General features: G+C 39.7%; 18 protein-coding genes, 2 long non-coding RNA genes and 1 pseudogene across 30 annotated transcripts; 10 read left to right on the forward strand and 11 right to left on the reverse strand.

Annotated features, from left to right (window-relative positions):
• Nucleotides 1-32,402: 32,402 nt before the first annotated feature.
• Nucleotides 32,403-39,287, reverse strand: LOC146713975 (programmed cell death 1 ligand 1-like). The gene is made up of 3 exons (XM_085450581.1): nucleotides 39,216-39,287; nucleotides 37,838-38,197; nucleotides 32,403-36,578 (listed from the first exon to the last, which is right to left on the reverse strand). The coding sequence occupies exons 1-3, from the start codon at nucleotides 39,277-39,279 to the stop codon at nucleotides 36,448-36,450; spliced, it is 555 nt and encodes a 184-aa protein (XP_085306707.1). The 5' UTR covers nucleotides 39,280-39,287; the 3' UTR covers nucleotides 32,403-36,447.
• A 9,102-nt stretch (nucleotides 39,288-48,389) lies between these two features.
• LOC146713976 (uncharacterized) lies at nucleotides 48,390-54,838 on the forward strand. 4 transcript variants are annotated; one of them, XM_085450552.1, is made up of 7 exons: nucleotides 48,390-48,452; nucleotides 50,221-50,269; nucleotides 50,377-50,736; nucleotides 51,166-51,304; nucleotides 51,426-51,483; nucleotides 52,298-52,357; nucleotides 53,083-54,838. In XM_085450552.1, exons 2-6 carry the CDS (start codon nucleotides 50,221-50,223, stop codon nucleotides 52,343-52,345), a joined length of 654 nt encoding a protein of 217 aa, XP_085306678.1. In that variant the 5' UTR covers nucleotides 48,390-48,452; the 3' UTR covers nucleotides 52,346-52,357; nucleotides 53,083-54,838. The 4 variants fall into 4 exon arrangements, with proteins under 4 accessions (XP_085306678.1, XP_085306679.1, XP_085306677.1 ...); XM_085450553.1 differs by having other exon boundaries at nucleotides 48,397-48,452; nucleotides 50,218-50,269; XM_085450551.1 differs by lacking the exon at nucleotides 48,390-48,452 and having other exon boundaries at nucleotides 50,212-50,269.
• LOC146713977 (uncharacterized) lies at nucleotides 48,391-173,725 on the forward strand. Its single transcript, XM_085450568.1, has 4 exons — nucleotides 48,391-48,452; nucleotides 172,111-172,166; nucleotides 172,274-172,633; nucleotides 173,008-173,725. Exons 2-4 carry the CDS (start codon nucleotides 172,118-172,120, stop codon nucleotides 173,205-173,207), a joined length of 609 nt encoding a protein of 202 aa, XP_085306694.1. The 5' UTR covers nucleotides 48,391-48,452; nucleotides 172,111-172,117; the 3' UTR covers nucleotides 173,208-173,725.
• LOC146713978 (uncharacterized) lies at nucleotides 57,334-59,136 on the reverse strand. Its single transcript, XR_014918757.1, has 3 exons — nucleotides 58,828-59,136; nucleotides 58,263-58,554; nucleotides 57,334-57,599 (listed from the first exon to the last, which is right to left on the reverse strand). It is a non-coding gene; the product is annotated as an uncharacterized LOC146713978 (long non-coding RNA).
• Nucleotides 91,839-111,808, forward strand: LOC146713979 (uncharacterized). Its single transcript, XM_085450585.1, has 3 exons — nucleotides 91,839-91,934; nucleotides 111,299-111,354; nucleotides 111,462-111,808. Exons 1-3 carry the CDS (start codon nucleotides 91,915-91,917, stop codon nucleotides 111,806-111,808), a joined length of 423 nt encoding a protein of 140 aa, XP_085306711.1. The 5' UTR covers nucleotides 91,839-91,914.
• On the forward strand, nucleotides 92,156-93,935 carry LOC146713980 (uncharacterized). Its single transcript, XM_085450567.1, has 3 exons — nucleotides 92,156-92,213; nucleotides 92,321-92,680; nucleotides 93,055-93,935. The coding sequence occupies exons 1-3, from the start codon at nucleotides 92,156-92,158 to the stop codon at nucleotides 93,252-93,254; spliced, it is 618 nt and encodes a 205-aa protein (XP_085306693.1). The 3' UTR covers nucleotides 93,255-93,935.
• Nucleotides 93,586-95,909, forward strand: LOC146713981 (uncharacterized). Its single transcript, XM_085452615.1, has 3 exons — nucleotides 93,586-93,613; nucleotides 93,865-94,329; nucleotides 94,589-95,909. The coding sequence occupies exons 1-3, from the start codon at nucleotides 93,586-93,588 to the stop codon at nucleotides 94,768-94,770; spliced, it is 675 nt and encodes a 224-aa protein (XP_085308741.1). The 3' UTR covers nucleotides 94,771-95,909.
• On the reverse strand, nucleotides 102,241-106,101 carry LOC146713982 (uncharacterized). 3 transcript variants are annotated; one of them, XM_085450562.1, is made up of 5 exons: nucleotides 106,028-106,101; nucleotides 104,022-104,047; nucleotides 103,313-103,368; nucleotides 102,846-103,205; nucleotides 102,241-102,673 (listed from the first exon to the last, which is right to left on the reverse strand). In XM_085450562.1, exons 3-5 carry the CDS (start codon nucleotides 103,359-103,361, stop codon nucleotides 102,453-102,455), a joined length of 630 nt encoding a protein of 209 aa, XP_085306688.1. In that variant the 5' UTR covers nucleotides 103,362-103,368; nucleotides 104,022-104,047; nucleotides 106,028-106,101; the 3' UTR covers nucleotides 102,241-102,452. The 3 variants fall into 3 exon arrangements, with proteins under 3 accessions (XP_085306688.1, XP_085306689.1, XP_085306690.1); XM_085450563.1 differs by lacking the exon at nucleotides 104,022-104,047; XM_085450564.1 differs by lacking the exon at nucleotides 104,022-104,047 and having other exon boundaries at nucleotides 102,241-102,670; nucleotides 106,028-106,083.
• Nucleotides 117,736-122,655, reverse strand: LOC146713983 (uncharacterized). 2 transcript variants are annotated; one of them, XM_085450547.1, is made up of 9 exons: nucleotides 122,533-122,655; nucleotides 121,781-121,934; nucleotides 121,495-121,616; nucleotides 121,123-121,172; nucleotides 120,666-121,016; nucleotides 120,499-120,585; nucleotides 120,050-120,127; nucleotides 119,775-119,904; nucleotides 117,736-119,683 (listed from the first exon to the last, which is right to left on the reverse strand). In XM_085450547.1, exons 4-9 carry the CDS (start codon nucleotides 121,163-121,165, stop codon nucleotides 119,671-119,673), a joined length of 702 nt encoding a protein of 233 aa, XP_085306673.1. In that variant the 5' UTR covers nucleotides 121,166-121,172; nucleotides 121,495-121,616; nucleotides 121,781-121,934; nucleotides 122,533-122,655; the 3' UTR covers nucleotides 117,736-119,670. The 2 variants fall into 2 exon arrangements, with proteins under 2 accessions (XP_085306673.1, XP_085306672.1); XM_085450546.1 differs by having other exon boundaries at nucleotides 121,720-121,934.
• Nucleotides 127,817-135,159, forward strand: LOC146713984 (uncharacterized). Of its 2 annotated transcripts, XR_014918748.1 has the most exons (5): nucleotides 127,817-128,037; nucleotides 131,100-131,155; nucleotides 131,263-131,622; nucleotides 132,473-134,645; nucleotides 134,726-135,159. XR_014918748.1 is itself a non-coding variant. In XM_085450540.1 (4 exons), exons 1-4 carry the CDS (start codon nucleotides 127,817-127,819, stop codon nucleotides 132,664-132,666), a joined length of 831 nt encoding a protein of 276 aa, XP_085306666.1. In that variant the 3' UTR covers nucleotides 132,667-135,159. The 2 variants fall into 2 exon arrangements, 1 of the variants encoding a protein (XP_085306666.1); XM_085450540.1 differs by having other exon boundaries at nucleotides 132,473-135,159.
• Nucleotides 138,034-143,233, reverse strand: LOC146713985 (uncharacterized). Its single transcript, XR_014918756.1, has 3 exons — nucleotides 143,076-143,233; nucleotides 139,824-140,077; nucleotides 138,034-138,231 (listed from the first exon to the last, which is right to left on the reverse strand). It is a non-coding gene; the product is annotated as an uncharacterized LOC146713985 (long non-coding RNA).
• Nucleotides 143,218-146,900, forward strand: LOC146713986 (uncharacterized). Of its 2 annotated transcripts, none has more exons than XM_085450571.1 (4): nucleotides 143,218-143,352; nucleotides 145,017-145,072; nucleotides 145,180-145,539; nucleotides 146,288-146,900. In XM_085450571.1, exons 1-4 carry the CDS (start codon nucleotides 143,318-143,320, stop codon nucleotides 146,413-146,415), a joined length of 579 nt encoding a protein of 192 aa, XP_085306697.1. In that variant the 5' UTR covers nucleotides 143,218-143,317; the 3' UTR covers nucleotides 146,416-146,900. The 2 variants fall into 2 exon arrangements, with proteins under 2 accessions (XP_085306697.1, XP_085306699.1); XM_085450573.1 differs by having other exon boundaries at nucleotides 143,219-143,328.
• On the reverse strand, nucleotides 148,145-148,709 carry LOC146713987 (uncharacterized). The gene is made up of 2 exons (XM_085450584.1): nucleotides 148,629-148,709; nucleotides 148,145-148,521 (listed from the first exon to the last, which is right to left on the reverse strand). Exons 1-2 carry the CDS (start codon nucleotides 148,675-148,677, stop codon nucleotides 148,145-148,147), a joined length of 426 nt encoding a protein of 141 aa, XP_085306710.1. The 5' UTR covers nucleotides 148,678-148,709.
• On the reverse strand, nucleotides 151,935-153,881 carry LOC146713988 (uncharacterized; annotated as a pseudogene).
• On the reverse strand, nucleotides 158,939-163,546 carry LOC146713989 (protein NLRC3-like). The gene is made up of 6 exons (XM_085450521.1): nucleotides 163,327-163,546; nucleotides 161,444-163,229; nucleotides 161,149-161,322; nucleotides 160,884-161,057; nucleotides 160,700-160,746; nucleotides 158,939-159,697 (listed from the first exon to the last, which is right to left on the reverse strand). The coding sequence occupies exons 1-6, from the start codon at nucleotides 163,544-163,546 to the stop codon at nucleotides 159,156-159,158; spliced, it is 2,943 nt and encodes a 980-aa protein (XP_085306647.1). The 3' UTR covers nucleotides 158,939-159,155.
• A 1,477-nt stretch (nucleotides 173,726-175,202) lies between the features above and the next one.
• Nucleotides 175,203-178,022, forward strand: LOC146713990 (uncharacterized). Of its 2 annotated transcripts, XM_085450576.1 has the most exons (4): nucleotides 175,203-175,398; nucleotides 176,450-176,505; nucleotides 176,603-176,956; nucleotides 177,255-178,022. In XM_085450576.1, the coding sequence occupies exons 2-4, from the start codon at nucleotides 176,457-176,459 to the stop codon at nucleotides 177,416-177,418; spliced, it is 567 nt and encodes a 188-aa protein (XP_085306702.1). In that variant the 5' UTR covers nucleotides 175,203-175,398; nucleotides 176,450-176,456; the 3' UTR covers nucleotides 177,419-178,022. The 2 variants fall into 2 exon arrangements, 1 of the variants encoding a protein (XP_085306702.1); XR_014918750.1 differs by lacking the exons at nucleotides 175,203-175,398; nucleotides 176,450-176,505 and having other exon boundaries at nucleotides 176,892-176,956; nucleotides 177,258-177,321.
• Nucleotides 178,023-187,240: 9,218 nt separating this feature from the next.
• On the reverse strand, nucleotides 187,241-191,887 carry LOC146713991 (uncharacterized). Of its 2 annotated transcripts, none has more exons than XM_085450545.1 (4): nucleotides 191,831-191,887; nucleotides 188,580-188,635; nucleotides 188,113-188,472; nucleotides 187,241-187,993 (listed from the first exon to the last, which is right to left on the reverse strand). In XM_085450545.1, the coding sequence occupies exons 1-4, from the start codon at nucleotides 191,839-191,841 to the stop codon at nucleotides 187,731-187,733; spliced, it is 690 nt and encodes a 229-aa protein (XP_085306671.1). In that variant the 5' UTR covers nucleotides 191,842-191,887; the 3' UTR covers nucleotides 187,241-187,730. The 2 variants fall into 2 exon arrangements, with proteins under 2 accessions (XP_085306671.1, XP_085306669.1); XM_085450543.1 differs by lacking the exon at nucleotides 191,831-191,887 and adding an exon at nucleotides 190,460-190,697.
• Nucleotides 191,888-206,117: 14,230 nt separating this feature from the next.
• Nucleotides 206,118-211,751, reverse strand: LOC146713992 (uncharacterized). The gene is made up of 4 exons (XM_085439378.1): nucleotides 211,320-211,751; nucleotides 207,027-210,017; nucleotides 206,644-206,765; nucleotides 206,118-206,264 (listed from the first exon to the last, which is right to left on the reverse strand). Exons 2-4 carry the CDS (start codon nucleotides 208,027-208,029, stop codon nucleotides 206,118-206,120), a joined length of 1,272 nt encoding a protein of 423 aa, XP_085295504.1. The 5' UTR covers nucleotides 208,030-210,017; nucleotides 211,320-211,751.
• Nucleotides 211,752-215,455: 3,704 nt separating this feature from the next.
• LOC146713993 (GRB2-associated-binding protein 1-like) lies at nucleotides 215,456-238,106 on the reverse strand. Its single transcript, XM_085450527.1, has 13 exons — nucleotides 237,500-238,106; nucleotides 228,478-228,606; nucleotides 227,332-227,497; nucleotides 226,235-226,427; nucleotides 223,966-224,645; nucleotides 221,682-221,764; nucleotides 221,437-221,546; nucleotides 220,361-220,650; nucleotides 219,929-220,000; nucleotides 218,382-218,478; nucleotides 217,794-217,923; nucleotides 217,375-217,509; nucleotides 215,456-217,084 (listed from the first exon to the last, which is right to left on the reverse strand). Exons 1-13 carry the CDS (start codon nucleotides 237,572-237,574, stop codon nucleotides 216,899-216,901), a joined length of 2,346 nt encoding a protein of 781 aa, XP_085306653.1. The 5' UTR covers nucleotides 237,575-238,106; the 3' UTR covers nucleotides 215,456-216,898.
• A 9,470-nt stretch (nucleotides 238,107-247,576) lies between these two features.
• LOC146713994 (uncharacterized) lies at nucleotides 247,577-259,937 on the forward strand. Its single transcript, XM_085439386.1, has 3 exons — nucleotides 247,577-247,844; nucleotides 253,934-254,658; nucleotides 259,917-259,937. Exons 1-3 carry the CDS (start codon nucleotides 247,577-247,579, stop codon nucleotides 259,935-259,937), a joined length of 1,014 nt encoding a protein of 337 aa, XP_085295512.1.
• Nucleotides 259,938-259,975: 38 nt separating this feature from the next.
• On the forward strand, nucleotides 259,976-260,869 carry LOC146713995 (uncharacterized). Its single transcript, XM_085439392.1, has one exon. The coding sequence runs from the start codon at nucleotides 259,976-259,978 to the stop codon at nucleotides 260,867-260,869; it is 894 nt and encodes a 297-aa protein (XP_085295518.1).
• Nucleotides 260,870-261,332: the final 463 nt, after the last annotated feature.

Below are 261,332 nucleotides of genomic sequence, written 5' to 3' on the forward strand. Positions count from 1 at the left end.
ACAGTAGCTATGGTAACCGCGGCCCTGAGCAGATGGAGACGTAAAGAGTGATTCACAGGCAGAACCTAGTTTATTTCCCACAGTTTCTTTTTTAATCTGCTGCCTTATAAACACTGTCACCAATCTTTGCATTTTATTGTTATCTCATAACACTTGTTTAATCAGCTCCCATCACTCCTATGGACCTTTTACAGTCTACAGCCTCAGATCAACACAGCCCTTCCCCCCAGCACCATCAGCAGCAGGAGCAGCAGCAACTCCTCAACAGTAACATTGTACCCATCAGGTAAAACACAGGCTACGTTTTCTTTGCATTTTCTCCACCTGATGACAGTGATATAGTGTGATACGATATTAGATTCTTGATGAATGTGTGTTGTTGTTCTTCAGCCTGCAGAAAAAAGAAATGTTTACGTCACACGATGGCGCCACTTCATCAGATAAACTAAAGGGAAAACCCTGATGTTGGTTAAACCACATTGTTTTAAAAGCATTTATAACTATTATCATGTTTACAGCGTGTAGAAGATTAGTTAGTTAAAATGCTATGATAATATTTCATAACTTTATTAATATATTAACGTAACAAAACTCTCAGCAACATAAGAATAGATTTCAGAAACCACTCCATATTTGAGCTTCACTCAGATAAAAAACGAGACACTCACAGTCAGTGTTTGTAGGTTTTCAGGCACAGTCTACAGCTTTCAATAAAAATCAGCTCTTCCACTGACTCTGGCAACTGTTCTCACAACTATTATCTTCGAGAGGACAACTAAGCAAAACAACAACATTTATCAAAAAAAGTTATTTTGTTTGTCACTCTCTGCAGGTCACACAGTCTGTTACAGGAAAAATGTTTCTATGTTTCTTTACCTTCTTTTAAATGTGCAAGCATGCCCTTTTGTCTATGGTTAGATTAGTTTAGAATTATCTTTTTAGACTTTCTCAGCAAAGACATACTGTTTTGGGACATATTGTTTTAGATTGTTTTATCTCTCACAGCCTTCTCCCAGCTCTCTGCTGACGAGACTAGCACCACATATGGAGTTGTTTATTTTATTTGTTTTGTATTTTCTTATCCTGTTCTCACTGTCTTTCCTATAAAAATTACCAAGCCACTGTGCATGGTGTGAGTTGTTCTTAGCAGCTCACCCGTGTACACGTTTGATAAAGAAAGTAACTTTGTCTCATTGTGTCTTTATTTCTCCTGGGTTTTTTACAGAGTTTTCCCCCAACATTTCTAAGTAAAAAAAAAAAAAAAAAAAAAAAAAAAAAAAAGAAATGTTGGGGGAAAACTCTGTAAAAAACCCAGGAGAAATAAAGACACAATGAGACAAAGTTACTTTCTTTATCAAACGTGTACACGGGTGAGCTGCTAAGAACAACTCACACCATGCACAGTGGCTTGGTAATTTTTATAGGAAAGACAGTGAGAACAGGATAAGAAAATACAAAACAAATAAAATAAATAAGGTATATTAAGGCTGTGTCACTGTTCAGCCAAGGACAGTGTGTGAAAAGGTAACTGTCTCCACCTTGGGAAAAGGATGATTCTGCAGGTCATCTGAAGCCCTTGATGGATACAAAATAAAATATAAATAATATATTATAATAGAACTGCCTGGTCCGCCATGCAACAGAGAGAACAAATGTGACCGCAGATTGGATGAATTCTAAATTATCTGTTTGCTGAATAAGATGATCCTAACTAACAAATTGGCTCAGGAGTAGTATAATGGTACACACTAATAAAACATTATAATATGCTATTGCTGTTATATAAGACAAAGAGGATAATATTAACAATGACATAATATTAATATGAAGAGGCACCTTAATCGGTTATGATGTGAGGTGGATAATTGTTAAGCAGTAGTCTGCATCAAGCTTAAGGTTTGCTGAAACTCAGTGTAATGACATGTGAGTTGAAGACAATACGGAGAATAACTAAACTAATGAAGTGCATAGAGGCACTTGACCAGCTTGAAACCTATCATCCTAGAATGACACATTGCTGAGATATAGAGCACACCTATAATAACAACCAATAAACAAAACCCTGTAGACAACAGCTACAACTACAGGATTGAGAAGCTGAATTAAATATGTAGACACTGCTAAGCTGATGAGCATGTTACACATTTTCTTTTCTTTTTATTTATTTGTTTCTTTTAGAGCAGAAGCTGCTGTAACACACCCAAAGAAAGACTCTAGGTCTGACCAACCGTCTCAGTCGTGGGCAAAAAGATGTCAGTCAATAAAATTCTAAAAGACAGTCTTTAGCATCCTCTAGAACTCTAAAACAGACATAAAAAAACAGCATTAATAATTTGAACTTCATAAATCCCCTCGTGTGGATTCGAACACAAAGGGATCATATCATTAGGCACACTTGTGGATTGATGTGTTTTGTGCCCCCCTCCCTCTTGTTTCATACGCCTTCTTGTATGTCTTCTTTCTGATTCACAACTTTCAATAATCACGAGCTTCAAAGCACGAGGGCGGAAGGAAGCAGTGACACTTCCTTTCACTGCTGGTTTAAGGTGTCCCAATTACAGCTGGGATATTAGCAGAATATATTAATGGTCCTGTCCTTTAGTTATTTTATATTAAAGGTCCTGTTCTTTAGTTATCTTATATTTTATGATATATTGACACCTGCTACATTTGTGTTTCACAACTATGATATTCTGGAATTACATAAATAAACAGACAACAGTCTCTCTCACTGTAGTCTAATGCTGTGCAACTACCAAAGGGAGCTCCCATTTAATGGGAGTACCCTGCACGTTGATTAAATATGTCATCTTTTCATTTGGTTTTCAATTAAATAAAACAACAAAACATCTTCTGTCTGTTTACCTCCTGGATTTTAGTCCAGATTACGTTAGACAACAAGAGAACATCTTCATGTAAGTCTGCATTACAGCTGTTGATATGATAAAAAAAAAAAATCAAATTTGAATATGATTCAAAAGTTAAATTTAGGTCTGAGTTTACAAACAACAGTTACCCCTCCAAGCTGCCCCATGCTTCACAGTGAGAACCATGCTTGTAGAGATCTGTTCATCTTTTCTTTGTTTCACAAAGACACGGCGGGTGGAGCCAAAGATCTCAAACATGGACTCATCAGACCAAAGCACAGATTTCCACTGGTCTGATCTTTATTTCTTGTGGGTCTGATCTTTATCCCTTGTGTTTCTTGGTACAAACAAATCTCTTTTGCTTGTTGCTTTCCCTAATAGTGGTTTCTTAGCAGCTATTTGACCATAAAGGCCTGAATCACTCAGTCTCCTCTGGACAGCTGATGTAGAGATGTGTCTGCTACTGAAACTCTGTGTGGCATTTATCTGGGCTCTAATCTGAGGTACTGTTAACCTCTGAGGCTGAGGTGATTTCTGAGGCTGGTGACTCAGATGAATTTATCCTCAGCAGCAGAGGTGACTCTTGGTCTTCCTTTCCTGGGGCGGTCCTCATGTGAGCCAGTTTCATCATAGTGCTTGATGCTTTTTGCAACTGTACATAGGGACACATTCAAAGTTTTAGCAGTTTTCTGAACTGACTATTCTTAAAATAATGATGGACTGCTGTTTATCTTTACTTAGGTGATTGGTTCTTACAATTATATGGTTTCTAACAGTTGTCAAATAAAGCCGACTTCTGCACAACACAGCTGATAATCCCAACCTCACAAAGAAGCCAAACATTAAAAAGCATTGAATAATCTGTACAATCGTTTCCACCAACAATAGTCTATACAGAAATTGTCTCCTATGTTCTTACGTGTACATATCCTAGATTCTTTTTTTTCTACTACCTTTATATTTGTATTTATTTTTATTTATACCGTGCAGTCTGATGGCAAGTAAATGCACTGAAATTCCGTTCTGATGACAACTAACTGGTGTGTGTTCTGAATTACAATACAGTCTCTATTCTATTCTATTCTATTCTATTCTAAAAAGCTGATTGTGTCAAAACTGTAAAATAAAAATTGTCAGTCGCATCATTGAAGTTCTACTATCACCCAGTAAAATTGGTAAGGCACACTTTGAACTGTTTGACAAACAATCACATTTTGTATTTCTAACAAAGTTGGAAAGGGTTTTTTGTAGTTATATGTTTGGATTTAGAAATGATTAATGAAAATTGCCACTGTACGCAACGCCTCAGCTCTGAGTAATAATGCAATGAATAATCTGTTGTAAAAAAACAGACAGCCACTGAAAAAGACACATTCATAACTGTATAACTCTGTCAAATAGGTATAAACAGGTGTTTGCTTTGAAGAATGGGCACCTGTTTATTGGATAAAAACTTATTCTGTTTCAGTGCAGAATGAAAACAAATCTGGAACAAGACTCAATCTTGTTTCAGATTATGGAAAACACAGAAAACAACAAATGAGCCTAAAAAAATTCAATTTAAATTATTGTGTGTGTTCATAGTGAATTTGAGATTCATCCGTAATAGAGACACTATTACTCAATTTTACACACAAACAGTTTAAACTTTGTTCCAGTCATGTGATCTGTATTTCTTCTTCAGCTTCCGTGAGAAGACAAAAACGTGGCTGTTGTTTGTCCTTTCTATAAAGATTTGAAAATAACGCGGACTATTAAACTATAATAATATATAACTAATATAATAATAATAATAATAATAATAATAATAATAATAATAATAATAATAATATAAGAGCAGTTATAATAATATTTTATAACCTGTCTTCTGTTGCATCGTTTCACTTGGACTCTTGTTACTTCTCATCCCGAAAAGGAGATCTAGACATGTCTCTTTATTTTTATACAGTTTTTATTAGCAGAGTTTTACAGTTGATCATGTACTGTACTTCTACAAACTCCTAAAATCAGTGCCCTTGAGTCTGCCCACTTTGCAGTGCATTCCCCCAATCTCCACATCCCAATAAAGTTGGTGAGAGATCAGCTTTCTCTCAGTAGGTTTGAGGTATTTTATTTTTAAAAAAATAATAAAGACATCTTAGGCTGAGATGTGTTTGAGTAAACCTCCACAAATTGTGGATACTTTCCCATTTAGTGCATTGTTCTCAAACCCTGTCTCCAGTTTTGCTGATAAACAAATAGCTGAAGCTGTGGTATGTGTGAGCGTCGATCTCGTTGTCAACCTCTGCTAATGATGATGGTCCAGTTTCGAAGGTTTATAAAACAGGACACTATGACACTAGAGTTCAAGCAGACATGCCACAGATTAATCTGAATGTTTTACTCAGTGAAACTTTCCTGCTGTTCTGCTGCTTTTCTCTGAAATTTCTGAAAAACAATGTGTCATCATGTTTTTTTTTAAATCAGTGTTCATTCAGTTGATTACAAAGAGGAGATGGAATAAAGACCTCGAGGATCTAACTCTGGAATTAAGACCAGAGGGATATACTATGGTTCAACAAAATGCTCAGAAAAAGCTAACACCCCAGTCAGAGACCAAAAAAGCTTATTAGAAAGTATAACAGCAACAAATAAGGTGAGAGAGCCTCTCATTGGTTAATCTTATCAGGGCCGTGCAGAGAGGTTTAAAGGGGTGGGTGCTCAAAGTTAAAAAGGGGCACATTGAACCAGGCTGAATAACAACAACACACATTCATCAAGAATCTAATATGGGAAGGGCGGGGCTGTGTTGATCTGAGACTGTAGACATTAAAAAGTCCATAGGAGAGATGGTAGCTGATTAAACAAGTGTCATGAGATAATAACAAAATGCAAAGATTGGTGACAGCGCTTGGAACCATAAGGCAACAAAAAACTGTGAGAAATAATTTAGGCTCTGCCTGTGATTCACTCTTTGCTTCTCTTCTTCCTTCCATCCCATCATTTCATATATCACTCTCCACTTGCTGTCTATCTGAGAACAAGGCACAACTTGTTATTGCAATAAACTATAATCTAATTATCCACACCTAACAACTCTTGCACTTAATCTATAATAAAATGATGACAGAAAAATGTTATAGCACTGCCTTTAGTAGCCTCACACAGCTCCTGCTGTTTCCTCCTCATGTCCTTACCAGGCATGTCTGGACAATGTTATATCCTGAGTAATATTTTTTTTTTAAATCCATATACATAAAACACACACATGCACGCACACACAGTAACATTTTAGACCTTCTTCAGAATACTGTATATACTATGGGCATCATGGTGCTGATCCAGAATCCTTACATTATTATGTATTACTAGAGCTATAAAGCAATGAGGAGGGGGAAGTAATAAATATGAAATAATGTCATTATGATGATTCCATTTGTTTCACTATCCACTCTGTGCAGGGGCAAAGTTTATTACATTTTTAAACTGTAGAGATACAATAATTTTACTGCTGTAAAATCCTAATTTTGTCTTATTTAAAATATAAATGTAATATAATCTGCTTCTTAATGTATGTTCTTTAAAATACAGCTTGTGTTTTTTAATATATTATAATTATAATAATTATTATGTGGACATGCATATTAGATCGTTTTTTAGTGAAATATAATCCCTCCAGAAAGGCAGGAAAAGCCCGGAAACTTACTTTAAAACTAAATATGTTCCCTAAAACGGTGACAGAGCTACAGACCCATGACAGCCTTACACAGGTAGCCAGCAGCTATGACCAGCACTACCTGTGCAGTTAATAAAAGGACAGGTAATGTTTGTCGCGCTGTTGCACACACAGCACGCTCGTTTGTTTTAGTTCGTCAGTTGCAACAAGACAGCTTACCAACGTGTACGTAATAAGCTAATACTCCTGTGTGCTACACACTACAGTGTACGCTGTACACCTACTTACTGGTTTTGTCGCATCAGTCTGTGTCTCTGAGTTAATTTGTGTTTCTCCTACAGCTCCGGACCGCAAAAAATGCGCGTGCTCTTTGTGAGCTCGTTCCCGGCTCGTAACCAGCGCGTTCTGCCGTCAAGGGCGATCATTGGTTAAATGTGATCATGTGACTGATGCAAGCCAGAGCCTTTTATTTAGCAAAACTGTGATTAATAGTTAAATATTATTGTTGAGGGGCACAGACAGGACTCCGCACGCACACACACATAAATATATATATATATATATATATATATATATATATATATATATATATATATATATATATATATATATATATATATATATATATATATTTAAAGTTGCCTTATCAAAAGGGCACTTTGGGCACCCATCAGGAAAGGGGCGGGTGCTCAAGCCCCTATAGCCCCCCCCCCCCGCACGTGCCTGAATCTTATGAATTAATGAAGCTCCCTTTGATAAAACATGAGTTAGAACATATTCCACTAAGTAATTAATCTCACTCATTGCCAACCTCCCTGGTCACACCAACAACTTGAAAAAAATGTCCAGCAGACATTACAGTGTCTGGTGGATGATTCAAATCTGGCCAGGAAATCCCAGTGAATATTAACATTCCATTACAGAAAGAGGTTAACTGAGAGGTAATCTGTAATGGACGACTCCTCTGGACCAATGTAAAGTGGATAATATGAGGTAGAAACGTCAAGGAAATAAAAAAATAAAAAAAACATTCATCAAATTACTGATTCCAATCAAGTCTTGAGCTGCTGAGCAAAGCGCATTAAGGTCAACAATGGATAAACACTGATCAGTGAACTTCATAACTCTAGCTTGTGTTAATGACCAACAGCAAACTATTTTGACCATGTTGAGGTTTAAAACGTAGCTGCACATTAGAGGTCTGCATTCCCGCGGCTGTCCCGCGGGAGCCGCGGGACCCGACCAGATTTCTTGCGGCGCGGGAATAAATTTCCAAATAAAATGCGGTAGCGGTCGGTAACTCTGGTGTAATTTGAACGGGAGCGGGCGGTCTGAAAATATAGCGTGCCCGACATTTTTTCGGAACAGCATATCTGTGATTTCCTCATTCTGAGCGCATGGATCAGTGCTTTTTGCACGTGCATTTTACTTGCACAGTCTGTGACTCTGTGCGCGCATCACCTGCATCAGAGCGCGCTTTACCAACATGGCAGAGCAAACTGAAGATGCAATTTCCTTGAAGGACGTTCAGCTGGGATTAGACAACGGTCAGTTTACTTTAAGGAAACCCACATCAGGCAAGTCTGATGTATGGGAGTCTTTTTCATGCGTCATAGACGCAAATGGAAAAAAATTACCCTTTGTACAATGCGATAAATGCCTCAAAGTTTTACCCTTTTGCAGTCACAAGACTGGAACCTCAGGTTTAAGGCGGCACTCATGTCCCATCACAAAGGGGCAAACAAAACTGGCATTTACTAAATCTTTGCTGGTGCCAGAGAAGTTTAAAAAAGAAACCAGAGACAAATGTGTTCAGTTTGTTTGCCAAGACATTCGACCGTATGATACCATCTCTGGAAAAGGCTTCACACAGCTGGCCCAACATTTGGTCGACACAGCAGCAAGAATAGGAAAATTCGATGTCTGTGAGATACTACCACACCCCACAACGGTGTCAAGAAATGTTGAAATGAGGGCTCAGAGTCTACGTAAACATGTTGTGGAGGAAATCACTGCAACAATATCGAAGTTTGGATGCGCTGTTACAGCAGACATATGGACAGAAACATATCGAAAAACGTCCTTTTTGTCTGCAACCATCCATTACGTTAATGAGCAATCTGAGCTACATTCAAGAGTGCTTTTTGCTGCCCCTTTTGACCCAAGCACCTCAAAGACAGGTGAAAACATTCGAAGGCACCTGCTGCAGAATCTCAGAGTGTTTGGCATTGATGCGACAGACATGGGCAAAAAGATTATTTTTGTCACAGATCGTGGAGCCAACATGATCAGTGCCTTACGAGAATACACGAGGCTAAACTGCACAGCGCACATACTAAACGTGACTCTCTCCAGTGCGTTTGGTACTGCCATAATCGAAAAGTCTCCAGAGATCGCTAGCCTTCTGACTGATGTTAAAAAGTTGGTTACATATTTCAAACACTCAGGACAGCAGGGCAAGCTTAAAAAGTCACTGAAACAATCCATAGAGACACGATGGAACTCTAACTTTGACATGTTAAATTCTGTCTTGGAACAGTACGAAGACATTGCATCTGTGCTGACTGAGAGCAATAATTATGACAAGATCGGACGCATTAGCATCAGTACTCTTAAGTTACTAGTATCATTCCTAAAACCCTTCAAAGAGGCAACTGACGACTTGGAAACTGATAACACAGCTCCCAGTGCCTCACTTGTTCTTCCGTGGTCTGTGCGATTAATTGAGCACTGTACATCAGCCACAAAAGACCCTCTGCTCTCTGAAATTGCAACCGTCTGTGTAACACGGCTGAAAGAATTACTGTCAGCAGACAGCACTTCATCCCATTCTGTTCACATGCTTTATAAAATAGCAACCTTTCTGACACCAAATCTGCGATGTCTGAGAATGTTAGATGAAAGAGGGCGACAGAATGTGATACAGGGAGTCAAGGAGATGATCGAAGATTTAAAGTTTGATCATGCACATGATGAGGATGTTGAACCAACACCTGCCAAAAGGCCTACTGTTCTTCATAAATTTTCAGATTGGGAGGAAGAGGAAGAATCATGTGGATCAAAATCACTAGATGTTCAGATTCAGGAGTACAGGACCATGAAACTTGAATTATCAAGTCAACAAAACATTTTGCAGTGGTGGAATTCCAACAGTTCCCAGTTCCCTGCCCTGAGCAACCTTGCAAGATTTGTCCTCTGCATCCCGGCAACGAGTGCACCTTCCGAGAGAGCATTCAGCCTTTGTGGTCGGATTTTGGAGGAGAGACGTTCAGTACTGAAACCCTCATCAGTCAGTGACATTCTTTTCCTGCATGGAAATTTAAAATAATTTGGATTTTTTAAGTAAGTTTCGTTCATTTGATTAATAGTTTATAATTTTGAGATGTCGTTTATTGTTGTATTTATATATGCATATTTTCTTTTGTAGGAGAGAGCTTGAATTCGACATTGGGACATTTTTTCGTTAAACTGATAGTTTAAACAACCATTTAATTTCGCAGTGGCCAACTATTTTGTTCTTTTGTTTACAATTTTAAGTGACTTTTTTTTTTTCCGCGACACTTTCCCTACTGTGTTGACAGAAAAATGTTACGTTTGTATTTTACATAAAAATAACAAGTAGGCCACAATGCTGTATTCGTTTTTATTTATTTTATTTTTGCAACACGTTTTCCATGTTAAAAGATAAATGTTGCATGTTGACAGATAAATGCATCTTGTTTAAGAAAAATAAATACAATCATTGCACAACCTGCAGTTTTATCTGTTATCTCTATTTTTTGGTGGTACCCCATTTAAATGTGAGATTTTGGAAACCAGATCTAAATTTAGCGGGAACGGTTGGGTTGGGTAGAAAATTATTCTAAGCGGGCAGCGGGTGAACAAAGACTGAATATACAGCGGGAGCGGTCGGGTGCGGTACAAAACCTTGCGGGAGCGGGCGGGAGCGGGACTAAAAAAACATTCCCGCGCAGACCTCTACTGCACATAAACCTTTATCAAGTCTAAACTGCTCCATAGAAGAAGATGGTTTGCAAACAGAAGCCGATACAAAAACACTTATATGTAAACTGAAGGAGCTCCATTAGCACCAGAGTTAATTAACAGCATATTTTTTAACTCCTTCAGAACTTATAAAGCTGAGGTAGCATTAAAATTGTAAGAACTATAACAAAGCAGCTGCTAACCCTTTTACTTTCAGTTTATGGTTAGCATTTGTGCTAGTCACACATTGTACCAATGAAAAATAAATACATTGTGTGAATAATGACAATGTTGTGATGTGAATAACAATCCAGCTAGGATGAACTAACATGTTTCAGATTTGGGATAAATAGTATTTTTGGGTGAAGTGATGATTAAACTTCTCTTTTCCACATGTTTTAGCCTAAACATATCAACATGGGATGCAGCAGGTCAGAGAGGAAAAAAAAATGGAAAAATCACTGAAAAAACAAACAAACTTGGGAATAAAAGTGCATAAGTTTGTGTTAAATATGGGACAGTGGAGGATGATGTAAGTGTGCACTGCTCTGTGGTACAGCTCTGAGGAATTTTGACAATACTTCAAAAAACTGTCAGCAGCCTCATTACAGTCTCAGGAGTGATCTGTAATGGGCTGCTACTTCACATAAATAGACAGTAGTTATTTACTAAAGGAAAAGTACAAAAATCGCCACTATAAACAAAGCTGGCACTGCATATAGGCTGTTCCTTCCACTCTTCACTGGTGTTGATGTCTCTGCCACAGGTGTTTTGAAGGCAGCTGGGAAGACATTGAACAAGCATGAGTGACAGGATCAATAAATATGAACTTCTGAGAAAACCTAGTCACTAGTTAAAAAAATGGAGAAGCTGGTACAGACTAAGCACTAGGATTACACAACACAACTTCTTTATTACGTTTCCTCGGTGTGTGAAAACTATTTCCAAAAACCACAAACTGGCCATTTCACTCATTACATCTTGCTGCCAGGCTGAACCCTCGTTTGCCTTTAGAGTTGCCTCAGTTCTTCATGGCATAGATTCAACAAGGTCCTGGAAACATTTCTATGAGAATTGGGTCCATTTTGACATTATGACATCACACAGTTATGTTAGCTGCACATAAATTATGTGAATTTTTTTTTTTTAATCCAACGTGTCTGACCTCACAAATGTGCTTCTGGAAGAATAGTCAAAAATTCCCATAAACACTCTTAAACCTCGTGATAAGCCTTTCCAGAAGAGTTGAAGCTGTTACAGCTGCAAAGGACATCATACATGACATCATATTAAACCCTGTGGTTTAAGAATGGGATGTCATTCAAGTTTATATGTATGTGAAGGCAGATGAGCAAATACTTTTGGCGATATAGTGTACAGCCCACTTTGATCTTGAGTGGGCGGGGCTAGTGAAACTATAAAGTGGTTTAACCAGACATGGCAGGAGTTACCCTCTCCATCAGCAAAGCTTTCATTAATCATGTGCTAAACAAGGTATTAAAAGTTTCTAACATAATACATACTCATGAGTTATGATGATAAATGAAGGTGCTTCTATACTTGCAAATGCTACCTGTTTCCACAATAAGTGCAGACTGATCACTGATCTCAGAGCAGTGAAACTGGAGCCAGCAGTAGCTTGGCTAGTACAGTAATCTCCAGTTGTTTCTCTCTTTGATAGAGATTGCACCTTACCATTGTGCTCTTGTTCTGCCGTGCATTAAAAAAAATGTATGTGCACATCTGTCAGGGTACCTCAGTGTTTGACCTAGTGTTTTCCATTTGGACTTTTGTCACTAAGTTTCCCATGTATGTTTCCAGTTTTATTGTGATAACCTCTTGTCTTTGTGCATTATGTTTAGTTCTACTTTGTCTGGGTCATTAGGGTCACTAGTTAGATTTATTCCAGCTGTGTTCTCACCTATTTCCAACTGTTACGGCTGTGGCCATGAGGACCCTGTGTGGGCTGTTTTCTTTCTGTGTTTCTGTACTGTGCTTAAGACTCTTTCCAGGTCCCTCCCCTAATGAAGAGTAGTGAGCGGCTGATTGGACCATGGAGCGGGTGACTACCTTCAAAAAGCCGCTCTGACAGATCCACAGGGAGAGGGAGAGAGAGTGGAGCGAGCGAGTAGCTTGACAGCCGACGCGGCCCTGACCCTGGTTTTCCCAGCCTGTATTTTTATTGTGTATTTGTGTGAGCGTGAATTGTGAAAGCCGCTCCTAGTGCATTAGCTGAGAGCGTAGGCACTCTTGGGCTGAAGCGGAAGGGGTGAGCCGCCTTTTCTTTTGGAACCGTTTTCTCCTGTTTTCCGGGTAGGGAGTGAGGGATAGCTCTGTCATTTGTTTGTTCTGTTTCTTTCCTAGGGTTTAGTTAGTTTTTCTCTGGTGGGACTTAGTTGGTTTTGTTTATTATTTTGGCCTGGGCTCACCCTGGAGCTATGCTTCTTTTCCTTAAATAAAATCACCTTTTTACTCACAACTGGTTTGGATGTTTGGCTTGGGAACCAGGGCGGGGATTTGTCTCTCTCTCCTCCAACCTTATGTGCGTCCCTACACGCCTAGACTAGGGGCGTAACCATAGCTGGACTGGCCATCGGGCATACCGGGCACTTGCCCGGTGGGCCGCTGGCGATTTTTTGTTTTTATGGGCCGATGGATTTTTTTTTTTTTTTTTTAGGAAGGGTATATATAATGAAAGGTGTTGGATGGGCCAATTGGTCATGATCGACTCTGGGCTGGACCAATTACAGCCGAGGAGGCTGGATGCACCCTCCCCCTTGTTTAGCAATCACGTGATTTTCGCGCATTGCATGCCGGGAACTCGTGGCAAAACAATCCAAGTACCGGCATCAAATGCAAGCATTTGCAGCACCGCAAAACGTTCATTCTCCGGTTCCAATACCTTCTTGTTTTTTCTTTGCCGCACAAAAAAGGAATGTACAAAACAAAAGGAGAACAATGCCGGTCCGTACAAAGACAGACTCGACGAAAAGACAAAGAAAAATACGAGGAAAAAATCTAACCAGTGAAAGGGTCAGACCCTTACGAGCACACAGAGTGGACAAAAGACGTCAGCATGCTGCCCAACTTTCACCACGCTCAGATTTATAATTATACGGTTCTTGGAGTGAGTGCATACACTCATGAAGTTTAGTAACTTCAGGTCACTGCAACAAGCCCAGGTACAGTTTACCGACGGATGGGTAGAGGACCTTGAAATGTACCGTGTAGAACGAAAGACCATCGTACGAACAAAGGTAAGTTTACCAGTCTCACAAATCGTCCTCATAAATACACATTCGTTAACCGTTTATTAATATAACCTTTGAGCTCAACGGTAATTAATTAGTAGTGGAAATAATTTCTGGTAGCATCACAGAAATGTAGCAGTGACAATAATATTGTATGTTGTAATCGCACTGGACAATTAGTGATACAAAACAACTGTTTTACCCTGTGAATAAAAGTATATGTTTTTGTCAATGTACCATGGCAATAACAGAAGCGAAACGCAATATTGTGTCAGGACAATTCACTATTTATGCACAATAAACACAATAAACAAAGGAGCATAGCGCGACAATTTCTGTTCAGCGCCAGACTTGCTTGTAACCTATATCACCAATTATGTTAAGAAAAATGACGTATTAACTACAACAGAAGACTGACCTTTGTGGGAATGCTTGGAGCAGACTAACCTGTGAGCTGGAGTGTTCTGAGACGTTATATTTGGTATATCCAGACCATCTGTCGGCTCTTACTTCGGAAACATGGCTTAAAAAATTTCTCTTCAACGACGTAATCCGATAAAAAAAAAAAAAACGATCTCTTTACCCGTCGGCTTCCCGTGGCTGTCATGCGACCAGCTATTGCAGTTAATAATACAGCAGCTTCTTGGCATTTTTTGGGTTTCTTTTTATCGCTAATACCTCTTGCCACAAGTTCCCAGAATCCTTTGCGGTTTTACCCCTGAATGACGTCACATTTTCAATCTTTATCCTGGTGGGCCAGTCTCTAGTCAAAATTCCCGGGCCGATTTTTTGTCCCAGTCCAGCCCTGGGCGTAACACCAACCCTCCTCATTATCCAGTTCTTTTAAGCCCTCAATGCCCCTGCATTTGGGTCCTCTCTCCATTTTCCACCCACTGAACATGACAGAATGACGAGACCTGTGACTCGAACACGGAATGGACCCAGCGGATTCTGAAAAATATGAGCTGCAGTAGTCAGCGCTTTCCTTTTTGGAAAGGAAACTGAGGTGGAAACCATGGTTCATGCCAGCTTTTCCTCCTTGACATGGCTCAGCAACTCTGCCTCCTGTCTGGGCTCTCCAGAGACTAATCACCCAGTTTCTCTGCTCCCTCCGCCAAGGGGAGGCAAGGCTCCCGCTGCTATTGCTCTTCTCATGCAGAGCACTTCCCTTGGGTGAGTGATATAGACATCCTCCTGCTCACCCCAAGTCAAAGATTCTGTTCACTCTGCTAAAGCGCTAGTGACTGTTCAGTACCCAGCTACATCCATAAAGACTGTTCCGCCCTCTGAGGCTTTCACGAAGGACATTTACGACTTTGAACCTGATCATTTTTCTCCTCCTGTGGTCATGCCAGAACCTCTCTCACTGCCTGTTTCTGCTTGCAGAGTGGTTCAGACCCAACCTACTACTACTACTTTAGTTTCCTGGCTTATGGTGGCTAGGGCACAGCCAGTCCCTGTCCTGGTTCCTAGAGGGGCTAGGGCTCAGCATGTCTGTGCCAGTTCCTCAGGTGGGGGCAACTAGTGTCCAGCCATCGCCTGCTCCCAGAGCGAGGGCAGCTGAGACACAGTCCACTCCTTCACCCGTACCTGTTCCTCGGGTGGGGAGGGCTGGTGTCCAGGGAGTTCCTACGCCTGTTCCTGCTCCTAGGGTTAGGGAGGCCAGGACCCAAACCATCCCTGCACATTTACCTGTTCCTCATATCGCTGTAATAAAACCTTCTTAGCCAGCCTGGAGTCCTGCATTTGGGTCATCTCTCCATATATTGTGAGTGTAGTTGATGGGCATTAGCCAAGATGGCATGTGAAACTGCTTACTTGTTGAATTCAGTTGTGTAAACCCGCAAAGAGCAGCAGGTCAGCTGAACACATCATGTACACTAAGAAAACCTACTGAAGCTCATATTAATTATGTAAGTTGTGATTATTTTCCCCATGCTGAGACACTACACAGGTCTTAGGGTCCCCCCACCTGCTGAATCCCACTGTAATACCATACTAATTTCTCTTTTTAGGAGTGGAGGTAAAGTTACTCTCTACAATGTAGGTAGCACGAAAAAAAAAAATCTATAAAATTTACTGTATGTATCCTACATAAGCAGATTCAAACAGAGTACATTCATTGCAATTCTAATACTATATTTTGATAATATAGCATGGGGTTTAGTTACCGTTTCATTCAAGGAGATACCTTTAAAGTATTAAGTAGTATTAAGTTGGCTATGTAGATATTTTAATATACAGTTTGTGAATTTTCCCAACCTGAAATGACACATTTGTTTATTCTTTTTATTCATTTATTTTTTGACTGTGATAAAGCTGGAAAAATGTCCCTTAGTGTAAGAAACACACTAATTGGGTATCCCTTGACCTGACACGTCAGGTCAAAATATTTCTTTCCTGTCTAGTTATTGTCCTGGATACCAACAAAGGAGATGGTGATGTCGTCTTACCTTTAACATTGAGGTCACATGTTTTGTAGCTACTTTCTCTGTTAAGGACAATCACACAGTCGTATGTCCCCGTATCGTTGAGCCTCACATCAGTTAAAAGACATTCAAGCCGTCCTTTCCTGGCTAGCCGTGGATTACAATGTAGTCGCCCTCTGTAGTTCTCATCTGGGTACACTTCAGTGTCACTCTCACTGTCATAGAAGAAAATCTGTGTCGTCCTTCTCACATTCATTAGGTCTATTAGCAGGGAGTCAGGAGGCCTGTTCGTGTCAAAATGGAGCAGCCAGATCATCGTGACGTTAGTGTTTTCTTCTGCACGGTAGACCTCCTGTTTTGCACTCACAGTGAATTTAGTCTGACCTTCAGGGGTTAAAAAGAAACCAACACAGAATAATTAGGAGTAATTAAAAAAAATGCTCAAAACTAAATGAGTATATAAGCAAATAGCGGACAAATCAAGCCGTTAGACTGGGCGTTCAAATTCATTAAGCACACTGACAAGCTCAGAAGTTAGACTGCTCTAAAGAAAATAAATCTAAATACATTTTTTTAAAGGTTTAAAGTATGTACATGTCTGTATGTGTACATGTACACACCCTAAAAACAATTCATCAAACCTGTTACCACCACTTGATTAAATGCATGGCTGTAACAGAAAAACTCAAATTTATTATTGAGATACGTCTTCTGAGCTTTTGGGTTCTGTTGACTTAATAATTTTGGTAATTACATCAACCTAATATTGCACTACCACATGTAAGTAATGCTACTATTTAGCAATGTTATTTAGCCATTTTGAACTTTAGCATATGAATGGATAAGACTTATATACATATATTATAAATTTTGCTATCTAATTTCAATCACTTTCTTTTTTTTTAACCAGAGTTAGAAGCCTTTAAACTGTGAATACGTCTGTGAGAAGGGGTCCTGTAGAGTTGGTCTGTTTGCCTCACACGTTCTGTCTTTATAAAACTTGCCTAACACATTATATTATATTGTAAACTATTTCGGTTACGCTTGTGATAAAGCTTAACTGAAGTATCGCTCTTGATCTTAAGACCAGTATCTATCACTATTACCTTTCTTGGAATAGTTGCGTTTTTGGAAATACTATGTTAATATGACAATATTAATGATATCAGAATCCTTTATTAATTCCTAACAAAATTATGTAAACAGTTCCCAGGAGTCAAACCCAGGCCGCCTAGGTGGAAACCAGAAGGCTTAACCACCAGACTATATGGGAATATGTTAATAAGCTTTCAGTAGTATGATCCTGGCAAAGACTATGTGACTCTACTTGCCATTAAAACTTTACATAAGCAATGTGTGCTTTGAAAAGAAAATATTTGTGAAGCCTGACATTTTTTTGTAAAAATGGTCGAAGTTTCTCGGGGAAATAACCACTGCAAGCCTTGAATCTACTTTTATGGCTAAACTTGACCACTGGACCCCAAAACTGATGGATGTTGTTTCATCAAGGGAAGTGAGAATCGGGCAGATCAATGACATGCGTCTTGAAGTATGATAATTATTAAAACTTTGGCTTCAAAATTCAATTTGTTGGTTTATACTTATTTCAATACTTAGAGTTTTTTCTTAAATGGCACAATCGAAGTACCCACTGAACCTGGAAGAGAACCTTTTCATGGAGTTTGGTGGGCTTGGTGGTTATCACTATTGTCTCACAGCATGAATGGCCTGGGTTCAATTCCACCAATTTCTGTGTGGGTTTTACATGTTTGTTTGGGTTCTCCCCAGGTACTCCCGCTTCCTCTCACAGTTCAAAGACAGGCAGTTAGTGGTGGGGACAGGTTAATTGGAAACAATAAATTGCCCATAGGAATGAATGTGAGTCACTCTCTCACAACTTTGAAATCATGTTGCAAAACCCATTTATTCAGAACTGCATACCCTTCATCATGATTCCGTCTTAGTCACTTTAGGTCACATCTTGATCAATAATCGCCCCATATCACACACATGTCAGTGGCCCATTCAGCATAGGTGTTGGCCGTTGCAAAAGGCTCCTTAAAAATTTTAAATAAGGAAATTAGGGCTTCACTTAATCATTTCAGTGTCTGCATGACAAAATAGAAGTAGAAGTGGAAGAGGGAAACAAATTTAATAACAAACTGGAAATTTCTAATTAATTATTATAACTTGAGTTAGATATATTAACCAAACATCTGCTTTGGGAGGAATATAAAACAAAAAAATAGTGAATCTGTTTTTATTGACTTGTATTATGATATCGTAATTTTAAAAAATAAATAAGAACTAAACTGATGATCTAAATTAATTAAGATTTAGTTAGGATAACAGTGTATGATATAATCCACTAACCTTTTTTTAGATTTTCTTTAACATACTGAAGAGTTTAAGGCTAACCTTGAAAAGCAGGTGTTTAAAAAAATTGGTGTGCTGATTGGTGACCAGTACACGCCCGGATCTGACAATAAGACTACAATCAGTGTGGTGGAGGGAACAAAAATCCTTGAGGGACAGGACATGCCAAGGTGCTGTGCTCTACACATGTGCATAATATCACATAATAGAACTCTGTTACGCATTGCACAGTACTGTTAATTATGTTGTTATGAAAACTGAGTCTTGTATGTGTAAAACTGATTTTAAACGTTTTTTACTGCATTATATAAAAGAAAGATGCAAGACTTTAAGAGGTTCAGAGTGCATAGAAAGTTAACATGTATTTAACAATTGGTTGAAGGTAGTCCTTTTGCTAAATGTTTTTTTTGTAAGTGGAGTTACAGATTCAACACATTTGTTACTGTGGCGTTAAACACATAAAGGCTGATTGTGTAAATTTACTTTGATGTTACAAACGATTTACTGAAGGCTAATGTGTTTATACATTTTGGGGAAAAAACATTTCAAGTTTATTTTCAATGTTTAAACATAAAGTGTTGAAATATCTACAGTTACATATAAAATCATTAGTTGCTTAGACAATGTTGACTTAATTTATTTAAGATTAATTTATTTAATAACCTATTACAAATGCAAAAACAAGAAAACGCTAAAATAAATGATGATGAAGAAAATCAGCAAGTTAATTTTTTTAAATGATTAATGATTAACTTTTGTAATGACTGTGATTAACTGCATAACAGATTAAATACTTTTAAATAATGTAGAAAAATTGTTAAGGAACATATTAATTGGTTGACTTAAAAACATTTTAAGGTGTTTACTCAAAAGTAAGTAAGGGTTCATTAGAATGACTTTTGATTGTAGAGACAAAATTCCCTTAACTTTATATAGTTTGTGGGTTCAATATAATTTTGAAATAAATTGTCGTAACTCAAAAAATTAATTTAAACTGACATTTTTTTAGCTTACACATTTATTTTTAGAATGTGTATGCATTAGAAACAGAAACATTAGGAGCTACTCACCGACTACAGCACAGAAGAGAGTCGCTGTTAATGCTGAGAAGAAGAGAGCTGTGCAGCCTGGCATTCTTCATTGAGCCCTAAAGAGTGAAACCGCAGAACGAGAACATTTAACTACATCATTATTTACAACATTTATTAAATAACTCATATCACAGCTCCAGTAGACAATCAAGTATTTTATTATATAGTGCATCTTAGATTATCAGCTGTTATGTAATACATTTATTCTGACACGTTTTTTTGTTGTTTTGGGGTTGTTGTTTTTTTTTTTTTTTTTTTATCTTTTCTGGACATCTGGCAGGAACACAGGCAAGCAACACATGGAAGGAGCAGAAAATAATTTAGGCCCTGTCAATGCAAGGCGGAGAAATGCAAACGACTTTTTTTTTTCAATTAGTTGTGGTGATGTTTTCGTGGGTTTCAATTTCAGGCCACTGTTGTTATAACATTCCATTTTAAAGCATACAGATGTCAGGAAAATCGGGAGATTTCATTACACTGTATGATGCAGCAGGCCTCAACACAAATGTACTTACTGTCGTGTCTTTGTTTCCCGACTCGGACGCAGAAGCAGCCTCAATAAAAAGAAACCCAAACTTTGATCGTTCTCTCAAACGTTCTGCGGTAGAATCCACATTTCTGCTCATCCAGAGCTCCGACTGTTCATCCAGCTGCACATGGCTCCCAACATGGGGAATAAATAAATGACGCAGCTTTTCAAGCAGAAAAAACTTTCAGGACTTCCTCGTTAGTTCAGCCGAAAAGCCCTGCCCACCCTTTCAAATTTGCACACGTCTCAAGCCCGTTTCATAATTACAGCTGTCCAACACACTCAAACGCGGTCTAGTATAAACTTCATCTTTATTAACCGAACAATCTGTAACAGCGTTTGACAATATTTCAAAATAATCACTGAAATATCCTTTACATTTAAAGCATTCGGTCCCTACAGCTGTCTGTTGTTACATCTGCTTCGCATGTTTTGCTGTGGTTCCCCATTATGTAGCAGGCGCGCGGGGGGTGACTCACGGCATTTCCCTACACACTTGTTAAATAGCGGAGTGGTAGAAGTCTGTTGTCAGAGTATTGTCTGAGCAAATGGTAATGACTCAGTCGTGTTTCGTGTGGAAATCCTCCAGTAATCAAAGTCTTTTTGGGATTATTTTCGCCTGTTTTACTGCCACCTTGCTTCGCTGTCACCCCAGCCGTCCACAACCTGAGGGTCACATCAGCGCTCGCCAGTCTGCATTACCTTTCCTTCGTTTGTCACCTTTGGATGTCAGTCACCCTGCCCGCCTACACTATCATGGCCAACCCCGCCACGAGGTCCACGCACCTCGTCCGAGTCCTCAGTAAATGTGTGACAAGTAAGCGCTCCAATTTTTAGACTGAAAAAAAGAAGACTGACCACCTTCTTGGGTTTATGTGTTTTGAATTTAAGTGTTAATTTGACTCAGTTGTTTAAGTTGCTGCCAAAGTAAAACATCTGTGTGCAACCAATGTCCACCATTGAAGTATCTCACCTTTCCCTGTTTACTAACACTCGAGTGTCTCCGTGTGCGCGCTCCCTCGCCCCCTTAATGTTTTTGTGTTTTTCATTCTAAATAAATCTGTTTCACTACTACCAAGCGTGTCTGAGTGATCTGCTACCGGGGTCCACTTGTGTTATTTTTAACAACCGTTTGATGCATGGTTACAGGACACATTATTCAAAAATACTTTGTACTCCTCATCCAGCGTGGACGGACAGGAAGTTCATACAGACTGGGAGATGAAATAAATGTAGCTGCAGACAGAGCATAGAAATAACGTAAAGTGACAAAACGTGTTAGTTGTTTGAGGAGTCACATGAGTATATATGTCACTAGTTTAATGTTTAATCAGAATCAGAAATAATAATGATGCTTTACTGCTTTGAATGGTTTCTGTTTTGAGATGTTGGGCCGCAATTTAGCAGAACAAACAACAAACACATAAAACAATATTAAAAGCTCATATTTCACATTTCCTCTTTTACCACAGTGAGAAGGGCCTTGAACTGTGTGGGTTGTGGGGAAGGGGAACTATGTGTTCTAACCAATGACCATAATTTAACTGCAAAGTCTGTCAGTCTTGTCAGACACAAACAGAGTTCAGGGAATTTATCCAAATTCAGTTCATTCAGGTTTTCAAAGACTTGGGTTTACTGTATATTGCCGCTATTATCAGTGCCGGCTTTTGATATGGGCGACATGGGCCGTAGCCCAGGGCTGCATCGTGGTGCATCATGTATTAAAAAGAAAAAAAGGTTGCTCGCACCCTTACTGCCCTGACATCATGCCAGTGCATTCTTGCGATCGCAAAGGCCGTTTTCTATTGCCCATTTGCGTACTGGGTGCCCTCCATCCATGAGGTGCGCCTGCTGCTTGCTGCACAGGGAGGAGAGGGGCGGGACGGCGGGGATGCTCTGGCTGGCTGCGGCATCTAATAACCAACTCGCAATATAAAACAAAAAAACAAAACAAAACAAAACAAAAAAACTAGGGCTATCAAGGTTAACGCCGTTATCGCTATTAAGGCAATTAAAATTTTTAACACAAGCAACCCATCTGCAGCGTAGAATGGACAAACTTTGAGGGAGGGAGTGCACCAAAACAGGCTAGGACCAGGGGTGGTCCTAGCCTGTTTTGGTGCTATTATCTACAGCTGACCCGAATTCATCAAATTTTGCAAACACAAAATGTTGTTGTGGCGATTAGGAGGTTGAAGGTTTCACAGTCACGGGGTAAACCCCACAACGCTGCCCTGGGGAATTCCACCCATATTCTCTGGGTGAAATTCCCCAGGGCGGCATCGTGGTGGGGGCGTTTGAAACACTGCAAATTACTAAGAAGGCACCCAGGTCTGCAACACCTGAGACACGGGCGTGGTTCAGAGTGTAAAATAAATAATTTATTAACAGAAATGTAAAACAGACATCAGAAGAGCCAATAATTTATTTGCGTGTGCTGTTAGCTGTTTCAGAGCTGTGGCTTACCAGTGGGCGATGCATAAATAATCACAAACCACGGATGATCTTACCACCAGGGCAAGTAGTCACCTCCACTTTAGGCCTTTAGATCGTGAGTAAAAACATAACTTATTAATAGACTCAAAATCTGAAATCAAATATGTCCTCTGTGATTAACACTACTGCACAAACATATTGGTGACCTGCAGCTAATAAAAGGGCATCATTCCAGTGATTTAGCAAAATTAAGCATTTATAAATCCATCTTTCAGAAACCAAACACTCAAACTACCAAATAAATTTAATCTTCAGTTTAGAGCAGATGACCTATCGATTAGTACTGTGAAGATGTTACAGAAACAAACTTCACTAATTAGATAACTTACATTAAAAAAAACATTAGCTTCCATAGATCCCACATGTGGTTTAAACACTGTTATAAAAAGGAGACTTCAAAACCCAAGTAAAACACACAGATCAAATGTTCTGGGTCACCACAAAAATCTAACACAAAAAGCTGACTCTAAAGCAAATTACTGCCCAGTTACTGAAAGGACAGGAGGAAACCCAAACAAAATGGAAAAAAGGCAGCAAAGGCCAATACTAAGCTTCTGCAGCACCAACCCTTGAACACAACTCTTAACTTAACTGAGTGCAATGACTGAATGTACAGCACAAAATAAAAACATACTCGTAATCCACGGGGGGAAGACTTCAGAGGAAACAATCCCCAGGTGATCTCTACAAAAGCAATCAACCAAAAATAAGTATAAACAAAATAAAACAAAATAACACCTACTACTGATAGTAGGACCATGTCACATGACTGGCCACTAACCAGTCATTAGCAATTAGCAAATATAATATTCATTCTGCTTTGCATATTTCACCCAGCCCAAAAGTCACATTTACACAGCATACAACAAAGTCAAGTACACTTATTAAGGCAGGATTGTATTACTGCAGCTCGTAATGGGCCAACGTGTTGGTGTCATCTGCAAGCAAAGAAGTCCAAATGTGACTTAATGGCGCTCAAAAATGTAGGCGATACATTTCCACATGGGGGTGAGAGGTCATTCATCAGGGACACATGTGTGAGTCATTGTACTTCAAAACCATGTTTTAAATCAAAGTTGGGGAATGGTACTGCGATGAGGCCCACACAGGGACTATTGTAAGATTGTTCAGGGGTATGAAGGTCATTCATCTCATGCTCCAAGTTTGTTCTCTTCTTTATAACATGGTAGTTAAAAATAAATAAAGAATGTTCTTGTGCCACTGTGATAGCTTTTGATAGGTATTCATGGCTCATTTTCAAAAATGCACTCCTGCACCAAATTTTTGGAAAATTTATGTTTAATTGATATTGGGCATTTTATTTTACATCTTAGTGTTCTGTAACATTTTTGGGGTTGTCCAAAGGATCCAAGGGAGTGGCTGCTTTTTGTCTCATTTTAGTTTTATTCATTTTAGTTTCTTTTGCAAGGACAGGAGGGACACTGGAGTGAAGAAGCAGCCAATGTTTGACTGCCATCATGGAAGGAGATGAGCAACAAGCAATGATCCAATGCATACAGGAGTTGGAGAATGAACTTGGAGACTTGAAAACAGCATCTGTGGGTACTAGGTTTGTCAGCTGTCCCGTTTTAGCTGCGACATAATGAGCAAAATTGGTTCATCCCTTATTCTACCTTAAATGTCACGTATATTGACTGTTACTTACGATATCACATACAGTTCATATTTACACTATGTCCAGCTGGTTGTGCATTGTGCTTCGGCACACCACAGCGTCCCTTATTTGATAGTTAAAAAGTTGGCAGACCTAATGGGTTCAACAGGAGCTACAGGAAGTGAGTCAGAGACTGAGATACAACCCTGTATGACAACATGCTCACTGACTCTAGATGACTGGATTGAACAGATAAGAGACCTTGTGCACACAAGAGGCCAAACAGAAGAGGAGCAAGCTCAAATTGTTTGTAATGTTTTAGAGGGTAATGCCATGGATTGAGATACAGTGGGGCAAAAAAGTATTTAGTCAGCCACCGATTGTGCCAGTTCCCCCCCCCAAAATGATGACAGAGGTGGATTGAGGATTGAGATAGTTTTTTGCCAAATGATCAAACAGAAAATGATGAGAAAATTTTTGGTGCTCTGAAAGAAACTTAAGGTTGTTTCGATTCTCACATTTCTTTGCAACACAGATTTTTCAACCGTAAACAATTAGTAAGCGAATCTTTTATTGAATTTTCTCTTTCTTTGATGGCCTTAATAGATCAAATTATCAAAACGGATGAGGAGGCAGAAAGAGAAGCATCAAATGATCTACGTGATCAATATTGTGACATGTCAGAGATAAGACATTGAAGATCAGGCTGGGAGACGATCAGTGCCAATCCACAGTGGACGATTCGTGAGATGAGAGCTGAAGCGATCAGTATAAGAATCAGGATCTTAGGCCCAGATATAATCAGTCTATTTCAGTTTCTGCAGATATACAAGCTTCTTGTGAAAGTTTAGATTCTAGATATGATTTAAACATTCAGAGCTCATACAATGAAAAGGTTCAAGTTAAGCCTGATCACGCAAACACACAGCTGCCCCTCCAAACTCAACCCATCCCCTCCCCCGTATATGTGCACATTGTAAATGCATATTCAGAGCAGCACAATGTCATACCTTTTTACTTACTGTCTTTATATTTAGATCTTTTTAAATTTATAACTTGTAGTCCAATGGCAATTAAATGTAGTGAAATTATGTTCTGATGACAACTAACCGTTGTATGTTCTGAATTACAGTAAAGTGTCTATTCTATTCTATTTTGTTCTATTCTAATCTAAAAAGCTGTTTGAGCCAAAACACTGTAAAAAATGTCAGTCAGATCATTGAAGTCCTACATTCACCCAGTAAAATCAGTAAGGCACACTTTAAACTGTTTAACGAACACTCACATTTTATATTTCTAACTAAGTTTTTTTTTTGGACAAATGTTTGGTTTTAGAAATGATTTAAAAAGAATTCATATCTATAAAAGATGAAAAGACTTGGGGAGAAAATTGCCACTTTATGTAACGCCTCAGCTCTGAGTCATAATGGAATGAATGATGTGTTGTCAAAAAACAGACGGCCACTAAAAAAGACACACTCATAACTGTATAACTCTGTCAAATAGGTACAAATACAGATAGCTGGTGTTTGCTTTGAAGAATTGGCACCCGTTTAGTGGTTAGAAAGTCCCCTCACATTATCGAGTTATGCAGTTTCAGTGCAGAATAAAACAAACCAGCGGAGACTGAATTTTGTTTCAGATTATGCTAAACACAGAAAACAACAAATTATCCTAAAATTTGTTAATGTAAATTATTATGTGCAGTCATAGTGAATTTGAGATTCATCAGTAATAGAAACACATTTAATTAATTTTACACAAAAACAGTTTAAACTTTATTCCAGTCATGTGATCTGTATTTCTTCTTCAGCTCCTGTGAGAAGACAAAAAACATCCAGTGGCTGTTGTTTGTCCTTTCTATAACAATTTGAAAACAGTTCCGAATATTAAAATATAATAACACTAATAATGATTTACTTATAATAAATTATAGCAGTTATAATAATAATATATATCCCCTCTGCTGTTGCCTCATTTTACATGAACTTTTCATCCTGAAAAGGAGACCTAGTCTCTTTATTTTTATACAGCTTTTGTTAGTACAGTTTTGCAGTATTATATTAGTATATACACATATATATAAATATGCAAGGCCACCTGGGTTGGCTGGTAGACTGTTTACTTAGCCTGAAGGGCGAAGGACACTGTCTCAGCTGAACTATGGACATGCACACACATACACTTACACTGATAAGCACTCACGCATCCCCCCTCCCCTTCCAATGCCTTCGATGCTTGTTGCCTCCTGGGAACACGAGGCGGGTCTGGGCCCGCGCTGGAGAGTCGGCGCAGTGGCAGGATGGCTGCTGTGTTGCCTGGAATTACTCCTTATCCCCTACCCAACCCTGTTGCTGGTCAAGTGCTCTATAATGTTGTACTGTGGACATTTATGTGCTTTCTGTGTAGAGGAGTTTTTTTTTGTTTCCTGTTCTCATGCTGTCCTCCTGTAGCCCAGCATGAGTAGAGGTCTCTTTTTTTCCCTCTTGTACTTTCCCATTGTACATTTCAGTGGTTTTTGCGTAATGCAACCGTTCTCTGACTTGTATCCCCATGTGATGTCTGTGTTGTGTGTGTAAGGTCGGGGGGCGGGTTCATTCCACTGCAGGGCAACCTGCCACTGCATGTGGTGAATAAAATTTGAACTTGAACTTGAATTGTACTTCTCACATTTATCCTTTTTTTCCCCCAACTATTATTTGGCATAAATAACATTTCACTTTATTTTGCTGTGTCATTCTGTGCCAGATGTGTCTGATGCAAAACTTAACTTCCTGTGCATGTGGATGAGGAGAAGCTTGCATGCATATCATTATAGGAAGATGGTTATGTTTCAGTTCAGTTTAAAGGTTTGGTCTCTTCATCAGAATACTCTCTTGTTACCATTTTGTCACTTCTCTCTTTTTTACAGACTTATTGTGTCCTGAGTTGTTCTTAATCTTCAATCAGCATTTTCCGGGTTCACCACAACCACATCGTCACAAACCTCATTGTTTATCTAGCAGTGCTCTCCTGAACTAGTTTCATTCTTGCTAATCTAAATGAGACTGTCACTGCATTATTAAGTGCTGTCAGGCAGCATGCAGTCTTACTAGGTCTAACTAGATGACAGTGTTTCTTTTTAAGTTGCAATCTCTTTGCCTTTTATCCCAGTTTAGTTTTGTTTAAAAATAAAATGTAGAGTAGATTTCGATAGATATCAATTTCATCAGTTTCCACACTGACACATTCATATTCCAAGCACTCATTTAAAATGGTGGCTCCTCCCTTTCTGTAACCGTTGACACGATGATTTGTAGTATCAGAGTTTCATTCATGGCTTTCTTTCTCATGCATGAGGTTAACTCAGGGTGAAGACATTCAGAATAGATTAAACCGAACTTGATCACCTTTTCTGAAACCAAAAACATACTGCAGGCCTTTAAGGTGGCTGTAATTTAAAAAAAAAAATCTCATCATTAATAGCTTATTATAAGATAATCTTCAACCTTCCTTTTATCTCAAAAATGCTTAAAAGATTAGTTGTAAAACAGCTTATTGATCATCAAATGATCTTCTGATGGCCTCTGACAGTGGACTCATATCTGTGGTCGTCCTATTATATTGTATTGTGTTATATTGTATGTACACGCTCGCAAAATAGTTTTCAGTGTGGACAAATTGCTTTGTATTGTATGGTATTTTATTTATTTATGTAGCACTAAATCACAACAACAGTTGGCTGAAGGTGTGTTATATTGTAAGGTAAAGACCCTACAATAATACAGTCCATGTTTCTAAAGTAGAATCAGAATGGCGATCACTTTAAAATCTCTTTGTGCTGGTATTCATTTTTCTTTGTGTTTATACCTAAATGCTAGTGATGTGTCGGTCGCGAACAAAATGGCTCTTAGAGCCGGGTCTTTGACGTGAATGACGCGAGCCGGCTCCTTATCGCGAGCCCTGGGTTTGTTTTTTCTTTCTCTCACCCCCTCTCTCGCACTTTTGCTTCACTCCGCACGCGAGCCTTGTGCTTTGTGCTGGGAAGAGGGGGGAGGGGCGGTAGTTACACATGCTAGGTAACTACAGGAGGGAGAGAGAGAGAAAGAGAGACAGGGACAACAACGTCACATTAGAAAGGTATAGTAATCATCCACAACTATTTTCAGTTGCGGATGATAAAGGATTCAGAAAGTTTATTCATGCAGGCCCATATGACAGAGAATATGCATGTTCTTTTTGTTTTCATATTTTAATTTATATTTAATTGTGTTGTGGTTTGCAGTGTTTTGTGTTGTTTCACTTTAAAGATGTTTAAAAGGAAAAAGCTGAAAATTTAAATAGTTAAAAGTTGAACCGCTAATAGTTGGCTTTTGTATTATATGATTTATTTATTACATTTTATGTGGAGTGAATAAATAAAAGTATATTAATAAAAATAAAAATACAAGTCAGCCGCAAAGGAGCACCACAGGGAACTGTGCTGTCCCCACTTCTCTTCACCCTGTACACCTCTGACTTCTGCTACAACTCTGAATTATGCCATATTCAGAAGTTTGCAGACGACATGGCCATCATGGGGTGTATCTGGGATGACCAGGAAGAGGAGTACAGGAGCCTGCTGAGGAACTTTGTCGCATGGAGTCACACAAACCACCTGCAACTCAACACCTCAAAGACTAAGGAACTGGTTGTGGACTTCGGGAGGTCCAGAGAAGGTCCACTGCCGGTTCAGATAGAGGGGGAGGAGGTGGAGGTGGTCAACAAGTACAAGTACCTCGGGCTGTGGGTGGACAATAAACTGGACTGGTCATGCAACACAGAGCACCTGTATAAAAAAGCCCAAAGCCGACTGTACTTCCTCAGGAGGCTGAGGTCTTTTAACATCTGCAGGAAGCTCCTGAGGATGTTTTACCAGTCAGTGGTCGCAGGAGTACTTTTCTATGCTGTGGTGTGCTGGGGGAGCAGCACAGCAAAGAAGGACTCATCCAGGCTGGAGAAACTGATCAGGAAGGCTAGCTCTGTGGTCGGCATGAAGCTGGACACTCTGGTGACAGTGGCAGAGAAAAGGACATTAAAGAAACTGATGGACATTATGGACAATGCCGGGTATCCTCTGCACACGGTCGTAAACAATCAGAGGAGCCTATTCAGCGACAGGCTGCTTCTCCCAAAGTCAAAAACCAACAGACTTAAAAACTCCTTTGTCCCAGACGCCATCAGACTGTTTAACTCCTCACTGGAGGGGAGAGGGAGGGGAAACAGGAGGACAAAGGAGGCGGGAACAACTGAGCTGTCGGTGCTTTTTTACACTGTGCAATATTTGCAATATTTGTTTTGTCTTTTTTTCTTATATTTGACTGTGCAATAATCACTGTGCAATATACTCACTCAAATGAGCAATCCTATTTATCCATATTGTATATTCTGTATCTATATATGTGTATATGTGTATATATGGTGTATTTATGCTTATATCCTTACTCTCATTCCCCTTAATGTATCTGTAACATGCAACTTCTTTCGGTGTTTTGCTACTGGAAACTGAATTTCCCAGAGGAACCCACTCGAGGGATTAATAAAGTTTCATCTAATCTAATCTAATTTACAGTGGCCCCTAGAGACAAAGCACGTACAAACTCCAAAACACGTACAAAACACAACAGAAGTGCTCCAGGATGCTCGGCACAGTGTTGAGCTTTTGTTACCTAGTGGCTACACAAGCCAGCAAGTACCAATGACCGGATTTGGTGTGTGGTAGTAACAGGTAAATGAACATTTTTTTTTTTTATTATTTGAATATATATGAGTGCTTGTGTATAAATACACAAACAATACACATATTCTTTCAATTGTATAATTTAAGTGATCTAGGTAGCTCTGTTTTGGAAGTTCAGTAAACGCTAGAAATGTGTATTGGTGTTTGTATGTGCTTTGGAAGTTGGACGTGCTTTTTGGAGTTTGTACGTGCTTTGTCTCTAGGGGCCACCGCACATATTTATATATAAAAATATATAAACAAAACCACTTTTTTTCCCATTAATAATTCCTTTTGTGCATAATTTTATATATTGTTAATAATAAATTAATTAAAGCAACAAAACAACCTGAAGAGCCGGTTCGGAGCCGAAAGAGCCGGTTCTCTAAAAAGAGCCGGAAATCCCATCACTACTAAATGTTAAGAGAAATATATGTGCCTCCAGCAGGATAAGGACTTTTGTCGCTGTGTGGGACTGTGGTTTCAGGTTTATATTGAAACAGTATTATACACAACACTTTTTCTTATGAGTATTGCAGTACATTACTTAATTACTGCCAGAAGAAAGTAATGTGTTACTCTATTCATTACATTACTATTGAATTTCTCTGTAAATTGACCTGAAACACACTATCTCATAATTACATTTCTTTTTTTGAGCAATGACCCAACGCAGATCACAACAAAGAGGGGAAATACCTCCAACAGAAACATTTGACTATTCAACATACAATTAATTTGCATGAATGTAATGACTTTAAATTTTAAACAAATATAAGAATGAAGACAACGGGGTTAACCCAGAACAGTAATGTTGTTGGTAATGGTGTTTTAGTTTGTTTGTTTCATAATTTGTGAATCTAGGTATTTACAGATTTTGTCTTCGTTTATATGAAAGAAAGTATACTGTGGTGGGGTTTGTTTGCTTCTTTGTTTGATTTTTTTGTATTTTTCGTTTTGCTTTGCTTTGCTTTTGATTGATATGTGTTTGTTTAATTTAAGACTGAAAGAAAATTAAATGAATGAGAGGTAAAACCTGAGGGGGTAGGGCCAAATAAGTGCGTACTTCTGCCTACTCCTTTTCAAACGAAAGAATGGAATGATATTTTTAATGATGATGAATGTACATATTTGAAATAAAAATGAACCGAACCGAACTGAACTTTGACATGCTTGCAGATTTTGGTGATAATGAGCCGATTAGAATTGATAAGAGATTGAATGAATAACTGATATCAATAATGGAATCGGAATCGCTAAATTCTTATCAATTCTCATCGCTAGCTATCAGGTCCTGGAGGGAGAAACTGGTTTGCTTGTGGCAGATCATAGGAGGGGAGAGAGTACTGGGATAAGATATCAGGGTTTGAAACCCTGTTTGAAGAGAGATTCTTTGGGCCCCTTGGAAAACAGATTGAAGAAAGAACAGAAACACCTTATGGCACAGAAAAAACAAACAAAAAAACACTCTACACTAGTAAACACACTCGGAGAGGCGTGATTACCACTTGGCTAAGCAGATGATCTAAGCGAGGGTTCCTGGGCTGGTTCTTAAGAATTAGCAGAGATCCTTTCACTGACTGCTGCAGGTGGACTGGAGTTACATCATACACTGGCCAATATGAACACAGCTGAGAGCAGCAGGCTGTGTAAAATGTGTTTTCCTTTTGATGTTTGCAGTCAGGTAATTCGTATTTGGGCACTAAGCATTTTTCAGTGCCTTTCAAACTGTGAACAAAGGAACACTTCAAACTGAGCTAACTAATTTAACTAAACTTTAAACTAATTTAAATCATCACAATTTGATATCCAGATATTACAGCTCTTGTCAATACTAGCAAAGTTTGATCATTTACCTGTTGTCTTCATCCTTAAAGGAAAGTTATCCAAATTAATCAAATATTTGGGACTAACAGACAATCTTGAACAAATGCCGAGTGTTCAGTGTTCGTCAGAGTTGTGAGTACAGCAGGAAAATTCACAAACAATACCGCTCAGCAAATTAATAATGAAACTATTAGTTGGCAGCATTGGTTTTGAAAAACAGTGGGAGACAGTGAGTCAGGTAAAAAATTACTTTTCCAATTTCTCAGACTAAATGTCCCTCCTGCTGAAGCGGCCTTGAAAACCGCATCTCTGCCAGTTTCATGTTTGAATCTGACTAATGTCTTCTCGTCAGTCTCTCCCAGTAGACAGAAAAGCAGTCGCTTTTGTTCAGATGCTTTGAAAATAGGTCAAATTTTTATCTAATGTCATCAAGTGCAATTATAGGTTGTGTTTGGGACATGCACACTTTAGAAATATGTTGTTTTTCTTTGACACTGTTGGATGAGCAGTGTTAAGTTTATTTACAATCAAACTGTTTTCAGTGGTAAATGAGTAAATTTCCTCTTTTATTTTTTTACTGTACGCATATAATTAAAATGCATTTACATTTATAATATTAAAGCATTAAGCACAAAGTATATAATATTAAAACAATAACAAATGAATAAATCTACACAGAACAGTCATTCAGTTCAGTTCAATTCAGTCAACTCAAGACATTTCACACTATATGGTAAAGACCCTAAAATACTGGAGACAAAACTTCAACAATCAGATGAGCCCCTATGAGCAAGCACTTGGTGACAGTGGGAAGGAAAACTCCTCTTTTAACAGGAAGAAAATTTGGATGGAACCAAGCTCAAGGAGGGGCAACCATCTGCCATGACTGGTTGGGCATGGGGGCAAGAAGAGAACAAAGGAGAGCATAGAGAGACACATTAATGACATGCAGCAGTGGTGAGTAAAGAAAACAAAGAAAAGCGTTAATGAGAAGAAACGATCAGTGCATTATGGGAGGTCCCTCAGCATCCTGAGAATATTACACCAGGACCGAGGCTCAGGGTCAGCTGATCTAATGAAATGTATGTATATAGAACTTCTTCAATCCCTTTGCAGCCAGAATGGAAGAAGAGCAGCTGAGAAAGGTCTGTTCACATCTGATGTAACAGATCAACCAGTTAATCCAAAGACACAAAAGGCACATATGAATTAGTCAGGCATCAGATATTTTGTTTTCTTTATGTTCATCCTCACTGTAAATCTGTTTCACACTTACCAATGCACCAAATTCAACTTTCGGAAACATATTAACTTATTACTTATTATTCTCCCTCACAGTGAACTTGTTAATTATTTTGTGCATATTTTCAGAGTTTTTGATCTCTGATAAAAAGAATTATATGCAGAAAAGTAAAAGTTCTTTGAAACAGATATAAATATATACACATTATAAACAGTAGGAAACTCTTCAGAAGGCCAATTTGGGCAGGCAGGTTTGTGTGTGTGTGTGTGTGTGTGTGTGTGTGTGTGTGTGTGTGTGTGTGTGTGTGTGTGTGTGTCTGTCTTTGTTGGGGGGAAATGTAAAAATTACACAAACTGTTTTAGAAAATGTAAAACATATTTTTTTAAGAGTTTAAGAGTTGTATTTAGTGCGTTTAAAAACATCTGTGTGGCTTGTTCACTATGTCAGCTTTGTGTGGTTTTAAGGATTTTGTAAAAAACAAAACAAACAACTTTAAAGGAGATGTATTCTGCTCATTTCCAGCTTCATGATGTTAATTTTAATTTCAATTCAATTTTATTTGTATTGCACCAAATCAAAGGTCATTTCAAGGTGCTTTATATTGTAAGGTAATAACCCTACAATACTACAAATAACTGGGTGTTAATGCATGATTTACAATCCAAAATAATCTTTATCTTAGACCAGATCATGGTGCAGCCCCTTAGCTCATCCTGTGTTGGAAACCAGATGTTTTAGGTCCTCCCCTTTGAGTCCAATTTAATTTAAGCAGCTGCCCCTTATAAACAGAACATTTCAACAGTGGGTGGGTGGGTCAGTCTGAAGCCTGTATTTTTGGCTTCTGAAACTTTGGCCAAGTCTAACATGAACGTCAATCACTAGAACATTACATAAGGAAAAGCAGAATAGATCCACTTTAAAAATACAAGATGAAGAACAAACAAAAAAAATTGTTTGAAAGCATACGAGCTAACTACATTAGTTTAATAATCTCAGTGTATCATTATACAAGAAGGAAACTGTTACAAGACAAATGTAAATCAGAGAATAACTCTTCTGTCACACAGACTTTGACCTCTGATATTGATAGTGTTTTTGAAAAGGTATCACAATGGTCAAGTTAGTCTGTAATATTTAACACATAACCATCATTTAAGTTAGTGTCAGTGCTCAGTGCGGACCTTCTCAGTTCACAGATGAAAACAGCACCATGATGAGGTCTACTGACTAACATCTATTTGAGGTAGCTGATATAATTAATTTGTAAAAGCATCCGATTTTTCACATTTAGTGCTTTGTAACATATTCATGAAAATGATATGTGTTAATACGCACCAAAGAGTTTTTCCCTTCTTCATTAGTAAATAAGAGAGTTCCTTCTGGCTGAGATTTTACATTTAGATGGTGACTACATGCATAAGGAGACAGTCTTATCCAACCAAAGTGAAAGGAACCAATTCTCACTATTTGGTAAACAGAATTTATACTGTACTAAAAACTGTTTCCACATAGTTTGAATACAATTTGTATTTTTTTTTCTTGGCTCTGAGAAGAGAGAAAAAAAAGTGCAAAAGCCAGCACCAACACAAATATTAATAAAAATCAGTGCCCTCAGAGTTTATCCACTTTACAGTGCACCAACAACATCTCCACACCCCAACAAAATTGGTGACAGAGCAGGTGTCAGTCAGTAACGTTGATGCATTTTATTTAAAAATAATAATAAGGCAAATTAGGCTAAGGTATGTTTGAGTAAACCTCCACAAATTGTGGATTTTTCATTTCCCATGTAGTGCATTGCTGTTAAACCTTGCCTCCAATTTTGCTGGTAAACATACATCAGTGAGTTAATGAGAGGTGATGGAATAAAGGCCTAAAAGTGAAACAACAAACAGATCTAACACTGGAATTAAGACCTGAGCAATATAATATGGACCAGGTTCAACATAGCCTGAATTTCTTTATGTTAGCTTGTTTAACGAAATCTAAAACCCCAGTCAGAGATGAAAATTTTTATTTTAAGTTATTAACGGCAACATTTGAAACATTTAAGAAGAAATTATTTTTCTGATTCAGTGTCCTGAGTAATAACCCACAAAAAGAAGAAGCTGTACTTCCTGTAGGGAAAATGATTTTGTGTTTAACTTAGCTCCCTTTGATAAAACATATTCTACTAACTCAGTCTCACTTCATTGGACCTCTCTGGTCACAAAAAACAACTTAAAAAAACCTTCATTTGACAGAGTCTGGTGTAGCTTTGACTGCTGGCCAGGAAATCCCAGTTAATATTAACACCAGCCTCATTACAGAAAGAGATGAACTGAGAGGTAATCTGTAATGGACGACTGTTTTAAACGAATGTAAACTGAATAATATGAGGTAGAAGGAGGGAAAAAAGAAGAAAAGAATATTCATTAAATTACTGATTCCAATCAAGTCTTTGTCATCAGCTGTGAACAAAGTGCATTCTTCTTAAGGTCAATGATGGATAAATGCTGATCGGTGAACTTTATAACACTAGTTTGCATTAATGACAAACAACAAACTATTTTGATCATATTAAGTCTAAACTGCTCCATAGAAGAAGATGCTTTGGAAACAGAAGCTGATACAAAAACACTTCTATGTAAACTGAAGGAACTCCATTAGCTCCAGAGTTAATTAGAAGCATATTATTAACTCCTTCAGTACAAAACCTCTCCTGAATTTGTTGATATGAAATCCTACAAAATGAATAATTGTTGATTACTAAATAAGAAATGACCAATTAATTGGTCCTCACTTTTCTCTTTTCCATGTGTCTTCAGTCTAAACCTGACAACATGGGATGCAACTGATCAGGGTGGACTGAAGTCATTAAAAAACAAAAAACCTTGGACAAAAAAGTGCAATTTGTGTTTGTACAGCTCTGAGGAATTGTGACAATATTTTAAAAACAGTAAGCAGCCTCACTACAGTCAGAGTTGACCTCAGGAGTGATCTGTAATAAGGCTACTACTTTACATAAATACAAATTATATTAATTATTTACAACACGTTAAAATTATGTGATGGCCTGTATTTGTATAAATGGCCTGTATTTATATAGCGCTTTACTAGTCCCTAAGGACCCCAAAGCGCTTTACACATCCAGTCATCCACCCATTCACACACTGGTGAAGCTACATTGTAGCCACAGCCACCCTGGGGCGCACTGACAGAGGTGAGGCTGCCGGACACTGGCGCCACCGGGCCCTCTGACCACCACTAGTAGGCAACGGGTGAAGTGTCTTGCCCAAGGACACAACGACCGAGACTGTCCAAGCCGGGGCCGATTACAAGGCGAACTCCAAACTCTTGAGCCACGATCACCCATAATCATCGTAATGCAGGGAAAGTGCAAAAATCACCACTACAAACAAACCCAGAGCTAAATAGAGACTGATCCTCTCACGGCTCTCTGGTTTCAGTGTTTCTGTCTTCTTCTTTTCAACAGCAGCTGCAAAGATATTGGACAAGTATGAGTGACAGGATCATTAAATGCAAACTTCTGTGGGCAAGAAAGTGTAAGTAATGAAGGTGAAGTGTTTAGTAGCTTAAAATTTTTGGTTTGGAGAAGCTGATGCAGAGCAAGCACTGGAGTTACACAACTCCAAGTGAATTTTAGCTTTACTCTATTTCCTCGTTTTGTGAAAACAATTTTCCAAAACCACCAACTGGTCGCTTTGTTCATTACATCTTGTTACCAGGCTGGACCCTCATTTAGCTTCAGAGCTGCCTTGTTCTGATGGACGAGTCTGGGTTGTCCGGAGAACTGTACTTGTCTGACTGCATTGACCCAAGAGTCAAGTTTGGTGGAGGGGAGCTTATGGTGTGAGGTTGTTTTTTCAAGATTGCGCTCGGCCCCTTAGTTGCAGTGAACGGGACTTTTAATGCTTCAGACAGACATTTTGGAAAATTTAACGGTCTCAAGTTTGCGGGAATAGTTTGGGGATGGCCCCTTCCTGTTCCAATATGACTGCACACCAGTAAACAGAACAAGGTCCATAAACACATGGATGAGGAAGTTACTGATCTTACGGCCACTGATCTTAAGTGGGCGGGGCGAGCGAAATTACACTTTTACTAAAAAGCCATTTAACCACACAAGGCACGAGTTATCCCTCTCTATCATCAAAGCTTTCATTACTAATGTGTTAAACAAGTTATTAAAAGTTTCTCACATCACACACACTCAACTTTATAAAGATAAATGAAAGTGCTTGTGTACTTGCGAATGCTACCTCTGTTTCCACAGTAAGCACAGACTGAAACTGATCTCAGAGCAGTGAAAGTGGAGCCAGCAGTAGCTTGGCTAGTGCAGTAATCTCCAATTGGCTCTGTCCTTGATAAAGTTTGCACCTTACTTGAATTGACATAATTGTAACTGTAATGTGACTACTAAACGTGCTACACTAATATATTTATGAAAAATAATATCCCAGTATCACGCTACTTTGTGTTTTAGCCAACACTGGATGACTTGATAATACAAGATGGTGACAATTGTAAATTGTCACCAAACTGAACTAAAAAAATGTTGTTTTCTTTGTTGTTGTTTTTTGTCATTTATTTATTTATTTTTTACAGTGATATAGATAGAAAAATGTCCCTGACTGAAAAGACACACACTGATTTAGTATCCCTTAATTATCCAAGACTAAATATTTGTTTACTATTTAGTTATTGTCCAGGATACCAACAGTGATGTCATCTTACCTGTAACAATGAGGTCACAGGTTTTGAAACTAACTTCTTCGTTAAGGACAACGATGCAGTGATACGTCCCTGTGTCGTTGAGCCTGAGATCAGTTAAGAGACATTCAAGCCGTCCTTTCCTGGCGAGCTGTGGATCACACTGCAGTCGTCCTCTGTAGTTCTCATCTGGATACACCTCAGTGCCAGTTTTGCTGTTATAGAAGAAAACCCGTGTCTTCTTTTCCACATTTATTATCTCTATTTGTAGGAAGTCAGGAGGCCTGTTGGTGTCGAAACGGAGCAGCCAGGTCAACGTGATGTTACTGTTACCTTCTGCATGATAGACCTCCTGTTCTGCACTCATAGTGAATTTAGTCTGACCTGCAAGAGGAAACAGACACAGAGTAAGTGAGGAACTATAAAAAAAATGCAGAAAGAACTCAAAAAATGAGTAAAGAAACAAATAATGAACAACTTAAGGCAAATTGGTTATTTAAACTTAGAAAGTTTTTTGTTTTTTTTGTCTAATCTTCAGTCTGTGTGAAAGACATGACATCCCTGATAGGGAAATCTCTGACACGCTCATATGAATGTGAGCCCCACCCACCTACTCATTGAACACAATGCTATTAGGTTAAGATTAGCATAGAAATTAAGCCTAAATGGAGAAAAGTCACAACTTCTTGCTTCAGACAAACAAGTCTTTAGTTTTCTGTGTTCAAAAATATGCAATGGTCTTTTGTCAGTGTTCATCTTTACAAGGTGAGTGGGAGGCCCAGTCCAACACAAATTCAGTTCCAAAAGAAGAAAAATTGGAAATGCAAAAAGCTTAACATAATCTTTCTTTATTTCTCTCTCTCTCTCTCTCTCTCTCTCTCTCTCTCTCTCTCTCTCTCTCTCTCTCTCTATATATATATATATATATATATATATATATATATATATATGTGTGTGTGTGTGTGTGTGTGTGTGTGTGTGTGTGTGTGTGTGTGTGTGAAGCCACAATGGAACCACCAGAAGATGCCTCATGGAGAAGGGAAAAGCAGGATGGTAGTTAGCAGCTTACAGAAAAACCCAGTATCAAAAAATACAAATAAAGAGCTGAAAGTCAGAATTGCTCTACTTTCGCTACTCAAGCTGTAATAATTTATTTTAAACATGAAGAATGGTGCAAGAATAAATCCTCTGTAATAAATAAATGAAAGAATATAAGAATTCTTCTAATTATTCTTAGAAGTATAAAAATATTTCTGTTGACATAAAATACAAAATGCACAGTTGTGATATCACATCTCATATTTTCTGTAGAAGCAAACCTTTCAAATTCTGTGTAATTACTGTATTAAATGCCGTTCTTTTAATATATATATTAGAAACAGAAACATTAGCAGCTACTCACCGACTACAGCACAGAAGAGAGTCGCTGTTATTGCTGAGAGGAAGAGAGCTGTGCAGCCTGGCATTCTTCATTGAGCCCTAAAGAGTGAAACCGCAGAACGAGAACATTTAACTACATCATTATTTACAACATTTATTAACTGAGACAATTAATTCATATCACAGCTCCAGTAGATAATCAAGCATTATATTATGTACTGCAGCTCAGATTATCAGCTGTTATCTGATAAATCTGATAAATTAATCATGACAGGTGTATCCTTTGGAGAAACACGATAAATTAAATCCAGTTTCTTTATTCTTTTTTTTAATAGTAACTGCAAATGCAAATAAATGCACAGCGGAGTGAAGTCTAATGTGGATTTAAGACGTTGTGTATTTATGCAGCAGCCCGACTCAAAACTAAATACAGTGAACAAGCATGCCTGACATGTTTATGATCTTAAGAGGAGGGCGCTGTTTTTATAATATTTCATTTAAAGCACACAAATGTCAGGAAAATCAGGAGTCTTCATAACACTGTATGATGCGGAAGGTTTTTGTACAAATGTAGCCTACTCACTGCCGTGTCTTTCTTTCCAGTTTCGGACGCAGAAGCAGCGCATTCTCAACTAAAAAAAAAGCCCAAAAAACGTTGTTTTCTCCGGATATCTTTGGTAGAATCCACATTCCTGCTCATCCAGAGCTCAGACTTTACGTTAAGTTGCACATGGCTCCAAACACGGAAGGAACCCCCCCCCTCAAAAAAAAAAAAAAAAAACCGGACGCGGGTTACTGATGAGAATAGAATGCCACTTCCTCGTTTCTCTATTGTTAGCTCAGCTGAACAGCAGTGCCCACGCTTTTACGAGTAAAGCAAACGTACGTTTAAGGAAACAACGAGGAGACATTTCATCGTTGTTTCCTTAAAAATGTTTATATTTGTGACAATATGTGAAAAATGTCCAACACACAAAATCAAACACGATCTTCACAGCTTTATAAACTTTATCTATTTAAACTGTATTAACTGAACAATCTGGAACAGAATTTTTCAAATATTTATTTAAATACGTTTAAGGTGCTACATTTACAGCATCCCTACATCAGCTCACCGTTATGCACTGCTACAGATTAACGGACCAACACATTATTTAAATCACCTTGTTCTCATCCATTTCGCACACTTTCGGTTAAATACCCGGAACAGATGAGCGAACATATTGGAGCTGCAGACAGAGCAGCCCGATAATTTAGAGCAGCGGAGAGAAAAGCGAAATAACAGAAATAAAAGTCAGTTGTTCTAAATTGCTGCAGTAAGATCAGAATTACGTGGAGAATCAATTGCTTTCTTTATGCGTTTTTCAAATACGTGGGCTGTATTATTATTATTGTTGTTAATAATAATAATAATAATAATAATAATAATAATAATAATAATAATAATAATAATAATAATAATAACAATAATAATAATAACAATAATAATAATTGTGTGTGGGTCGCAGGGGGAGGGGTAGCTACTGTTACCTGATTCAGAGCCTGGATTACCAGTGGGCGAATGCATAAATAATCACGAACCACGGAATATCCCACCACCAGGGCACCCAGTCACCTCTACTTTAGGCCTTCAGATTCGTAGTAAAAACATAACTCATTAATAGACTTGAAACGGGAAATCAAATACGTCATCTGTGGTTAACCCTATACTGCACAAACACACCAGTAGCACGAACAGCCTCAATCAACCAAAAATAAATATGAATAAATAAATAAATAAATACAATAAAATAGCGGCTACTGTTAAGCATATAATGTGAATGGCCACAACCAGTGTTAAAATAAAATATTCATTCTGCCTCACAGATTTCACCCAGCCTAAAAGTCACATTTACACAGCATACAGCAGAGTCAAGTACACTTTGTAGCAAAGGCAGGACTGTGGATTTACTGCATAGTGGTAATATTAAACAGCTCAGGGGTAGTTCATAACAGGCCAAAGCGTTGGTGTCATGTGTGTGCTAGTTAAATACTCCAAATGTGACTTACTGGCACTCAAAAGTTTAGGTGCTACGTTTCCCCACTTTGGGCACTGATGTTCAAAGTGTAGAAAAATATTACGCCTCAGGAGTGAGAACGTGCTGGTCTGAGAGGTCATTCATCAGGGACATGTGTGTGAGTCATCATGGTTCAAAATGTTTTTAATCCAAGTTGGGGAATGGCACAGGGATGAGGCCCACACAGGGACACTTGTAAGAATTTTCAGGGATATGAAGCTCATTAATCTGGTGCTGTTCTGGTTGTGTTCTTTATTATAACGTGGTAGTTAAAAATAAATTAAAAAATGTGTAGGCCTAATAGCTTTTGATAGGTATTGGCTTACAGCTCATTTTAAAAAATGCAACGTTGCACCAAGTTCATAAATCACACTTTTATTTCAAAAACGAAAGCCAGGGATAGTATTTAATTCACTTTGAGACCTTTGTATATGTTTGAATTTGGCAGTGGGTGTTGTGAAGCCCACCTTTTGCAACAGCACACTTAGCCTTTCATTTCACTGTGTCAATTCCACTGGAAACGTTGGTGCTTCTCTTTGTCAGAATAACTGTTCAGGCCAACAAGCAGAACAAGTCAAACAAGTTTCTCCTTGTGTGAGAGAGGAGACAGTTTCACTAATAAAATGGGTCATGCTGAGAAAGGATGTTGTTGAAGGAGTCCGTGTGGGATTAAAGGTTTCAGAGGAAGAAAAGAAAAACTCACACAACCTAAGTAACTTTAAGTGTTTTTTTTTAATGTGTGTGTTCACATGATGCTGGTTTATGTTGCTGATTTTCATTTTTGTGTTGGTTTGTAGTTTTGTAGTCAGCCATCAGTGAGGTGTGAGCTGACAGGAGCTGTGTTTGTCACTGTGAGGAAGGGCGAGTCTGCTCTAACTGCTGCAACAGAAGAGTTTTAATAGAAATGCTGTTCTACTCTGAGTCTGAGTCACAGTTTAACTTGAACTGTTGATCAATGAAGTGTCTCTGGTTACAGTCGAGGGCCACCATCAGCCTGCAGGCTGCACTTAGAGAGCTTTAACTGTTAGAAATGTACAAAGAAAAAATAAATGTTGGTTTTAAATTTAGTTTTAAAATGGGTACGACCAATTCATTAAAAGTGCATAACTCAGCATTTTTTTAAATTCTTTTTTTTTATTAACATTTATTTATTGGTTTTAACCGGTTTTACATGGTGCACCGTGAAAATAGAAAAAATAAAAACAAAGTAATAGTAATAATAATAATAATATTAAGATAGTCCACATGTTTTTTGATTTTTCCAACAGATAGCAATACAGTGCTTGGCTTCCAAAAATCCAATCGTTAACAGAGCTCTATTGTTTGCAGCAGGTACAAAATTATCCAGGTATATATTTAAAATACATATTTTAGGATGAAGTGGAATCACATCACCAATAATTTGACTCAACAGATTTATTACGTACTGTACCTGAGGAACAAAAAGGGACAAACACTTGCCTTCATTTAAGAAGTACATTCATACAGAGGTAATCTATGGAAACACACTAGTTCACCCTTTGGGAGGAATCAGTTCCTGTGAAACATTTCTGTAAGTCAACGTTGTGGAGAATGAATGAAACGAGTTCTTCAGGTGACTCAGCAGATCCACACCAACAAATGAAACTTCTGTGGTAGAAGAATCTGGAATTTTTTGATTTCCAATCCAGTTAAACTATTAAGGATTAAGCAACAGTGCCCATCTTTGCTCTTCTGAAATCTGTGTTAAACAACAACAAACATAAATTAGTAACAAAAATACAGCTGAGTAGAGGCTTTACAAACCACCAGCAGCCATAATGCTAAATTTTAATCTTCAAATGTTTCTGAGCCGTCTTCAACCTGCTTTTAACACAGAAAAGTCCCACAATCAATGCAGCCTGACTCAATCCTAGATGTTCAGCACACAGAGACACAGAGGTGCCGTTTAAAGTTTAGTGTTAACCTGAGTCACTGATCATTTACAGTATTACAGAGTCTGGCAGTCTTTGCATGATGTCCACATAACTGTAAGTTTCTAGCTGACTCTCAGGTGTGACAGGTGTGCCAGCAGGAAAGAGTAATAATAACCTGCATCCTGAGGTTTGTCATGCAGGATTAAAGGAGCCAGGCTTTGTTCACACAGCTGGGATTGTATTTTACACTGACCCTGGGTCAGTATAAGTATCATACAGTTTAAACGAAGCACTGAAACTTGCACATATTTATTACAGATGCATTGAAGCTAATCGAGATATTTACTGTCAATCTGTGGCTGCGATTAATCACTTTACTGAAAACTTTATTAACTAGTAACTTCATCAGTCATGACAGAAGCTAATATTTTTGTGCTAACATCGTTTAAACAGTAACAGCTTTGCTAATATAAGCTAACGTTTAAACTGTAGCTTTAAGCTAGCACCATAAAGACAGTAAAACACGTAATAATATCTACAAATGCATCTTAAAGCTGTTATATTAGCACTCGGTGTATTACTAAGATAACCAAGTTAACATTACTGACACTCGCTGACTTTTAATAGTCATTCTATAAATGCTGTCCGTTTAAACGGTCTCACCTGTACACACTGCATATTCACAGGATTCCAGCCAGAGTGGATTCTGGAGTCTTCCACGCTCCTGTTAGTGATCCTCCATCTGGATGGATGAGAACAACCTTCTGAACAATCTAGCAGGAGATGGCCCATATCTATGGGACTGATTTGTGCTAATAACGCCCATTGGACTGATAACAGCCGAAGCGGGTGAATAAAGTCACCCAGTCTAGCTGTGCCATACATCACTCCCTCCATAAATGCAATAAACAATACAAAAGTAATAGCCTATAATTAATTTATCTGCTGTATCTGCTGTTTCTCAGGTAGTTGCTTATATTATATAATATATTGTGTTCAGTATACATCACTACAATGTGATTTTTGGAAATATATAAATATACGGACAACAGGCTCTTCCGCGGAAATCTCTTGTCGTGAATAAACAACATTTAGGGAGCTCTATAGTATTCACTGAGAGGACCCACTACCTCGACGCGAGGGGGGTACCCTGCGTGTCGATAGGTGAAGCAGAGGGAGCCTGACCATGTGTCACACATTTGACGAGTTGGGAGTGAGGACGTGTTGGTCTATCTCTCACAAACATTCTCATACAGTAAGTGAAAAATAATCAGTAGTATATAGAATCATTCCGGCTTTTGATCAGCATCATGATGCATCTGACTGAGGTCGGGGATGGACAAATTTATCGAAGCTCATACTATGAACTCACACCGTCTTCTTCAGCGAGGCTGCAACAAAACAGACTGAGCATTTGCAGAAGTAACATAAAGAAAAGTGTAATGTCTCTAACAAAAAAGTAAAGCCCATTAAATACAGCTCCTCACACACTCACTGATGGCTCACTGTATAACAAGTGGTCCAGCTTCTACAGAGTGCCAGATAAACTACTTACCCACCAAAACTTTCAGGTTTACACCCGGAAACGTCACTGACAGCACTGGTCAAATCCAAAGTTTCTCACTTTCTATTGAAACTAATGAAAGTCTGCACAGTCATTTCTGTTCATGCTGCTTCTTTTCTCTTTATCAAAGACGGAAACCAGGACGGAGACAACTTCCCCTTTTGGTAAACATATTTGGGTTGCGGGTTCTAAGATTACAGAAACACTTGAGCTGCCATGTTAGTGAGTGTTGACTCCCAGGTTTGTCAACACTCACTAGCAGTTGTAAGGTTTCCTACAACTGCTTTGACTGCACAGACTAGTTTGCAAAAACACCTTTGTTTTGTTTTATGTTGTAAGCATTAATTAATGTTGAATTAATGGTGATAATCAAAGATGAGAATTGTTAAAGGTTATACATAGATAATACATCTATATGCATCAGATAATAATTTTACTGCTGGAAAGTTTGAGCTTCACAATAAACACTCTAAAGCTTCATGTGCAACAGTTAAAGCTGGCAAAGTGCAGAAGGTGGTGACCTTCGACTTTAAGGGAAGACATTTCATTTATCAAGAGCTCATGTCAGCTGAGCAGTCTAGGAATTGCTCTGCTCTACTTGTTCATCATCTGTTGATCAGCTTGCCTCTACTTACACTGAGAGCAAACCTTCAGTCTTCACCTGAGCATTGCATGAACTGCTGTACTGAAAACTTTGAGCTGAAAGTCTGCTTCTTTGTTTCTTTCTTCAATTCAAATCGAATCGAATTGTGAATCAGAATCGAATCGATTCTAGAAATCAGTGACAACACCCAGCCCTACAGTGAAAGGTTATGCTCAAGCTAAGGCTTTTCTGCAGGAACACTTTGGAAATTATTGCAGCTGCCTACAAGGAAAAGGCATTGTCATGGGCCCCAGTTAAATCAGAGATTGCCACTTCAGGATTACGGTTTATTTCTTAGAGGACGCTGTAACACTATGAATGAAGTGCAGTACTTATATGATTTGGATACACCAGCTAATATGTTACAATAATTAATAAGTCTTTGCTTAGGCTGCTGCCCCCGCGACCCGGCCTCGGATAAAGCGGATGAAGATGGATGGATGGATGGATGGATGGATGGATGGATGGATGGATAATTAATAAGTTGCTATAAGGGACCAGTGGAGGACTACAACCAGTGAAATAGAGAGATTCAATCAAACATTCAGAATCAGTGACAATGTTCAATTTGTAGAGAGACAAGAAAAGATTCTAGCAGATCATATATTTGGAAGTATCCATCCATCTTCAGTCTCAAATAATAGTGTAAAACTAGCTACTTTGAGGTCTAGAACAAAGCAGTTTTTTTGTCATGGTCTGGGTGTGTAGCTGCAAAATTCCACTGGATGTCTGAGCTTCCCTGGTATCTGCCCATGAGCAGGGCCTACAGCCTCCCTCACCTGGAGCTGATGAAGGCAATTTGGCTGGAGATTTAAGGTCCTCGCTGACACTGCTTCCTCGCCAGTTCATCAACAACCCTATTTGCTCCCAGATATTCCACCGCGCTGACAACTCATCCTGGAAATCTGGTTCAACTGCCTGCTTTTTGGAATTATTTCCTTGCCTCACCTGCCTGCCCTCCTGCCCTCACATTACCACAGAACCTTCAATGCTCAGGACAGCCGACACATGCTACCAAACCCACCTGAACCACACCACCTCTCCTTCAACGGTTCTATCTCCCACCTGCACAGTAAGACAAAGAAATTCATAGCCTCCACTCTCTCCAGAAAACCTCACTGACTACCATTTTAACACCGCTCTCCTCTCTTCTAGTGCGTGCTCCTGTTGCTTTCTTGGACCTGTCACTCTGCTTTTCCTACTCTCTACATGCCCCGTTTATCAAGCCTTAAGTCGAGTGCCATAGTAAATGTTATTCTTATCCTGATTAATAAAATGCTGTTAAAACCTTTCCTTAGCCTCTGCTTTGGGTTCTCTGCACGTGGGTTTTGTTTTGGTACTCTCACTATGACAGTGACAGTTTTGGTATTGATGTAACTGCTGTGTATTGGGCACATCAGCAAGGATTGTAGAAAATGTCTCTCATGCAAAGTGTGTCATTTGACACACTTGAAGCATTCATTTGTATGAATGCTTCATATTCATACAAAGGGGTGAAGAAACATAAATTAAGGGAAAAAATACTGTTCAGGAAATACTGTTCCTGAACGTAGTCATGATGAACAACTTGCTTTGGCCAGAGAAAACCAACATTTTATGAAGGTGGTCACAGATTCAATTGTAAAAAGTCACTATCAGGTTGCATTGCCACTGAACAGGAGTCAGCAAAATATGTGAAAGAATCAAAAGATTGTTGAGCAACGTACTCAAAACCTAAAGAGCAGGGTTAAGAAAGATCCTTTATTTCAACAACAGTACACAGACCTTATGAATGAGATAATTTCCAAAGCATTTGCAGAAGTGCCTTTAGAAGAACTCACACATAGTGATGGGAGATCAGGATTTACTCCACACTTTGATGTGTATCACCCTCAGAAGGGTAAGATTTGTGTTGTGTTTGACTGTGAAGCATGATACATAGAATCCTTTGAAAGAGATGATGGTACTTCGAATGGGATTGACAGCCATTACTATGGTAAATTGTATGGATTACATTTGGAAACAGGAGTTGCATATGGAGTTTCTGGAGACCTGGCTCTCACGACTCTTACCTTCTACAACCTGAACAGGAATGGTACTACTGCCAAGGCAGGGGAGCATGGCAGTTGGGCCATACTGTCGACACCAGAAAACCTGCTCTCCCTCAGTCTTACGGGACACATGGGAGTGAGATTCCACTCCATCCTCCAACCAACAAATTTCATGTGTTCAGATGTTGTATTAACAGTGTCAAAACTATTATTCCTAAATTTTAAAAACCACATTTAAGATCTCACCATTCCCTTTGAAAATCATTAAAACCCATCTTCTAAAGCAGACGACATGTTTTAGGTGAGGAGACTTGCTACCAAGGAGGATCATGTAAGGAGAACAGGAGCTGTCTGATAACTCCTATGTCAAAAATGTGTTCATGATGAAGGGTGGAACATTGGAGATGATGACTTTCTTTGTAGGATTTCCCAGCGAGAGAACAGTAGTTGGAGTGCTCTTAGTCACTACTCACTGAGCTGATGCACCTTATGCTGTTTACAAAGATGTACTAGCATGGTTCACAACCATGCTGGTAGAGGTTAGTTAACCCCCACTTTTAACAGAAACCCTAATACCAAACAGAAAACAGTTTGAAACTATTCATTCATTCATCCACCACAAATGCTCAGACAGAGAGTTTGTGCAAATATTATTGGTCATCGTTGCTGTCATGAAACAGCTGGATGAAGAAAGTCAGTCATCTGCCAACTAAGTAAGAAGAGACAATAGCAGTATGTATTTGATCTTTCTTATATTTTCTCCATTATAAAAATGGGCCATCCACAGAGTTAAAGTCAGCTCTAACATTTCAGACACAGTCTATGGTATTTGACTCTGTCTGAAAGTTGTTTGGTAAACACTTCTAGCTGCCCTGTCAGAGGACATGACCTATCTTCTCACTTGAATACCGAGAAAGCCCTGGCATGCCAGTGACTGGGACTTCCTGGAATCACTAAGAGGAGGGACGTGCCACAGAGAAGGTGACTGGGTTTCTACGAGTTTTGAATCAAAATGAAAACCCCTCCGTTTCTAGCCTGATGTCTGCCAGTTAAAAGAAGAAATAACAGCAGTAAGTATTTTAACTGTTTTTATGGCTTACTGCATGCATGTGTTGCTTTGCATTTTTAAGTAAACGGTAAATGGTCTGAGTGTTTTTCAAAATAAAATATATGGCTGAATTATCATTAGCTGTGATATTTTTATTTAATAATTGTACCAGATAATGTTAATGTTCAATCCAGACTGTTGGCTTTGTTTGATTTCAGAGAGATAGTCCTACTCCTTTTCTCTTGTCTTTTTACTGTTATTTTATACAAAGCTGAACAAGTGATTATGTCATTTCTGATTTCACTGTAATGTGAGAACTCAGAGGCACATTTTATGAGTTACACTTTATATTTTGCTGTCACCAATGGAGAAAACTTGTGTTTCCCTTTGTCAGTCTCTGCATCCCTGAAATGAAACTTCTGCAGCAGAAAAGTGGCATGAAAAAATTTTTTTTTTACTCCATTAACAAATCACAAGGTTATTATAACAACTGTACCGTCTGAAGACTTTGTTTACAATACAAAACACCAACACATTAGCATGAAGGAACTGACTGGGGAGCAGCACTCTGTTGAGTTGGTCACCATAAACTCTGTAAACACTCAATGCCCAGAACTAAAAATCTAACTAAATACAAGTTAATGTCCGGTTATTCTTCAAAGACTCTGTTTTATTCATTGCTCTGTTTAATGATTTGTAAGAAACAAAGGGGTGTCATAGTTTATGGGATGATCTGACCAAGTCCTGATGTGGAGGACCCAAATGAAGACACTTGGAGACAGTTTTATGTTCTTGGAGATAATTTTAAGCATGAAATATAAAAAGAACCACAAACAAAACTGTAAAAGGCACAAGAAGCTTTATAACACTGGGGACATGAGATGGAAAGAAAAAAGACAAAGCAACACTGGCACAATATTTACACAGGAGGGAGATTTAGGGGAGTGGAGACAGCTGGGAAACAGAGCATGAATCAATTAAACATGATGAGACAGGGGAAGGCAAACCAACCATATTCCATGAGACAAAGGGCTATCAAAATAAAACAGTAAGCTATTAACACAGAGAGTAAGTAATAGGCTAAACAGACATGGGCCCAAGACAGAGTGGGAAGAGAAAACGATGAAACAGATGAACATATTGACAGGAAGAGAGACAACACATAGAGCAAGTAGTACTAACATATTAACTTCAATCAGACAGCCACAGAGACAAAATTCAGACAGACTGGACACGGAGGGAGCCAACATAAATAGAAAGGAACAAAGAACCATAAATAAAAAACTCAGGAAACAGACCATAAATCTTCTTATCATTTTACTTTTAAAGAAATATATAAACTCCAATGTCACGGGTTACATGTATCCCACCTAGTTAACTGTACATAAATGTATACTTCTTCCTCTTCCTCTCGCTATGTACAGAAGCCAGATACATATGCTGACTCTGACTATATGTCTATAGCTGGGAATGTGTCTTTTTATGTGTGTGTAGGCATGTGGATTTGGATGTGTTTGTGTGTGTGTTTCTGTTTGAAAAGAAAAGCCTTCAAACACATACAAAAACATCACTGTTTCCCTCTGGTGGACAAACTCTGTAACTACAACATGTTTCTAAAAGACTTCAAGCCTCCATTGATATTTTTGCAGTTCCTCATTATGTCTGTGCGTAGATGCTGTGATGAGCGAATGAAGTCAGACTGTAGATTTTCCTTCTTCTAGCTGTACTGACTGACCTTTGACCTCATGTGTTTATGACTCTTCACCTCTGTCTCCTCTCACATGGAGAAGATGATCTGCAGGATCCTGCTGCTCATCATCCTCACCTCATGTGTCTCTGGTTAGTTTACAGCTTCACTTTATGAACTCCAAATAAAGCTCAACAACAGATTTGTTCCAGTTCTCAGTGTGTCTGCTCCTCTCTTTCCCTCTCTGTCTCCTCAACAGGATCATTTGTAGTCAATGTGACACAGACCTGCTATCAGGCAGAGGAGAACCACAACATCACACTGGAGTGGACGTTCACCACCAAACCTGACAGATCCACCAACATGCTCAACATCTTTTGTGAACTCTTTATCAGTGATGAAGTCTCAGTCCTGTATCATGTTCATGAAGGTGTTGAGGTGTCAGAGTCTCAGAATGAAAAGTTTTCAGGACGAGTCCAGAGTGACAAAGACGCCCTCAGAGAAGGACGAATCAGACTTCAGCTGTGCAGACTCAGGACTGATGACTCGGGTCTGTACCTGTGTGAGGTCAACACTGATTATGGCTTCAGTGTTGGAAGATGTCAACTCAACATCACTGGTCAGTTATAGAATCCAGATTTTTTTAAGGTATTATTATCACTGTGAGTCTGACAAAATTTCATGGAGTTCAGATCCAGAGAAGGCCATTATTTTTCTGATGATCATTTTCTTTTTGTGTTAGAGAATGTTACAAAACATTTTCTCTGCAAACAATTCGCTTACAAAGTTGATTTACTGTTGTTCTTCCTTTTTGTTCCTGGCTCAAAATTAGTTCCCACGTTAGAGTGTTGTGGTCTCTTTTCTTAAGGTTTTGTTTAGTCTTCCTTCTCCGGCCTTTCACAGTTTATGACTGAAAGTTGTGTTGTATAGCCTGTTACACTATAGCAAGAGAGAGTTTGTGCTCAGAAACTGTTTTATATTTGTTAGTAGTTTAAAAAAAACATAAAGAAAAATGTAAAGTTCAGTTTGAGTTTTGGTCATTTTGCAGGAGCCAAAAATTCAAAGGAAAACTACTGGAAGACAGTTAAAACTGCTTTGGCAGGTGGACAGATTGCAGTTATAATACTTGCTGGTTTGATTGTCGGAATAGGTGAAATAGTTGACCCTAAATTCTTTATTAGCAAAGGGTAAGTTAGTGTTTCCTGTCATTTTAAAAAACAAACTACATTTTTAAAACCCTGTTTTCTGATTTTTGTCATTGTTTTATGTTTATTTTTTTGGTTTACTTTACTTTTGCTTACTCTACAGAGTAAGAGAAGAGACCGCATCAGATGCAGATGAAACAACAGTTCCTCCTCAACTATTGGTGTGAAGTATTTTCTTACACTTTACTGATTACACTGAATAAAACTTGCTGATACTTAAAATTCACTCAAGGAGATCTCCCTCACAATTAGATAACTTTTTCATGTTACTTGTCAAGGAAAATTGTTTTATTTTTATTAAAATGATAGCTTGGTAAAATCAACCAGACCAGTGCACCAATTATCATTCAAGTTCTTCAATCTGATTTTTAAAAGATTTATAAAAGTGTTAAAATAATTTTGGCTTACAGATATGCAAACAAACCATGCTACACACCATGTTTAGTGACTGAGAATGTGATAAGGATTTGTATGAGTTTGGCAAATTGTGTCTAAGTACATGAACAGTGTTAAAAGGTATGGCCCTAAGAGTGCTTGATTCAAAAACTAAGTTAAAGACACAGAATTTGGCTTAAAAAACTGGAGTTTATTTTTTCAGCAATTTAGAAAAACTCTAACATCCACTCTTTCGAGTAGTAGACTCCTATACTAAATCCAGCTATATTCCACATGCACAGATCTAGAGGAGAGCTGCTGAAACAGGTGTGACTGGTAAGATAAGTTCTGCGAAGCTACTCAGGTCCCCTTGTATTTATCATGCAAAGACTGATCAAATGATCACTGACTTAGGTTAACTAATATATATATATATATACATATATATATATATACATTATATTATATTATTATAGTATTATTATAGTATTATATATATATATATATATATAATACTATAATAATATAATCAGGTATAATATATAATCAGGTTTTGGATCAGGTTACATTGAGTCTGTGACTTTTCTCTGTTGAAAACAGGCAAACGATGGCTCAGAGGGCTGTGAAGTTACACATTTAGAAGCATAAGGCCTGCTGATGGTGTGTAAAGCCTCTACTTACCTTCTACACTGTTTTGTTACTAATTTATTAATCGGTTTTACATTGTTTGCTGTTGTTTATCAGTGAACACAGATTACAGAGGAGCAAAGAGACACATGTTGCTTCATCGACTTACAGTTGTCACATAATTGTCATTTATATAGTGGTCTTGAACTCGTTAGACATTTTACACAATGATATTTGGCATTTTCATAATGAAATTCATTTATCAGCGTGGGACTGCTGTGTCACCTGAAAAACTCGTTTCATTCATCCTCTAAACCAGTTGTTCTTAACCTTTTTGGAGGTACCGAACCCCACCAGCTTTATATGCGCATTCACTGAACCCCTCTTTAGTGAAAAATAAAATGTGATCTTTTTACTGGTGCACAAAATGAGCCATGCATGTCATGGCGGAGGCTCTGCCGAACCCCTGAGACCGACTCGACCCCTAGGGTTCGATCGAACCCAGGTTAAGAACCACTGCTCTAAACAATGTTCATTTGCACAAATGTTTCAGGGAAACTGATTTCTCTATCAAGGATGAACTTGTATGTTTCCATAGGTTGCCTTTGTATAAATGTATAAATGAAGTGTTTATCATTTTTTGTTCCTTAAGTACAGTATATGATATTAAAGGCAGGTGCTTAACATTAGAAGAAGACAGGAAGTGTGTTTTCCCATGGTTTCTCCAAAGGTTGCTAATCTGTCATCTCCCCATGCAGTAGCCAGGATGTTCTGCAGCAAGAGGGTTTGTGTGTGAAAGAAAGCTGGTAAGGAGAATCTGGATTTACTAATGGATCAACTTCCCTTAAGGCTCTTTTTAAATAGAGGCAGTGAATCATCCCCTACTTGCAAAGCCTGTAAATACTTCTGAGGGCACTGTAAATAAACTCTCTAAACCTGCTTTACTGAGTCCAGCCTGCCTTTTGACCATGACAGATTTTGATCTCATAAGAAAAGAATACAGTCAATGTTTTTACTTTGCTGTTTCCACTTTTGCTCAGTTGTCATCTTAGTTAATTATATGTAAAAAAAAAAAAAACCAACAAAAAAAAAACTTCTTTTCAATCATACTTCTTTGCAAAAAAGACATCTGTAAATTCTACCTAAGAAATCTTGCATTAGTCAATTATTTTATTTTGTTATAATAAATTTAATTTAGATATAAACATGTATCCTTCATTCTGTTAGCACTTTAGCTGGGTATGGAAACAGGGTCATTACTCATTTGGTGTCCAGGTGCCAGAATAAATGAATGTCTCTGTCCACACTCTTTATCCTATGTATTAAAATAAAAAATGTCATGGTCAGTGCTGTGTGGCAGGTAGGGTGTAGGACCCAAACACAGAACACTCAGAGGAATAAACTCAAAACGTAGCTTTAATGCTCAACAAACTTTTCATAATAAAGTAAACTTCACGAAAAGCAAACCAAAAACTAAACCAGGACCACACAGAGAAACCAACAGCACAGTAAGAGTACTGCAGGAGATACAGCTAAGAAAACAAAGGGTTTATATGCACATGGGAGTGATCAGGGAAGGGGAGACAGGAGGGGAACACAGCTGGGATTAATTAGACATAACAAGACAAAGGAAGCAAATAGGAATAAGAACTTAAATAGGAAGTATAACACAGAGACCTGACTGACCGGGGAGACAGAGGGAACAAGGAGACAAGACATGCCACGACGAGGAACATGAGAATAAGCAAAATGAGAGACAGGAGAGTCAGTGTAACAAATTGATCAGTCGTCTTATTGTTTCATGTGATACAACGTACATCATCTTTATTGCACAAGGGTGTAACCATCGGTTTCCTTGCTTCTGTCCATTTTCAGTTATTTCACTTTGTGCAAATCAAGCCAACTCTTACAAGTTTATTTTTTATTTTGTCTGAGATCACGGGGTTGGCAGCCTTAGCAGAGAAACTCAGACCTTTAAAACAAAATAACTGATGAGACTCTGACACTCAAATAAAACTGTGCACAGTTTTGTCAGCTGATACAAGTTTTTCTGAGTGTTGGACGTTTACCTCAAAATTAAAAGTGAAAGAAAAAATGAACCATAAACAAAGAAAGACATGAATGAATCATCCTGTGTGCACAATATGTTATTGTGTTTTAAAACTGAAGCCAAGCACAGCCGTCTGCTAGAGTCGACGTGTTAAAGAGGATAAAAAGCTACCAACTGAAAGAAGAACAGACAACAGCAGTGTGTATTTCTCTTAAAGAAATTTACTTGTTTTATGTGTAGTGTTTATTTGTGAAGCTGAGTGTGAATGGGACTAATGATTAAACACTTTGTATATTGTGTGAGTTATGAGTTATGAGTCTTAACAGACATGTTGAACAGTGAGCTGGCGCTTTTTTTTCATTAAAAATATTCAGGCTGTTGTTTGTTCTTCCAGCTGATTATTAAATCAATCAGACAGTGACACAAAGCTTGCAGCTCTCTCTCCAACAAACAAGTAAGTAGACTTTAACCATCCTGTATGACTCTTTGTGTTGCTGTACTGCAAAAGATGGAATTACAGAAATTACAAGCAGACACCTTTTACGTATTGCAAGGACTCTTTAAAAGCTGAGCGCCACTCAGCCAATAAAATCACTCTGCCTGTAACTTCATGACTGCAGAATGTCAGAGAAAAGATGAGGAAACAACTGTATCTTTAACTCTTTTTTTATGGACTCCTGCGTTCTACCTCTTTACTGTTATTGTCAAGTTACAAGATCTTGCAGCTAACTAAAATTTTCTTTGCATGATGATGTCATTTCTGATATGTTAGAACTCAGAGGCACATCTTATGAGTTACATTTTAGATTTTGCGGTCAGCTTTGAGAAACCTTGTGTTTCTTTCATCAGTCTCTGCATTCCAGATGAGAAGCTTCTTCAGCAGAAAAGCAGCATGACAAAAAAGACAATTTACTCCATAAAAACTAGTTCTTATCACAAGATTATTAAAATACTGGATACCTCAGCATCCTACTACTCCTTAGCATGAGAAAATGAGGTGTTCAGGTGCAGTGGGGCTGTTGGGGACCGTGAACTTTGCAAGAAGTCAGAACCCAGAAGTAAACATGATCATTTCTATGAGTCAAAGGACTATCAAAGAGTTATGTAAGTGTACGTTATCCGATTGTTCAGTCTGACGTCACTAGCCGTGTCTGGGTCTAAACTCTGCTGCACGTCCATATATCAAACGATCACTATGGCATTACTGAGAGTTGAAAAACTGTCTAAAGTCTTTCATCTTTAATAAAATGATCAGCGTTCTGCTCTACCAGGTGTAACAATTGAGTTTAACATCCAGGCATCCATGAAAACGGAATTTATGACATTTAACGGAGTTAGAAGTTAGCAGGAAGTTAGCTCGCTAGCTTCTATCTAAATACAATATAGCATGTCCTGACTGCGGGGTTTTGGAAACAAAGTAAAACGTACAGCTCTGTTATCACTTCCAACATAAATGAAGACAGAAAACTAAACAGCAGTGACGTTTGTAGGGTTACTGAAGTTTGGCTAGCTGGTATATAATGATGTGCTACGTGACCGCTAGCGACACAGCTATGTGCATAATATAAACAAGCTAACTTTTTTTCCACTCGATAAAAGTTAACGTGAGTGTTCTCGGTGGTCAGGAACAAATGTAATCGCATGGCAGGATGCTGTAAAAGGACCAAACTTCAGCCAGGAGAACAACTGAGATAATCCATCCACAATACGAGGTTAGTCATTCATATACTGCTGCATGGGCTGGGCTGTAGTTGCATCCTAAGGTTTTAAAAACTGAGCTTAAATAAATGATTAGCGGTAATAAAAGCCAAGGGAGGTCAACAGTGATCACTGACTGTTTTAGGAGCTTTTTGAGATTAAATAGAAGAAAATACATAACATTAAACATGTTAACAACACAAAAGCCATATTAAACGCAGACTACGTTAGGCCCGGAAGTAGGATTTGTCATGTCATCACTGAACAACCGGATTACATGAAGGGTTTAGGAGTTTCAGCTCCTTAACCTGTGCCACATTTTTTAGAGGGACCAAAAGCATTGCAAAATGTATTCAAAGGCTATTTCATGGGCAGGTGTGGCAGTCCCTTTTTTATGCCATTATCAATTAAGCAGATAAAAGGCTTGGAGTTGATTTGTGGTGTGGTGCTGGCATTTGGCATGTTTTGCTGTGAAAAGACAACATGGAGATGCAGAAGAAAAAGCCATCGTTAAGTTCTAAAAACAAATAAAACCCATCAAAGAAATTTCTTGATGCATTCTCAATCATCCAGGAAAGTAAATCTCCAAAAAGTTGATTCTGTTCATCTGGACGTAGCGTTTTGTGGGAGAAACGTTTCGTCACTCATCCAAGTGACTTTATCAGTCTCAGCTGACTGCAGGTTTCCCCAATCTTATAAACAGAACATTGTACATGACTGAAACCAGCCCACTGAAGGAACAATAGGCTGGGAGGTCAGTTCCTTAATCTTAATTATGCAAATTCTCATGACCATTGATCATTAATTATGATACTGTGGAAAAATCAGGTAACATCAAGTTGAACAGTATGGCAAAGCCATGAAGATCCACTTGGAAAAATAAATCTGTTGGACATTTTTCTTGGCCTTCAGACAGCAATTCTGATTGCTACAGTGTCGAAAGGGACAGGCAACCCCCCCCCCCCAAAAAAAAAAAAAAAAAAACTGAGATGCAAAACAGATTTTCAATAAGCTCATGAAAAATTGCAGTTTCATGCAAACTGAACTTTAAAAATAAGAAGCACAAAGTTTTTTTTTTTTCCAGAGATAGAATTATTAGGAAAGCTTTCTGTCTGTTATAAAATTTGTTCATCTTATCTTCACTTCCCTCTGGTGGTGAAGATGGTATGGTTAAAGAACTTTGATAATCCCCTCTTTTCACTAAATGTCACTGAGAAAGTCACACTGACAGCATGAATCAGCAACACTCACTGAGACCTGCAACAACAGACAGAAAATAAGTGACACAAACTCACCTCCATGTTTGTGTCATTTTCAGTCCAAAGTTCCTCCTTGTCTTACTAATGTAGAAGACCATGAGGAAAACAGCCATCAGCAAAACACCATCCAAGGACGCACGCACAACCAGAAGCCAGGAGGAGTCAGGACAATGTGTAGAGGACAATGCTTCCCTCTGTAGAGTGAAAGCAGGTGGGTTTGAAGACATTTGTGTTGCTGTTTGTAGTGGGGAGGCAGTTGTGTTTGAAGCTGTGAACAATAAACACAAAACATTTAATAATAAATCAATTCTAATGCATCATAACAAGAGTACTGTCATACAGGTAAATACAAACATTTATTAAACACAAAATTCATAATTTTGTTCATAACATAAAATATAAAGCACACTAAAATTGTTTACACCTGCCTGCAGTCACAGTGAGTCTGTGTATCTTGTGGGGAAATGGTAGATGAAATCCATTTCAGCCCCGCCATCATAATTTTTTGGCGGCGGCGGCGCGGGGGGCGGGGGGGGGGGTATATAATATGTGCAGTCATTAAAAGAAAACATTAATACATGACAACATCTTCATTTTTTTTAAATTACAGCATCATAATACGGTTTTGCAGTTGAACAGATGATTAAATTTACCTGCACAAAAACAAAATAATACTCTGAGATTGGTCATCCAACCTTTTTTTAAATGTCAAACCTCTATTTCAATTTAGACAGTTTTAGGACAGTTTAATGATGTCTCAGCCAGTGTATCAGCTGATCTCGGGCAGTAACAACAATCTCACTGTGATTGTCTTTAATCTTATACTTATAGTTATAATTAGTTTACTTTATTTTTATTTTTGGTTCCTGTTTGAGTTGTGATCTTAATAATAATAATAATAATGTCTTTACTATTTTGAAAAGAAACTTACCATGAATAACAAGAACATTTAGACTGTAGTATGAATCTACAGTCTAAATGTAGACAGGGGGTTTCCATAACCACAGCTGTACTCTCCTGTGTCTGACTTGGTCAGCTGTGTGATGGTCACATACAGTCCAAATGTAGATACTGGTCTGTATTCAATGCTGTATCTGCCACTCACAGATTTGTTATTAGTTGTGTCAATGAGAATCTCCCCTTCATTCTGGAATTGGAACATCCCAATGTGATGTTTTCTCCCTCAGTTTGTGTGCGATAAAAACCAATGTTTCAATCAAGATCTGTGAAATAGAAGAACATTAATTAGTCTGAACTGAAACTGTAAGCTTTTATATCATAATTATATGTCCCGGTTCAAATAAACAAAGTTGTCATCAACTTATGAAAGTACAGTTGTTACATGCTGTATAAAATGTACACCTATATGGTGTATAATGTTAAAGTTACATTTATTAATTAATTACAGCTTGATCTAAACATGGTCTAAAATGCTAAATTAGAGCTAGTGAGGGCTCTCCATAGTTTTATTTCAAGGAATTTTAGTACAAACTCACCATTTGAAACTCTGACCTCAAAGTCATAGTTTGAATCTGGAACAGAAGGTCTTCCTAAACCACACCTGTACATTCCTGAGTCAGACTTGATCATGTGTGTGAAGGTCGCAGACACAATTCCTCTTCCTGGAGATCCATCTTTATAATTAATGCTGTATCTCCCACTCTGAGCTGTGCTTCCATCTGTTTTAATGAGGATATCTTCTGCTCGCTCACATTTTTCCTTACAGAAGAACTTTGTGCTTCCAGACAAATATAAGCTGCAGTTAAGCGTGCCATTTAATCCTTCAACTGCAGACAAAATATTGTGTTTTGCCTTGACTAGCACAGCTACATCTGTCAGATGAAAAGAAATGATAGCAAAATTAAAAACACAAAAAAGATAGATATTCACAACATAAAATAATGTATGAAAATATGTGTATTTTATGAAATGATTCATAAAGATGACTTCCATTTCTTTTTATTAAAGAGAAACATTAAGATCATCAGTCCCCACCTGATAAGAAGCAGAAGAAAAGAAAATGGAGGATTTTCATTCTGACTTCGATCCTGATGCAGAAAAGTTGTTAAACTTCAGAAGAACAGCGTCTGACTCTTCACTCTGTCTGTGTCTGTCAGATCATCAGAAAACTGAAGTTACTCAGTAAATTGTTTCCTTTTTATCACTTCCTTCAATTTTTTTAGATGCATTCATCACATGCTAATGAGGATGATGATGTGATAATGAAACGTATGTGTGTACAAAACATCGTATATCTAACATTATGAATCTGCCTTTTTGTAGATCAGTACTGTGAAGTTTCTCTGATGCTCTAAATGTGAATAAAAGAGTTTCAGACCAAGTCTGACTTGAAATCCTGATGGCAGGTGGTTCACATGAAACAGATTTTTCCTTTGTTTTGTAGCCATGTAACCATTTTATAATTAATACAATGTTCTTCTTGTCAGTGAGGGCAGCAGCCAATAGTATACCATAAAAATATAAAATAAAAAATATCTGATCAAATCATTTAATGTAGGATTCTTACAAAACAGGTTCATAAGTAACAACAACAACCACTCACCAGCTTGGAAGATGGAACAAATTACAGTGGAGGTAAAAATAGACGCTTCTGTTGTCTCCTTCCTGGTAGTTTGGGAGTTGTTTTGGACTTCTGTGAAATTTACCAGTTATTAAAGTAGGAACAAGCTGCCAGTTATGCTCGCTTTTAGACAGTTTGTCAACTCCAGAGAAGCATGCACAAAGCCTCTCTTTAGCCCATCATAGTTGGAGGAGGGAGTGGGTTTGTCTTACTGTCACTAACTCACTGTCAGACTTAGTTTACAGTATTGATATAATTAACCTGGTTAAACAGGCGACCCATATACTGAAGGTTTGAGTTCTCAATGCAGGACATGGATTTCCTGTGTGTCATTTCCCCTCTCACCCTCCCCACCCTCCTGTCTCCTATCTGTATGTACATAACTTAAAAACTTAGATCAAACAGATAAGAAACACTTTACTTGGATTGAGACTGTTTTGTGTGGTTTTTGTAGCTTTTACACATCCTCTGCATTTTTGAAATACTAAATATTCATAACAGTCTCATTTAGATAATCAACAGCAGAGCTAGTTCAAATTTACAATCTTGATTTTGTTATTTTTTATGATAAACCAAAGAAGTCTGTACAAGAAAAAGACACTGGACAGTTTCCACTGCCTAGAAAGCTCCATCCCTGAGAGTGATTTTGTAATTTTTAGTAAAACATAAAGCTGTTGTTTTCAGATTAAGAACTCGAATCTATCAGGACTTCACAGCATACCACATTTACTTCTAAACTACGTCAGAGAAATGATAAGATGCTAACAAGATAGTAATTTGCTCAAGACACCAAACATTTTGGGTTTCACTGACACGTAATCTATGATGTTGTGCAACCACGTATTGTATCTTCATACAAGCTGCTTCGTTTACTTGGAAACCGTAAACACGGCTGTTAGAGGCTGTAAGAATAGTCTGGTGGAGAGAAAACAGTCAGTGTTTTGCGTCAGTCAGTATGATACAGGAAAAAATAACCTGAAATGTTTCTTACTCAAAGGTGTGAGTGATGTATGAGTGTTGTGTGGTTAGTTGCTTGTAGTACAGTAATTTCAATCTCAAAGTGACAAAACAATTCTGAAAAAATAAAAAATATTTTACATTAAATTGCAGTTTTGTGTTTTCTGGATTATTCTGTTCTCTGAGGTAATGATGTGATACTAAGTTCTTCAAAATAACATGCTTTTTTTTAATGAACACAGAAGTAGGTTGTCAGATTTGTAACATTAGTTCCACTTTCTGTTTGAGGAATGCAAGAATTTTCCAATTTCTCATTAATACTATAAAACATCACAGTTTGTTTATTGTCAAGGTGCAAATTTATTGCATGAGTTATCTGAGCTTTTGTTTACAACGTGCTCGTGTAAAATTAACTATTTAAAAGAGAAATATGCAGACTGCATTTCAATTCAGTTTAATTCAATTATATTTATATAGCGCCAAATCATAACAACAGTCACCCCCTTTATATTGTAAGCTAGACCCTACTATAATACATACAGAGAAAACCAGATAATCAAATGAGCCCCATGAGCCAAGATGGGCAGTAATGCGTTACAAGTAACACGTTAGTGTAATCCGATTACTATTTTCAAATAATGAGTAAAGTAAGGGATTACTATTGCAAAAAAGTTAATTACATTACTGTTACTTCCCCGTAAGCACGCTGTGTTACTGCGTTACGAAACTGTGATTTTGTTTGCGAGAGTGTCTGATGACAATGATGTAAGCGAGTGCGATGTACACTTCACATGAAGACCAAAATAGTTCCAAAGGCCAGATCTGAATGAGGGTGGGGGAGGTTCAATTTGCCATGTTGCAATGAGAGCTTAACTTCTGTCTTGCTAGCTTGTGCTGCGCTCAGTCGATCTGCGCTCAACAGTGCAGTGCAGAAAAAGACACTGGACAGTTTCCACTGCCTAGAAAGCTCCATCCCTGAGAGTGATTTTGTGATTTTTAGTAAAACGTAAAGCTGTTGTTTGCAGATTAAGAACTCGAATCTATCAGGACTTCACAGCATACCATTTATTTCTAAATGCTAACAAGATAGTAATTTGCCCAAGACACCAAACATTTTGGGTTGCACTCACATGCAATCTATGATGTTGTGCAACCACGTATTTTATCTTCATACAAGCTGCTTTGTTTACTTGGGAACAGGAAATTAAGTAAGCACGGCTGTTAGAAGCTGTAAGAAAAGTCTGGTGGAGAGAAAACAGTCAGTGTTTTGCGTCAGTCAGTGTGTTACAGGAAAAAATAACCTGAAATGCTTCTTACTCAAAGGTGTGAGTGATGTATGAGTGTTGTGTGGTTAGTTGCTTGTAGTACAGTAATTTCATTCTCAAAGTGAAAAAAACAATTCTGAAAAAATATATATATATATTACGTTGAGATTGACTTGAGTACCCATGGCAGAGCAAAAAGATCTCCAGACCTGAAAGGTGAACTGGGGTCCTTTGTCTGATGTGATTTCTGCAGGGATTCCATGGAGCCGGAAAACATGATCAACCATTAGCTTAGCAGTTTCTGTGGCGGTGGGAAGTTTGTCCAGAGAAATGAAGTGCGCGGCTTACCTTTGCCAAGCACCGGAGCCAGTTCAAGATGTTTCTCATCCTGACTGTATTGCCGGGAGAGGGCGTCGGCCTTTTATTTTCTTAGAGCCTGGACGGAAAGAGATCGAGAATCTGAATCGATCAAAAAACAAGGACCACCTGGCTTGGCAGGCATTCAGTCACTTTGCTGTCCTAAGGTAGGTAAGGTTCTTGTGATTGGTGAAGATAGTGAATGGGTGCTCCACTCCCTCTAATAGGTGGCGCCATTGTTCCAGAGCAAGTTTGATGGCTACCTGACTGTAGTTCCTTATGAAACGCCAATAGAAGAAAGCGTTGTAGCTGCTTGCAAGTCGTGTGTGTGAGCCATTCCTGAACTGCCCGGATCTTGGCTGTATCCGTCTTCACCTGCCCTCCAGCTAGAACTTATCCCAGTAATGTGACAGATTGTGCATGAAAGTCGCACTTCTCAGCCTTAACGTACAGTCTATTTTCCAACAGGCGATGTAGCACGGCCCAAACATGGACCTTGTGTTCCTGGAGGTTCCTGGAAAAGATTAGAATGTCATCTAGGTAGACGTAGACAAAGCGGTTCAGAAAGTCCCAAGCTTTGGAACACGGCTGGAGCGTTGGTTAACCCAAAGGGCATGACCAGGTATTCAAAATGGCCTAGCGGGGTGTTTAAAGCTGTTTTCCATTCATCACCCTCCCTGATGCGGACCAAATGGTAAGCATTGCGGAGATCTAGTTTAGTGAAAATAGTGGCCCCCTGCAGGGGCTCCAATGCAGCACTGATGAGTGGCAGGGGGTATTTATTTTTGACGGTGATAGTGTTGAGACCTCTGAAGTCAATACATGGACGGAGGCTCTTGTCCTTCTTAGCCACAAAAAGAATCCTGCGCCTACAGCAGAGGATGAAGGCCGGATAATCCCTGCCGTCAGAGAATGATGAATGTATTTCTCCATTGCCTCTCTTTCAGGCTTGGAAATGGTGAACAGACGGCTGGAGGGAAGTGGAGCGCCAGGTACGTGGCCAAGAAGAACAAGAACGTGCTGCTCCTCACCACCGCTCCGACCCCAAACCCCGGCCTAGCCGCCGCAGTAGCGACGGCGGCGGAAAACCTCCCTTGGTGCTGCATTACAACCGCACCAAGGGAGGCGTCGACAACCTGGACAAGGTCGTGAGCACGTACAGCTGCAGGAGAAAGACCTGCAGGTGGCCAGTGGCCCTTTTCCACAACATGGTCAACGTGGCAGCTTACAATGCATTCGTGCTGTGGTGGGAAATTCACCCCGACTGGATGGCGGGCAAGCTCAACAAACGACGGCTCTTCCTCAAGCGACTGGGCAAAGTGCTCGTGCGCCCCATGCTCGAAGCCAGGGCGTTAGCGCGAGGACGGGGAGGAGGAGGAGGCCGAGTCGCGGGCCAAGGTACTGCCACCGAGGCCGACGATGCCGATGCTCGTACTACTCGCACCGCCGACGCTACGCCACACGACTCCTCTCCAGTCAAGAGGTGAAGGTGCCGCGTGTGTCCCAGGAGCAAAGACGTAAAGACCAAGATCCTGTGCCACGAGTGCCGAGTGCACATGTGCACCAACTGCGCCGTCACGTACTGTCCCAACTGCGCCGCTTCACGCACCTCCGCTTCACGCACCGCCGCTCCACAGATGCCGCCGACGTCGTAATAACACAAGTGCCCCTCGGGGGTCCTAGCGACCCCCACCGTAATCATCATCATAACACAAGCGCCCCTCGGGGGTCCTAGTGACCCCCCACCCTAATCATCATAACACACACGCCCCTCGGGGGTCCTAGCGACCCCCACCGTAATCATCATCATAACACAAGCGCCCCTCGGGGGTCCTAGCGACCCCGCCACCCTAATCATCATCATAACACAAGCGCCCCTCGGGGGTCCTAGTGACCCCCCACCCTAATCATCATAACACACACGCCCCTTGGGGGTCCTAGCGACCCCCCACCCTAATCATCATAACACACACGCCCCGAGGGGGTCCTAGCGACCCCCCACCCTAATCATCATAACACATATGCCCCTCGGGGGTCCTAGCAACCCCCCCCACCCTATCATCATCATAACACATATGCCCCTCGGGGGTCCTAGCAACCCCCCCCACCCTATCATCATCATAACACATATGCCCCTCGGGGGTCCTAGCAACCCCCCCCACCCTATCATCATCATAACACATATGCCCCTCGGGGGTCCTAGCGACCCCCACCCTAATCATCATAACACATATGCCGCTCGGGGGGTCCTAGCGACCCCCCACCCTATCACTATCATCATCATCATAATAACACACACACCGCTCGGGGGGTCACCACGACCCACGCCCCGAGAACAGGCGGGCGCACAAGGGTTAATTAATTTATTATTAACAATAATATAAAATTATGCACAAAAGGAATTACTAACGTAAAAAGTGGTTTTATTTATATATCCTTATATATAAATATATGCGGTGGCCCGAGAGACAAAACACGTACAAACTCCAAAACACATTTCTAGCGTTAACTGAACTTCCAAAACAGAGCTACCTAGATCACTTAAATTACAGAATTGAAAGTATATGTGTATTGTTTGTGTATTTATATACAAGCACTCATATATATTCAAATAATTTTAAAAAAGTTCATTTACCTGTTACTACCACACACCAAATCCGGTCGTTGGTACTTGCTGGCTTGTGTAGCCACTAGGTAACAAAAGCTCAACACCGCGCCGAGCATCCTGGAGCACTTCTGTTGTCTTTTGTACGTGTTTTGAGTTTTTATGTGCTTCTGAGTTTTTACGTGTTTTGGAGTTTGTACGTGTTAAGTCTAATTGTTGAATGTTGTCATTGTGCTTCTTAAATTTGTAAACTCTTAGTTCAATCTATAGGATCAAGACATCCCTTTGTCTCTGACCACCTCTCCAGCCACTCTGTGCTGGGGGAGGATTATTGTAGACACATCCCTTGTGAAGATTCTGTTTGATGTTTGGTAAGCTTCCTGCCCTTTGTATGGCTTCACTGTGTTGTGCATGGTGAAACAATACAGGAATTGAACCATATATTGGGTGTGGGGGAGATTACCATTTTATGACTAAGGTTGTTGTTAGAAACAGTTGGAAGTCACGCACACAGAGAGACACACATTCTCACACACTCAAACACATTATTATTATTATTATATCTAGAAAGGCTGCTCAGCTCCACCTATCTCTATAAGTTATGAAGGCATTAGACAACCATGAAGTCAGACTAGTTGGTCTTTGTGCCTTTTCTTGAGTGCAGTGATGAATATGTTTACTGAAATGTTGTGTAACATGTCAAACCAAATTCTCCACACAACTTCTTAACAGACTGTATTGAGACCAGAAGGAGGTAATGTTTTTGATATGACACTTTTAATGTTACAAATAATTGTTATTCTTTTAAATCAACACTGCCTTGTTCTATGATTGGGGTATATTTTTACCAATATTTATAAGGACACAAAAGCAGACACACATGAACGGTTTTGATGAAAACTTTGATTGCACAGCAAATAAAGAAATTGATTTTGCAAAGTTCACTTAGTGAAAAAGTCCAAACTAAATCTTCTCTTAATGGTTTGCAGATAACATCTTGCAGACTTAACTCACACAAACGCTCTCTAGCTGGAAAGGCAACTTGCAAAAAATCTAAACAGTAATAACTGAAAGCCCGAGTGACACTCTTGACTATAACCGTCTGGTGAAATATGATGAGGAGAGGTCCAGGATGCTCACATAACAATCAAAGAGTGGATACATTGCCCAGACTTTGAACTTTATGCTTTCAGACTTAGATTTTAGGCCTATTTTATGCTACTATTAATATGATCTGCCCATCATTAGTTCTTCTGCCCTCTCCCCACTGGGTAGGTCAGGTCACAACCTGATTCACCCCCTGCTGTGTGCCCATTGTGAAGAGGAAGCCCGTGACTACCAGGAGTATCAGGAGGTGGTTGGAGGAGGCCTTAGTGGAACTACAAGGCTGTTTTCAGGTGAAAGTGAATATAAAGAGGAGAGTTGAGCCACTGACTCATGGCAAACCTATGAATCAGTCATGATTCTCATATAAAGCCATGGTGGGCGTTATCAGAATCAGTTTTATGAAATTTGAATGTAATATAATTCTTGGGTGATCATTTCTGTTGGACCCAACATTATGTCTGTACTTGTAGATACATTTGAGGAACCAAAAAGAAGCCTTAAAAGGTATCTGAGTGAACTAAATGAAATACTTCAGACGGCAGATCAATCAAAAAAGAGAATCAAAGTAAGACTGTCTTATTCCCTGTCTTACATACAAATTTTTATATAAATAATATATACATAGAGTGATATCACAAACATGAATGGTTCAAACATGTGGAATCATTCAAATATCATGTAACTTATTTTTTTACTTTAAGTTTAAAAAGAAATTAAAAAATGAAGTCAATACAATTTGTCATTTTGTCTTTCCATAACTGTCTACCTGAAATTTCTTTTGCTAAGAGTTTTTTTTGTACATTAGTGCACTTAATAGATTCCTGAAATATTGTACTTTTTTTTTAATTTACAAAAAAAAAATGTTAACATAACACAAAAGAAAAAATACAAAACAGCTCAATATCACTGTTTGTTTACTTTTCGACCAAATTCCTACACAATTACACAGATTCTGAAGATGAACAACCTACAAAAAGTAGGTTCCCCTCGGCCCCTCAAGTGAAAGTTCCAGGTGTAGTATACTGTGATGTTCAATGCGTGTGTGTATTTCTGTGTGCGATAAACATATACCATTGTAGATAAGTTTAATGTAATCTTTTATTTTCTAAACAATTTTTAAACAGCCAAAAAACACTCTGCAGTCTGCCCCCCATCCCACTACTAGCAATCATCCTGATGCCCCAGGCAGCTACCAGCTCCCTTCCAGCCTAACACACCAACCTCTAAAACTCTGCAACCTCTGCAGCAAATAGAGTCTGCATTCAACCGCTTTCATACCGAAGGTATGCTTTTAAAAAAGGAGTTTCATCACAATTTCCTTGTAATTATAACATCAAAACACTAATTTATATTCTCAACAACCATCTTATTTTTTTTCTTTTCAGATCCCAGACAAATTCCTTGCCAGCAAATTCCTTAAATCTTGTGTTTTGACATTTTACACAGGATTTCATATATGCAGAGAAAAATGTGACTTAAACATAAAACAGGATACAAATGTAATGTGTGCTGTAAAAGTGGTTCAAATTACCTCCTCACAAGGGCTTTGTATATTAGACCACAAGGTGGCAAACCTTGTGGTCTAATATAGAAATTACTGTCTGACTTATTTAAAAAGACTACATAGAAATTGTGACTTTTACATACTGGGGGGGAATACAGTAAAATAACCTGCCCAGAATATACTTTATTAGCACACATCTAAAGTCCTGACTGACAGTGAGGATGATGGCATTCATGAGTGTGATAAAGTGGCTAAGACTGAATTCATTTACGATTTGTCACTTGCAGTGTTGGGTAAGTTACTTTAAATTAGTAACTTAGTTACATTACTAGTTACTTCTATCAAAAGTAACTCAATTACTTCAAGTTACTCGTTACTTTCAGAGTAACTAGTTACTAGGGAAAGTAACTTTGGTTTTACTCAGAATTCTCTTGTTAATGTGTTGCTTCCGTAACTGGATACCCAGCAAGATTGCCAGTCTTCTAGCTTGCTTACTTGCCACAAGTGCACTGTGCCACCTACCAATAGAAAGGAAAAAATAATGTGCACATTTCCACAAGAGAAATCCCACGCCTGATTCTATCCTAGCCTGCTTTTCACATCCAACACGAAAACTGCAGTTTCGATTGTACTCAGAACTCGGAAATTCTGCCTTCTGAATAGGAAGATGTAGGTAACACCAGACTGAAGATGAGCTGCATACAGGGCTGGACTGGGACAAAAAAATTGTCCCGGGCCCACCATTATAGGAAAAATCATAAAGCCTTTGAATGAAAATAAACACTGTTGTGACAGTGATGTACACTGTTCTGATGGTATATATGTATCAATCTATCAATTGTTTGTTGCAAGACTCAGATAATTATTTTTTTTTAAAGTGAGACATTTTAAATGAGAATAAGAAAGTATTTCTTTGTGCCCCCCTTTCCCTTTTAATGCCCTACATGCCGATCAGCTGATCATTGATCAGTTTCATTGAAGTATAAACAGGAGAGGGAGGGTGAGAGGATGAGAGAAGAAGAGGCAGCTGTGCGGCGTAAACACAGAATAATTCCAGCTGTGTGTCTTTGTCATTGTAGCTGAAGTCTGGGAGAAACTGTTCCTTTTCACCTCAATACGAAACGCGTAATATTTTCTCTGAATACGAGATGATTCCGTTTTTTACGGGACGGTTGGCAACTCTAATAATTAACCTTATGAACAAAATAAAGTTCAACATCATTAACTTCATAGCACCCACCCAGCTGTATAGAAACTCCGTCATGCTAGCTAGCACGCAGTACGAAAAAGTCAGCATAACGAAAATAAACTCCACCTAAACTTGGTTCATATCTGACCCAGATGGACTGCAGGTTATAACTTCTTACCTGAAGTTCAGTTCACCTGACACTCTCGGACCAGCGGCCGCTTCGGGTCTCTCCTCCTGCCTCCCTTTTTCTTCATCCACTTGCTGGCTTTCTTCATCCACTTGCTAATGTTATTGAATCTGTGGAAGCTCCGCGATAGCCACCACACGAAGTAACGAATAACGAGCCTATCTAAATCCCAGTAACAAGTAACGCGTTCCCGGTTTTGGCATAATAACTAGTTACCGTGCTCGTTACCACAATAATAACGTAGTTACTGTAACGCGTTACTTAATAACGCGTTAGTCCCAACACTGGTCACTTGTATATATTGTTATTATGTTTTCTGTTATCTTATAGTCAATCAGTGTTTTAATGTAGACACTGCACATCTAACCTTGCCTCTGCATACTATCCCGGGTTTGTTTGTGGTAGCATTGTTTATATTCATTACATCTGTGTAAATATTGTTAAAGCAAAATGTCACTTCATCATTAGTTGATTTGAATCTTTCATTTATTTATGTAGTTTGGTTATACTTATCATTGTGTGTTCCTTTGTGCAGGTCCTATATGTGAAACAGGTATATGGGAAGGGTTGCCCCAGGACTTCCTGTTCTTATAGGTTATGATGTCATTGATCATGTCAATTGGGTGTAACCAAATGAAGGGGTGTTTCTTTTGTGTAAAATTGTTTATTTCCGTTAAAATAACCTAATGAGTCCGATTTTGTGAAGAGATTGACTTTTCAAACCATTTGCCGGTAGATCACTGACTTCCTGACGGACAGGAAGCAGCATGTGAGGCTGGGAAAGAATGTCTCGGACTCCCGGACCATCAGCACCGGCTCCCCTCAGGGCTGTGTTTTTTCTCCTCTGCTCTTCTCCCTGTACACCAACTGCTGCACCTCCACCCACCAGTCTGTCAAGCTAATCAAGTTTGCAGATGACACCACCGTTATTGGACTCATCTCGGACGGGAATGGGTCTGCCTACAGGAGGGAGGTTGAACGTCTGGTGTCCTGGTGCAGCCACAACAACCTGGTGCTGAATGCCCAGAAGACAGTGGAGATTATTGTGGACTTCAGGAAGCACACAGCTCCACTCCCCCCCATCATCCTGACTGACACCCCCATCACCTCTGTGGACTCATTCCGCTTCCTGGGTACCACCATCACCCAGGACCTGAAGTGGGAGCCCACCATCACCTCCGTCATTAAGAAAGCCCAGCAGGGGATGTACTTCCTGAGGCAGCTGAAGAAATTCAACCTGCCAACATGGACGATGATGCAATTCTACACTGCAATCATCGAGTCCATCCTCACCTCCTCCATCACCGTGTGGTACGCTGGAGCCACTATCAGGGACAAACAGAGACTGCAGCGTGTTGTGCGCTCTGCTGAGAAGGTGATTGGCTGCAGACTCCCATCTCTGCAGGACCTGTACACCTCCAGGACACTGGGGCATGCAGCTCGGATCTCAGCTGACCCTTCTCACCCTGGACACAGTCTGTTTGACCTGCTCCCCTCAGGCAGGAGGCTCCGGTCCATTCGCACCAGAACCTCTCGCCATAAGAACAGTTTCTCCCCCTCTGCTGTTGAACACATGAACAATAACCGTATGACTGTCCCCACCACTAACACATGACCCTACGCTGTGTTCACTGCATCATTCCATGTTTGGCACTGATCACCACCTGCACTCTCATTTTTATTTTCATGTCTATTTAAGCTTAATTTATAACAGTATTTATAACAGTGTGTTTGCACTGAAGCACCGCAGCAATTTCCTAATGTTGTAAACCCGCTCAACATTTGGCAATAAAACCCTTTCTGATTCTGATTCTGATTCTGATTTAGTTGGGGTAATGAGTTTAAGTGGAAAAATGATTTTATCCCTGTTTCTTTGCCTAGACTGTGTTATTTACTCTAACCTGTTTTCTCAAAGATAGAGGTTAATGAGGTTCAGATGTGAATGGAATTCGGTGTAAGATTTTGACTGCAAGGTCTTATGTTTGGTGAAACAATTGTTGAAAGGTGACGCCAGAAAATAAAGAACACTTAAAAGAAACTTGAACAGTCTGCAGATGCTGTCTTCCTTTCCTTTCCATGCTGCTTTTGTTATGCTACGTCACATTGAGGAGGTAAAACTTATTACTTTCATGTGTGGAGAAAAAAGAAATAAACCTGTCAGGAGAAACTAGAGCAAGAGCTGTCTGTCTGTATGTACAGTGGGGCAAAAAAGTATTTAGTCAGCCACCGATTGTGCAAGTTCCCCCACCTAAAATGATGACAGAGGTCAGTAATTTGCACCAGAGGTACACTTCAACTGTGAGAGACAGAATGTGAAAAAAAAAGAAAAAAAAAAAAAAGAAAAATCCATGAATCCACATGGTAGGATTTGTAAGGAATTTATTCGTAAATCAGGGTGGAAAATAAGTATTTGGTCAATAACAAAAATACAACTCAATACTTTGTAACATAACCTTTGTTGGCAATAACAGAGGTCAAATGTTTACTATAGGTCTTTACCAGGTTTGCACACACAGTAGCTGGTATTTTGGCCCATTCCTACATGCAGATCTTCTCGAGAGCAGTGATGTTTTGGGGCTGTCGCCGAGCAACACGGACTTTCAACTCCCGCCACAGATTTTCTATGGGGTTGAGGTCTGGAGACTGGCTAGGCCACTCCAGGACTTTCAAATGCTTCTTACGGAGCCACTCCTTTGTTGCCCGGCCGGTGTGTTTTGGATCATTGTCATGTTGGAAGACCCAGCCTCATTTCATCTTCAAGGTTCTCACTGATGGAAGGAGGTTTTGGCTCAAAATCTCACGATACATGGCCCCATTCATTCTGTCCTTAACACGGATCAGTCGCCCTGTCCCTTTGGCAGAAAAACAGCCCCATAGCATGATGTTTCCAACCCCATGCTTCACAGTAGGTATGGTGTTCTTGGGATGCAACTCAGTATTCTTCTTCCTCCAAACACGACGAGTTGAGTTTATACCAAAAAGTTCTACTTTGGTTTCATCTGACCACATGACATTCTCCCAATCCTCTGCTGTATCATCCATGTGCTCTCTGGCAAACTTCAGACGGGCCTGGACATGCACTGGCTTCAGCAGCGGAACACGTCTGGCACTGCGGGATTTGATTCCCTGCCGTTGTAGTGTGTTACTGATGGTGACCTTTGTTACTTTGGTCCCAGCTCTCTGCAGGTCATTCACCAGGTCCCCCAGTGTGGTTCTGGGATCTTTGCTCACCGTTCTCATGATCATTTTGACCCCACGGGATGAGATCTTGCGTGGAGCCCCAGATCGAGGGAGATTATCAGTGGTCTTGTATGTCTTCCATTTTCTGATGATTGCTCCCACAGTTGATTTTTTCACACCAAGCTGCTTGCCTATTGTAGATTCACTCTTCCCAGTCTGGTGCAGGTCTACAATACTTTTCCTGGTGTCCTTCGACAGCTCTTTGGTCTTGGCCATGGCGGAGTTTGGAGTCTGACTGTTTGAGGCTGTGGACAGGTGTCTTTTATACAGATGATGAGTTCAAACAGGTGCCATTCATACAGGTAACGAGTGGGGGACAGAAAAGCTTCTTTCAGAAGACGTTACAGGTCTGTGAGAGCCAGAGATTTTCCTTGTTTGAGGTGACCAAATACTTATTTTTCACCCTGATTTACGAATAAATTCTTTACAAATCCTACCATGTGAATTCATGGATTTTTTTTTCACATTCTGTCTCTCACAGTTGAAGTGTACCTCTGGTGCAAATTACTGACCTCTGTCATCATTTTAGGTGGGGGAACTTGCACAATCGGTGGCTGACTAAATACTTTTTTGCCCCACTGTATTTCCTGAGTCTGTCTGTATTGGAGCCTCACTTTCCTGTTCTTAGTTGACAGAAGGGGCACCTGGTGTCGTCTTCTGCTGCTGTAGCCCATCTGTAAATCCTATAGATGGTTGTGTTGGATGTCAAAATTGGCCTTCCCATGCTTAACTGTGAGGTTGTAGAATCACGTGGATTCCTCCTAGCCAATCAGCAAAGAACTGATTGTGACAAATAGCATTTATTATGCCTACATGAGGCACAGTTTATGATTCTAATGTTAGAGATCCTGCAACGGGCGTTTGGGCTGTGCAGAGGTCTCTCTCTTCCGGAAGATGATTGAATAAAAGAAATCGAAATGTTTTAACACACTATGAGTCGGTTTTCTCCGTTCTATCATGGGGACAAAAGAATCAGGGTTAATACCAATCAGCAGTGGTAGAAAATTTCTGTCTTCAGCGTTCTTCCAAAATCTGGGAAATTGAGTCTTGCCCCTACCTGCTCCCACACCTGTTGCCATAATACTGAAACCAGACACTAGTTCAATAGTTGTTCTAAACAATGAGACTGGTGTTGTTCTGGAAATTATAGACATTAGCTTCATAAAAATGGTAGTGCTATATGTGATTATACACCCTGTTTACCTAAAACTGGCAAAAGTGATGATACATTTATAACATTACAGATTTATTTGAAATTTTGTTCAAATTTAGACATATACCACATGTATGTAGTGAGTCATCCTTGTTTTATATCTAAAAACAAAATACTACCACAGTGGTAGTAAACAATATATTGGATATTACCACCATATAGCAATCCAGAAAGAAATGTCACATACTTGCTTAAATTTTGAGTCAACAAATGGTGAAATATATGATTTTGTTTAATGACCTTATAGCAGTTTTATTTTGATTTTCATTTAATTACATACATTGCTTTCTTCTACTGCTAAATTTGTTTATTAATTCAATGTTTTTGTTTGAATATATAATAAAATTACATTTAAGAAAAAAACAAAAACAAATGGGTACCACTAGCAGTTGTAATGCTATTCTTTACATCATTTTTTCTTTTCAGTAGATTTGATATTTATTGGTGCTTTTGTCTTTCACAGCTGGCTTCAAACATGTACTCTCTTTTATTTTTGAGCATCTACTCAACTCTTTCATAGAAGCCAGCCCACAAAGTACATTGCCATAGAATAGTACATTCTATATTTGGATGTATATACATGTTCAATTCAGTGAATGAGCCTAAATCTTTGAAGGCAAATATAAATGTTAAGTCACAGTATCTTATTTGAGATTATTACCACCTTACAGAGTTGCCAGCAAGCTCATTTTGTTCATCTGGACATTGCAGTTTCAGTCTTGGAACTCAAGAAGTCACATGCATGAGTGAAGCACTTCTCCCACTGAAGACACAATGGCCCAATCTACAGAATCATCTTTCTGGGACTTGGATGATCAGCATGCATCAGGAAACCTCCATTAAGCATTATGAAGAAGATGTCTCTGACTAGACTTTGATGTGTGTGTTAAATTTGTGGGAAGTGACAGTGTCAGTCAAGAAAATATTAATAAGAAGTATTCATTTATTCATTTAAGGTTATACATGCTTTCACCTACATTTTTATATACACAATTTTTAATGTTTATTCTAAAAGCGGGGGGGGGGGGGGGGGCAGCTATGTTCACTTCACTGACCTTCATTTGTAAGATAAAAATTAAACATTGCGAAAAAAAAAGTCAAAAACAAACAAACAAAAAGTTTTGATGCATGCTCAATCAGCCAGGTAAGTCCCAAATGGTTGATTCTGTTTATCTGGACATAATGCAATAGAGAAAAGCTTTACCTTTCATTTTTATATAATTTAAAACAGATGTTTAACAGATTCATGGCTGTAAATCATGAATCTGTTAAACCTTGATAGAAATTAGGACTAACAGCATCACAGTTCTTCCACAGTTCTTCCACATCTCATCCACTTTTACAAAAAATCACCCAAAAAACACAGACAATAAGAGCCACGGCACTTGCTGCGGGTATCCCAATTAGCGGTAACACTGCAGCAGAAAAGGTGATGCTTCTCCGTCTCTCTGGTCGAGGAGTCAAAAGACGTTGATCAGCTGCTATTTCAAAAGACCCAAACACACTTTTTGACAATCATTTACTGCCATTGAAAACACATCATACTGTATGTTTCGGTTATAAATGACAATCAAGAAAATAATGTGCTTCTGAACAGTGAAATCATATTTAAATAACAAAAAAGAAAATAGACTCGTCTTAATAACATACCTGTGACGTTGAGGTGACAGCTCTTATATCCATAACCATGATCAGTGTTCACCTCACACAGGCACAGACCCGAGTCCTCAGTCCTGAGTCTGGACAGTTGAAGTCTGATTCGTCCTTCACCCAGGGCGTCTTTGTCACTAGACAGTCTTCCTGTAAAGTCATTGTCCCTAGAATCTGTGACCTCTACACCATGATCCACATGATACAAGGTTTTGTTCGGGGTTAAAATTTCTGGGATTACAAGGTCCGGTAATATTTCATGCAATTTGTGAGACAAGCTACAAAGGATAAAAAGACTTTTGCTTGATCTGTCAGGTTTGGTGGTGAACGTCCACTCCAGTGTGATGTTGTGGTTCTCCTCTGCATGATAGGAGGTCTGTGTCACATTGACTACAAATGATCCTGTTGAGGAGACAGAGAGGGAAAGAGAGGAGCAGACACACTGAGAAACTGCATTTACTGAGGTTTCATGAGGCTCCCAGCCAACAGAGGATGTATTCTTAAAACAAAAAGTAATAAATAGACCTTTCAAAAAAAAGGAGGTGAGGTCATGAGGTGATCATACTTTTAAAGTTGCAGTTACTAAACTTTGGAAAATACATCGTCAGCCAACTGTGAAGATGAATTTATAGTTGATTTGAGAAACTTGGTCTCAAAGGCATTTTTTTTAAATGCTGTGTACTTGTTTGGTTATTTTGCTTATGTGGCATTTAAAGTTGACCATTTGTGGACCTTACAAGACAAATAAAATTGTTAACGTTTTAATAAACACAATTCCAGCACCAGTTTTATTTAGGATGCCTCAAAGTGCTAAAATTGCCAAAATAAATCATTATAAATAAATGATTAATATGAAATGGTCTTAATGTTCCAATAAATACACCAAAAATAAATGCAGCTGTTAATTACCTTGTTCTTCTTGCTTAATTGTACCAATTTTTGTGCTAATCTTTAGTTTCCAAATGTGTTTAGCGGTTACATATGTTTGATCTGCACCTCAGGAAATAGCAGTGCATTGAAACGCAGCAAATGGAGACCTTTATAAATAAATTAGTGGACAGTTGAAGTACTTATTAATGAAGTGTAAAGCATGCTGCTTAATTGCTGTTTTCATAATCAGTTCGATAATTATTTAACACCTATATTGTTTTGTATTACTTCAGGAATTGTATGCAATTGATGTGCATTTAATAGCAATATAATTTATTAACAGTTACATTTTTTAATTCGACAACTTGCTCTGACAGTCAAATTTTCTCTTGGAATTGAAGCTGTAAACTAACCAGAGACACATGAGGTGAGAATGGTGAGCAGCAGGATCCTGCAGATCATCTTCTCCCTGTGAGAGGAGACAGAGCAAAACAAGTAAAGAAAAGGAGATGAGGTGGACGGTATGAGAGCATGACAAAACTTGTAAATGTAAATAAAAGATCTATGATTTTACATCTAAAACAATATTGATTAAGAAATTAAGGCTGTATTTAATAGCAGTTTGTATCACGAGATGGTGCAGAATGATGTGGTGTTAAAAAATTTTTTTAACCAGGTATTCAAAAACAGAATCACACACCTCAAAATATTTTGTACAATGTCAGTCTTAATTTTACAGTTTTAAACTATTTTTCCTTTTCTTCATTTTTTTAATCGTTGGTGTAAATATAAAAGTTTTTAGTGACGACAGTAGCATGAATTGTATGCAAATAATGAGCTAATGAGCTGCAATAATGCCTTTAGGTTTCATGTTGGAGTCGAAGCTGACTGGATGCTGCAGTGCTTAGAATAAATCGATCAATCTGTCTATGTAAAATGGTTCGAGTCAGGTTGATTTGATCGGTTAAATGTGCTCTAAACTCATGAATGCAGCTGAAGCACATTAGACACTGATGTGATCTTAATGCATCCTCACATCCATTACATTAATCCGATTGCTGTCCACCACTGATGATGATTGGAGTTGGCAATTTCTTTCTAAGGAAAGCCAGTGTGACTTCATCTTGTACTGGACCAGCACGCCTACCTATGGCTTTAGTTCAAAGAACAGACAAGAACAATTCTACAGTTGATGCAACTTCTAGTCTTTTTTCAAAGAAATCCATAAAGCAAATTTCTTATTCTACAATCTGCAACTTTTTTTCCTTTAATGGGGATGTGCAAATAAATACAAATAAAACTGAAATTGGATTAAACAGACCAGCTGGTCCTTCAAATTTAAAAACTGTGTCTCTGGCTCAGTTTCAATAGGGCTGTGGAAGCCTTCGGTATAAAACATAACATTTATCAATAGTATACAAAGAGTACAAAGCTGTAGAGCTTCAATAAAATACATAGTTCAGTCATCTTCACTAAAGAATATGACTAAACATCTCATGGAAATTAAACATTATTGTGGCTTAAAGCTGCAGCACAGTGATGGAGCTGTTGGCTTTAAACTTCTGTCTGAGGTGCTACTCATAACAAAAAAATAAAAATAAAAAAAACCTACAAAAAACCTAAACCAACCAAACAAATAAAAAACATATACTTACAGCAAGAAGATACTGTCTTCGTCTGCCTCTTTGGTGCCGCTGCAACCACAAGTACTTCCCACACAAACAACTGGTGTCCAGTTTAAAACTCACTGAGAGCTCCAGAGACACAGTGGGCAGAGTCAGCTACCAGCACAGCCTAATGATGTCATATATATATATATATATATATATATATATATATATATATATATATACATACATAGGCTTACTGTGGATTAATTTTATTTAATCACTATTAAATATTTTTCATTTTTATGTTAATCTATGTTAATCGCATTTCATTTTGCACAAGCAAACAGACTTCAGAAAAAAGGGAAAATATGTGCACTTAACATGTTTATTGAACACCTTGCACGTTCTTGTTAACAAAAAACTCTGTATAAAGATTTATCCACTCTCTCTGTCACTCTTGGGGAGCACTTCAAGTCCTTGAAACGAGGAACCAAAGCTATGTAAAGTGCATGCTCTCAATGATATTAATAGGTCTGCAGTTTGTTGCAATCCACTTGGCATTGTGTCAGTCAATATGTCCAAGGTAGACTTACTGAGTCCCCGATGCACCATGAGTTGTTTGTCACAAGCTGGGTGACGCGTTAGCGAAAGTGCTAGCAGCATCCCCGGCTAACGTATATTTTGTCTCAATGTGATATTTTAAGCTGGAAGTGCTTTGGTGAAAAGAAAATTCCTTCATGCACAATGTGTGTAACACTTTATGTCAGTCACTGTTCTGTCTTGTTATTTTTTTTAATACTCAAATTTCCCATCAAGAGGGCCAAAGCATGTTTATCATCTTCCAGATTGAGTTGATTGGTTCAGCTGCCCGCCACTACCAGATCAACTGCCCCTTTGCGCGGGTGCAAAGGTAACTACTAGAGATGGACCGATCGGATATTACGTATCGGTATCGGTCCGATACTGACCTAAATTACTGGATCGGATATCGGAGAAAAATAAAAAATGTAATCCGATCCATTAAATATCACGAAAGCACCTCACAAAACTTGCAACACGCCGTAACTCACCTCAGAACGTTAGCACGTCGCAGCAGTATGCATCACGTGATAGAGCGGCTGTGGCATGCAGGACCTGTGGTGGTCTGGATAGCATGTGGAGCTTCGCTAGCAACCTGGCATTTCATCTCCGACAAAGTTATCCCGAGAGAAGTAAAGCAAGTGTGTAAGTTCATCTCTGAATGCTTGTAAAGCATTCCTGCATTAAGCTTAACAACTGATATATGGAGCGACTGCCTCTTCTTGCTGCTACTTCAATCATGAAACTGCTTAATGATCAGCTGATCGGCTTGTCTGTCGCGAGTCCGTCTCTCTTGTTTGTTTTTGGCCCACTTTGCATCAGAAATTAGGAAACCAGCGGATAAACAACAGCAGAACGTTTAAGCTTGCTAAGCTGTTGTTAGAATTTATTTAATATTACTTTCTACACCAGGATCTTTTTTTACGCAGCTGACGGCTGTAACTGTGCAGGGGCGGATCTAGCAAAGTTTAGCCAGGGGGGCCGATAGGGTATTAACAGGGAAAAGGGGGCACAAAGACATACTTTTCTTTCTTATTCTCATTTAAAATGTCTGGCTGTTATTAAATAATTATCTGAATCTTACACCCAAAGTTTTAACCTGATGTAAAATGTATAGAAGTTAATTACTGTATATAGTAACTGTTAAGTCTAATATATATACCCTAGTAAGCTATAGTACATTTTCCTTTGGGAAGTGTTAGATTATAATATTATTTTATGCCATGTTATACCCCTAACTAAAGATTGTGAATTATTATGTAGTTCTCCTGAATTAGAAGAAGCTGATAACTATGGCATTCGTTGAACTGATTTGCATTACATTAGACTGCTGATTTATTGTGGATGAATGATATTGTTTTATGATGTTATAAGAAATACTGTTTGCAGAAAGTCATCGCCTTATTTGTCTGATTAGAAGAGAACAGAATATGCTGGAGTTTTCTGCCCCAACTCAGCAGGAGCAGATAAACGGGGAGCCAAGGTCGTAGCTTAGGCGCCGTGTGAGAGAAAAGCATGTGAATGTTTAGGCTTTTATGATAAGGTGGGAGAACCAGAGGCTATAAGTGTTTGAGCAGTGCTCCACCATTTTGAGATCTGAGGCTGTCTGCATACATTGTCCATCTCCCACGCGTGTGACTATTAAAATCATCGTTTGACTCAACCCGGCCGGACCAGTGTTGTTATTGTGGTTTTTCTCTTGTCTCCATCCCCAATATTTTGAACCTTAACAGAAGGTACCATCTGTGCAGTCTGCAATTTTGTTGAAGAAAGATGTTGAATCTATTTAATATTTCTTGAAAAATAATTGATTTCTGTGCATTTTTTTTCACACTGCATCAAATTAAGGTTGATTACGTCGATTAAGCATCATGAGGTGGAGGGTGGGTGGTTCCCTATTTTTTATTTATTTATTTTTGTTGTTGCTGGGAGTTGGAACCCTGTTAGTTAGGTTGCTTAATATTTACGCTAAGTACTCTTTAAAATACCAGAATAGGGAGGATGGTGTAGGTTTAAGTTTATTAGATTGATCAGTATTGCTGAACTATGAAATTTTTTTTTTTTGCATACAGGTATAACAGAATAGCCTGAGTGTAGTTGTTGTTTTAAACTTGAGTATGAACTTATACAAAATGCAGCAAGATATTTAAAAAAACAGTTTTTTTGATTAAAAAACACTATATCGGATTCATATCGGTATCGGCAGATATCCAAATTTATGATATCGGTATCGGACATAAAAAAGTGGTATCGTGCCATCTCTAGTAATTACTAGGACAAACTGCCTGAAATGCACTGACAGAAACATTTCAGGGATTTGGAGTCAATCTGCACTCCAGATGCGTTAATATCGTTAAATTTTTTGTCGTGATAATCGTGATGACGGCTTAATCTGCGTTAACGTGTTCATTTTGACAGCACTAATATATATGTGGCTTGCAAAAGTATTCGCCCCCCTTGAACTTTTCCACATTTTGTCACATTACGGCCACAAACATGAATCAATTTTATTGGAATTCCACATGAAGCATGAAAGACCAATACAAAGTGGTGTACACGTGAGAAGTGGAACGAAAATCATACATGATTCCAAACATTTTTTACAAACAAATAACTGAAAAGTGGGGTGTGCGTAATTATTCAGCCCCCTTTGGTCTGAGTGCAGTCAGTTGCCCATAGACATTGCCTGATGAGTGCTAATGACTAAATAGAGTGCACCTGTGTGTAATCTAATGTCAGTACAAATACAGCTGCTCTGTGACGGCCTCAGAGGTTGTCTAAGAGAATATTGGGAGAAACAACGCCATGAAGTCCAAAGAACACAGCAGACAGGTCAGGGATAAAGTTATTGAGAAATTTAAAGCAGACTTAGGCTACAAAAAGATTTCCCAAGCCTTGAACATCCAACGGAGCACTGTTCAAGCGATCATTCAGAAATGGAAGGAGTATGGTACAACTGTAAACCTACCAAGACAAGGCCGTCCACCTAAACTCACAGGCTGAACAAGGAGAGCGCTGATCAGAAATGCTGCCAAGAGGCCCATGGAGACTCTGGACGAGCTGCAGAGATCTACAGCTCAGGTGGGGGAATCTGTCCATAGGACAACTATTAGTCGTGCACTGCACTTAGTTGGCCTTTATGGAAGAGTGGCAAGAAGAAAGTTGTTAACAGAAAACCATAAGAAGTCCTGTTCGCAGTTTGCCACAAGCCATGTGGGGGACACAGCAAACATGTGGAAGAAAGTGCTCTGATCAGATGATCAGATGCATTTTGGCCAAAAATGGAACTTTTTGGCCAAAATGCAAAAGACTGTGTGGCAGAAAACTAACACTGCACATCACTCTGAACACACCATCCCCACTGTCAAATATGGTGGTAGCAGCATCATTCTCTGGGGGTGCTTCTCTTCAGCAGGGACAGGGAAGCTGGTCAGAGTTGATGGGAAGATGTATGGAGCCAAATACAGGGCAATCTTGGAAGAAAACCTCTTGGAGTCTGCAAAAGACTTGAGACTGGGGCAGAGGTTCACCTTCCAGCAGGACAACGACCCTAAACATAAAGCCAGGGCAACAATGGAATGGTTTAAAACAAAACATATCCATGTGTTAGAATGGCCCAGTCAAAGTCCAGATCTAAAGCCAATCGAGAATCTGTGGCAAGATCTGAAAACTGCTGTTCACAGACGCTGTCCATCTAATCTGACTGAGCTGGAGTTGTTTTGCAAAGAAGAATGGGCAAGAATTTCAGTCTGTAGATGTGCAAAGCTGGTAGAGACATACCCTAAAAGACTGGCAGCTGTAATTGCAGCAAAAGGTGGTTCTACAAAGTATTGACTCAGGGGGCTGAATAATTATGCAAACCCCACTTTTCAGTTATTTATTTGTAAAAAATGTTTGGAATCATGTATGATTTTCGTTCCACTTCTCACGTGTACACCACTTGGTCTTTCATGTTTCATGTGGAATTCCAATAAAATTGATTCATGTTTGTGGCTGTAATGTGACAAAATGTGGAAAAGTTCAAGGGGGACGAATACTTTTGCAATCCACTGTATATAGATGTATAGATATACACAGTGAGCAGACTGTCGAACGACAGCGATATCAACAACAGGCAAGCACATAGAGTTGGACCTGACTAAGGACTCTTCATTTATAAACAGATTATTTGTCAAAATCACTGTTGTACGGTGTACATTTTAGGACATCGTCAGGTCTCAAGAAAAAATGTTGTCAGGTATCAGACAAAAAATTGTCAGGTCTCAGTTCTCAAGAAAAAAGTTGTCAGGTATCAGACAAAAAATTGTCAGGTCAGGACAAGCCAGCCTCCTACTTTCTTCCCTCACTTGTCTTTCTCTACTTCCTTACTCCATGCAGACAGAGAAGTGGGATGAAGTTTCTCCTGGGCCTGCATTGACTACCATTCACACCTATTGTGAATCTCCTTATTATCCTAAGTTTTTAGAGGCTGAAAGGATGGCAGATATCCTGCATATCTACACTCAACAAAAATATAAACGCAACACCTTTGTTACTGCTCCCATTCCCCATGGGATGGACGTAGAGACCTAGAATTCATTCCAGATACACAATATAACCATCCCTCCCAAACAGTGGTCACAAATCAGTCCAAATGTGTGGTAGTGGGCACATCTGCTATATTGAGATAATCCATCCCACCTCACAGGTGTGCCACATCAGGATGCTGATCTGACATCATGAGTAGTGCACAGGTGTACCTCAGACTGCCCACAACAAAAGGCCACCCTGGAATGTGCAGTTTTGTCTCACAGCAAAATGCCACAGATGCCACAGCAATGAGGGAGCGTGCAATTGGCATGCTGACAGCAGGAATGTCAACCAGATCTGTCGCCCGTGCATTGAATGTTCATTTCTCAACCATAAGCCGTCTCCACAGGCGTTTTAAGAGAATATGGCAGCACATCCAACCGGCCTCACAACCGCAGACCTCATGTAACCACACCAGCCCAGGACCTCCACATCCAGCAGGTTCACCTCCAAGATCGTCTGAGACCAGCCACCCAGACAGCTGCTGGAACAATTGGTTTGCACAACCAAACAATTTCTGCACAAACTGTCAGAAACCGTCTCAGGGACGCTCAACTGCATGCCCGTCGTCCTCATCGGGGTCTTGACCTGACTCCAGCTCGTCGCCGTAACAGACTTGTGTGGGCAAATGCTCACATTCGATGGCGTCTGGCACGTTGGAGAGGTGTGCGCTTCATGGATGAATCATGGTTCACATTGTTCAGGGCAGATGGCAGCTGAGAATGTCCCAGTTCTTGCATGGCCAGCATACTCACCGGACATGTCACCCATTGAGCATGTTCGGGATGTGCTTGACCGGCGTATACGACAGCGTGTACCAGTTCCCACGAATATCCAACAGCCTCGCACAGCCATTGAAGTGGAGTGGACCAACATTCCACAGGCCACAATTGACAATCTGATAGACTCCATGCGACGATGTGTTGCACTGCATGAGGCAAATGGTGGTCACACCAGATACTGACTGGTTCTGGGTCCCCAGACCCCCAATAGCGCAAAAAACTGCACATTCCAGGGTGGCCTTTTGTTGTGGGCAGTCTGAGGTACACCTGTGCACTACTCATGATGTCAGATCAGCATCCTGATGTGGCACACCTGTGAGGTGGGATGGATTATCTCAATATAGCAGATGTGCCCACTACCACACATTTGGACTGATTTGTGACCACTTTTTGGGAGGGATGGTTATATTGTGTATCTGGAATGAATTTTAGGTCTCTACGTCCATCCCATGGGGAATGGGAGCAGTAACAAAGGTGTTGCGTTTATATTTTTGTTGAGTGTATATGGCTGCCTACCGGACCCCCACTTCCTCACAATTCATACCAGGGAGTAAGATAACATCCTGCATTCTTTTAAGTGCTGGAATACCATTAAGTACTTTGCCTGCATTAACCCCACCCCTCCTGAGCCACTCTCCAGTCCCCTGTGCAACTGCAGCCAGTTCAATAAACATTTGAAAACTGCCATCAGTGTATCATCTCTGACCATGGAGACTGGCCTCTGTGTAAATTATGAAGAAACCTCTGATGAAACAGTCAGTAATAGGAAACTGTGGAGATTTACTAACAGACTGTAAAGAACATTCATGTTTGCACACTATGTCAGTTAAAGTTCACTCATACGTTTCCTCCGCTTCCTAACGTCAGTGACTCAGTTTATACATAGTTTATGGCTGCTCTATTAGTTAACAGCAATCACCAACAATAGCTTTCCATTAGTTTAGCTACATTGTAATGAAAAAAGGAAAAACATTCCATAAAAAGACAAACATTAGTATGTTTTTTGTTTGTTTGTTTCTGCATTTATTTTTTAATTTTTTTGACAGAAGTTTCTGTCAGTGTTAAATGGTTATATTTCAGTGTGTTTAAAAACATTTAAAACACATAAGAAATTCCTTATGTTAAAGTAAAAGTCTTACTGAAGGTTTATACTAAAGGTTTCACAGATTTATTTTTTTTTATTTTTTTTTATTATGGGTGGATGGAGGTTTTTTTTTAATTATCTGTAGCTACTATACATGCAGCTATTAAAATGTGCCATTTGGTTATAGAGTTGTTGGAACTCATGCAGGATAGTAAACATTTACATAAATATTCAATAACGTGTGGTAGCTATTTCCTAAAATAATTTAGCAAATCAATGTATTATTTATTAATTGATTTGCTCAAATGCAAAAAAAAAAAAAAAGATTATGGATTATTAAACAGATGGTGTTTAAAAATTGGTTGTTGGTGTTGTTTACCTTGAAAAATATGTGCCTTAAATAGTTTAAAAAAAAAAAAAGAGGTTGTAGTGTAATGGAAGCGAACTATTTAACTCATTCAGTCATAGCACCAAACAGTTATGGTTCCCAAACCTGTTAGTTAAAGGAATAGTCTAGCTTCATTTGTTTTTGTATCAATTCAGTAGCAAAGCTTGTCAGACCACATTCTTAAAAATCCCACACTCTATTATTAGACTTAAAGGCTTAATAAGGGTGTTAGTAATACTATTATTTTTGTTCTTTCCACACCCACAGAAAACCAGTATGGAATCATCAGACCTGTCACGGCCCAGCAGACCAGCCTGAAGATTACTCAGCTTTCAACAAGGCTTTGCTGTTGTTTTGCTTTCTCTCTCTCTCTCTCGCCTGGGGGAACTCTTTATGGGTTCCTGCCTCCTGCGTCTCATTATCCTGCCACTACTTATGTGGAAGAAGCGAGGCTACTCATCGCTGGATTGTTGTGTGAATCGTGTCAGTGTAGCCCCGGCTCTGAGATTGTTCATAGCTCTTGTGGGGTTTTTCCTTCGTTCTAATCTGCATTCTCTTTGCACGTAGACTCCCTGGTCCTGTTTCTGTTTACTTGTGGGGATTTTTTTGTGACAAGTGGAGAGTGACTGGCGGAGTGCAGTGTGTGGCAGAAGAGGAGTGAGAGTGATTTTCCCCGTTTCCTTCCCTTGGATTCCTTGGAACTAATTTTTTTAGTTCCAAGTACCAAAATCATATTTCATTTATTTAAGGTGTTCAAAAAATTAAATATCTTGTTATTTTGCTGTAAATTAAAAATGGTAAATAAATGGTAAATGGCCTGTATTTGTATAGCGCTTTACTAGTCCCTAAAGACCCCAAAGCGCTTTACACATCCAGTCATCCACCCATTCACACACTTAATATAAATCATCAGAAGTGTAAAAAAAATGCCATGAGTGGTTTTACATCTTAGATCACAAAATACAGCTGCAGCTAGATCATAATATAACAGTGTTTATATCCACTGGGACTTTGTAGAGCTGAGTTTCTACATCTGATGACGTAGAAACTTTTGTCGCTGGACTGTGAAGAAATGTGTAGCTTATTTGAGAGTTTAGAAATGTGTTAGGTAGGATGTAGAATTATTGTAGAGACACTGGCACTGCCCTGGATGCAATAAAGGCCTGAGTGTGTCATGAATTTAGGAGTAGATTTTTAGGAGATCCTCTCCCACTTGAACTGCGAAAGTAAGACAAAGAGAAGTTAATGCTGAGTGGAAATTCCCCAAGGGAGACCTGGATGGGGGTCTCAGTGTTTGTAATATATTAACTCTGTTTTCTCTGTTGTTTAGAGGAATTTGGTGTAGCTTGGGTGAGGAGATTACTTTTATGACCGGCAGGAAGTCACGTACACAGAGACACACACACACAGTGCTTAACAAACAAAGGAGTGCAAGATTTGCAGAGGGACACCGGCCTTGCACATCTCCCCTTCTAGAAGATGCATGCTTAAATGAAGATGAATTAAGATGAATAAAGGTTTTTGTGAAAATGACTGAGTCTCTGGATGCCCGAGGAATAAAAGAACCGGGGTGAAACTGATTTCGTAACAACTGTAGATGGCAACAGAGTTGCTATCAGGTCACAGTAGGGGCTGATCCTTTTCTCCACTTTCTGTGTTTGTACTTTGTCTATCTCTCTGCTGAAGAAACTCCTGAGCCTTTCACAAGTCTTCCTCATCACTGCTCACAGCTTTAGGACCTCTTTCATATAAAACTTTGATCTTTACCCGGATTTAGGATTTAGAACTTTAAAATCTTTAGAAAAAAACATTTCAAGTCTGGACAGTTGAAGTCTGATTCGTCCTTCTTTGAGGGCGTCTTTGTCACTCTGGGCTCGTCCTGAAAACTTTTCATCCTGAGACTCTGACACCTCAACACCTTCATGAACATGATACAGGACTGAGAGTTTATCCTCAGTTATCAGGTTACAGATGATGAAGATGTAGGTCCAGGATCTGTCAGGTTTGGTGGTGAACGCCCACTCCAATGTGATGTTGTGGTTCTCCTCTGCCTGATAGCAGGTCTGTGTCACATTGACTACAAATGATCCTGTTGAGGAGACAGAGAGGGAAAGAGAGGAGCAGACACACTGAGAACTGCAACAAATCTGTTGTTGAGCTTTATTTGGAGTTCATAAAGTGAAGCTGTAAACTAACCAGAGACACATGAGGTGAGGATGATGAGCAGCAGGATCCTGCAGATCATCTTCTCCCTGTGAGAGGAGACAGAGGTGAAGAGTCATCAACACATGAGGTCAAAGGTCAGTCAGTACAGCTAGAAGAAGGAAAATCTACAGGTCTGTGTCACATTGACTACAAATGATCCTGTGGGCTGAGCAGTTGATGAAAAATGACACACAGGACACACTAAATTCTCTGAAAGTCTGAATTTAAACAGATATATGATTTAGTAGAAAGAAATTGTATTGAGTACATTGTGATTCATAAAGTTTTAAAGAGGAAAACATCTGAATTTAAAAGGGTTTATGTTAAATCGTCTTCTGACAATATGTTAAACTGTCCAAAAACTGTCCAAATATGAATTGAAGATTAATCATTTTTGACTGAATCTTCAAATGTGATGGAAGTTCTATGTTAAGAGAAATGATGTGACTAAAATGAAATAACCTTAGGTTTAGTTTAAAGTGGGTGAAAGGTCAGACATGGAGAGAACAATATTGTGTGGCTAGATATCGGTGGATTATATGTGAACACAGCGATTGATTGTTTTAGGTGAAGAGGAGGAGTAGGCCATTAACAGAGAATAAATTGGAGTGCCTGGAGACATACTTGGTCAGTTCCTGGGAGTCCTGTGATATGAGTGTTCAAAAGACTGGATATCAGAAGTTCACTGCTGGAAATCCCAGTAGTGACACCAAAGGGATCAAACCAATTGGCATTGTGGACTTGGATTTGCCTCTTTCTCTGCTCATCTTCACCTTTGCCATGTTGGATTATAATTCTGAGAAGAATTTGCACTTCATTCGTTTTAGTTTTATCTTTAACTTTAGCTTTTAACAATTTACTTGCAGACACAAAGCAACAGCTAAAGATAAAATACCTGCTGTTGCTATCTCATTTTTTTTTTATCCCATTACGTTCTGCAGAGCTGCAGGAAAACCCAAAGGCGTAAATGGTGAACTAATGATGGGCAAAGCAAGGTTTCATAAAACACTGAAACATTCAAAGCATTTGTATCAAGACTTTGAAACAATCTGAAACCCTTGCCACAGTGACACCTGCTGACCATTTTGGCTATGACTGCATCTTGATGATGCTGTTCTGTGAAGCAGTGACATAGACAAGCGTATGGGTCTGTTTTCGCAACTTCAGATTTTTAGGTGTTCGTGTCATCAGGTTTGTTCTACACACTGTTAATCAAAGCTCGAAGCTGGCATAGCATTAGGTTTTATTTTGATTTTATTTAAAATATATCTGTTTAAAGAACTAAATTCCTTCTTCATGAAAAGGTAACATTTATCACATTTTCAAGAACTAACTCTGACCAATTGTAACAGTCCACTATATCCAGGCAAACCAGTGCATTTGTCTCTGTTTTCTCGGTGCATCTCATCTATATGACAGCAATCATTCAAAATAGGTATATATATATATATATATATATATATATATATATATATATATATATATATATATATATATATTATTCATAAAGCTATAAAACATCTGATTACTTGATTGCACTTTTGATTTCAGTGTTTAAGGCCTTAGATAATCCATATTGGTCTTTACAATCCAAAGGAACAATAATAATGAGAGATGGAGTATTGTTTTCTTTTACACATGCGCATGTCATAAATAGAGGTAATAGGATCAAAAAGATTAATTTGGTTTTTACAAATATCTCTAGTCGTGGAAGTTTTAAAATAAACTGTTAACACTTAATGAGCGTCTTTTGATTTGGTTTAATCACATGAGAGAGCGCTCTGGTCAAACACCAAAGTGATCTCTAACGATGGCTGCCTCATATCTTATATACACTCACAGAAACACAGAAACAAATAAAATTCTGCAGCACATCATGTAGTTCTATACCTCGAAGTTCAATTCATCCTTGAAACCTTTCCTTCAAAGTGAGAGAGACCCCTTTGTTTTTCACTTAGCCATCACCTAGAGATTTACCTCTCAGATCCTCCCTCCTTTGCCTCCCTGAAAAAGGAAGGAGTCTCACCATCTGTTTAACGTCTCTGACAGCCAGAAATATCAAATATGAAAGGGTTTATAATCATTAAGCCATTAGTACCAGAACAGGACATCAGTCCACTTGTTCTTATTGTTTAATTATGAAGAATTATCATATAAAAATAAAAAACTAAAGTTGTGTCTTAATTGATGCTATTTGAACACATATCTTGTCATTCAATATCTATATTTCAATAAAAACATTTGAAAATCAAACTTTCCCTCATTCACAGTACAGCTACACAGTACACACTGCAAATTTTGGTATTGAGCCAATTCCAAGTAAATACAGATATCAGTACCAATAATTTGAAGTTATTCAAGCAGCTATTTGGGGGAGAGTAGTGTGCCATGACTTGGAAGATGAATTCTCAATTTGCAAATTCTGGACACATTTTAATCGCCACTATATCACTGTGATTGTTACTTTCCACATTAATCAGTTAACACAACAAAACACACCTTTCAGCTTTTCATGTGTTTTGAAACTGGGGTTTTGGAGACCTGAAATGTAAAATTTTCAGTCTCTAAAACACAGAAAAATGTTCGGACGTTTTTCATAGTGCATGTTTTAGGTTTATTTTTCCAAAGAAATAATTAACGATCGATCCAATAGTGTAGATAACATGCTGTCAGTTTGGTATTTTGTCCTAATCCGCTTGCTGTACCTCCGTGTAGGTCTGTATATGTTTTGAGTGGTGTATGTGCATTCGGTTATTGAATCCAAGCATGTAAGTTCTGTGCTGCTCTGCTGGTTAATAAAACCACGTTAACTGAATCTACTGCTTCATCATTATCATACTGGTGTACATAGAACAAATAGCATTACTAGTATTGGTTTGGATCAATCTGCCCACTTCTACTGGCAGCCACCTGGCTTCTCCTTGTCTCCTCTACACCCAACAAAGAGGCAGCTAGTTGTTTGTACTTCTGAGCATTTATGTGAGAATCATGAGCTGCAGTCTTTTTGAAAAGTGTGAGCTATTTTTAATTAAGATGTATTTGTGTTGCGCTAAGACATTTTTATACATAGTTGTTGTAAATGTTCCTTGTAAATTATATTGAGCACTGCAGCAGTTCAGTAGGAGTGAGAAGCCCTCTTTGTTGAAACCCTTTATCTCATGTTTTTTTGGTAGAAGTTTAGGTTAGAAAATTGTCTTTTGTTTGCTTTTACTTTCTGATAGGGAAGAATAGTCTTTGGGTCTGCCTTAAATGAGTCTTTTTTAGTTTCCTTTCTAAGTATATTTTGCTGCATGTGCATGTGCTCTGGGAGGGAGGGTGTAAGCTGCTGATGTGGAAAGAACTTGATTAGGAACCACCATGTTTTTATATAAAACTGAGCTCAGGAAGCACATGTATTGTTTACTGACAGATGGCTGACTTTTGTTGAATTCCAGTGTTGCTGCCTAAAGACACCTTCAAAAAAACATGTGTGCCTAGTCTTTGCTGTCTTCGGCCTTTGCCACTTAGCTTGTACAGTTAATCGCAAATGCTCAATACCAAAACATATGTATGTCACCCTGGGCCCTAACTGAAACAGAAGGTGGTGTAGTCCTTTTCAAAGACTCCCCTTAATCTGTAATCATCCAAAATACCTCATCATTTTTGACTACCCAACTGTATTTATTTCATTTTTTATGTTATTTTCTGTGTTTATAATCATTTCTTGACCTAAGAAATTGTGAGTTAAAACTGGATTATTGTCATCCTGATCTACTCTGATCAGTCAAGCCCATATATATTTAAATACTGACACAAGGTTTGTTTTTTTCCATGTTTATTGAAAGATATTACAATTATAGTTAAATAATGGCCTTTAATTTGAGGGTATCCACATTCGAATTGGATGAAGGGTTTAGTAGTTTCAGCTCCTTAACATGTGCCACACTTTTTTTTTTTAAGAGGGACCTAAAGTAATTGGACATTGATTAAAAGGGTATTTCATGGGCAGGTGTGTGCAGTTCCTTCCTTATGTCATTATCAATTAAGCAAATAAAATGGCTGGAGTTGACCTGAGGTGTGGTGGTTGCATTTGGAAGTTTGCTGTGAACAGACAACTTGGAGTTCTCCATGCAGGTGAAACAAGATCTCCTTAAGCTGTGAAAACAGAAAAAAAAAACCCACCCGAGAAATTTCTGCAAGATCAGGAGCGGTAAAATCTACTGCGAAAACTTAAGTACTGGAAGCTCAATTGCTAACAGGTGTGGACTTCCTGTAGGAATGCACCGACTCTGCCCTGAAGTGGACCCACTGGCTCTATGGAAAAAACTCTGCACTCACCCTAACAATGACAGTTTCTTGGATCTAAATAATTATTAATAATTTTACACTATTAGAAAATCTGGTACAGATTTTCTAAAAGTTAGGAAACTCTGCTTAGTTTGAAAACTCTGCTTACATCAAGGTCACGTCTTTTTTGTTGAAAATAATGTTTGACTCTGTTTTGAATAAATATTACCCAATATTTAAACCCAAACAATTTTCCCTAAACATATCATATTTGATTGAAAGTGAAAATGAAAGGGTAATAGTCAGAAAGAGAAGAATGCTGGAACTCACAGGAAAGATAAGAAGCTGATCACATCTTGACAGGCTGACTTCTCTATGAAGTCTTCATCCTCCCTGTGAGTTTTCTTTATTTTATCAATATTCATTTATTTATTAATTTCTTACACAGCATATTGTCATGTAGTGTAGGTCGGTTAGTGTAATAATCAGGATCATGAACAGGATCAGATGTTGTAATGAGTAAATGAAGTCAGACTGTAGATTTTCCTTCTTCTAGCTGTACTGACTGACCTTTGACCTCATGTGTTGATGACTCTTCACCTCTGTCTCCTCTCACATGGAGAAGATGATCTGCAGGATCCTGCTGCTCATCATCCTCACCTCATGTGTCTCTGGTTAGTTTACAGCTTCACTTTATGAACTCCAAATAAAGCTCAACAACAGATTTGTTGCAGTTCTCAGTGTGTCTGCTCCTCTCTTTCCCTCTCTGTCTCCTCAACAGGATCATTTGTAGTCAATGTAACACAGACCTCCTATCAGGCAGAGGAGAACCACAACATCACACTGGAGTGGACGTTCACCACCAAACCTCATGGATCCACCAAAACTCTCAACGTCCTCTGTGAGCTCTTCATTAGTGATAAATCGTCAGTCCTGTATCACGTTCATGAAGGTGTTGAGGTGTCAGAGTCTCAGGATGCAAAGTTTTCAGGACGAGTCCAGAGTGACAAAGACGCCCTCAGAGAAGGACGAATCAGACTTCAACTGTCCAGACTCACGACTGATGACTCGGGTCTGTACCTGTGTGAGGTCAACACTGATTATGGCTTCAGTGTTGGAAGATGTCGACTCAACGTAACTGGTATCTTTATTTAGTTAAAATATTGCATTTTTTTAAAATAATTGGTTTGTCATGTTTATGTCTGGAATGATGTATGAAAACCTGCAGATTATTATTCAAACTTTGATGGACCAGTTAAACACAAAACTCTTTTATGTATTCGTCTAAACATTGAAGGCTAGATCTGAACTCAAACTGAATAAAACAGGAGCTTCATTTTATAAATTATGGAAGGAGGATTATCCCCTTCAATTTCTGTTTTATTTTACACATAAAAGTTATTATTTTTTGGAGATCATTATTATTTTATTGTGATCCGTAACTCAAACACTGTGAGCTGAACTGTTATCATTTTGATTCTGATCATTAACGTTAGTGTCTCCATGTTCTTACAGCAGCTGCTGATCAGCTCCAACCTCACAGACCAACAACAAAAACGACAACAGAAATTGGAGGAATGACCGGTTTCTACATTTTAATGGGAGTATTGGCAGCTCTGCTGGCACTGTTTGCAATACTTTTAGTTGTTTTCAGAAATGAAGAGAGGATACAAAATCCTATAGCAGAAGTACAGATGCTGAGCTTCTTATGGTAAAAACCCATCAGTACTGACAGGAACCTACAGTCCAAGAACAACTATTATAAAGAAGCTTGACAAAACATAAAGCCGCAGCTGCAAATTTGCTCTGCTGTTAACCATTATAACCAGCAGATGGAAATGTTGGATTGCATTCAATCATGTAGTAACAGCAGTAGGTGTTAGTTGGTTTAACACCAGGTTTCTCCTGGTTTTAGCAGACTGTTGTATAAACCCATGTAATCTGTAATATTAATATGAATGTTGCTTATTGTTGTGTATTATTTCTACACAAAGCATACAAAGTGTTCATTCCTGTGCTGTGGGAATACCTGTACAAACTGAATAAATGACTGGACTCCATCTGATCAACTGCTGTATCTTCTCAGAGACAACGCAGGAAGATACCCATTACAAAGAGCTACACTATATCCAGTCTTACTAGTAACTATTAGGATCTCAGGGTTTCTGCCTTGTACTTTTTAATATTGTGGATTTGTGATTTGTTTCTGGAGTTGTATGTGATACTTTTTATTTTCCTTAGACCTCTGATGTTTAGTATTTTTCCCAAGTGCCTGGTCTAGTGATCTAGGTGTTTCGTTTTTAATTCCTTGTTTAGTTTAATCAGTTCCCTTTCATTTCTTTTCTTGGCTTGTCTCTGTGTCTCCTCCCTGCATTCAGTCAGTCTTGTCTCCATTATTGCTAACCGCAAATCCAGAAACATCAAAGTCCAAGACTGCAAAACAATCAGTGACACAGACCTGCTATCAGGCAGAGGAGAACCACAACATCACACTGGAGTGGACGTTCACCACCAAACCTGACAGATCCACCAAAACTCTCAACATCCTCTGTGAACTCTTCATCAGTGATAAACTCTCAGTCCTGTATCAGGTTCACGAAGGTGTTGAGGTGTCAGAGTCTCAGGATGAAGAGTTTTCAGGACGAGTCCAGAGTGACAAAGACGCCCTCAGAGAAGGACGAATCAGACTTCAACTGTCCAGACTCAGGACTGATGACTCGGGTCTGTACCTGTGTGAGGTCAACACTGATTATGGCTTCAGTGTTGGAAGATGTCGACTCAACGTAACTGGTAAGTTTATCATGATTAATATTAATATTATTATTACCATTATTTATTTACTAATTTATTTCTATATCACTGAGAGACTTGAATGAGTCTCTCAGTGAAACTCAACGTCACTGGTGAGATGATTCAGGAGAGCAATTTAAACATGTCTAGTTTGGCACTTCTTTGGACGAATAAGATCCTTCTTAGAGATGTGAGTTATTTAATGTGGTATTAGTGTAATATTTATTTATAAGTGACTCAGATGTTTGTGTCTCTACAGCAGTGAGGGATTTTCCTGAATCTGCGAGAAAACCTAAGGCATCAAACACAGAGAGTCGAGGTGGGATCGGCCTCTACTGTGGACTGACAGCAGCTCTGCTGCTCTGCTGCTTTTCATTTATTTACTGTCTAAATAACAGGATTTCTACACAGAGTCGAGGGTTGGATGTCCGAAAACTTTGAGCTTATCAGATGAATAAGTGGAAACAGTTTGATCAACAATGTAAATGAAACTGTTAGAGGATTTGGTGGAAAGAGAATAATGAGCCACAATCTAGAGCTGATCCACAAAACAGTGTAGGAAACTCCTCTTCATGTTTATATTCTTCATTACTTCAACAGTAAACTTTTATCACACTGTCACTTATGGGAAAGGTAAGTGTTCTGCTTATTTGTTTTATTATCTCTTAAAAACTGTCAGACTGCAGTTGTGAGTTCAGGATGTTTAGGATTCATTTTCTTTTAAACTTTTGCACACTGAACTTTAATGTTTTTAATTATCATCCTGCAAACAATAATAAACTTTATCCATATGTTTGTATATATATATCTTTTATGCCTATACAACATAGTGATTTTTTAACTAATATAGATTTATACAGCTAAAATGAATTATAGTTGTATAAATTGTAATAGATTTATAACGTTACATATTGTGTCACAGTGTTTATCATTCTGTATAGAATTATATGAACATTCAGAAAATAATCAAAAGCAGAAATATGGTTTGTTTCCACCATAAACCAACAGATGGCACTTCTTTGTCTTTTCTCTCTTTTAGAGTGTTGGATTTAAGATAGAAAATTGAGCAGCTTCAGGTTTTTGAGCTGTCAGCATGTTTATATGTCAGTGAGTTACTTTGTTTTCTTGTGTTTACCTTTGTCACCTTCATGTGTGGACATGTAATTGAATCAGCCAGTGGGGACGTTGAATTGTTGACCGATCAGTGGAACTACTGATGATGGACAAATTGCAGAAGTTTTCACTGAAAGCATCTCACCAATACAGAGACTGAGACACAAAAGCACAAGTGTGACTGACTTTACCACTTTCTCGAAGTAAAAGAAAATGGCTTGGGATAAAATAGAAAATGCTTCTTGTTGATGATAGAGAGCTCACAATATTCTGGATTTGAGTATAAAAATTCATTTTAGTTGTAACAATTTTTTTTTAGTATATGCTGATTTTTTTTTCTTCTGTTTGTTTATGATTAACTGATTCTGATACTGTGACATGATGGAGTAGGAAGCTGGGACTATTTTGCAGAAGGCTGAAATCAGTGAGGCCAATATAAAGACATACAGGTGAGGTCTGTGAAATGTGAGCAGTGAACATTGAGCATAACTTTGTTCTGTTCAATTTTAGCAGCCAGCTTCTGTATCACGTGGTACAAGGCTCCGCCCTTGTCATTTGTTGAGCAGGAATAGTGAGTGCTTGTTTTCATGCAGATTACGTCCGGATCAAAATGCGGTACAATCGTCCTCGTCTTTTTTTTTTTTTTTTTTTTTAAATCGTTGTCATTTGGAAATGAGATCGCACATAAGTATGAATTGAGATCAGGGGCGGAGCGTGGGAGTGGCTTATGCTGGGCTTATGCTGGGCTTATGCTGGGCTTACACTGTGCGATTTTTTCAGTCGCGCGATTCAGCTCCTGCTCAAACTGCACGATTGACTCGCAGGGGTTAGAAGTTCATAGGTCACGATGCAGGGTCTCACACTATACGGCCCGATGCTCTGATGCGACCTGAGTGCTCACACTGTGCGTCCATAAAATGAAGGTTATAACAGAAATTCTGTCGCTCACTCTCCCTCTCTGTCTTTCACTCACACAGACACGCACACTGCCATCATCAACTTTGCTAAATTGCTAATGAAAAACATTGATCAGGCAGCTGTGATTGAGCAGCAATGTAAATCCAACTATTTTCACGGTTGTTGTGGCCGTGATAATTTTGTGAGGCCACATCGAAAAGGCTCGGATGAGCTTTCCAAAGTTCTACAAGTTGTACCTCCATCGCTTGTGTCCAGATCACACGCTGCACTGCCGTGCTGCGCCGTCTTTTTCACTGACATTTGTGTTTGCACGTGCGCAGTGTGACAAACTGCGGTGACACCCTCACGACCAAGCGATTGATGATCGGGAGCTGGTCGTGAGGTGTTAATCGCGTCTCGTTACCCCACGTATACTACACGATGCACGACGCACGATGAAGGCCAAAATCGGGCCGATCGCCAAAACGGTCGCACGACTCAAAAATCGGCTCAAAATGGGCCAAAAATCGCACAGTGTAAGCCCAGCATTACTGGGCTTAAGCCCGGGTTGTTTTGTCAGAAGTCCGGAGTCTTTTGGAGTGTATTTTTTTCATAGTTAGATGCCTGGCTGACAACTGTATAAAACAAAAAGTACACACAATATTCGAAGCACGTAGGTCGTGTCCAAATTCATGGGCTGCATCCTCCTGAGGCCGCATTTGTAGACCGATTACGTCACAGCGACGCGCCGAAGGCTGTCCAAATTCGTAGACTCCTCCGAATGTAGCCGACAAATGCGTCCTCCTTTTCCCCGAATTTTAAGGATGGGTCGGGTGTGTCCTTCGTGGCCTACCATATCCCAGAATTCATAGCGCGGCCCAGCCAAATTCCAGTTTCCAACAATGGCGGCCGCTACTAAGTTTTAAAATTACTCATACTAATCTTTCTGGGTCACAAAATAAACTTTTAACATATTTTCAGGCCAGGAAGTAGTTGTGTAAACATCAAATATCTGCTCGGTTTATCAAGATATCGCATATTTGCAAAAGTGCTTCGACGTTTTCGGAGACGTCTGCTACCCACCAGCTCGACAGCTAGCCGGGAGCTCGAGGGTTACTGATGCGGCCGAGAACGGCACAACTCCCGGCACATCATTTTCAGATCACCGTGGACTTTCGCTGCTCGGGTTAAATGTAATATATAATTCACTTAGACAACCTAAAAATGTTATTGTTGGGCTTTTTTCAGTGTTTTGTTTGTTCGTGAGTAAATCGGTTTGGCTGAGATTAAAGTTATTAGATAAGATTAGATAAAATAAAACTTTATTAATCCCCCTCCTCCTTGGTTTTTACACAGCTGACTAAACGTCAAACAGAAAACTGATTAAACAGAAGTATGAGACAGTCGAGAATTTACGCCAGTGTCCTGTTATATTTTAGATAGCAAGGAGCAGACGACCGAGTTTATTAAACTGCACCGAGACAGCGGTGACGCTAATCAGAAGGCTAGACCGTCCAATTTCACGGCCGTTTACTTCCGGCCTTCCCGACCTTCTGAGGACCCGGCCCACGTAGACCGCGAAGGCCGGGTCCTCAGGAGGATGCAGCCCATGAATTTGGACACGACCATAGTGCACACTGTGGGAATTTACGGCTGTGCTTGAATCCCCCTTGATATTGGTATGATCCGAGCTAAGGCACTAAGCGACTGAGCGAGGGGGCGGGGCAGCTGCCGCCTGTGAGTGCGCTGTTGGAGAAACGGAGCCAGCCATACTAAGGAGAGCTTAAGTTTGACCAGGTACCAAAGCAAATCATTCATACCGTACAAATAATGTAAATATGACGGTGTATCACTAAAGATTGATATCAAACTGATCACTTGACCAATATTACGTTACTTGCTCTTCAAGTGAATCAACAAATGGCGAAATGAAAAGCCGAACAAATGCTATTGTTTTTAGAGAGTCTTAGCTTACATGTGTGTTTATTTCATATTTTCAGTTCTTACCCTCCCCGACTAAATCAGTTTCAGTTATGTACTGAAATATAAGAATGGACATTAGAGGCTTCTTTCAAAGAAAAAACTCAGGTAAATGTTATTTTATATATTGTGCTTTGTATGTTGTTCAGTATATTTCTATGCAAAACAAGAGGGATTTCAGTACACAGCAGGATATTCACATTTGTAACCAGATATTTACACTTTAGGGGGAAAACATAAAATATTTTTACTGTACAACATCAATTTAGAGTAAACTTTTGTTTTAGATAAATATTGAAACATCTTTTGAATGAGTTAAATGTCAGAATAAACAGAGACAGATCTGTCTATTTTTTATCACTTTGATCAAATCTAGGAGTACATGTACACTAAGTTTATTGTTAATTAATAAGAAAACTCCAGATGATTCCATTCTGAGCTGAAGAAGCTTCTGATAGGTTAGTAGAGTCCATGTGAGTAAATTAGTGGCACAGCTGTGGATGCATATAAGGCAAAACACAGATCCTGTTTCTTTGACATGGGGAAAATCAAGAGATGTCAACCAAAACAACAGGAAAAGAACTGTGGAGCTCCATAAGTGTGGCTCAATTTTGAATACAATTTGGTGCCATTTATAATTAAGAAATACAGACAGTTTCTCTCTTTACTCTTAAAGTTAACAAATATGTTTTTTATATTTAGCAATCTAAAAAAATAAACATTTAGTCTGATTTGATGTTACAATTAAAAAAGTGTTTGTGTTTTGATCTGAAGAGTGTGTAAATATCTGGTTTCAACTGTATATTTGATTATTGTCAGCACAAAGAGGGAGAGAGAGGAAGAGAGATGGAGATGGAGAATGAGGACAGATCAGAGGTGGAACAAGAGCAGGTGAGACACACATGTTAGTCAAATGGTTGTTTACCAAAAGTATCACCGTATCATAGGTACTCATGTATCTTGTACCTAGTGTTTCTTTTTAGGTTTGCTATTTTTCAAATTCTATATTTATTAAGTTATGCAGGCTTGTTTGCACAACAAGGCTAAATAATTATATAAACTTTTCTCAATCTAAATAGTGTACTTTGGTAGAATTAAAAAAATAAGTGTAGCGCAAGTCTATGATGATTTTTAGTGCTACTATCATCTAGTTCTGATTCTGGTTCTGTTTTTGTTAAATCCTCAGTAGTCCTGATTTTGAACTGTTGTAGTCCTGTTTTAATTCTGGATCAGTTCTGGGTCTGGTTGAATTGGGGTGTAGTCCTCGTGTCTTGATACAGCCCTGACTTTGTTCTGCCTTGCTGCTTAATTAAAAAACTAGTTTAAGGTGTCCTGCACATGTGATATATATTTCTCCCTATATGAAGTCATTCTTTTTTGAACAAAACTCAAAACAGAGCCTATCAATCTTTCAGTCATTTCTACCCCCCCCCCCCCCCAAAAAAAAAAAAATAAAATAAAAAAATAAAAAAATCCCACATGCATACTACCCTTTAGGGCTAAGCTTAAGCCTGTTTCAAATGTCTGGCTCCGCCTCTGATTGAGATCGCGATTTTCTATCGATTAATCGTGCAGCCCTACTTTGTGGTAATTTTAGATGATTCGTTTTATGGATAAAACCCACCAGGTCATTCAGTGTTCCCTTAATGCTAATTTATAAGAGATGTTGGTGTCCTATAACTGAAGTAATGTTGTTAAGTCCTTAAAGTCATATTCTTTTATTGTCATGACTGTATTTGAAGCTATTTGTATTTTTGTATGATACCTGATTTATATGGAATATGGCTGAAGTAAACTAAAGTCTAAATACTTAGTCAGTCATTTGTTTAATAGTAATTCAACATTATATATAAAACTATTATAATTTTGAATTGTAATTTTACATGTTTTAAAAGCATGTAGAATAGCATATGTAGGCAAGCATATTTCTCCTCTTTTTATCAAGAAGCAAAGACAAATAGGAAAAAAAAAAAAAGAAACAGGGCAGGGTTTGGTGGTTGAATCATCCGTCCCCACCAATGTCAAAACCAAATCTACACCCTTGGATGTGAGGAATATCAAATAGAGAGTGGATGGGCGGTAATGACAGCAGATAGGAAAATTGTGAGTACACCTGGTGGACACTTAAAAAAAGAGTAGAGTCTGAAAAGAGGAAAAGGAGGAAGTGGCGAAACTGTTGTGACAATCTTTATGTCACAGTCCTGGGCCTGTGGCCCAGTGTTTTGATTCTATATTATTGTTTATTGGGTTCTGTTTTGCTTTTCTAGATTTCTTGTCCTTCTGGGTTGTGATTTCTAGTTCTTAGGTTTAGTTCTGCCCTCATGTTCCTCCTGTTTCCTCTGTACTGTGTTAGTATTGTCTCTGAATTCTGCCTGTGGAGTTCCTGTTTTATTTTGAAGGTCTTGTCTCATAGTGTATTCTGTTTTACTTCCTTGTCCTTACTAGCCTAATGAGTCCCAGCTGTGTGCCCACCTGTTCCTCGTTTCCTTATGTGCCTGCCAGTGTATTTTAGTCCCTGTCAGTTAGTTCTTGTTGTTGTGTCGTTAATGTCAGTTCACCCTCATGTTGTGTGGATCTTTTCCTGTGAGTCTATGTTGTTTCCCAGTTTAGTTTAGTTTGCTTTGTATGCTTGTTTTCCTGTGCCAGCAAATAAAGCTGAGTATTTTGAGTTCATCCCTCGAGTCTGAGTCCTGCATTTTGGGTCCACCACTCCTGCTTGCCTGCTTGCCACACAGCCAACCATGACACTTTATTCCCAGGTTTTGTGTCATTTCTTTTTTTTTAGCTTTGAAAACCTCACAATGTTTTACAGTTCTCTGACTCTGTGAAATTATTTACTTTGTTAGAAACATAAATCTAAATGTAAACATAACTGTTATCATATTTACTGTTAAAGTTAACCTTACTAATCTTATAATTAGGGCTGGGCTATATGGCCTAAAATTCATATCGCGATATAATTTGAAGCATGTGCGGTAACGATATATATCGCGATATATTCTTTTCTTCTGTATAACGTATTTTCCACACTATAAGGCACACTTAAAATCCTTTCATTTTCTCAAAAATCGAAGACAGAAAACTAAACAGCAGTGGCGTTTGAGGGGTTACTGAAGTTGGACTACCTGGTATATAATGTTGTGCTACGTGATTGCTAGCGACACAGCTATGTTAGCATAACATTAGCACAGTGAAGCTGGAGGATGAACGCCAACTTTTTTTTCCACTTGATAAAAGTTAACGTGAGGGATTCTGGTGGTCAGGGACAAATGCAATCGCATAGCAGGATGCTATACACGGGGCAAACTTCAGTCAGGAGAACAACTGAGATTATTCATCCACAATACAAGGTTAGTTATTAATATACTGCAACAACATGGGAATAGAGCCGCTGCGAGAGAATTCAACATTAATGAATCAATGTCACGGAAGTGGAGGAAGCGCAGTTTTTGGCTTTCCCCATATTTCAAAAGTGCTTCATCTCTTTGCTATGACTGTCAGCATAATTTGCAGATGATAATGGTTGTAGCCGCTGCGATGCTTTCGACCAAAACAGGCGCAGCTTGATGACATCATCAACATGCGTTATCGCGATAGAGCGGTATAGTCAAAATCTCTATCGTTGGCCAAATTTATATCGTTTCTATTGTATATCGTTTATATCGTCCACCCCTAATTATAATAGTGTAGCTTATTGGTTAAATTTGAGCACAATGTCATCAGCATGTATTGAGAAATTCAAAGTTGCAGTTTTCTCAGAGATATATAGTGTTTAGAATTGTTGGAATTGAATCTTTTGTCTTTCACTTGGTCTGAACATGTGTCCTTTACAGAACTGATGCCAGTAAAGTGTGTTTTTTCTTTGTTAATAGATGTTTGAAAACGTATGGTGCTTTGAAAAAAAGATTTAGACAAAGAAACTCAGAAACAATTTTCTCATAAACACAATAATTTACAAAATGAAGCAGCACAATGAAAGAAAGTCATCCTTTTCAGAAGAAAAGCAGTATGTACAGCAACACTGATCATTACATTTCTATTAATTTAAACTCTGTCACATGTAAATGTTACATTTATAGCACTACCTTATCTTCTGGCTCTTGAACAGATGTTAAATGAAGAGAATCTGCTGGTTAATTATGTCTTACCAAAAAGCTCTGGAGACCCAATGTTTCTTTTCTTCGTTCTTTTCTTTTTTTGTTTTTCCTTAATACAGAATGATTGACAGCAGCCAGACTGACACACATTAGAGCTGTTGCTGTCAGTCCCAGTACAATATAAACTGAGGTTCTTTCCCGACTCTCTTCTCTTGAACTCAGAGTTGGTCTCGGTGGTTGGAGCTGATCAGCAGCTGCTGTAAAAAAGCATAAAATGTAATTGTTGACACTTGCTCGTGTTCATGATCTGGACTTAAAAAAACCCCACAGTTCTCAGCAGGACTCATTCAAGTCTCTCAGTGATATAGAAATAAATTAGTAAATAAATAATGGTAATAATAATATTAATATTAATCATGATAAACTTACCAGTTACGTTTAGTCGACATCTTCCAACACTGAAGCCATAATCAGTGTTGACCTCACACAGGTACAGACCCGAGTCATCAGTCCTGAGTCTGGACAGCTGCAGTCTGATTCGTCCTTCTCTGAGGGCGTCTTTGTCACTCTGGACTCGTCCTGAAAACTTTTCATCCTGAGACTCTGACACCTCAACACCTTCATGGACATGATGCAGGACTGAGAGTTTATCATTGATAAAGAGTTCACAGAGGATGTTGAGAGTTTTGGTGGATCTGTCAGGTTTGGTGGTGAACGTCCACTCCAGTGTGATGTTGTGGTTCTCCTCTGCCTGATAGCAGGTCTGTGTCACATTGACTACAAATGATCCTGTTGAGGAGACAGAGAGGGAAAGAGAGGAGCAGACACACTGAGAACTGGAACAAATCTGTTGTTGAGCTTTATTTGGAGTTCATAAAGTGAAGCTGTAAACGAACCAGAGACACATGAGGTGAGGATGATGAGCAGCAGGATCCTGCAGATCATCTTCTCCCTGTGAGAGGAGATGGAGGTGAAGAGTCATCAACACATGAGGTCAAAGGTCAGTCAGTACAGCTAGAAGAAGAAAAATCTACAGTCTGACTTCATTCACTCATTACAACATCTGATCCTGTTCATTATGCTGATTATTACACTGACTGACCAAAACTACATGAATACTTTCACCTTCGTCTATAAACACACTTCAGTGTAAATAAAATCGTTGTCTTCACAATGTATTTCCTAAAGCGCTGACATTTCTCTTGTTTTTCTTTAGAGAGAAATCATCTACTGAGTTGTCTGTAAATAACTCAGTTCACATTTAAAATCATGAACATATACATCTTTATAATTAAGAGGATAACATTAACAACTCTAAAGTATTTCACTTTTTTTTAGAATAAATTTTTTCTTCTGCTTAAAAAACACAAAATATATCCTGCCACTGTTTCTGTGCAGCTAATAATTGTTATTCTGTACATGTGTTGAGCTACAGCATTTAAAACCCTCTCTTGACATCAGTGTGTAGCGTTTTTATCTTTCATATCTTTTTTAACCTGTTTTTTTTTATATTTTTACCTTTGCCTTTTCTTGGACTTGTCTCTAACAAAATTTTATGCAAAGGTGAAAAAACATGTGAGGAGGAAGTTTTCCTGTTAAACTTACTGGGTACATTACAGTGAGACACTGACCTGTAAAAAAATATCAGTGTTGTATATTATTATCAGACATCACAGGTAACAAAGCAGAACATTGTCCAACTTAAAAATAAATCAGGTAAAACACATAGTTTTAAAAGAACATCAAGGTTACGTGCACAGTGGTCATGTTTCAAGCCTCCTTAAAATTTCACAAAAAATTATACAGTATCTCACAAAAGTGAGTACATCCCTCACATTTTTGTCAATATTTTGTTATATCTTTTCATGGGACAACATTGAAGATATGACACTTTGATACAATGTAAAAAAGTCAGTGCACAGCTTGTATAACAGTGTAAATTTGATGTCACCTCAAAATAACTAAACATGCAGCCATTTTTTGCCTAAACTGCTGGCAACAAAAGTGACTAAAACCTAAGTTAAAATGTCCAAATTGTGCCCAATTAGCCATTTTCCCTTTTTGGTGTCATGTGACTCGTTAGTGTTACCAGGTCTCAGGTGCAAATGGTGTTAAATTTTGTGTTATTGCTCTCAAACTCTCTAATACTGGTCACTGGAAGTTTAACATGGCGCATCGTGGCAAAGAATTCTCTGAGAATCTGAAAAAGAATTGTTGATCTACATCAGGCGTCCCCAATCCCAGTCCATGAGGGCCTGTGTCCCTGCAGGTTTTAGATATCACCCTGGGTCAACACACCTGAATCACATGATTAGTTCATGCCCAGGCCTCTGGAGAACTTCAGGACATGTCAAGAAGGTAATTTATCCATTCAAATCAGCTGTGATGATCAAGGGCACATCTAAAACCTGCAGGGACACCGGCCCTCTTGGATTGGGATTGGGGACTCCTGATCTACATAAAGATGGACTAGGCCATAGGCCCCCAATCCCAAAGACAACTGTGTCTGGCCTACAGTCAAGCATGGTGGTAGGATGTCATTGTATGGGGCTGCATGAGTGCTGCTGGCACTAGGGAGTTACAGTTAATTGAGGGAACCTTGAATTGTAACATGTGACATACTCAAGCAAAGCATGATCCCTCCCCTTCAGAAACTGGGCCACAGGGCAGTATTCCAACATGATAGTAATCCAAAAACACACCTCCAAAATTTCCGCTGCCTTTTAAAAAATAAACCGAGGGTAAAAGTACTGGACTGGCTAAGCATGTCTCCAGACTAAAACTCTATTGCACATCTTTTGGGCATCCTCAAATGGAAGGTGGAAGAGCGCAAGGTCTCTAACCTCCACCAGCTCCATGATGTCATCATGAAGAAGTGGAAGAGGATTGCAGTGCCTGTGAAGCTCCAGTGAACTCCGCATTCAACAGAGTTAAGGCAGTTCCTCAACCTTATGAAGAGTACATTTACACAATGACTGAAACTAGCACCTCTGACTAACAATGGACTATGAGGTTAGTTCCTTGATCATTAATATGCCAGTTGTCATCACCGTTGATCACTTGAATGAGTGACAAAACATTTCTCCCACTGAAAACACTACGTCCACAATCAACTTTCTGGGACAGATTATCACTTGTTTTTGTCAGTGTCTGTACCTAAACAAGAACAACATTATAATAATACTAATAATAGGTGCATCATAATAATGACAATAATGATATTAATATAATAGCAGAAATATTGTTTACATTGAAGGGACTCAAAGTGCAGCTTCCTTTTGTGCATATTCAGTTAAACCTTCGCATTAGATCAACAAACTAAAAGAAGTCTGATTTCTAAATGATTTAATGTTCAGCTGGAGGAACAGACACAAGTTTGAATGTTTCACATGAAGACGAAGGTGCAGCTCAATGCTAGTGCTAAATGTCAGTAAAAACTGCGATACACACAAAGTGTACAAACTATTTAACTGTTGGACTCAGTCGTGTCGTGTTTTACAGTCTCTGATTAAACATTTACTTTATAGCGTAACACAATAACAAAAAAACAAACAGAAAAACTCTTCTCTGTGTAGAGATTTTTGGGTCAGCTGGACCTATTTTCTTCCTACCTTTGTTTCTTTATTTCTTCCTCTTTTTCGTGAAGCTCTGTTACTAAAATGCAGATCTAGTTGCTTGCTCAGGATCCAGCAGAACTAAGAATGAAAAAAGCACCTTGAGTACACATGATGAGTTTACTCAGAAACCAGTATGACCATCTCTTAGGTACTAAGTCCTTTCTAGGTTGTTTATTTTAGAGGATCACTTGCATCACTTCAGTATGTCTGTAAATAAAAAGGAACATGTATCACATTTGTTGTGAATTTAATAGTGCTTAAATGTGATGCAACTGTGCCACATGTGATATTTAATGGCATCCCTTGTCATGGTTATGGGTCTTTTGACTCAGCATTTTGAGTGCCATGCCCTTTTGTATTATTGTCTTCTATTTTATATAACTTAATTTTCAGATAGTTCTGTTGATATTGAGTTCTGTTCCCTATTTAGTTCATGTCTGTCTAGGTTCTTCCCATGTCTGTGTCTGACGCAGGACCCTGTAACATGCACACACACACACACTCTCGAAAGTGAGAGGAATTGTCCTTAATTTATCCTTAATTTATTATTGGCAATAGAAGTGCGGTTTCGGCCATGATCGACGCAGAACGCAGACACTCCTCACTAGGGATGGGTATTGTTTAGGTTTTATCCGATACCGGTGCCAGACCGGTACTTTTGAAATGGTTCCAGTGCTTAAATAGATAACACAAACTTTGTCCAAAAACCTCTTGTGTTTTTATTTTTAGAAGTCTCTTTTTTTCTGAAAATGATAACCAAGTTAGCCTTTTCTGTTGATACAACATACCTCCTTTAGTTGGAAGTAGTGCTTCAACAATGGAAACTTTATCCTAAAACCTCTCATGTTTAGTTTTTTTTTTTTTTGTAAAAAGATAACAATGTTAGCCTTTTTTGCAGCTCTAGGGTATATATGGTATTACTCTATCAAACAGGAAGCTGCATGTAACTACGACGGTGTTTGCTAGTTCACCTTACGTGCATTAATGTAATAACGCGGTTAGCCTACTCAACGTAAATTACACACGAACAACATTAAGCTACTCACCCAGAGAAGAACGGCTGCTGCAATCATCATCATCCGTCATCATTTCTGCTACACTGGCAGGGCTAGGGGCCAGGACCCTCCTCTTCAGGTTCTTGGGGGATGTTGCTAACTCTGGGTCCGATAACAGGCACCACACCTGCAGTAGATGTGTTTGGTGCTCAGTCTTGCAGAAAGCTATCAAATATGGTGCATTTCTCGACTTTTATGCATCGCCAGGTGTTTCATCAGATTCGAGGTGTTACCTCCTTTGCACAGTATCAGCTTAAAGCACTTGTTGCAGGCTGCTGAGTTTGCATCTTTTGCTGTGAAGTACAGGAAGACTTTTGGCCGCTTTGCCTTGGGCATTTTTAATCTGTAGCTCTGCTCTAAAAGAAGGTACTTACCTGGGCCCGCCTACTATCCTTGGAAAGGTAAAATGAGCCAAATGGGACAGGCAAAAAAAAAGAAAAAGAAGGAAAGGTAAAATGATTGGCTGGAATCCAAAGTGTATGACACCTCAAGAAAAAAAAAAAGCACCGAAGTAAAGCACCGAAATGTGCGCTGCTTTTTGGTCTGGTTACTACCGTTTATGTCAGAACCGATACCAGTACCCATCCCTACTCCTCACTCTGTGGTGTAATCTATATTGATGCACATGCATGTGCCACTAGGCGGCAGTACTTACCCACTAAACAGGAAATTGGGGGTATGTAAACAGCCACGAGAAGAAGCTATATTAAAAGATTGTTGTTGCTCCACGTTATTGCTTGAGCAGGAGTTTTATTCAAGAGCCCAACACAACACACTCCATGCCACACACCTATCTTGTCAGCTCTGCGAGCTCACTGCGTCACTCCTCCACTGCAGCAGGCCAGAGACCACACCTCCGCCACACTGTGTCTTCCCCACTATGTTGGTTATGGTGTCATGTCTCCAGTGAGCGAGTATCTCAAGTCCCCTGTGTTTAAGTCTCCCTTGCCTTTTGTGTGTTTTAGTGATGTCTTTGTCTCCCATCATCTCCTCTTGTTTGCATGTTTCCCTCATACTGTTTTATTTGGTCTCTGCTGTTAGTCATGTGTAATGTCCCCATTCATTTAGGTTCCCATTTCCCCCCTCCTCATGTTCATTCCATGACTGTCCAGAATATTCAAAAGGCTCTGTGCCATGTCTCTATACCTCCTCAAATTAGCTAAAAAAAATAAAAAAATAAAAATGACGTAACATGACATTAAAATTGGGGTCTTAAAGCCAGTCAGCCTCACATTATGTTTCTCTTTCCTCATTCTGTTCTCTGCACCGGGTTTACTGCAAAAATGACTGAAAGTACAAAAACATGACATCATTTCAGACAACCATTTTGAAACTCCGTTTGATCGACTGGAGCTTTTAGCTGTTTATTTTGTTTAATACTGAAAGGATAAATAAGAGTTTGGCACTCGTAAACTACAGAGTTCAAGAAAAGCTAAGGACTATTTTTGACTGTAATAGTATAATAATAACTATATATTTTATTTATAGGTGCCTTTCAAGACCCTCAAGGTCACCTTACAATAGTACAAAACAAATAAATAAAAACATAAGGTAAATGAAAAATTTAAAAAAACAAGCATGAAAGTATAAAAGCTAAAGAAGGTAAAAATAGACTAATCATTATGAAGGGTATGCAGTTGTAACTAATGTAAGAATGGTGGAATGATTCACACAGGTGGGTGATGTGTTTGTAGGAAAGTTGACTGCGATGTAACCTTGGATGTAAAAAAATGCAGTCTGCATTCCAGTCAAATACAAAAGGCAATGTGACAAAAGCATATAGTTCCTCCTCAAAGTTCCACTAACAGCAATAACTGATCCTTTCTGCTATACAGCATTTATGCAATTAGAAAAGCTAAATGAAACATTACAAGCAGACCTGTTTCAAATACTGTTCACATGAACTTAGAGGTATTACCTCAGCAGGAGAATTGACTCTGGTCAGCTGACAAATACAGCAAAAATTTAATCGAGAATTTTGTTGTCCAACAATTTAATTTTACTGATTGTAATAAATGTAAAAAATCTGACTTTCAGAAGAAGGACTAATATGTTTATTTATTAGATTAAAGCTTTCAGGAACAACCTGCATGTTAGGTTACATCAGTAACCTAAAAGTCTCTATCAATTATTTTGTTTTTGAAGGTACACAATCATTCATCTCAGGGACTCATACAGAATAAAATCAATACAACTTTCTGAACAAATCTAAGAAATAGCAGGATGCTAAAACATAATAAAAATGAGGAACTCATCTTTTCTTTTCTTCTTGTTAACACACAACTAAATATAATCGTAGCCAAGGTGAGATCACCTTTATTCAGCCCAACATATTTTTTAAAAGTTCATTATTTATTGAACTGAACTTGATGTGAAAAGCTCTTTATTTCATTCTGTTTCGTTCCAGTAAACCTTCACTAGTTTCCCTCGCCTTTAACATGAACTAGTGTTTCATTAGAGTATGTCAGCTGCAGAAATGTTATACTGATGGAAATATAACAAATGAGGTTAAATATTTCTAACAAAGATGAAGTTTTGTGCAAATAATCAGCTTTCATGTCCACAATATTTGTCTACACTCACGTAACAAGTTGCTCAAGAAGTTAGACAAACGATCACTTCAACTTTGTTCATATTTCTGCTCGGACTGGATTTAATAACATGTCTGTAGTACTAACATGGGGCGATTGTGGCTCAAGAGTTAGGAGTTCGCCTTGTAATCGGAAGGTTGCCTGTTCGAGCCCTGGCTCGGACAGTCTCGGTCGTTGTGTCCTTGGGCAAGACACTTCACCCGTTGCCTACTGGTGGTGGTCAGAGGGCCCGGTGGTGCCAGTGTCCAGCAGCCTCCCCTCTGTCAGTGCGCCCCATTGTAGCTTGCCATCACCAGTGTGTGTGAATGGGTGCGACTGGATATGTAAAGTGCTTTGGGGTCCTTAGGGACTATTAAAAGCGCTATATACAGGCCATTTACCATAACAAGAAGAACTTATTCTATGTAAAATCTTTCATTTTGCCAATAGCAAAAAGACTACCTGTGTCTGTTTGCATTTTTTATTTTTTCATGTTGGCAGAAATGAGTCATCTTGTGACTAAAAACAGCCACAGAGTGGAACTAAAATTTGCTCACTATAGAAGTAAAACTGAAACAGTTGAATATGGTATGTGGCATGTGGCGTATACCTAATACAAACGTGGTTTAAAACACACCTATGACAGCAGTCGGTTGGTATGCATAGACGTCAAATTTCTGGAGTCCTCGTCCTCATTGAACAGACAATATGAAGTGTGCACAGAGAAAACAGTGGGAGTGAGCACGTTATCTTGTCTGTTCTTTTCTTGTATTTGTGTCTCATACTGGAGTGGAGGACTTTGCAGTGCCTTGACTACTGTGCAGTTATACTCAGAACTGTATTAATCAGACTGTACCTGACATAAATTGTTCCCACTTAGAGTTGGATTCTGTGGCTGTGAGGTGCAAAATACTGATAAGGTAAGATATTCACAGAAGTTCATGAAATAATAGCAACTGATTTGTGTTTCTGGACACAGATTATTTGTCATTCACTGGACACAGTTTTTCATCTGTGTGCTGATACTGACCGTTGTCAGTCAGTATCAGTCAGTAACTCTGAGACCTGGCTCGTGCTGCAGACAAAAAATATCTTTCTTACCGAAATACATCACTTTCACATTACTGACAGTCACATAAAAAAAAAAAAAAAAAACATTTGTGTCTCCGAACCCTTTTATGCATTGATTCTTTTGTGATTTTCATATTTTGCTGTGAGACCAGGCTGAGTAAGCAGGGCACCATTTACACATGCAGCATCTGTTTGGGTGGGGCAATCACTCTGCTATCGTTTGTGCTTCAGTAGCTCAGTCGTTTACACATTGACTTGACGTATGAGGGGTTGATAATTTGATTCGATCCGGAGCATTGAGAACTCTGCTAAATCAAACATGAGGCACTACCTGCTGTGGTGGCTGTTTATGAAAAGGAAGCAGCCAAAAGTAAAAGCCAAAATAAAGAGTTTGCATATTTATTTCATCAGTCTTGTTCATATATTCAGTTTATTCCTATCAGGATCACAAACAGGATCAGAAGTTGTAATGAGTGAATAAAGTATGACTGCAGATTTTTCTTCTAGCTGTACTGACTGACCTTTGACCTCATGTGTTGATGACTCTTCACCTCTGTCTCCTCTCACAGGGAGAAGATGATCTGCAGGATCCTGCTGCTCATCATCCTCACCTCATGTGTCTCTGGTTAGTTTACAGCTTCACTTTATGAACTCCAAATAAAGCTTAACAACAGATTTGTTCCAGTTCTCAGTGTGTCTGCTCCTCTCTTTCCCTCTCTGTCTCCTCAACAGGATCATTTGTAGTCAATGTGACACAGACCTCCTATCAGGCAGAGGAGAACCACAACATCACACTGGAGTGGACGTTCACCACCAAACCTGACAGATCCAACAAAACTCTCAACATCCTCTTTGAACTCTTCATCAATGATAAAGTCTCAGTCCTGCATCATGTCCATGAAGGTGTTGAGGTGTCAGAGTCTCAGGATGCAAAGTTTTCAGGACGAGTCCAGCGTGACAAAGACGCCCTCAGAGAAGGACGAATCAGACTGCAGCTGTCCAGACTCAGGACTGATGACTCGGGTCTGTACCTGTGTGAGGTGAACACTGATTATGGCTTCAGTGTCGGAAGATATTGACTCAACGTGACTGGTAACCTGATTTAGTTAAACTTTTTTTATTAAGTGGTTTACAGTCAATTTGTTTATGATGTTTATGTCTAGGATGATGTATGAAAACATCTCAGTCAAAGAAATGTCATCCTCTGAAAGGTGAAACCTGCAGATTATCAGTCAGCTACTCTAGCCTTAAACTTGTTTCACCAGTTAATCTCCTAAAATTTTTGCCTGTTCGTCTTAACATAGCAGGCTAAACCTGGTAAGGAGAATTATACAGTTTCTCAGTCAGATTTGCCTCTCGCTCCTCATGTCCAAATCTGAAAAAAATCAGGATGGCGACGGTAAAAACACTCAGATCAATGCTTCGTAACAGGCCTTCACTAAACAATAGATGATGTAATGTCATCGTGGCTACCTCTGTCTTTTACATAGTCCATGAAGTAGCCTTAACAGAGTTTACAAACTAAGGGCTGTTTTATTCTATACATTAAAGTTATTATTATGAGATTTTTGTTATATGATCTCTAACTAACACTATGAACTGAACTATTATCAGTTTAATTCTGATGTTTAATGTTAATATCGTCATGTCATTTACAGCAGTTTCTGACCAGCTCCAACCTCAGAGACCAACAACAAACTCAACAGCAGAAAATGGGGGAATGATTGGTTTCTACATTTCAATGGGAGTGTCAGCAGCTCTGCTGGCTGTGTTTGTTATACTTTTATTTTATTTCAGAAATAAAACCAGGATGCAGAACCCTGTAGCAGAAGTACAGATGCTGAGCTTCTTATAGTAACATCCCATCAGTACTGACAGGAACCTACAGTCCACACATCTATCAGAAAGATTCATCACAAAACATAAAGCTTCAGACACAAGTTTACTCTGCTCTAAACTCGTAACCACCAGATGACATTGTTGATGTAACAGCAGGAGAGATTTGAGTTAGCTGGTTTAACACAGAAATGAGTGAACCAGTTTCATCTGTAATATTAATGTAAATTTTGTTTATTATTGGTTATTCTTTTTACACAGCTTACAAAGTGTGTAAAACCCAAAGCTGCTGTTCATTCATGTGCTGTGTGAATACCTGCACCAATGAAATAAATGACTGGACTGCATAATTCCAACTTCAGCTTCATCAACTTACAGAAATAATCCAACCGCTATAAAGAGGACTTGTTTTTTTACTGTGTTTAGAAAATCTCAACAGCAGATTTTATGTCTGCAGCTTTATTTTCATGCTGCTCAGAAATTCTGAAGGAAAGTTTACAGACTAGATCTTCATAATGTGTGTGTGTGTGTGTGTGTGTCTGTGTTATATCTTACTTCCAGTCAAAGGTCCGGACACACCTTCTCTTTATGATGTAGTCACCTGAAGTGGTCTAAGGAGCTTGGAAAGAAACCATATCGTGTGATTTCCTGAGGTCAGATGGCCCAGGGTGTGAGTGGGTGTTAAGGCGTCTGGGAAGGGATCCCAAAACTGGTTTATAGATGGGAGACAGTTGGTGTCGTTCAAAGACATCTTTGAACAGAGGAGGGCCATCTGACCTCAGGAAATCACATGAGAGGGTGGGGCTAGGTTTCACAATAAACTCACCCGAAACCCTGGCTGATTGTGACCCACACCCGTTTTCACACCTTGGCTCCTGTGATTAGGTAAAGGATCTTCAGGGGGTCCTTTTGTCCTTCTTTGGGGGGGGGGGGGGGGGGGGGGATACTCCCACAGGGCTTAAATCTGAGACTCTCCACCATTTGACCCTAGAACTGAAGAAGCTTCTCGGATGAGAGGTGAAACTTCTTCAAGCAACTTAAAGAAGTCCAGACTCTTTTTCTTTCCAAGCTCCTTAGACTACGATGACCTGGATAACTGAGACCCTTCACAGACATGTCACCTGAAATGTTTTTTTCACTTCACAGGTATGCCTTGTCAGGGGTCATTTCTGGAATTTCTTGCTTTCATAACTGGGTTGGGACCATCAGTTGTGTTGTGCAGAAGTCAGGCTGGTACACAGCTGACAGCCGTATTTGACAACTGTTAGAATTCATATTACGGCAAGAACCAATCAGCTGAGTAAAGAGAAACAACAGTCAATCATTACTTTAAAAACTGAAGGTCAGTCAGTCCAGCAAATTGCAAAAAATTTGAATGTGTCCCCAAGTGCAGTTGCAAAAACTATCAAGCGCTATGACGAAACTGGCTCACACTAGGCCTAAACCCAATCAAGATGGTTTGGGATGAGATGGACCGCAGAGTGAAGGCAAATGGACCATTGAGTGCTCAGCACCTCTGGGAACTCCTTCAAGACTGTTGGAAAACCAATTCAGGTGATGACCTCATGAAGCTCACTGAGAGAATGCCAAGAGTGTGCCAAGTAGTAATCAAAGCAAAGAGAGGCTATTTTAAAGAATCTGAAATATAAAACATGTTTTGAGTGATTTCACAGTTTTTTGTTTACTACATAACTCCATGTGTGTTCATTCATACTTTTGATGTGTCAATGAGAATCTACAATGTAAATAGTTGTGAAATTAAAGAAACAACATTAAATTGTAAAGGTGTGTCCAAATTTTGGACCGGTTGTGTATGTTTTTTTTTTTCTTCAAGTTATGGAACTAACATTCTTCCTCTTGGACAGATGATGGTGCAATAAGCTCACCAGTAAAAAAAACAAAAACATTCCCTTTTCTTCTTTCTTCTTCAGTCTGTCTTCATTTTGTAGTTCTTTCACATTCTTATCTGACTTTTTACCTCAGGCCAAAGAATTTTCTGTGTTATTGAGTCATAAAACTGTACATGGTTCAGAGATACAATAATATTATCTTAAATTATATTTTTGGCAGTGCACTGGACAGCTCAAGTCAGCTCCTTAAATGAAATAACGCTGGTATTTTTAAATCAAGACTAGCAAAACTACAAACAGGAGGTGGAACAAGAACCTTCTTGCTGTGAGTTTACAGTACACACCAGTGAACCACCATCCCACTTGCACCTCTTCCGCAGATGGTCACAGTCACACACCAGAATCAGTCTTCAACCTCCTCATTAAATCTGATGATGTCTGATTTAGCATTAGCCCAGATGTTCAAAAGTGCCACTGGGCAAAAGAAAAAAAAAAAAAGTAGAAAACTCCTGTTGAGCAAACTATTTGTGTGTTGATGTGACTTTCCCATCTGGTGTTTACAATAAACCAGCAAAGCAGAGAGAGAGGAAAGAGAGATGGTGGTATGCAACCAGAAGAAAAAAACTGCACTTTGATTTCCTCTGAAAATATTTCACATTTTAAAGAATTCAGAGCATCAGAAAATATTTTCTGTCAAAGGTAAATTCAAGTGACGACCTCTTTGTTTTTCCTAAAAACAAACTTAACCACACTCATGTGTTGCTCCATAAACTATCAAAATCTTTTCTAATAAACAGGAGAATGTTTCTGTTACTGATTCTGTTCGGTTTTAACTGAATCCATGAATAATTATTTCCATTAAAACCCAAAAAACAGAGTTAAAGGATGGCTGCATCAAGTCTCATGTCTCAAATTTATACAACATTTATACAACCAGGTTTCCAGTTACAACATTTTCTCCTTCCTTCTGTTTAGCATACAGCCTCAGGGTCTCTATCTCCTCCTTTGGCCAGCTTATTATCTCAGCAGGGTACTTGATCACGGGCAGGGCGTAGGTGTTGATAGCCCGGAGCTTGTTCTTACCATTCAGCTGACTGCTCAGGACTTGCCTGACCCTCTGCAGGTACTTGGTAGTTGCAGCTTTCCTAGCTGCCTCTTCATGGTTCCCATTTACCTATGTATCCCCAGATACTTATAGCTGTCCTCTATGCCCATTCCGATGTCATTGCTGTATAGCCTGGTAGTGTGGATCAGTGAATCGATGTCTTGTTCACTCTTTGCATACAGCTTGATGTCGTCCATGTACAGGAGGTGGATGACAACTGCTCCATTCTGTAGTCTGTACCCGTAGTTTGTCTTGTCAATGATCTCACTGAGGGAGTTCAGGCCTATGCAGAACAGCAGTGGGGACAGAGCATCTCCTTGGTAGATCCCACACTTGATGGTGACTTGTGCTATGGACTTAAAATTGACCTCTAGTGTTGTCCGCCACATGCCCATTGATTTCCTGATGAAGGCTCTTAGGGTCCTGTTGCTCTTGTATAGGTCTAGGCATTCCAGGATCCAGGTGTGGGGCATAGGCTTTCTTGTAGTCAATCCAGGCAGTGCACAGGTTGGTCAGTCTGGTCTTGCAGTCTTGGCTGACTGCTCTGTCTTCCAGTAGCTGGTGTTTTGGGCCTCTGGTATTCTTGCCAATCCCTTTCTCTGCCCTGCTCATTTATTGACCTATATGCCTGTTCATCTTTGCTGCTATGATGTGTGACAGGAGCTTCCATGTGGTACTGAGGCCGGTTACTGGTTGGTAGTTGGATGGGACCGGTCCCTTCTGGGGGTCCTTGAGGATCAGGACCATCCGGCCTCCAGTTATCCATTCTCTTGTCAACTAGCAGCTGGTTCATTTGTGCTGCCAGATGCTCATGGAGTGCATTCAGCTTCTTCAGCCAGTAGGCACGAATCATGTCAGGGCCTGGTGCTGTCCAACTCTTCATACTAGAGATCCTTTCTTGGATGTCTGCCACTGTGATGGTTACTGGACCCTGTTCAGGGAGGTTGTTGTGTTCTGCTCTCAGATCCACTAGCTACTGAGCATTGCTGTTGTAGGTTGCATCATTCTTCCATCTGCTCTTCTATCGCCAAGTACTCTAACACAAAATACAACAGGCATGTAGGAACTGAATATATGGCAACAAAAAGAGTACAGATTAAGTGAAAATATTTTTTATTTGATTAAAACAAAATAAAGTTAGGTATTCCTTCTATTTTCCCTCACCGTGGTTGGCCCCTCCCTGAACTGGTGTCTCTTCCTGTTAAAAGGGAGGTTTTTCTTTTCACCATCGCAAATTCCCTATGCATACCGGGGTCATCTGATTATTTGGGGCTTCTTTCTAACATTGTGCAGTCATTACCACGCAAAGGTGGGCAAAGAACAAAAAAACGACAACTATCATCGACATACCAACCCTCAGCATAAGAAGATAAGGGGGTAAATGGCACAGATGGATCAGTGCAGGTTTGCTACAAACATGTAAGTAAAACATTCTCTATAAAATGTGTTAATAAAATGTGACTATTTAGACATAATCTTTATCACCTCTGTAGCAGATCAGAAAATCCAATATTTGATCTAATCCCTGGAACCTCTTCTCCTAAATTTCATTTGCTGATTTCTCACAGCTCCTAATTTCTCACAGCATACAATCCTCATCAATAGAAGGAAAAATAATTCTTTACTTGATAAAAGACTTACATAAACACACACTAAAAACATATTTTGCCAAAGGTGGATGGCTCAAAGTTATGAGGTTAAGAAGCGAACGCAATATATTGCTGTGGCTAAATAAGAAATTTAATTGACGAGAGCCAAACTTCACTGAACTTAAACTCGAGCGTCGAAAGCAGGAGCTGCATGACAAAAAAAAGCATCTGTGTTTCTATACTAAACAGTGCGCAGATACAGATCTATAAAAGGGCAAATACATCTTTGTATGTCTGTGTGTTTAATCTGATCTTTTGGATAAGATTTAGCTAACATAAACTAATGTAAGTCTATTAGCTAGTAAAGAACGAGCCAAACTGGTGATGTCTCGTTCTTTACTAGCACAATATGGTGCTAAACTTGTTTTTAAAACTTGAACTTCAAGCACCCTTTTCTTAAATCTAGCTTCATAGACCGAGTTATATCTGTGCCAGTTATTTAGAGCATGGCTCAATGGTGTGAATTAGCCTGTGGAGCTTTCATGCCCCCTTTAAGACCCATTTAAGAACAATACTGTGTGCTTTTGGTGCACAACCTGTACACTAAAGCAAGAGCAAGTCAATGCTCTCTGTAAAAAAAATACTTTATTTTACTTGGGGCAACAATATAACAATAAGAGGTGCTTTATTTCTTTAGAAATTAGACACTAATGTTGTAAACTAAGGAAAAATATTACAATCTTGTTATGTTTACTTAATAGTAGGAGATACAAGGATTTATTTTCTGTTTATGCATCAGTATGACCATATGATACTCTTATACAGTGAAGTCCCACTTGGAAAAGGTCTTTCACAGCTCACACGCATGCTTCCTTTTGACTGCACTTGGTTTTTAAACTGTAATCATTATTAACAGTTAATGCTGCTTCCTGTCTTTGAGTTTATTCACCGAATAAAAAATAAGGTGAGATAAAATATGCTTTATTTAACCCAAAAGCAGGGAAATCATTGTGTTATAAATGCCAAATTATTAAAGCTCTTTATATTGAGAAACCGTAGAATCCCTCCACCTTTCTTCTTGCCTCTCAGATTAATGTCTCTGTCCACTCAAAAAATTGTTCACACCATAGTCCAGGAAGTGTGGGTGCAGTGCCTTGTCCATGATTCACATCAAACTGCAATGCGGATTCTGTTCCCCAGTTTTGTTCATATCATTGATCTCTGATAGCTGCTTAGTTCTCCAGTTAGCTTCAGCTCTGAAACCATGTTGTGTTCACTTCAAAGCAAACAGGATATGCACTGCCAGAGTGATGATCTAGCAAAGAGTCTTGACTGCCAAGAGTGTGACAAAAAGAACCAGAAAAACAGGAAGCTTAAGAACACTTGTGCTGGCAGCTGTTGCAGCAGTCTACCACGCAGCACTGTGGGGACTTGACTGACAACTTGTCTTTTTTACGTTTTTCATTTTGAGAATAAGACAACATTTCTAAAAGTCAAAATATTATTTCAAGAACAGAATCAAAATATCTACAGACAAGATGTTTCAAATAAAGTTAGCATTAGTGCCGTTCATGGCCGCTGTACCCTGTACAATATGCTTTGTGCAATTTAACTGATGAAACTATATATCAAATTCCCTTTTGATAACCATCCATCCATCCATTCGCTACCGCTTATCCTTTTCAGGGTCGCGGGGGGTGCTGGAGCCTATCCCAGCTGTCATAGGGCGAGAGGCGGGGTACACCCTGGACAGGTCGCCAGTCTGCCGCAGGGCTAACACACAAGGACAGACAACCATTCGCACTCACATTCACACCTAGTGGCAATTTGGATTATCCAATTAACCTATCCCCACAAGCTGCATGTCTTTGGACGGTGGGAGGAAGCCGGAGTACCCGGAGAGAACCCACGCAAACACGGGGAGAACATGCAAACTCCACACAGAAAGACCCCGGCCTGATGTTGGAATTGAACTCAGGACCTTCTTGCTGTGAGGCAACAGTGCTAAACACCGTGCCACCGTGCTGCCTCCTTTTGATAACAAGTAAGTTATTTCTCTCTGCATATGAACACAATGTGGTAATAGGTACAGAGAAGAAGGACTTTGAAGTGATGGTACAGAAAATTACATCTGTTCTTTCTTCCTTAAACCCCACAGCTGTTATCCCCATGATATACACTGATCTTCATTTGAGTATTTTTAAGTGAGAAAAATACATCATACTGCATATGCATTATATATGAGGAAATTAAACCCTAAATCACTAAATGTAGAATTATTTGCTTCTGAAATATCATTTCTATCAACTCTTAGTTCAAAGGCTCAATTTAGAAAAGACACAAATACTGAAAAAGATTTTCGAAAGCAAAGAATCAGCATTTTAACATCTGATTTTTTTTTTGGTCTTTTTTCATCTTCTAAGTGTAATTTTCTTATAGTGAGCTTTTTTTTTGCTGTTGTTTATTTGTTAGTTTGTTTTTAACATTAGCACAACTGGAGCAGGTAAGAAAGTCGTTGTTGGTTTGACTCATTTGGTCAGGGACACAGTAGCGGTGTTTCATCATGTTGTTGATCTGTAATATACAACACACAACACCACAGTCAGGCAAAATCAAATGCAGACATAGTCAAACATGTAGATGCAATAAAAGTTTGCCAACGTACCGTTTTAAACCATCATGAAGAAATTTTATTAAAAGTACGATGGTTCCTGCATTTGCAATAATTAAAACTACAGCCAGAACAAACAGCACCGTTTCCTCCTGACTTGTCTTTCTTCCCGCCAGTTGTGGATCTAGAAAACAAAGGATTGTTTTTGAAAACAGTACATACAGTAATGAGTTCTCACCCTGCATGCTGTAACCTCTACTTTCTGTAACACATGCATGGCTTGTACTGTATGTGCCCCAACCCCCCCCTGCATCATTTTCCTGAATTACCTTCAGCATCACCTGCACTCAAAATCTTCATTTTGTCCACCTTTATTTTCCTCACATTCATGTACAGAGACGCAAAACCTGAAAAGAGAAAACTAAATTGTGACATATTGATTTATTCAGTGAAAAATGGAAGTTATTGTTTTAATTGATGTGTTTTACAAAAATATTTCTGACCATCTTCTTTATGGATGAGAAATGTTCCACACCAAAATAAATATTTGAATGTTACTTTAAGTTTTATCTTTATTACATTTCTATAGTTTTTTCTATAACTTTTCCTGTCAGTGCAAATCATTGTGGAGGTTATCACAACCGTAATGAAGTCTAGACATTTTTAAATTAAATAATTCCACAATTTACTATAAATTTATGACACTGAACTTTTTAGACGAATAAAAATAAAATTTATTGAAACACTCTCTGAATGCAGCTCCTCAGATCTGATTTACCTTTTGGTGGTCCAAACATTGGAGGTTTGAGTGAGACATCACTGCTGTCTCCATCAGAAGTTCGACCCACACTCAAAACAAAGTTTTCTGAGGATGAAAATCTGAATGTTTGTTCATCTGCAATATAAATACAGCCCAGTCCTAAAGAGATACAGGAGTCAACTTACCATTTGTCTCGAGCCTCCATCTCTTCAGGCTGTCGTCGTAGTCGGCAGCCACGTCACACCTGTAGCTTCCAGAGTCTTCAGCTGTGACTCTGGACAGATGAAGTCTGATTCGTCCTCCTCTCAGAGCATCTCTGTCAGTCTGAACTCGTCCTGCAAACTGCTCATGCTGAGACTCAGAGTCCTCCACTCCTCTGATCATTTTAAACAAAATCTTAGTGACGTCTGAGTGGAAAACACACATCACGTCAGCCAGAGACACGTCAGCTTGGAGCTGACTGTCCAATCTGATGGTGATGTTGTCGTCCTCCTTGGCCTCAAAGACAGTCGCAGTCCTTTTCAAAACAAACGTCCCTGTTGAGAAGACACCACCTCATTATTGTGTGTTCATTTATCCTTTTTATTTATTTATTTATTTGAATTTACCAAAAGATAACTGTGTCTAAATGTGGACACTCACAGACAGAGGACGCCAGGCCGAGAAACAGAAGGATCCTGATCATCTTCTCTCTGTCAGAATGAATCAGAGGAAGAACGTTTTAATAAATATCTTTTTTTTAAAAAAGACAATAGAAATAAAAGTGAAATATTTCACATTTTTCACCAGCTTAAAAACCACTGAGTGATTTCCCCACACAGAGTGCACACAGACACCGTTTCTGTGCAGCTCACCAGCACATGAATTAATGTACGTCTATGATCCAAACCATGATCATAATTCTGTGCATGTTTCAGCTACGAGATTTAAAATGGTCTGTTGACATCAGAGTGAAGTGTGTTTTCAGTATTACTCCAATAACATGTTTAGATGTTTTTAGGCTTAGTTTTCTACCTGTTCTTGCGTTTCTCCGTCTCTGGCAGCTGTCTCTACGAACCATGAGCTCCTCTCTACGAACACGGAAGAGCATGTAAAGTTTTCCTGTTGACTTTACTGGGTGCATTACACTTAGTGACCTGTGAAATTTAAAAAGAAAAAATATCAGTGTTATTGATTTTCATTTCATCACACCTCACAGACAACAAAACTGAACATTAGGCAACAACGATCGGTGCTCACCAGAAAATTAAATGAAGTAAATTCAGAAGGCCTCAAAGGGACAATCAAGGTCACTACTCACTGTCGGTTTAAATCTCCTTCCTGAAATTTCTCTACGAATGGTCTCTACGAACCATGAGCTCCTCTCTACGAACACGGAAGAGCATGTAAAGTTTTCCTGTTGACTTTACTGGGTGGGCTAAAGTGACACTGTAATGCACCTGTATTACAATGACCTGTAAAAGGAAAAAAGAAACGAAAAACAAGTTTAGCTCATCAGACCGGACAGGATAAGGTGACCCTGAATCCTCTCTTAGTTATGGAGCAGTAGGCCTAGGCTGCCGTGGGATTCCCATGATGCATTGCATGTTTCTTCTTCAGTCACCTCTGTTTTGCTCACTGTGTTTATACACCTCCTGCATTTAATTATTAGTTATTATTAATCTCTTGGTGTCTTTTACAGCTTGTCAAATAGTCACGCAATAATAGTAATAGAGATACTTTTATTATTATTATTATTATTATTGTTATTATTATAGCCTAAGCATTAGTAGCACTGTAGACACCACTGTGCCGCTGTTTTCTTCCCGTTGCGCACTTTCATAAAACCCCTTGTGGTGTTTCTTGTTTTGCATCACATGAGCAAACTAAAAGCTGCTTTCCTGTCTCTGTCCTGCTTCTTCTGTCATGGTAGCTATTTGCTTTTGTGACGCTGCTTGAAACTGATCATGGTTTGCCCACATACCATACGGTCTTTTTTTAAAAGGCGCCTGCATCAAAAAGTAAACAACAAAAGCACACACGTTCACACAGGATGTTTTAAAGTCTACTTACTTGTTTGTAGGAGAGTGACCCGCAATGTGTCCACTTTGATTTAATAAGCTGAAAGAACAAACAACCGCCTGAATATTTCAGATAAAGAAGACGCTTCAGCTCACTGTTAAACCTGTCTATTCAGACACGTGACAAACACAAAGTGTCCAAACTGCTCATTCCAGTCACACCCTGCTTTACAGACTGTGACTAAACATTTACATTACAGTAAAACAGAGATGCCATTTTTTTGGACCTGCTACTTTACTACCTACACTTAAAGACATTTTATGGATAAATAAATAAACCATGCACATAAAATAACAGGTGCATTGTTTAAATGAAAAAGGAACACAACAAAGCCTACTCGAGAATAAAATGCAAACTCTTGTCGCTTCCCCTCTCAGTAGATTTGTATTCAGTTGGCTTTACTTTCAAGCCACGAGAACATAAGATAACATATACTCAGCACTTCTCCTATCAGTGAGGTGAGGCATTAGTGGTAAATGACCGCTCATGTCTTTGTTTATGTTTCATCTCTTCTTTCAGTTTTAGTTAAAGGTCAATAACTCCACTGTACCAGTGAACACAGCAGTAAAACTGGATCCGAGCAGCTGACAAATTGTTATGCACTTTATCAGCCTCTTAAGCCACCAAAGAAAAACATAAAGCAGATCCAATGAAGAGTAGATATAAATAAAATCATTGTGGTTTTATCAACGTAGAAACAAGAAAGCCTTCTCAAACATGAGAGCGCTTCTTGTTTTCAGTTTGCTTTAAAATGAAGCTTTGAATCAATAACTGTTCCAGGATATTTATGACACTGAATCTGAATTTCAATAAAAGTGACTTTGGGTGTATGCTTGTTGTTTTTTTGCTTGTTGATTTTTTTATTAATGATCATGTCTTTAGTCTTACACTTAGTGTTGCTCAACTGAATGCAGGACTAATCACGGCATTTGACAAACTCAGCAAGCACGGGGCCGTGGCTGGATCTATTTTCCTGGAGCAGCCTGAAAGTTGTCTGCATACTTTAAAATGGCCCTATTTTCAAACTTACTCTAACATATATTTGTATACATTTGTATATAGGATAAATGATAAGGGTGAGTGCACAAATCCCTGTCGAGGAGCAGACCTGGTTGGACAGGACCCTATTTAGCTGGACTCTTTGGGTCCTGTTAACTAAAAAGTCAAGAATCACACCGACAAGATTTTTATTCATGTTCACATTTGACTACAACAAGTGGTTCACTAAGAAAACTCAGCTGACCTCCAGCTCAATACCTGATACCAGACCGTGACCCCACCATCGCAAACCTGCATCTAACATGGCAGTAAAACTAAAACCAGTACCTGACTCTTTGTCGTGTCTCTGGATTCCCCAGCAAATGACTGAAGGCACAGAGAGGAGGGTAAAAGGTGTTCCAACAAACTCAGAGTGATGACAATATCTCATCTTATATTTCATGTTGGGGTTCTTACATTCACAGCATGGAGCAATTTTTACACACACAGACAGTGAAGGTCACACACTTGAAACACACAACATAGATACTTGAGGAGTCGTCAGTCCCTTATACTAGTGCCTGAGGAGGCTGCAGTCATGTGTACTGTAAGCGCTGCTGTCACCAATTTGCTTTGAAGCTGTTGTGTAATTGCTGAAGCAAAATTCCTGTTGGTGTCTGTATGCATGACAAACTAGACCATGAATAGATGCTTTCTGTTTGTACTGATGGAAACTCTGAGACGGATACAACCTCAATTTCAGCTTCAAATAAACAATGTTTATAACATCTATATTATATCTATATCTAGATAGATAGATAGATAGATAGATAGATAGATAGATAGATAGATGGATAGATAGATAGATAGATAGATAGATAGATAGATAGATAGACTACAGTCAGTGTAGCAGAGGCAGGATTTGATACAAGAGAGCATTACAAGAGCTTGTAATGAAGCACTAGCTTCACTATTGAGCTGAGTTTGGGTGGGGCGCTCAGTAATGACATTTCCACACTGTGTTGAGCTTTCTAAGCTCAGATGTTTGGAAACACTGCTCCAAGGTGTGGTCGGGTCGAAACACACGTCATGTAAGCATGGCTAATTGCGGTATTGGGACTTCACTCAAGTTTCAACATGTGGTGTACCTGCTGCTTCCAGGCAGGTGAGGCACGGGGAATAACCTTTTCTTTTATGAACCAGAGGTTTTGTTTTTTGTTTTGTTTTTTTGGGGGGGGGGTTAACGCCGCACACACATGTAAGGAATAAAACAATATCTGATCTCATTATTGTTTTTGCTGTGGATTGTAAAGATCAATACAGACTGTTCAATCCCTGAAACCCAGAGTGTCATTAAATAAATATTGGCACGGAGAGAGAGAGAGAGATGTGCTCTGTGCTGTAAATTTATTAAATGATCTGAAAAGAAACTTTCAATGTCACAATAAAAGAGGCAGACATTTCTCAGTTCTATTTTTCTCTATTGTTCCTACTTTCAATAGAAAATGCTCTATAAAGTGTGTTGGGAAACCCAGCAGTACCACCTGGTGGTGAAGAAGTTAATTACAGTCACAAGACCTGTTGCCTTTCCAGCTCCGATTTAATTGCTGACTCTGCGGCTTACCGTACACTGGACATTTTCTTCTACCACACACACACACCCCATGCATATACACCCCATGTCCAGCATCATTTCTATGAAGAATAAACTATTTAACCCTGACATCCCTTCTCCTGACCCCGATCCTCGTGTTGGATCCTCTAACAGGAAACTAAGTCCATGCTGATTCTGCTTCAGCCAGCTGCACTTAATGTTTGAGTTTCCTCCACATACGGCTCAGTCAGAAACTGAAGGACGATTCATCCTGCAAAAAAGCAAGAAAAAATCCATTAATTGCACATGGTCTACTTCGTACTAACTCTCAAGAAAATATTAATATTATTATATTTTTTTTATTATTCCAACTGTTGTAACGTGAAATCTCATACATGCAGGTTCAATCTGAATAAATCATGCCCATGTCACCAGATATGGCTTCCAGAGCAGTAATATACTACTAATAATAATAATAACAATAATGAAGTTTCTTTATCCTACTTGAACAACCTCTGAATGTGTGAGGTTGAAAAGCTGTTGGTCAGTGTGAAATGGACTGTCGCAATTAAATCCGGGCGTGTTGCCGCTTGTTATAAATAGAAGCATCAAAAACATCCATTCAGTAGCAACAAGTATCAGCCAAGATGTTATAACCTGCAGGCGCCTCACCTGCTTGGAAGCAGCAGGTAAGCGAGGCCACCTGGCGAATTTGTGGTGGAGTGCACCAAAACCGCAATTAACCACAATCACGTGACCTGGGTGTTTCCAACTATACTTTGGAGCCGTATTTCCAAACACGACACAGTCTCATTGTTAGTACAGCTTAAGGGAATTTAACAGAGCAAAAACAAATCAAAACCTAAGAGTAAAGTAAACTAAAAACACAAACAAGAAATTCAAAACTGCAAAATTGTCTAACACTAGAGACTAAATTAAAAAAAAAAGATAGTAAATAAAATCAAACAAAAAACATCGAAGAATTAGTTTGATTAAAAACCCAAAGTACCTGAAAAATAAGGAGAAAAGGAATTGAAACCGGTTACAGCCAGTTAACTTCACATTAGTGATGTGTAAGTTGTGAACGAAATGGCTCTTAAATTTGTTTAAAAGGAAGAAGCTGAAAATTGAAATAGTTAAAAGTTGAACTGTGAATAGTTCGTTTTTGAGATATGATTTATTTATTACATTTTATGTGGAGTGAATAAATTATATATATATATTATATATATTTATGGTGCCCCTAGAGACAAAGCACGTACAAACTTCAAAACACGTACGAACTCTGAAGCACGTACAAACTCCAAAACACGTAAAAACTCAGAAGCACGTAAAAACTCCAAAACACGTACAAAACACAACAGAAGTGCTCCAGGATGCTGGGCGCAGTGTTGAGCTTTTGTTACCTAGTGGCTACACAAGCCAGCAAGTACCAAAGACCAGATTTGGTGTGTGGTAGTAACAGGTAAATTAACTTTTTTTTTATTTATTATTTGAATATATATGAGTGCTTGTGTATAAATACACAAATCATACAAGTATGCTTTCAATTGTGTAATTTAAGTGATCTAGTAGCTCTGCTTTGGAAGTATATTTTATTGATTGTTTTTATTGTATATATTATTGTTAATAATAAATAAATTAAAGCAACAAAACAACCTGAAGGAAAGAGCCGGCTCTTTTTGGTGAGTAAAGCCGAAAGAGCCGGTTCTCTAAAAAGAGCCGGAAATCCCATCACTACACATAGTTTCCCAATTACGATGGAAATTTGAACGGCTGGTGTTCTGGGAATCCATCCTACCCGTTGTTTCTGAAATTAATTCATGAAATTAATTCAGTGCCAAACCATCCTACCTTTGTCAATGTGACCTACAAGCATACTTTAACAGCTAAAATTTAGTGGCAAATCATCCTACCTTTGTGAATATGAGCTAGAAACACACTTTAACAGCTAAAATTAAGTGTCAAACCATGCTACCTTTGTGAATGTTACCTACAAGCATACTTTAACGGGTAAAATTAAGTGGCAAACCACCCTGGCTTTAAGAATATAAGCTTCAAGCATACTCTGATGGGCAACGTTAAGTGGCAAACCGTCATACCTACTTATATTTGTGCTGGAATTCCTCTGTGACTGCAGAAATGTGCATAAACTACTTACGGTAGGACGTTTTGCCAACGTAGAAGGTTGTCAGAACACCGGTTTGATCAGCCAGATCTGTTATTTGTCTCACGCACATTAGACAAACATCGTGAGTGTGGATGTTTTCCTAGTGCCCTTGAAAACAGCTGAATCGTAATAGATCACGTCAGTCCCGACCATTCCGCTTGATGCCCAAACAACACTGACAAAGGCAACCTGAACTCTTCCTTGTGTTAATAACAACAGTTAACCCTTTCACCTATACAGGAATACAAGCACATGGATAAATCAGATGTACACGAGGGCACGCGTTGTCTTCCCCGATGTGTAAAAACTGTGTAAAAAGTTGCCTCTCCAGCGTCACCGAAAAAAAGATCATAAAAAATAAACTTTTAGCTCATGTATCTGTTATACAAAATAAGCTTAACAGTGAGTTTGGACAAAAATGAATTGAATTTGTGATATCCAAATAACCGGAATATCAAGAAAAGCGGAGGAAAAAAAGAGGAAAAAAGAAATAAAAACTCAGTCGAATTAGTTAAGAATGACTTGATTGGTCGATGGATGGCAACGTTTATAGAGGGCGGGGCTTCACTGCCCCGGGCTCACTGAAGACGACAGCGGTATATCTGAGAGAGGAAATCATAGGAGCACGGAGTTCGTTTTTGTGCTACATTTGTGTGTTTCCTTTTTTCATGTGTGAGGATGTAGCTCCGTGCTTCACTCGCTCAGCAGCGCCAGAGTTTTATTCCCACGGTGCCCTGTCCACAGTCATCGCAGGGTAAGCGGGTAAGCGCTTTTTCTCAGTGATTTCTTGGTCATTTTCACCTGCAGTGTCTTGTACTTCTGCTCTGAAGGATGCTGTCTTTTCACTCATTCATTAAACGGTTGGATCGTCTCAGTAAGGAGAGAAAAAAAGGACTTACATCGATGAGGAAAGGATGTGCAACAGGTTTGGATTGAGGATAGAGGTGGAAATGTGCCTGCGAGTGAAGGTGGTGTGTTGAAGAGGTTGGATGGGGTACTTTGAGGAGAATGAAGAAAAATGAGAGAGAGGTGGGGAAGTAGTGATGGATGACGGTTGGTGATCCAGGAAATGCAAAGTGTTAATAAAGAGGAAGTGAGGGCAGCTGTGAAGGGGATGGAGAGTGGAAGTGCATGTGGCCCAGATGGCAAACCTGTGCAGGTGTGATATCTGGCAGAGAGAGAGAGAGAGAAAGAGAGAGAGCAGTGGAGTTTTTGAACTGACTGTTGAACACAATCATGGAACAAATGTGCTGGTGCTGATTTTCCAAGAGCAAGGGTGATGTGCAGAGCCCAAGTACAGGTGGCTCAAGCTGATGAGCCACACCGTGAAGATATGGGAAAAAGTTGTTGATGATCAGTGAGCAGCAGGCTTCATGCCAAGAAAGAGCTTCTTGAATGCAGTGATGATGAAGAGGCTGACAGATGAGGTCAGGCAATAGTGTCCGTGGACTGTGATGTTTGCAGATCACATATAGTGATTTGTAGTGAGAGTAGAGAGCAGGTGGAAGAAGCCTGGAGAGGTGGAGGGATGCTCTGGCTAGAAGTTGAAAGAAAGCCAGTAGAAGTAAGTCAGAGTACGTGTGTGTGTGAATGAGAAGGAGGCGGGTGTAACAGTGAAGGCAGATGAGTTTTAAATACCATCCAAAGCGAAAGACAAGAGAAGCGAGGAAGTGCGTGCAGGAAGGGTGGAGTGGGTGGAGACGAGTGTCAGAGGTGATTTGTGGGAGAAGGACCGCAGCTAGAGTGAAAAGACATTTTTCTTTTCCCCATATAAATATGTTGTTCTCCCAGCAGCTGTATTCAATAATCGGAGTCAACAAGACCAAAGAAGGAAATGTGCCTTTAGTACAGTAGATGAAACATTTCATTCACTTCCTGTTTCCTAAAACTGTACGCGTTGCATTAAAAAGCACACAGCCATTACCCTTTTGTGTCGACACCAAGATGTGAAGCAAGAACGGGAATAAACTTTAGTAATAATGTGGTTTACAAATTTGCAATAACAATCATGCAGTGAGAAAATAGTCTTTTGTTTATGTATATGCGTCTGTTATCCTTTAATATTAGAGGAAAAAAATACTAATCTTTTTAAGAACTGAGAGGAATCCAGTGTGAGGTGAGGGGAGGAGGGGGCATGCAAACTCCACAGAGAAAGAGCGAGCAACTGTTTTTCAGTTGTTATGGTTTTAAAAATAATTTAGAAGCAGAAATAAAAGAAAAGTCTAAGGTTGTGCTGCAGGTTTCTGCTGCTAAAATATAACTTTGGATTTCTACAGAGTCAAACTAAAGCTTTGGCAGCAGCCTGCTGCTGCTGCTGCTGCTTTCATTTCATTTGCCTGTCAAATCAACACAGAGAGGCCTGATGAACTCATGTCTGTGTTATTGATGAGAATTATTAGTTATTATTAATCTCTTGGTGTCTTTTACAGCTTGTCAAATAGTCGCAGCAGATGGCCCCGCCCCTCCCTGAGCCTGTTTCTGCTGGAGGTTTCTTCCTGTTAAAAGGGAGTTTTTCCTTCCCACTGTTGCCAAAACACTTGCTCATAGGAGGTCATATGATTGTTGTGCTTATGCTCACTTTGTAGCATAAGGCACCTGCCTTATGCTACAAAGTGAGTCTGTCTAACCCAGGGTGTCTTCCCCTTATCTGCATTAACACTGCCCGCTAGAATAAATGGGCCCTGATTTAGGGATAAGCTGTTTTCTAGTTTGGGCTACCCTTACCCCCTTCCTGATGTCATCCTCCCACTGTACCTGTCGGCGGATGTAACTCACTGTGTTACGGCCTAATGATGATTTTTGAATTGGTTACCTCTGACACATAAGTCCCAGCTTTCCCAATCCTCATCACAGCTAAGTTTTGCTTATAATTTAAATATATTTTTTTTAAGCATAAAAGTTATTCACTCATCACACGAGGGCCTCCGTGATGACCGATCACTTTGAAATGGGACCAACGCACTGAACGAAGAAAAGAGAAAAGACAGTATCGATTGCACCACATTCATATCGATCTGACACCAATACCAGTGTTGACATGGATACTATTAATATTAATATTTCGATCTATCTGCCGATCCCTACTATGTACTGGGCGCGGACTAAGGCCATAGTAACTTTTTTTCTCCCAGAGGCTGAAGGGAATGATGCTTAGTGTTGCACAGCTGTGGTGAGTGACATTATAATAGCTCTGTGGCTGTTTGAGTCTCTATGAACTTGAGAAGCCAAAGCTAGAACGTGTTGATATATTTTTACTTTTCCAAACCTACCTCAAGTGCTTTGTTTTGATGACTTTTTTTGTAATAATCTTTGTCCTGGATTTTTTTTTTTTTAAAGTTGATGCTAACATGTTACTTTAACAAGAAGGACCTGAAGGACACACCGAAGTCAAAGTCGAGCTATATTTATTTGCAGCGTTTGCTACCTTTGTTGCTTCACACACCAATCCTGTCAGGTTCTGTTAACCTACTGAAATACAGAATGAATGACCAAGTGATGATAAACAGCTATGTGGGTCAGCCTCCCCTGAAACCACACCCTGAACCTGCTGCTCCACCCCATCCCTGCAGCTGAGTCATAAGCCACACCCGTCATGGTTGCATAAGCAGGATTCTGACTTCTACTGAAGTAAAAAGACTAAATATTTTTTTCAGCACTTGGTGACCGAGTTAACGTTACTTCTAACAAGATCATGAACAGGATCAGATGTTGTGATTAGTGAATGAAGTCAGACTGTAGATTTTCCTTCTTCTAGCTGTACTGACTGACCTTTGACCTCATGTGTTGATGACTCTTCACCTCTGTCTCCTCTCACAGGGAGAAGATGATCTGCAGGATCCTGCTGCTCATCATCCTCACCTCATGTGTCTCTGGTTAGTTTACAGCTTCACTTTATGAACTCCAAATAAAGCTCAACAACAGATTTGTTCCAGTTCTCAGTGTGTCTGCTCCTCTCTTTCCCTCTCTGTCTCCTCAACAGGATCATTTGTAGTCAATGTAACACAGACCTCCTATCAGGCAGAGGAGAACCACAACATCACACTGGAGTGGACGTTCACCACCAAACCTGACAACTCCACAAACTCTGTTTCCATCATCTGTCAACAGATGACTAATTATGAAACCTCAGGCTTCTATCATGTGTCCAGTGGTGTTGAGGTGTCAGAGTCTCAGGATGCAAAGTTTTCAGGACGAGTCCAGAGTGACAAAGACGCCCTCAGAGAAGGGCGAATCAGACTTCAGCTGTCCAGACTCAGGACTGATGACTCGGGTCTGTACCTGTGTGAGGTGAAAACCGAGTATGATTATGGCTTTGACTACTGTCGACTCAGCATACGTGGTAAGAAGATTAAAGCAGTACGAATTACTCCATCTTGACATTCAGAAACCAACAAAGAATATTTGTTTTCCTAAAACAAATAATACAATCTGTTTTTATTCTAAATATACATTCGAATAACACTTCTTTAAAAATAGCATAAATATATAAAAGCAGTACAAATAGTTTTTATAAAGATTTAAAATTAGATGAAGTTCCTCCTGCCTGTGCTTTAAAGATCGAAGTAATGTAAATCTTGAAAGCATAAAGTCTGCAAATAGCTGTATTTTTTTTCTATCTGAAGGATACTGTGTCTGCATGTCAGAACCTTGAAAGGTTTTTTTTTTGCCTTTTCAAAGCTGGACAAAAGAGTAGAAAAGGCAATTTCCAATGTTCAAGGCACAGGTGTCGAACTCCAGGCCTCGAGGGCCGGTGTCCTGCAGGTTTTAGGTGTCTTTGATCCAACACAGCTGATTTAAATGGCTAAATTACCTCCCCAACATGTCTTATAATTCTCCAGAGGCCTGGTAATGAAGTAATCATTTGATTCAGGTGTGTTGACCCATGGTGTTATCTAAAACCTGCAGGACACCGGCCCTTGAGTTCGACCCCCCAGGTTAAAGGGGTTATATGTCACTGTACTGATATACAGTTGACTTGTTGGTTCCCTTTAACTTCATATTTACCAATTCTGCAATATAAGAGAGCAGCAGGGCCTGTCAGTAATCTTATTGTTCATCGAGTTCTTTGTGCTCCAGTTGTTATCAAAGTTTTTTGTTGTTTCTTTCTTTATGATGTTTTCAGAACAGGAACTGCTAACAGCTACCAATGATATTAAAATATTCTCTCTTAATTTTTCTCTCCTTTGCAGCAGCTGCTGTTCGTTCCAAACCTCAGGGATCAACTTTGAGTTCATCAGCACACACCTGGATGCAAAGGATGGTCCTCTACACTTCACTGGGATTCGAACTGGCAGCTTTACTTGGCTTTGCAGTTTTACTGGTTAATCGCTTCTGTGCCTTAAGATGTCGTACTCGGCTGAGAAGATACCAAAATTTCATTTAAATGTTTAACAGGAGCTTTGTGGTGTCGTTTTGCACCAAGAGAAACTAAAAGCAGGACTTGGAGGGAGCCATCAGGCAGAAAACCTGAGGTTCAAGAATCCAAGACTGTGTAATGTATGTTTGAAGTATCAGAAAGCCTCATTGTGATATGAAGTGCATATTATGTGCTCATGTATCACTGCAGAAAGGATGATGGGGTAGGTTATGCTCCCATGTGTGTCCTGTTTATTATTTCTAAGCTGGACACTCATCCTGCCACCAAATGGGAACTTTAAAAAGAAAACAAAAAAAAGCTTTTGCTCTCTTCAGTTTGTACAGCCTTTAATCCACCAGAGGATTTAGCCTATAAATGTGCTGTTTTCCTATCAGCTGTATTCAGTGGTTAAACTTTAACAAGTGCCTGGACTCAACAAGACCAAAGAAGGAAATGTGCTGTTATTTAATCCTGACAGTAGGGACTGGACTTTGTTACGGCAGATAACACACTTCATTTGCTTCCTGTTTCCTCAACGTGTATGTGTTCCTTTAAGGAGCACACTGTCACGACCCTTGTTTTTACAAACAGCAATAAACTTTATTAATAACAGAGTTTACAAGATTTGCAATAACAAACATGCAGTGAGAAAATAGTCATTTCTTTATGCGCATACAAGAGTTAGGCTTTGTTATTAAACTTTGATACATGCATATTCCATAAACAAGGGTCTCAGGTGAGCAGATGGTTCAGTGTTTCATTGCTTATGGTTTTAAAAATACTTTAGAAGCAGAAATAAAAAAGTGTAAAATTCTGCTGCAGGTTTCTGTTCCTAAAATGTAACTTATGGTTTCAACAAACTCAAACTAAAGCTGTGGCAGCAGGCGGCTGCTGCTGCTTTTATTTCATTTCTCTCTCAAATCAACACACACAGGCTGATGAACTCGATTTCTTTGAGCTGGGCCCTGTTTCAGGAAGCCGGTTTAGTGCAAACTCTGAGTAAGTATACCCTGAGTTAACGAAAACTCTGGGTTTTCGGTTTCAGAAAGCGAGTTCAGCTGAAGCCTGAGTGAGTCACTATGACGACACACTCCGTGAAGCTAACCTGCCCCCTAGCAGGTTTACTACAACTAACCCTGACTGTCCCCGCCTCTTTGTCGGAAACCTGACAGTAGGAAGTGTCGGACATGGCGTGCCTCTTCCTTGAAGAGCCAGTAGATCGTGAAGCCCAAATTCTCCGCAGAGCTCTCCGCCGGGAGAGAGTGATCAGAGCGCGTTTGGACATTTTATCATTTCCTGATGATTTTCTGTGTGAACGTTACCGTTTCTCAGCACAATCTATAATTTATTTGGATAACATCCTCAGGCCATATATTACGCATGTGACACATCGCGGACATGCTCTCAGTTCATTACATATTATTTGTATTGCACTTCGGTTTCTTGCAAACGGGAGCTTTCTGTATAATATTGGTGACGCTGAGCACGTTTCCAAGGCTACCGTCTGTCGGGCAGTCAGGAATGTTACAGTTGCACTGAAACGTCTCCTGTACTCGTCTGTGGTGTTCCCCGGTCACAGACCCACAAGATTTATCAAAGAGGGATGCCACAAAATTGCAGGTATCAGGATGACCAAAACTTAATTTATGATGTGGTGATACTTGAACTACTACTTAAATTTTACATTTATTCTCACGGTTCCCAGGCGTGATTGGCTGTACAGATGGCACTCACATTCCAATTATTGCTCCTTCAGTAAATGAAGGAGACTATGTGAACAGGAAGTCTTTCCACAGCATTAATGTACAGGTACATAGTTCCCTGTAGCATTTCAAACTAACAAATTATTTCATTATAGTAATGGATGCTAATTTGTGTTCTCTGCACTGTGAAGATCATATGTGATGCTGCCAACATTATCACAAATGTGGAAGCCAAGTGGCCAGGCTCTGTTCATGACTCACAAATATTCCGTGAATGTACACTGAGCACAAAATTTGGACATGGTGAGTTGAGAATACTTTAAAATATATAAAGACCAATTGCTTCAGGGACATTTGAACTGAAGTGTATCCTTCTGTCTTAGGAGAGTTCACTGGCTACTTGCTTGGTGATAGGGGGTATCCATGTTTACCCTATTTGCTTACCCCTTACTCTGACCCTGAACCGGGCCCACAGCAGCGATATAATCTGGCTAATTGCAGGACAAGAGCCAGAATTGAAATGACTATCGGAATGCTTAAGGCCCGGTTCCAGTGCCTGCAAAGACTCAGGGTCACCCCAGAAAGGGCATGTGACATTATTGTGGCATGTGTGATTCTTCACAACATTGCCACAATTAGAGGAGAACACTGTCCTTCTGAACCAAACAGCAGTGATCCAAACCATGAACATCCTGACCCTCCCACGGACATACAAGATGGAAGAGCAGTCAGAGACACCATATGTCACAATCATTTCCTTTGACCCATCACCTCAACATGTTGAAAGAAGAATAAACAGATTTTTTGTTCAACTGGCTTTATTGGTCGCCTGTATTTCCTGTACACAAAGTATTAAAAGATGTAAACCTCATAAAGTGTCTCTGTTGCTTCCTCCTCTGTAACAGCTGTCAATGTTTCTTCATTATTTTCCTGTAGTAAAGAAATAAACAACATTGCTGTTCTACTGTACACTCATATAATCTGTGGAGTATTACTCACAACTGCTTGTTGGTCTGGCTCAACAGGAGGCTGCACCAGATGCAGTACACCACCACCATCAACTGATAGAATATGAGGTTTATACAGGTCACTTATAACTTACAAGGGACCAAATGGCAATTAACAAACATATACCAATCACCTTACACTTCATTGTCATTATGCTCTCAAAGACAACCAAGACTGAGGGAAGGCAAAATCAGTAGGAAAATAACTTAACTACAAAATAATCCATTATGGTAAAGAGTTTATCAAATGAATGAGTAGCACTGCAAAGGTGACTGTGAAGAAAGGATGTATGCACATCATGTATTATTTTGAATTTACCCCCTATGTAGGCACTTGTGTCTTGCGGGGTTATTGACTCAGAGGATGTCCCCGCAGAGATGCCTTCGGCCACAGGGCGCCCACTGTTTTGGCTGAGGGCCAACTGCTCAGCCTCTGTGAGTGGTGGTGGTGGAGGACCCCCACCTGTTTTTCGGGCCTCCGCTTTTTTTCTGTTGGCTATAACGGGTCACATTTGAGCATACAGAGTAAGCAAATATGTACTTGTAATGTGCTCAGATAATTTCAATAAGTGCTTACAGACAGAAAATTAATGTAGCCTCTAACTGCAATTGATTTACATGGGACAAACAGACCAAGCACTATGGCTCATAATACAATTACACCTTACCTGTTTGGACTATATTTTTATATTTCATTTTTACTTGCTGCCAGGAACGTTTGGGGCCTGTTGGGTTGCACCTGCGCTCACATCACGTCACAAAATAAAATGTATAAAATAACAAATAAAATAACATATGATAAAATAACGTGTTAAATGGGTGGAAATCCCTAGATCAATGTTTATATTAACACTCAGGCATTGACTCTGTCGGCTATGTTTTGCCATGCATGCTCCCTTTCTTTTGCAGCTGTGGCTGTGTTACTTTTTTCCGCGGAATTTGCACGTTATCGGCATATGCTGCCATCAGAATTTCGGCCTCAAGCGCTGTGAAATACATTGACCGCGCCTTCTTTCCCTCCGTCTCCATGGTGACTCGCTTAATCTGTGCTCCGCTTATCAGGGCTTTATGTATCCTCGTCCGCGCGCTTCACTTGGGGTTGACGCAACTCCGCGTTGATTGAACTAATTGTTATCAGCCTTTCTGAAACCGAATATTCCGAGTTGGACAGTTCGGGGTTACTCAACCCTGAGTATCGTTTTTCACTCTGAGTTTTCTAAACCGGCTTCCTGAAACAGGGCCCTGGAGTTCGTGAACTGGAGGAATTTCATATCTCATGCCCGATGCTTTCTTCTTGTTTTAAATCCAGTCTAAACTTTGAACCACACTCAGATTTCAAGACGCTGCCTGCAGGACACAAATCATGTCTGGAAACAGATTCTGAGGTCAATATGAGACGTTGTTCCTGCATGAAGATACAACATACAGTTCTTTATGCATTATGGAGGAGGAGCATAACAGCAACAAGAATTTCATCAAAATGATTTAGGCATGGATAGATTTGTTTTATAGGGAAAGAAAAATATCCATGAAAATAAGTATTTTCCTCCACTTATGGAACTAAGTGAAATTCACCCTCTTGGCCAGATGATGGTGCTATAAGCTCACCACTTCACTGTATCCAATCAAATATATTATTATTATTATTAGTAGTAGTAGTATTAATAATAACTTATTATTATTTTATGGAACTTATTGCAAACTGCTTCAGTAAAACACCCTAAACAACACAATAAATATCAAACAAAATAAAAAAGCAACACTAACCAAACCATATCCATGTCAGTTAGGACATGCAAGAATTCCTTGATCTCTCAAAACAAGTTTAAAATTAACATTACTTAAAACAGTAATATGGGGGTTAAATGAGAACGTCAAAGATGTAATGAAATTTATAATAAAACAGTAAATGTTTGATCATTGTTTCATTCTTTACACATCGGAGGAAACAGCTGTAGTTGGGGCAGCTGTGGCTACAACTGTAGCTTGCCTCCACCAGTGTGTGAATGTGAGAGTGAATGAATAGTGGCATTGTACAGCGCTTTGAGGTTCTCGAATATATAAATGCAATCCATCATTATTATTATTAGTTATGTAACAGTCAAACCAAGTGTGGCACAAACATAATGAAACAGAAAAACTACAGTTTTCTGTTTTAGATCATAAACTGCTGTCTGACATTTCAAACAGATGTTATTGGGAGAGAGGTTCATGTCTATAAGTACATCTGAAATGATGTGTCCTCATAGGAAGCGGGTCCTTCAGAAAAAGTCTCCTTAGTCCTGATGGGTTGTGTCTCTAAGGCACTCCCTGCTGGGTTTTGTGGCTTTTTCTCCTTTCCAATAATCACAGAAACTACAGCAGCTACTCCCAGCCCCAGACCAACGTACAAGCTCATGCTTGACAGTGTCAGTCTCTGACGTTGATCAGCTGCTGTTGTAAAAAACACAGAGACATGTGTTGCCATTAAAATATATATTATGCATCTGTTATGAAAAGCAGTAATGCCCTTATTATCCTCAGTGGTGAAATTATATTTAAAGAAGAAAAAAAGAAAATAATACAAATACTCCTTAGTAATTTACCTGTGATGCTGAGGCGACAGCTCTCATAACCAGCACCATGATCAGTACCTCACACAGGTACAGACCCGAGTCATCGTTCTGAGTCTGGACAGTTCTGGACAGTTGAAGATGCTGACACTTCAACACCATTGGACACATGATAGAAGCCAAAGGTTTTAAAATTAGTCTTGTGTTGACACCTGATGGAAACAGAGTTTGTGGATCCATCAGGTCTGGTGGTGAACGTCCACTCCAGTGTGATGTTGTGGTTCTCCTCTGCCTGATAGCAGGTCTGTGTCACATTGACTACAAATGATCCTGTTGAGGAGACAGAGAGGGAAAGAGAGGAGCAGACACACTGAGAACTGGAACAAATCTGATATGATTATACTGTAATTTTAAGTACAGCATAATTTGCTTTAAGTAATGTGTGATTTCATGTGGAAAAACAGTATTTTCTATTGATCTGTTTGCTGTTTCATTCATTATGTTGAAGGATGTTCTACTGTCATTTAATGTCATTCTGTCAGCATGACAGAATTAAAAATAAACTCTTCTAATTTCCTACTAAATGTAGTGTTACTGAGGGAAACAAGAAACAATCCTGCAGTGTTAAAATAGATATAAGCAATTTTTTGTAATTTAGTCAATGCAATGAAAAAAAAAAAAAAAAAAACTGGACTGAGTTGCCAGCTATGGTTATTAGTCATCATTCGGATACTTGACACTTTTTAGATCATACTTCACTTTCACAAAACAGACATTTTTCATTTGTGGACCTTCTGTTTCAGAAACACAACCTCCTCCGGTACACTCTCAGGGATACAACTGGACATTGAGTCACACTGTCGCATCCAATCATAACTGGAATAATTCAATTCAATTCAAGTTGTTTTATTTAAATGCCGCCAAATCACAAGAACAGTCGCCTCAAGGCGCTTTATATTGTACAGTAGATCGTACAATAATACATACAGAGAAAAACCCAACAATCATATGACCCCCTATGAGCAAGCACTTTGGCGACAGTAGGAAGGAAAAACTCCCTTTTAACAGGAAGAAATCTCCAGCAGAACCAGGCTCAGGGAGGGGCGGGGCCATCTGCTGCGACTGGTTGGGGTGAGAGAAGGAAGACAGGATAAAGACATGCTGTGGAAGAGAGACAGAGATTAATAACAGATATGATTCAGTGCAGAGAGGTCTGTTAACACATACTGAGTGAGAAAGGTGACTGAAGAAGAAATACTCAATGCATCACGGGAATCCCCAGCAGCCTACATCTTTTGCAGCATAACTGCACAGCATGGGGTATTTTACTTAAACAAATTTCTAGGGTTTAGCTGAATTGATGCTGATTCCATACTAGTGTTGCACTGCAGGATTGAAAGAGACAGTATACAATAAGTGGAGATAAAGCACTGATACATAATCTAAAACAAATTCCTATAAAACTTCAGCAAAACCGTAATGTCACACTTTCATGTAATGCAGTAAATCTTTCACAGTTGGACACAGAGTTATCAGTGTCAGTATAATGTTGTTTTCCACAGACATTAAACACTTTGAAAGACTTCAACCCAGGCCGCTACACAGATGGGTGTTAGCCTGCAGTGCACAGACTGCTGACTCAACCAGGTCAGCTGTCCTGGCACCTGCTGTGTAAATCACCTGTCCTGAATTCTCCTTCAGCAAAAATTAAAATGCAAAACAGCACTGAATTGCCATACCACTATCATGACGTGGCTGTAATAGTCAAATGAAAATGATAAAAGCAGTAAAACAGAGGGAGTTACAGAAACTGGTCAGCTTCTCTGCTTTTTAATCTTTAATCTTTTTCTTATTTTAAAACGTGCTGTTTAGCAGTTCACAATGTCAGTTTACACCACTTATCAAAATAACGTCAAACATACTTTTATGCCTGTGGTGGGGCGTGGTCTGCGCTGCTGCTGCAGGGGAGGTGGATGCAACTGCACGGCATCTGCAATCATGCCTCACCGACATAAAAAGTCTGCACTGGGTCCTGGTTATTGTTGCTGTTGGTGTTTGTGCTCCAGCCGTGTGGAAATGACAACCGCTGATGAAAGCAAGTCAGTAAAGATGCTGAAAAGCACGAAAACGTCATTGGGTCTGCCGTGGTTTCTTTACAATGCCACAGTCTGAAGAGCTGTACAGAGACTAAAGAGAGTCAGAAGCACTGGATACTTTATGTTAACAAACAGCATTGTCAGGGCTACACATGCAAGAAGTGGTCTTACTTTGCTCAAATTCAGGCAAACAGCTTGATGCCTTGATGTTCGTGTTTTGCGCCTGTTTTAAGATATTTCAGAACTTTTATTTGATATCAGATGAATCATTCCAAGAAGAAAGAAAGTTTAAAATTGGTTAAACAAAAGAAAAATCTAATAAATTTGATAAACTGCCTATCTTTAATTCGTGGTATTTAATTCTTTGTTGAATATTTTTGACTTGTTGTGCTTCAATAGTTAGCAGTGTTGCATTTCCATGCAGCCTTTGCATGCTATTCCAGAGGAGTCTGTTCAGTGACAGGTTGCTTCTCCCAAAGACAAGAACCAACAGACTTAAAAACTCCTTTGTCCCACACGCCATCAGACTGTTTAACTCCTCTCTGGAGGGGAGAGAGAGGGGAAACAGGAGGACAAAGGAGGGGGGAACAACTAAGCTGTAGTGCCTCTTCACTTCACTGTGCAATTACCTTTTGTGCAATACTTTTTGTTAATATCCAACAGTGCAATAGAGTTCAATATTTGAAATGTGCAATTCCTTTGTATTCTTATTCCTATTTATCCCTTTTGTATTCTCTGTATTTATATATGTCCTGGATTTATATATGTGTATATATAGTATATTTCTGCTCACATTCTGTAACTTCTGTTGGTGCTGTGCTATTTGGGAACCGAATTTCCCAGAGGAACCCACCCAAGGGATTAATAAAGTTTTATCTAATCTAATCTATCTAACCTCTCTATTCCTATGCTTGCATGAGTGTTCTTTCAATGTTAGAGCCACTGCTAATCCATAAATGGTTGTAGGTGTGGGGGTGAATGATTTCCTATCTCTCGGTTGCTAGTGAGCTGTGCAGGATGTGCTGTCTTAGTTAGCCATTGTTGTGGAAGTTTCCCTTTAAATAAAGCCTGCAGACGAGCGGTGAGCGGTAGCTAACATTCTTTAATCAAAAACAAAGAACAGACAAACCAAGCTTGTGGAGAGCCTACATGACCGCGGGGCAGACGGTCAGCAGAGTCTCCCTGAGCCTAGCATGGCTCTCAGTTAAAAACCTTCTCCAGGAACAAAATACAGTACACAGCTGTTTCACACCTTAAGGTTCACACTCCCTTGCTACCTCACAGAGTCCTCAAAGAGAGAAAAGATTCTTCCTGTGGAGCTGTCTGCTTCCCCCCAACATCCTTACTAGACCCCCACCATCTGTCTAACTGCATGAGTGTGAGACATGTTAGAATCCAGTGGCACCAAGGTATCATACAATAAAATAATGTGATTAATACATAAGTAAAAGAAATTCCTATACACCATCACAGATAATATAAAACAAAACTGTGACATTGTCCTGCACTAAAGTCAACAAATACTTGTGAGAGCTGTGAAGTATAATCTCAGGCTTTAGGGTGCACAGTTTCACCTAGTAGTTTTTTCCCTTCTGACTCATCTGCAGATAATGGCATAGACAGATGATTTTATTATGGTCTTCTCTCTCTGGTAAATCTTTATTTATGAGTGCAGACAGTTAGCTTAACCCTTTAACTACTCCACCAAGAAAAAAGCAATGGGAAATGTCTTATGTGCTCGACCACTTGGTTGTTAATGGCTTAAGGAGTGGATATTTTCCAGAGACTTGAGCTGTGACTCCGGGCAGACGAAGTCTGACTCTTCTTCCCCCCAGAGTGTCTCTGTCACACTGAACCCATCCTGCAGACTGTGTGTAGGGAGTCCTCAACACCTTTTATCATTTTATATAAAATTTTATCCAACTGGTAAAAACAAATCCCATTGATGAGAGAGATATCTGTTTGGATCCGACTGTCCAAACTGATGTTAATGGTCTCCTCCTCCTCTGCCTTTTTGATGTTTGAAATCCGTTTGACAACAAACCTCCTTGTTGAGGAAATGAAGAAAGAACTGTCACGATTAAAGCTGAGAGTCTGGAGAGTTCTCTGTTATGTGTACCTTATCTGCACCATGTTTTCTTGCTGATTACAAGTAAGTTGTAGGTGTAAAGTTTTTATAATGTGTTATGAACTCTCAGGAAAAGGAAGCGATGCTTCAGTTTACTGCATAGATAACATGAATATGGGTAATAATGACAGTTTAAACATGAATACAGTTCGTTCTGTATCAAGTAAAGGTAGTTGAAACTAGAAGGAGTTTCTCGTCCTCCCAGTTAATAAGTCATGACCAGAGGGCGTGATAGCTGTGTATACTGAACACATTTCTGTATTTAGGGAGATAAGAATAATTTGATATCTCTAATTCACAGCCTTCTTGCTGTCAGAAATTGGTGCTAACACACAAAAAAGTGCAGATTTCCTTCACACATTTAATCTTCAGTGATATATTTTTCTTTTCTTTTGTAATAGCAACTCAATTAAACACGGATATACTTTGGCTACAGATTATTTAAAGTGCTTCAGGATCTATACACACTCAAATCATCTGTGTTGATCCAAATGTAATTTCTAAAGATAAACAGATGGAGACTCTGACTATGGTAGAATGTAAACTGCAGCTTCTTTGTAGAAGTGTTTCTAGAAGCTCTGAAGACCTAAAGGAACCCAAATGAACAATATTGCATTTCTTATTGTGCACTTAAACTATTACAGAACTGTTACTAACTGTACAGACATGAAACACAAACAGTTTAAACCTCATTTCACCTGAATTATTTAAAGTATCTGAAAGGATTGTGAACAATACTTGACATTTTTTTCTGTAAGTTGAAGATGGAAAAATAAATGCTGACATTTGAAATCGAGATGTAGTCTGAGTTATAGATTATGAAAATATCATTGCAGTAAACTCACCTGTAAATCAATCCCTTTACAAAGGTGAACCAGAAGAGTTCATGCATTTCTAGTGTAATGCATTAACTTATCCTAACCTCATTAAAAAAAAATCCACATCCTTACCTGTTGGTAAACTGCTGAATGTGCAGAGATGATAACATAGTGTTCACTCTATGTTAAAAATGAAACCACAGAGACTGATGCCAAAATGCCTATCTGTGAGCAGCCAGCTACTTGTTTATGTATACAGCATAAAAAGTAACACTGCATATCAACTTGGTGTCTTTGGGCAGTTTGGGCGGACTGAAGATGCATAACAGAGCTGGAGGTTGTTTTTGGAAACAGATACCAACTCAAAGAAGAGGATGCAGCAGGAGTATGTATCGCTCCAGTTGTTTATGTTAGTATTTATATTTTTAAGTGCAAAAAAAGAACAGCAGATTTATAGTAGGGATTTCTTGGCAGGGAACCTTACTTTCTCTCAGTGGAAAACCTTTGGTCAGATGTAACTGAATTTTCATGTGGTGTTCTGCAAGGATCTGTTTTAAGACCTTTGTTATTCTTATTATAGATCTTGTCATTACACCTTATTAGTAGTAGTTTTAAATTATTTTCCTATTATCTGTATGTAGCACTTTAAACCTTGTGAACTGGATAAACTATCCATTCTAATGGATTGTCTTAAGGCAATTAATGGCTGGATGGCAAACTATTTTCTGCAGCTTAACGCAGACAGCACTGAGTGTTTAATATTTGCAGCAGAGAGCAATAAGCCCTAAATGAGACAATACCTGGGTTCTTTCTCATTCACAGTAAAAGCTCACTAACTCATCTAATTCCAGTATAATAAACTGGACTATTTATCTATTTATCCAGTTATTATTTGCCACAGGGCCCAAATTAAGTATCACAGTCATTAAAAAAATAAAAGGAAGAAAAAAAGAAACTTAGATGTTTTTGCTGCTTTCATAATATTGATGGGAACTTCCCAGACTGAAATTTGTCAGAATATTGGAGACATTACCAGATCTAACTGAGACATTTAGCAAGAATAATTTCTTAAGAAACTGTAACAGGTAGAACAGTCTCAGGGTACACTAACTTACACAGTCATCCATGCATCCACCCTTTACTGCTATCTGTGTTCATGTTGTGGGCTCAAAACTCTATGCGGGGAAACCCAGACCTCCGTCAGCCCAACAATCTTTGTGCTCATCCATGGGGACACCGAGCTGTTCCTAAGCCTAATGTCAGCAATAAGCCATGGGTCTGCCCCGGAGCCTCTTAGTGGTAGGAAATGCCGAAACACTTCACCTAGAAACCTTAGAAGCGTCCAGGAGGCATCCTAATTAGATGCCCAAACTACCTCAACTGTCTCCTTTCAATGTGTAGGATTAGCAACTCTTGAGTCCCTCTTGAATTACTGACCTCCCCATATCTTTGAGGGAGAGCCCAGCCACTCTTTGAATGAACTCACTTCCCCTGCTTCACAAGAAATGGGATGCAGTAGCAATAGGTCTTATAGAGTTATTATACCAAATTTAAAACATTTAGTTCAATTCATGATCCGTATATAAAGAAGAGGTAAGGAGAGTGGTACAACAGCGAGTCTCTACAGTCATCTATAAATCGTTTGTAAATGTCGAGTCCTAGTTTGGGGATGTATTTCAGCCAGTCAAAATTGATGCAATTATGAATGCCGATTCAGATACGTTCAGATTTTGTACACTATGAAATAAAATCTGGAAAAAAATCAGACTGGCAGCTTCTTTAGCCTTAAAAGTACAGCTCGGTAGAAATGCATACATTTCACACAGTCAGTCATGGCTTGACCTCTCCAGAGGATCTCAAACTTGTTGAAGCAGTGTGGGATCATCCTGACAGAAAACAGAAGGCAACCAGCATCAGAAGAAGAGCTTTCACTGTAAAAATCAGGATCATGAACAGGATCAGATGTTGTGACGAGTGAATGAAGTCAGACTGTAGATTTTCCTTCTTCTAGCTGTACTGACTGACCTTTGACCTCATGTGTTGATGACTCTTCACCTCTGTCTCCTCTCACAGGGAGAAGATGATCTGCAGGATCCTGCTGCTCATCATCCTCACCTCATGTGTCTCTGGTTAGTTTACAGCTTCACTTTATGAACTCCAAATAAAGCTCAACAACAGATTTGTTCCAGTTCTCAGTGTGTCTGCTCCTCTCTTTCCCTCTCTGTCTCCTCAACAGGATCATTTGTAGTCAATGTGACACAGACCTGCTATCAGGCAGAGGAGAACCACAACATCACACTGGAGTGGACGTTCACCACCAAACCTGACAGATCCACCAAAACTCTCAACATCATTTGTTGCCTTATTGCTCGCCATGAACACTTTGTCCTGTATCGTGTCATTCATGGTGTTGAGGTGTCAGAGTCTCAGAATAAAAGGTTTTCAGGACGAGTCCAGAGTGACAAAGACGCCCTCAGAGAAGGACGAATCAGACTTCAGCTGTCCAGACTCAGGACTGATGACTCGGGTCTGTACCTGTGTGAGGTCAACACTGATTACAGGTTCAGTTCTGCCAGATGCAGAGTCAGTGTTTCTGGTAAGTTATTTATTTCACCTTTTTTAAAGGATAATTATCAGTGTCACACTGAGCAGTATGTGGAGATTTCTTTTATTTGTCTGATTTTTTAATTTGTTTATGTCCTGTAAAATTTACTCTACAGTTGTTTATGAGTCTAGTCATGGCTGAAAAATAGCTCCAAATTAAGGGTTTTCTATTTGCTTCTTAATTTTATTTGTATGTAGTTTCTTTATTTAACTTTATTTTTAAACTCTAGTTATAGTTATATTTTAGTTATTCTTGGTATTTGTATTTATGGAGTTTAAGAAGCCACCTGAGTGTTTTCCTCCATCGTATCCCCTTGTGTTATTCTCTCTGTTAAAGAGGACATGAAACACTACAAATATAAAGGATAATTTACATCATTCAGCCATGCTCTCAAAAAATGAGATAGATGTAACACTGTCTGTTAAGCTGAATTTAAGAAATAAGTAATTCAGTAGTAGTAGCACCATCTTCTGTCAGTACAGAGCATTACATTATGTGGTTGGTTGGCTCCGGCTAATAAACTAACTTATAGACTAGCTTAATAGTGACAGAATCAGTGACTCAGAGGGACATAACAGCTAATTGCCAATTCATAGGCTGCATCCTTCGGAGGACCCGGCCTTCTTGGTCTACGTTGGCCGGGTCCTTCGAAGACCAAGAAGGCCGGAAGTGCGAGGCTGTGATATGGGAAGGTTTTGATCAAGAGGATTCTAAGTTCATCTGTTTTTTCTTCTTGCAGGTGCTGAAAGTCGAAATAAGAACTACTGGGATCAAATTAAAATTGTTCTGGGAGTTTTAGAGAGTGCATTTTTAATAGTTAGTGGCATGATATTTTTGATCATTATTGCCGTTCAGGGTCTTGTGTAGTCTTTTAGAAAACATAAGATAGAAAGTCCTCTTTTAAAATGAACTACTTCATCTCCTATGTTTTATGTTGCTACTTTCAATCTGAATGTTTTCTGACAAAAAAACCAAAAACATAAGGAAGTATTATAAATATATATATATATATATATATAATTGCCTTTCTGTGTGGAGTTTGCATGTTCTCCCCATGTTTGCGTAGGTTCCCTCCGTGTACTATATATAAATCTATTATGTATTAAAACAAACATTATTAGCTGAAATCCAGATATTCTACAGCTTAATTTTCAGTGTAAATCAATTCCATATACATTTATGTTAAACATGTTGATGCCCTTCACCAAACAGTGGCCTCTGATCAGCTAGAGGAAAAACTTAAAGGGAGAACCATTTCTTTATGTTAGACTGCAGCAAGTAGCAGCCCTTACGGCTTTCTGTGTTTTTTGTATTATATGGAGGAAACAATAAATGAAACACAAACAGTCTGACTTCTTTTTACAAAATAAGTCATTAAACCTTTACTTCAAGAGATTTTGGGACAGACATTTTTGTACATTGGACTGAGAGCTATAGGAGCTCTACCAGCTGTGTTTAACTCTAAATTTAACACAGATATAAGTGAACCTGTAGAGATGTCTGTTGTGTACATTTACATGATATGTACATAATATTAAGTATAATGTCCTTTGCTACACACAACTCCATGACAGTTTACAACACGTCAGATCGTCATCATTGTTAACATGATTAATCTGAATCCTTTCAACATTACAACAGTAAAAACATTAAACACTGAATTTATATCTGCACGTGCTGCGTGAGGTAGAGGTGTTTCCCTGCATGATTACCGTAAAGTGAACACAGTGCACATTTCATCATCTGTCTGATGAGTGACAATATGATGATGTGTCTTAAACAAACAAACAAACAAACAAAAAACAGAGGATAAAAAACTTCCATTTGATGTCCATTATTGTGTATCATGACACTTATTCTCAGACCAGCATGTGTCCTAATGCACTCTCTGTTATATAACAACTAAAATGCAGTTTTTATCAGCTTGAACCTACATGAGTACATCCATCAGGATGTTAAACAGATTTCATTGAATCATTGCAGTTTTTTAGCTTATACGAGTCTTAACTTTATGATGTTCAACTCTGGGAAAAGGGATGTCTCACCATTGACAGTTTAATATCACCTGTGCAAAATACAACTTTGAAGGTTTGTATACTGAAATACATCAGAGCTTGTATCTCATGGCCATGACATTTTAAATGTCATTTAAAAAAAAGATTGACTTGGAAATTTTTCGATTTCTGGCCCTACATGTAACACTTGCAAAGAGCACTTAAAGGAAAACATGTCAGACTGTTTCTACTGATCATCTGGAAACTGACTGACATGCATCACTGAGCTTTGAGTAAAAATTCTGTTTTCTATGCAGATAGTAAATGAAAGAAAAGCAGCAGAAAAGTAGCACAACTGCTGACAGTCCACAGTAGACACCTGTGAATTGTTGAATTTCTGTGTTTGATGTCTCCGGTTTTCTCTCACATTCAGGACAATCCGGCACTGCTGCAGAGAGACCAAACAAATTTGATTTATTTAAGGCTTTTTTTGTTTGTTTTTTTAAAGAACAAATATTAGAATTCATTTCACAACAAATTTGTAAAGGACAAAGAGAGCATTTCTATTTATGCAAAGTACTGCTAAACATGATATAAATGTTTTACTGCATAATCTCACCGGTGACGTTTAGTCGACATATTCCAACACTGAAGCCATAATCAGTGTTGACCTCACACAGGTACAGACCCGAGTCATCAGTCCTGAGTCTGGACAGCTGCAGTCTGATTCGTCCTTCTCTGAGGGCGTCTTTGTCACTCTGGACTCGTCCTGAAAACTTTTCATCCTGAGACTCTGACACCTCAACACCTTCATGGACATGATACAGGACTGAGAGTTTATCCTCAGTTATCAGGTTACAGAGGATGAAGATGTAGGTCCAGGATCTGTCAGGTTTGGTGGTGAACGTCCACTCCAGTGTGATGTTGTGGTTCTCCTTTGCCTGATAGCAGGTCTGTGTCACATTGACTACAAATGATCCTGTTGAGGAGACAGAGAGGGAAAGAGAGGAGCAGACACACTGAGAACTGGAACAAATCTGTTGTTGAGCTTTATTTGGAGTTCATAAAGTGAAGCTGTAAACTAACCAGAGACACATGAGGTGAGGATGATGAGCAGCAGGATCCTGCAGATCATCTTCTCCCTGTGAGAGGAGACAGAGGTGAAGAGTCATCAACACATGAGGTCAAAGGTCAGTCAGTACAGCTAGAAGAAAAAAAAACTACAGTCTGACTTCATTCACTCATTACAACATCTGATCCTGTTCATGATCCTGATTTTTACACTGACTGACCAAAACTACATGAACGACAACCACTGCAATGGAAGCAACCAGAAGACAAACCTGCACTTTAATTTATTCTGAAAATATTTGACATTTTAAAGTTTTCAGGGCTGACAAAATGTTTTTCTGTCACATTAAGATACAAAAGGGGAATTGAACGCAAGTTAACATATAAATAGCTTTTCTATAAGTATTTACTACACCACAGTATACTATATTGATTACTAGCTTACAGCACAATAAGCCACCAACCATTGTTTTAAAAAAAAAAGCAGCAGTTAATGTAGAACAAATGTTTTTTTGGATATTGGTTATTTTATAACTAGACTCTTTGTATTAATTAGTCAAACCTTACCAGTTAATCAGAATTTTGTTAACTTTTATTTGGCATGGATAGCTTGTGTCAAGCAGCCACATACTTTTCTTGTTAGGTGGATGAGGATATTATAAAGTTAACTGGCTCTGCCCTTTACCTTGCTATGTTTGTTTTTACTAATTACTTATGTTTTAGTTAAGCATAAGGTCGGACCTGTTAGATAAGACCATCTTATGACAACAGAGATGCATATTTTATATTTTAATGTGCTCTTCTTAGCAGGTTCACAATATCCACCTGAAATTTGAATAGAATAAGAATAATTTTCACACAGTGACGATATTTTATCTTTAAAGTTTACATTTGCAGCATGTTCAATCACTGTGAAACTGACGCTTTTTAGCAAACTTTTAGCCATTTCCAGAATTTGTACCCAGACAAACTTTCAGAATTTATTAAAAAGATTTTTCAAAATTAATTTTTGGTTGGTCAAATCTTCTAAATCACTGTAAGATCATTGGCTATGGCAGTGTTTGTAACATTTGACATATTTTGACACACACTGACTCCTGCAGCTTTCTGCAGTTTTTGTTCTGGGAGTTTGAAGTCTGCCTCTGTGTGTCTATATTAATTGTGCTGCTCTTTTAGTGGCTGCTGTTTATCCTGTTGGAACACCTCCAACAGTGAAAAAAAATTGAAATAATATATTTCTTGGCTAGCCTACAACGTGGTGAGGTTTGCCAAGCTGCAAAAATCCCACACCTCTCAATCCTCTTTTTTTTACTCTTCCCTAGTCCTTCCTACACTTGGAAATTGAATTTAAAGTTTTTAAAAGTCTGACTGCCTGATTGTGTATGTTTTTGTATTCAAATCAAAGTGATGATAAATTAACCTTTCATACCTCACTGCTTGAGAAAATGATTGTCTAACCATGTAAAACGTCAACCATGAAATAATCGCCAGAAATTTCTGGTTCAAGATTTTAATGAACCACAGTGGAAAAAACAAACAAACAAACAAACACATTAAAGAAAAAATAGAAATTTTCATTTTCATTTTTGGCTTTTAATTTGTATCATATTTGCTGCATCTGACATTTTTTTAATTGCTTAAAAATATATTGTGCAAATATTTAGATTTCTCAGAGGGGAAAAAAATACACAGATGATGTAGAAGTCTCAAAAACTCACAAAACACTGTCTGTTTCAAATATGACACACTGGCATTGCATGCATTCAGGTTCATGTTGTATGGATAATTGATACAAATAAACATAAAAACAGACCAGAAGGAGAAAAAAATACATTAAAATATATAATACATACAGCAGTGTTCTCCTCTTCTTTCATTTGCAAACTGTTTATTATCTTTAACAAGTCCTTCCAGTGTTGCAGTTTACTCTGACTCCTGCTTTTATATTGCCTCACAATAGGCGGAGTGATCTGCCTCCGGTTTGCTGATCAGCCAATCATCACCTCACTACTTGTTCAAACTTGACTTCATTTCTCTTTAAACTTTCACTTTTGGCTACAGCTCACAGGTTATGTGGTCTTTGCCAAAAGAAGAAAGAAAAAAAAGTTCAGCAGGAAAAACCTGAATTAGCACTGGGCTGTAGGCCTGAATAAGATAACATGGGAAAAAAGCAGACTTTTCATCTGATCATCATTATAGTTTGAATTAAGACAGCTGTTGCATCAACATACGAGAAGTGATAAAATCTGACATTATGATCACAGAAATGTTATAATAAATTTCCCTGATTATACCTGCTTGCAGTTAACAAGGTGACCAGAATGAGGTTTAAAAGTCACTGATTTATAGCTAAGATGATCATGTGGTAGATGACATCACTGCATCCCATCTATAATCTAAATCTTCTATATACATGCGCTGATACTTCAATGTCTAGTTTTACCACATTTAGTTTATTGACATAACATTTACTAAAAGAGAGAGCCATACCTTATAGTACAGCACTGTGCAAAAGTCTTGAGCCACTCCTCATTCTTTTACATTTCGCCACAAGAAATATTAAATGTGAAATAGGTACAGAAGTTTATTGAAACACAAATAATTTCTTTTAGGTGTTCAGGAATAGTTCTCCAGCCTCCAGTTTTCTTTTGGATGTTTGTGGGCTTTTGTTCTATTCTTTGTCAACCTGCTTGCCACAAGCACTATGTGTCCTTCATCGTGTTTCATATGATTTAGTCTAATAGTCTCTTCAGGTGAGGTCAGTAGTCATCTGTGAACTTTTCTTCGAACAGGCTGCAGCAAACTGGATGTTAATGAACCCAAATGTAGGGTTAGAGGTAAACACAAGGCTTTATTTTGACCGATGTCCGTCAGTGAAGACTACCAAAAGGCCAACAAACCACACACCCAGGAAATTAACAAATTAACAAATCTTCGGAAGTAATAACAAGGAACACACACAGTAGGGTCAACAGATGCTATGACAGAGTGAGGGAATGACAGGACTATTTTTACACATAACACAGATGCAGACAATCAAGAGAAAGAGACAAAAGGACAAAATTATAACAGCTATTGTAACAACTATTGTTACAATTACTGCAGAACTACCTTATCACAAGAACTGAATACACAGACAACATAAAATATAGAGAACCTAGACAATAAATAAAAGTAATTATTATAGGCAGTTTTAAAGGAATTCAAGCCCAAACCCCTGGATAATGACAAATGCAGTTTTTTAAGAGGCAACTACACTCCGGACTATGTAAACAACTTTCAGCAACCAACAATTCATTTTAAACTAAATGACCTTGAATTTAACAACGAAAGAAAGTAGTTTTTAACTGATACAAAGTTATATGTTATTGCTTAAATTTTATAATTTAGACATTTAGCCTGCCTGTAAATAAAGTGGAATGTAGCCTTAACAGAATTCAATTTATTGTTTACTATCTGAACATTTTTATGGTCAAGAACCACATTTTAGTTTCATTATGGAAACTGAAACATGAAAATGGAGCTCAGATGTCACAGTTGTGTAGTTTTCGATTATTGACAGGTTCTCTTCAGTATCTCTAACATCTCTTTAACAACAGTCTCTGAGAGGCTTGGGTTGGGCCAGGATACTTGACTGACAGGTAAATATAATGATTATCTTAGCTTGGAGGAATCAGTATGATACAAACCTCTGAATAATCTCCATGGTTACATAAACAAACCAAAACACAAGTGCTCATCACATCACAAAAACACAGATACAATTATCTTGAAAATGCATTTCACTACAAACAACTTAACGGCTTTTAATCTCCATGGTTACATAAACAAACCAAAACACAAGTGCTCATGACATCACAAAAACACAGATACAATTATCTTGAAAATACATTTCATTACAAACAAAGTGATGACTTTTTGCTCAAAATGTGAAATTATTTATTTAACCCTCTGATGCATGAATTATGAAAGCCTTGGTCGAGATTTTTTTCTTAAGTGTTTTTATTCTTCTCAAGACATGAAAAAAAAGTTGAACTCCCTTGACAGTAGGCCTTTGAAAGGAATTATCTGCTCATCTACTGACTGAAATTCATCAGGGTCTGCTGCTGCCTTGAATGTCTCCTTAAGAGCACATAGAATTGGTCTTATTTTGAAGAGCCTGTTTGTGTTTGCTGGCTGGTAAGTCAAGTTATCTACAAAGTGCAGGTATCTCAGGATTTGCTCACATCTGTTTACAGACATGGCACTTGCAACTATTCCAAGACGAAGACCGTCCTCACTAGACCAGTACATTCGTGCCCTAGGATACCGAATGTACCCCATGATCAGGTTGATCCCTAAAAAACCTGCATCTCTTCTCCTGTTACTGACAAAGTTTCTTTCCCTTTTTGTAGAGCATACAAGTTGGTGTTATATGGTCATAGATCCACTGGAAACAGATGTCTGAAGAAATCTATGGGATCCATCCCCTCCACATTAAATTTCCACTCTCCTAGATAGGAGGCACGTCTCCATCGAAGTCATTGTTTTAGACTTTCCAAACATTTTTGCGGGCTTCAGTATGGTCAGGTGTCATGTGCTCATCACAGCTCCCTGATCATGCTGACCTTCCTCTTCATCCTGGGCCTCATCATTCTCACTTTCTGTACCCTGACTGTCTGTGTCTACATCATAAGTAGCTCCTATGTCTCTGTTCTTTTCTGGCAGCCACTCATCATCACTGGACTTATCACTGAACTCATCATCACTGCACTCATCAATGAAATCATCATCACTGGAGCTGGATGGAATTTCCTGGACTATTCTGTACGCTGCCTTATTCTTTGCTGCATTTGAAGTCTACAAAATATGATAAAATAATTATTATAGTAACTCAAACTATAGCTGATCTGCACAGAAATATATATTTTAAATGAGTAACTTTTAAATGTAACAATTATATGCTTACTTATAACCAAACAGTCCCAAGAAACAGTGAAGCAACTTATGACTTATGTTAAAAAAATATAGTGGGTAATGCATGATGTCCACTTCATTGGACACATGGTTTATCGTAGTTTTCTACATATTAGACATAACAATTTCTTATTCCAAACAGATAATATCCTTCCCAGATGTTACTGCATATTGTCATATATTTTTTTACCTGTTGGTATCTTCTAGCATAGAAGGATTGACAGGATATGCAAGCAGTGGTCGGCAGGGGTGGCAGTTTGTCTGCCATCTTTGATTCAGAGGAAATTTACTTGCAGTTGCACTAACTGAACACTGAATTGACCTCAATGGAGTATGGCAGCAGAGAGCACTCTAAAGGCTAATATGCAGTTCCACCATAGAAACCAGTGCATTAAAGAGATATGTACGTTTTAGTAGCTGTCCACTCCAGTGACCAGTATGCATCAGCGCGTTAAAAAAATCATGATGTATGATCTTAATAGCAAAACCAAATGAAATCTATATAAATCTGTGGTTTAGTATATTAAGCTGAGTTTATTTGTTTAAGTGAGTGATTTAATGTGTTATGTTTAACTTTATTTAGGTTAATAAAAAAAAAAAAAGCTTCCAGTAACAAATCTGTGTTGTTGTTGTTTCTTTCCCATTGGACTAAAGGTCCCTCTGCTTTTCTCAGTCAGTCATTTATTTGAAGTAAAATGGCATTCATACCATGATGAGCTAATGTGGGGTGAGATGACTCATATTGGAAAACAAATTGTAGCACTGGTGCATTAACAAGCACATGTTACACACAGACATCACAGACAAGTTGAAGGCTTCTTTTTGACCATTTATGGACATCCTGGTAACGCGGGTGTGTCCATCTTAAACACAGGCAGCACAACACAATGGCATATTTCTCAGGGCATGTTTACTCCACAGATTCAAAGGTGTTAGATGTTTACATTTAACTCAAAAGGGATATGTTGAAGAAGGAAAGATTTTAGCTGCTCCTCAGAGTTTTAACCACAGTTCTAATCACAGTTAATCCTTTTCTAAAAGCAGAGTGAGTTTGCTTTTAAAAAAAACTAAATGCAATGTTTTAAATCCTAGCTACTATGTGTTTCACATGAGTGAGTGTGTTCCAATGTGTTTCAAAAATAACAAATTAACCGTGAAGCCAGTCATTTAAACATTATGAGATGTAAAACTTCAGGAACAGAGACACCACTTTGGTAATGGTCTGTTCATCTGATCATCATTTGATATTTAAATAATCTAACCATGTTTAACTACTGACTTGTTGTGTGTGCACATTCAAGTACAAGGTCTCTAAAAGATGCTGCATTCTTAAATTACTCAATCTAAACTCCAGCAGGTAAACAGACAGCAGCTGTTATTTGTGTCCCTTTGACTGAAAAAAAGAATCTATAGACTGAGAAGAATTGATAAAATAAAGCTTGTTCTGTTTTTATTCTACTGTGGAGGTAAACACAGACGACACGAGAGCTCTCGATAAACACTGCCCGTTTATAACTCATCACCACAGAACTGAACACTTTCCCTCCAAAACACAGCAACAACACTTCCTGAGAACTGGGTGTGAGTGGAGCCCTCCAGTGGTCCACCACACATGCCCCCCCCCCCCCCCCACCACGAACACCCAGTAGGGTCATCCCCTAGTCCAGAACCCTTGCTTTAATTAAACGTCCAGAACGGCTGAACCGGGGAGGTGGAGAGCTGGCGGAGGGGAAACGAGCCTGAGGGCCAGGCTGGCACGGGCGGTCAGGAAAAACTGAAGATAGCTCGGGCCCCGCCAGGTGGGGGGCGCTCCCAGAGGAAGAAGCAGGGTTGTCCAGTCCAGTGGAAGGCGGGCGACCATGGCGGGGGGCCTGAGCCGGCACCACCTGGTCATCCAGAAGCACATGTGCTGGTTTAAGTCTGTCAATAGAAACAGCCTCCTGCCGACCCCCAAAATCCAAAAGGAAATGCTTCCGGCCCGGTTGAATAACCCGAAAGGGGCCGTCATACAGTGGACGCAGCAGAGGCCTATGAGCGTCATGCCTGACAAAAACAAACTGCGAAGAGTCCAACGACCTCGGAACAAAGGTGTCAGGCACACAATGGTGCACTGGGCCAGGAAGAGAAAACGAGTCTCTTGGGGGACGGAGAGACAGCACAGAGGGAGCGAAGCACGGGGGTGGGCTCTCAGGCAAGAATTCCCCGGGGACCCGGAGGGGCTGACCAAGGACAAGTTCAGCCGGGGAAACCCCAAGGTCTTCTTTAACCGCGCAGTGCAACCCCAGTAAAACCCATGGAAGGCGCTCAACCCAGTTGCCATCTGTGAGAGAAGCACGGAACGCGGCCTTAAGCGACCGGTGGAAACGTTCGCACATCCTGTTGGCCTGCGGGTGGTACGCAGTGGTGCGGTGGACCTTGACCCCCAGGCCGTCAGCCATGGCAGACCAAAGCTCGGAAACGAACTGGGGGCCCCTGTCTGAGGTAATGTCGGCGGGGGGACCGAAACGCGAAACCCACGTTGACAAAAATGCCCTGGCCACTGCTGCTGCTGTAGTGGACGCCAGAGGCACTGCCTCAGGCCAGCGGGTAGCCAGGAGAATACGATCCGCGTCCTCAGCCAGGGAGCGATAATCCTTCGTGCCCAGAAGCGGAGAGTTGGCGAGGCCGCCACCAGGCCTGAGAGGGAGAGGAGCTTCTCGGCTCGCTCTGCCTCGGTGAGGGCATAGCGCCGAAGAAGCAGCTCCTTAAGGGCGGCGTACTTCCCTCGGGTGGGTGGGTCCCGGAGGAGAGTCAACGCACGACGGGTGGCTAGCGGGTCGAGAGAAGCCACCACATGGTGATATTTCGTGTCGTCAGCCGAGATGCCACGAAGGGCGAACTGAGCCTCCACGTGTCTGTGAAGGTTCTCAGTCATCCAGGTCATCGTAGTCAAAGGAGCTTGCACGAACCACGATGGGGGATCGTGAAGCCAAAAGTCCGGCAGCTCGAGCGCCACAGCAAACGTAGCTGCAGCCGGGGGCAGAGAGCTGGCGGCTGCTGATGCATCCAGAGCGGACTCAGCGCCACCATCGGACTGCAGCATGTTCGAGTCAGGGGTCACCAATGTGGAGGTAAACACAGACGACACGAGAGCTCTCGATAAACACTGCTCGTTTATTACTCATCACCACAGAACTGAACACTTTCCCTCCAAAACACAGCAACAACACTTCCTGAGAACTGGGTGTGAGTGGAGCCCTCCAGTGGTCCACCACACTACATTACAAGCTAGTGTGACCACAAATGTCTGAATGGGACATTTTAGAAATACTTGTATAAAATATAATTTCAAAAAGATTTTGTTTCCTGAACGGAATAATTTTCACATTGATGAAAATGTTTGCAGGTTAATAACTTAATAAAACGTAACAATTACAAAATATTTCTCAAAGGAGAGCTATTAAAATTATTTAACAAAGAAAAATGCTTTTAACATTTTGTATTGTGAGTTACTTTGTTTATCCCTTCCCCAACTTTCTGCACTCTGAGACTGGAGTTGGTCAGTAGCTGTTGTATGAAAATGAAGTAAATCAACCTTAATTTGATGCAGTGTGAAAAAAAAATGCACAGAAATCAATTATTTTTCAAGAAATATTAAATAGATTCAACATCTTTCTTCAACAAAATTGCAGACTGCACAGATGGTACCTTCCCAAAGGAAAAAGTACTATAGCTTACTAGGGTATATATATTAGACTTAATAGTCACTATATACAGTAATGGACTTCTATTCATTTTACATCAAATTAAAACTTTGGGTGTCAGATAATTATTTATTAAAAGCTAGACATTGTAAATGAGAATAAGAAAGAAAAGTATGTCTTTGTGCCCCCTTTTCCCTGTTAATGCCCTATCGGCCCCCCTGGCTAAACTTTGCTAGATCCGCCCCTGCTCAGTTACCAGCGTCAGCTACGTAAAAAAAGATCCTGGTGTAGAAAATAATATTAAATAAATTCTAACAACAGCTTATCAAGCTTAAACGTGCTGCTGTTGTTTATCCACTGGTTTCCTCTTTCTGGTGCAAAGTGGGCCAAAAACAAACCAGAGAGATGGACTCGCGACAGAAAAGCCGATCAGCTGATCATTAAGCAGTTTCATGATTGAAGTAGCAGCAAGAAGAGGCAGTCGCTCCATATATCGTTTGTTAAGCTTAAGGCAGGAATGCTTTACAAACATTCAGAGATGGACTTACACACTTGCTTTACTTCTCTCTGGGATAACTTTGTCGGAGATGAAATGCCGGGTTGCTAGCGAAGCTCCAAATGCTATCCAGACCACCGACAGGTTTGCAATGGCCAGAGGAACAACCAGTGGTATTTTGGGTGCCAGTGATTGTTTATTTACTTGTCAATAATATATATATATATTTGGAGCACTAGGTGCGGTGACTCCCAAGCTAGGCGAGTGGCTCCAGCAGATCCCGGGAATAACATCGGAGATCTCTGTCCAGAAGAGCGCAGTCCTGGGAACAGCTAAGATACTGCGCAGGACCCTCAAGCTCCCAGGCCTCTGGTGGAGGACCCGAGCTTGAAGGATAAACCGCCCGCAGGGGCGTGCTGGGTGTTTATATATATATATATATATATATATATACATCCAAGTGGCCGGCATAGTGTATAGGAACATCTGTGCCGAGTATAACCTGGAAGTCCCGAGGTCAAAATGGGAGATGCCCCTAAGGGTGGTGGAGAATGACCGAGCTAAGATCCTGTGGGACTTCCAGATACAGACGGACAAGATGGTGGTGGCTAACCAACCGGACATAGTGGTGGTAGACAAACAGAAGAAGACGGCCGTAGTGATCGATGTAGCGGTTCCGAATGACAGCAATATCAGGAAGAAGGAACACGAGAAGCTGGAGAAATACCAAGGGCTCAGAGAAGAGCTCGAGAGGATGTGGAGGGTGAAGGTAACGGTGGTCCCCGTGGTAATCGGAGCGCTAGGTGCGGTGACTCCCAAGCTAGGCGAGTGGCTCCAGCAGATCCCGGGAACAACATCGGAGATCTCTGTCCAGAAGAGCGCAGTCCTGGGAACAGCTAAGATACTGCGCAGGACCCTCAAGCTCCCAGGCCTCTGGTAGAGGACCCGAGCTTGAAGGATAAACCGCCCGCAGGGGCGTGCTGGGTGTTTATATATCTATATATATATATATATATCTATATATATATCTATCTATCTATCTATATCTATCTATCTATCTATCTATCTATCTATATATATATATATATCTATATATATATATATAGATATCTATCTATCTATCTATCTATCTATATATATATATATATATATATATATATATATTTATTTATTTATTTATTTTTAAAGCTGTACTGTTTATAAGACTGGGGAAACCTGCAGTCAGCTGAGACTGAAGAAGTCACTTGAATGAGTGACAAAACATTTCTCCCACTGAAACGTTACATCCAGATGAACAAAATCAACTTTTGGAGATTTACTTACCTGGATATTTGAGCATGCATCAAGATGAAATTAAAAAAACTGTTTTACCAATATCAGAATTCTCTCTACAGTAGCAGCAGAGGTTCAGTTTTCTGAGTCAGGACAGATGTAGATATGGGAGTCAAGAAACCTAACTCTAAACCCAGGGTAAATGGCTTCAGTGAATGTGGTGTTGAAAGTGTAGAAGTGGTACAGCATATCTGGGAAGACCTTGTAGAAGGACACAGTGCCAGCATCACAGTCCACATATACTGCAACCTTGTGAGGGGCAGATGAGCAGGGAACACTGATGGCTGTTGATGTGTAATTGTGCATTGCGAAATAATCTGTATCATCACAGTACAGAGACCAGGATTCATCAGTCCTTCCAAACCTGTTGTCATCACTGTTTCCTTTCCTTTTTATTTCTTTGTAAGTCACGGCAATATGAACCTCTCCACTGTGTTCAACTTCCCAGTAAGAACGACCAGTCAGACTGTTAGTACACATCAGCTGAGGACTATCAAATCTGTCAGGATGATCAGGATAGAGCTGGTCCTCTTTCATGTGCACCACCTTCCTATTGTTGTCAGACAGTTTAAGATTGCGGTGGACTGTGTTCACATCCACTGTCAGCCCACAGAAATCTAAAAGAACAAGGCAAACACTGTTACTACTGCAATAAACAATGAAACCTCAAATAAAACTAGGACAGCAAATGGCCTGTTGTCAACACACATTGTGGAATGTAATTAACTGGAGAATTAACTGGACATGAACAAATTTCTACAATACTTAACTGAAAAGTAGCCTAAAACAAACAAAATATGAAGATATAAAACTACACACCTGAACACTACTGAATCCACATCAAAGGACACACTATGAAACTTTCATAACACATGGGATCACATTGTGCTCTCTTATACCTGGCATTTTTTAATTGCTATAATAACTATAACTTGTGATTTTATAAGCACTTTTCACTTTTTTCTTCTCTTATGTTAGAAATTTGTGGTCCAAATTTCCTTTTAGGTGGTGTAAACATGAAAATCAATTGAACTGTAATAGCCTTCATCTTATGTCCTGCACATTTTTTGTTGGTCTCCCCAAAAAACCTCTAAATACTCAAGAACTGCCCCTCACTGGGCAAACAGTATCTTTGTTGCAAGCTGGGTCATCAATAGCACTTTTCTGCTCTTTTGAGAACTCAAAACATTTTATAACATGCCTCATTCCCGTTATGCACATTCATAAAGCACATTTTTCTATGCCTAGATGTGTTTTTTTCCTAATGTTTGTACACAGTCACACTCAGATGGATGCATCACAGAGCAACTTGTGGTTCAGTATTATCCCTAAGAATACTTTGACACGCAGATTGTAGTAGCTAGAGATCAAACCACCAACTTTCTGATTCATGGGTGATGTGCTACAGCCATGTGAAAGTGGATATTTAATATGTTGCTGTACTTTTATTGTCGTAGTATTATGTATTATTTTATTGTGTTAGCAAAATAACTCTACCTTCCAAGACACAAAGGAACGAGATGCATGTAATATATAAGCTGGAGTGGAGCAAATTGGATTTAAATATAAAGGAATTTGTTACATGACAGCAGGAAACATAAAACATAAAACACACTTACATTTCTTTAGACCCGTTTTCATCCACTGGTCTCCATGAGGATCCATTCTGAAATTAGTAAAGACAAAGAAAAGCACAAATGCTTTTAGCTTAAAAAACCAGACGTTTTCAACTTTTTTCCTTCACAAAAGCAAAATATATTTTCATTATTATGGTATTTTTCCTGCACAAACTTGACTCTTTACCTAAGGGTGTCCAGTCTCCAGCAGGGATCCTCCCGTAGAGGAGACAGCAGCTTTATTCCTGAGTCTCCTGGATGATTGTAGCTCAGGTCCAGCTCTCTCAGGTGTGAGGGATTTGACTTCAGAGCCGAAGCCAGTGAAGCACAGCCCTCCTCTGTGATCTGACAGCCAGACAGCCTGCAAAAACAAAACAGCACATGTCACACTGGCAGAGAAAACTACTCTTTTTTAAATATATTTGACTGTTATTTGTTGGTTCTGGTTTCACCTGAGAATTTGAAGTGCACATTGTGGACTCCCGAGTCCTGCACACAGTCGCTTCACTCCTAAATCCTGCAAATTGTTGTTACTCATGTCCAGCTCTATCAGTCTAGAGGACGTAGCACTGAGAACGGAGGACAGAGCTTCACAACTTGTCTGTGTGAGGTTACAGCCACTCAGCCTGGAAATGTATTAATGAGAGAATAGAAGACATCCTTTTAATATTTAAGCTGACTAAACTCTTGAAAGTAGCACTGATTGAAAACTCCCACTAACTTGCTTAGTGGTAGTTGCATACTCACAGAGCTTTTTTGCAGATTTTGACCACTGGCAGCAGTCCCAGAAGAGCTTCTGCTGAAGCTGAGTATGTTTTCAGGTCAATAAAATTTAGATTTTTTTCTGATGACAGTAAGATGAAGACCAGAGCTGACCACTGAGCATGGGAAAGATTAACCATAAAAAGGTTTCCTGAATTAAGGCGACGTTGGATCTCCTTCACTATAGAGTCATCATTCAATTCATTTAAACAGTGGAAGAGATTGATGCTTTTCTCTGGAGAGGGATTCTGGTTGATCTGATTCTTGGTGTACTGGATTATTTTCTGATTTGTTTGTGAACTGCTTCCTGTTGGTGTCAGTAGGCCTTGTAGGAGTTCCTGGTTGGATGGCATTGAAAGACCAAGGAGGAAGCGAAGAAACAAATCCAAGTGTCCATTTGGACTCTGTAAGGCCTTGTTCACTGCAATCTGGTAGAAGTGGCTTTCAGAAACATGCACTGAGACTGTTTGTTCCTCTTCCAGCAGGTTGACATTAGAGTTGGTGAATGTCAGATGGGCATGAAGCGCAGCTAGAAACTCCTGAATGCTCAGATGAATGAAGCAGAACACCCTATCTTGGTACAGCCCTTTCTCCTCTTTAAAAATCTGTGTTAACACTCCTGAGTACACTGAGGCTTCTCTGACATTAATGTCACACTCTGTCAGGTCTGATTCATAGAAGATCAGGTTTCCCTTCTGCAGCTGCTCAAAAGCCAGTTTCCCCAGTGCTTCAATCATCTTCTTACTCTTTGGACTCCAGAGAGGATCTGTCTCAGCTCCTCCATCATGCTTGATGTTCTTCAGTTTGGTCTGAACCACCAGGAAGTGAATGTACATCTCAGTTAGTGTCTTGGGCAGCTTTCCTCCAGCCTGTTTGGTTTTTACCACGCTCTCTAGAACTGTAGCAGTGATCCAGCAGAAGATTGGGATGTGACACATGATGTGGAGGCTTCGTGATGTCTTGATGTGAGAGATTATGGTGTTGGCCTCTTCCTTGTCTCTAAGTCTCTTCCTGAAGTACTCTTCCTTCTTTGGGTCAGTGAACCCTCTGATCTCTGTAACCATGTCTATATAGTCAGCAGGGATCTGGTTGGCTGCTGCAGGTCGTGTGGTTATCCAGATGTGAGCAGAAGGAAGCAACTTTCCCCTGATGAGGTTTGTCAGCAGCACATCCACTGATGTGGACTCTGTAACATCAGTGAGGATCTCAGTGATGTGGAAGTTCAGAGGAAGTCGACACTCATCCAGACCATCAAAGATGAAGACAACTTTGAACGTTTTAAAGTTACAGATTCCTGCTTCTTTGATTTCAGTGAAGAAGTGATGAATAAGTCCCACTAAGCTGAACTTTTTATCCCTCAGTGAATTCAGCTCTCTGAATGGGAATGGAAACATGAACTGGATGTCCTGGTTGGTCTTGTCTTCAGTCCAGTCCAAAGTGAACTTTTGTGTCAGGAATGTTTTCCCGATGCCAGCCACTCCTTTGGTCAGAACTGTTCTGATTGGTTTGTCTCTTTCAGTCGAAGCTTTAAAGATGTTTTCACACCTGATTGTTGTTTCTGGTCTGTTTGGTTTCCAGGAAAACATTTCAATCTGTCTGACTTCATGTTCAGTGTTGACCTCTCCGGTCCCTCCCTCTGTGATGCAGAGCTCTGTGTAGATCTCATTTAGAGTGATTCGGGGTCCTGGTTTAGCAATCCCCTCAGAGACACACTGGAACTTCTTCTTTAGGTTACATTTAAATGTGTTCTCACAAAGTGGATCAGGATTTTCTACAGGGAAGAACCAGAAACATGGGTGTTATGATTATAGAAAATGTGACAATTTCACTCCTGTAAAGACTGAATTTATGAAGAGAAATCCTCTCACTGCTCTGCAGACAGTCAGCCAGCTCCTCCTGTTTCATTATTCTCAGGAAGTTAACTGCAAGTTTGAGAAATGCCTCTCTGCTTCTCCTTCTCTGCTTCTCTTCCTCACTGTCCAACACCTCCTCTTCATCCCTCTGACACTCTGAATAATCTGGATTCAGATCATTCTGCATCTTCTTTAGTTCGTTCTTCACAAAAGTGATAATGTTTTCCTCCAGCATCTGGAAAATAAATGACACAATCTGAACTCATGAGCACTTTAAAGCTTTGATTTGAAAAGTTCTCGATAAATAAAAAATATAATGAAATATGAAATAACTGCTTTTGCCGGCAGACATTTAAATATTTTTGATACTCTAAAAAGTGCAACATGAAAATAACTACAAACAGAGTTTGGTGTACATGTACAAACCTTAAATACTGAGTCCAGATCAGTTTGATGCAGAAGACTTGAAACATCTGAACTCTCCTGATCAGCTCTGTGGAGACATCATGAAGAAACTGTAACTATTTTGTACAAAAATCCAAGATGTTTGTTCTTCAAATATTTTATTACTAAATTGATTTAGATTGATTCCTTTAAATTCATTACACTGATTACTAAATTAAGAGCCTTGGTGTACGAGACCACAACAGTATTATTAAATATAAGGAAAGATTAAAGAAAGACTGTAAATTACTCTTGAGGAGTAAATTAAAAAAAACAGTTTCCAAAGTAATTTTAACTAATTTATTTTAGACTTTCATGCTGGAGGAGTCAACAGTAAGTAATACCAAAGCAGTTGCTGCCGAAAGTAAAACTTACTGGTTCCATGAATAAACAAAATGTCCAATGTTTGTCCAACTTTGTCTAAGAATCAAATATCCGGACTCAACATCCAACTACATATTGAGTAGCCCATTAAGGCAGAAGTGTGCAACACTTGCAGTAAACCATATCTTCTCACTGATTACTCATGAAAGGAACATTTAACATTTTGTTAACTCTTACTTCTCATCAGGAGACAGTTTCCTGTTTTCAAAGTCAGGGCGGTCTTCTTCTGACTTCCTGCTCTTCCTCATAGTCACAGAGCTGAGTCCACACTGAGGTTTGGGAGAGTCTGGTCTGGGGAATGAGGAAAAACACCAGGTAGGCCAATATATATATACATACATATATATATATATATATATATATATATATATATATATATATATATATATATATATATATATATATATATAAGGAGAATCATGTGCTAACGGCTGTCTAAATGACTCGGGTAAAGTTTGTAGCATGCGTGCTTGTTGTTTTTGTCTGCTTCCACTTGTCTTTGCACTAGGATGATGTCGGAGTAAATGTGCAGTCATATTCGTTGTGTTCCCACTAGTGCTGTCAGTGTTAATCTCGTTGAAATGATCTTAACACCACAACACGGCAAATCTCCGTTAACGAGCTACCGCTGATCGCCCCGTGCGTGGGGCTGGACGGCCAACACGTTAACGAGCAAACTGCGCTAAAATACTAATTCCCATCAATGTAATTGAGCATTGCGTGGCACATCCAACATACTGTTTTACTTTAGTCCATGACGCGCTTACCTTCAGGGTCATACGTCACATGAAAACCAAAATAATTCCAAATGCCAGATCTGAATGAGGGTGGGGGAGGTTCAATTTGCCATGTCGCAAGGAGAGCTTAACTTCTGTCTCGCTAGCTTGCCCTGCGCTCAGTGAATCTGCGTTCGACTACTCTGCCTAGGCTGCACTGTCGAGCGCAGATCCACTGAGCGTTCAACACAGACAGCATCGTCAGAAGGAAAGTTGATAAAATAAATTAAAAATTTTGTATTGTTCATACATATGCGTACCGAACCGAAAGGACTGTATCGAACGTTCAATATCGATACGAGTATTGTTGCACCCCTAATATATATATATATATATGTGTGTGTGTTATATATGAATAACATCAAGCCAATAAAGTCTGAAGCTCTTCACACTGAATGATTTCTGTCCTCTTTAGTCTGTCTAGTTTTAAACTGTTACATTTCTGGCTGTGTAAATATCGTCTTTGCAGTTTTCAGAGTTTTGTCTCCTTTTAGATGAGATGGATCAGTCACTATCATGTCACCTGGATCTCTATGAGTCGCTGTAGTACAACAATTTATCATTACAACTGCAGTTTTGTTTAGTGTGTTTGTGTTAAATGAAATGTAATAACGGCGTTTAGTGTTTGTTAACTGTGCTGCGTTAAAATAAATTGTTAACATAAGAAAGAACAGATGATTATCTTCCAGATAGATGTTGTATAGTTACTGCATGTATGAAATATTTTAAGTATTTGTTCGTGTAGCAGTGATTCTAATGTGAAGTGTTGAGTGTGATACCTTTCCATGTTCATCAACACCTGCAGTCACCTGATAAAAGAGAAAAAGGTAAACACTATAGACATGGTTCCTAGTATATATTTTTTTCACCTTATGTTATTATTTCCGACACCCCTTGAACACACTGTGTTTCCATAGTCCAGTGAATGCAACATAAGCACGCTGCTGCATTAACCTAGACAAAACGGAGCAAGACACTGAGAGCAAAACAGTAAGGCTTTCAATATAAAATAAGTGTTAAAATGTACTTTTAACAATCTCTGACTTAAAGTTATGTACTTTTCAGAGCATTTTATGTGTTTTGCTCTCGACCAACCCGATGCAGTGCATGTTTGTTTCTTGGAAACTCCGGTGAGTTACTAAAATTGATAAGTTAGCAGGAAAACTTATGCTAATTTTACACGTGGTAACTGCTGCAACAGTGTGAACTCTGTATTGTTTAAAAAAAATACTAAAACCAGTTTGAGTACTTGAACTGTGTGTGAAATGGAGTGTTATATTTTTACTTCATTGTCTATTTGATTAAGCACTTTAACAAATACACCAAAATAATGCAAGATGCACTTTTCCTTTAGTTGTACATATTATTCAGTGCCTTTTGTGCACTTTTATGCTAGCCAGACCCTGTGAAAACTCTTGGCGAATCCAAAAGCAGTGTGGGCAGCTGTTCTGGATGCAGGAGTAGATCTAGACTGAATTACTTCAAATTGCAGGATTTCAGGTAAGCCAGAGTAAAACCACTTACTTCCATACGGATTGTTCTCATACGGAGAAACTATTGAACTCACAATATCCTGTTTATCAGGAGTCAGGTCTAAAGAGATTTCTCATTTTATTGTACAGGGGAACCCCGGCTTATGAAGACCCCATTTAACGAAAAATTCAAGTTACGAAGGCACTTAATGGCAATGTTTCTGCCCATGGTACGGCAAATACCTGCGTAATGAGATAGATAAAACAGAAAATTTTAAAAAATTACATTAAATTCCTTAATGTTATGTACATGTACACATGCGTATGTATGCATGCATACGTATGCTTTCTTCAACCTCTGCCACCTCCTCCTCCAACAAGAACTTCGTCTTCAGCCAGCATCGCCTCACTCAAAAGGTGATGGAAAAAGGTGCATCGACTTACGAAAAGTTTGACTTACAAATGACCTGTTCCTGTTTTCTGTTGTTTTTCTTTTATGGCTGACACTTCCACTAAAGGCTTAAAGAGTTTGATACTATATCTAAAACATTTTTCTTTTATTCATTTATTATTCATTATTTCACTTTGATCTCCTAACATTAGAAATCATGCTCTGTTTTAACTATTTCAGCTTTTCTGTTAAATGTTTAACTAACCAGAGAGAAACTGTTGACTGTGTGTAACCACAGCAGGATTTAAAGAAACATCTTGAAATAGTAATTTAATGAAAAAGTTGTCATACCCAAAGAAATAAGAAATCAGTTTCATCTGCACGTTATTAATAGAAACATAACATAAATTTAAGCTCACCAAATGTCCACATTCCATGTGTTTTATTCTGCAGCTCACTTCCTTGTTTTTCTCTTTGATGTTAATAATTTGAATACAGGTGTTCACTGTACTGATGATTTTACATGCCTACACTGCTCGACTGGTTAAACAAGTTTATAGTCTCACTACTTTGTTCTAATGTTTTACTGAATTTCAAGTAAAATGTTTGAACTCCAAAATATTGATAGCTCAGTTACATAAATGATGTGCAGCATATTAATCTATAATAACAGTTGTTTTAAGAATTGTACAAGTCTGCAGCCCTAAAAAGTTTTGAATATTCTGTCCTGTTTCACTACCATGACTGATCCAACTCTCTGAATCAGAAACATGATAAATTACCAAAAGAGATCATCACCAGAGGCCGTGGCATTAACAGGTTATGTCAAAGCACTTGAAGTCATCATATAGTTAAATAGCTCATGTGTCAATATCAGAGATGGGCAGTAACGCGTTACTTGTAACGCGTTACTGTAATCTGATTACCTTTTTCAAGTAACGAGTAAAGTAAGGGATTACTATTGCAAAAACGGTAATTAGATTACCGTTACTTTCCCGTAGGAACGCTGCGTTACTGCGTTACTAAAACCGTGACTTTTTTTGCGAGAATGTCTCATGACAGTGACGTAAGCGAGTGCGCCGTTAGTGACAACAGCTGTGTGCAGATCAACAATGGATCACATATCGATTGTGGGAGAGAGTATGAGCGTGCAGCGTTTAAAGCGTGGAAGTACTGACCTTACTTTGAGTTTGATTCCATAAAAAGTGACAAAAACATTAGCGTCCATCATGCGTGGGAAGAAAACTTCTTTTTACAGCGAAAAAAACCCCTAAACTTCCAAGCAAGCACCGAGTGCACAACGACGTAATGGGAAATTCACAGAGAAACTCGCGGATTCTTCAACTGACCGCGGCACACACGGTAAACCTCCGCCTACCGCAGTCCTGCTTTACAGGTGAAAATAGAGCAACAGGACCGCTGAGTCTTTGACTTTATTTATTTTCTGCTGTGTTTTACTTGCATCTATTTGAAAGAGTGAGTGTAAACACAAAAAATATTTTATTTTATGTGCTGGAATGTGTCGAAAATAGGTTTAAATGTTAAACTAATTTATTCAAGTCAGAGAATGTTGCATATAATAAAATTTTTGCTTGATGCATGAAGTTAAAAGATTAAAACTGATAAAACAAGTTAAAAAAAGAGACTTTTCCATTTGATTACATTTTGTATGATGGATTAAGCAGAAAAAGTAGAATTGGGCTGAAAGATCTATCGCTTTATCACCTCTTCAGGTTGTAAATCATGTTTTTAAAAAGTAACTAAGTAACTAAGTAATTAATTACTTTTGAAAATAAGTAATCAGTAAAGTAACAGGATTACTTTTTTGGGGAACTAATCAGTAATTAGTTACTGATTACATTTTTCAAGTAACTTGACCAACACTGGTCAATATACAAAAGACCAAATTCATGGTTCAGTCCAACCAACAGACACAGAGATGGTGCACAGGGTGTGGTCTCCCTCAGTCTTCTCTGTCCAGAGCAAAGGTTCTTAAATGTTCTGTGTCAGGGTCCCGTTACAGAGGTGAACATTATGATGTATAATCAATTGGTTTGGTCTTAGCTCAACCTAATAATATGTAGTAACTCAAATATTGAACTAATTTCACAGGAAGCAAGCTGACCCATCATCCACATCACAGCAGGAAAGAAGAAACAGAATTACAGTGAAATCAATGAAAAGAGTAAATACATACATCTACTATGTCTTCTTCTTTCACTCGGTACCTGTCTGTTTCATCAGTACCTACAGTAAACTGGTAGAAGTGTAGTTTCACTGCATATGCAAACACAGCTGCCACACCTGGCTTCCTCGGATCATGTCACATTAGTTTGTTTCTCTTTCTGTGTTCACTTCAGCTTCAGTTCATTTCTCCTTTTGGTTATGCTTTCAGTATGTTTATAGAAATGTTGTAGTTATTCATTTGGAGCATTTTTATGAGTGAAGGCAGATGTTAAGATTAAATAGTGGATCAAACCCTTCTCTGAGCCTGTCACGGTTTGCGGGGGCAAGCCGTGTGGAATATATATAGGACCAAAAGGCGGCAGCTCTGGTGCAGGTGAGTGTTTATTAACAACAAAAATGCAGACAACAAAGGCGCTAGGAACATGAAACTGAAACCTAAACTGGGTAAACTAACAACACAAACCAAGAATGACGGTGCAGGGAGGTCCGGGGAAATACGTACAGGGAGACCGAGGGGAAACAACACAGACGAACCAGCAACTACTATGACAGAAGACACAACTTAAATACACTCAGAGAACACAGGGGGATTACATACAGGTGGGGACACAGCTGGGAGTAATTAACATGACGAGACTAGGGAGGCAAACTGAAAACACTCACATAAGACACAGACCTTCACAATAAAACAGGAACTTACACATGAAAGGACACAAATTAAGAAACGCGGACTAGATACAGGAACACACGGGCAGAACAGAGTAAACACTAACCAGAGGAAGAACAGAACCAAAATCGCGAAGAGAAAACACAAAACGCTGGGTCAAAAGGACCCAGGATCATGACAGAGCCTGTTGATCAGATAAAAGCTTTTCAACATGAAAAATATAATATGTATATGTATATAATTGAAAATGACCTTTCCCTCACAGATCTTTATTAATATGTTAAAATCCTTTCAGTCCATGTGTACACCATACTATAATACTATTGTTATAGTTGTTTAATCATCTAACAACGATCAAACAATCCAAATGAACCAAATGCCACCAACTCTATGAACTAAAAACATGTTGTTTAGCGGTCATTTTTAAGTGCAATCAAAAAGCTTGGTACACTTTCGAAAAAGTCACATAATAGAAAGTGACTTTTAAAGACAATAAACAAACACAGAAACACAGAATGGGTGAAAAACTGCTGTTACGATACCCAGTTAAAGCTACATCCCCATTTACAACCTTTACCCCAGAACAATAACTTGATAGTACAAAACAGATCAAAATCAAACACTGTCATGGTCCTGAGTCTGAGGACTCAGTGTTTTGTGTTTCCTTATGCTTTTGTTTATTCTGAGTGTGTATTCTGTTGTGATTTTGCCATTTGTTAGGTTTCTGTTCTTTGCCTGCCTGCCCCCACTTCTCTGTGTTCCCTTTGTCTGTCCATGGTGTTATTGTGTCTACTTATGAGTCCGCCTGTCAAGTTCAGTGTCCTGTCTGGTTCTCTGTCTGTTAGTTTCCTGTTTTATTGTGAAGGTCTCTGTCTGATGTGAGTGTGTTCAGTTTACGTTTCCCCTGTCCCTTCAGCTCTGATTCCTCCCAGCCGTGTTGCCCTCCTGTCTCTCATCCCCTGATTACTGGTGTGTGTATTTAAGCCCTGTGTGTTCTCCTGCCTGTTGCTGGTTTGTCTGCGTTATGTCGTGTCAGTCTGCGTTACCGTGTGGGCCACGGTGTCCTGTTCCTTGTCTGCGTCTCTCTGCTTCTCATCCCGTTGTCGTATGCTCCCAGGTCTGTTATTTTTATTTCTCCCAGTTTAGGTGTCTTCAGTTATTTGTCATGCCCCACTGCTTGTTTGCCACTACACCTTTGTAAATAAACCTCACTAGCATTTCATCCACTGCCTGCATCTTGGGTCCTTCTTCCAACTCCACACGGCTCGCCTCGGCAGCCGTGACAAACAACAAATATCACACAGCAATTTCACTTATAGATTAAACCCTTTTTTAGTTTTCAAAATATTTTTTCTGTGCATACAGACATTTTTTATTGATGTCTAAATTGATGTCTTTTTAAACAAAGTCAGAAAGTTTTAACAGAAAAATGAAATGTGAAATGTGAGGGGAAGTGTAGAGTCCTGTGGTATTAAAGAAAAATTGAAACTAATAACTGGCTAAGTTATATCTCAGAGCCCCACTCTCAAAAACTGACATAGTGTTTGACCTTGTATGGGAGGAGCAGGATTTTGAATTCAATTCTTGATTTACAGTTTTTCTCCATTGTTTTGGCTCATTTCTTGAAAGAGAAATTGCATTCTCAAAATAACATGGACAAACCTCTTGGCAAATGTTCACAACAGAATGGCATTTCTCATTAATTTTATCAAATGGCAAGTGCCTTAGTACATGTCTCAATTGTCTCAGTAAATCTTTGCAAATGATTAAGTACAAGTAGCCTACAGTTATACAGTTAGCCCATATTTAGCACATTTTCCAAATGAATAGATTTTGTAGATCTAAACTGATTAGTTGATTCTCAGTCTAATGATCATTCCCTCCAAAACATGTCACCAATGGAGAAAAACTGTAAAAAAAAATAAATAAATCAAATAAAAAGAAACCACACTTCCGTTGGATGAGATGAGCACTTAGCTCCATCATGTGGCATCTGCGAATATTGCACTATCATGATAAGAAGTAGGGTAAGATTAAACTGGCAAAATCTCACCTAAATGTAAAAGTGAAACTGTACAGATTTCCAAATTGTTATGGAGATGCAGCAGAGCTGACTCTGGTGTAAAAAGGAAACCATCTGAAAGAAGAGGACACTGCAGAGTTTGTATTTTACCTTTTTAAAAATAAATTCATTCATTTCTTTCTGTAGCAGCATCGCATTTGTTTGTGAGGAGATGTTCAGAGAAACAGATTAAATTTTTTCCATCTATTTAGAAAATGAACCACATCACTACCTTGTATCAGAAAAAAGCATTTTTTTCAGCTCTGAACACTGCAGGTTTTTCTTCTAGATGCTTCTGTTGCCGTGGTTGTAGTTCTTGTAGTTTTGGTGAGTCTGTGTAATAAGGATCATGAACAGGATTAGATATTGTCATCAGTGAATGAAGTAGATTTTCATTTTTGCTGTGTCACTCACAGGGAGAAGATGGTCTGCAGGATCCTGCTGCTCATCATCCTCACCTCATGTGTCTCTGGTTAGTTTACAGCTTCACTTTATGAACTCCAAATAAAGCTCAACAACAGATTTGTTCCAGTTCTCAGTGTGTCTGCTCCTCTCTTTCCCTCTCTGTCTCCTCAACAGGATCATTTGTAGTCAATGTGACACAGACCTCCTATCAGGCAGAGGAGAACCACAACATCACACTGGAGTGGACGTTCACCACCAAACCTGATGGATCCACCAAAACTCTCAACGTCCTCTGTGAACTCTTCATTAGTGATAAATCGTCAGTCCTGTATCAGGTTCATGAAGGTGTTGAGGTGTCAGAGTCTCAGGATGCAAAGTTTTCAGGACGAGTCCAGAGTGACAAAGACGCCCTCAGAGAAGGACGAATCAGACTTCAACTGTCCAGACTCAGGACTGATGACTCGGGTCTGTACCTGTGTGAGGTCAACACTGATTATGGCTTCAGTGTTGGAAGATGTGGACTCAACGTAACTGGTATCTTTATTTAGTTAAAATATTGCATTTTTTTAAAATAATTGGTTTGTCATGTTTATGTCTGGAATGATGTATGAAAACCTGCAGATTATTATTCAAACTTTGATGGACCAGTTAAACACAAAACTCTTTTATGTATTCGTCTAAACATTGAGGGCTAGATCTGAACTCAAACTGAATAAAACAGGAGCTTCATTTTATAAATTATGGAAGGAGGATTATCCCCTTCAATTTCTGTTTTATTCTACACATTAAAGTTATTATTTTTTGGAGATCATTATTATTTTATTGTGATCCGTAACTCTAACACTGTGAGCTGAACTGTTATCATTTTGATTCTGATCATTAACGTTAGTGTCTCCATGTTCTTACAGCAGCTGCTGATCAGCTCCAACCTCACAGACCAACAACAAAAACGACAACAGACATTGGAGGAATGACCGGTTTCTACATTTTAATGGGAGTGTTGGCAGCTCTGCTGGCACTGTTTGCAATACTTTTAGTTGTTTTCAGAAATGAAGAGAGGATACAAAATCCTATAGCAGATGTACAGATGCTGAGCTTCTTATGGTAAAAACCCATCAGTACTGACAGGAACCTACAGTCCAAGAACAACTATTATAAAGAAGCTTGACAAAACATAAAGCCGCAGCTGCAAATTTGCTCTGCTGTTAACCATTATAACCAGCAGATGGAAATGTTGGATTGCATTCAATCATGTAGTAACAGCAGTAGGTGTTAGTTGGTTTAACACCAGGTTTCTCCTGGTTTTAGCAGACTGTTGTATAAACCCATGTAATCTGTAATATTAATATGAATGTTGCTTATTGTTGTGTATTATTTCTACACAAAGCATACAAAGTGTTCATTCCTGTGCTGTGGGAATACCTGTACAAACTGAATAAATGACTGGACTCCATCTGATCAACTGCTGTATCTTCTCAGAGACAACGCAGGAAGATACCCATTACAAAGAGCTACACTATATCCAGTCTTACTAGTAACTATTAGGATCTCAGGGTTTCTGCCTTGTACTTTTTAATATTGTGGATTTGTGATTTGTTTCTGGAGTTGTATGTGATACTTTTTATTTTCCTTAGTCCTCTGATGTTTAGTATTTTTCCCAAGTGCCTAGACCAGTGATCTAGGTGTTTCGTTTTTAATTCCTTGTTTAGTTTAATCAGTTCCCTTTCATTTCTTTTCTTGGCCTGTCTCTGTGTCTCCTCCCTGCATTCAGTCAGTCTTGTCTCCATTATTGCTAACCGCAAATCCAGAAACATCAAAGTCCAAGACTGCAAAACAATCAGAGATGAGAACAAAACAACAAATTGAAATTCTGCAAAAACAATAACTCAAGAAATGAAATGCAACAGAGACTAAAGACATGGAATACAAGAGTATAAGATAAAATAAACATTCAAACCTCAACACATATGAATCAAAAATTTCAAAGGCCACAATATGAAGACTTACAACAAAAATCAAGAGAACATGACATGAAGCTTGGATTCTTAAAGCCAAGTTAACTTCACACAACGTCTTTCTTTAATGACCAAAACTGAATCAGTCTAGACTAATCAGCCTGAGCTGTCACATGCTGGAGGATTCTTTAAACGTTTAAAGGACAAATGGATTTTAGCACATGGTGATTTATGAGCACCTCAAACCCAGGCACCAAGAAAACAAGTCGAAGGCTTTCTTTTGATGACGGTCACAATGACGCAGTGACTCATCTTGCTGGCGTAATACTGGGTGGGAAGGTACACTATTTGAACACTTGAATGTAACATAACTTCACAAACTGCATTCCAGTCATATGCAAATGAAATATAACGAAGGTAAACTTTAGCTCCTCCTGACAGCTTCTATTAATAATATTCTCAACCCAACCCTTAAATCCTATTTGCGTTACAGCTCATTCTGGTCTTAAATGTGTTAAATTATATTCAGTATTACTCAGCATGTTAACAAGAGGCAAGCCTTATAAAAATAAGATCCAAAGTCTTAGTAAACAAACTCACAGAGACTTAGGGGAATTCAAAAATGAATTTCTGATATTTCAAGACCTGGGAAATTATTAAGACTCGATGAGGGTGCACGGTGGCACGGTGGTTAGCACTGTTGCCGCACAGCAAGAAGGTCCTGAGTTCAATTCCAACATCAGGCCGGGGTCTTTCTGTGTGGAGTTTGCATGTTCTCCCTGTTTTTGCGTGGGTTCCCTCCGGGTACTCCGGCTTCCTCCCACGGTCCAAAGACATGCAGCTTGTGGGGATAGGTTAATTGGATAATCCAAATTGTCACTAGGTGTGAATGGTTGTCTGTCCTTGTGTGTTGGCTCTGCGACAGACTGGCGACCTGTCCAGGGTGTACCCTGCCTCTCGCCCTATGACAGCTGGGATAGGCTCCAGCGACCCTGAAAAGGATAAGCAAATGGATGGATGATGAGGGAGAAATTAAAATTTTGACCTTTGTGGAATCTGGTACGTCATCTGAATAGTTGACTTGTTGCCAACTTAAACAGAAGGCGGGGCTTCACTGCCTCAGGATTACTGAAGACCTGACACTACCTGACATAAGAGGAAACAGCAGGAGTACGCAGTTGATCTTTTACTATGCTTCTTTAACTCCTTCTTCATACTTCTCAGGATATAGATCTGTCCTCAGGATCTCTTTACTGTACCGGAGCTGAAGCATCAGCAGCGCCTTGATATCTGTGCGGCTCTAAGTCCAGGGTTGATTCTCAAAATCCGGTTTCCAAAGCAATTGTAAGTTAAACAGTGATATTTTCTGTGTTGTTTTTTCTTGCAGTCTATTTGTACCTTCAGCTTCTGCAGTGAAGGCTGCTGCGTTGGGTCTAAATTGGCTTTGTGTTTTGTGTGGACCACTAATTGAGATCCAGCTGACATTTATTGTTTTTCAACTACATTTTTGTACTTCTATCTTATTTTATCTTATGCTACTTTCTACTTCTAGTTCACTAAAACCTTTCTCTTTGTACTTCATATCATTGGCTTTCAACTTAAACCTAAATCTGTAAATATGTGAGTATGGATTTATGGTCTTAAGGCCACCAATGACCCCAGTCTAAAAGAGGACTCAGACCTCCCATGTTTGTGCAGTCTATGCCTATTTGTCCTAAATTCGGGTAACTGGTGTTTTAATTGTTTTTGAATTCACCTACAATGTTGTGCTGTATCTAATATTGCTGTTACTTGAATGTATCTGTTCCATTTCAGTCTGTTTCTTCTATGCTATTGTTTATGTTGTTACACATTTGTATTACATCTGCACTACAGTTCTCTGTTCACTGTTCTGAACAGAGAAACAATAACAGATGTCTGTTCTCTGTTCAAGTCCTTACAAATTCTCCTAATAACCAGTCCTGGAACGTGCAAGATTTTCCATCTGGCTCTAGTTAAAGTGGTTGAGAAAGGGAGACAGGAGATAACAATTTACTATTCCAACATATCTCTTAACAGCCCTTTCAGGAGACTATACATTCTAGGTGATGCCCTAAAATGCCCTATGAAATAGAAATTATGGACTCACCTTTTGTTCTGTTTATATCTCTGCACAGCGGACAGGAATAAAGCTGTGACTGTTTTTAATGTCTTTAGCTCAAAAAAAAAAGACCTTTTCTTACTTTTCCAAACATGCTGTGAGTAACTTAGTTGGTTCATTACATGTTTTTTTTTTTTTTTTTTTATATCTTCAGTAACAGTAAATTGTTTTCTAGTGCTTGGGTTTCCTAACAGGATAATGAACAAGATCAACAGTTGCAAGGAATGAATAAAATCAATCTGTCTCCTCTCACAGGGAGAAGATGATCTGCAGGATCCTGCTGCTCGTCATCCTCCCCTCATGTGTCTCTGGTTAGTTTACAGCTTCACTTTATGAACTCCAAATAAAGCTCAACAACAGATTTGTTCCAGTTCTCAGTGTGTCTGCTCCGATATATCTCCTCAACAGAATCATTGAATGTGACACAGACCTGCTATCATGCAGTGGAGAGTGGGACTGTCACCCTGGAGTGGACATTCAAAACTGCAACTAATACCCCCTCCAATTTTCTTTCCATCATCTGTGAAAAGGAAGATGATGATAAAGCCTCAGTCTTATATCATTTTCGTCAAGGTGTTGAGGTGTCAGAGTCTCAGAATAAAAGGTTTTCAGGACGAGTCCAGAGTGACAAAGACGCCTTCAGAGAAGGACGAATCAGACTTCAACTGTCCAGACTCAGGACTGATGACTCGGGTCTGTACCTGTGTGAGGTGAGCACAGGTTATCACTTTCACGTTGAGAGCTGTCAACTCAATGTCACTGGTAAGTCAACAAAAGGTGAATTCAATCCAGAACAGTCCAAAAATGCATATATAAAAAAACAAAAAAAACAACAACAACATTGCAAAGCAATTGCAAAGTAAATAAAACAGTGTGAATTCATCTCATTTGATTTTTAGAAACCAACTAATAATATGTATGTGTATCAGTAGATCCTGTCAGTCGTCTTGCATATATATTTAGGCAGTGAAGCAAATAATTACTTTTACAACTACCATTAATGATAAAATTATTCTCTTTGACAGACTAATCACCTACATTTTTCTGTCCTTTGCACCAGCAGCTGTTCATTCCCAACACAAGAGATCAATTTGGAGTACCCAATCAGACAGATGGGAAAGAGCCACCCTCTACCCTTTTCTGGGACTGGTACCTCTACTGGTTGTGCTCTTCTCTGCCTGCAGACGCCATAATCGACTCAGAAGGCATAAAGGTTTTATGTAGGTCTTTAATGATGTGCATACTTTTCTCTACACAACCAGCCAGACCGGTTTTCTCTACTCCTACTGTCTCTAAGTACTGAGAGAAACTAAAGTGCCTTGAGGTGACTTTTGCGACTTGGCGATACATAAATAAAACTGAACTGACCTAAACTGAAACCAGGACTAAGAGAACTCTCTTGGAGCCATTTCTAACAGCCTTAATTGTCAGAGCATTAGTCGAAAACTCAAGTGAGAAAACCTGAAGACCAACCACCCAAGAGTGTGAATGTTTCAAGTGTCAGGAAACGACTTTGTAATATGACATTCATGTTTTATGTTCATATTATTGTAAGTTTAAATGATGTAACTGCCATTTAATGATTTAAACTTCAGCATAACTTAACAATGAGCAGCCTCCTTCTTTAAAAACATTGTTGGGAGTGTGTGAGCTGAGAAACGCTGTCTGCAGGCTGCACAGTAACTGTAACTTGGCCGTGCGCGTGAATGTATGCAACATCTTTTCTGTTTTGTTTTGTTTTTGTCCTGTATGCCATGCAATGCTATTTATCAAAGTCAGTATTATATGCATTTTAAGATTCAGGAATTAATTAAAGACACTTCCAATCTTTCTGATTCCCATTAATTGAAGCATTTTGACAGCTATTTAGATGTTGTGTATCAAAGATCACTGTGACGAGAAAAACTTAATGAAGTGATTTGTGATGTTGTTGAGCTGAGTGACTGCACTGTTAAAAAAAAACATCTTTAAAAAACAGTAATATTCCGGCAGCTGGGGCGCCAAAATACTACCGTAAAATAACAGAAAGTAACTTCCTCATAAAAATACGGTTATTCCCAGTAATGACAATACAGTTTGTTGCGCTAATTTTACATGGGATTCTGCCTTTTCCAAGTGCTTTTAGACATTACATTTTAACGTGATCAAACAATGAAATTACCTATAAGCAAGGTCAATGAATGTGGCAATATGAATCATAATATGTAAATGTACAGAAATATACAGTTAACAGTTGGTTTAAATAATAATGGATTGCATGCCCTGGGACAGACTGACAGAGGAGAGGCTGCCATATCGCACCATTGGCCCCTCTGGACATCAACAGTAGGCGAAGAGTCTAGACCACAGACACAATACCAAGAGTGCCCGAGCCGGGGCTTGAACCTGCAACCTTCTGATTACAAGGTGAACTGCCAACTCTTGAGCCACAATGGCCCTAAATTTCAGTGATAATAATACTTATGTGATGTAACACAAGCTTATAGGAATCATGTTATATACTTTTCCATAGCACTACATTTGAATTCAAAAGTTCAATCTTTCAATCATGATACATTTGTGAATGTATTTTAACAATCTAAATATGCATATGTACAGACAGATACATTTAATAATCATGGAAATTATGTTTTATTACATTACAGTGATGTAATGTTAATTTACATTTGAAATGTGAAATCACAGTCTATTTACGTAACTTTAATGATATTCTAGAAGAACAGAACAAAACTGTAAAATGCACAGTAGAATACTTTTATATTAAGATTTTTTCCTACAGTGCAGCCATACCTTGTGGTTGTTAGTTCACATTCATTGGCCGATGCTTAGCGTCATGTTATTATGTGTCCCAACATCCAATGGCATGTCACATTGTTTTCATGGCCACACCCTCACCCCAGGTGAAGAGGCCTATTTCTGTTCAGGAATGTTGTGAACACTTTGAGATTTATATTAATTGCAATTCCCACCTCTACATTTATTTTTTTAAATATATAATTAGCACAGCGTGGCCGTGCAATGTTTTATATGTTTTTTTTAGTTTTTATTCCTATTAATTATATTTTCACTTGTTACCTCTGAATTATCGAATCAGACCTAGATGACATGAAACTTTCAGCAAAATTATAATTCAAATACTGCTTTAATTATTGATTATTCTCATTAATTTTTGATCATTTTATATTTAATGAACAGGCTTAGTGTCGGCTTTGCAACTGAAAGGCGTGGACACGATAGGTATTTGGGTTAGTGACCTGGTTGCCAAGGCTTTTGTAGGAATATGCCTTTAATCTCACAAATGTTTGTCATGACAGTTTGAATGACTCAGTTCTTTACTTATGTTTGAAATAAGATAAGATAAGATAAGATAAGACTTTATTGATCCCACAACGGGGAAATTTTTGCATCACCTCAGCTCAGGTACAGATATATGAAGAAAATACAAAAATACAATTAAGCTATCAATGAAAAAAAGTAAGATAATACACTATATACAATGGTAGCATACACAGTATGTGATTATGGATATAGTTGGAAATATGGAAGACATAAACTATATAGCTTGGAAGGTCATGGAAGGTCCATTATGCATGAAGTGGTGACCGTGGATGTTCACAGTGTCCAGTGACTTATGACATCGTGATTGAGGAGTTATAGAGTCTAACTGCTGTTGGGACGAATTATCTGCGAAAGCGCTCCTTCCTGCAGCGAGGGTGTTTCAGTCTCTGACTAAAGGAGCTGCTCAGCCCACTCACATACTCATGCAGTGGGTGATGTGGGTTGTTCATGATGGATGTCAGCTTTACTAACATCCTCCCCTCACCAACCACCTCCACAGACTCCAGGGGACATCCCAGCACGGAGCTAAACCTCCGCACCAGTTTGTCAATCCTGCTCCTGTCCCTGTCCGTGCACCCACTCTCCCAGCAGGCCACTGCATAGAAAAGGGCAGATGCTACCACAGTGTCATAGAATGTCCTTAACAGAGTCCTGCAGACTCCGAAGGACCTCAGTCTCCTCAGCAGGTGGAGTCGACTCTGGATGTCTGTATTTGTAGTCCAGTCCAGTTTATTGTTGAGGTGAACACCCAGGTACTCATAAGAGTCCACTATCTCAATGTCTTTCCCTTGGATGTTCACCGGTGTTGTAGGGGGTGACTTCCTCCTGAAGTCTATGATCATCTCCTTTGTCTTGCCGCGTTGATTTGGAGTACGTTGGTCTCACACCAGCCAACAAAGTCACTGATGACCCCCTGTATTCCTGATCATTCCCGTCTGATACGCATCCAATGATGGCTGTATCATCTGAGAACTTCTGTAGATGGCAATCGTCCAAATTATAACAGAAGTCTGAAGTGTAAAGGCTGAACAGGAAAGGTGAGAGAACCGTGCCCTGTGGTGCCCCCGTGCTGCAGATTACCACCTCGGACACACAGTCATGGAGCCTCACATACTGTGGTCTGTTGGTAAGGTAGTCGATGGTCCATGCAGTCAGCTGTTTGCCTACTCCGGCTCCCTCCAGCTTCCCTCTCAGTAGTGCGGGTTGGATGATGTTGAAAGCACTGGAGAAGTCAAAAAATATGATCCTCACAGTGCTCCCCGCCTGCTCTAGGGAGAGAGGGATCGGTGTACCAGGTAGATGACAGCGTCATCCACCCCAATTCCAGAACGGTAGGTGAACTGCAGGGGGTCCAACACTGAGCCCACCAGTGGCTGAAGGTGATGCAGGATGAGCCTTTCCATGGTCTTCATCAGATGAGAAGTCAAGGCAACAGGCCTGAAGTGGTTGGGCTCCCTGGGGTGTGCGATTTTTGGCACCGGAACCACACAGGAAGTCTTCCACAGTTCAGGAACCCTCTCCAGGCTCAGGCTCAGGTTGAAGATGTACAGGGCCACCTGACAGAGCTGGTCTGCACAGTCCCTGAGCACCAGTTAATGCCCAATTTAACGTGTGCTGTTCTCATTGTAAGATTGTGTGAAACTGAAACTCTCCTTTCCTTGGAATAAAAGGAGGAAATGTTGTCAGAGTTGGCTCGATCGCTGTGACACAGTAGTAAAACTGTCCTGTAACCCTTCACTCAGTCCACTACCAGCTTTTTAAGAGCTCATCCCATTTCTGATCCAAGTATTATTACCAGTGTTTTATTAAAATCAAGCACAACTGAATTGTTTCAGGTTTTTAGTCACATACACTATAGACCGCTGTGTAGAATATTCTCCATATGTGAATGGTGTGTGAGATCTTCATTTGAATGAAAATTGAATTTAAGTAACTTGTTTTCTATAACGGCTTAAGAGTCAGGTTACCAGGGTGCACCCAGAATCGAGAACTGAGAACTAACACTCGGCCAAGTCTCTATATTAGCAGTTTAATGTGTTTTTATTTTATTTTATTTATTTATTTAGTTTCATTTTTAAAAAAATGTAAAATTTTTGTTTCCACAGTTGTGTAAAATGCCCAAAACCTGTGGTTGTCAAACCTATGGTTTGGTTTACAAAAGCCAGTTGGTTCTTTCCAGTTAAATTCCTCTCTATGTGTCTTATTTAAACACACCACTGTGCTCCTATAGTTGAACCTATTGGTCCGTTAATATAATCTATTCAAGAATTCTCCTTATTGTGTTACAAACTGATTCTTTGGCAGCAGAAACAGTTAAGAAACTTCCTGAAAATGTAGTGGAAAACCACTGAACAGTGAGTTAACTGTGGCATATAACAAATTCAGATTAATCTGATGCAGGTTTATCTATCTCTGTCAGCCTTCAAAATGCAAACCAAAACTGTTGAGCATGTCTGTTGAATCCAAAAAAGCAGCAGCTCCTTCCATGCTCACTTCATGTCCTTCTAAGTTGTCTTTTTGACAGTCAAGCGACATAACAGCTGTTTCTACGCCCAGTGTCTCAAGACTGCATACCTTTAACAATGTATAGGATAAAACAGCTATCCATAAATGCTAAACATACATGAAACTATAAAAGTTGAGAATGATTCTTTTGTGTTCTGACTTTGCTTCTGCTGCTTTTATTTATGCTTGGGATACACTGATAAACATTAAAGGTTCAATGGAGAGCTACTGTGACAGCTGGGACAGCTACAGAAAAACTTTCCCTCCTCCTTTTGTGTGTTCCTCAACTAAGTGCGTGCTACTTTGCACAACCCACCGGGACTCCCGCCCCCACGAGACTGAAAAGGGGAACGAGAGCTGTAGTCCAGGTGAAACTGAGAAGGTACCGGAGGTTAGCTTCCTGGCTGTGAGGAGACTCCCGGTGCCAGTTCCTCTCCTGACATTTGGTGTTGATGTGACCCAGGCCTCATGGCTCAAAAGCAGTATCCTCACCCTGTGTTCATCATCTGTTTTATTGTACCTGCATTATAATCAATCTGGTCCTATTTGGCCTTTTAACCCTTTAAGACCTACCATAGAACCAAGTCCGCCAGAGCTTATATTATATTTTTACATGCTGTGGAGCCATTTTTGGGAGCATTTCAAGTTGCTATACATCAATACAACCATTCCAGCCTAAATTTTAATAATATGTATGCATTAAGTGCATAGTAATTACATAAATTGCAAAAAAGTGCAATAAACTACAAAAAAATTGAAAATCGTTTTTGTTTTTTTAACATATATTTCTAGTTAGAGAAATTTAAGAGGCTTATCACTCAAAACTGTAAATACAAAAAAGTTGCACAAAATAGTTTCCCACCACAGGAAATTTATTTTGAGTGTCTTCATAGTTTTATTTTTGAAATACACCAATTTTTATACACTGCAGGAAAAACGAAAATAAATATTATACTGCAAATTTGCAAAAAAGCAGCATATGCATCAAAATAAACTATTTCCAGCAGTGCAATATGAGTCCTAAGCATCCCAGAAGCGACACAGAAAGTCATAAAGTCAAACATAACTTTTACAAGCACCAGTATAGGCCCTCAGGCCCTGATGGTAAAAAACTACATTTCCGCAAAAATGACGTCACTTCTGGTTTCGGGCAGTTCATGGTGGACATGCAATAGTTTGTGCTGACGTCTATTCCAACGTAGGAAGTGTTATGAACAGCTGATCAGATCAGCAAAGTGTGTTTCTGGAATATTATATTTTTGTTGCTGCAAGTATATATGTATCTGTATTTATATATGTGCGTGTATATATAATATTCTGCTCACGTTGTGCTCCCTTACCTGTTGTAACTTCTTTCGGTGCTGTGCTTTTGGAAACTGAATTTCCCAGAGGAACCCACCTGAGGGATTAATAAAGTTTTATCTTATCTTATCTTATCTTATCTTATCTTATCTTATCTTATCTTATCTTATCTTATCTTATCTTAAGCAGGCTCTTTTCACAATATGCCACCACTCTGGTCTTAACGTAAACATTTAGGATAAGTATGTATAAAAAAGCAAATGGGCTTCGTATTTTATCAGTTTTGCATGCATTTTGGATTTGTTCAGTTCACACACAGGAGGCCCTGTAGGGCTGGGGTGCATTGTGTGACGGACTAACAATACTAGCAATTGGGACAAGTAATGTCACCTCTCTGGTGGAGAAGTTATTGCATTTTGAGGTTGCAAGGTACCGGCTAGATATAGTCAGGCTCACCGCAATCCATAATTTGGGCTCTGGAACCAGTATCCTGGAGAGGGGCTGGACTCTATCTCAGTCTGGAGTTGCAAGACTGAGACAGAGTCCAGGTACTGGAGTGAGAGGCGGTGGGCTGGGGCGGGTATCCTAGTATCCCCTTGGCTTGCTGTCTGTACGTTGGGGTTTCTCCTAGTGGATGAGAGGTTTTGTTTCCTTGGCTTCAGGTTGGGGAATGGGTCTGTGGTTATGCGCCAAGTAGAGGTTTAAAGTACTCAGTCTTGTTGGAGTTCCCGTTGGGGTGCTGGAGGGTGCTCCGCCTAGGGACTGTGTTGTCCTACTGGCCGACTTCAATGCTCATGTGGGCAACAGCAGTGAGACCTGGAGGGATGTGATTGGGAGGAACGGCCTCGCGGATCTGAACCAAGTTGTGTGTTGTTGTTGGACTTCTGTGCAAACCACAGTTTGGCCATGACGAGCACCATGTTTGAACATAAGTTTGGCCATAACTGCACATGGGAGTGTGTGGGAGGAGCTTGGAGAGGCCATGAAAAAGACTTTTGGACTGCCTCAAAGAGAGGTAGTGATGCTGCACTGGTCCCTCGAGCTAAGTGTTAAAAAGAAGCTCTCAATTTACCAGTCAATCTACGCCCCTACCCTCACGTATGGTCACGAGCTGTGGACAGTGACCAAAAGAACGAGATCGTGAAGGGTGGCTGGCCTCTCCCTTAGAGATAGCGTAAGAAGTTCGGCCATCTGGGAGGGGCTCAGAGTAGAGCCGCTGCTCTTCCGAATAGAAAGGAACCAGTTGAGATGGTTTGGGCATCTGACAAGGATGCCTCCCGGGGTGGATGAGGTATTCTGGGTATGTCCCACCGGGAGGAGACCTGTTTGTGTTATTCACTCTGTCATTCATATTCTGTTGTGTGTCCCCACAAACCACTTTTCACAAACAGAACTCTTGCATCCTTTTTATTTCCTTGGTGGAAGCTAAGTACTCTAACTGCTCTTCACAGCGATTTTTATTGTCCTGAATGTACTCAGTTTTACAAGCTTCTATTACTAGTCTTTTTAAAGTTGTCTGTAAAAGTTAACAATAAATACCATTTTAGTTGTCATCATTGTGCTTGTGACTTACCATGTGAGGCAGCTTGCTAAGTTTACCGCCATTCTGGCCGACAATTCCAAGACCATTTGGTGATGGATCTTTTGTATTAAAAAAAAAGTATGACGATTTTTTTGGTCTAAATGTAAAGTTAACAAAACTGACAACTTAAGACAAATCTTTTTTACCTTCTGTGTTGTAATCTTTAAAATTTTCATAAATTTGAAATTTCACTACAACGTCAGGAGTTTGTTATGAGGTGTTGCAAAGTTCAGTACAGTTCAGTTGTATTTATACAGCGCCAAATCACAACAACAGTTGCTTCAATGTGCTGTATAGTATAATAAAATAATACAAAGTGAGCTCACACTCAACTAAACCCCCTTTGAGCATGTACTTTGTCACAATGGAAACGTAAAACTCCCTTTAAAGTAGTGATGTGACGTTCTGTATCGAGGCTTCGAAGCTTGTGTCGAGTAATGGAGGGGGCGTTTCCGCGATGTGCGTATCGAGGCTTGCTTCATTTATGGGAGGAGCTGAAAATGATGACGTCCGAAGCCTCGCTGCCCGGCTGTACCACGTGACTGGTTCATGAAGTGGTTCGAACTTTGCCGTGAGATATGACAGCGATATAAACCCCTCAGACTTCATTCAAAATGTGGGTGTTTGATGGAGAGTTGCGGTTAGTGAGAGTTTGGAGACAGTTTGGAGGTTTATGAGAGTGAGGAGAGAAAGTCAGGAGAGAATGGAGCCAGCTAAGAAGAGGAGGATGTCCTCCCCTGTGTGGGAACATTTTGATCCTATTCCTCCCAACAAGGTATGTAAATTTCTACAGAAGATGTATTTTCATAATACTGATGGTGCAATACAATTTATGTTAAGCAGCTTTACTTTTGTACAAGGTGAAGTGGTTGCTATGTGCCAGGGAGCTGGGATATAGCAACAACACCTCATCCATGCTTAGGCACTACAGAGCTTTGCATGAGAATAAGGGAACACCGATTGTGGAGCAAGACCAGGTGAGCCATCAAATGCCATCATAATATAGCATGCAGTAATGTTACTAAATTATATAACAATATTATACAGCTGTAATAAGTTACGTGTGTGATATTTATATTTGTGCTTTGTCTTTATTGTCTTTCCTCAGGAGAACAATCTCAAATAGATGAAGACCTGGTCAGCATGGTGATTGAGGACTCCCAGCCATTTAGCATTGTGGAGGACAAAGGATTCAAAAGATTTGTTAAATCCCCACTAAAGGTTATAAAAGCAGTGAAAATTTAGTTTTTACTGAATAGAATATGGGCAGGACTGACGCCTCAGTGTGTAGCTGTCCATACCTCAACGTTACAAGAGCACAACCACTGTCCATACCCCAACCACACCTCACCTCACAGTAAATGATTATTTCCATTTTAAGCATTTCCAAATGATCATTTTCCATACTGCAAGTATAAATATACACAGTATACTGCCATCAATACAATATAGATGTTTTACACACTCCTTTTGTTGTTGACATTTACAGGCTGTGTGCAAAAGGCCACACACTTCAAATTCATGCCAACTAATATTTTTACGTCCAGTAGGTGTCCTACTAGAGCAAATGAAGCTTCAAGAAGCTTTGTGCTGGGGTGAACCAATTGGATGAAAAGCTTCAGTGCTTCATGAAGCTTCATCTGCCCATCACTACTTTAAAGTGGGAGAAACCTTCTGCAGAACCAGGCTCAGGGAGGGGCAGTCATCTGCCACAACTGGCTGACAACAACTATAACCAGTTAGAACCAGTTCAAAACCAGTTAAAGTGGTTCTCCAGAGGCCTGGTAATGAACTAATCATGTGATTCAGGTGTGTTGACCCAGGGTGAGATCTAAAACCTGCAGGACACCGGCCCTCAAAACCTGGAGTTCAACACCCCTGATTTATGTAAACAACTGCAGCTGTTCCCATCATGCCGCAGTGTTTTTCGACAGAAAGTGTCACCACCATTGTTTGTGTTGTTGATCAAAAAGATCGATCATTTTATTTTATGAAAGCAGAGACAGAAGCTGATAGCAGAAAAACTCAGCAGAATCAAGTGTTAGATTTTCAGTGCTGAGAGAGAAAAAGTCATTTCAACGCCAACTAAATATTCTTTAAGTAGAATAATGTTACGATTAAGAGTTGGCGTAAACAACTTTGTTGCTTTATATGTACACATTCAGTGTTTTATATATTTTAAATAATTATCAAACTCCTGTCCTTCTTGTAATACACCTTGTTAAGTAATAGTACCAAACATGTTAGATTACACTTGGTATTATAGACCTCTTTAAGATCTTCTGACCCTTTGATAAAATGATTTGGACACACACATATACAGAAGAATCATAACTTCTTTCATATAAATAAGGACTTGTTTACAATATATACACATAAACATTAACTTTAGAAAAAGTAAATTCTACCTATGGTGATCCATAGTCAAATTATTAGGAGTTCACTGTAACACTTAGAATTCTTTTAACAACTTGAGTTCAGGCACATTTTAACCAGTAATAATTTATAACAGCTGATGGGAGAACAACAAGTGATTTCAATCACTCTGGATGCTAATGGACAAAAATTAAAGATTCCTCATACCATATCTAACAAAAACAAATGTTAGAACCAAAAGAGGAAGGAAATATTATTAATGATATACGTGACAAGAGCTTTGAATGTTTCCATCAGTGTTTTTGATGATGGCTGCAGACTGCAGACAGTGTTTCTCAGCTCTCACTGAGGTTGATGCTCCCACAAATCTTCCACTGCAGACCCAGCTGTTAACATGACAATCTTTGGAGTTCAGGGAAGTCATGTCCACACTCAGAAGATGATGGACGTGGCTTCTAATGAAGCAGCAAGGTGAGTGGCATCTGAATTATTCAAGTTGACTACTGCTTCACTGCATTCGCTGCCTAGGCGGTGACTGTTTAGATTTAGGTTATGTTTTCGTTTTATGATTTTATAACAGAGTTTGATCAATAAAGCTGCTGCTGGCAGTATAAGTAAAGGATACAGGTTGAGCCATCCTCGACTCTCTGGTTGTGTGTTCACTGTTGGACTTGGACGTTTGGGGTCATCCGAAGCTAACAAAAAGGACACAAGATGCATTTCTTTAATGTGAATAGTTAGTCTACATATCAACCAAAGTAAATTATCCCAAGGTTCAGGTCAAATTTGATACTCATTCCACTAAAAAACTTACCACTGATGCTGAGTCTACATCTGGCTGAGCCAAAGCCATAATCTGTGTTCAGTTCACACAGGTACAGACCCGAGTCATCAGTCCTGAGTCTAAACAGTTGAAGTCTGATTCGTCCTTCTCTGAGGGCGTCTTTGTCACTCTCAACTCGTCCTGAAAACTTTTCATCCTGAGACTCTGACACCTCAACACCTTCTTGAACACGATACAGGACTGAATCTGTACGCTCAGTTATCAGTTCACAGAGGACGTTGAGAGTTTTGGTGGATCTGTCAGGTTTGGTGGTGAACGTCCACTCCAGTGTGATGTTGTGGTTCTCCTCTGCCTGATAGCAGGTCTGTGTCACATTGACTACAAATGATCCTGTTGAGGAGACAGAGAGGGAAAGAGAGGAGCAGACACACTGAGAACTGGAACAAATCTGTTGTTGAGCATTATTTGGAGTTCATAAAGTGAAGCTGTAAACTAACCAGAGACACATGAGGTGAGGATGATGAGTAGCAGGATCCTGCAGATCATCTTCTCCCTGTGAGAGGAGACAGAGCAAGAAAGAAAATCTACAGTCTGACTCAAGACATCACTCATGACAATATCTGATCTGGTTTATGATCCTGATTGGAAAAAACATGATAGTATCCTCTAAAAAAAGAAAGCTCACTTAAGTTTATCATGTTTCTATTTATTTAATTTTTTTAGAATTCCCGTACATCATGCTTTTAAACTACAATCAAGAAACATACTGAGCCTACCAAATACTACACCAGCAAGAGCTGCTATGCAATGGAAACATATGCCATGTAGAACAGTTTGAGTGGAATTTGTAGGAGATAAGAAATTTCACCAACTGAATTGTTGCAACGATGGGATCTTATTACAGAAGCTCTTTAGAACAAACCATTGTTTCACAAATGCTTTTAAAGGCAGACTCTATGGCTAGATGCTTGATTTCATATACGTGTGACTTAAGGGTTGAAAAACTTTTGAGTGGCGTCTTTCAGTGTTAAAGAGATATGATGATTACTTCCAAAACCTGCCCTATATAGACTCATCCGGTCGAAAGTCAGTGTCCTCATTAGCCAGGGTTATATGACTGATCCAGAAGCACTACACTTATGTTAACCAAATAACTGATTTGGATTTTAGTTGGAGTAACAAATCAGCAGTGGTGGTGTTCAACTTTTTTATTGCTAAACCAGACTTAATTTCATATATAGTTATAGAAGCCTAAGATAGGTGTTTAGCTGAGGAAGTACAGTTGCCTGGACCCCCACTAATGCTGCTGACTAACACCCCCACCTTCATTCATCCAGTCACATGTGAAATTTTCAGGGTGACAGATTGAAAAACATATGAGTCACAAAGTCACTCTGTTTTGGATAAGCTACCGTGAATGGAGTTTAATATTTTGTCAACACAACAGCATCAAATTTTATTTGAAAAAAAAAAGAAAAAGAAAAACCATTAGGATGTGACCTTGATGTGTGTTTCTTTTCTTTTCTGTTTTATTTTAATAAATCGCCATTAGTCACTCTTTATTTTCACTTTGAAACAATCATTCACACTATTGACAGCTACACATTTAATAACAATGAAAAGTTTACTTAAAACAATGAGCATTAATTTTTTAGAATGAAAATTTTATAATATTCTCTTTTGCTGAACACCTGACTGCAGTGCATAAAGTAAGTTGTTAAGGGCTTTAATCCTGAGCATACTTTGGAAATATAATACACAGGCAGTAAATACATCGTCCTTCCCGGAAGTATATCTGTTCTTTTTTTTAACACCAATGGAAGACGACTCAAATCCTTCATTCTTTCTGGATGAGTTTCTGCAGATAAGTTGTATTGTTGAACATAATAGATTTTCTGGATATGTAATATTTAGACCGAAAAATGAAGAAAAAAAAACATTTTCTGTCGCTTAGAAATGAATAGTTTTCCAGCTGTATTTTAATTAAAGGTGAAGGATTATTGGCAGTTAATATTACAAAATGTCGCTCTTTCCTATGTAGGTGGTTTGGTGTGAAAATGACTCAGAGGATAAGAACTTTGCATGAGGTGGGGGAGTCACATCAAAAATGATCAGCAGATTTTGTCCATCACATTTCTCTCTCAGTGGCAATTTTGCTAAAAGGAAACCCATTAATGAGCACACCTGTGATCTTTCTAGGTTTTCAATGCATATTAACCAGAAGAGGTCACCACAAGAACAAAGACAAAAAGACCCCCCCCCCCCCCCCCCACACACGCACACACACACACACACACACACTACCTTCAAACCTATAACATCACCACCAAACATACACACAAATGAACAAATGTAAGAGTAAAAACCTTCAGCTCACCATGTATTGGATATTTTCAAGAATAGCATTAAGTGTGGACGTGTCCAAAGTGATAGATGAGGTACTTTCAGTGTTTACAGCAGCATAGGACAAGTGGTGACAGGTCTTCAAACACAACTAAAACTTGTTGTTGGTTAGTGGATGAGGGCGTATATAGGGGCATATGCCTTTTATTATCACTGGAGCTTTCATGAAACACTCCACAAGGCTCAGTGACTATTTAAGGCTAAATGCACTGACAGCTGGGAGCTGCTTTGTTTTGCCAAAATAAAACAGTTTGTTTTGGGAATTAAACACAAGTCAGCCTCCATTAATGAAAATACTTGCTCTCCCTGTGCTTAGTTTTAGCTAAAAACATGCTGGTGGTTGCTAATCAAGCTCTTAACACGACATGAGCCTCCACCCTCCATAGCAGGATATATTTACCCGCAGCAAAATGCACTTAAAGAGCAAACTAAAAAAGGCTCCTTCAAGGTTGATGCAAAGGCTACTGTAAAGTTTTAAAAGAGCTATGTCGCTCTGTGGTTGTGTGCAAGCATGTGTAATCTGATGATTACATCAGATTTATCTTCATCTTAAATATTACTTAACTAATATGATAAAGGTCTAAGGTGGAGGCAGAATACTTTTTTACCCAATGTACTGTGTAAAAGCCACACAGAAAAAAGTCTCAGTGGACAGCTGCTTATATAAACATATAAAGCAGATATGTGAAAAAGAACTGAAGGAGAACTGAGAAGGAGAAACAGTAAATCTACCCAGCTGTCATGTTGTTGAGTTAACTTTTTTTTTCTCGTTCATTCCTGTCAGGCCAGTTTTCCAATCTGACCACGATCTCTCTCAACATAATTATGTTTATAGATCCTCACATCATCATCTGGGTACATATGTATACATAAATAAGTAAATCTGTTTTTTTTTGCAAGGGTACTGACAATCCAAGTGTTTTTCAGATATGTTCAGTTTGACCCTTGCATTTAAAATCAATGTCATAATGTTTTAATACAAAGCAAATTAGCTATACATCATGTTTATCATCAACATTATTTCTTTTGATTTTTCCCTCACTGTTGTTTATTTTATTCTTTACACACATCATGGCCAAGAATGAAATCTAATGAAATGAATGAAAATTCAACCACTTTTTTTTATCATTCCTAAAATAACATTCATTTTGTACTTAAACTATTCCTGTTTTTTTTAATCATCTTTAACTTTCCAAAGATGAAATGTTAAGATTGCCTTGCTGAAACTTAGCTAATAGCTACAATTAAAACTTTAATTAAAATAATATTCTAACAAAATAAATTATGTAATTCTGTAAATATTTCATGAAACAATTTCTCTTCAATGAAATTGTTTGAAACTTACCAAATGTTCATCACCACCGTGCTTCAGTCTGCAGCTCACTTTCTTCTGTGCGATACTGCGCAACCTCTGTGGATTTTTATGTTTTGCCTGCAGGTGCCGACACGCCTTCGTGGTTTATACTGCGTTGGTTGAACAGAAAATGTGTTAGTTTTGAGTCCAACTCCTCATGACTTACTTTTAACACTTAGCAATGTGTTATTTAAAGTTTTAAACCTAAACATGGTTTGCTGAATTCTATACCCATACACACTAAAAAATGCTGGGTTAATTTCATAGCTCGACTTCTGGGTAAAAGCCTTAGGTTAACAAGTTGGGTTAGTTTGACCAAAAATGGGTTCAAAAATTGTGATTTAGGAGTTGGGTTGACAATGTGCTGGGTTCTTTAATGGCCTCCCTGGCTTGAATAATTAGGTTGGGTAGCTTTGATGAGATATTGGGTCAAAATATTACCCAATTGCTTGGGTTGAAGATAAGCCTCAGAAAAAGCCACATCATTCTTCACAAACTGGCATTTTCAACTAGACTGTGACCAGATCAGACTTCACTGGACCACTACTATGAAATAAAAAACAGTAAGTAAAAAGTGAATTCTAACAGTCTGAAAATCATAGTTTTTTTTTTTAATAATTACAATTTACTGATTTATTCTAGATCTTTACCTACTCATTGGAGGCATTTGTACAGATAACACCAGCTAGCTTGTGATGGAGAAAGCTATAGTTATTTCTACTTAAAAATGCTTGATATCATCTTTTAAATATATTATTTGAAATGAGGTTGAAGTTGCTCTGTTTTACAAACAATTTAGAGATCACTGTATCTAGAACAAAGAAAGCATTAGACTCGGTGTTGCATTTGTTGAAAAAAGGTCAAAAGAAAAGAAAAAGGAACCCATTCTATCTAAACTATTTCATTTAATTATTTAATTTACCCTAAACTATCTATGGTAATAACAGCATATTTTCATTTTAAACTTTAAAGGCAAATATTATTTGTCCAATTTAGATTTAAAAAAAGATAGATAGCACTAATACTTTGACCCCTTTTTTCCCCCTCGTTCACTAGACCACGCAAAGGGCACGCACATCCCCTTGCTTAGCTAGATTGTGATGGCGACAGCAACATAGGCAACATACATCTTTAACAAATGAATGCACATTATATATCTTGATGCATGCTCAATCATCCAGGTAAGTAAATCCCGAAAGGTTGTTTCTGTTCATCTGGACGTAGCGTTTTCAGTGGGAGAAACGTTTCCTCACTCATCCAAGTGACTTCTTCAGTCATATGCACACTATAGATGCATAAATAATAACATTTGTTGTAAATCTATGGAGAAGTTGGCAAAAAGGTTTCTACAACCTTGTGACAGTATAAAGTGTGTGAAACATGATACTTGATCTTGACATAGTCCATCTCCTAACAATTAATTGCAAACATTCACAACCACTGGTCTGCTTCATTGTTGTTTTGTCCTCTCTGAAAAAATGTCAAGCACAGTGTTCAAGCTCACCGCTCCAGGATTACAGACAACTTGACATTATTCAAACAACTGCAACACATTTGTGAAATTTTACTTTACACTTAAACCCCCACGGACTGCCATTTGGCTTTTCTACCTTTAAAACCCGGAGAGCAGCCAAATGGCTTTTAGCTAAGCTTTAGCTTCAGCCAAGTGGAAGCTAAATTGGCTAGTCATTCATATGTATATTAGGTTGTTACCTGGGAATTCTGGAGGGAGGGGAGTGGGGGTGTGTGATTGAGGGCGTGGGGGAGCTGCTAAAAGCTGTGCACTTCCTTTTGTGTTTCATCTTGATGCATTGTCAATCATCCAGGGAAATAAATCTCCAAAAGTCACCAACTTGGAGTGTTTCAGTTTGCCATCTTAGGGAGAAATCAACACACATGGGTGTAGGCCCTTTGTTGCTGAGATTTATTGATAAAAACAGTACAAAAAACCAACCATTTGTACACATATTTACAAATAATAATAAAAAGTGAGTGAGTACAATTCAACATTTTCAGCAATCACTCACAATCCTGGCACTGCCATGGTATCTGTAGTCTGCATTTACCACATGTGTATCTTTTGCAGTGAACACATCGCACAGTGGCATGATTGTTCACAGGAAGCTCTGAAGGCGACTCGAGATACTTCTCCTGGCCTTGGCCTTTTTTTTTGTGCCTGTCCCGTTTGGCTCTTTTGCCATAAGAATTGTTGTCTAAAGGCAGAGAAAGATGCCCAACGGATTTACTTTACCAAATTGACCATCCCAGCCTTGCCATAATGGTCCATTTGATTCACCTTTTACTGTTTATTTTATTTTCACTTACTGAATATGGGACAGACTTGACTGGGGGAAAGAAGGGGAGAAAGAAAGAGGGAAAGAGAAACAGCTGAGAAGAGGGACGGGGGAGAAGGGCAAAAGACAAAAACCAACAGAATGAGCAGAAAAAGAAAAAAAAGAAGAAAAAAAGAAAAAAGAAATGCATATATCAATCACCTGGATCACCTGCTGAGAAAGAAAAAAGAAAACAAGCAGAAGAGAACAAGAGTAATAGAATAAACAACATCACAATGATATATGGGAATATGACAGTAAATACTAAATATTAAACATTATTGTGCAGCACATAAGATCAACAGAACACAGTGTGCTTTGAGGTAGGAGCCAAAAAGGGTGTAGTTTGTGGGTGTGATCACCCGTGTGTACACCTGTGAGCATGGACGCGTTTGTTTTTTGTTTTTTAAGAGGTTCCTTCATGTAATGATCTGCTAGAGGGTGTGGGGGGGCCACAGCCCCGTCCTCCAGGGCATGAAGCAGGTATGGAGGAGATCAAAACTCCAGACATCCAGAGGCCCCCAGAACACAAGAGACCAAGGAAGACCAACAGAGGGGCAGCCGCGCCACTGTCCCAGAAAGAGCTGAGGAGAGTCCCAGATGAGGGCTCACTCAGCAGCCGCGGAGCAGAAGCCAGGGGGAGTTGCAGTGACGTGCCCGTGAGCTCCGCCGGCAGCCAGCTGTGCCTGAGTGACCGAGCCCCAGGCCGAGAGGCCGGGGGTACCCCACCTCCGAAGTGAAATTGGGTTATTTTTAACCAACCATTTTTTAGTGTGTAGATATGCATTTAATCACTTTTATTATCAAATAAAATGCATAAACAGGAAATTGTAAAAGGCTTGGACACATTAAGGAATTTGCTGTGTTTAATGTGTAATACTGTGATTTATTTTTATTTTACCAGATTTAAATGTTACATCAGGTCATTTGAGTGGACCACAGCTGCTGTACAGAGCTAACTGTAGGTTACAGGTTATGTAACCTACAGTTTGCAGTTTCCTGTTTGTACTGTTTGAGTGTTCACTGATCTGTGAAAAGATGGATTCTCATGATACTGATTAGAGTTATAAGTAATACTGGCTCATCAGTTTAAAATTGCTAACAGTATTGTCATCTAGCTCATGTGTAGCTGGATTTCTGTTAATTAAGGTTTAACCCTAATCATATATGGGCTGGTCTGAACTAGAATTTCAGGTAAATACATTTTCTTCTTTAATGCTTATTTAAGTTGGGAATCTCAGTGTTTACTGATATTAACATTATTTCCCTTAGTCTGTCATGTAAAATTTTGTAGATAACAATAATTTCAGTTTTATTTGGGTGTTTGTATCCCTCAGCTTAGCTCATTAGAGTCTGGAGAGTTTAGGGGATTTAATTTCACTCCATATTCAAAAGTGTGTCTCTTGATTTTGGCATCCAGTGGTGCAGTACCATTGAGTCCCCTACCAGTCAGTGAAGGTAGGGCTGCTGGCCCCAAGCTAAGATAAATGGATAGAGTTGAATTAAGACGGGCATCCAGTATAAAATGATGGTCAATTCAAACATGCAGATCATAAAGAATGGCTCTGTACTAAAATGCTCAGGGCTCAGGTTAACTATGACTGTCTCTAGTGCTGTTGGCCAACATGGTGCTGGAGACTATGCTATTTGGGGAGAGCATGCTAGGAGGGGGCGAGCGAGAAGAACGTTAGGAGTTTAGAGGTTAGAATAGGGACTTTAAATGCGGGGAGTATGACTTGTAAAAGGAGAGAGCTGGCTGATCACATGGAGAGATGAAGGTATATCTACTGTGTGTACAGAAGACTTGGATGAAGGGAAGAATGTCAGGAGCACTTGATTCAAAATGTTCTACCATAGTGTAGATGGGAAGAGAAACTTGATAAGGCTGATCTTGAAGGATGATTATATGTGTCAGACAAGATCATGAGTTTGAAGTTGAAGGCAGTGCGTATGCTGCACAAGTTCGATATCAGTGAGAGGATAAAGAAGAATTCTGAAAGTTGCATGAAGTGGTAGAGAGTGTCAACAGTGGGCAGGGAGAAATTGGTGTTTCAAGCAGATTTCAGTGGACATGTAGGTGAAGTGAACAGGGGTGATGAGGAAGTGTTGGGTGGGTGTAATGCAAATTAAGAAGGGAATTTAAAAAGGATAGATGGTTGTGGAATTTCTAAAAAGGTGGAAAACCTGTATTTCACATATCATCTTTAGCTGTAAGAGGACAAGGATGGATGGGAAAGTATAGGAAAGTATTCAAAGGATGAGGTAAGTGAAACAAAAAGTAAAAAATAAAAAGTGAGATGAAAAAGTGGGCATGAGCACTGGGAGTCTAGCGATATTGTAATAAGAGAGGTGGCAAATGCAAAGGAAATCCTTTTAGTGAGATGCATATATGTATGTATGCAGCTGAAACGGAAACTAAGGAAGAAAAAAGGACTTGTATTCTTTGGCTTGGTAGAGAGATCAAGCTGAAAAGTGACTATAGACGAAAATGAAAAGCTGAAGAGTGATTAAGCATAGAGCCAGAAATGTACTAACAACTCTGAAAGATAGTGGAAAGAGGATCAACAGAATACTTTGAGAAGCTGATGAATAAGGAAAGTTGGGCTAAGACAGGTGATGTTCAGTAAGCAGTTGTATGGCTTTCATCCTGAGAAAGAACACTACAAATGGGATGTTTCCTTCGAGATTGTTGATAGAGAATAAGGTTAGAAAGAGTTTGTGAAGCTAGAAAATGCATATATAGGAATGAAGGACTATGATAATCTACAAAGAAGTCAGGCGCGGCAGAAAAGTATGTGCAGGTGATGTAGGACATATACTGTATATAGAGAGCAAGATAGTGTTGAGATTTACAGTAGGAGTGGCAGATTGATTCAAGATGGGGGTGGGTTTACATTAGGAATCTGCTCTAAACCCCTTCTTGTTTGCGATGAAGACTTAGAGGTTGATAGATAAGAAATAAGGCAGGAGTCTCTATGGTCCATGATCCACATGCTACTAAATAGTGTAGTGAGAATAGGTAGGGTAAGTAGAAGCAAGACAGAGAGTGGGTGGACATATGGACGGGGGTGATTTGTGACAGGATTGCAGCAAGACTGAAAGCGAAGATTTAAGAGATGGTTGTGAGAATGACCATTATGTATGGTTTGGAGATGGTCGTACTGACAAAAAGACAGCAGGCTGAGCTGGGGGTGACAGACATAAATTCAATTAATTTGATTTGGGATTCAGTTCTGGATTTAACAGGGAGCCAGTGAAGGGAAGCCTGTATAGGAGAAATATGCTCTCTCTTTCTAGTCCCTGTCAGTACTCTTGCTGGAGCATTTTGGATTAACTGAAGGCTTTTCAGGGAGGTTTTAGGACATCTTGATATTAACAAATTACAGTAGTCAAGCCTAGAAGTAATAAATGCATGAACTACGTCTTTATGTTTGTAAGACATTCCTGCAATTTAGCTAATTCGTGTGTGCTGTCTGGCTTGATGGATAGATAAAGTTGGGTGTCATCTGCATAATTGTGAAAATGCATGCTATGCCTTCTGACGATACTGCCTAAGGCAGGGGTGTCCAACTCCAGGCCTCAATGGCTGCAGGTTTTAGATATCACCCTGAGCCTGTACACTGTATTTGGAACAGAATATGAATTTATCATTTGATCTACACAAAGATTTACTTCACCTTCAAAACTGTCTTACTTTGTACGATTGCAAAGTTAGTTATCAAAAAATGTTGCTTTGTTTCAACATTTCACAAGCCAAACTCAATAAGTAATGTTACAAAGCAGAGGCTTCTGATTGTCTTACTACTGCTCTTATTTGGTAATGTGCAACCTAACCCAGGCCCTGAGCTCCAGTGTAGTCAGACACCATCTCAATTTGAATACTCACCTGGGTTGAAGATAGTTCATCTTAATATGCGCAGTTTGTTACCCAAGATGGATATGATCAAGATTTAGGTTCAATCAACAGATGCAGATATTGTCCTAATTTCCTCTTCTGCTTCTGCTCAATGTCTTTGAATGGTTGATACTGTGTATCATGCTTGTCTCAGGTTCATCACTAACTATAAATCTCAGACTCACCACTGTGAGTAATACTCTCAGGTAGGATAACCTGCTTTGGAAAGTCAGAGGAACTCTCATTTATACAGTTTTATATATCGTTAGCTTCATAGCATAATTGCCTAAGTCATTTGACTAAGTCAATGACTTAGGCACTTATGCTATGAAGCTAACGATATGAGGCAATACTTGGGTTGCTACCTTCTTATGTTCCCTGCTTGCAGTGAAGCATGCTGGTCAGTATTCTTTTCATCCACATGGTTACTTGTTGCTTTCATGGGCGACCGTGGCTCAGGGGGTTGGGAATTGCATCTGTAACCGGAAGGTCGCCAGTTCGATCCCAGGGCTCTCTGTCCTGGTCGTTCTGTCCCTGGGCAAGACACTTTACCCTACTTGCCTACTGGTCTTGGCCAGAGGGGCCGATGGCACGATATGGCAGCCTCGCTTCTGTCAGTCTGCCCCAGGGCAGCTGTGGCTACAACTGTAGCTGCCTCCACCAGTGTGTGAGAGTGAATGAATAGTGGTATTGTAAAGCGCTGTATAAATCCAATCCATTATTATCATTTCTGTTCCATTTGCCCAAACTGAATTTGGTAAAAGAGCTTTTGTCCATTCAGCACCCTTGGCTTGGAAGAAACTGCAGAACGACTGGGAAATGACTGAATTCCTTTCATTAAGTGTTTTTAAATCTAAACTAAGAATCCTTGAGGCCAAGTCCATAACATGCAACTGTTTAAATTGGATTGATTGTCATTTTAACCAAAGTTTTTTTTTTTCATTTATTTGAATTTCATTGAATTTCATTTTTTATTTATTTTTGCATGTGTTTTGTTGCTGCCTGTATTTAATTGAGTAATTTCTGTAACTGTGAGACACTTGCTGCTGCCTATCTTAGCCAAGTCTCCCTTGAAAAAGAGGTTTTTAATCTCAATGGGATCATCCTGGTTAAATAAAGGTTAAATAAATAAAAAAGAAAAAAAGAAAGTCCAGAGGAAGAATAACCTGGACCAGAAAGTGCCTTCTACCACTCCTCAGCTGCACACATGGGGCCACAACTGAGAAGCAGAAGCAGAACCCCCCCCCCCCCTCAGAGGTGTCCAAATCGAGGCCTCGAGGGCCTGTATCCTGCAGGTTTTAGATGTGTCCTTGATCCATCACAGCTGATTTCAATGGCTACATTAGCTCCTCAACATGTCTTGAAGTTCTCCAGAGGCCTGGTAGTGAAATAATCATTTGATTTAAATGTGTTGACATTTAAAATCTGCAGGACACCGGCCCTTGAGGCCCTTGAGGCCTGGGGCCCGTTCTTCGTACCTCGCTAAGTAAGTTAGCTGGATTAGATTGTTGACGATTTCGCGTGATCCTGGATCGTTCGGTTCCCCGAAGCTCATCCGGGACTTGCTGTCATAGCAACAGAGCCGTAAGCGTAAACCTGCTCGGGAGCAGGTTTACTTTATGTAAACAGGATTAGATCGCGGCCACGCAGGTATGTCCGCTTCATTTATACGAAAGCAACAGCGATATTCCACCACTGTTTCACCATAAATAAATATTATCAATGTAACTAAAGATAATGCAGCACTTGATCCTTTTATTGATTTCACACAGATACATACAGGTCATTTCCTAAAAAAGGGAAATGTACTATTAACATTCTATTACATGTATGTGATTATTACAGATGTAATTCATATTTCAGAGTAGTAATTGCAAATTACTTCGTGTAATCAAGATGGGAGACCACGGCTATAAAAGCGAAGGTGGATTTGGGAAGTCTGTGGCAGCCATGTCCTGTCCGTATACGCGAGAAACCCATTGCGGAAGGTGCAAGATTGATAAGGAGAGTTTTCAGAACTCAGCGTATATTGCGGGATAGACAGGATCCTTTAGCTCAGCGCGACAGTGTGCTCATAGAGAGATATCGATTTTCCCGTGAGGGTATTATTTATTTAACCAACTTGTTGACGAGGGGGTGCAGGACCACCACCTGTCTTTTTTTGCTCTGCCCTTTTCTTGGTTGCTGTTATGAACAAACAAACAGATTATTCCAGGGTCTCTTTCCAAGAGACGAAAAGCAATATAAGTGATAAATATTACCATTCTGTAGAATGTTCTTATATTTTACTCTTACTTTTACTTGTTCCCATGTTCTAGTGGGTCCTGTTGTGGCTCTAATCTGAAAGGGGATATAATATAACATATTATAATATAATATAATGTAATATAATATTGGATAATATAGTGTGATATGATAAATCTACCCTACCGCCTACTGGTGTTTGCCAGAGTGGCCGATGGCGCGATATGGCAGCCTGGCTTCTGTCAGTCTGCCCCAGGGCAGCCGTGGCTACAACCGTAGCTGCCTCCACCAGTGTGTGAATGTGAGAGTGACTGAATAGTGGCATTGTCATGCGCTTTGGGTGCCTTGAAAAGCGCTATATAAATCCACTCCATTATTATTGTTATTATTGAATTACTTACGAGTTTAATTTGTCAGCAACTTTCTGCCAGCCCTCTCTCCTTGCTTTTGCAGCCTTTGCAGTGTTCCCTTGCGTTTTAATTAAACTCTGAAACTCCTGAAATCCCGCACTCAAGAGTTCTTGCTCTGCTGCCGGAAAATACCGAGCGCGCTCCTTCGACATTTTCGCCGACCAATCAGCGGGTTGCCGATCAATGTTTCTACTATCGATGCGTAGCCCCTTTTACGACACCCAGTGATCTCACATTACTGCGTCCAGCCGTACTAATCGTCAACAGCAGGTGTGTTCGGGGAACCGGATTAGCGAGCTCACGGTTAGCGCGATGGTTTGGTCTTGGATGTGTCATTTGATCTTGGATGTAGTGAGCGACGTACGAAGAACGGGCCCCTGGAGTTGGACACCCCTAAAACTTTGTCTCCCTCTCTTTTACTTTTTATTTATTCAATAACAACTAAATACCTCCCTTTTGGCCAGATGGTGGTGCTACAGGATTACTATCCAAAAGCCTCTGATCCATGCCAATAAATTACACATATATTACAACCATCAGTTCACTGGATCGAACATTTTGCCTGTTTATTTTTTTTATTCTTTCGTGAGTTTTATTTTAAATATCATAGATCAAACTTCTATACATATACTATATATACTCTATTTCCACTACTACTGCGTGATCTCAGTGAGCCCTTATGGTGCGATAATAGTTGTAACTAGTGATGGCCCGCTTGAAGCTGACGCTCCGGAGCGTGTGTCGAAAAAAACAACACACTGGTTCAGAAGCACTGTGTCGAGGCTTGCTTCGTTTGGCAAAAGTCACGTGACCAGTGACGTCCGAAGCTTCATTACGCACGTAACTGCTTCGGTACCTGATTCAAACGGATATAAGGAAGTGAATCATCCACGGGATTCGTGGAGTGTGTTGATGGTGACAGAGAGCGAAGAGGTGATCATTCCACTGACAGATATGGAGCCAGCGAGGAAGAGAGGACATTCTGGCGTGTGGGAATATTTTGAGTTGATTTTGCTCAATTCATTTTATCTGCCGAAGTGAAAAACTTGAAATGTCCAAAATCATGTTTTCATAATGGAAATGCCATTACAGCATATGACTTTAGGAACACTTCCATGTGAATTAAAGCTGATGAAGACTACAAAAATGCATTTGACACTATACGTACATTACATTGCTACAGTTTAGAAAATCATTTTGTTTATTGTTTTTAGGTGATAGTCTGCAGGACCCAGGAATACCTGCATATCTACCAGCTTGCAGTGTAGTTCCTGCACTCCACAGCCTCTTCTGTTCCATGCAAGTGGATTTTCTCCAGGGCAGGAGAAACTATTTCTAAGAAAAGAAACAGACTCAGCCAGCGCACAGTAACACTAATCCTCTTTTTAAATGTAAATAACAAAAGGGCTACCTTACATTGATCATGTTTTTACTTTGCAAGTTCTTGATTAGGGGTGGGTTTTGATTATCGCCTTTCTGATTACAATCCATGCTAAATTGAATAAAGTGATATTGATTCATTAAAATCCCGTGTCGATTTGTAAATTAACGTTATTATGCCTGAAACCCCAGCATCTCAGGTTAAACCTCACAACATGTCGTCAAACACCATGCAGCTAAAACAGTAACTGGGAGCAGGTTTACGGATTCTGCATACAAACGTGAACACAGAGCGCGGACCCGACGCGTCAGAGTCAGATTTTGGTGCGTCGTCGGGTCCGCGCTGTGTTTGCCTCTTTTTTTTCCCCGCTGGCTTCTGCAGCTGCAGGTTTCATAACTCTCTGTTTACATCTCTAATTAAGTCTCACATGTGTCAGCTTTCTTTTAATAGATACAAAATTATGGATATATACTGTTAAATGATCAGAATTGTAATATTTCTGACTGAGGCAAAACTTTCCAGATTCCAATCAAATTGAATCGGATCCTGTATCGAATCAAAAATGATTCTACAAATCAGTGACGATGCAGCCGTACTCAGCTCCCTAAGCATTTTCCCTTTCCAGTTCACAATCAATCCCACCCCTAGGTCAAAAATATGTATAGGACAATTGGCCTCATCTAATATTTTGTATGAACCTGTCCAGCTGTCCAGTGATTAAACGACAAGTAGATGGAGGCAGGACTTCACAGCAGGGGCATACTCCATAATGTGCTGTGTGTTATCATATGTATAATGTATATATTGCTCACTTATTGTATTTACCAACATCAAGGAGTTATGAGCAAAGAAAGGCCACACCATAGTGCATGTTTAAATAGGGAAAGTTTATTGATCAAAATGTATTACGCAGATACGCATTACATTTTTTTCAGCCCCCCAATCGAGAAAACAAAACCAATTACATGTTCAAAGCAACGGAACGGTGGCCCAATATCAGAGAGAACTCCACTCTTGAGTGAGCAGTGATAATTGAGCAGTCCGTTTTATTTTGCAGATTCAAGCTGCTCTTCAAAATTTTCACCACCAGATGTCACCGGAGAGGACTGTGTTGAAAAGCTTCGAGTAATGAACCGTTTTTCAATACAAGCTTCAGTGCTTCGGAAAGCTTCATTTGGCCATCACTAGTTGTAACCATCTTACTGGCCATCTGGGCTTTGTTTTATGCACCTTTATTTAAGAGGGAATGGCGAAATAAGCTATTCCAGAGCTGCACAGAGCAAGAACCTTTGCCTAATGATAGAGGACGTGATCTCTATCAGCTGGACACGTATGAACTTCCAGGCTTGGTGCAACAGCCACTAATCTTACGAATGCCCCACCTTTCACTTTAAAGTGTCAATGGGGACGGTGGCTTTTTTTTTTTGGGGGGGGGGGGGGGGGTGTTTGTTATGCCTCACAACATGATCAAAGTTTTATCCATCAACTGGATTCTTTGGACAATACTTATGGCCTTTTAAATGCACAGCCTTCCTGAATGTATGCTTTCAATCTGTGGATTTTAAATAGACTGTTTTAATAGTGTTTGTAAATACAGAAGTGTATTACAAAAATTCAACACAAGTGGACAAGTGTCAAAATACGCAAATTAAATGGCTCTTGCGGAGTCTCACCACAAATATGTGTGTTTTACCAGGTTTCTGTCAAAACCTGGTAAAGGTGGGATAGAGTGAAACCTGTCTGTAATGTGTGCTTCTAAAGTTGCAGGGCTGGTGATACAGTGATGCCTTTTCAGACCATGTAAACAAAAAAGGGAACTCAGCCAATTAACTGTGTGAAACAGGAACTCTGTAAAGCATGGGTAGAGCAGGTCCTCTAACAATGGGAAGGTTGGTGGTTCAATCCCTGGCTGCAGTGTGCAAGAGATGTAACCCCAAGTTGCTCTCTGATGCATTAGTGTGAATGTTAAACTACGCTTAAAGGGGAAAAAAGTGCTTTTGTGAATGAGGCAAGTTGGATAAAACTCTTTGAGTAGTGACAAAGACACTATATAAGAACCAGTCCAGTTATCAAACACCTTGCTTTTAGAACAATGACCTATCAAAACATTAGGCACATGGCTCAACTTGCCCCAATGTTGGGGTAAAATGGGCCCTACAAGGGTAAATAAAACTGCACATTAAGGCTTGAGATAATTTCAAACTTTATTGAGCCTTCAGTTCAATAAAGGTAAAAATACATTTGTTTCCTGTTCATACTATAGAAACATTTTCAGTAAATATTAAATTGTGATTTTAGTGTGTTAGCTACAAGATGGACAAGAGGACTCAGAACACCACTCCCCCAAAAGGCAATGGGTAGCGTAAAATAACGCGTGTTGTGCAGCTCTCTCCGTGTTCTTTCGTATGATATTTCATACTATATCTAATGACATTGTGGTTTCTTTAAAGTTTTTTTTTCCATGGTAGACTGCTAACAAGGGTCCAGGTCAAATGTTCAGGTGTCCTAGGTACTCATGTCCCCAGAAGCATATTATATTGTGAAGTTTGAAGACAATTCATAAAACATTGTGGGTAACATAAACTTTTATACTGATTTTCACATTTGGTGTGATCTTTATGTTGACCTCATTTTCACCAAAATCAAAACCACTCAAACTTATTGGTATCTACCATCACGAAATAATGTGATATAATATAATACTGACAACTGTCGAGCTAGACTGCTAACAATCAGAAAAACAAACAGAACCAACTACATACTCCCTTGGGAAGACTAATATGTGTATGGAGCTCAGTTGTCACGGCGGGGTGCGCCGGTGTGTGTGTGGAAACAGGACCCAAAAGCAGATGACGATGAGGAGTAGTAAGGTTTTAACAGAAGGTGAAGCTTTATTGCGATGCCGGCAGGAAATAAACCAAGAGACCAAAAACACTAAACTGGCAAGACACTAAGAAACAAAACACTAAAGGTACTAAGACCAAAAAACTATAACTATGACTGAGGTGAGATTTAAACAGACGAAAACTATAACCATGACTGCGGTGACGTAAACAGACGAACCGACAATGGCATGGAGAAAACAAAAGGCTTAAATACAGACATGAGGTGATCAGGGGAAGTGGCGACACATGGGGGAAAACAGCTGACAGACATAAACCTAATGACAGGACCAGGAGAGGAAAGCTAAATACAATAAACAAAGAACACATGACATTGCCAGAATAAAACAGGAAATACTAAAACATGACAACACAACTTAACAGACCTAATACGTGATGAATAATTACAAAACCCCAAAACATAGAAAACCAAGAACAATAACTGCCTAAACTAAAGGAAAATAGGAAATGACACAAAACTGATCACATAACAAAATGAGACAAATACAAAGAAAACTCAGAGTGCTGGGTCGGAGACCCAGCCTGTGACAGAGCCCCCCCCTCAAGGGCGGATTCCAGACGCCCGAAAACACCCAGAAAACAAAACCACAACAACCCACCAAGGGCGGGCGGCGGGGGCCCAGGACGGAGGGCCAGAAACAAGGCCACAAAAAACAAAGAAACGAAAACACACAGAGCAAACACAACAATGGCACAAAAAGTCCGAGACCCGACTTCAGGAGGGCGACCATGAACCCGGCAGAACAGGAGCGAATGGCGAAGCGGTTCAGGTGGCCGCCCCGGAGGCCGACAACAAAACAAAAGACAGTTCAAAAGTTCAGGAGGCCGACCAGGAGGCCAACGGTCCAGCAGTCCAAAATCCATGAGCTCAGGGGGCCGACCCGGAGGCCAACGGTCCAAGAGCCCAGAAAACAGTTCAGGAGGCCGGCCAGGTAGAAGGCACCGGTGGCGACGGAGCAGATCAGGAGGCCGACCGGGCGGGAGGCAGCGACGGCGACCGAGCAGGTCAGGAGGCCGGCCGGGCGGGAGGCACTGGTGGCGTAGCAGTTCAGGGGGCCGTCCATGACGGCGGCGTAGTTCAGAGGGCTGTCCATGACGGCAACGACGTCCAGTCATCGGCCGGACAGAACGTGCAGGACGAGCAGGCCGGACAGGATGTGCAGACCGGACCGGACGGACAGGACGTGCAGACCGGACAGGACGAGCAGGCCGAGCAGGACGTGCAGGACGAGCAGGACGAGCTGGCCGGACGGGACGAGCTGGCCGGACGGGAAGTGCAGGAGCAGACGAAGCTGAACACTCGGAGGCCGGACCAGGCGGAGCTGCAGAGGCTGAGGCCGGACCAGGCGGAGCAGCAGAGGCAGAGGCCGGACCAGGCGGAGCAGCAGAGGCAGAGGCCGGACCCGACGAGGATGAAGACTCGGACGAAGCTGGACCAGACGACGATGAAGACTCTGACGAAGCTGGACCAGACGAGGATGAAGACTCTGACGAAGCTGGACCAGGTGACGACGAGGCGGCCGCAGGTGGCGGCTGAACGGTCCCCTCGGACCCTCCAGCTGATGAGGCATGAGGCTGGACGGGCTCCTCGGGCCCTCCAGCTGACGAGGCAGGTTGCTTTTCAAGTTGCAGCAACACACAGTCTATAGTGGGTGAAATGAGTTCGTATGAGTTCTCAGACTGAGGTGTAGAAGCAGCAAGCAGTAGCGCAGCAGGTGGTGGTCCTGCAGGCGGCGGCACGGGAGCCGCAGGAGGTGGCGCTGCAGCCACAGGTGGTGAAGCAGAAGGTGGCCAGACGGGCTCCTCGGGCCCTCCAGCTGACGAGGCGTGAGGCTGGACGGGCTCCTCGGGCCCGCCAGCTGACGAGGCGTGAGGCTGGACGGGCTCCTCGGGCCCCCCAGCAGACGAAACTTGAAGCCGGCTGGGTTCAACTGAACCTCCAGCAGACGAAGCACGAAGCTGGCTGGGTTCTCCTGAACCTCCAGCAGACGAAGCACGAGGCTGGCTGGGTTCTCCTGAACCTCCAGCAGACGAAGCACGAGGCTGGCTGGGTTCTCCTGAACCTCCAGCAGACGAAACATGAAGCTGGCTGGGTTCTCCTGAACCTCCAGCAAACGAAACATGAGGCCGGACGGGCTCCCCGGGCCCTCCGACTGACACTGAAATTGGCTGCACCAGCTGTACCTCCGTCTCCAAACCGGCCTGGATAGCAGTCCCACAGCAGCTTAGCTGAGCCTGATGGCTAGCTTTTCCAGGGCAAACAGTCTCTGTATAGCCGGGCTCATTAACCGGAAAAGTAGTGTCAGTTTCCATAACCTCCGGAGAAAAAACATGAGGTGCCAAGATATAGTCACTCACTTGTGTTTGTGTAATGGAGCGTCGGCGGCGCGCACGCCGCTTTTTCTTAGGAGTGGAAGACGGCGGTGAAATAGGTGGAAGTCCCTGGTAACTCCGAGGTCCCCCGAGAGCCAGTCGAGTTCCCCGGAAAGAGTGCTCGTGCTCCGGAATGAGCCACGGCTTCCACCGGAGCTCCTCCTCCAAGAGAGCGCAGAATATAGACTGGCGCTCGTCGTCGTCCAAGTCTATGGTGTCCGGCGCTTCCTCGCGCTGAACTGTGACAGGAGTATGGCGAAACTGTGATGAGGGCGTGGAAACTGGTGAGCTGAGAGGTGGTGACGCTGCGGCGAATCTCAGCGAACCGACACGAACACACTCAGGTTCCGGAGGCAGCAATGGAGATGACTGATTGTGGGGTTGTTGTGACTGGTGGGTGCTGGAAGCCTTTTCCTGACTCGACAATCCCTGGGCCTGCAGCATCTCCTTTATCTTTGTAAAGGCATCAAGTATGGCAGGTGAGTCCGGGAGCTGGAGAAGGCGGGGATCCCTCTCCATGATAGCTTCAGCAACGCTAATCATTACCTGCTTGCTCTTTAAATCGGGCGCTGTAAGGATGCGGTCGAGGATCACTTGGATCCGAGCAGTCTCCTCCAGACACTCGGTGAGAGCAGCATCCGCTGGGTCCATACTGGTCGGTTTGTTCTGTCACGGCGGGGTGCGCCGGTGTGTGTGTGGAAACAGGACCCAAAAGCAGATGACGATGAGGAGTAGTAAGGTTTTAACAGAAGGTGAAGCTTTATTGCGATGCCGGCAGGAAATAAACCAAGAGACCAAAAACACTAAACTGGCAAGACACTAAGAAACAAAACACTAAAGGTACTAAGACCAAAAAACTATAACTATGACTGAGGTGAGATTTAAACAGATGAAAACTATAACCATGACTGCGGTGATGTAAACAGACGAACCGACAATGGCATGGAGAAAACAAAAGGCTTAAATACAGACATGAGGTGATCAGGGGAAGTGGCGACACATGGGGGAAAACAGCTGACAGACATAAACCTAATGACAGGACCAGGAGAGGAAAGCTAAATACAATAAACAAAGAACACATGACATTGCCAGAATAAAACAGGAAATACTAAAACATGACAACACAACTTAACAGACCTAATACGTGATGAATAATTACAAAACCCCAAAACATAGAAAACCAAGAACAATAACTGCCTAAACTAAAGGAAAATAGGAAATGACACAAAACTGATCACATAACAAAATGAGACAAATACAAAGAAAACTCAGAGTGCTGGGTCGGAGACCCAGCCTGTGACATCAGTTTCATTTCCATCAATTGCTGCAGAGCATTGCTGCTCTGTTTAGATCATCTAAGAATGCAAAGCCTTTATCTTTTGCACTGTCTGGCCATCTTTAGCTTTTCTGTGGAATACTGGAAATGAACACTTAAACGCAGACGTTTCTAGGCACATAGTCTACATAAACTCTTTGGGGTTATATTCCAGCCACTGACTCAACTTGCCTCAATATCACTGTCACATTTTCCCCCCAAGCCTCATTTTTAAAAAAACTGTTTTCAGACAATGACCCAGATCCACAATTATCTTAAGACTGTGATCTAATTTTATAGCGTAACCTGACTGAAATTAACATGAAAAAATGAGGTAAACTTTCTTTCCTTAACAACAATAAAATAAAAATTTAGGTATTGTGACTTGAAATGACAAAAATGATTGCTGATCACTCTTTCCATGTGTTTGAGTCTAAGAAAGATTGATGATTATTGTAAGGTATTCCTCATTTGTGTTTGTGTGGTTAACGAGATACAGGAAGCGGTTTTAATTGCTGGCATGACTCTCCTACATGATTTCTACATTTTATTGTTAATCATGGAAAATCAAACTTATTTTCCAGTGTGTCAAATGCAGGACTAAGATCCAGTAATAAAAGTACAACAGAGTCACTATCAACAATACATAAAAGGTCATTAAAAACCCGTATTCTCTTATTTTACTAAATATAGATGTTACTCTTTTTTTAAATTCACATTTCAGCTGTAACACTAATAAGGTAGAAAACTGTGAGAATTCAGAGACTTCTGTGATTTATGTCCAACCTTTTTCAAAAGCTCAGAAGGACCTGCTCAGCGCTTGTCACTGAGCTCCTGCATTTCTCTTCAGAGCAGCAGGGGGCAGCAGAAGAACATGTATGTTCCTCATTGCACTTTCTTGAGCAGGCACTTTGCTTCCATTCTTTGTTTCCACTTAATCCTTGAGAGTGAAGTGTTACTGCAGTTTTTCTAAGTAATCGTCTTCATCCTGATGAGATTGGTCTCTCCCAGGAGGACAATCATCCAGATCCAATAAACTCGCTGACAGTGATCAGACGATCTCTAGCCAAGTTCCAGAGCCCTGCAGAGTCACTACCAAGGTCTACAGAAGCTATTGTATGACTGAGTGTACTGTGTTTTATACTTTAAGTTGTCCCCTGTCTGTATAGAGTAAAGAGGTAAATGATTGGTATGACAAAGGCTGCCAGACATCCTGCCAATCCTGCACCCAATGCCAAGTTGGAAAAAAGGCTTCTTTCTCCTCTCTCAGGTTTTCGGTTTGGTTCTCGTGTTGCTGTCACTGGCTTGGGTTTCACTGTGGCTGCTGTGAAAAACAAGTATTGATTATACAACTGATTAGGATTACTGAAAGAATATACCAAATAAATGTATTTTCAAATTCAGTTCATTTTTAACACTTAAAAACAAGTAGATTTGACCAAAGATGTCCATTGCTGGAGAGGCAAACTCAACTTGAAAGCAGTTAAATAAAACATAAAAGCAGTATGACATCAAAATGCTTCACAGTCGGTCAGAGCAAGAGCATAAGACAGAATAAAAGAAACAGTTAAAAGGAGGGCAGGACACAATATGACAATTGTTTGAAACAAACAAAAAAAAAAATAGCCATGAATTAACATACTAGTTTGAATCAAAAGCCACAATAAAATAATAAGTTTTAAGACGCACTTTAAAATGTATCTTTATGTTAGCAGACAGATCTAGTCTGAGCAGTGATAATGTCTATTCTAATGTCCCGATTTTGTGTGTGCAGACTTTTTATTCATGTCTTAGTTTGAAAAGATAAGATCCGTGTTGCCAAACCATCATTATACTTTTGATCAAGAAAAACAGTGTTAAATGGTGAAAGTTAATTATGCTCAATAATGATCAGAACATAATTAGTAAATATAAAGATGTTTGAGTTTGGCTAAAAGGATGACTAAGAATAAAAGTATGAAAAGAAAATAATTATTTTAGATACAGGCGTAACTCGGGTCTAGAAGACAGCCTGTGTAGAAACATCCTTGAACGATATGAGAGTGAATGTGAGAGTGAATGACCACATAGAGTACACTATGATCTCTGAATGTTTGACTTTCAAAGTGTATGTTTAGTGAAAAGGGGGATTGTATTGAGATTATTGTAATTGACACACAGTTTTAAAGAGAAAAGTATCTGGATTAAAGGGGATTAGGGTTTGGATTTGTCTCCATTTCCCTCATCATCATCATGATCATCATTATCAATGCCATGTTAGATTATAACTCTGAGAAGGATTTGGACTTCCATCATTTTCCAAGTGGACTGCAGATTCTGCAGACTTCCAAGGTGCCCCCTGTGGATTATAACTTTGAGAAGATGTGGGATCCATCAAGGAATCCTGCTTTCCTGATTATTTCCATTAACACAAAAAATCCTCTCTCACCCTGAAGCCTGGTTATTATATTTACATTATTTTAACTGTAAATAGGTATTTGTGTATTCTAAAGTTTTGTGTTTTCAATATGAATTTGTTTTTCCGGCCCTTTTTTAGTTTTGTAAAGGTGATATGTAAATAAATGTCATTACTCCAGTAGCAGAAATAGGAATAGTAGTCGTACACACACACACATACAAAGCTTACCAGTGATGTTGAGCCTGAACTCTTTAACCTTCTTTCCAAACTGAGTGGCCATCCTGCAGAGGTAGCGGCCCGAGTCGTTACTCCTAACTCTGGACAGCTGAAGTCTGACTCGTCCTGTCGTCAGAGCGTCTTTGTCACACTGAACACGTCCAGCAAACTGCTCGTGCTGAGGCTCATCAGAACTAGTGTCCATATTGAAGAAAACCTTCAGCTCAGGTAACTGCAGGCAGTAGGGTTGCCAACTCCCTGAAAAATAAATAAGGGACACCTCGTGGCCAGGGCCGGGCGACCCAGTTGTCTTCACCCTTCCCAGTGTGGTGAATTTTCTAGCTCTTTTTTTGTGTGTGAAATTATTTTTTTTAACCCTTTGACTTGAATTTGATTTAAGTAGATGTGTATTCTTTGTGATATGAACACATGTGAAACAAATGATCATTTAACCATTTATTTTTAGCTCAAAATGACAACATTAACACAATAAAACAGGTCTCTTTCTTAAACAGAAGCCTGTCATGCTTAACTTTTGAGAATATAAGTAAATCTTTCTTTAAAAGAACTCTGTCCTGCTTAACTTAAAATTATAGAAAACAATAGAACGAAAAATATTCTTGTAACAGTGCACATTTAGTGCATTTAGTACAATTGGCTTCAGCTGAGGTATTATTTCAGCTTTTCTAATGCTAATCAGCTGCTCCCGTTTGAAAACCCACTTGTTCCCATGATTACGCATCTTAACTCATCATCATTATTCATCTATGTATTACTTTTATGTATTAGTCATCTATTTGTTGTAATCATCTATCCTTGCAGTTGTTTATTACACAAAATAAGTTATATTATCACACTTCTGGCCACATAGCGCTGATATTCACTGCACATGCCCATATTAACTTTTTCCAGCCAGGTGTTTTCCTTTTCCCATTCTTCCCTTTCTCTGAGGGGAACAAACATTGCTGCTCTAATGCTGGGCTCACACTGTGCGGTTTTAGGCCCATTTTGAGCCGATTTTTGAGTGATCGGACCGATTTTGGCCTTCATCGTGCGTCGTGTAGTATACGTGGGGTAACGAGAAGTGATTAACACCTCACGACCAGCTCCCGATCATCAATCGCTCGTGAGCCGCTCACACTGCTCGCGCGCAAACACGTAAACGCCGTGAAAAAGACGGAGCAGCACGGCTGTGCAGCGTGTGATCTGGACACAAGCGATGGAGGCACAACTTGTAGAACTTTGGAAAGCTCATCCGAGCCTTTTCGATGTGGCCTCACAAAATTATCACGACCACAACAACCGTGAAAATAGTTGGATTTACACTGCTGCTCAATCACAGCTGCCTGATCATGTTTTTCATTAGCAATTTAGCAAAGTTGATGGTGGTGGTGTGTCTGTGTGAGTGAGAGACAGAGAGAGCGAGCGACAGATTATCTGTTATAACCTTCATTTTATGGAGGCACAGTGTGAGCACTCAGGTCGCATCAGAGCATCGGGCGGTATAGTGTGAGACCTGCATCGTGACCTACCAACTTCTAACCCCTGCGAGTCAATCGTGCAGTTTGAGCAGGAGCTGAATAACGCGACTGAAAAAATCGCACAGTGTTTGCCCAGCTTTAGGTGTACTGTCGTCCGAGACTTGCACCGCAGTGACGGCGTTTGTTCCCCTGTTGGCCATGCTTCTTGTTGTGGTCATCTGTTGTCTTCCGGTATTTTCTTCGTAAGCGACCTTTCCTCGACCAATGAGATGAGCGGTAATCTGAATTGTCATACTCGAATTGTCATAAGTGTGCTGTCAGCTCATTGGTCACAAAGCAGGAGAGGGGCTGGGAATTATGTTTTCAAACAAAGCGTTAATTCCATTAACATTTATAGACTACTTTTGATTCTCACTGTATTACGGGACAAAGTGCGTCCCTTATTAGCTCAATACGGGACGTGTACTTTTGTTTCTAAATACGGGACGATTCCGTATTTTAAGGGACGGTTGGCAACCCTAGCAGGCAGTGGAAATTCAAATCTGGGCTATTCTATGCTAGCTAAATTTTTTAGCCACTGCATGGCATTAGCAAGATGACAGACAAAAAAGTTCGAGTTTATCACAATTTTTCCTCTGGGAATGATGATGGCTAAACTATTAAAAACAACCGTTCTAACCATTACTAAATGTTTATGTAAAATATAAATTCACAAAGGTACTAAATCAGCATCCTCATGGAGGTTCAACTAACCGCAGAAACATGAAGTCAGAATTATGAGGAGAAAGCTCCTACACATGGTCTTCTCCCTGTGAATGAACACACATGATGGTAGTTCACAGAATAATAATGACAGTACTATAAAAAACTGAATAATTACACTGAAAATACTGTTAACAATCCACAAAGAAAGTTCAAATTCTGTTGTCTAATTATAAATACACAGTCACTGCTTTTTAATTTTGCTGTTATACAATACTACAACAAGCACCAGTGACTTGTTTCCACAGACATCCACACATAGTCCTAGCTTCACTTACATATTACACATGACATATCATATAGCCCTTACCAAATGTTCTCTGTTCAATAGAATTTCTCAAGTCCCTCTGAAACCTTCAGCCAGCTAATAAGTTCCACGATAAACTCTTGCTTTGCTTACATGCTTGTTACAGCAGCAAGTGTGTCTTCCACGGCTCCTTTCTTTTTCTGCAAACTGTTTTCCTTATCTGACATCAGCCGGTCACATTTAGTTTGACACTCCCTCTCAAACACCAAAAAGAGAAACCAGTTTAACAGTGAACATTTCCTAAGCAAAATTACATACAGTGGTTTTCCTTTGTAAGTTCAAACAATATTTTTCAGAGTTCTAAGAAAGGCTAGCACATTACTCAGACGATGACTCATCTGAGACTGCTTATCTTTGAGGTTTCCATTCAAAGTGTTTCAGTAAGATCTGATATAATACGAATCATCAAAATAGCATTATATTGGCCATATTACTACAGACTACAGAAATACACTAAAACTAAAAAAAACCTACTCTCAAATCCGGAATAATTATTTTGCATATTCTGAGCTATGAGGTTTGTTGGGTTGTTGTTGTCGTCATACTTACTGTCATACGTCAATATTTTGATATGCAAATAACATATGATCAGAATTAACATTAGTTGTTATCAGGGAAAATGTAAATGTAAATGTATTTCTACTGTATACTACCACAGCTAATAACACATAGCTACAAAGCCACCTAATTCAAATGTAAGTGTAGCAGTTTTGTGTAAGTCCACTTCTTTCACACATCAGCATTTCCGCAGAGCAAAATGTGCAGGAAAACAGAAACAGGAAGTTGGTCAATGACAACAAGAGCCCAGACTAAGAGTGAAAGAAACATGGCCAAAAAAAGGTCATTCTTTATAAGATGCAAAGTTTCCCATTTGTACTGTATGTTTTCTAAACTCTGTATTTGTCACACACTTATTGTCTTTTCTTTCTTTTTTTTTAACTGAAGTATATTAAGCAAACGTAACTAAAATGTCTAGTAGCTCACCCCCAGGAATGTGGATTTTATCTCCTTTTTGATTTTTTACAATCCACCCCTTCAAGGCTAAAACATCTGTAGATCAAGCCTAATGACTGACAGTGTGACAGTGGGAGTGAAAAAGAGGGTATTCTGGGTGATTAGAAAGTGAGCAAAAATTAAGCCACTGTAAAACTGTCACAAACAATTTCATCTTTTTTGAGTAAAACTGTAGTATGATCTACTATGGGCTAAGTCTGTTATTTGTGCCTGATGAACTCATGGAGTTTATGGGTGCAGCATGCTAACCCAGCATTGCTAATGTTAGCTGGTAGCTTGCTAATCCATCCTCCAATCCAAATAAGATTACTTCTGACTCCAAAAATAGGCCACCATCATGGCAGCATGTATGCTAATCTTGAAGTTTCAGAATATGGAGCTGCAGTGGTTACAGCAAAATGTGCACCCGCTGGTTTTGTCTGTGTCTTGTCTTTGAATTATACAAATACATGGCATCTCACTGAGACTTGGACTTGATAAAGTGAGTCGTTATTTTCTCCTGATTGTCAAAACACTGTTTTAGTTTTTGAACAATTTTGTGTTCTTTGGAAATGAATGAAAAATACACCAGGCCCTGGCCCTGCTAGTGATGTATAGTGTTTATTCCATTCTTACTACGATCACATAAATCAGCATTAACAGATTATATCCATCATCTGGACAGACAGGATCTGACAGAAGGCTTCACATCGCGATGATGAATACACTGGAAAATAACTGTGTGTTAGTCACAAGGAAAACACAAACTTCCCGCCACGTTTATCACTCCCTCAGAGGAGCAAATCTAACTAATGCATGTCGTTAGGGAAACTTAACATAGACATACAAAATTAAAGTCACCAGAGATTTTTGGCTTAAAAAAATATCACAGCACAAAACAAGTCAAACAGTTTTTCTCAGTAGATTTAAAGCAAAACTGAAATCTTACTTATATTACGGTGCAGCAAAAACTACCCTGGAGAAATAAGTGATGTTGTCACCTGTTTTGAATAGAAGTAGATGAAGAAGTTCCAGTGCTCTAGAGAAGCAGCTGTTATATTCTTTTTTGCTTATGTAGGATCTGAGTAAGACTGCATTTCCTCATTGCCCTGCCTTCTATTCAAAGTGTGGTGTTTTCCATTCAGTAAAAACGGGCTTTCCAAAAACTCTGACAAGTCGACCTGTGGTTTTGAAAGGGGCAGTTTTGTGTCGAATCATCACCATCCTTTGACAGATCATTCGCGCATATTAATATGACATTGTGTTGCTTAACATACATTTCTATTTTTAGATTTTTTTATCTTCAAATGCCTGCTGGTGATTTAAACTCTAAAATTCAAAGAATATTTGCCTTTTCTAAGGGTTTCTACGCTGCCACTGAAAGTCATCTTAGAGAACAGGGTCATGTCCTTTATTTCTGCAAATGTGACTTTGATTTCTGGGTATTTGAAGGTTTTAATAACCAAGGAAAATTTTTCATTTTATATAAAATAACTAAATAATAAAATATGGTAGTGTGGTGTGGTTTTGTAGTGTGGAGAGGAAATAAAAAAGGAACTGTTACTATAAACTACTGTACATTTTATATAATAACTTAGTTAAACTATCTGATATTCATGTTTTAATGACAACAGCTTTGTATGACTAACTGCAAGACCTGCCAATCAAGGCATTCACATCATCAACATACCTTTGTTAAAAAAAAAAAAAAAAAATCCAGAGTAATCTGTTGTGTATTTAAGTGAAGTGGCTTCTAGCTGTGCTGAAACTTAAATATGAGCCCTATACGATATTTACCAGTGGGATGTATATCAGCTGATATACTGGGCTGTAGATGGTTCCTGCATGCCCCAAGCTCATTTTAACAGATCTGCCAAACAGTCTGAGGATGTGAATACTTTCCTAAGTAGATACTTGATATTAACGTAATGATTCTAAGATTATAACAGTCCATCAGTCACTTTGTCCACCAATGGATTGCAGTTATATTTATTCTTTTCCTGGATAAGAAGCACGTTTTGAACTTTGTGTGTGTGTTTGTGCGTTTTTCATAATTTATTCTTCTCCGTAGACATCCTCCCGGCATGCCGTGCTTCTCGCGTGCTCCTCAGGGCCTTGGTCCTTTTGGGGTCCACCACTGCATAGTCCACACGTGTACGCTGGCCTCGTGCTTGATCCTCGCCGTCTCCAGCGTGCTCACTGCCCCCGGTTAAACCTTCTCCAGTGCAGCGTTTCTGGTTGCACAGAAACACAATGAGAAAGATTTATATGATTTTTGGGAGTTTGGGGTTTTTGGGGTTTTTTTTAGATTATTTACTCGGAAAAACGAAAGTAATCCATTGGTGCCCTCTGGTGGTCAGACAAAATGATCACAGTCAAAATGTATTATTTATATCTGATGACAAATTATTAATTAAATAATGCATATGCTATATAGTATAACAGTAAAAGAAATAAAAGCACATTTAATTGAATGTTATGACTCATGTGGAATGACAGAGTGAAACAGCGAGAGATGGTTTACCTGTCTGCTTGGTGTTGATTGTCCAGTGTGAAGGTCAAGGTCCAGGTACTCCACCTGCTTGTCATCTCTGGCTCGTCGTAACACAGGGCTGTTGACTCCGCCCTCTGAAGCTCGGTGCATCATAAGTCTCAGAGACTGTAAACCGTAACGTAGAGAGTTTAGTAAAGGAGTTATGAAATCTAGAAGAAAGAAAAAAATGTTAAGACATGATAGAGAGATGGAAGGTACTCACAATCAGGTATTAGAATATATTTCAAAGAAAGAAGGGAAACAATGCCCCAAATAACAAAACATGAGCCAAATGTTTTCAATATAATAAGAATAAAAGCTGAAGAAGAATAAATGGGGAAAAAGAAAGCAAGAATAGTTGGAACATTGTGAAAAAATGGAACAAAACAGGGGAGATGTGTGTGTTTTACCTGCTCGCCGGCACTGAAACTGAGGCTAGAGGTCATCATTGCAACATAGTTGTCATCTGGGTCATCGGAATCAGAGGACGGTGAAGAGCTGTGAGCAGAGCTCGGCGTGACCGTCCGACGACTGGAGGGTCTGTCAAACACATAAATATAAAATGAATCTTACATGATGATTTAAGATTAGGTAGTTTTTGCTTTTAAAGCAAAACTTCATCTCAATTTTGCTGACTTATAGATTGTTGGTCAGACAAATCAATCAATATTTATTCTATTGATGGCTGAGTAAAGAAAACTTTTACTCTGTAGTTTTTACTACAGAGTAACTACTTACTGTTAATTAGTATTTATATTTACTGATTCTACTCCATTCTTCTTTTATTAACTTAAATTACAACATCTTGCTGTTGTAAGATGATCTAAAAGTCCTTGTAGTAACCCTTAAGCACCACAGGGTGGCAGTAGATTGCTGCTCAGCTATTAACACATCCTTCCTCTCTCTTACTCTGAAAGCGTTCCAGGCAGTAAATTTGTGTTCTGTAGTTTTCTGTTGACCTTGCAGTAAACGTGATCATGTCACGCAAACAAACATACCCACGGGTGAAGGTCCGTGTTACAGGCGAGCGCACTGGAGGGGGGACTTCCTGCCAGTCGTGCTGCACTGAAGAGATGTCCAGAGGAGCTGGTTTTACTGGGTGACAAAAGATGGGGAGAAAAGGGCGGCTTTACTTATTACAGTTTGAAATAATGTAAGGCTTAGCTCAAATAGGGGCTGCTTGTTTTCAGGATATGAGAACAAGAAAACTGTATTTCCACTTGTCCTTCCTTTATATCTGTGATTAGAGCTGTTTAGTCAGCAGTAAAAAAAAAAAGAGCATTGCATTGTTTATTTTAAGCCTCGAGTTTGAAAAATTTCACAGTTTAACATAAAAAAGTAAGACCTGAGGTCTGATTTTTTAAATATATTCATTGTCTTCCTCAGTTGCTGAGTCATTTCAAACCCCCTTTTTTTTCAGTTCAGCTGTTGAATTTGGGTGATTTGAGTGAAAACGTGTACTTCATTGTTTTATTGCTGTATTGACCAACTGAAAGCAGGCTGACGCAGACCTGCAGGCTGAGGAAAAAAAACAAAGACAGATTACCATCTAATGTGTGACCCAGCCAGCAGTCACATATATGACAAATTTGACAGACATTTTGCTTTTATCTGGACAAACCACTCTTTGAAAACAACTAAAAACTGTAAACGGTGCCAAAGCATCCTTGTAATACTTTTAATGTTGGCTTTTAATGTTTATTATTGTAATTAAAAACAGAATAAAGTTTTTATAGGAAGTAAAATCAGGTGGGGGATTTTTCCTTGCGTGTCCAGAAACAGTTTCCTGACTGTGAAGACTTTAAAATTTAATGTGAACGTTTCTATAAGCAGCAGCTGGTTCGTGTCGCTGTGTGTGTGGCTGTCGTGCTCTTGTAGTGCAGGCTTGTTGAGCAAAGTGGGAGCAGGTGAATAATTAAAACAAAATGAAATGACAGATATTGAGGGGGTGGGGGGGAGAAAGAGTCACCACAGAGGAGAAACAGCCAAGTGTTTCAGGAACAGAAAGCTTAGGGTCAAATTTTGAAAACTGTTTCATTTTATAAGTGGGTGTATTGTCTTCAAACCACAATTTAAAAGAAAAAAATCAGTTGTCAGCACAAACAACAAAATGTGATTTTACAGAACAAGACAAGCTGAGTAAAAGCAAAAAGAGGAATCATGAAGTGGGAAGTAATTACAAGAAGCTCTGATGGAAAGCCCCTTTCACCAGTGTTTTTCATGGCTTCTAAGGTTCAGATATTTTATTGCATTTACTTGCTTCAGTAGATGCATCAGCTTCTGCTGGTGTGATTACACCTGTACACTTTGAATCATTTTTTAAAGCTTCTTTTACGTCTTCCACCTCTGCTGGACTGTTCGCTGATCATGCAAAATGTTTACTTTTTGATGCTTAGCAAATATTTTATATCTAGAATTTTAAATATTTGGCAAAATTTTGATTTTTCTATTTGTTTTCATTATTATTCAGCCATATCATTTTAATATTGTCTTAAATATCAAGAGAAAACTAAGTGTTGATGTAAATGTGTGTTGTAGTTTGTACCTCTTGTTTTATTTGTCAGCTCCTCAGGAGTTTGGCTCTCATTTCTGTCCACCGGCTGATTGGCACAAACCCCTGCAGAGACACGCAACACCGCAAAACAGATGGCATTTACCAAAGAGTGCTGCAACAGCAACTCAGCTAATGCTACATTAATGCTTACTATGAACAGACAGAATCTGGTTTTTAAACTCTAGTTCATTTCCTTAGAAATATGCTTGTGGTTATTTAGGTGAATTTTACAACTCACCAAAATGCTTGAAAATACAAAATATTTTAAAGGGAACATTATTTAATTCAAGGTAAGGAGTTTTTCTTTTTTTTTCTTTTTTTTCTTTTTTTTTACATCAAGGCTCTGTTACAGCTTCCAGCTCTCACAGTAGAATGATACTAAATTTAACACAAAACTTAATTTCCCACTAAGTTTCCGCTAACCTCTCCGTTGTGGTTTCAGGTTGCGGTGGATCGGAGGGGGCACGGCTTCTTGTTCGCCTCCAGCAGAAGTGTTCATGGTATTTCTCCTGAGCGGCGGAGTGAGAGGAGCAAGGGGAGTCAGGGCGGAGTTACGGAAACCCATGTGCGCAGGGGGAGGCACCTGCCTCCCGAGAGATGCCATGTCGGTCATGACAGTGGTGGGGTGTGTAGGAAATGAAGATGTCAGAGGGGTCATAGGGACGTAGTTGCCTTCTTGGAGCTGGGCAGAGGGGTCTGAGGGTGGAGGCACTCTGGAAGAAGAATAAAATTAATCAGAAATTAACGTTACTGAATTGTAAATTCCAATTTCAAATGTCCCAGATGTTCTTTTCATCACAGCATTGGCTGTCATTAGGTTTATCAAATCAATCAAATTTATTGTCACGTCACATTACTAGTACATTGGTACAGCACATGTGAGGGAAGTAGTTACTAATAGTTATAAGTAGTTCCTTACATGGGAGGTGATGTTAGCTTGTGTTTTAGTCCAAAGATTAAAGGTGCCTTTTGTAACAACTCTCTGAAAATTTTGATTGACATCAAGCCACCACCAGGGGTTAGTGTTTTATCAGCAGGTGTGTGTTTTTTTTTCAGTGTGTGTTTGCTTGGGAGGCTTTTATTTGTTAATAAAGACTGCTATTTAACAAAGCAGTCTTTATGACTTGCTTTGTTAAATAAAGGTTACATCAACTCCTTGCACCTTGAACTGTGTTCATCTTCATTTGATAGCTCTTCAACACAATACAAATATGTTTTTGAAATATTGTCATACCTGTATTTTTTTTCACATTAAGTTGTTTGTGTGTCTGTGCGTCTTTGATTGATAGTCTACTAAGGGCTCATGAACTATGTAAATGTGCCAGATTTGGCCAATTCATCCACTTGAGTAAGGGGCAGCCTATTAGAAGAAAGTGGAATTTCACGAAGTGGGATCTTAAAGAGAGAGGACCTAAAACAGCTTCATCGTGCAGATGACAATTTGAGAGGCTGATTTTAAGAAAGAAATCTTTATTTTACGTGTCGTAATTCTTACAGACCTGGGTGCAACCGGTGGCTCAGAGGTGGCAGCGCTCATGGGAACATAATTTTCATCCACATCATCATCTTCAGAACAGACACTACCCAGAGGGACCATGCCTTTGTTAAACTGAGAAAGAATGGATCAAGAATGCAGGTTGTTTTTCATTGTAAAATTATAAATCCATGATAAAACAGAAAGAGATAAAAGATAGAATAGTCGTTCAAAGTTAACATTTATTTTATTTTGGAGGTTTCAACTTACAAAATAGCTGTTAAAGCTCTCACTGAAATCAAACATGCTTGCTCTGTCAGACAAAGACCGAGGGATGTAAAAAGAGTCGCTACCTGAAACAGAAAGTATTGAGACAAAATCCATGAGTAGCTCAATCCTCTGTTCAATGATAACAGACAAACTTGTTTTGGCTTTCTATTTATTTGTTTCTTGCTGTTTTGTTTTTTTTTTTTGTTTTTTTTTGTTTTTTGTCTACAGATGTGAAAGTGAAAGTGATTTTCTTTCCAATGGCAAAGCTCTTCCAGTAAACTGCCAACTACTTGTATACCTTTGCAGATCGTAGACTTCTGCTGACACGCATTTACACAAACAGCATTTGTACAGTGGGTTTGACCAAATGTGAAACTGAATACGCATGGCGGGTAATCTAAGAAGGTGGGACAACCACATGCATGAAATAACAAGTCTGAGCTTGCATGAATCTATCTTAGATATACTTGAAAGCAGCTGTTTCTTTATGATGGAAACTTCATAGAACTGGAAAGAGAATGTGGATTAAAAAAAACAAAAGAAAATAAATCTCCTTGTGCTGTTGTTGGGCAAAGTTCACGTTTGATTAATGAATCAAATTATGGAGCAATCATGCACAAACAGTTTCAGCTGTAACAATATAATCCCTCAGAACTGCTAGCTCTGCACAACAAAGCTTCTTAGCTCTGCATAATCTCCCTCAGGTACGAGATTTAAAAATCAGATAGCAAACAGTGATTGCAGCCTCCTAAAAAGATTTAGCATTGAACTGAGTACAACATTAATGTGCATGAACTTGTCTCTGAATATTACTAAGTAGGCACATCTGGTACCAGAAGGTGTTCTCATGTGAACCAGTTTTCATTAGTTTGCACCTTTTGTGGGATTATTACTCTGAATCTGACACTTTGGTGATTAAATTAATGACAAATGTAAAATGGTAAAAATGTTAGTGGTTGGTGTTTTAGAAGAGTAGAAAAAAATGCTATCTCAATAAAATTCATGAAGAACAAGAACATTGTCTTCTGGTTTGAAAAATGAATCCAGTGACGTGCATTAAAGCTGCGTTATTTTTAATAACTAGCAGGGCAATTAGTGGTAAAACAGCCTGACTTGTTTGTTAAATTAAGGGAGGTCTATCTCTATCTCTCTGAATACAGCATTAAATTTATGTTCAACTGATGAAAAAAAAGCATGAGATCACAATCTTCCGTAGGGTTTCAGTCATATCTACATCTCACTCCTCATATCAGGTTTCGAAACACCAAAAGCCTTCAAAGTAAGAGCCAGCAAATCCAGAAGTGACATCACAGTAACTTTGTTTAGAGCAACAAATTTTAAAACTGTTTAGTTTTAAAAGTCAGCTACAATAAAACATAATGAAACCTGGATCATTACAAGTTTGCATAATGGCAATTAAAACAAAAAGATCTGAAGAACCAACTGAGAATTACCATCCAACGCTGTCAGTCTCCAGATTCATAAAGTCTCTTTTACATCACAAGTTTCCTGCAGCAGCAATAAAACCTTAATGAACCTGCTGTGTAAAACCTATCCTGCTTTAAATTGCAGCCTAAGTAACATACAGCTGATTAATATCCACTAAACATGGTACACACGGTAAAGCATTTTGGCAGCTAAATCAATGCCTTACACTGGCACTGATTTATCTTTAGTTCTACAGCTAGAACTTATAGATTGGCTTAGCACAAGGACTATAAAATGTCAAAAACAGCGAGCCTGGTTGAATCCAAATGCAGCATGGAACACACCAGCCAGAAGGTCGACTTGTTTTGACAACAACTACATTTTTAGAGCTATTGTTATAGCCCGAACATGTGGATACCAGATAAGAGATAACTAGATCAAGACTTCTGCTGGTCACTGTATAAGACTGAAGAAAAGAAATGTTCACATGAAAACTACCAGGTTCATTTTGTCTGTCTTTGGCTCTGTACAAAGATTAGGTACCCATGTGTAATCAATGCCAGCTCAAACTGACAGCTCAGTGGGACTCAGATTGCAGACAGACAGAAACATCTTCTCGTCTGTTATTTGCACATTATGTTTATTCATATTCAGGTGTTGTGTGTATTGACGTTAATCAAGAGGAAATAAAATGCATCAACTGGCATCTCAAAGGCTCCTTAAAGAACTCCCTAAATCTGATTTGTTGAATGTGTGAAAAATAAAAAATCTAATGAATGAAATGTTGGTTTTGGCATTGAAATCTGAAGGATTATTTGTTTGAATTATCAATGTCAGGACAGTATTGTCTCCTTACTTGTATGCATGCATCCTGGTGTAGTGACGGTGTTGCTCCTTGGCAGATGTCCTCCTCCATCCACACTCTCATCCCTCCTCTCTGGCTCTGAGGCAGTTCGGGGGAGTGTGGCAAGCTTTGAGCTTTCTCCTTGGGCTGCAATGCCAGGAGGTTTTGGTGGGCGCGGAGGAGGAGTAGGGGTGGAGGCATGAAGCTCTGCTTGGGTTAGGGAGTCCACACTAGGGGTAGAAGATGGGCGGCGAGGGGGCGGCGGTTGTGAAGTGCATACTGGACGTGGGATCTGGTAACCACTAGTGGTGGATGAGTGTGTGCTTGGATGCACATTGGAGTGCACATTATCACTGAGAGGTATTGCTACTGGACGAAGGTGAAAATCCAGGGAGTGCTTTCTGGGATGCGGAGAGGGGTGACAGCGGGGTCTGCCAGCTCGATTCTGGGAGTCAGGGGTTGTGCTGGCATCTAAAGACTGGCTGAGAGGGCTCGACATTGCAGTGACTGTCCAAGGGACCACTCTAAAGCCAGAAGAAGAGGAGGAAGAGGAGTAGGATGGATTTGGAAGGCTGCTGGGGAGGAGGGAAGGAGAGGAAGAAGAAGAAGAAGAGGAGGAGGTTGCAGAGGGAGGCGGGTAAAGGTTGTCATTGTAGTCAGTTTCAAGAGATGTGGATGACCCTAAAGGAGCCCTACAAAAAGAAAGAGAGAGATATCAACAAAAAGACTTGAATAAAAAGAGTTTGTTTTTTCTTTTTTTTTTTTCCTTATTAAGTTGTATAGTTTATCTGTTTATTTTGGTCAAAAACAAAGACGAATAAAATAGAAAGGTTTTCTTTGCATTACAATTATTGTTGATTTTTCCCATCATAGTCCACTCAAGGCTTTGGGTTCAAACCTCAACAACTAAACGTGTCTGGAAAGATCAAACATTTTCCAACTGAGGAGGAAAATAGGTTTTATTGTGCTGTTCTGAGGAACTCTCCCATGAAGTTTCATGAAGTCAACCTTTTCCGTGGGTGTGATCCAAGATAAATCTCAAATCCCCTTTCTTAGAGTCAACACGTCTGAACCTGTAACTCTGGTAGTTTCGCTGATTTATCTTCAGCTGGTTCTCTTTAGTCTGAACTGGAGTGGAACTGGAGTCAGAGTGGAAAAGTTTTTTTTGCATTTTTAGGATTTTGTTTTGAGCAATAATATGACTAAAACAAAAACTAACTAGATATATTAAACAAAGCTTGCAGATCTGACAGGCTGTCTTTTATAATTCTGTTTTCTATCATTGTGTTTTTATTAGTTTTGTTAGAGTTTAAGTATAGATTCTGGACTCATTTTGGCATTTTAACTCAGTTTTTACAGAAACTGCAAATCTTTCTATGAGGTCAAAATTTTAGCGAAATTCTAAAGGCTTCAGAAGACGTCTAAAGTTAATTCGCTGCTCTGTTACCTTAAATGATATTGCTAACAACAGGATTTATTAACACATTAGGAATTCTAAGTATACCTTCAAAGTTAAATAACTTAATTAATGCAAAAAGACTTCTGGGTGCATAGAAATCTATGGGAAAATGGCCATAAGATCCCTTAATCTATGACCTTCAGTAGTTTCCTGATGAGTTTAGTGTCTCGATCGTGAGTTTCAAGTGATACTGAATGGAAGATTAACTTGTAGATTATGGTCCTAATGCACTGAAGTAGAAAAGGATGATGAAGCTGGGATTTTTTTACTCAGTTATTGACAAGTCATTTCATGAGCAATGGCCCTCAATTGCACAATCATGTCCCCTCATACATTCGCGATGTCTAGTTAGAAAACCCTAACAATATTGTAATTGTATACATACAATATACTATATATACAATATCCATCAGGTTTGTTTCAAGTGTTCTGTATCTCGATTTTTCCATCCACTACATGTTGGAGATATTCCATCTATGACATGTTTGCTTATTTAATTAAAGTTAAATCTTCAGAAAAATATCTTTCTATGATATTTTAAAACTATCCTTAAAAGAGGATTAAATTGTTTACAGACAAATTCACCAGATAACCTTTACTAAGTAGTTGGAAATCATTTAGACTTAGGTGAAAAAAAAATCTGGCCGTAACCTATTGTAACTTAATCTATCTTAATTGAGATGTAGAGTTTAGCAGGCATGGATTAAGCCTGAACCTCCTAGAAAACATGTTTGGTCTAAGACTAAGCTGGGAAAATGAGCTTTAAGACATTAATGACTAGGCTTTTTTTGTCTTATTGTATCTTTGTGTTCATTTATTTACCTGATGTGACTCTGGCATTGTGATAACCACAGGTAATCCTCCTCTGAATTCCGGTCAGGCTCCATGTGCCGCACACTCACCGGGTCATATGGTGGTGGGACTAACCCTGTCATCGTAGAGATGGTGGTGGTGTGACTGACTGGGGTCATAGATGTTGCAGAGGTGGAGGAGGAGACAAGAGGTCTTTCTGGAACTGTACAATGAAAGAAAATAAATCAGCTAATTCAGGAATTAAAAACCTTATAGACAATCTGTTCAAAGGTCCCAAAGCTCAGCCAGTATTTGTCATGTCAGTTTATTAGGCACGCCACTTCAATACTTTTAATGCACATTTTACCAGCAGTTTGTTATTCTTCCTGTTGTGCTGAAGTGCATTTTATTGAAATGCTACCAATATATTTATCATTTATATGTTATATATTAACATACATTTGTTGATTATCTGAGCAAAACATTGGAAAACCTTAATAAACTGGAGTGTGGTGCAGTATTGATGATGCAAAAACTATATTGCATTACAATAGATGTTTAGTAAAGCGGTGACTTACTTCATGTGTGAATTTACAGAAGCTCTTTTACATGTTTTTTTCTATAACTTTAATCCTAAAGAGATCTATGTTAATTACAAAGAAACCATTGATTTTACAGTCAACATATGGAAAAAAATAACTGATTTGTTGCATTGTATCATATCAAATTTATATCAAAAAATCAAATTTATATTTGTTATATCAAATTTATTCAGAATATGAAACCTCTGATAAAACATCCATCTATTATAAACACAAATAAGACTGTTTAACTCAAAGGATCCATTTCACGTGTGAACACAAAGTTCAAATGTACAAGGGCAAGCTGCTATAACAATATCATAATATTTATATTGTTTAAATGTATTGCTGTACAGGTCTGAGTCAATGGCAGCCACAATCGTGAAGGCATACTTGTCTACTTTTCTTTATGCATGTTCTCTCCTCCTCCTACTTTTCACACTGACTCAACCACAGCCCACGCAGGCAAACATCCACTTCAAATGCAAAACAAGAAAGGTACACGGAGCATTTTTCACTTGTCTAATAATTGGATATTTAGCATACCATCATCAGTAGGGTTGAAGCCACAGAGCAGGCAGATGGATGTCACCCAGCGGTTCATGTCCTCTTCAGACTCAGCCACCAAGTACCAGATCCTCTCTTCTGTCCTGAGGTCAAAAACAAAGCTGCTCTCTAGCTCCTTTTTTGTGAAAGAAAGGCCAGCATCCACCTGACGGAGAGGCAGAAATGGAGCAGACTTGTTACTGTCAAACAGTCAAGCAACCCTTAGGATTTATTAAGTGTAAGTGTTTACATAGTTGAGTATCTATGTACATGATATACATACATTCAATTGGCATTTAACAAACAAAAAGAATTTGAAAGAAAAAAAATAAATTATGAGATGTGATCATAAAGTTCCCTGTGTCTCTCAAAAAGTGAAAAATCATACCTAATTTAAATTTGGTCAACCTTCCCCTATGGGCCGTCGAGTCCCAACACACATGCTATGTTTGGATTGCATCTTAGAAGACACTCAGGCATGCGGATTTGTAATTTCAAACTTTCCCAAAAACAAAATATCACAGTCCGTGTCAAAGTAATTCAACCATTATGCTAATGATCACTGGCCCAACAGCAATTTTTAATCAAAGTGTCCCCAATGTCCAGACCTGAATTGATTGCACCAGGTCAGGAACACAACAATGATCTATTTTCTGACAATCCCAAGGTTGTGCGCCAAGAATTCGTCCCCTGTGGACAGACTATCAAAGTTCGACTTTACTGCAATGTTCCGATGTGTCAAAGGAAGATCATTCAACAGAAACCACCTTAAATAAATCACATTTTATGCTGCACACAAGACATGTGTGGCCATGCCAACACAATCTTTTTAGTATTATTACCAAACCAATGTTAGTGTTGTGACTTTCACAGTGTGTGATTCGGTGTAATCTAATAATTAGTAGTTCTGTGCTACAAGTCTTGCACTGCTCAAAGAAAGAAACTTGAAAAGAAGATCAGTCAAAGTTGAAATAAGAGAAACTTTCTCTTTTCTCATAAAGAAAATTCAGGAACTGATTTTATTACCAAAATCTGTGTTGCCACACTCTCTCTTTATTTTGCAAATAAGATCATATTTACAAAAAAAAAATGTTTAAAGACATAAATCCAACATTAGGTGAGATAGTAATATATCTGTCATCTCACCTGTTCGCACAGATTCAGATTGATGTTCCTGATTGGCCGACGGGAATGCGGGTTCTTGTAGTATTGCAGAACGTCCGGCTCTCCACTCAGTCGACCGCTTCGCAGCACAAACCAGCGCCTCTTCCAGGCCTAGACAGAGTAAAAGATTTATTACTAAAAAAGGTTTTTATGTGTAAAAATAATCTCAGGACAAGATGCAAGCACTCAACCCCTGTGTGCCAACTGCTGAGATCTTTTTGAGACTTTTACTTTGGACTTTGAACTTCAGTCTTCTTCCTGAGTGAGTTATTGATTATATGAAGTTTTTTTTTTCTGTCCTTCTTCCGTTACACAAACTCATTAAACGCAATACTGTTGTCTTCCTCCATGTCCTAAGTTTTACACTTCAGTGAATTTGAATGCTAACTAAACATCACACACACGCCTACGTCCACTGAACTGCTAAATGTTTGACACTTGTCTCCGGTCGTTTGGTATCAGGTGTTGGGCATTACAGGTAGGGTCTATCTCCAACAAATGATCCACAGGAAGGCATCTCATACTTCAGACATGACTCACAACCAGTGCGTTTGTGCCATTAGTGTGTAGGCAGAGTGTGAAAGAGAAGTCATGATATTTTTTTAAAGGTGTGAAGCAGAGCATAAATAAGGATTTAAATTTCATAACAGTACAGGGACACGTGAATGCACAGTTTCACATTCAGGGCTCAGGTTTTCAGTTTAAAGAAACCTGAGATTTTTCTTACGAAGGTTGAACAAATGCCATTTAAAACACAGGAACAAGTTTTATGCTTCTGTTTAAAAGGCTGAATACAGTATGTGTGTGTGTATGTTTTTGTGTTGGCCTGACAAGCTAAATCCATTCTTTCTGATCCTCATGAACTATTTCTCAACAAAATAAAATGGACTCCTCGGGCCTGAGCCTCAGCGGGAGTTTATGTGTTTGTGTGCTTGTTTGATCAAAGCGCACAGTAATGAATGGCAAAACACATTTCAACCTTTTTTTCTTCAAACCCAGACAGGAAAAGGAAATAGCTGAACAGGAAATGCCGGTGGGAGATGGCAGTATGAGCATGTGTTTATTGACTGTCTCCCTCGAGCTGTTTGATGATCTGCTGGGTGCTGGGGAGATAAAAGCAGCAACATGGCAGAACTAGTATGAAAATACTTTTTGATTCTTTCTAATTAAAGTAACAGGAACAAGCTGCAGCGGACTGGATCACTCACCAGCATGGCCTGCAAAATCCTTTTTAAGTGCCTGGTAACACAGGCTATTACTAGAATAAGTCATGATGGAGCAACCAGATTAAGAAACACACTAGTTTTAAAGGGATAAAAAGGTAATCAAATTTTAATGTTGTTATTATGCAATAAGTACTTCTTTTACAACCTGACATGCAAACTTCAACAAGTTCAACATTGTACGAAAGCGTTTGTTTGTCAAACTAAATTGGTGTTCAGTTTGGACTTGATTTTATGTACTGACTCATTGGGTTTATTTATGTTTTTAATTTAAAAGAATTAATATATTTAATAATATAATTATAATAAAATACAGTGATTTACGACCCTTAATAAACACTTGATCATTAGTTTCATGTGATTCTGAAAAAATAAAAAAAACGATTTTAGGCTTGTAAATTATGATCATTGGCCTTCAATTTTGTCAGGTGGTCCTGAGCACTTTTGAAGTCTTGTTAGAAAACCCATTTATTTTTGATGTACAGTCTATGGTTTTGTTATACAAGTTCATAACTTATTTTGCCTACCAAGTTATTGCATTTCTTTAGACTTTTTTATTTAAAACTTTGATTTAAAACTTTAATTAGAAGAAAAAACTCACTTCATTATTGTCTTCATATTCATGATTTTTTTTTCAGTGGCCAAAAAGTGTGTTTGGTGTTTTGTTTTATTTTAAAGATGTGACTCTCAATAATCAGATACCAAAGTATCAAAAATACTATTCTTATTCCAGTTTGTGAAATACTGTTTTCTTTTTTTAATTTTGCTTTGGATTTTTTCACTTGACATCACAGAAATGAATAAAAGTTTTCCTTTGGTATTATTGCCTTGACTCACTGACAATTTGATGTCCTGTAGTAATGGTTCTTTTTTGAAGGTTGGAAAAGTGAGCAGGTTGTTTGTCAACATGCATTTCTACTTATTGCGCTAGTATATCCTTGTACTTGTATGCCTACAAACACCCTCTTTTTTCTTGCATCCATTGGGTCAGCTGAACTTTGATTTACCCCACATCATGCCTGCCATGCAGTGACAGGTCTAGGGCATCATTCATTTTGCTTTCCTCTGTTCCACAGTACAAGAGATAAGACTGTCTCCATGTCTTTGTAAGGTTTTACAAATATGAGATTTTTTTCTTCTTAATAAAAGGAAATCTATTGTGCTCATTTCTAAGTTATTATTTTTTATTCTTGTACTCTAGAGTAGGTTTGCATGGTTCCAAGCTCAAAACAATTCTTATTTATCCCTTCCTCTTTAAGCCAACTTTCTTCAGATTGGCTGCTGATCAGAAGAAGAAAAAAAAGCTTGAATGGCGGTGGGTGGGGCTTTTTGCTCACAGTCCCAGCTGTGTGGCTAACATGACCATATTAGGTATGCATGCTACTATGCTAAGGCTACTATACTAAGGCCAACGGTAGGAAAGTAACATGTCTAAGACCAACATTTAGAGCATTCTGAAACATCTGTTCTTCACTCACATAGATTACTTTCCACATTTGCTGATTTCACAATTTGGACAGTCCATTCATCGTCCTCTTAGTTGCTGATCTGATGAAAAAGATCAAATTTTAAGCACAATGGCAACCAATTATACATTTCCTCACATATTTTATTTATTTGGAACTGTACTTCTACTTTGCTATCATCACCAAGACAGTGGTCAGAATAGACACACTAACAAACAATTACTGATATTCTTTGTTCCAGTTTATACTTTTGCTCCTATATTTAAGATCCCAAGTGTAACCTCTATGGACAACATATATTCTGAAACATTAATAGCATTACCTTTGATCTGTGTTTGTTGCCTATGTCCACTGTGCACTGTGCATTTCCTCTCTATCACCTACAGCTCCCATGCAGCGGCCTTATATCCACCTAAAGTAATAAAGATAACCTCTTTTCCTTTAACAGCTTCTTTCCTCCTCTCCTTTCATTTGGTTTCTTTCTTTGACCTTTGACCTCAGCAGGAAAAGGGCACAATGGATCTAAAATAACACTTCCTCCATCCTGTCTCCAAGCCAAAATTAACACCAGACCTGAATAACAATATTCCTGCTGTTCAGTTCCTCATCTTCTCATCTGTAATCCCTAATCTTCTCATTCCTTTTAGTGCTGAGCTCTCATAACTGCAAACATGTGACTTTAAAACACTTTCTGTTTGTTTGCAGTCACTTGCAGACAGTTTCATTTATGAAAAACTAAAAAAAAAAACCTGACTAAATTATTCTAAAATGCTTTATTTCAACGTAAACAAAATTTAGATGAATAATATTTTGAACATGGCTGTAAATGAATATGCTAAGAAGCTAGGCTCCTCAGTTTCCTTCATAGATTTTAGAGGTTTTAAATGGAAACACATTGGCGTCCTTTTTTAAAATCTATCTAGCTTGGTGTCATTTGCCAAATTTTGGAGATGTCTGCTTTCTTTTAAATATAATAGAACTAAATTACATGTAAAACATCAGCAGCAGCACTTCTTACCACAAATCAGACCCAGTTCCTCAAAAATATATTTTAAAAAACTTCTAGAGAACAGTTTCATGAAGGAACTGTTTTCTTTCTCCTGAACTGCACCTTTTAACTGTATGACTGTACAGAAGGAAGTGTACATCTACAACCCACTAATAGAGGTCCTGGCTTATGATTCGTGTAACAGGATGTAAACACTGGTGGCCCCGCTTCCACGCACTGTCCCTTTCTATGATGCAATGTTAGTCAGCTTCAAGTTTTTTTTGACTGGCATATTTGACAAATTGTTTCTGAAAGTATTTGAATTTGATGTTTGGGGGGTAAACAGTTCATTTCAAGATACGATGAAATAAGATTATTTTGTGCTATGGAAGTGAAACAGTAGGTACCAGGATGGATCGATGACTTTGACCAATAGCAACTTCATTCTATTAGTTGTTCAGAATTTCCTCAGATGGTCTTTGAAGTGTCACGCTGGGAAGAAGTTAAGCTTAGATTGCAAAGGAAAACATTACAAGAGATAATTGGTGGTAATTTTCCTGTTTACGTTTGCTTTCTAATCCAGATAAATATGCCTTAACTGTATTTCAGTGTGGTCCTTTTCTTCAGTCACTGGCTTCGTTTTTTAGTGGTGCTTGTCACCCATGTCCAGTGTTGGGCAAGTTACTTTGAAAAAGTAATTAATTCTTAAAAAGAGTAACTGAGTTAGTAACTAAGTTACAAGATTCTAAAAGTAATTAATTACTTGAAAAGTAACTGTTACGTTACTTTAAAAAAAATGTTTAGCCCTCTGGGGTCCAGGGTACAATTGGCCATTTTTAACTACTTTTGATTTTCCCTCCACATTTCACCCTTAAAAACTATTTACTTTGCCTTGTTTGGTATCATCCTTTTCAGCACAACCTCACATGTCTGAATTTACAGTTAAGTTTTCATTTTGACGTACTGTATTAACACAACTGATCTAAAATCAGACAAAAAACATAAAATCTGAGCAGAAAAAGTTATATTTTTTTAGTGTAACAACCACAAACATGTTTAATGAATCATATTTCATAACTTTAAATGCAAATATAAATTGTCAATTTTAAAATCATATGCACAAGTTTTGCAAACAACAAAGTTATTTGCAGTCATTTACCTTTTACCTTGATTTTCTAAATAACCATTTCAAACTATTTACAGAACAACAGGCTGTTCTTCATTCAATAAGATGCCACACAAATTATTTGTGCCACTCCAAAACAATAATCTCTGTCCACAGCAGCAGGTGTATCACTCCTGTTTCTACCTGGAGACAGCAGTCGCCTCATTGTTCTGACACACAAACAAAACTATCCACAGCACTACACACTAACTACACAAGACAACACACTAACTACACAAGACAACACACTAACTACACAAGACAACACATTAACTACACAAGACAACACATTAACTACACACTGCAAACACACTAAACATCACAAATCTCTCAACATCTCAAGACTCGCTCTCTCTCTTTTTCTGCCGTCTTTCTCTCTCTCTCTCTCTCTCTCTCTCTCTCTCGCTCTCTCTCTCGCTCTCTCACCGTCTCTCCTAAAACTTCCCCCTCTTCCTAAACAACCAAATGTCATGTTGCTATAGAACTCATGCGGTTGTTTTGTCCACTAGCTACACTTCTTATGCCAAAAAGAAATCGTCAACCTGAAAGTGATTGCCGTCCGCGGGAGCATGTGCAGCTGCTTAAAGCTGTAGCGTCCAGATTACTTTCAGCTACTTCCATGCAACTGATATAAGATGCGGTAAGCTGAACACAGCTTCAACCGTCTGTTTGTTGACAAATAGTAACGAGACCATACCGCATTTTCGTGTTAGTAACGGCAACGGCGTTGTAACGATAGAAATAGTAATTAGTTAGATTACTCGTTACTGAAAAAAGTGACTCCGTAACGCTGTTACTTGTAAGGCCGTTATTCCCATCACTGCCCATGTCATTCCCAGATCTCAATATTACTAGCAGAACCAACAAGGAGAAAAGAAAGAAATTAGAATTGCCCCAGAGAGCATGTCCTCAGCTAAGGTCAACGCCCCATCTCACAGCTGTAAACACAGTGATTCAGATCTGCTTCCAAATAAAACATTTCCTCCTTTGCCCATTTAAAGCCTAAAGTTTCATACACTGAACAAATGTTAGGTATAGGACCCAAATTAGAGTGAAACAGAATTAGCTTTTTTATGTGGCTTTGCTGTATTTCATTTAAGTCATAGGTTAAGAGTTTTTCAACTTGGAAAACTGAAATCATGAATAACTCTAGGGCTCTCGAGGTGAAATGTAACATTTCAGGTGCACCATGGCTGACTGACCTTGTAGCATCCAGCTGTGCATTAATCGGATGCAACCGTATAATGGAGTGGAATAAATGTCAAATATAAGAGCCATTCACACCAGCAATTTAGATAGATCATTGTATCCCATTATCCTACCGAGTGCCATAAATGCTACATACTTTACAGGCTGTGGCTAAGTAACGTTCAACTCTGTGGGTGCTGCTGAGTGGTGTTTGAGCATCTGTGGTGCTGGGACGCATGAAATCAGAGCTCTTCATTCAAACCTTTTCAAGGCAAGGTGTTGAACTTGTCTGTAGAGCACCATTGCTCTGATGGAGAGCAGGACTTTTGGAGGTATCCACACTGTGATACATATCCAAGAGAGGGCCTCTGCAGACCCAACTCTTTCTTCAACTGTGTTTGACCTTCTGTGTGTGTGTGTATGTGTAAAACATGTGTTATTGTACTCAAGGTTTCAAAATTTACGTCATCATTATCCCTGGTTTGCTTCCAGAGTGTGTGTTCGTTTGTGTGTGTGTGTGTGTAGCTGTGTGTGTGTTCGTGTGTTTTCAAATCTTCTAAATCTTCAGGAAGGCCCTCATCGTCCAACCAGGCATAGCTGAGTGTAATTGGTTTATTACATAACGCACACACAGCTTTCAACAGAGCAGGGAGTGTGTGACGAAGTATACTCCATGAACTTTACCCACTATACATGAACACACACACACAAACTGTCTGCTTCTTCCATTATAGGGGACTGTGTGTGTTTGTGTGCTTAAGTGTGAGTGTGTTGATATTAGAGGCACAGCTGGCCATGCAGCGCTTCTTTGCACACATTTCATTGTATATACCATCATGACTGAATATATACACAGACTCAACAATGGTCTGTCTGTTTGGAGCAACTTTCTTTTTCTTGCCGTCTCGCCTCTCTGCGTCTTCGTCTCTTGTCTTCTTTTCCCTTTTCCTCCAGCTCTTCTTCTTTGATTCCAATGGATTTGCACGGTCTCCTTCATTTTAAACAAGCAGTAAGAAAGTGCAACTCCAGCACTCGACTTTCTTTGAAATCTGATTGTTCCCTCCTAAAAAATGTTCCCTGCTGCGATGGGTCTATCGACGTCAGCTAAGAAGAATATTGAAGTCTGCCTAATTAGTGCTGGCACAGTTTCTCTGTGCTTTTCCCCGGCCTTTTAGTGATGCTCTGCTTCAGCTATTTCTTCAGAGGGCCCGTGTTCTCACGTAAAAAGTTACTGGTTCAAATCTGGAAATTGTTCAGCTTTCCCTGAGCATATTCTGGTATTGAAGGCAGCTTCACTTCCTATCACTTTTTCTTCTGACCTATTTTATTATCCTTCACTTTCCGCTGCACACACACAAAGACAGAGGGGGGGGCAGGAGGAAAGGAAAACATGTGATAATAGGAGAGGAAGAGAGAGCACGAGAATGAAAGAGAAACACAGAGAAAGGCACACCAAACATTTTTTTAGAAATGGAAAGAATAAAACATCAAGGGAAAATATGGAACGGAGAGATGAGATTAGCTCAACTCACTGGTAAGGCATGCCAAATATGTGGTGCATGCATGTGATCCTAACTGCCTAAGCTGCTTCTTTACTGGAATAAAGCAGCCTGTGGTGCAACTGGACACACCAACTTGCATGAATTCATGAATCCATCCTTCCACTTATTCTACATAGTGAAGGAGAATACAGGAAAAAACAAAACTGGTCCAAGTCTCTGGTATTCATTACAGGCACAGTGCCACGTTGTCAGGTTTGGGATTTGAAAAATGCTAAATAACATTTTTGTGGCTTACATATAATTAGAAACAGTTGTTTCTTTTGACAGCAGCTAGAACTGTACACTTCGTTCATTTTGCATGTTTATCAGATTACAAGTTACATTGCAGCAATTTTGTAGCTCATCTTTAAGTTAGTTATGTTTCCAATGACAAGTTGTATAACAGTCAGTTTGTAGGGCTAATATATCAGCTAAGGATCAGCCTTGTTGACTGAGTTTTATCCGTTTTAAATAAACTTTATTAATACCAGTGGCTGGTATTTATCTGTGTCACATCTTTGTTTTTGTTTTTTCAAAGATAATGGGATTAATGATGAACATTGTTGGGTTTATTCATGTAACAATGTATGCATTTTACATAAATTTATAGAGAAAGGACTCAAAAATAAATTGTCTTACAATATAATACAAATACAAAACAGCTACAGATTTCACTTTAAGGATATTGACTGCTGTGCTAGCTGTAATTAAAAGTCTGCATATTTACTGAAATAAACAAACAGCTAGCTTGCACGCTAATATGCTAACTGTAGTAAAAATATTGTAGCTGTGCTAAAAATATAGCATACAATCAAGCTGTTTTTCTTTTTCTCTAGATTTAGCTTGTGTATTAGCTGTATTCTGAATGGGGTCAAATAAATAATGTCTGAATTCTCATTTTTTAGAAATAAAAATTCATCCATTCGTTTATTTTCTTAACTGCAAATCCAGTTCACGGTCATGGTGGTGATGGAGCCTATCTCAGCTGTCTTAATGTGAAGGATGGTGTAAACCATAGACAGTTTTGTAGAATTACAAATAATATTCTCTGTATTTTATAATGTGGTACTACAAAGTCAAGTAGCATTACAGTGTTGCTTCCTGTCTAGTTGACAGCTGTGTTAGGATGGATGTTTTTTATTGTTTTATAATCAAGAGTGTGTAACTGTAGGAAATGACTCACTGTGTAAACACTGATGAAACTGAGACAAATCTTTAAACTTAATTAAATGCTACAGAGACAAACCTCCATGAACAGTTGGTAATACTTCTGCAGTTGTACTCCTGATTAAAAATCTTTGTACAGCTTTAGGATACTTCATATATCCACGCTGGACATCACAAAGATGAGTCATATATATATACAGAACATATGCACAGTTTTTTGTATGTTTAATTTTTTCAAGTGTTTCAAATTCAAATAAAATACTCACATAGCGCCTCAGTTTTTTCTCTGGGGGTGACTTTCTCAGCCACCCTTCACACACCACGTCCCCTGCTCCGCTCATCCCGATGCCAACAAATATGGCTCCAGCAGCGCTTCTTTAATTATCAATTAACCAATCAGATGGACCTCAGTTGATCAGGATGCCAGTAATGTGTCAAAGCAGGCAACCATTCAGTTGATCACCATGAATTTCCAACAGTCAAGTACATTTAACCAATCGAATGTCACATAGGTTCATTAGTCCTTTCAGTAAGTCTTCTTTTTTGTTAACAATGATCAAATCCAACCAGATTTGAGATCAGCTGCTTTGGCTTTAAATCGGTAAACAAGGCATCCAAGCTTCACACCAGTCTGAGATCCAGTCAGTTGATCTGTACATGTGCAGGTCAGGCTTCCACTTTGTCAATCAGACTTTTAATAAGTTAAGGTTTCCAGTCTGTTTTTAAGTAAAATCCTGCTGTAATAAATCAGTTGAGCAGTTTCTATCCACACATGGAAGAGCTTCTGTTCACCCGTCGACGCCTGAGTCACACCTCCTTTTGAGAAAGCTTCAACTTCCCAGCAGTCAGTCTTCCCTCCCTCCTCCCTCCTTTCTCTCACTCTCTCGCTTTTTGTGGTTGTGCGATAACTGAACACAATGCCTCAGCTCGGACATTCCTGCTCTCCTCTCCACCCTCTTTTCCCTCCTCCTCCTCATCACTCCTCCCATTCTCCTCCTGCTCTGTGTAACAGGAAACTCCCCCTGTGGATATGGATGCAGTTTTTTTTGGAAAATGTGCGAGGGAAAAGGAAGATGTCTACTTTAATATAAAGTGAACATGGCATGAACATAAGTTGAATAAACTGATGGATAAATTAGATTTCTAAATATAATAAGCATGAGTATGGGTCTACTATGACAGACGAGACCTTTGATATCAACAAAAGAAAACGTGTTCAACAAAACAAGAAAAAAACATTTTTTCCTCCAACAGCATGTATTTGTTTCTTTTAAATTTCTACTTAAAAAAGATGCACACATTCAGTAACAGCTCAACAGCCATTATGAACAACCTTGGGGTCTATTGATGATTATATATTAATCCATGTACCTTGGTATCTCCAGGTATCTTGTGTGAAAGAGCACTCAAAGTTGTTTAAGGTTTATGCTCAACCCTAAGTTGATCAGTTTCCAGAATTCCAAGTACACTTGAAATTAAAGACTTCTTTAAAATATATTATATTGGTAAAAGAGAGGCTACAGCACCCTCCAGTGCTGAAAGACTCAAACCGTCTAAATACTAGATGAAGTCCACTTTCTTCAATTTCTTCTCTTGTGAAATTGTCAAAAGTAAGATTGTGTCATCAATAATAAATTAATACTAATGACTATGTTAATTTCAATTCTCCACTTCAAGCCTTAAACATAAAACTCAGATTGAACCCCTAAATAACTTAAACTTAATGAACTTCTTCTATAGTTCAGTTTACATGGCTTGAATATTTCCTGAATTATACCTTAATTTTTTTTTATTCTTAAGTAATTATTTTTTTATAATTGAACTTTTTTCATATCAAAACGTACACATAAATTGATTTATTGTCAATATTATCTTTATATGTTGCTCATTTATTTATTCCTTTCTTATATTGCAGTTGAAGTACATGTATTATTTTTGTTAATAGTAATTTGACTGACATAAAAAAAACAAAAAAAAAACAGAAGCTTTATATTTAAAAAAAAAATGGCACAGATAATTTTCCAAAAGTTGATTCTGTTCATCTGGACGTAGCGTTTTCAGTGGGAGAAACATTTCGTCACTCATCCAAGTGACTTCTTCAGTCTCAGCTAACTACAGGTCTTTTAAACGGTGTATTTGCATAATGACTGATAATAATGAAATGAAATAATAATGAAAACACTATGCTCAGATAATTGTTTTGGGCTGGAGATTTTGTGATTTTGTTTTGTTTATACCAATCTGTGTCTACACATGCATTTGAGAACTTATTTATCTTACACTTGATATGTCTGAGTCAGTTTTTTCTTGGGAAATGACAGAGCGATGAGGAACCTTCTTACAGTAAAATGATGTTTTAATTTAATGGGGAAAAATATCCTACCCTGCTCACATAATTTCCTTGGGGATTAATAAAGTAAAAAATCTTGCAAAACAAATATGAATCATACTAGATATCATTATGTATTACAGTGGGTGAGAGGTAGAACTCCCTACATGAGGTCACGGTGGGAATTACTACATGTTTGATGTGGCAGACTTTTGCCTCAAATGTCTTTTTAGCACAAAACTGGGATTTGTGTCTCCAAATATAACTGAACCAGGGACCTTTCACTTGCCAAGCAAATGTGTAAACTGCAACAGCTTAATAGTGCAGTAGAGCAGCTGAAAGTTGATTCTTAAGTTATTACTACTTTACTAAATATAGTATTATTTTCTTATAGTATCATTTTTCTTTAAAACTGGCAATTGTCCTCCCAAACACGTAGGAAAAACTCAGGTTGCATGAGTTGTACTTCTGTTTTGTGTGACTAGGTGGCAGAATTAGAACTTGCTGTACTTTTGTCAAAGAAAATCATGCATTATTAGAACTATAAGGTACAACAAAAGGCATTAACACACCCCAGAAGAGCTTCAGGCTTTTGAACTTAGCACTTGTAACCAGCTGGATGGCCCCTCTTCTCTTTAGTTCAGAGGTCATCCAAGTTTTCCAAAAGTAATTTCAAATTTCAATTTCTCTGACCTCAGAACAATTTTACATGAGTGATTATATCCATTATTATATCACTTTATTTTAAATATTTAAGTCTTCATAATTTTATGCTAAAGAACACTATTCTTAAATTCTTCCACCGTTGTAGACTTTATTTTTTGTTGTGCTTTTTTGGGACCTCCTGGGTGAGTCATCAGTGCAGTCTTGGAGTAATTTTTGAAGGCTAGCTGCTTCTGGGAAAGTTCACCACTCTTCAAAGTTTTCTTCTTTTGTGGATAGTGACTCTCATTTAGTTTGGTGTGGAGTCCTAAAACTGTAAAAACTGCTTTGTAAACTTTTCCACACTTACATTTTCACATAGGTTTGTATAGCATTTTTTAAATCATGACTGAAATGAAGTAATGAGTTAAATGATTTAAAAAGTTTTGATTTCCTAATTTACTTTGCTTTAAGTGTGAAAAATATGCCAAAAAAAAGAGTAAGTGGCAAATACTTGTTCATAACTGTATATGTATTTGTGACAAAAATAAGTGGTCTTACCTGCTGTGGGGACCTCTTGTGAATAAGGGAGCGGCCAAAAGTGGGTTTGTTTTGTCATTTCTTAAATACAAGAGGGGAAAGACCTTGTAGGAATGAAAAATAGTACAGGGAGAGAAACAAGAATGTCTGTGTCAGGCAATGTAAAAATACACTGACATTATGTGGCCATCTGCTTAGCTAGTTATCAGTTTGTGTTTGATACAGAGTGACATATGGCTATTTACTGCCATCTGGTGTTAGTTATACAGAACTGCAAGTAAAGTCACTGTTGCGTTCTTGTTGTTGTTTTTCTGTTGACAAAAAACAGCTGTGGATATCTGTCTTTTTCATAGCCATTTTAGGATTTTTTTGTTACAGAAGGTCTCTCAAAGATTTAGACACCAAAGTGTCAAACTGACACTGACTGTCTCTTATTATTATTAACTGATTATTAACTGAACATACTTGAACTGATTGGCGCCATAGGCAAAAAACAGGGGGACCATCCAACCAGTGTTCAGCACCAACTATGCAGATATGAAAAATGAAAAATCCTCCAACGCTCACCCAACAATATTACATTTCCTATGATTTTTCATCTGATATATACTGCTTCATTTCCACGCATATAAAATGAATATTGTTGCACATTTAAAAAAAAAAAACACCTGCAAGTAGAGGGTGGACTGGTGGAGCGTGGTGCATTACTTCAATGTGACTCTTATGGCAGAGTCACAGTTTTTTTTTGCATATCAATATATTATTAACTAAAAATACACCTGTGAGAAATATTAATAGGTCATGTGGTCGAAACCAGGGATTGGATTCTTCATGATATAGACATATTTACTTTGTGTTATTTTCATGGTTAAACACCCCTGCGAGCATCAAAACAAGAAAGCTCATATTTGAATAAAACACGAGAACAGCTGTGATGACCTAAACTGCATTCCTTGATTTGTATACACATGGATCGTTGTTTGTTTCAAAGTTATTTGAATTATGAAAATGTTATGAAAAAACGAATATCATTTGCATGGCTTCATTCTAGCTGCATGATTAGCTGGTGGTGATCATTCGCAAAGTCCTTCTAAGAGCACATTTCAGCCATCTGGAAGCAAATCTTTGTGGTTGAGTTAAATTTCTACTATGCGTGTATTTTCATAACATTGCAGCTTTTCTAATCTCTTAATACAAAGTGCCGTCATGGACACACCTTGGCTCGTGTAACTGACAACACTGAACAAACGTCATGCTAATTGTTATCTGGTCTTATGGGAAAAGGGGAAAAGAAAGAAAATATAAAGGCCAACGTATTTTAACCGTGTAAAAAGATTCAAAGAACGAACTTGAATTGCAGCATGCAAAACTCTCCTGTACTCCTCCTTTTACCTATTACAAAAACACTCATTTTTTTTAAAGAGGTGGACATTCGAATCAGACATTTACAAGAGTGGCTGACAATAGGAGGAAGATCAGACTACTGACAAAGTGAGTCTTCTTCTTCTTTTTCCTCTTTTAGCTGATCACTTTAGTCACCACAGAGCAGACTCCTCAATCACACCAACACTGCATCGCTTCACACTAGTTACAAGGGAAAAGATCTTTAAAGATAAAAAATAAAATAAACAATATTGTCACAACTAAACAATTATAGAATATTTGTCTGTTTTTACATCATTAGGTTTTCATTCAAGACATAATTACCCCTTGGATGCACAACCTACCAATACCTACACTCTTCCACGAGTGGGGTCAAAAATGACCCCAAATAGAAACAATGCATTTTGCTATAAACTTGGTTGTTATTCTTCAAAATCTTTAAAACGAAGAGTTGTTATATTTTCATATTTGAGGTATTCCTCATAAAACATGTTTGTGACATGAGGCCCTTTACATTTTTATTTATTTTTTTCATTAATTTTAAGAAATTGCAGTTTTTGTATCAGTTGTATCACTTTTGTATGCTTGCTCTGCATATACTGCAGAAGCTGGGCCTTCCAACTGAAAGGCACAAGTTGTTCATCCACTGTAACACAATCACTGAGGATGAATTTCTGCCTGCAGTTGACCAGGAACAGGTCCCATATGTAGCAGAAAGCTGCGATGTGGTTTGTTTTCAGTCGGTAGGCTCTGGTTCTCTTGTCATCAAAGTGCAAGAAACTGTGAATATCTTCAAATCTTTGAATTGACATAGTGGCCTTGAACAATGGGTTATGCAGAGGACTTGTACATCCCAGTTCTTCTCACTTCCTTCAAGAATGGTCAATCAAATGAAGGTCAGGAGCTTATATTTGTTTACATTTTTCCACTCTTTTCCAACGTCTTTGGCTACTCTTCGTGCCTCCATGTTTGTGCATGTCAGCACCTCTTCTATTATATTTTAAGACATGAACATCTTCCATGCATTTACTGGGGAGAAAGTACTAAACCCAGGTGCAAGCCCTGGCCGACTAATTCAGAATATTGTGGCTAGAGCAGTAAGAGGGGCTCATTCTGTTGGACTCAATATCCATTTCCTCTTCAGAGGACTCATCAGAGGACTCCTCTGTATCTGACTGGCCTTGTCCAGTGGGGGGGACAATAGTCTGGGTCCTCCATATCTGAGATGTGCGATTCTGAGTCAATGCCTCCGATGGGCTCTTCATCACATCCATCCTGGATCATTTGTAGGGCCACAGGGATCCTAGCTGGCCTCATAGCAGCTATGTTACTTTAAATATAAAAAAAACCTCAGAAAGGGCAATGTTTGAAATGCACAGGAAACTATAAATAGGGCTGCAAATAAATGGTCGAGCAGGTGCGCATTTGCTGTCAAAATAAAGATAAGAAGTTGGAACGCTTGTTTGTGTACATTAGATGTTCTGGAGGAGGACAGATATTTGTTCAGAACTCTTAAAGATGTCGAAGAAGCAAGCTCGGTAAGCAGTTACTTTGGTGTTCCTCCACCGCAAAAGAAGCGCGTATTCTTGGAATTTCTGGGAATTTCCTTTTATTTTGACATTGAATGCACACCTGCAGACCACTTATGTGCAGCCCTGACTTTAAATCATGTATGTTACTGTGTAAAAATTCATTCCTGATCCTTTAGAAGTGTAAGTGGGACAGTCAGAGTTGCTTCAGAATGAAAGTTCCATAGAAGATTCCACAGGAACTGCTTGGGGTCATTTTTGACTCCACTTGTGGAAGAGTGGGGTAGTGATACAAAAACTGCATTTTTTTTTAAATTAATGAAAAAATAAATAAAAAAGCAAATGGCCTCATGTTACAAACATATTTTTTGAGGAATACCTGGAATATGAATATATTACAACTTTACATTTTAAAGATTTTGAAGAAACACAACCCCACGGGTCATGAAACCGCAATTTCAAAAAGACTTTGGATGCTGAGTACACTGTAAAAAAACCAAAAACCAAAAAACAAACATATTTTATTCACAAAAGAGCCAGAAACCATAAGAAAAGTTTAAAGTTGGGGCTTGGCAGTGCTGCTGCCGTAGGCCCCGGTCTGGATGGGCCTTGGCTCCCTTGCCTTGGTGGGTACCAGAAGACGGGGGTGCCTACTGGGGTCAGCGGGGGAGCTGGCCCTAGGGAGGGGCATCCTCCCCTCCCTTCTTTTCCTCACCATCCCCGGCTACCTCCCTCTTCCCGCTCCACCACATCCACCCACACAGGTAGGGCCTTGGGGTGCGGGTGTGTCACCACGGTGCAGGGGAGACATTCCCCCCCCTCTATCCCCTTCTGGCCACCTGTGCCTCAATTTTATCTCACAACTTAGACATCCACATTACTTACACTCTCATAACACACACATATATATAGGGCCTTGAGGGTGGGCACGTTAACGGCGTCCAGTGGACGGTCTGTGTACTTAAACCTACCTCTGGCGCTGGTGCCCACCTCTCAATTTTAAATCCATGTAGACATTGAGGGTTCTCGGGAGGGGCCGTGCTAACACCTGCTGCTCTCTGGCAGCAGCACCATGCTCTCCCTTGTTTTAAATGCACTTTAGAACAACACGCAGCAACACTACACATGAGCGGGAGGAGGGAGGTATGGGGTCTTCACACACCCCCGTTCTCTACTAGCCATCGGGGCGGGGGGGCTGGGAGGAGATGTTGGCTGTCCGATTGGCCTCCATGCTGCTGCGGAGCCTGGGACGGTCTTCTTGCCTCCACCCCGGGGGGAAGGGTAACATCTCTTGGGTCTGGGTTCTGTTTCCCCCTCTGGGGAAGAGGGTACCTGGACCCGGGGTATAGAGTATGTTTGGGGAGTGTGATTGTGTGTACTTGTCCATTTATGTCAATCCTTACGTTGGGTGAGTGCTGAGTGTTTTCATATGTGTGCATGAGGGTGGGAATGCATGTTTGTGTCTGTGTGTGCCTGTTTGTCTGTGTTTATATGTCAGGTTGGGTCTTACACTCCACCTCTCTGGGAACTCGCAGGCCCTCCAAGGCCTATCTCCCCTCACCACACTCCCTGCCGGTGACTGATGCCCTCAGGGGTCGGTGCATTGGTGGTTCTTGGTGTCCGGGGCTGGGCGCTCAGGTATGTACCAGCTCACTCCTGGTGGCTACTTGGCAGGGCCTGGCGCCTGTTGCTCGGTCAGGCCTCTTCCGGGATGCGGGGGGGGCCTTCGGGCCTCCGGCCTCTGGGCCTGCGGCTCGGTTCACTCTGGCACAGCTGGCTGCCGGCAGAGCCGGCGGCACGCCGGTGCAGCCCCCTCTAGCTTCTGCTCGGTGGCTACTGGGTGACGCCTCGTCTGGGGATCCTCAGCCCTTCCCATGAGGGTGGCACGGATGCCCCTCCGGTGGTCCTCCTTGGGGTCTCGCACTCTGGGGCCTCTGGATGTCTGGAGCCTGGATCTCCTCCATACCTGCTTCACGCCCTGGGGGACGGGGCTATGGCTCGCTACATCCTCTTGCAGACCATTACATGGGGAAACCATTTGAATACAAGCACACTGATCCACACAGGTATGCACATGTGTGTTCACTGCTCGTAGACTTAAATTACACCTTTCTTGGCTGCTACTTCAAAGCACATTGTGCGCTGTCTGTCCTGCGTGCTGCACAACAACATTGAATATTTAGTATTTACTGCTGTTTACACTTAGCTAGATTAATGCGATGGTGTTGTGTTTAGTATGTTGCTTTGTTTTTTTTGCTTGTTTTCTATTCTTTCTCTCTCAACAGGTGATCCAGGAGATTTTTTTCCTCCCCCCCTTTCTCACTGTCCCTCTCCCCTTCTGTTTTTCTTTTCCTTCCTCTTTCTCTCTCCCTTTCCTATCCCTCACTCATGTCTGTCCCATCTGTAACAACTGAAAATAAAATAAATAATAAAAACAAAGGTTGATCAAATGGACCAATACGGCAATGCCACGATGATCCATTTGGCAAAATAAATCCATTGGGTATCCTTGTTGGTCTTCAGACAACAATTCTGACGGCTAAAGAACCAAATGGGTCAGGCAAAAAAAAAAAGAAAGAAAAAAAGAAAAGTTTAAAGTGAGACAATTTGTATTCTCATGAAAAATATTAAAAGTTAAATGGTAGTGAAAATAATATAACGAGACCATCTTAGACAGGCATATTTTCACCAATCTGGAAAAAACTGCATATACAATTTGTTGAAGAATACTGTTTCTCAATGTGAAATTGCAAAGTCTTTAAGTATCTTGTGTGATGTACATAATATCATTAAAGAAACTGTGAAATTTTGAATTAATTGATCAAGGTCAAAAATCTATATTGGAAAATTAGGACAAGGCCATGTGTTCCTGCCATCAAATTCAAAATCAGCTTATTTTGTTTTTACAGTAGTACATTTTCTCAGTTTGACATTTGATATGATTTTATGTTGTATATGTGATTGTTATTTTATATTTTCTTCCAGATGTCAGTAATCTCATCCACCTTCAATGACTTTCTTTCCTTGATCAGCTATTCTCTCCCTTTGAAAATACAGTGTCTCATCTACAGACCAAGGTCCCTTATTTTAATCTCCTTCAGCATCACCATTATCCTCCTCCTCCTATGCACACTTATCCTCTAATATGTTCTGCAACAGTGGTGGAGAGGGCACTCTGTCTTCTCAGCATTAACAGCAAGTCAGTCAGACAGTTTCACATACCACATATGTCACGGTCCTGGGTCTCCTGACCCAGCGTTTTTAGTTCTTTGTGATTTTCGTATTATTGTACTTGTGTGATTTATTCTATGGCTTCTAGTTTTGATCCCTTGCCCTTCATGTCTCCCTGTGTGCCCCTCTGTGTATCTGTGAGCCCTCGTCTCTCCTTATGTTTTATTCCATGCTTCCCCTGCCCATTATGTCTAAGTTCTCCCCGTGCTCTCTCTTCCCCCTGTGTGCCCTCTATGTATTTATGAGCCCTCGTCCCCTTTCGTGTTTATTCCATGTCTCCCCTGCCTGTTACGTTGGTGTTCTACTCGTGCTCTCTCTCCTCCTGTCTGAACCTCTGTGCTCCCTGTTTCACCTCTCCCGTCAGTGTTCAGTTCACCCCGCCCTGTCTCGTTATGGCTATCAGTGTCACCTGTGTTCCCCGTGTGTTCCCACTCCCCTCGTTAACCCTCTGTGTATTTCTGTCTGCGTCTCCCTCTGTTCAGCGTGACGTCGTCCCTCATGTTGTGTGGATCTCCCTGTGTCTCTGCGTATGTTAGTTTTTCCCCAGTCTAGTTTTGTATCGCCTATCATCTTCTGTTACGCAATAAAGCTGCCTTTTGAGTTTATTCCCTCGTGCCTGTGAGTCCTGCATTTTGGGTCCTACTCCTGCCTGCCGCACAGCGTTCCATGACAGTACGACGTCACCAGATATGGACCCAGCAGACTTACCCGGGGAGAGCGATCTGATACGTGTCCAACGCCTAGTCGAGTGGATAACCCACACTTCCAATACAAGGGCCAAGATTGTGGGGATAAATGCTATCGAAGCAATCCTCAAAGGAAATTCTCATCTCCGCCAGGTCAGTGGATGTTTGGACCTATTGGCCAATTTGAATAACGCCCGGGAGGCGGCGCGAACTCGGGAAATATCAGACTTGGCCCAGCAGCAACAGACAACAGCCACCCTGGAGCAGCCGCGTCAGTTTCACCGGCCGGATGTGGTTTTTCCCGGCCCTTTGGAGCCATCTGTGGGGAAAAAGAAACGGCATTCACGCCGCCGACGCGCCACCCCACAGCCGGACATTCAGCCTTCTAATTCACCTGTTGTGCTACCAGAAGCTCAGTCGGCTCCCTCGCAGCCCGTCCCAGCTCAGTTAGCTCCCTCGCAGCCCGTCCCAGCTCAGCCAGCTCCCTCGCAGCCCATCCCAGCTCAGCCAGCTCCCTCGCAGCCCGTCCCAGCTCAGCCAGCTCCCTCGCAGCCCGTCCCAGCTCAGCCAGCTCCCTCGCAGCCCGTCCCAGCTCAGCCAGCTCCCTCGCAGCCCGTCCCAGCTCCGTTAGCTCCCTCGCAGCCCTTCACAGCTCCGTTAGCTCCCTCGCAGCCCTTCACAGCTCCGTTAGCTCCCTCGCAGCCCTTCACAGCTCCGTTAGCTCCCTCGCAGCCCTTCACAGCTCCGTTAGCTCCCTCGCAGCCCTTCACAGCTCCGTTAGCTCCCTCGCAGCCCTTCACAGCTCCGTTAGCTCCCTCGCAGCCACCCTCAGTTCAGTCTCCTGTGTCCCCGTTAGCTCAGCCATTAACTCCACCACAAGCTCCATTTTCACCTCTACCATCGCTTCAGTCATCAGTTCGGTCTGCCACTCAGTCGCCCTTAGCTCCATCATCCACACTGCCACCTGTTTCTCTTCCACCACAACCGTCACTACACCCAGCCACTCAGGCTGCTACTCAGCCAGTCATTCAACCCATAGCCCTGCCGTTGCCATACCCTGTAGCTGAGCCACTAGCCGTCCGACCCACAGCCACTTCAGCCACTCCTTCACCCGTTACACCTCCACTACAACCATCAGTGCAGTCTCCAGTGTCCCCAGTGCAGTCTCCAGTGTCCCCAGTGCAGTCTCCAGTGTCCCCAGTGCAGTCTCCAGTGTCCCCAGTGCAGTCTCCGGTGTCCCCAGTGCAGCCTCCTTTAGCACAGTCACCCACTCAACCACCAGCACCACAACCGTCACTACCTCTAGTTCATTCCCCTGTGAAGTCATTAACTCCACCACCTACTCCACCCTCACCACCACCGTTACTACAGACATCAGTTCAGTCCCCTGTGCAGTCATTTACTTCTCCACCGTTAGCAGCTCAGGTCCCCGTGTGTCCAGCAGCTCAGGTCCCCGTGTGTCCAGCAGCTCAGGTCCCCGTGTGTCCAGCAGCTCAGCTCGCACCTGAACCTTTGGCCCAGTTCCCCGTAGCAGTGCGGTTTTCTAGCCAGCTTAACATTGAGCCCGGGGTCCCAATCCTCTCTGGCTCTACTTCAGCTCCTGCTGGAAGCTCGGATGAGCTCATCCAGGACTCCGCGGCTCCCACGCCGCCATCTACCTCGTCCGCTGGGGGTTCCAGTGAGCCCGACCAGCACCTCCCTGTCTCCGCTGGAGGGTCCGAGAGGCCCGTTCAGCCTCCTGTCTCCGCTGGAGGGTCCGAGAGGCCCGTTCAGCCTCCTGTCTCCGCTGGAGGGTCCGAGGGGCCCGTTCAGCCTCCTGTCTCCGCTGGAGGGTCCGAGGGGCCCGTTCAGCCTCCTGTCTCCGCTGGAGGGTCCGAGGGGCCCGTTCAGCCTCCTGTCTCCGCTGGAGGGTCCGAGGGGCCCGTTCAGCCTCCTGTCTTCGCTGGAGGGTCCGAGGGGCCCGTTCAGCCTCCTGTCTCCGCTGGAGGGTCCGAGGGGCCCGTTCAGCCTCACGCCGCATCAGCTGGAGGGCCCGAGGAGCCTGTCCAGCCGCCATCTGCGACCGCCTCGTCATCACCTGGCCCGGCTACATCCGCCTGTGCTTCTGCTACGCCTGGCCCGGCCTCAGCCTCTGCAACCTCGCCTGGCCCGGCCTCAGCCTCTGCAACCTCGCCTGGCCCGGCCTCAGCCTCTGCAACCTCGCCTGGCCCGGCCTCAGCCTCTGCAACCTCGCCTGGCCCGGCCTCAGCCTCTGCAACCTCGCCTGGCCCGGCCTCCGAGTCTTCGTCTGCTGCAGCCTCTTCAGAGCCTTCGTCTGCTGCAGCCTCTTCAGAGCCTTCGTCTGCCGCAGCCTCCTCTTCAGAGCCTTCGTCTGCCGCAGCCTCCTCTTCAGAGCCTTCGTCTGCCGCAGCCTCCTCTTCAGAGCCTTCGTCTGCTCCAGCATCCTCATCAGCTGCTTCGTCTGGTCCAGCATCCTCATCAGCTGCTTCGTCTGGTCCAGCATCCTCATCAGCTGCCTCGTCTGGTCCAGCATCCTCATCAGCTGCCTCGTCTGGTCCAGCATCCTCATCAGCTGCCTCGTCTGGTCCAGCATCCTCATCAGCTGCCTCGTCTGGTCCAGCATCCTCATCAGCTGCCTCGTCTGGCCCTGCGCCCACCGGGCCATGGCCGGCACGCCTGGGACTGGAGGGCCGCCGCTGCCTTCCGCGCGGTCGGCCTCCTGAACTGCTCCGTCGTCTCCTTCGCCGCCGCCGCTGCCTTCCGCGCGGTCGGCCTCCTGAACTGCTCCGTCGTCTCCTTCGCCGCCGCCGTTGCCTTGCGCACGGCCGGCCTCCTGAACTGTTTCCGCGTCGCCGCCGTTGCCTTGCGCACGGCCGGCCTCCTGAACTGTTTCCGCGTCGCCGCCATTGCCTTGCGCACGGTCGGCCTCCTGAACTGTTTCCGCGTCTCCGCCGTTGCCTTCCGCACGGTCGGCCCCCTGAACTGCTCTGTGTTTTGGGTTGTTTTCTTGGGCTCCGGTGTTTTCTGTGCTCTTTGTTTTCTGTTCCGAGCCCTCCGTCCTGGTCCCCCGCCGCCCGCCCTGGGTTGTTTTCTGTTTGGTTTTGTTTTTCTGTGTTTGGGCTGTCTGGAGCCAGCCCTTGAGGGGGGGGTACTGTCACGGTCCTGGGTCTCCTGACCCAGCGTTTTTAGTTCTTTGTGATTTTCGTATTATTGTACTTGTGTGATTTATTCTATGGCTTCTAGTTTTGATCCCTTGCCCTTCATGTCTCCCTGTGTGCCCCTCTGTGTATCTGTGAGCCCTCGTCTCTCCTTATGTTTTATTCCATGCTTCCCCTGCCCATTATGTCTAAGTTCTCCCCGTGCTCTCTCTTCCCCCTGTGTGCCCTCTATGTATTTATGAGCCCTCGTCCCCTTTCGTGTTTATTCCATGTCTCCCCTGCCTGTTACGTTGGTGTTCTACTCGTGCTCTCTCTCCTCCTGTCTGAACCTCTGTGCTCCCTGTTTCACCTCTCCCGTCAGTGTTCAGTTCACCCCGCCCTGTCTCGTTATGGCTATCAGTGTCACCTGTGTTCCCCGTGTGTTCCCACTCCCCTCGTTAACCCTCTGTGTATTTCTGTCTGCGTCTCCCTCTGTTCAGCGTGACGTCGTCCCTCATGTTGTGTGGATCTCCCTGTGTCTCTGCGTATGTTAGTTTTTCCCCAGTCTAGTTTTGTATCGCCTATCATCTTCTGTTACGCAATAAAGCTGCCTTTTGAGTTTATTCCCTCGTGCCTGTGAGTCCTGCATTTTGGGTCCTACTCCTGCCTGCCGCACAGCGTTCCATGACAACATAGTCACTATGGAACTAATTTATAGTTTTGGATGTATCCTCATCTGTTTCGCTAACTACAACCAAGATTTAAATATACTGTTAGTGGGGGCCTTATGTATTTGTCCAACTGGTTTGGAGAGACTTCACATCTTGACCTATGTGAAGCGTTACTTGGCTGTTGGTCATCCCATCACGTGACTGAGAAATGAAAGAGGAATCAGAATGAGAAATATATCTAGTGACTGTGCTTGGCTGCTTTCTATGTTTGGGGCAGGTTTGTCAATGAAAGAAGACATCTTTTTCATTGTGTACTTCTGCCTCCATATAATATCAATAATAACTATATCTTTCTGCAGTCTTTGTGTACTCTGTATTTTGATCCGTCCTGGCCCAGGGGAACAGGGACAGGGTTGACCAGTCAAAGCAGAGGGCATTCTACACTACTGTGGTCCTGCTGGTTGTTCTGGTATTGAGGTTTGCCAGGACTGTGATTTGGGGATGTGCTCAATAATTCAGAGGGAAATTATTGTCTGATTATGAAATGTTTTTTTCTAAGGGTACATTTTGCCAGCAGTCTGGTGTAACGTTTGCTTTTTCTACACAGAACAGGAAAATTAACATCTTGTTCAAACAAAACAGCAACAAAAAATAAAGTCAGTGAGGGTAAACGCTATTTAATCATTCAAGCTAAAGCTACAATGTTACAATTAGATTACAAGGTGAGGGTCAACTTAAACTATTGGTCCCTCATTTGTTATATATTTTATTTTGACACTGAGAGTGGAAAGGTATAAATGATTTGATGTGTAAGATCTGTTTTTGTGTTGATATTTGCATTCTTAATTTAAATTATTGCAAATTATGTTTCATAATATCGGTTTGATACAGACAGTACAACAAACTGTTCTATTTCGGGCTTCCGTCCACACTGAGATGGCGTTTTTGTTCAAGAAAAATGGAGCTTTTTGAAAATGCTCTCCAAAGTGGATAAATTTGAAAATGCTGCTTTCACGTTGCAGTGTGGACTGCGAAAACAGAGGCTTTCGAAAATGGTGACACATTTTAGTCATATGATGCAGTCATGTGACCATGTGACCAATTCAGCTAAGATGGCGGATGGAATTGTACAGCAGTTGTTTTGGTTTTTCCCATTTTTCAAAGCCCTATTAAAGATTAATATCAGTTTGTACATGCTCCAGATAGCTTTTCTTCAAGACGGAATGTTAATTTCAGCGTATTTGTTTTGGTATGTCTCCCAGTCTATATTCTCGCTTGCTTTTGCAACTTTGTACCCTTGTGTTAGTCACAGCAACATCTCCACCTCATTGGCAATCCATTTGAAAAACTTTGTGCTTTTCCTCAACATTTTGGCGTTTCAAAAAGCTTGAAAGTAAATAAACAGCAGATGGAAATGAGGCAGGTCAAATCGTCTTACGTTTCATGCATGTGCAATACAGGAATGAAAGCTGTTATTCTTGGTGGACAGCCAAAGAATATAAATTCAGATAAATTTTAAAGCATACTGTGCGAGCCATACATGGGGAGCAACCTATTCTACAGTTTTCACAATAGACATGCTGGCATTGTTAACACCCCCTGCAAACTAGCCTATTCAGCTATGTCCTCTGTGATAGACCTTGGTTTTTGGTCTATATCTTTTTAACATATTTGAGTTACTAAGTTACTAAGTCCTGATGTACTAAACAGGCATACTGGGCTTTCCAATGATATCTCATGTGTCTGGGTGGTCTCTTTTAATTCCAAAGAGGAAGGAAATCACAAAAATGCTCATGAGAAGATTCTTTTTTCCTTTGTTTCTCAGGCAGATGTATGGGCTCAAAGGCATCTTATGTGAATCTCTGACTGCTGCGGTGTCTTTGAGTGTGAGATGAAGGCACTTGATGGAAACTTTTTTTTTTCGTCTGTTAATGGAAATATCCACTCAGATTTAGTATTTGAGAAATGTTCTATGCTTTGGTCATCAGAGAAAGTGATGGCAAAATTTCCCTACAGACATTAACTGTGTAAAAAGATTAAGTGGGAGAATTTGTTTGGAAACATGCAAAACTCCTTGGTAGTCCTCCATCTGTTACGCAAACACCCGCATTAATGTTTCCCATGAGATTCCTCATATTTGGATTAGCTTACAGCAGTCTCTCACAGTACAAGGTGATCAAACAACTGACCAGGTGAGTATACTTTAAAACCTCTATTACATATTTAAGCTGTTATTGTCCCTCATATACCATCATCTATTTTATTTTATTTCATCTATATCATCATCTATTTGACTGTCAGGCTAAACAAAAGTCCACTTGAGTTCACAAATTATGAATTTACGTTGAAACACACTGACTACATTTTAATATCATTATTTATCATTCACTCCTTGTAAAGTGCATCAGTGTATCATAAGCAAATTTAATAAATTGAATATATTTATGGAAAAAATACAGTTTGGTTAATAGATGAAGAACCACTCTTCTTGAATAGATGGATAAGTAACTCATGTAGCAAAGGCATTTCATGTCTGTCTTTTTCTTTTTCAGACATGCCAGTGAATGATTCCTCTTTCAGCACCTCTATCCCTTTAAGCACACTGTGTCTCCTCTCCAGACCAAGCTCTTATATTTTCATCTCATATAGTATCACCAAAATTGTACTCCTCCTCCCTCTCTACATTGTCATTCTCTGCTATCGCCTCCAACAATGGTGGAAAAAGCACTCCACCTCCTCAGCAACAACAGTGAGTCCCTCAGACAGCTTCATCTACCACATGGCGACCATGGAGCTGATTGGTATTATTGGGTGTCTCATCTGCTGTTTTGGAATCTACAAGCAAGATTTAATAATATTACTAGTAGGAACATTTATTAATTATTTTCGCTGGTATGGACAGACTTTCTTTCACATCCTGGCATGTTTGGAGCGCTACCTAGCTGTTGTTTATCCCATCGTCTACTTGGACCTGAAAAATGAAAGAGGGATCAGAATGAGGAATACCACTATTGGCTGTGTCTGGGTGCTTTGTGTTGCTGGGGCAGGTTCAGTGATGAAAGAAAACATTTTCATCATTGTTCACCTCTGCTTAAATATATTGTCCATAATCCCCATCTCCTTCTGTAGTCTTTCTGTTCTCTGTGTTTTGACTCGTCCAGGCCCAGGAGAAAGGGGGACGGATAAGACTGACCAATCAAAGCGGAGAGCATTTTACACCATTTTGTACATACTGGGAATGCTGCTGTTGAAGTTTGCATCTAGTGTGCTTTGGACTGTAATCTATGGTTTTGGAGGGAGTAATTGTGTAATAATGACAAGCTTTGTCTGGTTACATTTTCTCTTTAGTATAGTGTTACATGTACTACTTTTGAAAAGACTGGGAAACTCTGTATTTTGCAAAAACAACATCCACTGAGAATAGCAGCTAGTTTTGCGTTGATAGGATCAATATAAACAAAGGTACAAACAAATCACTGAAGCATGTTGTGCTTAGACTAGTAAGCAATTGCACAAAGTAATTAAAAATAAAGTAAAAATCTGATTTTTAGGTAGCAAATCAATGCCGCTATTAGCATTTGCTTTCTTGTAGTCTGTGTCCTGAGCACAAATTACAAAGGAAGAATAACTGAAGGCAGAAAAAGAAGAAGCTGTAGATAGGTGGTTATAAATCAAATTAGTATATTATATTTATAAATAAATATCCAACATAAGTTGTATCCATTTCACATTTGTTTCTTATTTTCTCAGCACATAAAAATTTTATCTTTGATGAAAGAAGTTTCATGTAAAAAGCACAGCACAGAAAACATATGAAACATATGCCTCCTCCTGTGTCTTATGTTTTACGGAGTCGTGGCTCAGTGAGAACATCCCAGACTGCGCGCTCAAACTGGAGGGCTTCCATCTGCTGCGCGCGGACCGGCAGACCGCTCTCTCCGGTAAGTCCAAAGGTGGAGGTCTCTGCTTCTACATCAATAGTGGCTGGTGCACAGATGTGACAGTGATTGCTCAGCACTGCTCTTCCTCTCTGGAATACCTTTTTATCCACTGCAAACCGTTTTATTCTCCGCGGGAGTTTGCTTCATTCATCCTGGCCGCTGTTTACATCCCGCCAGACGCAGATGCGCAGGCAGCTCAGTGCGCACTCGCGGAGCAGATTCTCCACACGGAGCGGACATTCCCGGACTCTCTCATTGCTCTTGGGGACTTTAACAAAGCCAATCTGAGCCATGAGCTTCCAAAATAGGACATTGCGGCGTGCAGCTCGGATCTCAGCTGACCCTTCTCACCCTGGACACAGTCTGTTTGACCTGCTCCCCTCAGGCAGGAGGCTCCGGTCCATCCGCACCAGAACCTCTCGCCATAAGAACAGTTTCTTCCCCTCTGCTGTTGGACACATGAACAATAACCATATGACTGTCCCCGCCACTAACACATGACCCTACGCTGTGTTCACTGTATCATTCCATGTTTGGCACTGATCACCACCTGCACTCATGTATATATCTTTCAACGTAGCACTCTTAATTCTTACTCTCATGTATATATCTCATGTATATCTCATGCACATATCTTTCCACGTAGCATTTTTAATTCTTATCCCTACTTTTATTTTTTCCATGTCTATTTAAGTGTTATTTATGACACCATGTTTGCACTGAAGCACCGCAGCAATTTCCTAATGTTGTAAACCTGCTCAACATTTGGCAATAAACCCCATTCTGATTCTGATTCTGATTCTGATTCTGATGTTTCAAAAAATAATGATTAAACATATAGTCATTTTTTTGCAATTAACGTGGTTTTTGATCAATTATTTTCACTTTAAAGCATAGTAAAGGTGTATCTTAACTCTTGTTTTCAAACTATAGAAAAATATAGAAAATATTTTGTTACAAATTTTTTTGTTTATACTTCCTTTCGGCTAACAGAACCAGGGTGAGTGAAGACCTCAAACCTCCCTACGCCTGCTCATATGTAGTGTTGCTATGTGCTGTTTTAAAGTGCATTTAAAACTCAGGAGAGCATGGTACTTGCTTCCTCTCAGAGAACAGCACGGCTCCTCCCGAAAACCCTTAGTGTCTAAATGCATTTAAAATTGAGGGTAGGGCACCAGCGCCAGAGGTGGGTTGGAGTACACCGACAATCCTCTGGATGCTGTAAAATGTGCCCACCCCCAAGGCCCTATATGTATGTGTTATGTGAAAGTGTGAGTAATGTGGATGTCTAGGTGGCAGAATAAAATTGAGGCACAGGCGGCCAGAAGGGGACAGAGGGGGACTGCCTCACCTGCACCCCAAGCCCTGCGTGTGTGGGTGGGTGTGGTAGAGCGGGAATAGGGAGGCAGCTGAGGATGGGGAGGGAAGAAAGAGAGGGGCAAGCGGCCCCTCCCTGGGGCCAGCTCCCCCGCTGACCCCCGCTGACCCCAGCTCCCCCGCTGACCCCAGTAGGCACCCCCACACTCTGGAACCCACCAGGGCCCAGGGGGCCCAGGCCCATCCGGACCGGGGCCTGCAGCAGCAGCACCGCCCAGCCCCACAGAGTCCGGGGCAGCCCACCTGACTCCACCCCAGAGAAAACTGCACCCACCCCATCATCCAATCATCTCCCAAACTACACAAGACAATAGACACCCAGGTTGGCTAGGAGGAGAAGTTGGCCGTCCGACTGGGGTTTGGAATGTGGGGCCTCCCTGCTGCTGTGGAGTTGGGGCGGTCTGCTTCTACCCACCCCAGGGAAAAGGGTAACACCACCTGGGTCTGGGTGCAGTTTCCCCCTCCAGGGGCAAGGGTACCTAGACCCGGGGCTTAGAGTACGCTTGGGGAGTGTGATTGTGTGTACAGTGTCTCTCTATGTCTGTCTCTACGTTGGGTGAGTGTTGAGTAATTGCATATGAGAGCATGAGGGTGGGAATGGATGTTTGTATCTGTGTGTGCCTGTTTGTCTGTGTCCATATGTCAGGTCGGGTATCAGACGCCACCTCTCAGGGGACATCCCAGGTCCTCCAAGGTATGGAGGCCTATCTCCCCCACCACTTCCCTTGCCAGTGGCAGACGCCCTCAGACGCCCTCTGTGTCCAGGGATGGGCCTCCTTGGTGGCTGCTTATCGGGGCCTGGAGCCTGGGGCTCGCTTGGCTACTTCGGGGGTGGTGTGCCCTCAGCCTCTCGGCCTGGGGCTCGGTCACTCTGGCACAGCTGGCTGCCGGCGGAGCTCACGGGCACGTCACTGCAACCCCCCTTCTCCCTTTTCTTTTCCTCATTCAAGTCTGTCCCATATCTAGCAAGTGAAAATAAAAAATAAATAAAATAAACAATATAAGGTGAATCAAATAGACCATTACGGCAAGGCTCACATTTAGACAATAATTCTGATGGCAAAAGAACCAAACAGGACAGGCAAAAAAAAAAAAAAAAAATGGAAGGCCTTCAGCAACTTGACGAATGGCAACATGGATATCCTGTTCCCAGTGATTATGAATCTTTGCCGTTCATCCTCTAGGGGTCAGATTTCGGATGAGGACACGATCGCCAGGATATAACACAGAGCTTCTCACTTTCCCATCATAATGTTTTTTCACTTCTGTCTGTTGACTTCCATGCATTCTCCCGCACTATGTCACATTCCTCTTGGATTTCTCGTGTCTATTTCTCTGTGCAGGTCCGGTGGTCTGTTTTCCATGTCTCAGAGGTGAGACCAAAAAGTAGATCAGTAAGTAACCTTGGGGACCTCCAAAAGTTGATTCTGTTCATCTGGACGTCGCTTTTTGTGGGAGAAACGCTTCGTCACTAATCCAAGTGACTTCTTCAGTCTCAGCTGACTGCAGGTTTCTACAATCTTATAAACAGTACATTTGCATAATGACTGAAACCAGCCCACTGAAGGAACAATGGGCTGGGAGGTCAGTTCCTTAATCTTAATTATGCAAAGTCTCATGACCATTGATCAACAACCACTGATCAAAGCCCACTGATCAATGGCCATGAGTACCATCCACAGAGAGTTGGGGAATTAAAAAACCAGTACGCATGTTGGAGAACTAAATATATGAGCCAAGAAAGATTCTTCTGCTAATTAATTATCTTAGTTTTTTCTGGGAAATTCTGTATGCTTTTGATATCAATTTTCTTCTTCACTGAATAATCACAATTAATGCAGTGATGCACTATTGTATTTAACCATGACTAAACACCCTATATGACTAAACAGAAATATCTGTTACACTATGTGTTTGTTGAACTATATCACTTGGAAATTCATGCTGATATGTTAGTCTTTAGAAAGCAAACCTCCTACCTTATATTCTCTACTAGAAACAAAATAAAACCTCTTTTTTAATTAAAACAAAAAAGCAAATCAGGTAACTCACACATTAGTTGTTTATATTTAAGTCATTTGAAATATTGTAGGCATGACAGATAAGAGGAATCACGTTTTCATGGTTTGTGTTTAGGTGAGAGGTAAGAAAATTTGATTTTAATACAGATTTACGTTCATGTGAATGATTTGTGTTTCACTTGTGAAGTATAAGTTGTGTGTTAACATATCAAAGAAAAATCTCATTGTAATCTCTTATGGTTATAATAATCTCTGAGCCAAGGGGGGAAATGCTGACGCTCTGGTCAGCTTGGAAGTGGAGAGAACAATGAGAAAATTTTCCTACAGAAATGAACCATGAAAAAAAAAACAAGACCAAATTAAGCATACATACATAATGCATCCGTCATAACATTCTCTGAACCCTTAAGGCTGTTAAAACAAGCACCATCTATTTCATCACAAGTTGATTTGGATTCTGTAAAAAACACAAAACTGTTGGAGGAATCTGGTTAGTGTACACTACCACATTAAGGAAGTGACTGCAAAATAACATAGTTGAACTGGCAAGAATTACATTTCTGGGAGAAGCAGTACATAGTAGTTATAGTATTAGAAGTAATAAGTCTAATAATAGATCTTGGGTCCCTGGGTCATGCTCTGGTGTCCATGAAAGAGGAGCGAGCATTATTAACATTCACCTAATGAAAAATACAAAAAATTAAAAAACATTCAAAACATCACAGCTTGCTTTGCAACATGCAAAACCTCCTCCCTCCTCCCACATGTGATATGAACACTCACTAATGATTTAAAGTGCTGTATAAAGTGCAGATATCAGTTTACCACACATTCTAACACCATAGAAGGAAGATTGGAAATAAGCACTACTGAAAAGGTGGGTGTCCTTTAACACTTGTTAAACTATTTGTTTGCTTTTGGATGTTTCCTGTTTGTGTTCATGTGAGTACTGTTTAATCTGACATATTTCTTTTTAGTCAAAATTAAAAAATGCAGATCCCATCAATGAAAGACACGTAAAAAAAGCTGCAATTGCTGCAGATTTTTTTCTTTATACTGACTGAAATTGACTTGAACTGTGTAGATATAAGAGCAATTTAGAAAATAGTGTTGTTTTGTTATCAAAAAATGTATTTGAAGGTTGTACATACTTTACTGAAAACATCAATATGTCATTTTTGCTTCTTTTCTTTCAGGACAAATACACGTACAGCTGATGTAATATTAACATTTTATTCATCTGATTATCTTCTAGATGTCAGTAAACTCTTCCTCTTCCAGTGACTCCACTTTTCTTCACCCAAACCTTTCTTCAATTAACGCCCACATTCCAGTTGACCTTGAATGCCTCATGTCAGAACCAGGCTCTCTCATCTTCACCACATTCAGCATCACAAATTTGTTCCTCCTCCTCCCTCTCTGCATCTTCATCCTCTACCATGGCTTCCAAGAATGGCATAAGAAGTGCTCCCCCTCTACGATAAGCCACTCTGACAGCTTCACCTACCACCTGGTCATCATGGAGCTGGTCGGCATCTCAGGGAATATCCTCAGCTGCTGTGGTATCTACAAGAAAAATTTGAACATGTTAGAAGTAGGGGACACTCTTTTTACTTTGACGTGGCACGGAGAGAATTACTTTCACACCCTGACCTGCGTGGAGCACTATCTGGCTGTTATTCACCCCATAACTTATGTGAGCCTGAAAAACCAAAGAGGGATCAGAATCCGAAACATAAGCATTGGCTGTATTTGGCTGTTTTGCTTTATAGGTATAGGCTGGATGATAAATAATAATGCCTTTCTCTTTTTGGATTTTTGCCATTTGATACTATTGCTGATGGTTGTCTCCTTCTGCAGCCTTTCTGTTCTTTGTGGTTTGATTCATTCAGGACCAAGAAAACACGGTGGAGGCTTTGACCAGTCAAAGCAGAGAGCATGTTACACCATTACGGCTGTACTTGTGCTGCTGGTATTAAGGTTTTGCTGGGGCCTGGTTTGGGCTATACAATTCATTTCAAGAGAAAATGTTAATTGTGTTACATTGGGATGCGAAGCCTGGTTTAATCTGCCAAGCAGTCTGGTGTTACCACTGCTATTTCTACACAGAAATGGTAAATTTGTGAGCTGTATAAGCAACAATCACTAAAAATTCTTCTTAATGTCATCAAACAGATTCGAAGACAATACGTTTTTAGGGGTAAGAGATGAATTGGGTCGTGTGATTATAGAGTGATGTATGAAGGTGTATTTATGCTGAGATAAAGGGGCCTGTTTATATTAATGTGGCCATCATTGTATTCATCTTTTGACGGCAGAGGAAAAATCACATTTGCTACTAACTTAGAATAAATATAATCTCGCTTGCAGAAAATTTCACGCTAAATCTACTGGCAGTTTAGTAACATAAAATTATTCGATTACAGTATAAACCTGCCTACTCTTTATCATATATAGCTCATATAAACATTATGCAAACCTTATAGTCGAACACCATCAGCTTTTGATTTGTCGACTTTGTGTTTCCACTGTTATTACTGTAAAATATATACCTGTATCCTAGAATAAGGATTGTTACAGTGCAACATGTTTAAAGTTTTTAAAATGTTGTA

Source organism: Copadichromis virginalis, linkage group LG3 (assembly GCF_057382275.1).
Source record: "Copadichromis virginalis isolate Kocher_CV1m ecotype Utaka linkage group LG3, C_Virginalis_male_GT1.1, whole genome shotgun sequence".
Lineage (NCBI taxonomy): Eukaryota > Metazoa > Chordata > Actinopteri > Cichliformes > Cichlidae > Copadichromis > Copadichromis virginalis.

Bases quoted from the DNA above. Each gene is read 5' to 3' on its own strand.
- LOC146713975 (XM_085450581.1), bottom strand. From the start codon at position 39,279: ATGCCAGGCTGCACAGCTCTCTTCCTCTCAGCAATAACAGCGACTCTC. The intron at 38,198-39,215 runs GTGAGTAGCTGC...TTCCTCTTGCAG, and splicing joins TCTCTTCTGTGCTGTAGTCG to GTCAGACTAAATTCACTATG. The intron at 36,579-37,837 runs GTAAGATGACAT...ATATCTTTGCAG, and splicing joins CTGTGACCTCATTGTTACAG to CTGCTGTTGAAAAGAAGAAG.
- LOC146713976 (XM_085450551.1), top strand. From the start codon at position 50,212: ATGGAGAAGATGATCTGCAGGATCCTGCTGCTCATCATCCTCACCTCA. The intron at 50,270-50,376 runs GTTAGTTTACAG...TCTCCTCAACAG, and splicing joins CCTCACCTCATGTGTCTCTG to GATCATTTGTAGTCAATGTG. The intron at 50,737-51,165 runs GTCAGTTATAGA...GTCATTTTGCAG, and splicing joins ATGTCAACTCAACATCACTG to GAGCCAAAAATTCAAAGGAA.
- LOC146713979 (XM_085450585.1), top strand. From the start codon at position 91,915: ATGAAGTCTTCATCCTCCCT. The intron at 91,935-111,298 runs GTGAGTTTTCTT...CTCCTCTCACAG, and splicing joins ATGAAGTCTTCATCCTCCCT to GGAGAAGATGATCTGCAGGA. The intron at 111,355-111,461 runs GTTAGTTTACAG...TCTCCTCAACAG, and splicing joins CCTCACCTCATGTGTCTCTG to GATCATTTGTAGTCAATGTG.
- LOC146713980 (XM_085450567.1), top strand. From the start codon at position 92,156: ATGGAGAAGATGATCTGCAGGATCCTGCTGCTCATCATCCTCACCTCA. The intron at 92,214-92,320 runs GTTAGTTTACAG...TCTCCTCAACAG, and splicing joins CCTCACCTCATGTGTCTCTG to GATCATTTGTAGTCAATGTA. The intron at 92,681-93,054 runs GTATCTTTATTT...ATGTTCTTACAG, and splicing joins ATGTCGACTCAACGTAACTG to CAGCTGCTGATCAGCTCCAA.
- LOC146713981 (XM_085452615.1), top strand. From the start codon at position 93,586: ATGACTGGACTCCATCTGATCAACTGCT. The intron at 93,614-93,864 runs GTATCTTCTCAG...TAGTTTAATCAG, and splicing joins ACTCCATCTGATCAACTGCT to TTCCCTTTCATTTCTTTTCT. The intron at 94,330-94,588 runs GTAAGTTTATCA...GTGTCTCTACAG, and splicing joins ATGTCGACTCAACGTAACTG to CAGTGAGGGATTTTCCTGAA.
- LOC146713982 (XM_085450563.1), bottom strand. From the start codon at position 103,361: ATGATCTGCAGGATCCTGCTGCTCATCATCCTCACCTCATGTGTCTCT. The intron at 103,206-103,312 runs GTTCGTTTACAG...TCTCCTCAACAG, and splicing joins CCTCACCTCATGTGTCTCTG to GATCATTTGTAGTCAATGTG. The intron at 102,674-102,845 runs GTAAGTTTATCA...GCTTTTTTACAG, and splicing joins ATGTCGACTAAACGTAACTG to CAGCTGCTGATCAGCTCCAA.
- LOC146713983 (XM_085450547.1), bottom strand. From the start codon at position 121,165: ATGATCAGGATCCTTCTGTTTCTCGGCCTGGCGTCCTCTGTCT. The intron at 121,017-121,122 runs GTGAGTGTCCAC...TCTTCTCAACAG, and splicing joins CGGCCTGGCGTCCTCTGTCT to GGACGTTTGTTTTGAAAAGG. The intron at 120,128-120,498 runs GTAAATCAGATC...TTCTCTTTTCAG, and splicing joins AATGTTTGGACCACCAAAAG to GTTTTGCGTCTCTGTACATG.
- LOC146713984 (XM_085450540.1), top strand. From the start codon at position 127,817: ATGGATGGCAACGTTTATAGAGGGCGGGGCTTCACTGCCCCGGGCTCA. The intron at 128,038-131,099 runs GTAAGCGGGTAA...CTCCTCTCACAG, and splicing joins CTGTCCACAGTCATCGCAGG to GGAGAAGATGATCTGCAGGA. The intron at 131,156-131,262 runs GTTAGTTTACAG...TCTCCTCAACAG, and splicing joins CCTCACCTCATGTGTCTCTG to GATCATTTGTAGTCAATGTA.
- LOC146713986 (XM_085450571.1), top strand. From the start codon at position 143,318: ATGCAGCAGGAGTATGTATCGCTCCAGTTGTTTAT. The intron at 143,353-145,016 runs GTTAGTATTTAT...CTCCTCTCACAG, and splicing joins GTATCGCTCCAGTTGTTTAT to GGAGAAGATGATCTGCAGGA. The intron at 145,073-145,179 runs GTTAGTTTACAG...TCTCCTCAACAG, and splicing joins CCTCACCTCATGTGTCTCTG to GATCATTTGTAGTCAATGTG.
- LOC146713987 (XM_085450584.1), bottom strand. From the start codon at position 148,677: ATGATCTGCAGGATCCTGCTGCTCATCATCCTCACCTCATGTGTCTCT. The intron at 148,522-148,628 runs GTTAGTTTACAG...TCTCCTCAACAG, and splicing joins CCTCACCTCATGTGTCTCTG to GATCATTTGTAGTCAATGTG.
- LOC146713989 (XM_085450521.1), bottom strand. From the start codon at position 163,546: ATGCTGGAGGAAAACATTATCACTTTTGTGAAGAACGAACTAAAGAAG. The intron at 161,323-161,443 runs GTGAGTATGCAA...ATACATTTCCAG, and splicing joins AAAATCTGCAAAAAAGCTCT to GCTGAGTGGCTGTAACCTCA. The intron at 161,058-161,148 runs GTGAAACCAGAA...TTGTTTTTGCAG, and splicing joins TGTGCACTTCAAATTCTCAG to GCTGTCTGGCTGTCAGATCA.
- LOC146713977 (XM_085450568.1), top strand. From the start codon at position 172,118: ATGGTCTGCAGGATCCTGCTGCTCATCATCCTCACCTCATGTGTCTCT. The intron at 172,167-172,273 runs GTTAGTTTACAG...TCTCCTCAACAG, and splicing joins CCTCACCTCATGTGTCTCTG to GATCATTTGTAGTCAATGTG. The intron at 172,634-173,007 runs GTATCTTTATTT...ATGTTCTTACAG, and splicing joins ATGTGGACTCAACGTAACTG to CAGCTGCTGATCAGCTCCAA.
- LOC146713990 (XM_085450576.1), top strand. From the start codon at position 176,457: ATGATCTGCAGGATCCTGCTGCTCGTCATCCTCCCCTCATGTGTCTCT. The intron at 176,506-176,602 runs GTTAGTTTACAG...TCTCCTCAACAG, and splicing joins CCTCCCCTCATGTGTCTCTG to AATCATTGAATGTGACACAG. The intron at 176,957-177,254 runs GTAAGTCAACAA...CCTTTGCACCAG, and splicing joins CTGTCAACTCAATGTCACTG to CAGCTGTTCATTCCCAACAC.
- LOC146713991 (XM_085450543.1), bottom strand. From the start codon at position 190,488: ATGCTATTCTTGAAAATATCCAATACATG. The intron at 188,636-190,459 runs GTGAGCTGAAGG...CTCCTCTCACAG, and splicing joins TTGAAAATATCCAATACATG to GGAGAAGATGATCTGCAGGA. The intron at 187,994-188,112 runs GTAAGTTTTTTA...CCTTTTTGTTAG, and splicing joins ATGTAGACTCAGCATCAGTG to CTTCGGATGACCCCAAACGT.
- LOC146713992 (XM_085439378.1), bottom strand. From the start codon at position 208,029: ATGGACCCAGCGGATGCTGCTCTCACCGAGTGTCTGGAGGAGACTGCT. The intron at 206,766-207,026 runs GTTCAGGAGAAC...CTGTGGCTGCAG, and splicing joins TCGTGCTTCGTCTGCTGGAG to CGCCACCTCCTGCGGCTCCC. The intron at 206,265-206,643 runs GTGTTGCTGCAA...CCGTCCGGCCAG, and splicing joins TTTCACCCACTATAGACTGT to CTCGTCCCGTCCGGCCAGCT.
- LOC146713993 (XM_085450527.1), bottom strand. From the start codon at position 237,574: ATGAGCGGAGCAGGGGACGTGGTGTGTGAAGGGTGGCTGAGAAAGTCA. The intron at 220,001-220,360 runs GTTAGCGGAAAC...GTGTCTCTGCAG, and splicing joins CCTGAAACCACAACGGAGAG to GGGTTTGTGCCAATCAGCCG. The intron at 218,479-219,928 runs GTACAAACTACA...TTTGTCACCCAG, and splicing joins GCTGACAAATAAAACAAGAG to TAAAACCAGCTCCTCTGGAC.
- LOC146713994 (XM_085439386.1), top strand. From the start codon at position 247,577: ATGGACCCAGCAGACTTACCCGGGGAGAGCGATCTGATACGTGTCCAA. The intron at 247,845-253,933 runs GTCAGTTTCACC...TTTCTTTTTCAG, and splicing joins AGCCACCCTGGAGCAGCCGC to ACATGCCAGTGAATGATTCC. The intron at 254,659-259,916 runs GTAATCTATGGT...CTTTTCTTTCAG, and splicing joins CATCTAGTGTGCTTTGGACT to GACAAATACACGTACAGCTG.
- LOC146713995 (XM_085439392.1), top strand. From the start codon at position 259,976: ATGTCAGTAAACTCTTCCTCTTCCAGTGACTCCACTTTTCTTCACCCA.